The sequence below is a fragment of the Amphiura filiformis genome, chromosome 5 (assembly GCF_039555335.1).
Source record: "Amphiura filiformis chromosome 5, Afil_fr2py, whole genome shotgun sequence".
Classification (NCBI taxonomy): Eukaryota; Metazoa; Echinodermata; class Ophiuroidea; order Amphilepidida; family Amphiuridae; genus Amphiura; species Amphiura filiformis.
This window is the reverse complement of record NC_092632.1, coordinates 27,487,769-27,776,126: the sequence shown is the minus strand read 5'-3', so window position 1 is coordinate 27,776,126 and position 288,358 is coordinate 27,487,769. Positions and strand designations below refer to the sequence as shown.

Here is a 288,358-nt window from a genome sequence, read left to right as displayed (position 1 = left end):
GGAGGGCAAAATTGGGAGACACGAGAATGTTTTATGCTTTTAAGATGATTGGCTGTTTATGATTTCTGGCTTTGAGATTCGTTGATTTAAGTCTACCGCAAAATTCTTAGACGTCCAAGATTGAATGGATGACTTCCAAAACATTTGTTGTTAACCCCTTTCCTAGACTCAGTGGACGTCCACGATTGCATCTTGGACGTCCAAGGTTTAGGCGTATTATCTTAGGCGTCTTTTGAAGCTATCCCTCTGATGTTAGATTAATGTTACTGTCTTAAATGACCATATTTGTTTAAAGTTGTGTGTTTCTGCCCAGACGTTTATTACCATGGGAACTGATTTTCTTTTAATAGAGGTTGGTGCTCAGTGTTCAGAATCTGACCATTTCCTTCAAAGAGTCTCAAACCATTGAATGACTTCCAAATCATTTTTGTTAATCCCCTTCCTAGACTAAGTGGTAAGAACATATCCTGAGGCATGCTGTAAAAACACCATGTACTGCTTTTTCTCACCTAACAAATTCTCTTGAAAACAGTCGTGCTTGTTTGAATTTGTTTATGGCCTGAGACAAAGCAACATAAGTTAAGTCGATGAACCGTTTGACCCATATTTTGTGTTTTAGCGCAATAACTCGATCGAGCGAGTGAAAGGAAATGGAGTGGGGAACTGGTGATCTGACGCATTTACTAAAGCCACTATCCCGGGGTTGTCCCGTAAAGATTGACACAGTTTATGCATAATATGTATGCAAGTCAAGATATGGTCGGAAGACGATGATATGGTATCATTGCATCAAAATATCTCCTTACAATAGGTCTTCTCAAATAGACAAAAGAAACAACAAATGATCCAGCCTGGTTTGACTCATAGTCAGGGGCATACAGGGCAAAAATTCCCAGGAACAAAATTGCAAAATCGTCCCGCGGATAAACATTAAGACGCCTTCATATTTTAAAAACAGAGCAAGAAGTTTCTCGTGTTTATGGCAAATTATCTGACACTGTGCACAGTCATGTGTTCATTGTGCTCCTAGCCAAGTCATTTCTTATTAGGTTGGACATTGGATTAACTTGGGAGTTACGAGATGTGTGGATTGCCAACTAATGTGTTCCCGTGATGCTTGGAAATAATAGTCTCTGTACACAGTCATGTGAAGACCTGAGCGCAAGAAGACTGCAAGTCCACTTGGCCCTAAATTTTCGTATAGTTTCGTATAGTTTGGTAATGTTTTATACATGTTCAGGGTGCAAAACAAATCTTTCACAACCTTTCATGATGTTTTCACCCTGGAACATGTATTAAACATTATAGAAACTAAGAAACTATACGTAACTTGTGTGTATACATGTTGAGGGGCCAAGTGGACTTACGGTCTTCTTGCGCTCAGGTCTTCATGTGTTCATTGCGCTCCTAGCGACGTCATTTCTCATTGGGATGGACATTGGATTGACTTCTGTGTTACAAGATGTGTGGATTGCCAACTACCCAGCAAACACAAAAAAATTTTAAAATGTTTTAAACAAGTTATATAATTGGGGTTTGGTTTAGATAAAAACGTTTTAATAACATTAAATATCGGGTTAAATAAAGGTCATGGAAACGTTTTAAAACGTTGTGTATGAAAACACACTACAACAATATTTTTTTAATGATTTCAAAATGATATTGCTAATTTTTTTTGAAATCATATGTTGCTAAATATTTTGTTAACGCTTAAATAACATTATGTTTTTAAATTTTTTTTAAATGTTATGAAAACGTTTTATACTTTTTATATGTCCTTTATATAACCCGACATTTAAACGTTTTCTGACAACCTTTAGTAACCTTTTGCGAATGATGTTGAAAACGTTTTGTGTTTTCTGGGTAATGCTTTCCCGTGATGCTTTGAAAGAATAGTCTTACACTGTGCACAGAAATGTGTTCATTGTGCTTCTAGCAAAGTCATTTCTTATTGGGTTGGACATTGGATTAACTTGGGAGTTACAAGATGGGATTGACAACTAATGTCTTCCCGTGATGCTTGGAAATAGTAGTCTTACACTGTGCACAGACATGTGTTCATTGTGCTTCTAGCAAAGTCATTTCTTATTGGGTTGGACATTGGATTGACTTGGGAGTAACGAGATGTAGGAGTTGACAACTAATGTCTTCCCATGATGCTTGGAAATAGTAGTCTTACACTGTGCACAGGCATGTGTTCATTGTGCTTCTAGCAAAGTCATTTCTTATTGGGTTGGACATTGGATTGACTTGGGAGTAACAAGATGTGTGGGTTGACAACTAATGTCTTCCCATGATGCTTGGAAATAGTAGTCTTACACTGTACACAGTCATGTGTTCATTGTGCTTCTAGCAAAGTCGTTTCTTATTGGGTTGGACATTGGATTGACTTGGGAGTAACAAGATGTGTGGGTTGACAACTAATGTCTTCCCATGATGCTTGGAAATAGTAGTCTTACACTGTGCACAGGCATGTGTTCATTGTGCTTCTAGCAAAGTCATTTCTTATTGGGTTGGACATTGGATTGACTTGGGAGTAACAAGATGTGTGGGTTGACAACTAATGTCTTCCTGTGATGCTTGGAAATAGTAGTCTTACACTGTGCACAGTCATGTGTTCATTGTGCTCCTATTTCTTATTGGGTTGGACATTGGATTGACTTGGGAGTAACAAGATGTGTGGGTTGACAACTAATGTCTTCCCGTGATGCTTGGAAATAGTAGTCTTACACTGTGCACAGGCATGTGTTCATTGTGCTTCTAGCAAAGTCATTTCTTATTGGGTTGGACATTGGATTGACTTGGGAGTAACAAGATGTGTGGGTTGACAACTAATGTCTTCCCATGATGCTTGGAAATAGTAGTCTTACACTGTGCACAGGCATGTGTTCATTGTGCTTCTAGCAAAGTTATTTCTTATTGGGTTGGACATTGGATTGACTTGGGAGTAACAAGATGTGTGGGTTGACAACTAATGTCTTCCCGTGATGCTTGGAAATAGTAGTCTTACACTGTGCACAGTCATGTGTTCATTGTGCTCCTATTTCTTTTGGTTGGACATTGGATTGACTTGGGAGTAACAAGATGTGTGGGTTGACAACTAATGTCTTCCCGTGATGCTTGGAAATAGTAGTCTTACACTGTGCACAGGCATGTGTTCACTGTGCTTCTAGCAAAGTCATTTCTTATTGGGTTGGACATTGGATTGACTTGGGAGTAACGAGATGTGTGGGTTGACAACTAATGTCTTCCCATGATGCTTGGAAATATTAGTCTTACACTGTGCACAGGCATGCGTTCATTGTGCTTCTAGCAAAGTCATTTCTTATTGGGTTGGACATTGGATTGACTTGGGAGTAACAAGATGTGTGGGTTGACAACTAATGTCTTCCCATGATGCTTGGAAATATATAGTAGTCTTACACTGTGCACAGACATGTGTTCATTGTGCTTCTAGCAAAGTCATTTCTTATTGGGTTGGACATTGGATTGACTTGGGAGTAACGAGATGTGTGCGTTGACAACTAATGTCTTCCCATGATGCTTGGAAATAGTAGTCTTACACTGTGCACAGACATGTGTTCATTGTGCTCCTTGCCAAGTCATTTCTTATTGGGTTGGACATTGGATTGACTTGGTCGTAACGAGATGTGTGGGTTGACAACTAATGTCTTCCCATGATGCTTGGAAATAGTAGTCTTACACTGTGCACAGGCATGTGTTCATTGTGCTTCTAGCAAAGTCATTTCTTATTGGGTTGGACATTGGATTAACTTGGGAGTTACAAGATGGGATTGAAAACTAATGTCTTCCCGTGATGCTTGGAAATAGTAGTCTTACACTGTGCACAGACATGTGTTCATTGTGCTTCTAGCAAAGTCATTTCTTATTGGGTTGGACATTGGATTGACTTGGGAGTTACAAGATGTGTGGGTTGACAACTAATGTATTCCTGTGATGCTTTGACAGAATAGTCTGACACTGTACAGAGGCATGTGTTCATTGTGCTCCTAGCCAAGTCATTTCTTATCGGGTTGGACATTGGATTAACTTGGGAGTTACAAGATGGGATTGACAACTAATGTTTGCTCGTGATGCGTTGACAGAATAGTCTGACACTGTGTACAGTCATGTGTTCATTGTGCTCCTAGCCACGTCATTTCTTTTATTAGGTTGGACATTGGAATAGCTTGGGCGTTTCGAGAAGTGTGGGCTGGAAAATAATGCCTTCCATGTTGCTTTGACAGTTCTCTGCAACTTTTGAAAACAAAGCCATCTTGAATCCCGGAGGGTACTCACATGTAAAGGTGGTATGAGTATGTGCGCGGTCAAGGGTCCCTTTTTAGGCTCTACAGCAGACCCACATTAGGATCATGCTTCATTTCTTTGAGCCTCACACTCTGACAATTGTGGCTCTTTAGGTCAAATTAAGACAACTTTGGCATTTTTTTTAGCTCCAAGCCTATAATTTGGCCTGGGTTTAGTTCCCAAGACCCATCAAAAATGTTAAAATTTCAATTCATCAAGCCCATTTGCCCAAAATTAGTTCTTAGCGTCGCACAACCTTACCAAAATAATTCAGTTGAGTGCCCTCGGGGCATAAATATGAACTGTATGAGCTATGTTAAATTAAAAGGAACATTTTACATATATGCAAGATTGATATATACTGCTGTAATAAGAATGACTAATAATGCTATCTTCAGTAGATAATAATCACTGATTAAAAACCGCGGTTGCGGTTTCGACAAAGTTGTAAAATAATTTTCAAAAGAAATGAAGAAGGAGAAGAACGTGAAGTTAAAGCAACGCGACAAGGTTTATTAGCGTGGGTATATTCCGAAGTGAAAAATGGCGAAATCAAAACGGAAATTCTGACAAAACTATGATATATAGCCCCAGATGGTGTGCGTTAGAGACTTAATTAGCGATTGTTTCTTTGAAAAGCTATAACGTTGATAAAAAAAAAAGCTCGCGGGCCAAGTTGAAGCCTGTTAAAATCGGAAATATGTGCTAGAAAACTCAATTTTACGCATAAAATTAACTCCTTGTATAACAATAGCAAGGGGGAGACTAGGTAATTTCTTTTTGGAGGATAATGTATATTCATGCTAAGTTTGAAGAAGATACCATGTACAGAACCAAAGTTATAAGAGTGGAGGTAAAACTTTTTGAATGACCATAGGCGTAGTACTTAAAGGAGAGTGCAATAACGTAAAGCCAAAAGGAAAGTTCTAGATAAGGCACGTTATTTTCAAATGGCTGCCAACCTACTTGGTATTAGACCCTATCTCATATGAGATATAATTACGAGGTTTATTCAATTGAGATGTTTGTCAAACGGGCAATGAAAACTTAGTAAAACGTGGTCGTCGTAGTCCGAAAGTCATGTCTGATTCCTTGTGACGCTTTTGATGGCAGAGTTCCACCTTTACCCACCCAGAGTGCATCTTGAGGCAGCGTTTAGAAGCTTTTAGATATATGCCTGATATATTTAATTCCCTCAGTACAGCAAAATGTTTGTCTACCACATTATACGGCTGCCTTCATTACGTCCTTGAACAATTATCTTCTTAAGATGATCTCCTTTTGTGAATTGCGCGCAACACGTGACGCACCTCGGCTCACAATTTTCAACAAATCCATTCTTGATCAAGAGAGTTGTATTACACCACGAATTTTGACAGCAGAATGTTTTTGCAATGTGAAAATCAGCATTTATGTTGTTTTTCAAATAACAGAATCCTTGGAATGGCTAATAATATTTACTTGGCACACAAAATGTTGATGGCATAAACTTTTTGGATGACTCTAATGTTTTTATCGTTTGACCTGAGTGATTGATTCACAGCAAACGCAGAAGTTTTATTTTTGATCCAAAGACGAACTTGCATTGTTGTGAATCAGAATACAGTTTTGTAATCAGTCAACTTCTCTTTTAGTCACCTGCTATGCAGGTAAACAGTTTTTTTCTTGTATAAATGTAATACGAACTTGTTGATTTTTACATCACCCGGTACTGGGATACTTACCAAGATATTTGGTAATGTATCCACAAGTTTCAGGCTTTTCAAAGACTCAGTAATTATTCATTATTTTAATCTTTTGTGATGTAGGTAGAAATCAAGTCGCTAGCTTGATTATTCAATGTTGAAAATTTCATTTGGGTTATTAGAGAACTTGTGCATAACAGGGAAAAAAAGTATCGTATTAAAGCCGATCACTTCGAAAGAGGATAAATATTCATGCCTACTTGAGATTTAATGAGAAAACCGCAACAATGAATTTCATCTTGAATTTTGAATGATAATGTCTACTTCATTTACATCAAATATGTGTGTCAGTTTATCACATGCTGTAGTTTATTAATCATTTTCACTATAAATGTGCTGTATCTAAGGCAGTCACTTTACAAGCAGATAAAGGTTTACTCCTCTAAGGGTGTTAATAATTATTATTATCTCTTTCTTGTAAATTTCTACTTCATCTACATCAAATGTATGTAAGTTTATAATACTTATCTTAATACTATCTTTGGATAGTAATGTCCTGTCAAATTTTAGGCCAGTGTCAAACATAAACTTCATTTCAAAACTAATCGAAAAGGCTGCCACAAATCAACTTAAGCAATATTTTGATGATTATAATCTCATTGATTCACATCAATCTGCATTTTGTAAAAACAAAAGCACTGAGACCGCATTGCTTAAAGTTCGTAGTGATATATTGGATGCTGTGGATAGACAAAATATTGTTTTTGTTGTATTACTTGACCTATCCGCAGCATTCGATACTATCGACCATGACATTTTGATTCATCGTATGAAACTTGGCTTTGGTATATGTGGTAAAGCATTGCAGTGGATAAGTTCTTATCTTAAATGTAGAACTAGCCAGGTTCACATTGATGGTATTTACTCAGATTCCCACGTTTTGGATTATGGAGTGCCGCAAGGCTCTGTTAAGGGCCCATTAGATTTTGTTGTTTACACTACTCCTGTTGGCTCAATCATCCGCAGGCATGAATTAAACTATCACGTGTATGCAGATGACACGCAAATTTATGTGTCATTTGACCCAAATGTTTCGGGTTCATATAAAACTGCTCTTTCAAAACTTGAAAAATGCATCTGTGAGCTGAAAGATTGGATGGGAAACAACAAACTTAAACTAAACCCAGGTAAAACTGAATTTTTCATCGCTGGAACTTATCAGAGTCTGAACAAAATACCACCAGTGACACTCAAAGTCGATAATAACATCATTTTCCTTCTGATACAGTCCGCAATCTTGGAATTGTTTTTGATAAGCATATGTCCATGACTCCACACATCAACAGTTTAATATCTTCACTAAATTTTCATTTGCGTAACGTAAGACGTATCAGTAGATATCTGGACAAAGAAACCAAACATAGTGTAGTTCGAGCTCTGATTCTATCACGGCTAGACTATGGAAATGCCTTGCTCTATGGTGTTTCAGTTTCAGTTTCAGCCTCCCCAAAAGGAGAGTTTTATTACATTGTAAATATAGGCCACCGGCCCTTTTCACATCTATAAAATCAATGATTACAATATTTACCAATTATAGAAACACATACAAACAAAGTCAGTCATTTTTTCAATACTGTATCTGGTAAGCAGTGCATAATGGCAGTATGAAGCAAGTTCTTTTAAAGTGTGTTCATTTGATGAAGTCATAAAACGAATGAAATTTGCCATTGTTGGCCTCGAGTCCAAACAGGAGGGGAAATATTTTGCTCTAAGATCATCGAAGAAGCTGCATTTTAGGAGAAAGTGCAATTCATCTTCAACTTCTTCTTCGTCGCATAAAAAACAAATACGTTCATCATAAGGCACATTTTCTCTCCGTCCTGTCTCGACTCGAAGGCAATGACTAGAACATCGTAATCTTGCCACGGCAGTTATGAATCGATTATCATTAAATACATCAAGATAGTGTTCAGAAATGCGCATGTTCTTAAATTCCCGATATAGAATAAGACGACCGTTTGATGATACCTCTGCCACCCAGTCTTGATGAGAGATGTCAGAAACTCTTTGGCTAAACGAGTTTAAGAATTCGATTTCATTACCTATATCTTGTGCAAGCCATGCATAGCCAAAGCCATACGAGAACAGAATATCTTTAACAGCGCTTGCCCAAGTTGTTTTACCATTTTCATCAAGTCTAAGTAGCATCTTATATGCAATTCTTGGATATCTATGATCGGGAAGTCGCAAAATCCTCAGCCAATATTTTATAAACCTGATTATTTGACGAGTGTATAAAGATGATCTACCACACTCACCCAGAGCTGCACAATTTGGAGTTGATGAATTTACACCAAGGAAAAACTTACACGCTTTTGTTTGGACTCTATGGATGGCGGATACCTTCAAAATACGCCTAAGAATACGCCTAAGAATACGCCTAACCTTAGACGTCTAAGATGCAATCTTAGACGTCTAAGATGCATTCTTAGGCGTCTAAGATGCAATCTTAGGCGTCTAAAAATTTCGCGGTATACTTAAATCAACGAATCACAGGACCAGAAATCCCAAACAACCAATCATCTTAGGCGTATTCAATTATTGACTAATGAAATCTTAGACGCCTAAGATTTTACACGCCTAAGATTTCTTACACGTCTAAGATTGATATTTTAGTGGTGGACGGTATCACCAATGTGACAGCTCGCCTAGCTCACAAATCACCTTAGAAGACTTAAGTTCTAGCAGCTCATATTACAGATACCATGCGCAGTGATCGATCATAAATATTCTTACTAGTCCCGTGACTTGAAATAAGTCTACGTCTCTAAGGAACAACCCAGAAGTTCGATGAAGCCCTATAAACGAAAGTCCTTTCGTTAGAAGGCTAATCCCCTCCCCCTCCCCTCTATTAAACGTAAGTGTCAAATATCGAAAATTCCAACCCATATTCATTGGGCATATGGCCGTCGCTTTGGTCGATGGGGTTGTGGACGGTGCGACATTGCTAGGATATTGATCACGTGTAAGAAACAATAATTCCATTTATTTCGAAATATCTTTCTTCATAAAAATTAGGACTTGCTGGATTTTCAAATAAAAAAGAATCAAAGTGCGGTAGGCCTACAGCTGCTTTAAAAAAATGGACTTACAAGTTGCAGGTTGCGAGTACTGCACTCTATATTTAGTTGAAATCATTTTGAAGCAACCACTTTAAAATGTCAATATCGTAATTCAGAAAATACTAAAATTTTACAATGTATAATTATATGAAATCCTTTAAAAAAGGATCAACTTTGACCGATGTTTTAACTACTTCTTTACAAACGTATTCGGACTTTTGACCCCCCTCCCTCCCTAACGAAAGGACTGTCGTTTATAGGGCTTCATCGAACTTTTGGGTTGTTCCCTAACACTCGAGGCTATCATGGTCATTGGTGTTTAATAAACACACACGTGGTCTGACCACTGACTTCTACACAGTGGGTCTGACCATGGACTGTAGAAGTCTGACCATGCGGTCTGTCAGTAACACAAAGGAACACGTGAAGACCAGCAAACGTAGAGAACAGGTTATTGGCGAGTTAAAAAATAGGCGAGTGAGATAAAGGCGAGTTAAAATGGCGAGTTACCCCCTGCAGTGTTTTCCGGAAAGTCCATGTGGCGAGTTGTGAATTTCCGGAAAGTCCATGCGGCGAGTTGTGAATTTCCGGAAAGTCCATGCGGCGAGTTGTGAATTTCCGGAAAGTCCATGCGGCGAGTTGTGAATTTCCGGAAAGTCTACGCGGCGAGTTGTGAATTTCCAGAAGGTCCACATGGCGAGTTGTGAATTTCCGGAAAGTCCACGCGGCGAGTTGTGAATTTCCGGAAAGTCCATGTGGCGAGTTGTGAATTTCCGGAAAGTCCAAGATTTTGAACCAAAAATGCAGTTTTGGTCAAAATTCAAAAACTGATTATTTAAAAAAATTGATACTTGTATTCTTTGACTCATGTCAGTTCCATAATTATACTTCAGAGGTTGTTTAAATGTAACCCCAGAATACATTGCAGCCACTGATGGCATGTGGTTTGAGAAACACATGGTTATTTTCAGAAAATATCACACTGGGCTCCTGCTGTGCATGGTCAAGGTTGTTATACAACAAGATAAGCTATGCGTCTGCATGCATGCATGTGCAAGAAAACTTTGCTGATTTCATCTTCTTTTCCCAAGCATTTAAAATATCTAAAATTGTTTTAAAAACACACGACTTTTTAACTTTCTTGGTGGCAATGTATCCACAAACATTAGCTGTACCAAATTATCAATTCAAAACATAAAAGTCTCGATGAATATTCCATCAACTCACTAATGGGACTTCATCATAGTGTTACTGTAACTCGCCACCAGGACTTCATAGTGTTACTGTAACTCGCCACCAGGACTTCATAGTGTTACTGTAACTCGCCACCGGGACTTCATAGTGTTACTGTAACTCGCCACCGGGACTTCATAGTGTTACTGTAACTCGCCACCGGGACTTCATAGTGTTACTGTAACTCGCCACCGGGACTTCATAGTGTTACTGTAACTCGCCACTGGGACTTCATAGTGTTACCCATGGAATATCTAAAAATAGCCTGACTCTGTGGGGGTAACTCGCCTTTTAACTCGCCTTTACCTAACTCGCCCATATTGTAACTCGCCTAAAACATGCTCTCGCAAACGTAGCGGGAAGCGAGCAGATTCTTGGACAACTACCAGTATTTTGTAACTCAGTCGAGATTCTGCTTGTGCGATAAAAATGGGAATTAAAAAAAGGGGAAATATAATATTTTAAAAAGGATAAACTATTTTGAAGAAAAAAAAAGTTAATATTAAAAAAGGGGAATTGAAAAAAGGGGAAATTATTTCAAAATAGAAAAAATATTTGAAATGTTAACTATGTTAATATTTAAAAAAAAAGGGGGGGAATGAAAAAGGGGAAATTATTCCAAAAGAATAAACTACTTTGGAAAAAAATATGAATGAATGGGAAAAAAAGAAGATATTAATATTTTAAAAGGGGAAAATAAAAAAAAATGGGGGAATTAAATAAAAAAGGGGAAATTAAAAAAAATCGGGGAATTGAATAAAAAAATATAGGCCTAAGTTTTGAATATTTTATTCATTATTATCAGGGAAGTGCCATTATAATCCGGCAGAATTATGGCTAATCGCCGCCCCATTTTTGTATCAGGTAGTAGATCAGTTTGATCAAATAGCACGACCGCCAACCATGCCAACACAGCCTGCAGCATCATCTACAGGGTCTGACCAACAACAACAGGCGCCAGTGAGAGCATCTCTACAGCGAGCGTCCGTCGTACGTTTTGATCAGATTTGCGATACCGTCCATCACTAGTCACGGTCAAATGGTCAATCTTGGACGTCTAAGAAAAATCTTAGGCGTGTAAAATCTTAGGCGTCTAAAATGTCATTGGTCAATAATTGAATACGCCTAAGATGATTGGTTGTTTGGGATTTCTGGTCCTGTGATTCGTTGATTTAAGTCTACCGCGAAATTCTTAGACGCCTAAGATTGCATCTTAGACGCCTAAGAATGCATCTTAGACGTCTAAGATTGCATCTTAGACGTCTAAGGTTAGGCGTATTCTTAGGCGTATTCTTAGGCGTATTTTGAAGGTTTCCGCCATCCATAGGACTCTTTCAATAAGATGATATTCACCAAAGCCCCAAATTTCAGAACCATACATAAGAATGGGAGCGACAGTTGAATCGAAAACTTTAAAGAAGTGCCGCATGTGCAAAGCACCCACCTTTTTTGAAATTAAACGCAACTGCGCCATAGCTTTACTGGCTTGGTCCGACAAAGTGCGTGTTGCTTTTCCCCATGTATTTCCTGGTGTTAAATCTAAACCAAGATATTTATAAGTATTTGTTATTTCAATGCGATTTCCCTTATAAAACCATCTTTCACGCTGCGCAATTCTGCCACCCCGTCTAAAAATAAGCACTTTGGTTTTTGCGATATTTACATCCAAACCCCATTCATCACAAAATCGGGCGAGAATATTTATATGCCGTTGTAGGTCATAAACCGTATCAGCAATAAGTACAATATCATCGGCAAAAAATAAGGATTTGATTTCGTTCACACCTTTTCCAATATTGATACCTTTTCCACCTCTATTTTCAAGCATTTCATGAAAAATTGATATAAAAATCGAAAAGAACGATGGACTTAGCATACAACCTTGCCTAAGACCAATATTACAAGGGAAAAAAATCAGTGATGTGGTTTTTATCCACTTTAACTGCAGATGTTAGCTTCTTGTATATACCAGAAATACATTTATAAAAGTTACCAGAAATACCAACTTCGGATAGGCGCGACAAAAGCTTATCAATTTGCACTGTATCAAAAGCACGTGCGAAATCAACAAAAATACAATAATGGTGCAAATGCTAGAGATCTTGACCGCTTGCAATCACTTCAGCATAAAGCTGTCAAGCTGATTCACTCAGTTGGTAGACGTGAAAGCCCGTCGCCTCTAATGCATAACCTCCATTGGTTGCCTATCCGTGATAGAATCAAGTTCAAGATTTGCATGTATGTCTATAAATGTTTACAAGGTAATGCCCCCCAATATTTATGTGTTTTACTATCTCATAGAGAAATACCTTCAACTGGTTGTAGGACAAGATCTTCCAAAGACACCACATTACTAAGAGCTCGTGTTGGTAAAAAATGCATCGGTGACAAATCGTTTTGTGTTGCGGCACCTTCATTGTGGAACAGCCTCCCACGTAACATCAGGGAGGCTTCATCACTTCACTCTTTCAAAAAAATGCTTAAGTGTCATTTGTATCCAGAATGTTGATATTTTTTGTTTTATTTTTGTTTTCTCTTTTTTTGTGTGCGCTCTGATCGCTCTGTAAGAAGCGCGTTATAAAAATCTTTTGTATGTATGTATATGTATATGAACAGTATATTCTGAACAACAATACAAATGAAACAAAAAATGTACTAAAATTTTAAAAAGTTCGATCACTGAACAAAGAAATGTAAATTGCTTTTAGGACTTAAGGTGGTACTACACCCCTTAATAAATGAGTGACTATTATTGCATTTTTGTCAAAAAATAATAACACTAAAGAAAAGTTATGTATATTATAGGGGCAAGAAATCCATTTACTACACTGGAATTTCAGTGACTCAAGACAAGCGGTACGTTATTTATGATAAGAAAGTGGTACCGCTAGAATGTGCCTCATTTCTTAACATATATAATGAACCACTTGTCTTGAATCACTTTAATTTCAGTGAAGTAATTGGATTCATTGAATATACATAACTTTTGTCACCAGTGTGTAGTTATTTTTTGAGAAAAATTCAAAATGAGTCACAAAATTTATCAGGGGATGTAGTACCACCTTAACTGAATTCTTCAGTTATTATTTCTCCTATTGAATTTTGGATGTAATATAATACTTCATCAACAGCAAATAACGTGTGTTGGTTGGTTATACCTATGTCATGGTATATGTATTTAACAAATAATTAGCAATACTACTTAATCTTTGGTAAATGTTTTTAAAAGCTTTTAGAAGTCTCCACATACATAAAATACATGAATGGCATCCAGTGACTTAGTTTAAAGGTGATGCTGTGGGAGAGAGTCAGCAATACGTGTGGTTTACTAGTGACTTTAGTAAATAATATTTAAAGAATATTACATAATACTATATCTTTAATCTGATGACTTTCATGCCATAGTATGCTGAGGCTGGGCAGTCAGAACCTGTTGAGTAGCTTTGAGTCTCGGGTATTGAGCAGAAGAACATCGCACATAGTAACATGTGATATGACCTTGAAAGTAAGCCATCAAGTGCAGCGAGTAAAAGAAGGCGATATCGTCCCACTAGACCTGAATAATCAAGAAATCTAATAGCTTCTTGAAATGTCAGCAAAACAACTTGCGTATAATGTTCGACTCACAAGCCATATTATGGTTTTAAAATAGACATAATGGTTAGGAATACAAACAGTTGGTGAATGCGTGTTTGATTTATTCTTTTATTAGAAATTCTTGTTTGTTTCTTTTGCTTTGATGGGGTTATCAAACTTAAGATGTGGTGAGCCACAAATAATCATGCCTAAAGACAAGCAAACAAGCAGATAAAGCAGATTAAACATCTATTTCCTGTACGACTCCACATACCTCAATCCACTGCTTTATAGAAAAAAGAAAACGTACAGTCTCTTTTGAAGTTCAGAGGCTGGCAAACAACCGTTGCTGTTGCTCCTTTATTACCGGGATAATGTCAACGCGTATAATCTGTGCGTCCCTGCGCCTGAAACTACTGCATCAGAGAAAGTGACGATAATACGCTGCCCTGAGGACCCAGTTAATATTTAATATATCAGCCAAGCCACATCAGACTTACGATTTCTCGAATGTAATAATAAACAATTTTTTATCTTCTGAGTATGGAATGCCATTACCATGACAATGGGACATTGCGCGCCGCGATTTTGCTGTAAATCGATAATTAAATCGGAACTGAGTTTGATTACAGCTTCTTTGTATTAGCAGTGGTCTGTTCGATATGGTGTGTTAACGGTTATTTACGATCGTATTGGCTAACCTATATTTTATTACCAACACATGCCAACTGGTCGCAAATTTGGCAAAACTGTTGTTGGAATCGACTCTACGTCATACCTGATTCCTGTTAAAATAAATTATGACTAGCGCACGTCTTGTTGTTTAAGGGGTACTACACCCCTCGATAAATTTGTGTCTATTTTTGCATTTTTCTCAAAAACTAATAACACAGTGGTAACAAAAGTTATGTATATTATAGGGGCAAGGAATCCAATTACTACACTGGAATTTCAGTGACCCAAGACAAGTGGTTTGTTATTTATGACCAGAAATGAGGAACCACTAGGATGTACCTCGTTTCCTATCATATATGGTCAATTCCAGCCAAACCGGGACAAAATTCTCTCTGGGGGCCATTTTGAAAATGTTTTCCTTTTCAATTCTAGACTTATCAAATGACACGATCATATCTAGTGAATCATCAGGTGGAAGTGCCATTGGATTGAAAAATAACCTTTCTTGCTAGACCAAATAAAGTGTTAAATGCGCATATGCATGTTACCCACGAATTCAAGCCTTTTTCACCTGTTGTACGCCATAAAATTTCACTTTCTTTAATATCTTTCAATATTTTATGTGTGACTCATATACACTAGAAATCGGTGAAGACTTTGAACGTAAAATAGAATTTTATTACATATATCTACAAAGAAATATTTTGGTTATTACAAATTTTAAGAAAGAACCATGTGTACAGTTAAGATTGTGTCAATTCTTCGAACTCTTTCCAAAGTGGCTGTCATTTAACATTACTGTATTATTTCGAAAGATTAGAATACATGCTTCATATAAATATAAAGTTAGATTTTGTATCTCGTCGCAGGATGAGGATCTTGGATGGATTCGTGGGTAACAGCGTCTGGAAAATAGCAATTCCTATTATTTTTTTAAATAAAAAAAAAAAAATACTTTTCCGTATGTCAATAATTCAGGCTGCAATGGCACTAAAATGAATTTTAATCAAAATACAAACTACATGGAATATTTAGAATTGATCATTATGGCATTTTGGGTATAAAAATTTTGAGAATAATGAAGTTGCCAAATTCAAATAGACAGAGCAAACAGTTTTATGTTATTATTTTAGTAAAATAATTCCATATTTTCATGCAGCAATATTATATTAACTCGTGTTTGACAGTTCCTATGAACTAAAACACTATCAATACATTGTTAACTATAATTTAAGTAGGGATTCGTGGGTAACCAAAATGTTCGTGGGTAACACATATTTGAAGGTATGTAATGGTAAGCGGCAAAATAGAAAATATTACAGAAGGTTGGAAACCATCATGCGGTTATTCCTCCATTGTGTTTCAATGATCCCCGTTTCTCTAACCAATTGCATTTACCCCAAAAATGGTAATTTAGGATAATCAATCAAAACTTCATGATACAGCTTCAGTATACCTTCAAGAGGACGCTATTAAACAGGACTATTTTGGAACCTATTTCGCATGTTTTCAAAATGTTAAGATGCATAAGAAACATATTATTTACGAGTAAATCCTTGGATTCGTGGGTAACGCCGAATTCGTGGGTAAAGCTATAAGTACTATAGTACCGTTTGGGGTTTGCGTTTCTTAGGTGCATAAACTGTAAGTACTGTAAAAATTATATCATACCCATGGCTTGAATATGTGCTGATTTAAACTTTAAATAAACAATCTCCTTGTTTTTCAAGGTTAGCATATATTCGGGATTCGTGGGTAACAAAAGTTTAAACCGTCGTAGATTCTTTTTTAAAACGGTGAACTTATTTTTACGATTTGCAATTTTAAGCGCTTGTTAAACTAAATTCAGTGTCCAAAGTCATTAAATGTTAATTTAAGTTATGGCAATTATATTTGCTGGACTCGTGGGTAACAGTTGATACGTGGGTAACGTCAAATTTGATTTTATTGAATTTTATGGGTAAAACGTATTTGCAAAAAATAATCACTTGGACCTCAGAATTATAGAATGAAACTAGTCATTTATGGCATATTCACTTAACATTTTTCAGAACGATCATTTTATTTTTGATACGCGGGTAACACAATTATTAGCCAAATTGACTTAATGGCCTCTAGCGTCCACAAACTTTGGTGGAATTCAATCGTTTTACATATGATGAGAGATCATGCAAACGTCTTTCTAACGGTAATAATTTCATTTTGATTGAAGGACATTCAATGACATATATGGTGGTTTATCTTTGAATTCGTGGGTAACGCCAATTCATTTAAGCCATCATAACTTGTCCCCTGGTATGACTTGCTAGTAAAGGCCGATATGCACAAAGAGAGCACATTGGATGTGACATGATATGCTCCATCAATAACGTGATTTCCTTTATTAATGACATTTTAAAGTGGAAAGTTAACATACAGAGAATTTTGTCCCGCTTTCGCTGGAATTGACCATATACTGAACCGCTTGTCTTGAGTCACTGAAATTTCAGTGTAGTAATTGGATTCCTTGCCCCAATAATATACATAACTTTTGTTACCAGTGTGTAATTATTTTTTGAGAAAAATGCAAAAATAGTTACAAATTTACCACATGGGTGTAGTACCCCCTTAATCTGACCACCTCTATACTGTTTTACATTTATTGCTAAACTGAGTAAGATTAGTATCGGTAAGCTGAATTTATGATATAAAAGGCAAAAGAAAAGCCTTTAACACATGAATAAGACATTTGCACATCAATTTAAAAAAAGAAATACATTCTAAATAACATGGATAAGAAAATTTCATCTCATTACACCAGACAAAACAGTGATGTTCAAATATATTGATAAACATCTTTAAGTTTCTTTCCATCATATAAACCGAATCCTTCACTTTTCTGAAGATGATGAAATTGAGCTGGATTTTAGCTGCGTGTTAGGCATAATACTGATTGTATCAGCCCAAAACCTACAAACAAACTTTTTGAGCTGGAGTGAATCATGAGCTGCTTCGTGTATCATTCTAAAATCTCATCATTGAGTTCTCTTTTTCTTCATGGTCTAAAGAAAATGTGACCGAAACATGGAAACTTGGACATCTTGGCTCTTTGCATTGATTTAAACTTATCTGAAGCAAATATTTTGATCCCAATATTAAAGTTCCTTTCCCCCATATAAATACATGTATGATCAACATTGTGCAACTTCCTGTTCATAAATAAAACCTAATTTTTTCCGTGATAAAAAGCTTTAAGCTGCAAAATATAGTTCAATTTATTTGTATTTTATAATATATACCGGTATATGCCTCCAGCTTCTTTCACAGCAAAAGCGTAAGTTGGCCACGTTTTGTGGCAAATTGCCTGACACTCTGCACAGGCATGTATTGTATGTATCCATTGTACTCCCAGCCAAAATCATCTTATTGGGATGGACGTTAGATTGACTGGAGAGTTGCGAGATGTGTTGGTTGACAATTAACGCATTCCCATAATAATGTAAAACAATAGTCTGTAACCTTTAAATACAAAACCAATTTCAACATCAATTCGACAGACATCTATACAACAATATAATGTAACAAGTATATCCTCATAAATTGTTGCAAAGTACCATGGGATAAAACTTTATTTTACCTAAAAAACTGGATGTGTTGCCGTGCTGTCTGCTTACCTGTCCAACTCAGCCCTGTACTTAAAAATAAAGTAATTTGATTCCGGGCCTTCTGATTTGTCTGATTTGTTTCCATACACCCATTACATTGCCTAAGTAGCCTATGAATAACCACTTAATATAATGTGACAGCTTCATCGAGAACTTACGCAGCTAAATATGTAGCTGGCATGCAGCGAGGCAAGGTACTATGTAATATCTGTCATCGCAACAAGACCCCTTGTCTAAATACAAACCAACATAACCAGATAAAATGAATTCTGAGTGAGTCAAATGCATGCTTCATAGATATTGATCCATCAATAGGCCTACTAATATCAATTGAACAAAATAGGCATTTGCGATCTACTTCATGGCAATGTTTTTTGCTCTGCATCAAGAAAACAAATCTAACAAAGTTTAATGTTGAAATCTTTTGGGAAAAACCTGACGTATCTGGGCTCAAAAATTTCTACAAATCTTTTTTAGATCACAATAGAGGTATTACATCACAATATGCGACAGCAGAATGCTTTTTGCGACATGTGAAAATCAACATTAATGTTGTGTTTCAATCGATGCACATTGCAGCACACCTTGAATTGATGTAAAAAATGTTATTGACATTATTGGATGAATCCTATGTTTATACTTTATCCAATCTTTTGACTTGGAAACCTGCGTGGTTGATTTACAACAAACGAAGAAGTTACATTACCATGATTACTGAACAAATGTAATTTCATATTTGCATTCTTGTGAATCAGGACACAATGTTGCAATCAATCAATTCCCTTTAATCACCTGCCAGGAAAACAATACTTTATCTCTTTGATATGATGAGATGTTGTTATCACCAAGATATTTTTAATGTATCCATAAGTTACATAATATTATTGTCAAAGACTCATTTTTTCATTATTTTGTGATTTAGGTAGGTACTAGGCACTTGCTTGATTATGCAATGTTTAAATTTGCATTGTCTGAGGAGTTGTGCATTACAGGGAAAGAATTCAACGTATCCATGGTATCTGATAAAAGCTGAACACGTTGAGTGAGGATAAATATTCATCCCTATTTGAGATTTAATGAGAATATCTCAACAACAGATTTCATCCTAAATTTAAAATTAAAATACCTACTTCAGTTATATCAAATATAACCCGGGAATGAATCCATTATATAAACATGACTAAAGCTAATCACTTTGATCGAACATACATATTCATGTTTACAGTCAGCCACCTGGACAACCGATTCTTTAGAAATGCTTAGTCGCGCTAAAAGTCGATCGATACATGTTAAAATCAGCACAATTCAGAGATACACCTTTTTTTTATGAAATTAATTTTCTCAGTCAAATATAAAGCAATAATTTTTTTTTCTTCAGTAATGTCAGTTTAAAACTTGGTGCTTGGATATACATTTTTTTTAAAAATCCTGGTATTAAAATTAAGCATCAAATTGTGTCTTTTAGTGTGATATTTTTGATTTTTATAGGCCTTGAATTCGCCCGCGAGCTTTTTACGGAATTCATGTTCTAGCGTCTCAAACTAATATAGTTTGCTAAAGAAAGATATTTCCCACCCCTGTAAAGCACATCGTGTGGGTCTATATGTTATAGTTTTGTCAGAATTTCCGTTTTTGTTTTACCCTTTTTCCCTTCATGCTCCGAAAATTTTCAAATTCAGTACTTTTATCTCGAGAACAACCAGCAAAAATAGTCGATATTTCCTTTTGTTGTTTATCCAGGTCAATTTTCCATTGAAAGCAAATTGCCCGACCAGCGATTTGGTAGCCCAAATCCCCAATTGAGTGTTCTGGTTAAACATGATCAGTAGGAGCGCTATAGGCCTGGGAATTTCTTTGCTATATTGAAGTTCTAGCAACACTGTAGCCATGCCGGTATTTCTATTAAACCCAGGGATATCGATCCACAATGCTAGTATTAGCCTTAGATTTCACGCGTTGATTTTGAAAAATGGTCAGCCGGCAGTAAAAATGGTGAAATGAAAACACAAATTCTGACAAAACTATGATATATCGCTCACGGTGATGTGCGTTAGAAAGTTGGGAAAAATCCTTCATTAGCGAACTATCTTACTTTGAAAAGCTAAAAGGTTGATCAAAAAAAAGGCTCGCGGGCAGAGTTTGAGCCTATCAAAATCGAAAATCTTACACTAAATGACTAAATTTCACGCCTAAGTTTAACACTAGAATTTGAAAAAAAAATACAGTATCAAGCACTACAATTTTTCCTGACATTTACTGAAAAAATGAAAATGATTGCTTTTCATTTGGCCGAGAAAATTATTTTTACATCGAAAAGGTGTAACTAAAAATTTAGCTCATTTCAACACCAAATTCGATCGTTTGTATTGCCTCATTAAATGACTGAGTGAGCCTTGCATAACAAAAGAATCGGTTGTCCAGGATGCTAACTGTTTAATTGATAATATCTCAACACTGAATTTCATCTTGAATTTTGAATGAAAATATCTACTTCGTTTACATAAAATAATGCGTATCTTTATCACATGCTGCAGTACATTTCACCTTTTCACTAAAATGGGATGTATCTTGTAACGATCGCTTTGAAAGTTCTCCCCTCTAAGGGTATTAACCCTAGTACTAAGGGGTAGGACCGACCATCCAAAATGACTATACGGGGTGGTGAGGCCCGCCATACAATGCCATAGGTTTCTTCCGTAAAATCCGTGACTTTCACTTCACTCTTGTAAGATTATTCTCAGAGGATTCGATTTTTTTTACTTTGTAAGATTAAAATAGTCATTTCCTTTCACATTTAGGAGAAGAAAATCCGATGAAATTCGCAGGGACCATTTGATTTGGTATATTTGTAGCTATTTCAAATCCATTGTCTCGCGTTTCTCCCATTTTGCTTGAGGAACAAATAATGATACTGGTATTAAGCTTCAACGAGTTATCCTTTTATCTTTGCAACATCTTTGTTCATCATAAATACTAGGTATTGTTGAACTATTTTTAAATAGTTCAACAATACCTAGTATTTAAAAATATTCGTAATGAAAAACGTTTAGTTTGAAAACACTTGTTTTTACAACTTACAATGTAAAAAGCCTTCCAGGGGTACAGATTTGTACAGATTATGTCTTTTTCTGATATTCTTATTGGGCTATATATCAAATTTTCATGATTTTATTTCTTTCTATCCCCGGTTTCTATCCTTTGGAAAGTTAAAATACAATATATCACTTTTTTAGTGCATTTCATTCATAATCCACGATAAAATAATGGTGGATCAACTTAGTAAGAAGGAAAAATATTCTTTAACTGACAAGGTTTTTAGCACAAAAGACGAGGCACATGTATTGTCTTGTTTAAAAATGTTTCCTCCAGGTGTGGATTAGATTTTCGAAGATAATGCCCAAGAGTTTCTGAGTTACACAGCTTTACACATCTTTCGTGAAACGTAATATATCATGCATGAGATATAGCTCACACAGCTCTAATTTAATTTAATTACTCTAAACTATTCCCTGCGAAACAAATGTTTCTTGAGCACCGAAAGAAAGCTTCTTGTGATCATTTCTCTCTCGCTCTCAGTCTAGACCAGAATACCACATAAGCCCAATATGAAATCTTACTCCTGTTGATTCACCCTAGAATATATAGAAGTTGGAATTGTATGTATTTTAACAGTGCTCCTATAGAGCATAAATAAATTGACTTGTTCTACATTGCCATGTCGATTGAAGGTGCAATAATGTAAAATTAATGGATGGCGGATAGCTTCAAAAGACGCTTAAGATAAAACGCCTAATCTTGGACGTCCAAGATGCAATCTTGGACGTTTAAGAATTTCGCGGTAGACTTAAATCAACGAATGACAGGGCCAGAAATCCCACACAGCCAATCATCTTAAGCGTATTCAATTATTGACCAATGAAATCCTAGACGCCTATAATTTTAGACGCCTAAGATTTGTTTATATGTCCAAGCTTGGCCAAAATTAGTGGTAGACGGTATCGCAAATTAGAAAGATCACAAAAAGACCTGGCAGCTCGTAGCCTATACTATGCTTATTTGAATGTAATAGGGTCTGTGATGTGATCGATAGAGAAGGAAGGGCAAATAATACCAGTCAGAACACTTTCCGGGGACCATCTTTCTGTTATTATCTTTCCCGAATTTGTGACAGTGTTTAGAAACATAATCCGACAGAAAAGTTGCGTCAAATCGCGGACCTAATTTGTATCGGGGGCACACCACTAAATAAACCGCCAATGAAATTGAAAATAAGTTGAAAAGCAAGAAAATCAGCCATTATGATTAAATAATATGTTGAAACGTATTAAATTGATCAATGTTCAGGGAATCATAGTATATTAATAGTGTATCTTAATATGGTCAAAAAGATGGCCCCGCGAGTGACAATAGCAAAAGGCATTGTGCAGGCTACGAGACACTCTTCATGCGCCTCTCTCTTAGGGGTGGGCATTAATGATGAGCTCTGGGGAGGGAAAAATTGGGAGACACGAGAATGTTTTACGCTTTTAAGATGATTGGCTGTTTATGATTTCTGGCTTTGAGATTCGTCGATTTAAGTCTACCGCGAAATTCTTAGACGTCCATGATTGAATGAATGACTTCCAAAACATTTGTTGTTAACCCCTTTCCTAGACTCAGTGGACGTCCACGGTTGCATCTTGGACGTCCAAGGTTTAGGCGTATTATCTTAGATGTCTTTTGAAGCTATCCTTCTGATGTCAGATTAATGTTACTGTCTTAAATGACCATATTTTTTCAAAGTTGTGTGTTTCTGCCCAGACGTTTGTTACCATGGGAACTGATTTTCTTTTAATAGAGGTTGGTGGTCAGTGTTCAGAATCTGACCATTTCCTTCAAAGAGTCTCAAACCATTGAATGACTTCCAGATCATTTTTGTTAACCCCCTTCCTAGACTCAGTGGTAAGAACATAACATAAGAAATGATCAATATTCTGAGGCATGCTGTAAAAACACATGTCCTGCTTTTTCTCACCTAACAAAATCTCTTGAAAACAGTCCTGCTTGTTTGAATTTATTTATGGCCTGAAACAAAGCAACATAAGTTAAGTCGATGAACCGTTTGACCCATATTTTGTGTTTTAGCGCAATAACTCGAGCGAGCGAGTGAAAGGAAATGGAGTGGGGAACTGGTGATCTGACGCATTTACTAAAGCCACTATCCCGGGGTTGTCCCGTAAAGATTGACACAGTTTATGCATAATATGTATGTAAGTCAAGATATGGTCTGAAGACGATGATATGGTATCATTGAATCAAAATATCTCTTTACAATAGGTCTTCCCAACGCTTGAAATAGACAAAAGAAACAACAAATGATCCAGCCTGGTTTGACTCATATTCAGTGGCATACGGGCAAAAATTCCCAGGAACAAAATTGCAAAATCATCCCGCGGATAAACTTTAAGACGCCTTCATATTTTAAAAACAGAGCAAGAAGTTTGCCGTGTTTATGGCAAATAGTCTGACACTGTGCACAGATATGTGTTCACTGTGCTTCTAGCCAAGTCATTTCTTATTCGGATGGACATTGGATTGACTTGGGAGTAACGATATGTGTGGGTTGACAACTAATGTCTTCCCATGGTGCTTGGAAATAATAGTCTTCCTCTGTACACAGTCATTGTGCTCCTAGGCACGTAATTTCTTATTGGCATGGACATTGGATTGACTTATGAGTTACAAGATGTGTTGATTGACAACTACCCAGCAAACACAAAACTGTTTTTAAAATGTTTTAAACAAGTTATATAATTGGGTTTTGGTTTGAAAGAATAGTCTTACACTGTGCACAGACATGTGTTCATTGTGCTTCTAGCAAAGTCATTTCTTATTGGGTTGGACATTGGATTGACTTGGGAGTAATGAGATGTGTGGGTTGACAACTAATGTCTTCCTGTGATGCTTGGAAATAATAGTCTTACACTGTACACAGGCATGTGTTCATTGTGCTTCTAGTAGGTATATCACCTCGAAAATAAGCGCAGCAGAAACACGTTATTTAATGTTTCTACATGAATGAGCTTTATTAAAGCATCAAAATCAAAAACCGAATTGAAATCGGTCAATGCATTGTGATGTAGTGTCAATTTAAAGATGCTCATAAATGGAATGCAAATCTGCCACAAATTGCTGTAATGACAAAATTGGCACATTTCGAGATTTTTGAAGGTTTATTTGGACGCTTGCTTGAAAAAGCAACGTTAATTTAAGTATCACAGGTTAATCTTTTCTAACTTCGTCAAAGAAAACAAAATTAAAAATCTATCATTGAATAATTATAATAAATTAACCAAATATACTATTTTAGCAATTGCGGCCAATCTGCAGACAAATTAAAGCTGAAAAAATGACTAAGTTCAGCTAATTAATATGCAAAATTGATGCCAATAGAAAACCGTACATGATATCAGGGTGCGGTTTTTTCGTACACATATGTATACAAAGTTCTTTCAATTGATAACAAAAAATACACAAAAAGTAATTAATTATGCAAATTAACTAATTACAGCTTATTATGTATTCATGATATTATTATGTAAATTAGGCATGAGTAATTTTTTTTTTTTTCAATATTTCATGAAAGTCTTTTCATTCATCATAAATTTGTCAAGTATGAACCTGTTATGATGTTGAGTAAAGAATCTGCAGTTAATTACTTTAATATAATACAAAAAATACAAACTTTGACATTTTGACGGTGTCTGGGATAGAATTTTAATTTTTTCTGTAAATATGGTATGTGTCACCATTGCTCAAAGCCAAATCCGAAAAGTAACAATAAAAATTCATTTGCAATGAGACTTTAAATTAACATTTTGTTATCTGGATTAACATGGGAAGACAAACGGTAAAAGGCACAGCCACTCGACTATACCGCGTATACAAAAATGGTGTGGCCTTGGACACACACAATGGCTTAGAGCTATTGTGGTTTGGAATATTACTCCCTTTAAACTCATTTTAAAAATGGTTTGTTTTAACTCGTGTGTGCCATTCGTTGTCGACGGAAATAATTTACATGCTTAGAAAGATTAGTATTTCAGCTAAATGGTGGTAGGTCTTGATTTTTCAAAAGGCCTATATTTATTGATTTATGAGGGATCTTCAACAATCCATAAAAACCGGTAGTAGCTCTTAAACGAAGCAATTTTTTTTTCTAACCCGATGGTAGTCACAGAAAGGTTTCACACACCATATATCAAAAATTCAAACAATTGTGATAAATAGCACATATGAGGAAATTGATTTTTCGACATGGATGTTTGCCAAAATTGAATAACTTTGATGCGCGCGCTTTTCAATTTACTGTTATGCTTGCATGCACAGTGTGGCAGAATTATTGTGCAGCCACTGTGACATGCCTACTTCTAGCAAAGTCATTTCTTATTGGGTTGGACATTGGATTAACTTGGGAGTTACAAGATGTGTGGGTCGGCAACTAATGTCTTCCAGTGATGCTTTGACAGAATAGTCTTACACTGTACACAGGCATGTGTTCATTGTGCTTCTAGCAAAGTCATTTCTTATTGGGTTGGACATTGGATTAACTTGGGAGTTACAAGATGGAATTGACAACTAATGTCTTCCAGTGATGCTTTGACAGAATAGTCTTACACTTTACACAGGCATGTGTTCATTGTGCTTCCAGCAAAGTAATTTCTTATTGGGTTGGACATTGGATTAACTTGGGAGTTACAAGATGTGTGGGTTGACAACTAATGTCTTCCTGTGATGCTTTGACAGAATAGTCTTACACTGTACACAGGCATGTGTTCATTGTGATCCTAGCCAAGTCATTTCTTATTTGGTTGGACATTGGATTAACTTGGGAAATACAAGATGGAATTGACAACTAATGTCTTCCAGTGATGCTTTGACAGAATAGTCTTACACTTTACACAGGCATGTGTTCATTGTGCTTCTAGCCACGTCATTTCTTATTTGGTTGGACATTGGATTAACTTGGGAAATACAAGATGGAATTGACAACTAATGTTTTCCCGTGATGCTTTGACAGAATAGTCTTACACTTTACACAGACATGTGTTCATTGTGCTCCTTGCCAAGTCATTTCTTATAGGGTTGGACATTGGATTAACTTGTGAGTTACAAGATGGGATTGACAACTAATGTTTGCTCATAATGCTTTGACAGAAAAGTCTTACACTGTGCACAGGCATGTGTTCATTGTGCTCCTAGCCACGTAATTTCTTATTAGGTTGGACAAGTGTGTGCTGGAAAATAATGCCTTCCATGTTGCTTTGACAGTTCTCTGCAACTTTTGAAAACAAAGCCAGCTTGAATCCCGGAGGGGTACTCACATGTAAAGGTGGTATGGGTATGTGCGGCGGTCAAGGGTCCCTTTTTAGGCTCTACAGCAGACCCACATTAGGATCATGCTTCAGTTCTTTGAGCCTCACACTCTGACAATTGTGGCTCTTTAGGTCAAATTTAGACAATTTAGGCATTTTTTTTAGCTCCAAGCCTATAATTTGGCCCAGGTTTAGTTCCCAAGACCCATCAAAAATGTTAAAATTTCAATTCATCAAGCCCATTTGCCCAAAATTAGTTTTAAATATAATATGAAATGTATGAGCTATGTTAAATTAAAAGGAATATTTTACATATATGCAAGATTGATATATACTGCTGTAATAAGATTGTCTAATAATGCTATCTTCAGTAAATAATAATCACTGATTAAAAACAGCGGTTGCGGTTTCGACAAAGTTGTAAAATAATTACATTCAAAAGAAATGAAGAAGAAGAACGTTAAAGTTAAAGCAACGCGACAAGGTTTATTAGCGCGGGTAAATTCCGAAGTGAAAAATGGTGAAATCAAAACGGAAATACTGACAAAACTATGATATAGCCCCAGATGGTGTGCGTTAGAGACTTAATTAGCGAATTTTGTTTCTTTGAAAAGCTAAAACGTTGATAAAAAAAAGCTCGCGGGCCAAGTTGAAGCCTGTTAAAATCGGAAATATGTGCTAGAAAACTCAATTTTACGCATAAAATTAACTCCAGGAATTGAAAAAATATAAAGTATCAAGCATTATGATTATGTGCAACTCAAAATTATTTCAACACCGAATTCGATCGCTTCCAGTGCCTAATTAAGTCACTATAACAATAGCAACGGGGAGATTAGCTAATCTCTTTTTGGAGGAATACGCACATATTTTCATAGATCCTTTACCGTTTCTGGTGAATGAAATCTTATTTGGCTCTGAGGTCACCAACACAACTCTGGAAAAGGTATCAATCTACATCTGCCTTCATTTGTAGATGACATTCCAATGTATATTCATGCTAAGTTTGAAGAAGATACCATGTACAGAACCAAAGTTATAAGAGTGGAGGTAAAACTTATTGAATGACCCTAGGCGTAGTACTTAAAGGAGAGTGCAACAACGTAAAGCCAAAAGGAAAGTTCTAGATAAGGCACATTATTTTCAAATGGCTGCCAACATACTTGGTATTAGACCCTATCTCATATGAGATATAATTACGAGGTAAAATGTGGTCGTCGTAGTCCGAAAGCCAATTTCTGACTCCTTGTGACGCTTTTGATGACAGAGTTCCACCTTTACCCATCCAGAGTGGATCTTCAGGCAGCGTTTAGAAGCTTTTATGCCTGATATATTTTATTCCCTTAGTCCAGCAAAATGTTTGTCTACCACATTATACGGCTGCCTTCATTACGTCCTTGAACAATTATCTTCTTAAGATTGTCTCCTTTTCTCCTTGAAATCCTTAGGATTATTGCTGCTGGTCAGAAAAAAATTACTTAAGAGTTGTTATTATCAATTGTACCAAATAGGCATTTGCAATGTACTTTATCTAATTAAAAGAAGTGAATTGCGCGCAACACGTGACGAACCTCGGCTCACAAATGTCAACAAAATGCGTTCTTGATCAAGAGTGTTGTATTACACCACAGATTTGGACAGCAGAATGTTTTTGCAACATGTGAAAATCAGCATTTATGTTGTTTTTCAAATAACAAAATCCTTGATATGGCTAATAATATTTACTTGGCACACACAATGTTGATGGCATAAACTTTTTGGATGACTCTGATGTTTAAACTGAGTCTAATCGTTTGACCTGAGTGATTGATTCACAGCAAACGCAGAAGTTTCATTTTTGATCCAATACCAGTTCATGCAAAGACGAACTTGCATTGTTGTGAATCAGAATACAATATTTTGTAATCAGTCAACTTCTCTTTTAGTCACCTGCCATGCAGGTAAACAGTATTTTTCTTGTATATATGTAATACGATCTTGTTGTTTTTTACATCACCAGTACTGGTGTACTTACCAAGATATTTGGTAATGTATCCACAAGTTTCAGGCCTTTCAAAGACTCAGTAATTATTCATTATTTTACTCTTTTGTGATGTAGGTAGAAATTAAGTCGATAGCTTGATTATTCAATGTTGAAAATTTCATTTGGGTTATTTGAGAACTTGTGCATAACAGTGAAAAAAATCCAAAGTATCGTATTAAAGCTGATCACTTCGAATGAGGATAAATATATATTCATGCCTACTTGTGGTTTAATGAGAAAACCGCAACAATGAATTTCATCTTGAATTTTGAATGATAATGTCTACTTCATTTACATCAAATATGTGTGTCAGTTTATCACATGCTGTAGTTTATTAATCTTTTTCACTATAAATGTGCTATATCTTAAGGCAATCACTTTAAAGGCAGATAAAAGTTAAAAGGGTGTTCATAATTATTATTATATCTTTCTTGTAAATTTTTACTTCATCTACATCAAATGCATGTAAGTTTATAATACTTATGAACAGTATATTCTGAACAACAATACAAATGAAACAAAAATGTACTAACATTTTAAAAGTTCGATCACTGAACAAAGAAATGTAAATTGCTTTTAGGAGGTGGTACTACATCCCTTAATAAATGTGTGACTATTATTGCATTTTCTCAAAAAATAATAACACACTGGTAAAAAAGTTATGTATATTATAGGGGCCAAGAAATACAGTTACTACACTGGAATTTCAGTGACTCAAGACAAGCGGTACGTTATTTATGATAAGAAAAGAGGTACCGCTAGAATGTACCTCATTTCTTAACATATAAAATGAACCACTTGTCTTGTAACTTTTGTTACCAGTGTGTAGTAATTTTTTGAGAAAAATGCAAAATTAGTCACAAAATTTATCAGAGGGTGTAGTACCACCTTACCTGAATTCTTCAGGTATTATTTCTCCTGTTGAATTTTGAATGTTAATATAATACTTCATCAACAGCAAATAACGTGTGTTGGTTGGTTATATATACCTATCCCTATGTCATGGTATTTTTTTAATAATTAGAATTTGATAAAGGTCTGTGGCAATACTACTTAATAAACAATAGCTATCTTTGGTAAATGTTTTTAAAAGCTTTTAGAAGTCTCCACATACATAAAATACATGAATGGCATCCAGTGACTTAGTTTAAAGGTGATGCTGTGGGAGAGAGTCAGCAATACGTTTGGTTTACTAGTGACTTTAATAATAATATTTAAAGAATATTACATAATACTATATCTTTAATCTGATGACTTTCATGCCATAGTATGCTGAGCAGTCAGAACCTGTTGAGTAGCTTTGAGCAGAAGAACACCGCACATAGTAACATGTGATTTGATATGACCTTGAAAGTAAGCCATCAAGTGCAGCGAGCAAAAGAAGGGGATATCGTCCCACTAGACCTGAATAATCAAGAAATCTAATAGCTTCTTGAAATGTCAGCAAAACAACTTGCGTATAATGTTCGACTCACAAGTCAGATTATGGTTTTAAAATAGACATAATGGTTAGGAATACAAACATTTGGTGAATGCGTGTTTGATTTATTCTTTATTTGTTTGTTTCTTTTGCTTTGATGGGGTTATCAAACTTAAGATGTGATGAGCCACAAATAATCATGCCTAAAGACAAGCAAACAAGCAGATAAAGCAGATTAAACATCTATTTCCTGTACGACTCCACCACACCACTCTTCGCCATACATACATTCTCCCAGCCACATTTCCCTAACATAATATGAAATTTAAAAAAAGAAGGAAATTTAATTAGGCAGAGGCGGGGCTCGAACCCACGCTGCACTGCGCTGCTATCACGTATACCGTATGACCAGCGCCTTAGACCGCTCGGCCACGAAGGACTTTATAGTGTCATCGTGAAAATTTAAACATATAATATTAATAAATCGCAACTTCATTACTACATCATACATGTATTTTGGAATTTTATCTGCTTAAAACATTAATGTGTATTATAATAAAGCTACCATTATTTATATTGTTGAATTTTCAAGCGCATAGAGACCATTAATACGAGGGTCCTATGAATAGGCCTACATACACAATACATAAAATCGATTATGATATCGGCCACGTGCTCTGCTGTCCATGTGGTTTCCCGCAAGTTGGCGGAAGTTGTATTACGAACTGTATCCGAGTCCATTTTGAAGCAAATGCTTTTGACAAGGCATTGGATTGTTCCAGTTTGCATCCTAAATCCACATTAGACCCCTAATTTTATTTACGAAATCAAAAGATTAGATTATCATAACAACAAAACGGTAATCTTTTGTGGGTCTAATGTGAAAATTACATTAAAAAATTACAGTTTTTACAGAATTCATTTTCACTTAATTCCAAAAAAATGGCGTATATAAGATTGAAATAAATTCTCTACCTTCTATACTAAATCAATTGTGACGCAAGTTGTTATCAAAAATTGTTATGATAGATGTACAGTTAATATTCATATATTCTATTACCTATCTGATGGTACAGTTTTTACACAGAAAATATTTATTTGAAAAACCTGCCACTCGGCTTTTTCCGGAAAGGTCACAGGGTTGCAATAATTACAATTTTTCTTATTCTAACAGCAAGCGTTTCTAAAATGCAGTATGGCGAAATGTGGTGTACGACTCCACATGCCTCAATCCACTGCTTTATACAAAAAAAGAAAATGTACCGTCTCTTTTGAAGTTCAGAGGCTGGCAAACAACCGTTGCTGTTGCTCCTTAATTACGAGGAAAATGTCGACGCGTATAATCTGTGCGTCCCTGCGCCTGAAACTACTGCATCAGAGATAGTGAAGATAATACGCTCCCCTGAGGACCCAGTTAATATTTAATGTATCAGCCAAGCCACATCAGACTTACGATAAACTCGAGTCAATTTTTCTGAGTATGGAAAAATACAAATTACCATGACAGTGGTACATGTGGAGTTTTTGAACTGCGCGCCACGATTTACATTACGTTTGGGTTTTGGAAAGAACCTTCTGCTAAATCATGCATGACTCAATTACAAATCTCTAAATCCCTTTCGTCTTATCTATTGATATTTTGAATAGTGTTTATCTTTCCCCAATAGATTATGATACTAAATGAACAATCAGCTTGGACAGTCCGCACTAGGCCCTACATCTCATAGGACAATAAAGCTAGCGCCCTGATCGATTCTTCCTGCATATCAATATGCTTCATTTACATTACATTACAGAGATCGGACACTAATCCCAACCATAACAAACCATGTAAACATTACAATGGGTATAATATAATACAGGATTAGATTAGTAAACTATGATCTATTTGCAAGTATTATTTTGATTGAGCAGGAAAGATGTGATACTATTTTTTTTATAGTAGTCTAGTTGCCGGCGTCAGGTATACATAGAATTTTTTTTTTTATGATGATGACATGGACGTACTGATCAGTATGCACGATGCAAAGGTGTTGTGCGTTTGGCAATTTGGGAGGGGTGGGGGTTCAAAATGACCCTATAGGATTATAAAATCAAAATTTCGAATTGCTCAAATACCTCTTTCAAATATATCAAATTATTTACATAAATAAACAAAAACAAATAAATAAATAAATAAATAAATAAATAAATAAATAAATAAATAAATAAATAAATAAATAGAACAAATTTTAGCGTAGCATTAAAATCATAAATATAACCATAAGGACTCGAACCAACGATATTGATATCAGCAGTCTGATGCTCTACCATTGAGAGCATGACAGCATCTAGTGATAAGGGTCGAGTTTTTAGCTTATACAGGGTTTGTCTGTGATAATACCGCCTCGTGAAAGAAATAAATATAAAATCTCAATTTGTAATTTAAATTTATTTGATAATTTTCTAACCTATATTTTCTTTAGAGCAGGGACAAATATTTCCCCTTTTATCTAATGTGACCGCTATATAAGAATCTACTTCTTTTATTACTGATTTAATTCCGCGATTTGTTCCATTAAGCAATGTCAAAGATTAATGCCACACATCTCACAACAGATATTTAGTTGGCTTAGTGGTCTTGCACAGTGCTGTTTAACCGGGATGTACCGAGATCGATTCCCACCTCTGCCTGCAATTTTTTTTCAAGACTGGGAAATAATAACCTGACATTCGCCGCTGACATTCGTACTGCAGAAGCGGAGTTATAACTTGTTAAACTTTGCTCCTTCCGTAAAAGGGTACATTATTTTGGCACTACATTATTTCTTCTTTTTCACATTGCTGGTATTCAATATCAAATGGTCATAATTGGCGGTCACTTCAAATCATCCCCAACTGATGTCCTCTCATTGTTGGTTAACCCACCACTTGAGAATAAAGGACTATGAATAGGTGCAACAGGATTACCTACGGGATTATCTCAAGGATATAATTATGTTCTCCCTCCTTTCCTTATAGGTCTGTCACACTACGACGGACTGGATCAACGTACATCACCGAATACAAAAATATTTTATTCGGTGGAAAAATCACCAGTCCGGCAGAAGATTCGGTGGGATTTTGGGTCCGATTCCAGTTCGTCTCTCTATGCGTTGTGGCCGCTAATAATCCTGCAGGCGTCTTATATCCGATCGTTCAACGTCCGACAAATGACCGGATTTGGGGTCCGATTCCCGTTCGTTTCTCTATGCGTTGTGGCCGCTAATAATCCTGCAGGCGTCTTATATCCGATCGTTCAACGTCCGACAAATGACCGGCTTTGGGGGTCCGACAAATGTCCAGATTTGGGGTCCGATTCCCGTTCGTCTGTCTATGCGTTGTGGCCGATAATAATCCTGCAGGCGTTTTATATTCAATCGTTCAACGTCCGACATATGACCGGCGAATCCGTGGCATGTGGCACCAACAGGGACGTCCACCCTATCAGAAAAGTGGGGGAGGAGAGGGTGTTTGAGAGGGTTTTTGACCCCTTAGAGGCAAGCACTTTTTCAGAGGGTGAACAAAGTGGGGAAAGACAACTTTTAAGGGGGAAATGGTCAAATATTGGCTAATAAGTACAAAAGGGCTACAAATCTGATATATCAGGGCAACCAGCGTCCGGGGCAATAGAGGTGAGAAACCTTTGGACAATGAAGGCCCAATTGAAGGCATTTGTCATTTTTTGGATCAATTTTAGCACTATTATTGGGTACTATTTTAGTTTGAAACAGCCGCAAATTGATGAAACGAAAGCCTAATTGAAGCCATTGAAAAGTTTTCACAATTAGTGTATAATATAAACAATTGTTTTAAAAATAACACGTGGATGTCCATAGCAGAAGCAAAAAGGAAGACTTGTCCATTTTTCAAAATGAAGGTCCAATTGAAGCTATTTGCATGGGGACTGTAGGGCCTATTTACATTATTAGGCCTAGGCCTATTGTGTAAAAATTTAGTTTTAAAAATGGAAAATTTGGAAAATTGTTTTTGGTGCATCATTTTTACACTATTATTGCCTTAAACAAAAAACAAAGAAGGCCCGAACTGAATTTGCAAAATTTAAAATGTTACACTGATCCACTGACACTTCTTCAGACTCGTAATTTCAGGTAAAGCATGCATGGATTGATATGTTAAAGTCAGTAATAGACCTAAGTCCGTCTTAAATACTGACTTTGGTGACAAAATGTCACGGACCCTACATATCGACGGGCCAGCAGTAATTTTCACAGGCTTTTGGGCCAAGGAACCACATTTAAGCACTGCCTATAATAATCACAGGCCTATACTTAGGCTTACTATATACTATCCTGGGCCTACTCAATACTTTTTTCTTTCTTGTCAATCACTAAAACTGGTAGGAATTTGATATTGCGTCCTCTACCCTTCAGAAAGTGCCCCTCCCTCAATACTACTTACATGCATAGGCCTACTAAATTACGTGCAATTTAACTTTTCTCTTCTCTTCTCTTCAATTTTTCTCACTTTCTTTTCTTTTTTTCTCCTTTCCCCTTTTTCTACTTTTTTCAGTCACTAAAGTACTGGGGAAATATGATATTGCGTCACACACCCTTCAGAAAGCCCCCCCATAATCGATGCACATGTTCGCCATAGGCCTACATCCGGCACAAGCGCCTGCGAAACATTGCAAACACCTGCGGAATATAAACGAAAGAATAACGAACAAACCCAGGGTATATATACAGAACAGTACGAACACACATCGGACAACTTCCGAACATGTGTATTCGGCACACTCCGTTTCAAGTTTTGTGCATGCACAAAACTTTAAACGTATTGTCGACGGACTAAACAAACATCACCTAACACGAAACGCATTTGGCGGATAATAGCAGGACATATGAAGAACATAAAACGAACACTGACGAACACTAACGGATTTGCTCAAATACCATCCGTTTCATATACGGAAGACCGATCCGGTGTAGTGTGACACTAACACGGTCTGGGTCAACGTACATCACCGAATGCCAAAATATGCTATCCGGTGGTGAAGGCCTCACAGGAACGTATTTGCAACGAACACGGGCCGAGTGCAACGAACAAAGAACGAACATGAACGAAAGGAGAGCGAACAAACTCCGGCAATATGCAGCACCATACGAACACACATCGGATAAATACCGAACATGTGTATTCGGTACACTCCGTTTCAAGTTTTGTGCATGCACAAAACTTGCCGACGGACTTAACGAACATCACCTAACATGAAACGCATTTGGCGGATGATAGCAGGACATAAAAAGAACATAAAACGATCATTGACGAACAACAACGGATTTACTAAAATACCATCCGTTTCTTGTACGGAAGACCTATTCGGTGTAGTGTGGCAGACCTTTTACATCTTCTCTGATATGTGCTAGTGTCAATGGTTATTGTCAAAAGGCAATAAGGTGTGTAATTGCAATATTTCCTCTGAATAGGAAAGACTCTCTACATCGAGTTATGTATGCTGGTGGTTCGCAATACTGTTATTTAAGAGAAGGTATCTTCCAAATCCAAATCGAAATGAGCTGTAAATCGATAATTAAATCGGAACTGAGTTTGATTACAGCTTCTTTGTATTAGCAGTGGTCTGTTCGATATGGTGTGTTAACGGTTATTTACGATCGTATTGGCTAACCTACATTTTATTACCAACCCATGCCAACTGGTCGCAAATTGGCAAAACTGTTGTTTGAATCTACTCTACGTCATACCTGGTTCTTGTTAATGGAATCAATTCTGACTAGCGCACGTCTTGTTGTATAATCTGACCACCTCTGTTTTACATTTATTGCTACACTGAGTAAGATTAATATCGGTAAGCTGGATTGATGATAAAAAATAAAAAAGAAAAGCCTTTAACACATGAATAAGACATTTGCACATCAATTTAAAAAAAGAAATACATTCTAAATAACATGGATAAGAAAATTTCATCTCATTACACCAGACAAAACAGTGATGTTCAAATATATTGATAAACATCTTTAAGTTTCTTTCCATCATATAAACCGAATCCTTCACTTTCCTGAAGATGATGAAATTGAGCTGGATTTTAGCTGCGTGTTAGGTATAATACTGATTGTATCAGCCCAAAACCTACAAACAAACTTTTGAGCTGGAGTGAATCATGAGCTTCTTCGTGTATCATTCTAAAATCTCATCATTGAGTTCTCTTTTTCTTCATGGTCTAAAGAAAATGTGACCAAAACATGGAAACTTGGACATCTTGGCTCTTTGCATTGATTTAAACTTATCTGAAGCAAATATTTTGATCCCAATATTAAAGTTCCTTTCCCCCATATAAATACATGTATGATCAACATTGTGCAACTTCCTGCTCATAAATAAAACCTAATTTTTTCCGTGATAAAAAGCTTTAAGCTGCAAAATATAGCTCAATTTATTTGCCACTTTAACCTTTATAATATATACCGGTATATTGTAACGGGACCGAGCTTGCCCCTAATACTTTTGTCAACGACTGATGGAGAAGACTAATCTTATAAACATACAAGTGCTGGCGTAATAATATCAAAGACTAGAATTCTCCCCAAGACATGTTAAACCAGTGATGCAAGAAAGGAGTAGGCTAACAGGTAAAAATGAGACTTGACAATTCTGTTTTATATTTGCTTCTTTTGTTATATCTTGTATTGTTATTTTGCTTTCATATTTTGTCTTATCACATCACAATTCATAAATACAAGTAAACACTGGTAAATACACAATCTCTGTTGTTGATCATGACGATATTTCCTTATTTATCTCTTTTAAATCCAAATAAATTACCAATAAATGCTGCCGAAAAGTATATACTATCTGCTTGAATAACCAAGAAGCATAAAATACAATTTAATCAACAGAATCTCCCCGAGAATCTCTCATCACATGACATAGTCCTAGGCTAGGCCAAGGCCTAGTAGGCCTATACTGCAGAGTATCCATGCATGTACACCAAATACGAACTTGCTATGCAACAATGAATGCACACAAAATACAGTGCATAATTTCAATTGGATTTGTGCATGTGTGTGGCAAGTCACTTGCCCCAAATTAGGCACAGGCGCTAGGCCAAATCACCGGAGTGCATAACCACCCTGGTGTTGCCAGTGCCACTATTGTGGTAGCTAAGCTGCCCCTAGCTCAATCTGAGCTCCAGAGTAGGGCGTATTTGCTTTGGTTGGCAGTGCTTACCTTCAAACTGAGTGAAGGTTTGGGTGGACTATTGTCCACCAAGCAATCTGAAGATTTTTGCGTCGTGCACAGCCTTTTATACTTTCCTGAACGCGTTCATGGAACCTTTTGGCGGCTGCGTTCAAAGCGTAAGCTCCGTTACTATGGATATCGCGCAGTCACTCCGCGTCAGGCGCTCACTTTCGAAAAGATTTTGAACATGACGAAATTTAATAACTAGAACTGCTAGTGTTTTTAAATCAGGAATCAAACCTATGACCCCCTTTTTGACCATGTAAAACATAAAAATACTCAAAATATCTTAAAATTCTACATCCTTAAACAATTACATCTTAAATAATCCAAAGTTTGATTAACAAAAGTCGTTTTTAAGGAAATTTACAATTTTTAGGAAAACTTGTTTACGTGCCAGACGATTGATGGCCGGGAAGTTTCAAAATGGAAAATCTAAAATTCTGTAAACAACCGGGTAAACAACACAAGAAAAGCCTGAATTTTGCCCTGAATATTTACTCATAGACGGTATGTAATACCTTATTCTGTTCCTGACAAAATTATTTACACAATATTATAAGATCTCTGTACAATATAAGCTAAAATAGCGGAAATAGTGAAATTTGAGGCCAATTTCGCACGCACTTTATGACAAATTTTCTCTGCCGTATTTTCAACCCACGGCGACAACAGACGATCGGCAGGTAAACAAATCCAAATATTTACAAAAATATACCTTGTGCAGAGCCATGCAATCATTTTTAAATGCATAATAACAAGCAAAAACTACCACGAACATGTGAGCATCGTGACTTTTCTCTAACTATGAATTTGACAAGAGCTAAAATCGGCCATTGACAACACACGGGAGGTATTAAGCTTAAAAACAGGCCAAAAATCTGAAATCGCATTTTGGCTCTCCGTTTCAATATGCCTCCAGCTTCTTTCACAGCAAAAGCGTAAGTTGGCCACGTTTTATGGCAAATTGCCTGATACTCTGCACAGGCATGTATTGTATGTATTCATTGTACTCCCAGCCAAAATCATCTTATTGGGATGGACGTTAGATTGACTTGAGAGTTGCGAGATGTGTTGGTTGACAACTAACGCATTCCCATAATGATGTAAAACAATAGTCTGTAACCTTTAAATACAAAACCAATTTCAACATCAATTTGACAGACATATATACAACAATATAATGTAACAAGTATATCCTCATAAATTGTTGCAAAGTACCATGGGATAAAACTTTATTTTCGCTAAAAAACTGGATGTAGGCCTATGACCGTGGTGTTTGCTTACCTGTCCAACTCAGCCCTGTACTTAAAAATAAAGTAATTTGGTTCTGGGCCTTCAATATTTTAATTTGATATTTGTTTGTTGTTATTGCAATTGGCATTAATAATAAATGCTGTTGCTCTGATTAATAGATCGGTGGTCAAAGTAGTTAACTGAAGAGGCGAAATAAATGTTTCTCTTCCGCCAAATCTGACAAAAATGCCCTTCTTGCTGCTATCTTCGTCGCTGTCCTTATTTTGTTCTTTTTGTTTTGGACGAGCCCTGAACAATGTCCAGTCTTGATAGCCGCTCTCGTGTAACACTTCCTTTGTGTAACAATCTCCTTTGATCTATCATCAGGATCGGTAAGAACCGTATCCACTCTGTACAAAAGCGTTCTCACGACACTCATTTTTGTGTTCCAGCGGATAGTGCGAGCTAAAGTTCAACTTGAGTACTAATCCGTGTGAGTAGGCTTGCGGTATACTTGGATTTTCACCGATCCGTCTTGTTTCCGAGAGATTAGCGTATCGAGGAAAGGGAGTTGCCCGTCTCCCCCTTCCTCGCGCGTGAATTTGATATTAGGGTCCTAACTGTTTATGTGCCGATAGGTGTCATCCACATAACGATACCACGTAGTGGTGTGTGAGGTGAGGAGCAGACGCTAGAGCAATGCGTTCAAAGTTTTCCATGTAAGCATTCCCTGTTTGACGTCATCTACATCTGTGACGTCATCGGAGGTGTCTCAACAACATCACTAGTAAGTACAAATCTTCAGAGCAATAACATCCGCTGAAGACGCCGGTTGACCCAGTGAAAGCGCTCCGGTGAGTGTACCAAATTTGAGTATCGTAGAAGTATAATTTTGCTTTCTGTTTACCGCTACGTATGAATATACAACTTAAGTTATTTTCAACATATTGAACCTTTCAGAAGTCATCAAAATGTTAGTTGCAAGCTCAAAACAACATGACATTTCACTTTTCCAAGAACTCAAAAGCATAAAATTCCATGTATTGTTTTCTTTCACTATAGCAGGAATCCAAAGAAATCCTATAAATAATATTAAAAATCTCAATTGTATGTATTTAAAAAAATCCTTTTAGCATGTTTACGCATTGCAATATGTCATGACATTTGAGCAAAAACTAAAATATTAAATATTCACACCAGAAAACAGAATGTGCATATTTACAGATAAAATGAAAGCCTAGTGAGTGAGATGCTTGCTACCCATGTCCTAGATCATAATACGTCAATACTATATATAAGTAATCGGACAAAATAGGCACTTGTTGTCTACTTGATGACAGCCTTTTGCGCTTTGCATGGACAAAACCTGTAATGAAATTTGAGGTTGAAATCTTCTGGGAAGTATTTCGTGCGAAACGTGACGCATCTCGACTCATTAAATTTTCAACAAACCTTTTCCAGATCAAATAGAGGTTAATACCTCTATTTTGATCTGGAAAAAGATTTGTTGAAATTGTGTGAGTCGACACCACGTTATTTGAAAAATTATCGTTTCTTACAACATGTGAAAATCGACATTTATGTCGTCTTTATGATGTCATTGAAAGAAATTTGCTAATTTTGTGGCTAATGTTGACTTGATGCACAAAATGTTGCTAGCATTACTTATAATCCTATATGCTTAAACTGCATCCAATCTTTTGACCTAGAATTTTTGCCTACAAGAATGGGCACTTCAGGCATTATCTCGCCTATTAAAGTTTGAATAATACATGTCTTCTTCATGAGCATCCAGAAATGTCAATTTATCATACTTCTGTCCTCATATATTTGATGAACACCGCACAGTATTAAGACGTGGACGTAAATGACCTTGAAAGGAAGCCAACGAATGAGCTTTACAGCATGACTAGTGCAACATAAGGAAGGGGATATCGTCCAACTATAACCGAATAATAAAGAAATATAAAAGCTTCTTGAAATGTCATTTTGAAGATATTCTGAGCTTAAATTTGAGTATACAATGTGCGACTCACAAGTCAGATGATAGTTTCAAATGAGGCCACTAATTAGCATTAAAGACTGAATACAAACAATGAATATCGATCGTATGCATGCGATATACACATAAATATAGAAGTGTATAATAGTGTATATATCACTCAAGTGTCTATTCTCAGGGTGTTCTTTTGTTTTATCGGTAGAAATATTTCAATGGTCTATATATTTAAACAGTGAAATAAACCTAAATCACGCTTTCAAATTGAGATTGACTTGTGCGACTTCTCTGCTCGTGAATATTGCACTTCGAAATTTAAAAACTTCTTTTGTATAAATTGATCAAGGTAACTTCAAACCTGATTTCCGATTATATAACAAACTGAATTGAAAACTGAAACGGCTTGCTGCAAATTTTGAGTTTTTAACAAAGGGTACAGACAAAGATGTCGATGGTGACGTCACTCAAGAGGTTAGGCAAGATGATAGGAAACCACGTGACCAAAACCAAAACTAAAACTCAATATTTGAAATGACCGATTGTCAAAGCGTATAATTAATGTGTCCTTGTGCCTGAAACGGCACCAACAGAGAGAGAGAGAGTGGCGCGAATACACTCTCCTGACCGGGTCTCCTGATGGTGTATCGAACAAGCCACGTCAGATTTACGATTCTCGATTGCAATCAAAAATTGAGCTAATTCTGTATTTTCTGAATTTGGAAAAACACAAATTACCATAGCAACTGCGAGCCTCGGCTTGGCCGTAAATCTGTAAAAAATATCTGATACTAGCGTACATCTTGTTGCTTTGCTGGCCGTATCTCTAAATAATATATAAACTAATAACCTTTAAGACAGTACTAGACTTGGTTAGGAAATATAACTTTTTATTGATGAATATAAATAGATCATCATTCACCTGTCACTGCTCTAAAGATGGTTATCAAGAAATCATGTGGAATTTCCAAATCTAGAATCGGAACTCGTGCCTTGTATTTCCTTAAAGTATATACAATTTGTGTAAAAATCACTTGGCTAGGAGCACAATGAACACATGCCTGTGCAGTATATCAGGCAATTTGCTAAAAAAACATGACAAAATTTAAATGCAGCAATTCACTTGGAAAATGCAACTGAGTTTGTTAATTCTAGTGGTTTTATTAAATAGCAGAAAGCTATTACAAAATGTTGAACATAATAAGGAAAAAAACACAAAATGCGACAAATGAGTAATTGTTAATAATCAACGTGCAAACAACTGAAATGAAAGGTTAAAAAATAACTCCTTAAAATGTAATTCCAAAAGTCCAAAAGATACCTGGGAAATTAGCCTGTGTCCATATACAAGCATTGGTTGTTTTTTATGACATTATTCCAAATTTGCTGACATATTAAGCTAGGGTAAAAGCATTTTGTGGTCGAAGCTTGAATTGTTTCAATCGGTTTGACCTGTGCACTCTACTGTGTCAAATTATTTTTAGTCTTTAATTTTTCTTTACAAATGTTAATGCCGCTTGAGTTGTGAACACTAAAATAGACAAATTCTGCAATTACCGGATATTTCTCAAACACATGTATGGGCTGCCTTTTAGTGCCAAAGTAGAGTCTTGGAAAAAATTTGGAATACTTTTTGAACAGGCTGCTTTTTTCGTGGGAAGATATGTGTTATTTTGACAGTAACCGTAAGTGTCACGAGTACCGGTAAATCAGGGATATTTCTCTTGAAAAATAAAGGGTTCTTAAGGTGATACGTTCTAAAAGGGGTCCTGTATTTATATGTGCTAAGAGGGGTGGGTCCCTTTTGGTTGGTGACATGGTGTGGTAAAAAGTCGTCTCTATCAGGCAAAATAGTTACTAGGATGACAGATATTAACAAAAAGTACGTCTTATAAGGGCATTTTTTTAAATATCGTTTTTTAAGAAAAGGTACAAAAATAGGATGTTTTGTATCAATTTGGTCAAAATACCCGGGTACTTTCTGCAGAACTCAGCATCACGAACCATGTGAATACCCCACCCTTCTCCATATTGATATTACATGTTTTGGGGAGACATTATTGAGTAAGACACGGTTTAACCAAGAAGGTAACAAATTGTTCAAACTATGTCCATTGTAGAACAATGCATTCATTTTTGTGAGAATGCAATGTCTTGGGAAAAATGCAGGACTCTGACGATGATTTAAGTAGTGAATTAAAAGATGACATGTAATAAAAATAGTTTGCTATTGCTCGTGGATATTTATGGCTAAAAAGATGTACATGTAAGTGTGAGAGCAGGTTTTGATATATCGAAAAAAGCTAAATATTTTGTCAACTTATGTTTAAATTTGACCCATTCTTGAAGATCTATATCATCAGCCACAAGAATGGCCTACATGCAGCCGAAAGTTTCTATCTGCCTCCATTTATACCTACCGTATCTACGTTCTGTGAGAACAAATCAAACCAAGCTGGATCGGACTATTACAAGCCCGGGGAAGATCTATTGTAGGAGACATTTGATTTAACGATATCGTATCATCATCTTCAGACCATAACTTGACATACATACATTTATGTATAAGCTGTGTAAATCTTGGCTGGATGACATCTCTGGGATAGATAGGGGCTTTCGTAAATACGTCAGAAAAGATCACCACTCCAGTTCCAATTCGCTCGAGTTATTGAGCTAAAAACACAAACAAATGGGTCAAACGGTTTCTAGACTTAACATATGTTGTTTTGCGGCAGGGCATAACAAATTCAAACAAGTAAGAGATAATATTTTGGGCAAAATAGCAGGACATTCGGATTTTACAGCATACCACCGGACATTTATTATTTTCTATGATATGTGAGGTTCTTACCACCGTGTCTGGGAAGGAGGTTAACCAGAATGTTATTCAATTGGTCAAGCCACTGTCAAGGAATTAAATGTTGTCGCCCGGAATTGTCGATTCTGGACTTCGAGCTCCAAATTGTATTTAACGAAAATCGGCTGAATTACAAAGATGACATGATACTATTATTTTGCTAATCTCCATTAAAATAGTTTGCTAACTGAAATGGTCCAAAACATTAACATACGGCTCTCTTTGGCAGCTCTTTGGAACTCTGCAACTATGTTGTTCAAGATGTATTTTGTATTATGTGTAAATGACTAATAACACGAACTTAAATGCGGCCACCTAAACTCTTAATAATTAGCTACAAAGAAAGTGTAGCAGAGTAGCAAACGTCTGCGCACAATTCCCAATCAGATTCTAGGCTGAATCAATAAAGGTTAAGATTTCATGTTAGTATTATGTGATATTCTAGTCTAGACTGAGATTGAGAGAGCAATGATCATTTACAATCATCGTGCATATGACAGAGACGTTTTCCATGCTTTCTATGCTCCAAGTTAACAACATTTGTAGCAGACAATTCACCGGAAATAGTTAACAGTAATAATGTTCTGAGGATAGAGCTGTGTGAGCTATATCTCATGCATGAAATATTACGTTTCACAAAAGATGTGTAATTCAGGAACTTGTCAGCATTATTTTTGAAAAGCCGTCTCTGATTGGAAAAATGCTTAGCGTTGTGTGTGTCAATGCCTCTTAGACAAAAGAGATATTAGCCATTCTGATCCACAGTTTTGATCTGCACTTTAATAATTCAAACCACAGTGTCCAGTAATGACATTACTGAGTGATATTACATTATCATATCGTCATTATGATGTTTGTTACACATTACTACTGACTTTGATTCAGTATATACAGCCAAAGTATATGAAACCACTCTTGTCAATTGTCATCCGTGTAGACACATCATGGAAATTGCATGATCTGAAACCGGATTAGTCTTGATTTAAAACGTTATGTAGATCAATTATCAATAGATCGTATCTACCATGTAACAGGTGCAATGTGTCATTTCATAAGATCCCTATCAATATAGAGCATCAGTTATTCTCCAATCTATTATTTATCTTTGTATCCACCCACCCACCTTTAACACCTAACATATGCAAGTTACAATACATGTAGTATACATCGTGTTGTATATAGTGAGGAGATTTTTGAAGGATACTCGTAGTGGTCAGCTGTATTATCTTATCACTAATCTAATTTCTAAACTGCTAACTTATTTGGCGCGCGATCTGAGCTAGTCCTTTTCTGATAGCTGTGTCTCTTGCAGGCACCCTCCCTCTCAAATCGAAACTTCCTTCCCACACTCTTAACACCCCTTGACAGCCCTACAAATACTATTATAGCAAACAAACTAGAGTGAATAATCAGCTTCCTTAGATCATTTCACATACGATTCCAATGATGTAATAATCGCACAAGCTGTCAATTTTCACTTTAAAAACAATAAATATCCTTCACACTTTTTTCGAAGATGACAAAATTTAGCTCAAAACCTTCAAAACCAAACGTTTTTATACTTAACTTACCATAACTGAAATCTACTTGTAAACCGGGTTAAAATGATGAGCACAAACTTCCTCTTGGCCCAGTGGTTCCTGCAACAAGAATTGGGTTAGAATTTGTTTCCGTATGCAATGGTGAAATCTAACTTGCATACATATCCTGACTTAAAGCCCTAGATGTCAAGAACCAATGCACCAATCCTAGGCATATTTGCACTCATTTGATAAATTTTATATAGGTTTTAAATACAGTTATAATAACATTTAAAATTGCAATGTATTCAAATATTTTGTAATTTAAATAGTACATGCCTACTTTGTAAAAGGCACTATGTAAGTCTCATTCTTTATGTTTATGTTCATATCATAATGTTAGCTATAAGCTTTAGCTCAAAACATGATATTTCACATTTCTAAAAATCCAAGAAGCATTTATCTATGTTTGCATTTACTGAAGTAGGAATCAAAAGAATTAGATGGAAGAATGTTGTTCTCAACTGACCTCAATTGTATGCATAAAATGAATAAATCCCTTTTTTTATATATGTTTACTCCATGAAATAAAGTCAGGAAAGTAAGATTTATCAAAACATGAAACATAAAATATTCACGCCAATTCCCATTGCACACCCAGATTTAGGCGTGTAATGAAAAGGAACAAAAGGTTCAATGTAAATGCTGGAACAATTGCTAATACTGAATTGACAATACCGATCACTGTGAAAAACACATTTGAAACAAATGCATAGATATCCATAATATGAAATGTGCATATTTGCTTAGTGTGGTTTTCCCAGGCACCCGGCCCATCAAGAAAACGTCACTGAAAAGAGTGCAAAAGTCTTTATTCAACTAACTCAAGCCTATCATCCCATCTATCTAGGGTTTATATTCCTGATTTGTTTCCGTACACCCATTAAATTTGCCTAAGTAGCCTATGAATAACCATCAATATACATTAATGTGACAGCTTCATCGAGAACTTACTCAGCTAAATATGCAGCTGGGAGACATCGAGACAAGCTAGCTAGTATGTAATTACTATCATCACCACAAGACGCCGTGTACTTCAGGCCATCATTAAATAATCGAATGAATTCTGAATGAGTGATATGTTGCCCGAATCGGCCCTAGACATTGATACTTCAATACTATTATCAAAATGATAAATTGAACAAAATAGGCACCTACAGCCTGTCTCAAAAAAAATTGTGCAAGTGAAAAGCGCCCTCTATGGCAATTAGAGAATACCGTTGTGACATAATGCTTATATCAACGTCACGGGCGCAGTCTTAGCTCTCAAATGCCGTTTGTTCTGTTCAATTTGCTTTTTCCAATTTCGAGATATGTTTAATTAACAACGAAAGGGTAAAATCACAATTGTGCCACTTTTACTAGGGAAGAGAGCTGTACATGTAAATCAATGATAGCTGATGTTGATACGTCTATTGCACTCCTCCTTTCGGGGCGCATGCATTAGACGCATCAACATCAGCACGCGTGCATTATTTTGTCTAATATCTCTCCCAACAAGTAATACGCGTTCATTAACCTATAACATGTATAAGTACGCAATATTTGTTTGTCTTTTAACATGTCTTAAGTAACTAAGAGAACAGCATTTACCATGATAAAATCATGATAAAATCATTGACATGCTCATGTATTTAATTTTTACAGCAGAATGTGAAATATTTATTTATCTTTTAATCTCTTTTAAGTGGAAAAAGAGACTCATCATTCCTGCATCATGATAAAACAGTAAAAACAGTCAAAAAATTTTGTATTGTGTTATTGATGCATTCTTTTGATTCCACGAAGGAACTCTTGATAAACTTGATGCTATCACTGTTACATGTAAAGCCCTCTTCCCTAGTAAAAGTGGCACAATTGTTATTTTACCCTTTCGTCTTTAACTAAACATATCTCGAGATTAAAACAAGCAAACTGAACAGAACAAACGGCATTTCAGAGCTAAGACTACGCCCTTGACGTTGATGTAAGCATTATGTCACAACGGTATTTTCTAATTGCCAGAGAGGGCGCTTTTCACTTGCACAAATTTTTTTGAGACAGGCTGTATTTTGCGCTTTGCATCAAGGGAAACTCTAATGAAGTTAGAGATTGAAATCTTCTGGGAAGTAAATTACAACGTGACGCATCGTGGCTCACAAAATTTCAGAAGAATGTTTCCTGCAAACTGTGAAAAGCGGCATCAATGTTGCCTTTGATGTGAATTGAAAGAAAGTTGGCTTGACGCACAAAATGTTGATGGCATCACTTATTAGAGGAGTCCTATGCTTAATCTATATAATCTTTTGACTTAGAAATCTGGGTGGTTTGATTTACAATAACAAAAGTCAGAAGTTGCAATATTGATCACAATCTAATTTTATGTAAACCGATTCTTTTAATGAATCTGAGAAACACAATGTTTTAACCTATCAACATTTCTTTAAATCACCTGCCATGCAGGTTAACAATATACCGTCTCTTGTAGATGTGATGAGATGTGTTTTCACACCACCTGATATTATCTAATGTATCCTCATGTTATACGATTTTCAAAGACTTATTAAATTTTTCATTATTTTTGTGAATTAGGTAAGACGCAAATCGGTCGTTTGGTTACGCAATGTTAAAATTTTCATTTGGGTCATTCGAGAACGGCAAGTATCCAACGTATCGTACAAAAGCTGATCACTTTGATATGCATGGATAAAATATTCATGCCTCTTTGAGATTTAATAAGAATACCTCAACAGGTCAATTTTATCTTGAATTTGAAAAACATCTACAGTTACAAATATGCATGTCAGATTATTACAAATGATATATAATGTAGTACAATTTCTGCATCTTCACAATGCTGATAGTGTGAGAAATTTCAGTTCACAAGCACTGCAATATGTGGCAGTGTTGATTCGTCTAGGCTATGGACAAATTTAAACAGTACCTCTATTTAATGGCAAAAGGGCATTGAACATTTCAAAGAGGGTCAAGTTCAAAATTATTCAAAATTGTTCATAATACACACCATTGTAGCGTCAGAACTTTTATAAACTTAACAAAACTGATGGCGCTATCACTGCACTAAAATGATATATATAGTCATTTTAAAACCAGTTGTAGAATGATTAATATGATAATGTTAACAGGGTCGAGCAGACTTAGCATGTTTATAGATATTACGCTCACATTATTTTTCTATTAATTGGGTTAACTATATCCCATACACTATTATATTCACCTGATTTTATTCATACCATATATATTGCTGTATGAGAAATGTATGAGAACCTGCTTCTGCGTTTTGAGTAGGGAACTGAGTTGAAGAACACCGTACAGTAAAAAGGCGTGAACGGCAATGACCAAAGGAAGCTTTACAAGTGCAGCGAGCAAAAGAAGGGGATATCGTTCCATTAGACAATATAAATTAAGAAATCTAATTAAACTTCTTGAAATGTCAGCAAAACAACTTGAAGATGCTTTGAGCTCAACTTAAACATGAGTATACTGTTCTATTCAGAAGTCGGATTTTGGTTTGTTTTAAAATGAGATGTGATAAATCCAATATAATCATGCGGAAATAAACAAACACGTGGATGAAGCAGGTTCAAAGTCATTTCCCTGTGTGCCTTCATACACTTAAATCCACTGGTGTATTTAAAAAATGTATTGTTTAGAAGCTGGCGAAAAGGTTGGCTGCCGTTGGCTGCTGCTTCTTATTGGGAAAATGTCAACGCGTCCCTGTGCCTGAAACTGCACCAACAGACAAAGTGACGAGGATATGCTCCCCTGATGATGTATCCGCCAAGCCATGTCAGATTTACGATTCTCCCATGCAATCAAAAATTGAGCCAATTCTGTAGCTTCTGAAAGTAGAAAAATACAGATTACCATAGCAACGCTATATGCTGAGTTTCATGAACTGCGAGCCTCGGCTTGGCCGTAAATCTGTAATCAAGGAACTGCGAAAGAATCAAATAACAGTGTGTTTGTATTAGAGCATTTGATTAGAGGTGATCTTTAAATAATATAGAAAATAGACCATTATTGGCTAACCTGCATTTATTTATAACCAACTGGTCGCAAAGGGGCGAAACTGTTTTTGGACGATACGTCATATCTGATTCCGGGAAATGGAATAAATTATGACTAGCCCAAATACCGTTTGTCTGACCATATATCTTAATTGGTTTATAGTGATTGCTAAACTGGGCTAAGATTCTATCCTGGGAGTATTTGTATATCCAGACATTACAGCAGTCTTGATGGTTTTTTTTTTCAATAATCTCCTGACTATACCACACGATTACTATTCCAACTTTACAGGTTAGGTGTTTGAGGTGAGTTTTCTTTCTTTAGGGGCCAATAATTATTCATCATGAATATTACTGTCATGTTGATGGCATCATAGTTACTCGCATTTTGTTCATTTTAAATGTACATCTTTGGAAATTGCCAGACTTGAACCACAGGCACCGTGGCACAGTAGGCATCGTCGCCTGTCACTCTTTAGCATTCATAGTGCCTTGGCAGTGGTTCGAACCCTGGTGTGAATAGAACTATGAACACTTTGAAGTGCTTGACCTTGCAGGACCGTGGCTATGCGAAAATTCAATATAAGGAAGATTTTGCATATAATGCAAAACTGACATATAGTGCTATCTTTGGTAGATAGCGAAATTGGCATTTAATGATATCATCAGTAGATGATTGACAAATAATGCTACTAGATAGCAAGATTGGCATACAATGCTATCTTCAGTATAGTAAGATTTGAAAATAATGCTATCTTTAGTAAACAGCAAGATTAACATACAATGCTATCACCAGTAGACAGGAAGATTGGTATATATTGCTGACTTCAGCATATATCAAAATTGGTATGTTACCTTTAGCAGATAGTTAGATTGGCAAATAATGCCGATTTCACTCACGGTCAACTGTGCCTCCACTTCTAAGCTGACATAATTTCACCGAATGGTAAAGATCATGTCAGCCTTATGGAACCATAATCAATACGATTCCCATATTCAATGTATTGTTTTGGAACAGCACATGGAAATATCTCATTATTGATGATATGCAACAATAGATTCTTCATACTCAAAAACTTTTAAAACAACTTTGTTTTGAAAATTCACAAATACATACAAAAGGTGCTGCTAATATTCTTGTTAAAGGTCAATTTCCAAAATATTTATTTACAAATTGACACAGAAGAGACAATACTTTGATCAGCACCACATATTCTTTGTTCTGTCCGTTTTGTTTATCACATCAACGAAATCCAACTTTTTGCAGACACACATCACTTAGGCTGAACACAATATGCCCAGCTGTTGCTACCTTATGCTAATGTGCAATGTTTCGAGGCCTGTATTATGTCACATGATTAGGAAAAATAAGCTACTTGTATTTATGGTAACACACGTCTGATTCTGATGAAATATTGATACAATGTAGTTATGTTTCAAACATTTTAAGTTTGTCTCGCATATATAGTACTGATTGTTGACAGATATTGCATATAGACGAATCCAACGAGCCAAGTGAATTCAGTCGGCCATTACTGGGTCCCGTCTGCACCAAGCTGGTGTTGCTACTGCCCAACTGGGTGGATTAAATCCACTTAAAAATCGATGTTGAATTATATTGTGTTGTAAACTTTCATCAGTCTTTTGTCTACGTGTAACACGGGTGATGGAATGCAGTTTAATATCCCCGCCAAGGCCACATCATTTCACATTTTAGGTGGGATATACCTAAGGGGGACCCAGCTATGGCTGCCATTGAGGTGTAGGAATGCGTGAAATTGGATTCGTCTATATACAGTCTATTATTATGGTGTGGTTCTACTGGATATATAAGCTACTGAATATAGTATATGAGGGAATATTGGTGTGTGGAACAGTGTGGAACAAATCTTGCTCATCCTCTTGAACAATATAGAATGCTTTTCTTATCTATATGCATTATTTAAACATACATATTTGGCCAAAATAGTCTTTTTACTTCTTTTTAAACTAACCTCTTTAGTGGTTTAAAGGGTAAATCATAATAAGACTTAAGTATAATGATCAAGGTGGAGGTTTAGTATCCTATTATAGAAGCTACCTTCAAAGCTTTTCTTCAAACTTATGTAATACGAGTACATGCTAAGTTGTTTTTATTATCTACAGCGTATGGTCAAACTGAAGTATTTCAATTAAACATGATATATCTGATTTGTTTACACTATTTTCTCTGTCTAATTTGTTTGCAACATCTGATATATAAATTGTGTATTTTTGAATAGTCACAGGTACTGTTAACAAATATGGTTAACAAGTTAGCATATGAGTGCCTCCTAAAAAGCAATTGTTTTCTTCAACTGACTTGAATGATTGAATTCAACACTGAAAATTCTCATCCAAATCTATATGCGCTACCATTGACCTGTAGATACATAGCTAGATGTGTATTTCAATATTTATCACAAGCACATAACCTACGAAGCACACACACACCCCCACCAACAACCCCCCCCCCACACACCCACACCCACCCACCCACATATATTATACCATTTCACGCCAATCTGAATATTTGATAGCTTACCAAACTGTAAAGCACTTTTTATTTTCTTTCACTGAAAGACAAATTGAGTTGACCTTTAGACATTCAAAAAGGCTGTGTTTGCCTTCTATCCATCTATATGTACTCCTTCTGGCTGTTGTAATGATGACAAATTTGACACAATCAAACAGCAAACGTCTTTATTGACACAATGTATGCCAGTGTGGCTAGGTAAGGAGGTATGGACCCATGATACATGATATTGATCTTAAACATCGAAAACCAAGCAGTGGAAATTGATATGCTCTAATTGACTGGCATAATTGATGAATTTGTTTGTTTTGGAATAGTATGTTTATAGATGGGACAGAATACCTATAATGACACTTACAGAATTCTTTTTGGCATTGATTACATTACTACTCTAATGTTGATGCTATTTTCTGTTGGCACGTAATGATCAAAATTTCTGAACAATTAATAACCGACGTAAGATACCTCTCGGTCTGTAGAACCGCTACTCTTTTTGTTTTGTGATTTTGATATTTTGCTTGCTGCCTAAGTTATATTTTTGCTGTAATTTAATTATTATTTTGATGCTTGCTACCTACATATAGCTAGTTTCAATCACTTGATGTAATATATTTTTATTGTTTGTCCTTGAGAAAGGGCAGTTTATCTGCTCCAAACGTTGGTTGCATTTGTGCTTACTTTTGTCTATCCCTATGGTTTTGGAATTTTACTAGTGCAATATTAATGTACATCCCCATGGTTTACATACTGTATTAGTTTTGATCTTATCCTGATCTTTTTCCCCACATTAAGTCGGTATACCTGGCTCGAATCTTTCTGTTTTTATATATTCTAGGTATCCTCTTGTACCATCCTTTGAACCTTGGTGTGTTTTGTACCTCGTCCGTAGGAGACACTATTACCTACTTTGACTAACCGAAAGAACATTAACCGGTTCCCTTTTCTGTTCCGCCCATACTCTTTTTATATTTTCCATAAAAAAACTAGGAGGCAGTCAAGTTACACCCTTTATTCAGCTAACATGGTAATAGTTTGGAGAGTAATGGACTGTTTTGCTTTCATCAGCACTGGCTTCGTAAGTAGGTCATGCAATATGTTAGACTGGCCCCAGTCTCGGTTCGGTTCCATCTCTGGATAATGTAACAATAAATAATTACATAATGCCCTATGAAAAAAAAAAATGCTAAAGTCCTCTACCCCCCTATTTTGTTCAATGCCAAAAAACCCATTCCTCTTCATCCACAAATCGACGCCACTAATTACACCCACCACAGTCAACCATGCAGCAATATAGAAATATACTCGTATTATAAGTGAACGCGAAAGTCCATTGAGCGCTGATTCCTCGACTGGTCCAATCTGTTAGAGATCTCACTTCCAAATATTCGTTCAACGAAGCACGGTGATTCCGATGTCAATTACGAAAGCCCCGCCCCAGTTTCAATTCAAATATGGTAGCACAAAGCTATGCCGCGGGATGTGACGCAAGATCGGATGGGACACTTATCAACAACTGAGAGGTATTGAGCTCAAGTAGCACGCGTCTGATAGACCCATGGTACGCGCAATAATAAAAGGCAACCACTCGACTCGGACTTAGGCCTATTGTCCATATTGCGTATATTATCGCGTGCGGTTTGCAAATGTTTACACATTATTTAGCTAGGGAAGCCTTTTCAAATATCCCGCGCTGCCAAGCTGCGTTGATTGGTCGGATACAATATCGTTGTTTAGTCGCTTACACAAACGTTAATGTAGTGAAAACATGGACGTGGTATATAGAAAGATTGCGTGACTCCAAATCCGTAAAAGTGAACTCCCAGCATTTTGTGGGAACTGGAAGTCAAATTGCTTACAGACTGGGAGGGTCCATGTATTGGGTTGATTTTTAATGCTATGTAATTTACATTACCAGTCGTTCTCCATGGACCCGAGGGAGGGTCTAGCAATATGTATGCTACTTATATTAAAGATGCATTATTGAAAGGATGAGCACGCTTTGTGGTAACACAAATCAGATTGCATGATACATTGTATTGTACTTCGTCCCATAGTTTGCACATACATAAAATTCTGTATTTAAATACAATATGAACGATAATCTCCTGAGATGAGAGCTTGTTTAAAAACCACGTTGGCTACTTTACCCCGGTATTTTTACCCACAATGGAACTTTCTATGAAACTTTTTATACCCAAACAGAAGGCGCCGCTATGGACTCCCCCCGTATTAAGTCCGATTGTCGTGTATTTGTTCATGGAGGACTTTTAGAACAAAGAGCAACCACGGTTCTGGAGACCCCGGCTACGTTGATGACACCATGATAATCCTTAATAACTGTGACATCCACATCGACAAGTCTGTGCACCCCGCAATTAGTTTACAGTTGAATGAGAGCATAATTGTATAGCAATGTTAGATGTCTTATCCGGAGCTATTGAACGGATCGCTCTCACTCAGCGTATACAGAATAGTTGCACACACTGATCAGTACTTCAACAGCCATCAACCTCTTGAGCACAAACTGGGTGTTACAAGAACACTAAAACACCGTGCCAATGTAATTTCATTTGAACAAGAGAGTCTGGAACAAGAGCTTCAACAAGAATTTTCAGATTTTGGCTCATAGCAGTGGCGTAGCCAGGGGCAGGAGGGCCGGTGCCCCCCCGCTCATGATGGCCGTCGGTTCATGAGAGGCCGTCGGTAGACGGAAGGTGTTGGTGAAAATAATTTGTAATTTGGGTGATCAATGGACTAATATTTTACTTTGCTTATGCACGGTGATGAAAGAAAGAATGGAAAATTGTATTAAAAAATGTTGGAAAATTGAATTATACATAAAATTAGTTGTTTTTCTGTTGCTACCGCCTGATATCCTTTTTTTTTTTTTTTTTTTTTTGCTCTTCACTTTTTCAAACCATTGAAAAAATTTTTGGGGCAACCATTCACAACTTCCGTCGGCAAAAAATATTTCCGTCGGTACATTTAAAAGTTGTGCCCCCTCGGTTCCAAAATCCTGGCTACGCCACTGGCTCATAGTGCAGTTATACTGCACAGCAAACATAATTCAACCTTTGCAGTACTTGAATCTGGTTAACATGAAACTACTAAAGCAAAATCAATCGATAAAGTCTAGTCTATCCTCCACATTGAATGGTGGACTGCGCTTATGCCCAAATATAGCACTTGCCAATCAATAATCACCCACTTGAAATGCCCTGATTCGCTGCACTGACCAAAGTTATGGACAGATATGGGAGCTGTTTTTGCTGTTATCTGTCATTTGCATATCAGGGAGGTACGAACATTTGCAGATGCCCACATACTAAGTTTTTAGCGTACATGTAATATAAAAATTCAAAGAACAAATGTTGTTACATGTAACATATACATTATTCTTGATTGACAGCAAGTACAAAAAATATCCGTCAAGTGGTTTAGCTTTAATGCCCTTCGGAAGAGAGTGGTCTACAAGTGAGTGATAGTCACTAAAAGTTGCATTCGATTTACACAGGGAATATTGCAGGCCATGCCGTGCCCTACTTACTAAAACACCAAAGGGTGCATATTTCCAAATATCTAAATTAACTAAAAATTTAAGACATGTTACAAAACTATATTCCCTAGAATTTCAGAGAGTACAACAAATATTGGCCGGTTATTTTTCACACAGTGACGTTAACTAGGTAATGCCCTATACCTCTAACATACACTGTTTGTAGAGGTCACACCTCAATGGGGAGAACACTGTGTATTGTGTATAGGAAAATGAACAGTAACTGCAGTATGTATTCTAATGGTCCTAGAACTTAAATGGAAGCAATAATATATTACCTAAGCCTGTTGCTTAACGTAATACCATACGATGGGTCATACAAGCCTGCCGTACATCCAATGGGTCACTGAAGCCAGCAGTAGGAAGATCAGGAAAGCAGGATAACTGTTCATGTTCGGCCCAGCAACACTATCCGCAATATGCTTGTCATTCTGAAAGACAAAATTAGCAAGTCTGATCAAACATGCATGGTCTACGACATTCAATGTGAAGATCAAACATGCATGGTCTACGAAATTCAATGTGAAGATTGTGACTTACGACACACCAGGGAGATAGAAACAATAATTGCCATTTCATTAAAAATAATAAAACCACTTGTTTCAATATTTTATCTTCAGTCAAACTCTGCATATTGATTATTGTTAAATCTTTGCTTAAGACAGAAAAGAAGTTTCATAGTTTGCATGTTGTGATTTACAGTTCTTTATTAAAACACATAGCCAGAATTGTATTGTCCAAATTGCATCACTTTGCACTAATCTTCAGGCATATGCAATAATAAAACGACTACAATTCGACAAACTCGCTTGTGTTCTTCCTTGTTAAAAACACATAGCTTTCGGCTGCCAAACGAAGCTTGACTTTTTTAGATGCCACCAGCGGTTTTTTTTACAACAGAAGCTGCAGGTTTAACATGTTTTATTCCAAACTGCCTGACAGACATGTGTTCATTGTGCTCCCAGCCAAGTCACGTCTTATTGGGGGGTTGGTATTTTACCAGAGTGAGGGAATGAGCGCCCTCTGCCTCCCTAGCTCAGTTGCTGAACATGCCAGCTTTAGGGCAGAGGAAACCATCAGGTTCAACGGCCAGTATGTTCAAATGTCTTGGCCATTTGTTTTTGCTACTGTAACGATGTTGACAGTACAGCCAGCGACACAATCATGATGAGATATTGCTCCGTTCTTTCTCCTTCTAGTTACTCATTATGGTGTCCATGGCATTTGTTAGGTTAGGTTTAATACCAGGTCTTTCAAGGGCACTTGTGAGTTATGTTCCGGCCGAACATTGTCCTTAAACTGCTGGAGAACAGTGCGGTAAGATCGGGTGCTGTTTTTCTGGTAGGGCTGGTTTAGTTCCAAGGTCCCTTGCATGAACATCAAAACCCCATCTTCATTTTCCGGAGTATTCTAAGGGGTCAAGGACGGTAGTGATTCTCTTCATATTGGAGAAGCCTATCCCAATGGCTCTAAATCTTCATCATGGGTCAAAGAGCGGAAGAGGAAGATTTACTTCTCAACGGTCATTAGGCTGGTGTTGAACATGTCATCATTGGTCAACCTTCCAATACTGGCCAACATGTTCCAGATCAGGGGCGAACTACTGCATATTGGTAGATCTCGGCTGCTGTGTGTCCAGAAATAACCTGAAACAGGCCTGATCACCCGTAAAGCTGATGGGACTGGACCAAAATAATTCCCAGCTAAATTTATGATTACGAAAACTACAAGCAAATCTTCGAAAATACCGAGGGTAGATGAGCGGCAGTCTACTTTTGACTTCATGACGGACCAGCGGGAACTCGGCACACCATCACGAAATATTGGCCCTTATTATTGTCGCCTGTCTACCTTCAAACATCTTGTAATATCTACTTATAATGTCCGTACTGTAAATCATCAAGAGAAAATGCATCAGCTATTCGTGGGCTGTGCTGATGCAGGTATTGACATTGCCGGAATTCAAGAGCATCGTCTCATTACACCAAGCCCAACCGATGAACTTTGGTCAGATGATAGAAACTGGGTTTTATTATTCAGTTCCGCTACCAAGCAAAGGCACGGAGGAGTTGGTCTGGTCATGTCTAAGCACATTCACAGATGTCTTAAGAGTGTTGAAGCTGTTTCCGAGAGGATACTATTTGTAACATTCCATGGCAACCCTCAGCTTAACATCACTGTTGTATATGCACCCACTGAGTGCGCAACATCTTCTGACAAGGAAGAATTCTATTCATCTCTATCTGACCACCTGGATGGTATGAAGAGGCGCAACATCCATCTCATCCTCGGCGATTTTAATGCCAGAATAGGAACAGATAGCCATCTTTCCCATCCTTGGGTCATTGGTCCACATTGCTACCATGATTCAACAAATGACAATGGTGAGCGTCTGGTCAACACCTGTCAGGAGTACAATCTCAGACCGGCCCAGATGAGATTCCCGCAACCCAGGAACCGTCTCTGGACTTGGACCCATCCAGCTGGATCAACCCATGCACAGTTAGATCACATACTAATAAAAAGCAAGTGGGTAAATTCTCTCCGCAACAGTCGAGCATACAACTCAGTAGAGGTGGACTCCGATCATCGTATTGTGAGCATCCGTCTAGCTATCAGTCTACGTACTAGCAAAGGAAAACCTTGCAAGAGACCAAAATTCAACTGGAAGAAGTTGCAAGATCCTGTTACAAAGGAGGAATTTCAGCTGGAGCTATCAAACAGATTCCAGGTCTTGAGCATGGATGACACCACACCCATCTCTGATAGGTATGAGACCTTCGAAACAGCGGTTCGTGAAGTTGCTGAGAAAGTTATTGGAAAGCAAAAGCCATGCGGACTACCAAGTTGGGTATCAGATGCAACCATCAGACTTAAACTTGAAAGTGATGAGGCCAAAAAGCGGTACTCCATTTCAAAGTCTCGTCAATCTAGAGAAAGATGTAGGAATTTGAACACCAGCCTTAACAACTCTTATAAATCTGATGAGCTTGCTACCCTCAATAAACAGATGGAAGACCTGAAGCTGGCCGACGAGATGGGGAATTATACCACCACCTGGAAAATTATACACTCGCTTTCTGGGAAGAACTCAAGGAAAGGGGTGAAAGTCAAAAAGAGAGATGGATCAGCTCCAACCAGTGACCATGAACTGCTTGAGGAATGGAAGGAATATTTTAGCTCAATCCTTAACAACGACAGTGGCACAGCAGCTTCAGAACTTCCTGCACCAGCTGTTGAAGATCTTCCTATTATCACTGAGTCCCCAACTCGTGAAGAAGTAGTCGAAGCAATAGCAGCCATGAAGACCAACAAGGCAGCAGGATTGGACTGTGCTTTAACTGCAGAAGCACTTCAGGGAGGAGGGGATAGCATGATTGATATGATTCTCGAATTCTGTATGGAAGTATTCTCAACGCTGACACCGCCACTTCAATGGGTTACGAATGTAATCATTCCTCTACCAAAGAAAGGTGACCTCTCTCTCATGACAAACTACCGTGGTATTTCGCTTATGTCCATTGCCGCAAAAGTGTACAACAAGATCCTTCTGAACAGGATCCGACCTCACATTGATCCTTTACTGAGAAGCAACCACGCTGGCTTTAGATCGGGTCGCAGCTGTGCTCAGCAAATACACATTTGGAGGAGGATCATGGAAGGTTTCAAGGAGTACCAACTTCCCTTAACAGTCACTTTTGTGGACTTCAAAAAAGCCTTCGACTCCATTAACAGGTCCGTCATGTTTTCAGTGCTGCGGCATTATGGAATACCAAAGGTTGTGGTCAATGCCATCCAGGTGCTCTACAAAGACTCCAATAGTGCCGTTATGGTAGATGGCAGTATCTCAGAGCCTTTCAAGTAACAACTGGAGTGCTTCAGGGTGATGTGTTGGCACCATTCCTGTTCATTATCCTGGTAGACTACCTTCTGATGAAATCAACTTCTGGAATTGACGCTGGAATTGTTACCTACCCACGTCGGTCAAGCAGGTATCCTGCCAAGATGTTGAATGACCTGGATTTTGCTGATGATATTGCCCTGCTGGAATCTTCCATAGCCCGGGCCCAGTCACAGCTTACTAGGACTGCAACTGCAGCAGCAGATCTAGGCCTTGTCATCAGCGCACCTAAGACAGAATATATGACTGCAAACTGTAACGCCCAACCAGCACTTGAAGTCTATGGTAGTACCATCAACCATGTCACAGACTTCAAGTATTTGGGTTCCAAGATGGGCTCTAGTGTTGGAGACCTAAAAAGAAGAAAAGCACTAGCCTGGGCAGCTTTCTGGAAACTGGCAGCCCTAAAAATGAAGACAAATCATCACTTCACCTAAAATTCCAAAATTCAATTGTCTTTATTAAAATAGCCTATAAATAAATAGGAAATGTATAATTATTTCTAATCTCACATGAAAACCCAAAGTATATATCTTATTCCAAGAAACATACTCGTAGGTACATGTATATAGTAGTGCTTCGGAGTATCATTTTTATCCTCAGTATGCCAACATTTAACGAAAGTTGTCTGAACTTATTTATACTTAACTTACCATATTAAAGTGAAATCTACCGCTTGGCCCAGTGTTTCCTGCGACAAGACTTGGCTTAGAATTTGTTAATGTGTGCCAATAGCGCCAATCCGGCTTGAAACGTGGGGGACAATCGGCCTGAATTGTCAAAAAGTGGTTGAAAAGAACAAAAACTGGGCCGCCCCCCCAATGACGCCCATGATGCGTGCAAATGGTGAAATCTAACATGCATACAAAGAGCTTCGAAATTAGCTACAATTATCGCTCAATAAAATTCATCAAATTATGACATTGCTCCCTAAATGTCAAGAACCAGTGAACTAACTCTAGGCATTTTGTACTCATTGGCTGTATTTCATGTAAGTTTTTAAAACAGTTATAACGTTATAACAACTATCACATTTTAACATTAAATATTACATGTTACTAAACTATTTTGTAATTTAAACAGCATATGCCTACGTTGTAAAATGCACTTTATAAGTCTCATTGTTTTTGTTAATATAATGTTAGCTATAAGATTTAGCTTAAAACATGACATTTCACATTTCTAAAAATCCAAGAAGCATGTATTCTATGTTTGCATTTACTGAAGTAGGAATCAAAAGGATGGAAGAATCTTGTTCAAGAATGATCTCAATTGTATGCATAAAATGAATAAATCCCTTTTCTAATATGTTTACTCCGAGAAACAATGCCAGGAAAGTAACATTTATCAAACATTACACATACAATATTCACGCCAATTCCCATTGCACACGTCAGATTTAGGCGTGCAATGAAAAGGAACAAAAAGTAATATGTCACCGAGTACAGATCTAAATCGAGCTATTCTACCAGGATAATGCGAATGCTTGAACAATTGCTAATACTGAATTGACAATACCAATCACTGTGAAAAACACATTTTGAAACAAATGCATAGATATCCATAAAATGAAATGTGCATATTTGCTACTGTGGTTTTCCCAGGCACCCATCAAGAAAACGTCTTTCTTGAGCTTTCTTGACTGTAGCCATGGTAGCTCTATACTGAAAGGAGTCTGATTCAACTCAAGACTATCATCCCGTCTATCTAGGGTTAATGTTCCTGATGTTACCATACACCCATTAAATTGCCTAAGTAGCCTATGAATAACCACTTAATATACATTAATGTGACAGCTTCATCAAGAACTTACTGAGGTAAATATGCAGCTGGGAGCAGGATCTGTGCTGGGAGACATCGAGACAAGCTACTATGTAATTACTGTCATCACCACAAGACGCCTTGTATTTCAGGCTATCATTAAATAATTCAATGATTTCTGAGTGAGTGATATGCTACCCGAATCAGCCCTAGACATTGATACATCAATACTATTATAAAACTGATCAATTAAACAAAGAACAAAATAGGCACCTATTTTGTGCTCTGAATTAAGGAAAAATTCTAATGACGTTAGAGATTGAAATATTCTGGGAACACGCATCGCAGATCATCGTCAATATTTCAGAAGAATGCTTGTTGCAAAATGTGAAAAGCGGCATTCAATGTTGCCTTTGATGTGAATTAAGTTATTAAATGTTGACTTGACGCGCAAAATGTTGATGTCATCACCTATTAGAAGAGTCATATGCTTAAACTCTATCCAATCGGGTGGTTTGATTTACAATAAAAGAGTCAGGAGTTGCAATATTGATCCCAAACTATTTTTATGTAACCGATTATTTTCATGAATCTGAGAAACACAATGTTTAAATCACCTGCCATGCAAGCTCATGTAGGTGAACAAATACCGTCTCTTGTAAATGTGATGAGATGTGTTTTCACATCACTTGATATTATCTAATGTATCCTCATGTTATAGGCTTTTCAAAGACTTATTAATTTTTTCATTATTTTTGTGAATTAGGTAGGACGCAAATCAGTCGTTTGGTTACGCAATGTTTAAATTTCATTCGGGTCATTCGAGACCGGCAGGTATCCAACGTAACGTACAAAAGCTGATCACTTTGATATGCATGGATAAAATATTCATGGCTCTTTGAGTTGAATTTCATCTTGAATTTGGAAATCATCTACTACACTACAGTTACGTCAAATATGTATGTCAGTTTATTACAGATAATATACAATGTAGTACAATTTTTCTGTATCTTCAAAATATATACTGATAGTGTGAGAGATTTCAGCTCACATGCACTACAATATATAGGGCAAAGTAAAAGAACTATTATAGTGTTGATTCGTCTAGGCTATGGAGTAATTTCAACAGTACCCCTATTTAATGGGGAAAGGGCACTGAACTTTTCAAAGATGGTCAAGTTCAAAATTTCTCAAACTTGTTCAAAACACACCATTGTAGCTTCAAAACGTTTTATATACGGCATAAACTTAATAGCAACAGATGGCGCTATCACTGCACTAAAATGATTCATATGTTCATTTTAAGACCAGTTGTAGAATGATTAGGCCTAATATGATCATTTTAATAGACTGGGTTGGGTAGAGTTAGCATGTTTATAGATATTACGCTCACATTACTCTCCTATTAATTGGGTAAACTATATCACATAGGCATATACTGTTATATTCATCTGATAGCCAATTCTGTAGCTTCTGAAAGTAGAAAAATACAGATTACCATAGCAACGGCACATGCTGAGTTTCTTGAACTGCGAGCCTCGGTTTGGCCGTAAATCTGTAATTGTAGAGGATTATAGCTCACATAACCCTTAATCTTAAATATATGGAGTTGGGTGTTCAGGCGTAGACAGGTGAGTTGGTTAATGGATGCTGTATCCTGAGAGTATTTGTATTCTCCGGACATAACACCAGTCTTGAGTATCTTTCAATAATCTCTTCACTATACAACACGATTACTATTCCAACATTTACAGGTTAGGTGGATGCAATAATGGTAGGTAGGATCCTTTGATCTACATAAAGCTTTAGATCATCATCCAGACTAATCCCATTTCCGATGCCTGATGCAATTTCCATGATATGTCTATATTGATGACACTCAGAGTTCTTTGATATTTGCATAGGCAGAACATACTTGAACTAAGCCGGTGTGATATTTGCTGCATATTACTTTACACTGTGATATATTTGTAGCTATTTCCGCTATTTGAACAAATAATGAAACTGGTATTATGTTTCGACGAGTTAACGTTTTAACAGTACCTACATCCACATTATCTTCTTCTGTATTAGGGGTGTTGGGCAAAGGTGCTTGGCAATGTTGCAGTCATGACACACAAACAATAAACAAACAAAAATACCTAAACTATTTAAGATATGAACCAGGCTAGGGAAAAAATTTAAGCTAAAAATACATAATGAAAAAAGCTTCGTTTGAAGAAAATTACCAATGTAGTGCAGACTTTGTACATATGTGCCTGTTTCTCATAATTATTCTCTATTGGTTCAGATAAATGTCACGGTCTTCTTTCTTTCTACCCTTGCATGAACTGTTCTTTCTTTCTACCCTTTGCAAAGTTACCATTCAATATATCACTTCTCAAGTTCTAAATATTTGAGTGTATTCCATTCATAATCCACAATCAAACAAATGAAAGATGGAAACTCAATTTTAATGAGCGAGCATTTTGAGAGTAAGCACAAAAGACAAAACATGTTGCTTAAAAACTTCCTGCAGGCGTAGATTAGAATGGCTAGTATATATTTTATCTTAGTTGCTTAGGTAATGTTTAAATTTTTCCATTTGGGTCATTTGAGAACGGCTGGAATCCAACGTATCGTACAAAAGCTATTCACTTTGAATGACGATAACATTAATATTCATGCCGATTTGAGATTTAAGGAGAAAACCTCAACAATTGAATTTCAGCTTGAATTTGAAAAATATCTACATTTACGATAAATGTATGTCAGTTTATTACAGATGTAGTACAATTTGTCTATCTTAAGAGAAGTTCACCACTTTAGTAAAAGGGTCTCTTGAATGGTGAACACAGAGGAGTAAGATAGACAGAGCGCGTACCACCAGTCAAAGTCTCCGCCTCTTCCGATAATGAGGGCCGATTGTTCCATGAAATGCGACAGGCGAGACTGCTACGCAATTACCGCGTATTTTCATGGTCTATTGCGTAATCGCGAAAGCACGCAACGCTCTATCGCGTCTATCGCGAAGGCACGCATAGCGCTGGCGTGATTGTTAGACACAGCACGATCGAACAATCGGCCCTCATGAATATGCGAGAACTGGTAGCATACAATACACGGGGACTTTGACTGGTGGTACGCGCTCTGTCTATCTTACTCCTCTGTGATGGTGAATGTAAATCCTTATTTCATTTACATCAAATGTATGTCAGTCAGTCATGTGAGGTTGATGAAATTCTGCGATTTGAAACAGTAGAGTGCACATGTCAAACCAAATGAAAAATGCAAGCTTCGACCACAAATGCGCTATAATTGCTTTCAATTCAATTCAATTCAAAGTAGTTTAGTCACATATGCTTTTCCATCTTACATAGCAACAACAATAATAGAAAATGAACTTTATCCACAACTTAATATGTCAGCAAATTAATAGATGTCATCAAAAACAGCCGATGCTTGTTTATGGACACACGCTAATAACTTTTAATTTCTTTTGGATTTAGTGCAAACATTTGAAGGATTTTGTCTTTCGTTATTTTACTATTTTCAACCTTTCATATTCAGTTGTCTGCACATTGACCATCGCATTTTGTATTTGTTTTTTCAAAATGTCTGACATACTGCACAGGCATGGGTCCAATGTGCTTCTAGCCAAGTCATTTCTTATTGGGTTGGACATTGGATTGACTTGGGCGTAACGAGATGTAGGAGTTGATAACTAATGTCTTCCTGCAATGCTTGGAAAGAATAGTCTTACACTCTACACAGGCATGTGTTAATTATGCTCCTAGTCAAGTCACATTTTATGAGGTTGGACATTGGATTGACCTGAGAGTTACAAAGAAGAGTGGGTTGACAACTAATGTCTCCCCATGATGATTTGAAAGAATAGTCTGTAACCGTTAAAAACAAAGCCAACATCATTTGGTTTTCATATGATGGGCAATGTCTTTGGTAGATAGTAAAACTAGCATATAATGCTACCTTCAGTATAGTATCTTTGGTAAATAGCAAAACTGGCGTATAAAGCTATCTTCAGTATAGTAAGATTGGAAAATAATGCTAACTTCAGTAAACAGCAAGATTGGCATAAAATGCTATCACCAGTAGATGGGAAGATTGGTATATAATGCTGTCTTCAGTAGATAAAAATTGACATATAATGCGGACTTCAGCAGATATCAATATTGGTACATGTCATTTATAGCAGATAGTAAGATTGGCAAATAATGTCGATTTGAGTAGAAAGATGGCGAGATTGGCAAATAATGCTATCTCCAGTAGCAATATTGGCATGTCTTCAGTTGATAGCAATATCCATCTTTAAAAGGATATCTTCATGAAGGTTGGCATAATATTAATGGGTAGTGTTATTTGTACATGCTGATACAGGGTGTCCCTGAAAGAACTGTATTGTCAGAAACGTAATTGTTTGGGTATTTAAACGCCACAAATAAACTAAATACTTGGTGTGGTTGAGGAATAAATCAGCTATCACATACTTTTGGAATTTTGACAATTGACCATAACGTTCTTGAAATATAACAAAACTCCCTTATTTTCAAGCCGTTCCATAGATTTCAATTCAAATATCAATCGATGATCTATATTTAGTAAAAAAAAATTTCCGCTGTTTAATTTTTTCCCGATCCACCACACCAAAATCTCACGTCTGACGTCAACATAGTCCATCAAGCGTAAATCTCAATAAAAACTTCATCTTGACCATAGAGGCCTTGCATGTGACGTATCATCCCGTAAATATGGCGGACTACTCAAATACATTCAACAAAAGCATGATTGCAATCTACCGTGACAGTTCGTCTCACACACATAACCCTGCACTACCATGACTACGATCAAATAGGTTGATGACAACATTTGATTGAATGGACTGCACTCCGCCATAACTACGGTGAAGGACACCGGCTCAAATCCTTTGTTTGGAGCCAATCGATAATTTCATGCAGGGCCTCTATAGTGCAACCTCCATGACAGATGAAAAGGTGGTCTATCCTTGCCACAGATACACAAAATTAAAGTAAAAAAATAAATTAAAGTAAAGTAATTACAGGACTAAATTAGTAACAGGTTAGTAATTATTCATCCTGCTCAACCCCTCCCACCCCAAAAATAGCAAACATTATCGGGAGATGTTGTTGATGGTGAAACAAACATGTTGTAAATGTTCAAATGATTGACAATAGACATAAATGATATTCATCCAACTGAATAGTTTATTGGAATGCAATATACGGGATTGCTACATACCAGTTTTTATCTTGCATCTGATAAATCAAACTTTTATCACATGGTTTTAGACTAATAAACCACATGGCTTTAATATTGCAGCTTTGTCACTGCATAATACAATGGTCACAATAAGATTGTAGTTAATACTAATACACCAAATATACTTGTTATTTATATACTGTGTGATGTTCCTTTTCTTAAGAACCTCTTGCAATAATATATTTATACATATATCTTGATTCATATACACATACCATACATAATAGTTTTATTTCTTCACAAATACAATAAGATTAACTTCACGATGTGTTTTAAATCAAAATCATCTTTGAGTTGAGACATAATTCAAAACCTACACAACATGTTCACGGCAACCTCGTCAACTGTGCCTCCACTTCTAGGCTGACATTATTTCACCGAATGGTAAAGATTATGTCAGCCTTATGGAAACATACTTAATGAGATTCCCATGTTCATTGTATTGTTTAGGAGCAGCACCATTAGTACATTAGGCTAAAAATCACATGGCACTATCTCATTATTAATGATATGCAATAATACATAAATTACTCAAAAACTTCCAAAACAAATTTGTTTTGAAAATTCACAAATACATACAAAGGGTGTTAATATTCTGCTAATATTCTTTTAAGGGGTCAATTTTCAAAATATTTATTTACAAATTTAAACAGAAGAAACATTACTTTGATCAGCACTAAATATTCTTCATTCTTTGTGTCTTATTTTTCGCATCAAAAAACTTTATGCAGACATGCATCACTTAGATTGAACACAATGTGCCCAGCTGTTGCTTCTCAGTTGTGGCTACGTTATGCTAATTTGCAATGTTTCGAGGCCTGTATTATTTCACATGATCAGGAAAAAGGAGCTACTCATGCTTTCAGAACATTTTATACAATTCCTTTTGTGAACAACATGTCCGATTCTGTTGGAATTTTGGTATTATGTAGTTACATTATAAGTTTGTCTCACATATATAGTACTGCTGTACTGATCAAAGTTATAAGTTGACAGATATTGCCTATATAATCTATTATTATGGTGGGGTTCTACTGGATATATAAGCTACTCAGTATAGTAGATGAGGGAATACTGGTATGTGCAACAAACTTTGCTCATCCTGTTGAACAATATAGAATGCTTTTGTTATCTATATACATTCTTTAATCATACATATTTGGCAAAAATAGTCTTTTTGCTTCTTTTAAAACTAACCTCTTGAGTGGTTTAAAGGGTAAATACATAATAAGACTTAAGTATAATGATCAAGGTGGAGGTTTAGTATCCTTTTATAGAAGCTTCTTTCAAAGCTTTTCTTCAAACTTATGTTATACATGCTAAGTTGTTTTTATTATCTACAGCTGCAGACACTAAATGAGATCCAGCTTATGGTCAAACTTAAGTATTTCAATAAACATGATATATCGGATTTGTTTACACTATATTTCTGTCCAATTTATTTGCAACATGCGATATAAAAATTGTGTATTTTTGAATAGTCACAGGTACTGTTAACAAATATGGTTAACAAGTTAGCATATAAGTGTCTCCTAAAAAGCAATTATTTTCTTCAACTGACTTGAATGAATGAATTCAACACTGAAAATTCTCATCCAAATCTATATGAGCTACCACTGAGCCTTAAATACATAGCTAAAGTTTGTTCGGTTTATATAAAGCAGAAATTATTCGGCTTTTGTTACTGTGTGCATCAATAAAGTCCCAACTCACGCTCGCGTAAATTCACATAAGCGTGAGCTAGTCACACATTACGCAACGTACACCTACAATCTTAAAAACAATTGTTCAAACACTTGTAAGGCCTTATTGGAAATGGTCCCCCTTCTACCCCTGTACAATGTTGGCATGCCCAATATGCTCATCCTCACCATATCTTCTCCCAACATTGTTTGGTGGGGAAGGGGAGGGGTATGCTTAAGATGAACATTAAGACAACACTACTATAATCCTTAGTTTCCAGTGACTCATATAACGTGCGCACTATACTAAGAAGAACATGGGAATTACAGTGGGTGTTCAAACACATTTTTTCTGGGATTGTAGCGTAAGCGCTGCTCCCAACGCCATTCTATATCAATACACAGTGTAATGAGTCTTATTTTTTCTGCCGTATCTACAAACTTTAGATGTGTATTTCAATATTTCCCTCAAGCACACAACCTATGAAGCACACACTCAAATATTACACCATTTCACACCAATCTGAACATTTGATAGCTTACCAAAGAGTAAAGCACTTTTCATTTTCTTTCACTGAAAGACAAATTGAGTTGACCTTTAGACATTCAAAAAGGCCGTGTTTGCCTTCTCTCCATCTATATGTACCCTTCTTGCTGTTGTAATGATGACAAATTTGACACAATCAAACAGCAAACGTCTTTATTGACACGATGTATGCCAGTGTGGCTAGGTAAGGAGGTATGGAGCCAACAAAGTCATTATCAAAATGATACATGATATTGATCTTAAACATCGAAAACGGTGCAGTGGAAATTGATATGCTCTAATTGACTGGCTTAATTGATGAATTTGTTTGTTGAAATGGTATGTTTATAGATGGCACAGGATACCTCAGGGATGTAGAAATTGAGTTCTACCTTAAGAGCAAAGTTTCTTTATATTCTCTTTCTCACCATCCTTTTTTCTTCCACTTGGCATCATTTCAATTTTGGTTATTTCTAGAAGCAATACTCCCTGCTGCCCCACTTTCTGCATCCCTGGGATACCTACAATGACACTTTTTTCTATTTGGCATTCATGAATTCTTTTGGCATTCATGACATTACTTCTCTAATGTTGATACTATTTCACTGTTGGCACAAAATGACACAGATTTCTGAACAATAACCAAAAGAAAATTATCTGGTTCTTGTTCTGTTCTACATATGAACGAAACTATCCATACTCAATACATTTTCCATTTAAAAACTAAGAGGCAGTGAAGTCAGACCATTCAGGTTAATAGTTTGGAGAGTAGGGGACTGTTTGCTTTCTTCAGCACTGGCTTCATAAGTAGCTCATGCAATATGTATTCTACCTATATTAAAGATGCATTATTGAAGAGCTGAGCGTGCTTTGTAGGGACACAGATCAGATTGCATGATACATTGGATTGTACTATACTTTAAAACAATATGAGAGAACCTTCAAAAGAAAATGAAAAAGAAAACTGACATTTGAAATTGTGTTTGCACACTATATATGATACATTTTATACAGTTACAATTACTTCACTTGGAACACACACTAACACATTAATTATTGCTCATTTACTTTAAAAACAAATATACCATGTTAATTTGCCCACAAAGAAACAATATTGCCATTATATGACCATTAATCTCCACAATAGAACTATACACTCTCAGTTTTCATATTTGAAGTATAGATAGAGTTATTTATGTTACAATACAAGGATGGTAATGTTATTCTCAACAATGTATTCCCATATATACCATTATGCCTTCAGTGGTTACATAATCACAATACAATTTTATTAATGTAAATCACACCATCAAAGTATGGTGGTGGTGGGATGGGGTGTGTATGTGGGGGTGTAGGAGTGGAATGTTACTTGCATCTTATAGTGAATCCAATATACCGCATCAACACCATGCATTGTGTTTGCTTTGTCTTGAGTCTGAACATTGGTCCTTTCCATGTTGTCAGTTTCTCAGCCTCTATCTATCTATATTCTAGAATATCTCAATAATTGTAATTTATATCAATTATAGTTTCTGGGTGGATTGCACAGCAAACAATGCCACAAAAAGGGTTTAGTATCTTCAGAGGCCCATCAATGAACCCGTCAATCAAATCTTGGACATACTAGTATATATATATATATATAGAAATAAAATTGAACTTGAGAAACCAAAAAACAGAAGTCAACAGCTTTGTTATGCAGAACCAAAGCTTGAAAAGACCAGCCAGGTTTCTTAAACCAAGCTGGTATACCTTGACCAATATATTTTGCAATTCAATTATTACTTACATATATTTCCTCGTCTTGTGTTTTACAAGTGATGTCTTCATTATATACATAATTGTCATTTTTGGAATTTAACAACCATATCCAAAGCATTTATACAAGACACTGCTATTTTTTCTTATCTCTTCTTTGATGTACAAACTTAAATATTTTAAGCAATATAATAACATAATATTATACACATATAGAATTTCCTTGATAAACATCTGAAATGAATAAGTACTCTTGGGCTTTGCATTCATATAGATATAGATTAGATTTCTTTGTATTTACACCTAATCAACAAAATCCAGACATATGTATGCAATATAACATAATATACAGAGGTATTTATACAATAATAAACACTTTTACACAAGAAAAATGAAGAGAAAGTATATTTTAAACATAGTAGCAGATAATAATATACACACATTGTATGGATATTACTAGGGATATCTGTCACATGTTCATCTTAACAAATCAAATCAAGTACTGATTTTATTGAATTCAATTCATGGTATCTTGTTATTTTATACATTGACTTCACATGAGAGGTGTAGCTTACATATTATAACAGTAAGAAGTAGAAAGTTGACTTTTGTATACATTTTGTAGTTATTGGTAATTTTTTTATGTGAATCTTATATAATGCTTGTAACAAAAGGAGCAAAACTCATTTGTCATTTATATGTGTAATACAAACTAAAACAAATGCTCTTCAATTGAACAAAAATGTATACATTTTCTGTAAATAATATATTTTCCCAACAATCTGGGGCTTTTTTTCACAAACAAGCACATGCTGTGGTAAGACATATTGTCTCAGGATGACAATATATATATCGAATACAAGTGCCATTGAAGCTAATATTTTGAAGTATGTAATATAGAAGTTAAGAATAATGCTGGTTAAATTTCCCAAAAATCAATAAACTATTCAACCTAGATCTTTATGAGATAAAACAATATTCCAAGTGGGTGAATATAAAATTTGAAATACCATAATATTAATCACAAAACTTTGTACCTGGCAGGAGCTTATCACACAATAGAGTCATCAAATTCTGAGCCTGCTTTACATTTTAAGAACAACAAAACAATCCTAAACATATCTGTACTCACTTATAAGTATTTTTCTCATAGAGCGTACATGTCAAACCAGGTGACTTGTAAGTATTTTTCTCATAGAGCATACATGTCAAACCAGGTGAAATGATGTAAGCCTAGATCACACATGACCAATAAGCTCTTTTGCCTCGGCTTAATATGTCAACAACTTTTTAGAGATGTCTTTATAAACAGACGATACTTGGTTATGGAAATACAGGTATATTTTGGATTTAGTGCCACTAACAGCTTTAAACAAGATTTTAGATTCATCTAAAAAATATTATAATATTTCTTTTTAACCTTTGATCTTTAGTCAAACTCTGCACATTGATTATTGTAACAGTAGTTGCTGTAGACAGAAAAGGTGCTTCGTAGTTTGTGGCATTTTGTGATTTTGTTTTCTTTAATAAACATATAACCAGGATTTTATTGTCCAAATTACATTGCTTTACACAAATCTTGAGGCTAATGTGAATGCAATGTGATTTTAATAAAACCACTAGAATTTGACAAACTTGCATGTGTTTTTCTTTGTTAAATATACATTGCTTTCTGCTACCAAATGAAGCTCAATTTATTTGCTGCATTCAATGTTTAGATGCCTCCAGCTTTTTTTTTTCACAACAAAAGCAATAAGTTTGCTATGTTTTAAGGCAAGTTGCCTGACACTGTACACATTCATGTGTTCATTGTGCTCCTAGCCAAGTCATTTCTTATTGGGTTGGACATTGGATTGACTTGGGAGTAACGAGATGTGTAGGTTGACAACTAATGTCTTCCTGTGATACTTGGAAATAATAGTCTTTCTCTGTACACAGGCACATGTTCATTGTGCTTCTTGCCAAGTCATTTCTTATTGGGATGGACATTGGATTGAGTTGAAATGTTACAAGAAGTGTAAGTTGACAACTAATGTCTTCCCATGATGATTTGAAAGAATAGTCTGTATACTTTTAAAACAAAACCAATTTTAACATTCAAATGTTTTGGCTACTGTAACAAATCCCTAATAGCGATACAGAAAAAAAGAGAAATTGGGCATGTTTTTAGGCCATGTAATGCATTGGAATGGCACCATCAAAAATCTACTCCTTTCAGCTATTTGTGCATGCATGCAATTTGCAACTATCTTCATACATAACCTCTTAAAACAATAAATGAAATTGACTTGTATTGATGGCTTTTTCATCTGAAAAGTATTGCACCATGGTAGTAGAGAACTTTATTTTCCCTTACAAAACAGGTTGTATGACCTTGGTGTCTGCCTATCCTGCCTGACACATCAGCTTTGTATCAATCACAGTTTGCGAGTCCTAAAGATAAAGTAATTCTGTTTTTCACCTTTAATATTTACTCTGATGTTGTTTGTTGTTATTGCATAGTACATATGCTCTGATAAAAGGATCAGTGGTCAAAGTGGTTAACTGAAGAGGCAGAATAAAAGCGATGTTTCTCCACAAGTCTGGGCGTTTGAATTGGTCAATGTTGACTGCTAGATTTGCGGAGTAATCAAGTTTTAATCAAGTTTTAAATGCCAAACAATATTTCAGGGCAGCCAAAGCTGAAAACATCACACAATTTTCATCAGCAGCTACACAGAATGGTCGACTGTAGATCCGTCAGATAACGCTTTTTCAATGGGAAATGAACTTTGCTGCTTTGATAATGTCATGATGAGGTTAGCATTTATTCCGTATTGAAAAGCGTGTTCCGACGGATCTGCACTTGACCAGCCTCTACATACAATCAAGAACACAAAAGATCAATCATCACTTCACTCAAATTTCCAAAAAGAATGGTCTGTAAATAGCAAATGAAATTGTTTCAAAGTATTCCATTTTTATAAGCCAATTCAGGAAATGAAGAACAATAATCCTCTCTCTCACAGTTCCAAAAACAATAGTGTGTAAACATCAAATGAAATACTTTCTAATCTCACTTGACAATTCAAAGTATTTTATTCCTAGAACATAGGTACACGACTTCTGTTTCTAGTTCTTGTAACTTTTATCCTCAGCATGCGAATATCAAAGGCAGTCAGGTGAACTTTAAGTTTGACTAAAATATGTCCAAACTTTCACCGAAACTGAAAAATACTTGACAAATATGTTAAAATGAGTACAAACTAAGTCTTGGCCCAGTGGTTCTTGCAAAATAAGAATTGACTTAGAAATTGCTGCTTTTCTTTTGTGTGCAATGGTAATATCTAAACCTAGACACAAATTGTTTTAAAATTACGAATAAAAAAATAAACCACTTAGTACCAAGAGATTCAATTCAACTTGGAAGTATCTGAGCACTTCAAATAATCCAGGGTAGTAATTATGACTGTCCTGGCTGGCTAGTAACAGAGCTCTCTATATATCCAATATCGCTAGCTAAGCTGACTGCAGGTTTACCTAACCAGCTATCTGGTAGCACAATTGGGTGACTTTTAATGATTTTAACAGTAATTTTGGACTACTTCCTAAAACTTAAAAACCACTGCTTAAGAGAATGCTTGGGTGACTTTTAATCATTTTCGGCAAATACTTGGTAGTTTCCTGTACCCTAGAATGCAATGCTTTTAGAGAAAAAATTGGGTGTCTTATTCGTGTTTTGACCCGGATTGCAAATTTGTGGCAACACTGGTTGACTACATGGCTAGGTAGCTCAGGATAGTCAGTTTCCCCCTGCTATTTTACACTTCAAAATCTTTTGCAAATCACTTTATCTTGTACCTGGATTGACTCAGGTAACTTAATCTCAGTCACTGGTGATTCTGGGTAAAACTGAAAACGTGTTGTATCTGTGAACGTCAAAATGAAAATTGGAAAAAAAAAAAATTACCTTGAATTTCTTTATCTAAAAAAATGAGAAATACGAGTACCAGCTTGATTTTCCCAAAAGGTTTAATTTCTATCAATATTATTTTGAAATGCCTTTCCAGCAATTTGCAAGAAAACGTGTGGCATATGTCAACATCAAAATAAAATTGGGTCAAATTCTTTAAAAACTAGAATTTATATTTCATATTTGATTGATCACACTATAGGGCCCATTAAGGTTGTCATATTTTGTTTTTAATTTGATTTTAGGATTAATCAGCCTGTTATAGTAGGTAGAGCTTTTTGTGTTGTGTCGTTCTGTTTTTTTTTTTACATGTTTCGTCCTGCCTTGGGAGGGTGCAACATCGGTTTCTCTGCCCTGGCTAAATATTGTTATTTTGCAATATTTAATTTATTACACCATTGTTTAAATCCTTCAACAACTGAACATGTTTTTTGGTATAAGCTGCATGCTGCATAGTGTTTCAGTTGGGTCAGTCCATGTCGAAACAGATTGAGTGTACACCCACCCTCTTGGATTTTGCTCTCCTTTGGCTCAGGGGTACCTTTCATGGATCCCTAGGTGAGGTCACAAGAAAAAAATTGAAATTCCATTTCGTTTGTGAATGGCGGGCAATCAAAGTTTGGCGACCTCGACCAAAATTGTGAATTTAAGGGTCCAAATGACAAAGTGCTCTCTTTGAGGGCACTTTCTTCTTAATTGAATCAGTTGTGATCCTCTTTTTGAATGTGGTCACTCACTGGCTGTGTCTGAAATACCTAATGCCAAAAAGATAGATTTGAATTTCGTTGGGATTTCAGAGGGGGTCAAAATCAGCACTTCGTACTGTTCAATCAAATTATCTTGATTTTGAAGGACCCATGATAATGTCACAGTGCACTTATAGGTCCTAATTATGTTCAGAATGGATTAACCATATGCCAATGTCTATGAGCAATTCAAAAAAAAGAGAAATTTCTAGACTCCTACAGAATTTTAGGCCACCCCTAAAGTGGTTCAGCCACAAATGGCACTTAAAGTCGGCAAATTTTGACCCCTAATAACTTTAGGTGTAGACCAGCTATGAATTTCTAGTCTTTTGCATCTGAAAGAATGTAGTTTAATGTTACTAGGAACATAAGATTTGTTTTGTATTTTTGTGTTTTAGTATTAAGTTGACGCTTTCAAAAATAGTCATTTTTGCCTAACATACCATGCATACAGGATACGGTACAAAATGCCAATTTTAGTATGATATTTTTATATATTTTTGATCACTTTATAGCCATTTGTATTATTTATCCTGATATTTCAAGTTGCTCTTGAGTCAAGTAATAAGAAAAAACTACTTTCTAATCCGCTGTATGGATTTTTAAGGGGTCAAAAATGCACTTCCTGGCAACGATGCACATGCAAAGTACAGGTTATGCGGGTCAAATTTTCAGAATGCTCCCAATTATGTCAAGTAATATATCAAATTACTCGTATGGTCATGTGGATTCCAAAAATGTATAGTTTATTATGTGTCAGACCTTTCAGGAGGGCGCTATGACGAAAAAATGTTCATAGGTCAACGACCTTTTGAAAGTATCAAAACACAAAAATACAAAACAAATCTTATGTTCCTAGTAACATAGGACTACATTCTTTCAGATGCACAAGACTAGAAATTCATATCTGGTGTACACCTAAAGTTATTAGGTGTCAAAATTTGCCGATTTTAAGCGCCATTTGTGGCTGAACCACTTTAGGGGGCCTAAAATTCTGTAGGGGTCTAGAAATTTCTCTTTTTGAATTGCTCATAGACATTGGCACATGGTTAGTCCATTCTGAACATAATTAGGACCTATAAGTGCACTGTGGCATTATCATGGGTCCTTCAAAATCAAAGATAATTTGATTGAACAGTATGAAGTGCTGATTTTGACCCCTCTGAAATCCCAACGAAATTCAAATCAATCTTTTTTGGCATTAGGCATTTCAGACACAGCCAGTGAGTGACCACATTCAAAAAAGAGGGTCACAACTGGTTTAATTAAGAAGAAAATGCCTCTCAAAGAGAGCGCTTTGTCATTTGGACACCTTAAATTCCCAATTTTGGTCAAGGTCGCCAAACTTAGATGGCCCGCCATTCGGAAACGAAATTGAATTTTAATTTTTTTCTTGTGACCTCACCTAGGGGTCCATGAAAGGTACCCCTGAGCCAAAGGAGAGCATAATCCAAGAGGGTGGGTGTACACTCAGTCTGTTTTGACATGGACTGAGTCAGTTGTGTTATCATGGAGCTCTAGTGAGAGAGTGCCCATTGAGGCCATCATAACCTACATTTTTAGCAATAAAAAGGCTAATTTCTTAAAATGCCCTTTGATCTTTCTCTGCAATTTTCAATGTATGCAGTATGAGCAAGTAGAAATATAATCAAGCAGTTGCTGTATCTGCTCTTCTCTGATAAAAAGAAATAATTTAATACCTCAATGATAATAAAGAAAATGTCCTTCATGATAATGAAACATAGGTACACCCACCATATGATACATTCACAAAGGGTTCAAATATGGTCAGGTGGCCCTAGAACACCCATCATATGCATGAACAAAGGATTATACAGTATACAATATTGTAAAACCCTGAACAATTCCATGATTACCGCAACTCTCTACAAAGCGTGAACTTAATATGTACGGAAGTAACAGCTATCGATCATCATCAGTTTATCCAATCTTATAGAAAATTTAGTTATTAATAGAAAAAAAATCAACCTTTATCGTGATCACCCACTCACTAACTGAACTCCTTAGAATTGGTTACTAAGTGCATACTCATGGGCTGCACTAATCTGTAGCTTTTGCTCAATTTTCTGCTCAATTTTTGAAAGCAAGGAATTGAAGGAGAAAAAATATCTATTTGTGCAGATATATATAGGAAGCTCCCACATTTATACGATCATACACAAAAGGTTTAATTTCTATCAATTTTATTTTGAAATGCCTTTCCAACAATTTGCAAGAAAATGTGCGAAATATGAAAAGTTCCACCATCCCATTTGCATCATGTAATTGCACATAGGAGTGGCCCTAATTCAAATGCCAGTTGACCTTATATAAAATCGTCATATTTCAATGTGAATTTTCCCTTATTATTTATGGATGATAATCATATTGTGTTCATATTTTGAATAATTCTAATGTTGAGTGATTTGCACAAAAAAAAATTTAAAAAAGGGTAATGACATGAATGATGATATTGAATCCTGCATTAAAAAAAGCTCGCTATTGTGTTCAGGACCCCCCCCCCCCAACAAAAATGAAAGTGTTACTTCTGTGTTAATAACAGTAATACCCATAAGAGAGTAGACACTGATTTTGAGTGCACCAACTCTGCATGATCATTGTCGTGTTGGCTGACATTTCAAGCATACTTGATGTGATCAAATTAATTTCAAATTTATGCTTGTCAAAATGAAGTGATACTTTTACTCGCATTTTGTCCACCTTTATGAGCAATGATCATTTCATCCATTGTCCCTAGCAAACATATTTCCGAATGTTATAAATAAATAAAAGAAAGTATATTATCCAGACTTGAGAACATCTTTATGGCAGTGGCTTCATAGAAGCAGTTAAAATATTAAAATCTTGAGATGAAATTAAGGAGATATGACTGTGTGAAAGTATATACTTTGAGAAGTGTACAATCATTCCCAGAACTGCTGGTTATCAGTCAACTGGAAAGAAGTTGGATTGACCATCATCACTCTGAGATGGCTCGGTCAGGTCAGTATCAATTATTAATTGGGCCATTCCAGTTGAAATCCATATACCCCCTATGGAAGACATGACCTAAATCTTCCACACAGGAGGTGTAGACTACAAATAGAGTCACCCATATAGGTGACCCCATTTGAAATTCACACTCCTTGTGTAGAAGACTAAGAACATGTCTTCCATAGAGGTGTATGGATTTCAACTGGAATAGTCTTTTGGTTTTAACAAGATAACATTCATCATAAATAATAGATTAATTAAAATGTGCAAATTTACAACTTATCTTAACCTCACCATGTTTTGATGCTGATAACACCAAAATGATTTATCCTATGGCATAATCCTACAGGTTAATGGGGAAAAATTTGACACAATCTGATCCATTCAGACCAGTATCGGAAAATTAATTTGAAAATGAAATTACTACCATCTTGCTCAGTATGTAAGCATACTGATGTTGAAATGCCAACGCCCCTGGCATACTTGGTTGCAAAGTTATAGACATTTATATACATCCATCGTTTTCTTCTTTTTGTTTGATTTTATTTATTATCGCCAACTTTGATGTGAATGGATCGGATCATGTCAACAATTATAAACTAAACAGGCCAAATGCCCAATTAATTTCACAATAACATAAGATTCACATGAAAACTGAACTCATTAGGAACAAACTTCTGCTATTCCCAGGTACAATATATCACTTCTATTTATCGTTTACAATTGACCTACAAGTAAAAAGCTGGTTTTAACGTTGCTAGGATATTTATACAAATTCTGTTTTGTGGTTAATGATGGCGGTGGCAGATGACGTTGATGAAGATTATGTGTGATGTCACACTTTTAGACAAGGTCACTATTGTGACATCATCTTATAGACTTCCTACATCTAGCTTTCAGATGGTGTATAAATAGCCACAGCTGAAGATACATATTATGGCTTTTTAAAATAACTTTTTTGAGAAAACAATATCGATTACACCACTATGCGCACAGTTCTAAAAAGCTACGCAAGGGGAAACAAACTACTATGATGAAATGGTATGTAAGATTGGGTGCCAGTACTAGTAGCAGAAGATCAATAGAAATTGCACAATTATTATATATCATATCTTTGGGAGTAGCACATACGGATATGAACAAGTGGGTGGATCCTTGATGCATGTTGAGATGTCAAAAATAATGATTGTCATTAACTGTGGCAATTTTGAAATATATGCAAAAAGAACGATTCTACAAAATTTTGATATTTTGGAAATAACTTCAAATGTCTACTTTAATAGAAACATGAATTGCTGAATATTAATGGCAAGTTTATAATCTATGCCCAATACAATTCACCTACTCAACGTTTTACCAATGTTCATTTCTTGCTAAATTTGCGAGCGATATCTGTCATTATGTGAATACACCCGATTTTCACACACGTCACTACGAAATACACCCAACGATGCCATAACTCTCAAACAGCCTTAAATTTTAGCTTGCATCTCTTAGCTTCATATATGATTATGTAATAGTTTTGCAGACCTAAAAAAAGAATACTCAGGTTTGAGAGTAGTACAGGCATAAATGATGTAAGTCTGGTCTTGCTTGTTGGCAAAACTATATGTCAAGAGTTTCTAATGCAACATGTACTACCAATTCAGCTTTGCCTCATGAATTTGAAGTAAACCATTACAAAAAATGCTCCCCTGAGCTATGAGATTTCATTGAGTATTGTTTCAACACATTCAATTTTTCTCGCTCTGATTGGTAGATCGGGATCAGGCTGCAACCTGAGGTCACAGACCCAACTTTTATCCTTTTTTAACACAAAAGAGAGCTGGCTCCTAGTTTCAATCTGTTTTGCTTCTTTGGTTATTACCAGCGTTCGAAATTTTGGTTGTCCGGTTGCCCGGGACAAGTAAAAAAGTTGCCGGACAACCAAAAATACTGATTCGGTTGTCCGCCGGACAACCATAAATCTAGCCAACAGTCACATTTGTAGGCCTACGGACAACCAAAAACTTAGACGGACAACCAGAAATTGTAATCTGGTTGTCTGTGGGACAACCATTTATTTATCCTAAATTCGAACACTGGTTATTACCCTAACCCTTTTCGTATCTAACCTATATGATAAGCTTTCTGCTAGTGGTTTGTTGTCAACGTAAACAATTTTTTAAATCAATAGGATATCACTTACAATGCAAATTATTGCATTTTGTAGCCTCCGACACCCACACATCATATTGGCAATTATATATTTGCCGCACCGCACCAACATGCCACAGCAGCTGAACGGCAGATCAGTCTCCGTTTTGGTGCACGTACTTAAAAAATAATAGGATGACCTTTAAAAACCCTTTCAATACAACACAGTCTATTATCTCTTATTTCAAGACTTTAAAAAAAGTAATGCGTAAAAATAAAAAAAGTTAGGGACAACTGATGAGGTTGTTTGTCATATGGTAAATATATCTCACCTTGACCATTTCCATTCAATAAAAACGTGCAAAAAATGCATAATACTTGGTAAACAACAGATTTACAAGGGTAGTTTGCAGATGTGGAGAAATTTATCATTGACAACATTGTCACCATCAGCTTTTTTTTAGATTCCCCTGTTTTTTTTACACTTTGAGGATCGCCTTGTATCCTATTAGGATTTTTCTGCTCTGCTCTAGTCTTCACTTGTTGCTGCCATCTTGCCACTTAGGTTACCTGGTTGCTATTGCGATTCCTTGCCATCCCCTTATAGAATGCTATCCCACTCTGGTAGAAGTCGCCACTTCATAGTTCCGTCGGCACCGCAGGAGTAAAGGTGATTAGAAGGCATGATGGCAAGCTGCAGAACGCCGCTGCCAGATTGACGGAAGAACGTTCCTCTTGAGTGTTGGCCGGGGAAGAAATGAAGTAGATTGTGAACGGACAGGCACCAAACCTGTAAGATAAAAACATAATGAAAAAGAAACGTAATTCAGTGTGATTATTTCCAATGAATATTCAGAATATTTTTATTTAGTATGGATGCTGTTTATTGCTCTATTGTAGCTCCCTCCTAAGTGCAACAAACACAGGCCTCCCCACAAAGGCATCAGCAATCTACTATTTCCACCTTACATTATCACCTGTTTTTGGCTAGACACAACACCATATCCAGGAGCAATTAACCTGTGCTAAAGGTTTTTTAGAGCGTGACCAAAACATCTGCTCTCTAAATATGACATGGTTCGTCTTTCACCTTTAAAGCATTGTGAAAATAACAACATTTATACAGTATGTAACCAAGTATACAACAACAAACATGTTCCCTAACCAAAGCATTACCATAGAACTATGAACAAATATAAATTGCAAGATGATTTCAACAAAAACTTTGAAAGGTAATAGCTAACACATTTAAGGGTCCAATTAGCTAAATAAATAAAGATTAACTTGGGATATTTCATGGCAGTGTCACTTCATTCATGTTTTAAAACAGTTTAGAAGTGTAAAGAAACTGTTTAAAATCTCTTCATAATGGCCGGTCAGTTAAGGACAACCAAAACGACTTTTTTAGGCCTTTAATCCCATCGCTTGAATAATTCCATCACAATTGGTGGCTGTCAATCATTTGGACTATATTGGCATTTCCACTGAATATTATACCTGTCGCATATAGCAAGCATCTCTTTAAAATTTAAAAGAACGTAAACTGACTGGTACTGAAAACGGGTATTTCACTATCTAGCATATAGAAAGCTTTAACTTAGAGCTGTCACTGACTTATTTTTGTCCCTACCATATTTCAAATCACAATTTATATTTTTACATGCGTTTATTGTTACAGAACTTCAAGCATATTATTGCAAATTTCTTGTGGAAAATCAGCATACTTTAAATGTTTGAAGCTTATTTAAAAAAAGTACCCATCCACTTATTTTTAATTTATTTGCCAACAGAAATTTTGATTACTTTATACATACATGTAAACATCTCAATAAAGAAAAAAACAAACATTTAAAATCAATCTGATCATCAAGCTATTATGTTCAAACATCATCTTTGACAAACTATATTCATGCAAGCTCTTCAAAGATCATTGTTTCCATTCCTTGTGGACAAGAATACCACAATAACATACACCGCTTTGACCAAAAAAAAGCACTGTAAGATCCCAGTGGATTTTACAGCAGATCCAATGTTGATGTCACATAGCCTGTGATGGCCATGTTTACATTGTGTTCCTTGTCATCTAAACAGGATATGAAATGTCGCATGTTATTTGCTAAATTTGCCTAGTATCTTATCTATCACATTCATCACAAAATCATGTACAAACACAGAGACATTTGCCAGTTTGTTTTCCACGTTTCAATATTGGCGTTCCTGAAATAGAAGCCATCAATTGAATGTAGGTTAACCTGTTTGCTGATTATCCATAGTTCCACAAAAACTTGCTCATCGACTGAAATGCATACTTGCTATATATATGTTCACAACAAAAGTGCTGTTTCAGCAAGATTTTAAGAACTGCCATCATTATAAGAGATTAGTATAAGGGTTGGGTTTTAGAGCTAGGATTTGGGTTGGGTTAGGATTAAGATATTAGGGTTGGGATTAGGATTTTACAAAAGTTGCTTGTTTGTTTTCTCCATGCCCACCTATGGTTTAATCTTTTGTTTTTATGCATCATTATTATCCAACATAATCATGAATCTTTGATCACAAAGCCTCCACTTATTTCACTGACTAATTCAGCTCTACTAATCCTGAGGGTACTCAAATTTGGTTTGGGTAGGAATGTGCAACTAAGAATTTGAAAGTGAGCCCATCCATATGGTCATGTTTTTTATACTGGGCACCTATAAAGGGTGGCTCTGTTGCATTCTTACTCATCAAGACGTGTTTACATGCATGTAGTTTATTTATTTGACATTTATTATGAGCTTGTCTACTACTATTTTGTTCCTTAGACATTGGCCTTTCAATTTCTTAAACAAAAATTTATGATTTTCATTTGTACTAATTACTGTAACTCGTTAAGTCTAATTAGTCAGGGGTGGCTCATGTGGTGGAGGATCATGTGATGGAGGATCACAATGCAATACAATGGTGATTTATACACTATTGTCTCAATAAACATTATTGATGGATTTCTACTTGTTTCTATACTTGATCTCGGCTAAATGATATCATGTTTAGCATTCATTGCCTCAGTATTTGTTAATTAGACAATTAAAAATTACTAATTACTTGTTGCTACACTAAAAAAGTTCATTGACCTATGCATTTGAATAGGGATTTAATGTAGGGAACATTCAAAATGGTGCTACGGGCAAACAAAACATGATAAAAGGCTCAAATTTCTTCAACAGACCTTGGTTGTGATCCTCTTTACTTAAGTAAAATAAAAACTAGTAAAACATACAAGATTTGCGACAAATCTGAAAGAGCGCCCTCACGCTCAATTTTGATCCAAAAAGTCAATTTTTACGAAAACGCTTTCTCTTTTAACTTTCAAAACTGGATTGTTGAGCTTATTTTACATCTAGTTACATACCTCAATCATAAAAATTTGCTTCTCCAGTGCCAAATAAGGGGTGTTTTGAAGAAATTTATATAAATATAGATAGATTTTTGACAACCCTGCATCTACATAATTGAAGTACTTGACCGTCATAAGTTCCATATGACTGGGTGGGCAATTAAGTTAGCTATATTAAACATTTGTCAAATTTTTACATTATCAATGTACGTCGGGGGGTGACACCCTAACTGAATTTATATTTTCATCCTAATTTTTGCTTGTTACACCCTGTATATTTTATGGGTCCCCTGTATAATGACTCTTATTGTATCGTTTCTGAAATCATCTGAGTATATGCTCTCAGAATATATATACTTTAATTGGGTTCTAATGTCAACTTTTGAAGTTATAGTACCAAACCTGTAAAAGCATGTGATTCGCTTGAAAAATACACATGCAACACAATTGGTGCCCAACATAAAAAACATGACCATATACCAATTTTCCAAGGAATTTGTACCCATCATTTAATGCTGTAAGTTTTTACGACTTTTCACAAAATATTTGGCAAATTTGGAAATTTTGGCTAATTTTGGGGGGAAATTTTGAAAAAAGTTATCCATCCGTGCAGCAAAATTGGTCATTGATACACCAAATGGCCGAAAAATACAGCCCATGTTTGCAACACATACCTATGGTCATTCGTACCGAGTACCTCTGGGCAACTAAATGAACATTAACTGTTGTTGGACTTTGGTCTTTCATTTGTTACAATAAAATCTGTACAAAAGTACCAAAATTTGCCTGTAGTTTAGTCACTCACTGAATGCTTTTAGGCGGTAACCAAGCACCATCTTATTTAGCACAATCTTCCAATGTTGACATTGACTGAAAGCCACCACTTATACACCCATCAATTTCCCATTCAACATTACATCATGCATCTATGAGTGAACTTTCAAATTGCTATCTATCTCTCTTGACTTTTTTTAAATACAATTCAAACATTTCTTTTAATGGATAGTATGCCAAACTTTTATCCAGCAAACATGGGGTGCTAAAAAATTTAAACAAATATTCCTGCATTGGAATTCGGGGAAGTGTCACCACAGGAAGTTTGAATGAAGATAGATGTCATCCGCCTTTCTCAAATTTCCAGAGAAATCACACAATGTGTTTCTCGGTAGTCATTCAAGTTTTATATTGTATTTGGTTACTCAAATTCCACACCCATTCTTTTGCACTTCTTTATTTAGCCTTTTGTTAGCTTTAAACAATGAAAATGTGAGAGAATGTTTATTTTGTATTAACAAATAAGAAACTATTATAATTGAAGATCCTGGTTCTAAACAGGTTTGAAATTTTACCCTATTTTGGTCCTAAACACTTCTTCTGGCTAAAAAGGAAGCTGCACGGGGCAATTATTGCTTTATTTTTTCTTTGATTAGGATTGTTATGGGGGATGTCACCCCATGTGGAAAAATTAGGGGGGGTGCCAAGCCCCCCACACACCGCCTATGTAGTTTACTAATAAGACCTTGTCCTTTTAAATTATAAAATTTGTGCTTTGAATCATAAAATATCTGTTTGAAACAAGTGCAATGGTAATTTTGCAAAATGCACAGATTACTTACTCTTATCAAATAGACATACATCTAGACATGGATCAGCAAATATGTTACGGACAAGCATAATATCGCTCACCTCAAATTCTAAAACCAAGATTAAATTGATTCAAATTGTTGCATTTCTTTGCCAGCAAAATGAAAAGCAACTGAAAACCCAGTCTATTTTGAAGTACTGTACTGACAAAATCTGGATAATGTTGCAGCATTGGATTGAATTCACACAAAACCAACACTCTGAATGCTCTTAACGTGAGAAGTAACTCTCTACAGTACCGATCTGATAAGGATTGTAACGCAGAGATAACAAACTCTAGCACTCTTTGCCGGCCGGCCATATTTCTACTCATATTTGTACCCATCACTCATATTATCCACATTTGTCATATGCTATACTCAGATTGAGTCTACATTAGCAACATTAACTTACTTTAAAATGTTCACAAAATAAGGATGCAGTTAGTATATAATTATGCAAGTAAAATATACAGATTGACACCTGTGTGGTGGAGAAAGGACGAAAGGACTGATATCTTCCAGTCAGGGTAGGGGAGGGGTGGGTACTTGATAGGTATTGTACACATAATATGCACGATCTAAAAAAGTAGGCAAGTAACACTTTTAGGGGTTTTAAAATAATGCTGATATTCAGGGGAAAGGGTAGTTTTTCTGATCATGGGCAACTTGTTTAGGGTAGTTTTTCAAACATTTCGCAAAAAATTTAATCCAAAAGGTTAATTTTGGAGCCTAAAACGGACAGTGAACTGTTCATATTTAGTGGTTATGTTTGCAAGAAGAGTTTTATTTTGTGTCATGCATGTGTAAACTATCACTCTTGTGTAGCTGTGCCCCACCCTTTATAGAGGTTAATAACAACTTTACTCCATGAGTGATACATGTGGACAATATCTCATATTATTATGTAAAATATTTGGGCTTTTCTACACATTTTTAATAATGCATAGTAATACTATGCAAGATTTTCTGATACTGAACAGCCATGCAAAATTTTGCACTGGCCCACACAACTTGTACTTTGTATCCATGCGCATGGAGAGATCAAAGCAAGCATAATTAATTGAGTTACGCAATTTGTTATGTACCTACCGCCCGCAAACATGATGAAAATGAATAATAATTATATTGGATGGCTTATTTTTGTGTGATTCGGCTTGGTTCGTATTTTCATGACGGATGCGGTATATTCTTGTATCACTTAAGGGGGTACTACACCCATTGATTTTTTTTTGCATTTTTTGCATTTTGTGAAGAAATTACAAAAAAAATTGGACAAAATGGTATGCAAAATGAAGGGGCAAATCTTCTCGTTTTATTGGTGGCATCGGTATCAACGTAGCTTACATGCTTTTAAAAGTAGAAGCCAAAAGGTGGTACATCACTGATGATTTAAATTCACTTCATTTTGGAAAGCTTACTATCAACGGATTTCGTTAAAATTTTGGATATGTGTTGCTAACACGTTAGGGAAATAAAGTTGATATGTAAAATGGGAATAAGTGGTTCCTGATTTCTTTTATGACTTCATGAACTTGGTGCTCCACAACTATCAAAAAAGGAACTGGTTAAAATGCTTCTATTTTCAATGTTGAGCTATATTTTGTATTTTTAACTTTCAACATTATTTCACTGAAACATAATTAAGCCCCAGGTAACAGGTTACCACAACCATACTGCAGCAATGTTGAAAAAAAATTTATTTCTTGTCACCTATACCACCATATTGGGTAGTTTTCCGTAAGCTTAACTTTTGTGATTTTGGTAACTATTTTATATTTATTTGTGAAATCCATGTCAACTAGGCATTCTAAATTGTACTCACCATTTACATCCCAAGGTATATTAGTATATCCACCTTGCACTTCTCGATATATATCCAGTTAAAGACAGAATATCAAAATTATTCCTCATTATGATATCACAGACTCTTACATGTGTATTCAAAATTGATGCTTAAATTTGACCTGAAGTCCTGAACCAATTGACCTATAACCTGACATACGGTGACCTAATAGCCTTTTCTTCTCCTAACAACACATTATATAATTAAATTGACTAATGACTATTCATCCATTGTGTAAGTGTTTATTTAATTTATTCAGTGTTATATATTTTGCATGCACCACTATAGATTTTCTATAGAGAGTATAACAAAGGATTTAATGTATTCTATTCATGTACCCTACTTGAACATGTTGAAAAGAATAAATTATAGTTTGTTATGAAACACAGATCTGAGTTACTAGGATACACAGTAAACAAAAAATATATAGGGCTAAAATGACTTACTACAATGTGTAAAAGCATTTTTTTCTTATTTTTTTTATTTTTTTTTTATTTCACATGATCCGTGCATATATCGCCTAGCTATAAATGAAAAATATTTTTTAGACCAATCAAACCAATATATGGGTGTAGTATGCCCTTAAAGCCATCCAACATTATATAATTAAGAAATAAAGGATAATGCTGCACCCTTTATTTCTATTCAATTACCACAAAATAATGCAATTTAAAGAGATGTTGTTTACATCAGGGTGAAGTGCGTATTGTGGAAATATCTTATGTGTAATCAAGTGTAATGCTTTGAATAGAATGTGTTATGGCGCTTATACTGCATCACTCTTTACTGTGCGCTGTTATGTAAGAATATAAAGTGCCCTGGCAACGTTATTGTGATTTCAGGTTTTTCATGTGACACACTTCAACAAATCATAGTGCACAATTTTCAAAACCTGGTCGTAGAGGTAATAGAATTATCTATATATAGACTATGAGGCATGAGCATTTATCTTTCACTTCTGTAGTCTACTCTTGGGAACTACATGAAAACATAACAAATCAAGAGAAAAGATATGTCTGAATTAATATCCAAAAAGTTCCCACGTTTTACTTGGGACATTTAGGAGTTATTTGGGGTTAAAATGTGTTTTTTAGTGATTTTTTCCATTTTGCCCAAAATGTCAAATATTAAAATAGCTGTAACTTTAAAAATAAATTGAGTAGAAATTGTATTTCTATTGTAGATGTTACATGTCACATGGATGTATAATACTGGTGAATAAAAATGTCACCGCACAACTCTAAAATATAAAAATATGGCAAAAATCATATTTTTGTGCTATTTTGGCCATTTTTGACCTAAAAATGTAATTTTTGCATGGAAAAAAAATAAATATATATTTTATTGATTTAAAAAATATGTCATTATATCAACCTAGTTATTCTGAACAAAAAAGTTAATGATGGTGAATGGCTGTGAGCTATAGTTTTTGATCTACGGCCCTTTCAAATTCACATATGGACTAAAATAGCATGTTTTTATCAATTTTTCCAATATTAGGCTGAAAATGGTACTTTTTTGTAATTTTAACAAAATTTTCAGTGTTTGTAAAGTGGGAACTTCACATATATTATGGACATATTATAGTACTTTCATTTTAAGCTATTTGTAGATCCACTGGTAGCTCGGTTTCCATGGCAGTAGCAATTATATTGGTCAATTTTACTAATTTCAATGCAGCAAAATCATTTTAGTCATCATTTTACTGCATTGAAAGTAGATAAAATTGCTGCTACCCCGGTAGTGGGCATACTAGTGGATCTTGAAATAGCTTAACATTAAAGTGCAATTACATGTCCATATTATTAAGTGAAGTTCCCACTTTCCAAAAACTAACACGTTGGTTAAAATGGCCATAAAGGACCATTTTTGGCGTAATATTGGAAATATTGAACAAAAATGTGCTATTTTAGTCCATATGTGAATTTGAAAGGGCCATAGATCAAAAACTATAGGTCACAGACATTCACCATCATTAACTTTTTTGTTCAGAACAACTAGGTTGACATAATGACATATTTTTTAAATCAATAAAATATATATATTTTTTTTTTCCATGCAAAAATTACATTTTTAGCTCAAAATGGCCAAAATAGCACAAAAAATATGGTTTTTGCCATTTTGTATATTTTAGAGTTGTGCTGTGACATTTTTATTCATCAGTGTTGGAAATCCATGTGACATGAAACTACTACAATAGAAATGAAATTTCTACTCAATTTATTTTGAAAGTTACAGCTATTTTAATATTTGATATTTTTGGGTAAAAATGGAAAAAAATCACGAAAAACCCATTTTTAACCCTAAATAACTCCTTAATGTCCCAAGTAAAACGTGGGAACTTTTTGAATATCAATTCAGACATATCTTTACTGTTGATTTGTTGTGTTTTCATGTAGTTCCCAAGAGTAGACTACAAAAGTGGAAAACCAAGGGCCGTAGAGATGCATGCCCCATAGTCTAATATACATGTACTACCTATCAAAAACAAGCAATTGTACTGTAATGTCTTCCAAATTTGTACTAATCGTAGTGTAGGTTATTTACATGTGTGTGTGCTACTGCATTACCTTTGGTATTTACACATTGTGTCCTTTGTGTTCAAATACAAATATAATAAAATGTATCGGGCCATGGTAGAACCTTCCTCTTGGGTATATCTCTGCATCCTCTGCTTTATTTATTACTTTATGATTGTTTAACAAAAAATCTTGACAATTTGATGGTTTGAAATGGATACACATACTTCATAGGACTTACTCAAAGATGTATAAGTAATCATCAAGGGCACGGCATTTCATTTGAAGATCATACAATAGCATGAATAGTGGTTTATGCAATGTGAAAAAAACATTTAGGAAAGATTGCATGTATTGCACTGATTATACTTTAAAAAAAATTAAAAATAATATAATTAAATTATAAAGCAAGCGTGATTTGACATTTCTGTAAACAGTGGCCAGGTCAACAATTCCAGTGGTTGTATACCATTAAAAATCCGAACATTTTAAGTACATTGTAAACACTTAGTTTGTACATTTTATTATATTTTCAAAGTTTAAATAGTGATCTATACAAGATTTCTCAGGCTTTACTTAACTATATTTCTGGATAGTTTATACAACAAGCGAACCAAGCACACAAACATAAATAAGTTCTCTGCATGGACTATGATATCATATCATCCCTGAAAATAATGTATGTGCTTCTTTCTGGACAATGATATACTGTCAGATTATAACAGCACAAGAGATATAAAACCTGTATCACAATATCCCAAATGACTCCATGTCTGGCTCCCCAACTCATGAGAGAAAAACATTAAAACATTGAACTTGTTATTGACATGAAAGGCAATTTTGTATGGTCTGAAAGCATATACTGGATGTAATATAAACCATACACCAGGAAAACCAATTATTGCAATTATATACAATGTGGAATACATAGATTTATTTTAGTTCTGCAGACTTGGTTATGAAAATAGACAATTTATTGACAAAATATGAAAGTGAGATACCAGAAAACATAGCGCTTTATCTCACCATACTCACCATCTTCCTCAATAGCTTGATCCCCTAATTATTGGGCTATTCCAGTTGAAAGCCATACACCCCTATGGAAAACATGACCTTAATCTCCCACACAGGGGAGTGGATTTCAAATGGGGTCACCCAATCAGGTAACCCCATTTGAAACTAACACTCCCTATGTGGAAGATCAATCATGTCTTTCAATGGACTTCAACTGGATTAGCCAATTTACTCTTATCATTCTCCATAAAAATCACTCTCTTTCTCTTGCTTTTTCCTTTCACCTTCTACGTTGCTCTTTCATTCTTCTTTTTCACTTTCACCCTTTCTCTTAATCTTATTCTTGCTCAGATACAGCAGTCAATCAATGTATACTGAACACTTTGCATCAACACATTTCATACCCATATTTTTGATGTTTGACCCTCAAATGGGTCTTCCTAATACTCTGCAAAAGGTAGGTAACTTTTCACTCACTGTGCATTTCGTTAAGAGAACAGAAGTTCAGAACTTTTTTGTGACCTTACATCTTACTTTAGGCGTGCTTTTAAGTTGGATTCTGATCATGCACGTTGCACTGTATTGTATATTACTAGTACAGTTTAAGTGACTCCGGCTGGCAAAATGTGGCCTCGTACTGTTTCTACTGCAAATGTCGCCCTATATCATCCACTATTAATCACCTCCTTAGTGGTTGATGGTGACGTTTCCTGGCATCTCATGTCTAGCCAAGCTGGACCTGATGAAGAGGTTCATCAGACCTGCTGATTAATCAGCTAAATAAAATTCTTTGTCAAGACCAAAAGAAAAACATACATTTTTCTGCTGACAGTTTCCCCAGAAACCTTCTGGCTTTCTCAAAGTGTTGATGATGTTATTAATTGATCAGCTTAGAGCGGGAACCTTGACCATATCTTATTGTTTAACCGGAAGTACTCCTGTCTCCAACGTTCGTCTTAAGGAGAGGATTGAAGATGTGATTTGGAAAGAATGTCCACTCGTCTTTGTGCAGGAGTGCTTCAGGAAGTTCTAGTAAAATAATAACATCTGTTTAAGGTTCCATAACATCAACAATTTGAGAAGGGCAGAAGGTTTCTGGTTAAACTGTCAGCAGAAAAATGTAACTTTTCCTTTGGTCTTGACAAAGACTTTTTAAAATAATGGTTTCTACTGGGACCGTCACCTCACATTATACCTCCCATCACATGATCACACACCAACCCCCTAATCAATAGAAACACACCAATTGTCATCAACATCTATTCCTGCCTTTTATTTCCAACACTATTCCCACTAGACACCTGACCGATGATTACACTATAATCACATCAAGGCTTTGTACCACAATTTTACTACTTACTATTTCAAGCAAACAAATTTGACTAGAGTGAGTTTATCTAATTCTCGTCTTTAATATTAGCCTACCTGCAGGATGGTGATGTCTATAAAAGATGGTATGATTGTTTTTCTTCACTTTGCACTTATTTATCATAATTGTACAATTTACCTTGACATGCATGTAATAAAAGTGATATAACAAAGCAAAAATTCAATAAAACTTATAAATAGCCTTTTTGTGCTCAACTCCAAAAACTCACCCACCCACCCACCCACCCAATGACCCAACTTTATATTTAATAATTCATTTGTAAAATATATTGCTTCTAGCTAGGGAAAGATTACACTACAAAAGAAATCTTTTGAGCACCTGAATTCCAGTAATATATAAAAATATTATCAATTTGGCAAATTCTCTGATGATGAGTGCCACCTCATCACAAAGGAAACTGCATACAAATAACCAGCTACTTGATTTAAGAGATGACATTTAAGGCTTGTATGATTAGGTAATTGTGATGCATTATTTATCACAGGCAGTAGAAGCTTATTCAACAAGACTCAGGAGGACTTTGTGGTGATTTACATACATGAATGATACATGTGAATGATGGGATTTCCTGTCAACTGGCTGACTGATTGATTTTGTTACTACAGATATCGAATTTGCAATGCTATTTCGTATCAATAAACAATTACCACTTTAAAGTGACACTCATAGATTTTGTGCGATAATGACAAAATGTGTTTTTTTAGAATGTCCTTTGACTGTGGTACATCCGTAAATGAATGAACATGAAAAACCAAAGGTACCAACATGTTTTGATAAAATAGCAAAGGTTTGTAATTATACCGATTTTAAAGTATGGGCAGTGGTGGCACAGGTTTTTTCTTGCCCTCCAGCAGGATAAAAATTCACAGCTATTTTTTGGCAAAAAATTACCCTATAATTGTGCAATTTCTGCCCTCCCCCACTGTCCCCCCTAGAAAATAATTCCAGGCACTACCACTGGGTATGGCAATTATTTTAAAAACTTGCTGGTAATATGTATTGTCATGTCATTTTCTGAATATAGAGGGCTCTCTAGTTGTATTTGTAATAGTGGTGTGTGCTGGACATAGAATATAACCTAACAATGGTTATTGCTTTAAAGTTCTGCTATCTACTGAAGATAGCAATGTGCCTGTATTAAGCGCTTTCTAAAAATAAAACCACACATACAATCTTCACACTCTCGAGTACTATAATTTGGTACAAGAGCCTATAAAGCATTACCCTAAAATATTTGGCATTTCTGATGCCAGAATTTTATTTAAAGATTACCAGTGTACTAGCAGTGGACTCTGTTAGCTCAATGTTATAACTTACAATTGGTATTTGTGAGACCTGAAGTTCAATCCCCACTAAGCTCTGATTTTTTGCTCTCTCAATTTATTAAGTTAGCTTGTCTGAGCCTCATGAAGTCATTTCAAAATATTTTTAAAAAATTGAAATTTAAAAGGAAGGAAAAATTCTGCAAAATATTGTTAATTTATCACAAATATTAGGGAAATGCAGGAGCAGTATTGGGAGTTCAAATGTCTTCTTCGTACCAGATGATAATTTTCGTCAAATTATGTGACTTTTGACAGACTTTCCCTTGGGAAATTTGTTTAGGATATATTTCTATGCTTCCTTTACATATCATCAAATGGTATCTCTCTATAATTAAACAAATAAAATAACTAGCCCTCACAATGATATCTTTAAGGTATAAAGATTATTAAACAGGAAACTGAATGTTAGAATGAATGGATGGTTCTGTTTTTGTATTTAAACAAAAACAGAACCATTTGTGATTTGATTTGTGATTTGTGATTTGAAAGTGTTTCCTTTCTGCTAAGGAAGCAATTTATTATCAAAGTTCAAGGAGTTTTTTTTTTATTACACGGCCATGCTAGAGAATATTATACATACAATACTTGTACTCTCTCCCACGCACAAAATCCAAAGTGATAGAATCTCCTCCAATTATTATATTCCTTCATTAATATTCAATATGGAGCTATTGTTATATTGTTCAAATGGAATGACAATACTATTGTTTTCTATCGTCTCCTACCATTTCAAATCACTAATTTGTCAAAAATAGATATTTTAGGTGTAAAAAATGAACAAATTCAAAGATTCAACTGCTTTTGATGTGTTATGATGTCATAAAACTCCTACCACTTGACATTTCAAAAATACCACTGTTTAATTTGGGTAAGTCATCAACAACAAAAACTTCAATTTAACAACCTTTCTTTAAATCCCTTTTGAGCAATTTGATTGAATTCATATAATTTGGCTGATTTTGTTTGATAAGATGTGTGATACGTGACAAAATTCAAAAATTTCAGAAGTATGATGTCATTGTTTCTGTAACCTAGTTTTGATTCATAACACAGGAAGTTTTCTTAACATTTCACCACTAGGTCAAAGTCAGTCTAGTCTCCTAAGCAAACTAGTTGCCCTTTTGAAATTTTATATAAATACTATTTGTTACCAAACAAGTATTCTAACCAACTCAAGTCAAAACAAATTAAGAATGGCAGTCTTTTCCAATGCATTTGACATGATTTAATTGGACGTCGTTATTCCATCTGTGGATTTTCCAGCCTTTATAATCAGCCAATCAACACCTCACTTGTCTGTATGGAAGTAAAGCCTAGTTAATATGATGAGCGCATCAAAAGCTTAATGACGTCATCCATCTCAATGCAACCTGTCGGATTTGGCATCAGAGATGAACGATGAACAACGGGGGCATGTCAAGCTTGATATGAGGCAAATGAAATTTATGAGTAAATATTTTGCTATTATTCATATTATTAATTTTATTTTGATATAATGTTTGATCAGTTTGTTGTGTTTGACAAGATGAAAACATGTTCATAACATAGAGGGTAGGTATTGAACTGAAGGCCTGTAAATAATAACATTACTGCTCTTCTCCATCCGACTCATTAGCTCAATTGGTAGAGTATTGGTAGAGTGATCCGAAGATCCCAGGTTAAAATCCTGTATGTATGTGAAGACTTGTGTTAAAAAACTTTCTCATAATGCTCAGCACTGTTAGATTGCACACTAACTAGAAATATATAAGAAGCCATGATTGTTGTGGTGAGATGTAATACAGAATAAAAAAGGGTAACTGTTTTGCAAGCATTTGGTAGACACAACTAGCCAGAAAAAAGAATTTTTGTTTTTGTTTTATTTCTTCTTTAACCTGAGACACTCAGTCAGTTGAAAACACAATCATTTGTTCTTCCTTGAGGCCCAGGGTATTATACAACCAAAACTTACAACACAAAATAATGAAATTACTTTCTTTATGATTTTCCATCAGATATACCTTTTCCTCAAGTCTACAACATCCAATCAAAATAGATGCCGTAGTGTCATAATCACATCACGATGACACAGATACACAACTAGTAATCTAATTTATTGACAACAACAGACATTATAAGCCCTACATAATGCTCCATAAGATTTCAGAGAACCAATGCCAATTGTGGTACAGAAACTACATAAAGAATTGATGATATTGAGTCAACCACAGCTTGACACGATAATACTATATGGTTATATTCACAGCATGATCTATGACGGCTATGTAACAGCCTCAGGATGTTTTGCTACTCAAGGATACAGATCAAGTGCGACTAGGAGGCAAATCACGTAATCTGGGAGAAAAGTAGCAAGACATTTCAATGATTCTCAAGTACAACTTTTTAGTAAGTATTGTTAGCTTTACTTCAGTGTTTACTCAAAAGTGTTGCAATTTTATAGGCATAAATGTGGAAGACATAAGAGGTAAACGAGGTGGGAGAATCATGTGATTTGGCTTGAGATAATAGAAAAATGTAATAAGAGTGCATAAAGAACATAAGGACTTATGTGAGAATGAAACAAAATTTGAAAGTACATGTACATGGTGTGAAAGAAAAAGAGAGGAAGTAAACGAATGGAAATAGACAGAAAAAGACAAAGAGAGATAGAATGAAAGGTAAAAGGAGAGAGAGTATAAAAAAGAAAGGGTATCAAAAAAGAGAGGAAGCTCATCAAAAAGAAATAGAGAAAAAAAGAAAAAAAAGAAGAGCTCTATTTATTTGACATGTGATGCTATTTTCATACTAAAGATGAGAAAAGCACTGCGGCACCGACCGAGGTTGGGTTGGGGAAGCTATTTTGCTACACTCTCAGTCCGGTTGGGTTGGGGAAGCTATTTTGCAACACTGTCAGCCCGGTCACAGATTGGCGAGTCCAGTAATGGGTCGGGTTCAGTTGCGTCGGGTCTGATTATGTTTTCTACAGTTCCAAGAATTCAGTCCAGGTTCAGGGCAAACATTTAAGAGCTAGATATAAATCAAACTAAGTTGGCAACAACCACTCAAAAGTTCATAAGTATGATTTTGATGACATTTCGGTAGGCCTACATTTTGGCATTGACACTACATAAATGTACAAGGTAAGTCTGACACAAAATATATTGCATCTTCATCCTGCAATAAAACTTGTCATGATGATCTTGCCGATCCAGTCAGGAAGTGTCAGTGATACCAGGTTGAAAATGGATACAGCCAGGTCGGGGTGTTTGGCCGTCAGGTTGTTCCGGTCAAGGAATTGAAAAAGTTAAAGTATGCCCCACTCATTCTGCTTCATACATGACACTTTTCATCATGTTTACGTCATACTTTTTGCTGTTCCATGAAGGTTAAAACTAGACAATATACGCTATTAAGCTCTCATTCCAGTAACTCAAGCCACAAGAGACTTGACAAGCACAGGCCATATTATGTGGCGCATGGATCAAGTATAATGTTCTACATACAAAGAGATATCTGGGGTAGATAACCAAGCTCTCATCCAATGAAATGGCCTCTTGGCACTTGCAGAGGGATTTACATCCATTTTGATATGCACTTACGGATACTTTTCCAATTTCTTTTGACCTCTGGGCTTTAATTTCTTTATGTATGATATTATTTTTGTGTGAATGCGAGAAAGCTGCAGTGCAATAGCTGCCTTCTGTGTTTGCAATACCATTGTCACCTTTCCACTGTAGGCTTGGGGACCACACTTTCCTTGGTGTTCCCTATTTTCTTATCCCTCCTCGCCTTTAACACCCACCCCAATTCTTTTCACTATTTACTCCCACTGTGATTTACTCCCACTGTGATTTTCATTAGATGCACAAGAGGTTTCTACCAAATATTTTTGCAAAGAGTTGACACTAAAGTACAATGTCATACACAGGTACTTCTGAGGTATCCCAGAAGGTACACAGGAATAGTGTGACATGATGTCATGCTCCATTAAGTTATGTATAGGGAATTATTTTATAAACTTTTTTGTAAATATTTCTTAAAGTAATTTGTTCCGGTCCCTGATTGATATTCTTGCACTAACTAAAACCATGACTGAGCGTCGAAATGTGTAATGGGGACTTGGGGTTAGGTTAGGGTTAAGGTAACACAATTTGACAAGCCACCACCCTCAGAAGTAATCAATTACACAGCAGCTTTTGCACACATAATGCAGCCGTCTTGTTTGATTCCTAATAAGATTTCAACCATTGTTAGCATATATAGCGTATCACCTCTTGGGTTTCCTAACACACACAACACTTTGAATTGTCTCATTCTTCCCAGGTCAAATTCAAACACAAATCTGATCAAAGTACAGAGGCTGCAGAAAAGCATACTTTTAATGCTTTCTTACAGTAAATTTGAATAGATTAGTAACAATAATGAAGTCATGTAATACACTGAAGTGTATGCAGAGGAGAGCTGCTAAAGGTGTACCAAAGAATAAGCCCACTAAACTAATAAATAACAAGTAACCCAAGTTTCAAGGCATCCATACAAACAGCACTTTAAAAATCCTCCTAATTAGGTTATTTCAGTATACAGCAGAGAAAGTGCCAAATTCACATTTTTCAGAATATCCCAAAAACTTTTGTCAATTTAACCCTAATTGTGAGAACATTGATGCAAACATCGACACATCAGAGTAACGTAGTTAGGGTATAATTTAAAGGCTTTCAGTATTTTTTGAAATAGGTCTATTAAGCAATTTCCATCCATGGAATACATTACAGTAATACCACTGAAATGCACATAAAACATAAAAATTCCGCTCTTCAGAAGCTAAAAAAAAACACGGACAACCTGAAGGTATTTCATTGTAATTTCACACACAAAAATTAACCCTGGCCAGGCACTTTGCAAAAGCAGCCCAATTTGGTTGGCATCTTAAAGCTGCAGAAATGGGTAAATAAACCATGGCATTGGCATTTTCCCTTTGTGTATGACTGTGTTTTGTGAAAAAGCACCATGACAGCTTTGTGAATAACATACAGTCCTCTGTCACATTGTTGTGATCAAAGTCACACATAAACAGATCATGTAGACGTCATAGATGCAAATCTCAGTGGGCAAAGAAGTCTTCGGCACAATTACAGGGTAAACAAGAATTTTCACTTCAATTTCATGATATGATAATAATAACCCCAATGCTTTTTTCATGACTTCAATTGCCTCGGAAACTGATGTTACGCAGGTCAGAGCCCGGATAAGCACATTGGCAAATAATATTATATATGCGTAGAAGAAGAACAGAATTGTTATAGAGATTTGAATTTTCCCCTTGTATGTGTGCTACTGTATGGTCTATTGTTTTATAATAGCCGGACATGGGTGAACCTGATAACACATGAAACTATTTAAGTAAATCAACATACAATGTAAAATGCTTCTTTAGTATTTGATCAAGAAACCTATGTGTTTCAATTATAAATCAAATAAACAGCTTTTCTTCTAACATGTGACAAAAATATATACATGGTGTCCCAAACGTCTTTTTACCATTTTAAACATTGAAATTCTTAACAACCAACCGTAAACATGAAGGTATATTTGCAAAGAAAAAACTCGTGCAATTATTTTGACACCGAATTTGACAAATAAACATCAGGTATGGGCATATTTCACACAAAACCATCCATGTATCCACTACCTCCTCTCAACATTGAGACCAATTTCTCCACATTCAATTCAATTACAATATCATTATTATTAAACAGTTCTCATATTATAATAATAGATTATCAAGATGATATATAACACCAAGAAATGTTTACTTATGCTTTGATTTTACTAAGAATCAAGCCAGTAAAAGCTCTCTTCTGTAATATTCCATCCTTCTATGCTCTGTATGGATTCTCTGATTTCTCTCAATAATTTGCAATGCACAGGTGGATGAGGAAAGACAGGGAAGTCAACATTGTACATAAGTGTCATTCTTCTTATTGCAACTTCAAGCCAAAGAAAAACAATCAGTTATTTGCCATTAAATGTGCTCCAAAGTTGAGGCATATTCTAAATATTAAATGTCACATTTTGATCTTCAGTTGGTGATTACCATCCATATGACCAGGGCCAGGGGTGAAAGTGCTATTTAACCAAAAATTAATATATATTATGAATCATTCAGTCGTAGAATCAGAAGATGAATTATGAATAAAATACTGGACTGTCATTTCGAATTTTGCAAATTTTCATCCAATCTCATTGGATTTCATCTGGCAACTGTAAAGATGCTCCTGTATTGATCGTAATCACTTGCATGAGATTCATCAATAATCAATATTCCCGGTTGTCTCTGATTACAATCATACAGGAGCATCTTTGCAGTTGCCAGATGAAATCCAATGAGATTGGATAAAAGTTTGCAAAATTCATACGGTCAGTCCAATATTTTATTCATAATTCACCTTCTGCTATTTAGAGAATAAAGCTATTGTTTTTAGCTGCTAGAATGTATCTATCGTCTCATATAACACGGGCGACATTATTATTTTAAGTAAAACAACGAGGCGAAGCCTAGTTATTTTACGGCATAAATAGTGATGTCGATAGTATATGAGACGATAGATGCTTGACAGCAGCTAAAACAATACCTTTATTCTCAATTCTTAAACACTTCAATTCAAATAAATATATTAATCAAGAGTATACCAAATTTTCGAATGTAAGTTCATATGTGCTGGTAATGAACAATTTCCAAAAGTTAAACTGACTTTCATACCAAATTTTAATCCAATTAAATCCTACATTTTACAAAGAATTACCTAGGGCTTCGAATCGATCAGTCCCGTTGTTGCTATGTACCTCTGTACCAGTATCACGTCGACACGCACAAGCTAAAGTGTGTGATATCGTGTCATAACACACGGGTAAGAACCAATAAGATTGCAAGAACATTCTCAAGTGTTTAAGGAATTGACTATATACCCATTGTCAGATTGGAAATTAGGCTATGAAGAAATGATTTCAATCTATCATCATCAAACATGTCATAACAGAAGGATTTTTGTCCAATTTCACAGGTAAATAAGATTTAAAATAAGATTAAAATTCAATTTCATAATTCTCAACAAGAAACACATTTGTCTTATAGTACTGACATCTTACATTTGAGGTGTATTTTTGATTGGTCGGGTATGTTATATATTAAATAAGGAAGGATAATATATCATGTTTGATATCAAAATAATTGTATGAACCAGGTGGTGGTCGCAATGCATCCTCTAAATTCAGTAAATTTTCATCGTCAACCATGTAATTGAATGGGATTATTTTGAAATTTTAAAACGCTTGAAATATCTCAAACAAATAGGCCTATGTTAATAAATAATATAAATACAAGCTAAAACCGTTGGGGTTCAATAATGAACCATAATGAACCCCACAAAACTAACAGAGTATATGGAAAATGCCATACGGCCGGGCGGTTTCACAAGTTGCCGACTCTATCATGCCACTCGCCGCCTGGTATGAACTTGCTCTTTCCAAATGCGTATTTTGATTTTGATTTTCCCTTAGCAATCCTTGTGGAAGATAAGATGGTTTAAAATGTTTAAATGGTAAAGAGACCTTTGGGACATCCTGTATCTAAAGTAGTATCTTAAGGAAACTGCTCCAAGTGGACATGTTGTTTTTAAACAAACTTGTTAATGTTGGAAGGACACTTACAACACCCACTGCTTTAGCTTCTCCGTCTGAAGGGTTTACAACCAAGTCAACTTCTCTATTATCCACTTTTTTTTCTTGTATTCTATCAATTTGCACAGGATATTGGCAGAGGCTTAGATAGAGAAAAAAATACGACTGAAACTAACGTATGGCTCTAAAGCCAGCAGACAAATATTATTGTAGAAATCTATTTCTCGGTGTATTATTCCAAGGCAGATTGATGATGAGTATCTTTTTTCTGAATTGAATGATTTTGTATCATAAAGAAATCTCAATCAAAGAGAACATAATCCAAGTCATTTTCTTCGGGTATTAGGACCCTCTTCTTTATTATTGTTTAAGCTCAATTCCAAGGATAAAATCCATTTAAATTGAATTATTAATAGTATTGCAACATCGAGTCATGAATGTTTAATTTCAAATAAGTTTTTAGTACAAGTTGTGTAAATATCAAGGGTTTCAAATTCTGCTTCCTTATCGGGTAGTATTTCAAGAGGTGTACCAAACTAAATCCGCCTTTTTCAATATATAGAATCCCATCTTGGCTTCTAAGCCGACTAATTTGTTTGTTCAATCAACCTCTACAAGAAATGACAGGGCCAATGAAGTTGTACAAGTTGAGCTACTACGGATCTGCTGTTAAGAATGGTATCGTGGACCTGCTTGTAGCTTGCAAGAAAGTGTAATAAATACATGTGTTTGTGATCATGACTCTAGAGGATGCAGGTTCAAGCCAAGGCAAACGCTGTGTTGTCCTCTCTGGGAGCTACTGTCTTTGTTTGTCCAACACAATATAATGATCAGAGCACAGCCAAAGTCAGTTTCAGAGAAGAACGGCAGTCCTTTGCTCAGATTGACGCGAGCGTCCTGTTAATTAGCGACCTACACTGAGCTTTGTGTTCCCTTCAAGAGCGACAAACTGCGCTGACCAACGTTTTGACGCATAACCGGCCAATCAAATTATCGGTCTGTTGTTATGATTGTCAGACCATTGAATCAGCCAATCAGAACCCCACTTCCGTGTTTATGCTCTGCATGCTTTCACAACTGCCGATCTTCTCTGAAAAAAACTGTAATGCAGTAGCCAAGATGCTAAGCATGAGAAGAAGGACTATAATATGTTGCTTCCTTTGGTGCAAGTGAAGTAAACTGTTTGGATGAATGTTTGTCACAATACATTTGTGCCCATTTTAACCGTAAATCAAGCAAAATACTGTTGGCACACTTTAAATGTGTTTACATCTTATCAATTTCTGCCCCTTCTACACAATACAGTGTTGAGTAAAGCCATGTTGGCAGTAGACCTGCACCGCCCCAATATTGATTGATTGAGGGTGGCAAAAGAGGGTGTCTGCTTCAACAAATACATGGCAGACTTGTGTATCTCAATAGCATGGTTGCGATGGTGCTCGTTTGAAGAACAAAAATGTGCAAGTGAGCCAACTATTTATTTCCTTGATTCAGGCTATGCTGAAGACTGAGTAAAAAATGGGACAAATAGTTTGTTTCTGATACATAAATAGATAAAGTGGTCATCACCCCAATTATAATCTTAACCCTAATTTCTTATACTAAATCTTATCCCTAATCCTAACCATAACCTAACAATAAATCTTATCTCTTGTCTTAAGTACAAGTACCATCTAGTAAATTAGCAATGTGACAAATCTTGCATTCAAACACATCAAACAAAAAAGCGAGGTCTAAGACACAGTCCACACTAGTAATTTGTCATCATGATGTTGTTATTTCCCGATTATGACCGGATTATAATTAATGAAAGATTAGACCAGCGGTTCCCAAACCATTGATCTCGACCCTTTTGGGAGTTTTATAGCCAAAAAATGACTGTATGCCTTTAATTAGCTTAATAAATATCCCAAATAGTTGTGAATTGGGATATTTCTCTACTGTGTACCATTTCAAGTGTATAGAAACTGTAAAAAAACTTTTCAGAATGTCAAAAATGTTGAAAGAAAAAAAACTTTTTCTGGAATTTCCAAAATCGGGATCGCTATTCATTTGTACAGTAAAACAAAAAAAACCAACTTTTTTCCAGATTAGGGTAGGTCAGTTGAGGACAAGCAAACAATCCTTTTTTTTGGCCTGAGAAATGTTTTTATCTTTCGTGAATGATGACATGATTGTAGTATGCTGACGACATTGAGCGGACACATGATACTAATGTTTTTGTAATGCGATTATGACACGATCGTAATCAACAGGGAAAAACACACTTGTGTGGACCGGGTCTAATATTGCAGATTTTTGGTAGGAGTGTATGCGTTTGAGAGATTTGATTGCCGAGCTGTATCAGGTTACCAGTGTCTTGACATTTATCTATGTTATACTTTATATAACTGATACTTTAATTCTAGACAACTCACTGGTTGATTACCATTCAATAGTTTTACCATTAACCAACTGCGTTCGATAGTTTTTACCATGACAATGATGCTTACACCGCTGGATTAGTGTTACAGCGTTAAAGAAGCACCTCATTTGACTTGAGGCAGCTATGACGTGGATCCACATCTGTTGAAGTGCTTGAGGCAGCTATAAGGTGGATCTATATCTGTTGAAGTGCTTACAATCGCATTAGCAAGCCTGCTCACGTTGCTCATATTCTATTAACAAGCAGACCCTAGTGCAGTCCACACAAAGGTGAGTAGTATTATGTTATGATGGGACCTACCAAGATCAGATGCGTATCTTAAGTGCATATCTTAAGAGCTTGTTTTTGACGTCAGAATGATGACCATCTGTCTTCAAATAAAGTGAAAATGTTCACCATGCTTGAGGCTGTACATTAAAGCCAGTATAGCACAGGATTAAGTAACATTATTTCAAATTCCAAGTGATACATTTTTAAAGTCAGCAATGGTCCCCTTTTTCCCCTTCTTTTATCCTCAAAGAAAGAAAATAAAAGGAAAGCCCAAATCCAATTTTAAAATTAACCCTTGTATTAAGGAAGGCAGAAAGTAAATAAGTTGGGGATTTTCAGATGTAACCAGTCTGGTTGCTCCAAGGAAGGCAAAAGCCCAGTCACTGAATAATTCTGTCCCAGATTGAAGAAAAAAGTTCCAAAAAAGGGCAGATTTAACTTAAATTTGGTTCTAGCAAAGAGCAAGGCTAAAGTACCCTATCCACAAGCAATCTTGAGGATGTCAGCTCCACACTCGCTGTAACACATCGCCATCTGAGGGAGCTGAGCAACATCTACCCCTGGTCATGACCCAGAGATACATGCAGAAAAAGCATCAAAGCTAAAAAAAATCTTGTATAATGATTTAGATTACTTTAAAACCTCACTTACACGGGAGATGTTCATGTGTGTACATAGAACAGAGCTTGGATGTGTTTGACACCATTTATTCTGTGTGTTTAACCAATTTACCTTGCTTTGACTGAAGTCTATTTATGTTAGGCATACACTGGTACTACTCTTTGATAACTCGTATTAAGCAAGCATACCTAAGCTAAGTGTGCTTTATGTACTGTATGACCAGAGTGTGCTTTTTAAAATTTCACATGCGTAAGTTGTAACATTATTCATGCGCAGCAACAAAATTAAAACTTATCACGGATTGAAGATTGAACCAAGTATGCACCTGTTACCGGTCTCAATATAGTCTGTACGTATGCCTTCCTCGAGCCATGTAATTTAGATATTGATTTCATAATGACAAGTATATAAAAGTACACATTTTCAGAATGGAAATGATGCAGGGAATCAAAATAGCATAACAGATTCCTGCAAAAAATGAGCAGTTTTGAGAAAATCACAAAATCTGATTTTACTTTACTGCCTTGAGAAAGGCATGGGGACTCTAGTTCTAACAAACAAATATCAGGCAATATTAGAAATGAGTTGACCAAATTCCACCTGCAAACCTCAAGTGGCACAAAAATAACCAGTTTTTCAATTCAAATCTCCCATCATTGTTATACCATCTAGAAGCAAATAAATGGCGGGCAAAATTTTACGTCTTGGGATGTAGAACTTGGCAATAATGCAGTCATATCGTCCACTAAATCCTGCCCATTATTTCGCCTAAGTAGAAATAATCCACACCCTTGTGGGTACTTGCTAGACGACATAACAAGATGCGATTTTTGTTTCTTTCCCTAGTTGGCCAATTTCATTTTTCGACCTACTTTACTCGGGATCTGAAATTGGTCATATGCTTGGTACCAAGCAGTCATTTTGGCTGATTGCAGAAAATGTTTGTACACACCAAACTAGGACACTTAAGCCAGAGTTAGTGTTACATGCAGAGAACTATAAAAAAACCCAAATTATCCTGTAATTGCCCAAGAAGTACTTAAAATAATGCAGCAATCAACCGTTGAATTGAACCATATTGCATTGCAATATGTCTATCGCACCACACTTTAAAAATGGGCTACAATTATTTAGGTGCTGTTCTTATGATTGCTATACAAGCTGAAATGTGTCAGCAGCTTACCCAAAATGGGGAGCATTATGCTTTGTTACACCAGGTAAATCAAACGCTTCGATATGGAGTGTCAATTTAGATACATAATGTTTGCATTTGTCTAGACTATACTTAATTACTTTTACACTACTTTAGTCAGGGTGGCCCATGTACCATTTCACAGACATTTGAGATAATAAATGAGTTCAACCGCTTTCAAACCTGTTTAAAAGTACATGAATTGCACACCAACTTGAAAAGTAAGGTGCAATTTTGTATTTTGTATCACATGAAAAAACATATTGGAAGGCTGGCAGCAAAACCTCATATGCCATAAATTAAATGATACGGTATCTTAAACTATTACGTAACAGATAATCTAATGGAAAAAGCAGTTTAAAAATTTTCAACAGATAACATTCCAGCACAAATCTGCCAAAAATAAATTTCACCTCCCACATTTTACAAAATATAAGGAAACCACTGGCAAGTTGCATTAGCTGAGATAGTAAGATACTGTAACTGGGTCTGACTATGCGTAATACTATAATATCCGAGCAAAAATACGCTTCTAATGCCGTATCTAGGGTTTTTGTCGCAGGATAGCGAGTCCCTAGGATCAGAGACAAATCTAGCGTTGCCCTGGAAACTTAGCAATCAAGCTCTCTACTTGTTGCTAAAGTGAACTACTTTGGCTAGCTTTCTGTGTGTTTGTTTCCTACCCTGCGGGCCTGAATTGATACATTCACTGATCTCCGGATGCCTGCAAGTAATGTGTCACGATAACAATACCATATAAGCTGACCAATTTTCCATTTGCAAGTGAAATGAAATAGAGGCGTAGAAATCTTAGACGTAAATCAACACCAATGGGTATCTGCATGAGTCTTTTAAATGCAGAATGATTCGGATCAATTATATCCGTGAAGTCTATAGTCTGACCCATCTCAAGTTGAGAATGCCATCAATGCATTACACGGTTGCATGACTAGTGTATGGACAAAATCACCCTTCTATGTGTGTGTATACCCTCCATGGGATTCCTCTCAATTTGAGATGATACACAAACAATGTATGTGTATGCAAAAACCGATATATCCATTTTTCTTAATTTGAGATAGGCAAACATTACACAAATTATAGAGAACATAATAAGAAAATGTGTACTGTTGTTGATCATAGTTTGCAATACATACATTGGATTTTTAAGGGGTATCAACTAGCATTACAGAACAGATGTTGGTGGCTTTAACACAAAAAGTTTAGCATTTATCAGCTTTTACATCTGAACTCTTCACATGTTTCTTCCATACTAACTATTTTTAATCCATATTGTAGACAAAAAAACGCACATAGAAATTGTTTGATTGGCGTAACTAACAGAACCTGGGGGAAAAAGAAAAAAGACACGCAAAACCCTCACCTTTTTATTACTTTTCCTAGAAAAAATATTTGTCCTTGACCCAACAGTATTTTTTCTAATAAGATATTTCTATATATAGCTTTGCAGATGCATACATAGTGGTAATAAAATGAAAGTAATTTAAATCAAACTTCAACACTACTAGTACTTCTATATTTTGCTTATCGGGAGCACTTTTGAGGAAGTTCATCGTCAGGTTGGTCTCTAGTCGTTTCCAAGGAAAACATCAGAGCTAACAACATCGGCTAATGATGAGGAAGTTCCTCCAAAGCGCTCCCGGTAAGCGAAAATAAACAAGTAGCATTGAAGTTTAATTTATATTAGTTTCAAGATATTTGATTATTTCTATTTTAGTTTTATGTTGAAAATTAAGTTCTGATATTAAGCATATTTATTGTGTGTATTTCTTTAAATATTGTTTGTAGTTCTTTGAAAGTTAAATTTGTTTGATTCAGTTCCAAATGTACATAGACTTGCTTTTTTTTTACACATTATGAGTTCTCTGAGTTGATTCATAGGTAAACTTGCTTTCCTCATATTGAATCTTTTTGATGTGGATTGATTCACAACCTGCAGACCTGCATTATGAGTCCAGATTGATTCCTGATCCTCTATACCTGTGTTACCCATGGACAACAATGAAAGTAGAGCAGGAGCTGACTGGCCTGCAAACTCACCATAATTACCATGTACTGCACTGATAAAATGCATCAAGATGTATATTATATCAGCCTAAAAATTTCCTAGAGGCACAATAGATGTCACACAGTTTTGTATTTCAGTGATTTCATCGGGGCAAGTACAAATAAATGAGCAATTTTTACACTAATTTAGCCCATAATGAGGTGGTTATATTGGTCTTACTTGAACCTAGAGGAGGATAACATTGCAAGTTTGGGTTGACTTTACCCTAGCATTTGGAATCAAAAGGGTAATTATGGTTATCCCTGCTGCCCATCCTTCCCATGTCAATATAAATGCCCTGCGAAGCAAGGTTTTTTTTCACCTAATCCTGGCATGAGCTAATAATGTCACTTTGTGTGAAGTAACAAAATGGACAAATCAAGTACATATTGGGTGTTTTGTTTAAAACATTTCTTTCATCAGCTCTATCAAAACATCTTATGGCACCCCTTAGTATGAATTTGATGTTGAATACTTGACTACAAATGTACTACTTTTCCTTTGAAATCTAACATATTTAGTACTCCATGCACCGAGTCATTTCAAGAGGGTACTCATTATACTATAAAATAGCATTCAAAGTATTGTATGGAATTTGCCAAGTGACAACTATCTAGCACCCCTTTCTAATGCAACTGCACAATTCTGTCAAATGCAAGGACTAAAGAGATACAGACGAACTCCAAACAGTCAAAGTCTCAGCATCACCCAATAATGCGGGCCGATTGGTCCATGAAGTGCGACCGACGAAACTGATACGCACACCGCATCCCATCCCTTAAGTGACTGATTTAAGTAATCTTTTCTTAACTTCTTTGTGGAGTTTAAAAGGAATAAATGGAGATAGGAAACTACTTTTAATCTGCGTTTCTTGCTAAAGCTTGTCAATATTCATTTTGTTGTGACGTGGATAGGTTATGAAAGCGTCCTTGCTCTCTCTTACGACCACTTATGTAAGACCCACCAATTATATTCCAGCCTAAAAACAATTGCTGCCACTGATTTGATCTGATCAAATGGGCAACTCAAACAATCCAAGATAAATTGACCTGATATCGTGCAAAAACATTTGGATTGTGGTCAAATTGTCATCTGCAGAGAGTGCTTTTGCCATTAGCAAATTAAAATTGTCATTTCGTGGCCACCCACGAGCATCACACTTTCTCACTTGTTTTTATTCTTTCGCACGCAACGGTGCAAATATGTACTTGCCCCCAACTAAGTCAGAGCTGCTTCCATCCTGGGCAGGGCTTACACCATGCTTACACTTAACCAGTTGCCGTGGTTTGCAACTTCCCCAATACGCATTTCAACTGGTTGATTTTGTTTAAGGTGGGTCAGAGGAAAGCATGGCCTACAATCTTGGAAATAAGTACTTGGAACGCTTGGCACACTCTGCCGTAAATTCTGTCCAGAATTTCTAATGATCATGGAAATGACGTATATTGTGCTTGGAAATAAACATGACATCTACAACAATGATTTACCCTTCCCCCCTCCCCATCAATCAATGTTGGACACATTGGGAAACCGCTGACGACATTGGCATTTCTCAACATTGCATGGGGGAAAGGGGGTGACAGTTTTCCGTTATTTACATGCAAGCGTTCCAAGACTTATTTCCAAGATTGTAGCAGTGTTTGCACTCAAATTTTGAGACAAATAAAGCTGACACACTAGATCTAAGAACATCACAAGATCACAAGGCTTGATATCAGGAGCATCAATTCTGTCCCATGTACATTTGTTTTGATATATTATTAGCCTTAATTCAAGAACCACAAGACTTTTGCAATTATTGGCTTCCTTGACTCATTTCCTATTTGAGCAATGTATATTAAGAAGTACACTGGAGTTTTGTAGTAAAATAACTAAAACTGGAAACATATGGCTCCTATCATGATGCCATCCCACTTGCCTTAATATAACATGAGATTTAGTGCACAATGATAAAATTGACAGCTTAACATCCTGGCAAGCATGCACCAAGTTATGACTTACATTTAATGCCAGATCCCAGGGCTTCAATAAATGAGCAGGTATTGTAAGAATGATATAATGTGTTATTCCAGTTGAAATCCATACACCCCCTGTGGAAGACATGACCTTAATCTCCCACACAGGGGTGTAGATTCCAAATGGAGCCAGCCATTCTATTAACCCCATTTAAAATGCACACTCCCTGTGTAGAATATTAAGGTCATGTCTTCCAGGGGGTGTATGGATATCAACAGGAAAAGCCGAATATCAGTTTATCTGTATAATGAGATGTAAAACATCAGCATACAAGACAAACAAGTTAATTTTGTTACACCTACATAGGACGTCCTTCAACCACAATTACAAAGTCAGCACAAAGACAAAACAAGTTGATTTCTTGATTATTGCATCCATTATCACACACTAAGCATCTCTCAACCTTTAAAAAGTTTGTCTTGACGCATTTGCAAAAATTCACAAAACAACATAAAGCCAACCTTTTTAAGAGCGCAAATATAACGAGGTAGTATTACGGTGAGCTAACACCCATTTGTAGCTAATAGGAGTCTGAGGAAACTAATATAGCCTTTGCTACTTGCAGGTGCATCACACTGTGACAATAAGGGGTGACTGTCTGGAGCATTTCAATCTGGATTGATCTACATCTGTGCACACTTGTTTCATTTATTGTGCATCCTCACAGCTTGTCCCAATCTAACTAGGCAACAGAGTGAAGAGTTTGCACACAAACTCACGCCCCCCATCAATTTTCTAGCAAAAATAGATCAATTTCGGCCATACAATGCTGAAATTTCAAGCTATCTTGTGCAAGTAACCTTACCATGGTCCATTCATGATCAGAAATTGCCGCGATATGCCATGACATCGGCATATACAGTAAGTAAATAAAAAATCATTGATCCCAAGTTTAAAGTTCATCATATCGGCATCATTTGTAAGCTTACCTAACAATTTTTTCAGGAAATATCGTTGTCGCCCCAGGGTGTTTAATAGAGTAAATACGGTATATTTCTTTTTTGAATTATATTCACTGTATTTAGTAACCCTTCCTGATTTACCAAGTTATCTCTTTTAATACAAAAATAATAATAACAATATAGATATCTAAAATACAGAAGGCAAGCATTAGATATGTTTTGCATCTGAACATTTCAAATGTTTCATGAAATCAGGACATAGTATGTGCACTGTACTTAGTACTGCAAAATTTGCAGCAAATCAGTCGGAATTAGATTAAAAATGTCTGTGTAGAAAACCCCTATTGTTACTTGAAGGCTGGACGGCCATACATCAATCCATTAATTGGAGTATCCGGTAGACTTGCTCTTACATTTCACACTTGTCCTAGTTAATGGTGTGTACCACCACAGTCTGTGTGCTACGTAACTGATAAATGCACACAAACCTATTGCCTTTCCTTGACGACACTTATAGAGTGTTCACTTAACCTTTTAACAGGTGGCACATGCTCAACTTACAATAAGTCATGGTTACGGCAAAATAAATCGAGCCGTTAAAATGAGCACATTCATGTCATCGTAATAGGATGTACCGAGTTTCAATCAATACCTATAAGCATGCATATTCTCAAGGCACTGTCTGTATCGTATTTGTTTGCTAAATTAGAACTTAACCTATTAGCCGTAAATGATTTTCCAATTCAACTTGCAGCTTCTGCTAATTTTAGCTGTGCACATCCATTGGGGCTAAAGCCCTGTGGTAGGTGAGTATGGATTTTGATGTTAAATGGGTTATATGAAAGCTTTACAAGTGTGCTTTGATACAAAGTGCATCTTTTCATTTCTTGTTGTTGCCGATAAGCTATGACCCAAATGTGCTTTGTTCTCTCGTCGGGACTGATGTGGGCGTCGCTCGCTCACGCAGCACACAGGATGAGTATTAACGTTCCTATTGCAGGCGTGACAGACACAATCAGGGCAAACAGATTGATAGAGGCTTAAATATACTCAATTTTTAAAATGGCTATACTTTGGATAAGACAGACGAGACTCAATATATTGCATATTGATGTGGATTGATGTGCTCACATTAGCACAATTGGTGCAGTGTACTTAGGCACTATGCACATGTTGATCAAGTAACGTAGTATTGATGAAGTACTGACATTTTAAGCAAGTTCAAAATAAGGTGAAGTACACAATTTAACTCAAGAAAGGAATACAGTGTACAAACTGTATGCAAACTAGAGCAAACACAAGAGAGCAAAAAATTTAAAATACTGCAAACTCCAAAATGAATATGCATATAGGATTGTATTCTGTACATTGATTCCAACTGACTCCAAAGAACAGGCATGACAATGGCTTTCTTGAAAACCACCTGAAAAAGTGTGTGACTTTGGCCTTAAGGGGGTACAACACCCCTGGCCAATTGTGTGCCTATTTTTGCATTTTTCTCATAAATTATAGCACATTGGTGACAAGTAAGATATGTATATTATAGGGGCAAGGACTACAACTATTGTACTGAAAATTTAGCAAATCAAAGCAAGTAGTTATTGATTTATTGATCAAATAGTGGTTTTACCTCATTTTTGACTGTAACTCCACAACTGTTGTATGTGTTGAAATAAAATTTCCAGTGCAGTAGTTGTAGTCTTTGCCCCTATAATATACATATCTTACTTGTCCCCAATGCGCTATAATTTTTAGAAAAATGCAAAAATAGGCACAAAATTGGGCAGAGGTGTAGTACCCCCTTAAAAGGCCCAAAATAGGCTGAAAAAATAATAATGTGTAAATTTGGACAACAAAATAGCCTGAATTCAGGCAAAAGCCTGGAAATTTTCACACCTGAAAGAAGTGGTGCTGGATAGCATCAACAAAGCCACAAAACCACCACATAAGCAAGAAAGACTTAAGATACCGTATATTCTCTAATAACCCCCTCTAATAAACCCCCATTCCTTTCAACCAAAAATTTAACAAACATTTAATCCTGTTCACATTTAATTAGTCATTTAAACATGATTTTTAGGCTTACCTAACATTTTTTCCCGGTATTCTTTCATTGAAAATTTGATTCCAATATACATCTCCCTTTTCAAAATTGAAACAACACTGAGGCTTTTATCAGAAAATATACACTCTGTAAAAGGAAACATGTTAAAGATAATTGACTTGAACCAAAAACATAATATTGATAAAGCAACTATCACTTCCTTTAATAAATAGCTATTTAATCATGACTTCAGGCTAGCAGACAGACAGACATCTGAAACACAATAACATCTTTTTTGCCTATTTCAATCTGATCATCATCTCATACGAAAGTCTTAATTATCTGCATCCTGGAGCAATCCAAAATAGTCACAATTTACCATGCTTTCCTTTCTTCAATATCAACCATCTCATGATTGTATAAAATGAGTTACAATGTTCAAGTAGGCCTAATTATTGTAAAAGAACTATATATTTTTGAAAGTATGTAATTTCAGTTTTATAAGAAATATTTTTGAACCTAATTTTCATTTTACAAGAGGTTTTGCATACATTAAATTGCCACAATGTTTCACTTAAGCAAAGGTGTTAGACGAGACAAGACACAAATAATAAGATTATAAATAAAATTTTAAAAAAAAGAAAAAAAAAGCGCAGTGATTTATAGTGCGCTACGCACAGGTACAATGCCTAGACGTTGATCCACAAGCCTCAGCACACTTTACAGTAGGATTACAAATAATAGGATTGCAAATAAAAGATGCAGACATGAGAGAATAATAATAATAATATTCCCTTGTGACGAGTTTTCATTGACAGAAATTTCCTCAAGTTTCAATATTTTCACTGTGGTAGCAACGCAACAAGCAATCCTGTCTGTAATATCACACCTGATCACCTGTTACCCTGAACCTATATACATTCAGTGTGAAGTCTGGATGTCAAAAATTCATTAACTTGTACGCATAAAAGATACAAACAGGATTGCCAATTACACCCAACTGCTTACAGCCTTGCCAGTCAATTGCTAATGATCAGGTTACCTTGAGAAACAATCTATGTCATTTATGAAAAATGAAATTGCCTCCTCATAATTAGCCAGCAAAATTGTGTCAGAAATTGGTTAACAAAAAAAAAAGAAGTGTGAGTCAAACTTAAATGCCAAGTAAAAAAAACTGACATGTTATCGGGGGAAAAATAGCTGCCTGAAGCATTACTAATGGATATAAAGGGAGGAGGATTTAGGGATAATAATAAACACTAAACGTTACATATTATCAATGGAAGAGGCTTACATATCGAACACTGAAATATATAAACTCTCAAACAATACGAACTAGAACTAGCAAGATCAAATTTATGATGCTTCATTGTTATTCTTAATAATAAACAGAGGAAAGAAGAACCATGTATCAAATTCATTTTCAATTGTGCTAATGTGTTCTTTTGTGCTAGTTTGAAATATTGGAGTGTTACTATGTTCCAGTGTATGATGCGTAAGCTTCGTCCCTTGTTTGTATGATATTTAGGCTGGCAAGTAAGCATCAATATTTGATTTTGCTGGTGTGTTTGTATAGTTTACCTTGACTGCAGTGCTCATATTTATAAGTACCAGACGCGAGTGCTTTTTATCAGGGACAGTCTGTGCAGCTCAGTGGTTTAGAGCATTGCCTGCACAAGCCTAAGGTCTGGGGTTCAAGTCCACCCACAGGCAGGTATATCGGGAATTTCCTATAATGCATCAAATGCTTACAAATCGCTTCTTCCTCCCTATCCACCACACTGTTTGTGGCACAATTGTTAAAATCCTGTAAATGCCACTAGTTATAATCATTGTCAATATTACTTTAAATTACCATGGTCAACACTTGACAATTATGTTCTAAATTCTTCGAAATTATCAAACAATATGCTTAAATTGTCACAAAAATATAAGCGCAACTTTAATATTTATGCACCTCTGATTTATGATGTACACTTCAGATATGGGTGCGAGTATGGAAAAATATCTAGGTATATGTAGGAGCCACTTGGTGACAGATAACTTCAGGCATCTGCAGATGTATTAACCTTAACCATCCTGCATACTATAAAATACTACTGCACCAAGCTGCTGCCTATGCATGCAACCCACTTGATAAGATGATGCAATCATCCCAAGTCATGTGTACGCACTGTTTTGTTGGCTGCGCTAGCGAAACACCTGTGGCTACTAGCCGCTGACCTAGTGCTTGGCATGCGAGGGGTCTCAGCTTCATATCACGACCAAAACCAACAATTTCTTTTTTCATCTTCTCTCTTTATTTGTTTCTTCTTTTCAAGCCATTCGCCAAAAAGTACAAGGAGAGTTAGGGTTAATATAAACAACTCTAAGCAGCTGCAAAACTTGATTGTACACATCCTACAAACATGACAATAGTTTGTGTGTCACATACACACCTAAATCAAATTTTGAGTGATAGACTATGTTGTCACTATTCACACAGACAGGTGTTTCTCTTCAAGCTTAAAAGCAGTGCTTATATCCTATATTTCAGACTAATACTGCCGCCCCATGGAAAAAAGGGCGTAACTTACATATTGATCTTTTTGAGATAATGGACAAAATTGTTGATTGCTCCCAGTGACTTATACACATAAGCAAATTTGGGAAGGGTTAAATATATAATTTGGGAATTAAAATTGGGGTATTAGATATTTTGTGTGTAGATATTATGTTCCTGGATGTACCTGTGCTCATAACTCAATTTTGACAAAAGTGTTAGTTATGTCCTTTTGCCATGGGAGGACAGAATGCCACATAGAAAAAATACAAATACACTTTACAAACAAAATATAACCAAGCCAGCAAAGATTCATCTGGGGAAACAAGTATGGGCACAAAAAGGTGCATGAAAAATAGAGCAGAGCACAGAACAGAGCTTTATTGCTTAATCCAACCTGTTTAAAATCAAATGTTTCTTCTAACATATTTCCATGGCTAACAACACTGTGAATGCATTGCAACCTTAACAAAATATGCACTACATACATCCCAAATGGACTCTGTTTCCTCTTAATAATATTGCTGTCACAAAATAGTCAACCTTAACTTTACTTTAAAACAATAGGGAAATAAACAACCCTTTTAATGAATGGAACTCTGCACACTTTTGCAACCCAATATGTATGTGTTTATCGAGTTTAGTGAAAACAAATACTTTCCCAACCACTCCAAGGCACTACTTATTCCGAATAATGTACTTAAAACTCATCCAGACCATTGTCTAACTCATCTAGTTTGTATATTTAGAAGTCGTCTACAAGCCCTACAGTCTAGCTAGTAGAAAGCCACGTTCAGAACATAATTTGTGGCTGTGAGATATATATTAGTTGGCAGATGTGGCCTATTTTCTATTCTTTTATCACCTGTCAGTTACTAGTGACGTCAAACATCCAAGTTGACAGCTGCAGATGGTGAGAACAGCCATTGCTATCTTGTTCTCCTTGCCCTATAATTTATGTTTTTATCATATAACTACCTTTAAATTGAACAATTGAAATGGTAAGAAAAAACAGTGGTTACCTCTATCTTCAGAGAAACATAAGAAACATGGATGCCTCCCTAAATCATAATCCGAACCCTTAACCTAACCAAAACCAAATCTTGATATCTTTGGGTAGCAGAAGTTTCATCTTGTCTATGAAAGAGAAAATCATAGCGAGCTATTCCATGTGAAATCCATACACCCCCCCATGGGAGACATGATCTTAATCGCCCAGAGGGTGTGTATATTTCAAATGGAGACACCCATTCAGAAGGACTGAGCCATTGTATTAGTTAATAGCTAATAACAATACAAATTCATGTCTGTGTGAATGAAATGCATGTTCTACAAACACTACCCAATTGACCTTTTCGGTACATCCCATAAGCCATAAGCCAGAGATGTCGTCATTTGCTGTCATGCTTATCTGCGCCGATGCGCACATCGTTTATTGATTAAATATCGTTACTGCGCGTTGCAAGTCAGTGTGACGTCAAATGATGACATCTCAGGTATACTCACAAAGGCTTATGGTATTTACCGAAGAGGTTAATTCATTACATTTTAAAAAGCTTTATGAAGAATGCATTAGGTAAATGTATGTATTTGCAACCTTACTATAGGAACCCAACTCTTATAGTAAGGTCAATGAAGTGTAAACAACGACTCCCTGTTGCTTCTATATTCTCTGTGTGTTTCCATGAATTGCCTGAAATCTCATACCAGTTATAATACAACACTGACCAAGATAGAATGACTCCCTCCCACTTATTCCCATTGAGACAGCTTCCTACTGCCCTTTCGTTTATTGGCTCCTACACAAACACCTCCAACAGACACCTACTTCATAATTGCCACATGGTCATAATCCAGACAAAAATATTACCCCATGAGTATTGCAGCTCAGAATAGTTCATTTGTAAAGGTTACATTTCATCCAATGGAATTCTTCAATAGGCAGGGAAGGTATAACAAATACTATGGTGGTTCTTATTTTCAAAAGTTACATATTTTTTAACTCTCACCCCTTCGAATGGTTACATTTTAATGGAAAAAAATATTACCTGTTAATTTGAAGAAAAAACATAAATATGTTGAGGTAGTTCATAGAAGTTGTATTTTTTGGTTATTTTTGGTGAAACGCTGAAATGAAAATCAACAATCAGTTTCTGTGATTTTGTCAGAAACTTGCTAACATAATATGTATTCCCAAGTTACAAAACCAGTTGTTAGGAAAAACAATGCAAAATCCTTCTCAATTGAAGAGTGGTTCAAATTGATAGAAATTGATGCAGCTGGGGCACAACAGTACATGGAACAGCAAGTACAGGGTGCATCACACACAGTAGAACTACAACTTTAAAATGCCTGACTGTTGGGCCTTAGGATGGCTGCAATCTACAAGTCTGTTCAGACGATTTTTCTTTATTTTAAGTGAAGTGAAAAGGTTTGAAGTAAAAACTTCAAAGGTTTGTTCAGATTACCCTACTGCACAGTGTGTGACTTATATGCCGACAATGTTATGAGTCTTGTTACTTATAGGATGTACAAAGTATACACACAAAAGCAAACAATGTGTCACAAAGAAAGCACTTGCAAAGATTGTTGCTGATACAATCACTAATGACACTTAGAAGAAACAATCTCAAAACACACCAATCCGATGACAGTCACTTTCCACATTTTAATTAATACATTGGGCTATTCCAGTTGAAACCCAAACATCAACTTTGGAAGACATGACCTTAATCTCCCACACAGGGGTGTAGATTTTAAATCGAGTCCCCAATTTAGGTAACCCTATTCTAAATTCACACTCCTTGTGTGGAAGATTAAGGTTAAGTCTTCTATATGTATAGATTGCAACTGGAGAAGCCCATTTCCGCGAAGAACTCACCAATACAAAACACACTAAAGCACCTACCTTAATGTTTCCTTCAGCAGATCCTGTAGCAAAGAACTCCTCTGACGGATCCACAGCTAAGCATTTGATGCCTGACTCATGAGCTTGGAAGCTGTGCCTTAGTTTGCGTTGCCTCACATCATAGATGCACACTTCGCCTTTCTTATTGCCTGATATCAGGATCTTCTGTCTGGGACAGTATGTGATGGATGGGCAACCACCTTCATGGCATGAGAAAGCTGTCAAGGAGAGAGAGACAAAAATCTTAGTCAGTGAATGAACTTTGTGAAGTTGATAATTTGGCACAATTGAAAGTCCAGGGCCACTGCAAACTGGCAAACTTGGTGATCAAAAACTTATTTGGGATAGAACATAATTGTGTTAAAAAATAGAGGAAAAAAGAAAACAAAAACACAGACACAAACCTGTCTTTTTATCTTCCTGAAGTAATTAAACCTGGAAAAGTATTCCAGGGGATTAAACCTATTTGATGAGCAAAATTACCCTGGATCTACGATCAACAAGATTATCATGATATATTGTATCAAATGCAGAGGAAAGATCCAGAAAGACCAACATTATTGCTTTACCTTTGTCAGTTTCATTCAATATATCATTTTTCACCCTGTTATATTTCACAACCACTTATTATACAATGTATCAAATTAATTGCCAAACATATCAAACCTTTTCTGTACACTTGGCACCAGAGAATATATTTGGGTACTTTAGGAACTGCGCTACCCTCTGATTATTTCCAGAACGATGCATACTTCGAGAAAAAATTGCAGCTAAAGGGTGGCGTACGATACTATAAACCTTTCCCTGTGTATTCAGTCATGCATTGTAAGTTAACACTAGCGCAATCTGTTGTATACTTACAATGTACCATGCAACTCTTGGGGTGCATCAGTGTGTCCCATAGACACACATTTCTGTTTTCTGTAGAGAAACCAGCTGTAGCCAGGAAACTGGAAGACCCAAGGAAGGAGAAGTCATAGACAGCCTTGTTGTGCACTTGTTTACTCTGTAGATGGTTAAAACAAAGTCAAAATATGCTAATTAGCTAACTGGGTGGTTATACAAATCGGTTCTCTAACCGCAAGCCTGACCTACTTTCATGACCGCTTGCTTATGTGATGAACATTAGCAACAGAAGCGTTATTGGTAGACATTTTTTAAAGGGTCACACCATTGTTAGTTTTCAAGATATTTTACACCTTTTTTTACTTTTTGAGATAATTTTGAAAATATCCAACCCGGGGACTCGCAATATTGATTTTTATTACTTATTACTTAGAAATAGAACCCCAGAGTTATTTTCTTGTATTTACTCCACCCTTATACAACCCTATTAATTATTTGAAAACAAACAAACAAAACATTACTCCACCCCAACCCCACCCCTTACTGCAACCCCTACTATTTTTTTTAATGTAAAAAAAAAGTATGATAAAGAGAGAATTGTCATTTGGGAGACATGAGGATACAAGGTAAAACTTTAATCAAAACTTTAATCGAAGTGTCACATGCAGCCAGCCAGGCATACAGACAAAAAAGAGATTACTCTTTCCTCCGGCTAGACAATAAATGGGTTTCATTTTAACAATCAACTCAAGTATCAACTTCAATTCAAATTACAGTTCAATAGACCATAAGTTATTTATATATCTGTTGTCTCATTCTTGGAAGATTCACAGAAGCAAACTTCACAGACAGCCTTTTAACTCTGTAGGAGATAGCACAACTTAACAAGAACACCGATAGTGTATTTATAGCCTCGCCTGAACTGAGCATTCACAGAAATGAAAAAATGCATTGTTTGCTCTGAACAAGTAATTGTAAACCCCATAACATCACATGCCACTGATATACCAGGAAATAAATTTTATAACGGTATCAAATAAATCCTCCAAAGACTGATCTGGAAGAAAAAGATGATTTTTATTATTGTGCTCTCACTAAGTTTCAGTCAAATTAGAGGACTTTTTAAGGGGGAACTTGGACTCCAGATCTTAGATTATACATCCGATACTCTAACCGCTGAGCTACAAAGACAATCCCTGATAAACAGGTCTCAAGTCAACTACAAGAGGATGACACAAAATATGTAATGCACTTTGATGAGCTAGTTTGTTCTCTACTTACCCAGTATGGTTTAGTGACTGCTGGAGTGTTCATGCCTACTTGCCATAGACTAAGGGTACCACTGTCATCACACACACCAAACTAAAATTAAAAGAAAACATATAAACTTGCAAAAAATTTACATTATTCTGTGATGTTTTCAGGCAAAATGAGGACATTGGTACATTGGATTCTGAAATTTGGCCAAAAGTGGTAATCAATTGGGGGTTTCAGCATTTTGCAAAGTTTTTCTTCCCTTTTTTTGTCAATGTTGGTACATTGGATTTTGAAATATGGCCAAAAGTGGCAATCAATTGTTGGTTTCAGCATTTTGCATTTTTTTCTCAATTCTTTCATGTGAACATAATACCTGTAAGAATTTTGTACATTTTATGCCACCAGAGGGCTCACTTATAGTGTCTTCAAAGGTGAAGCTATTCAGGCAAAAAAAAAAAAAAAAATATTGTTGTGTTGCCCTCAAGTGAGAAAATTGGAAAATTGGGGCGGACGGTCGGATTTTTTTTTTTTTCTTTCTTTTTTTTTTTTCAAACCTTCAGTTTTTTTAAATCTCCTCAAATATTAAATAATGCTTCTTCAACTCAGGGACATTTGTCAATTCTGACTTCTGGATACCTGTTAGACATCAATTAAAGATTAGTCTTTCAATAAAATATTAATTTTAAGTGAAAACATTGATTTTTTGAACAAATCTGTAAAAATCATCATTCAAAAAAAAAAAATCCCGACCCAGATTTTTCAGGATTTAGGGTCGGGCGATTGAGGGCAACACAACAATTTTTTTTTTGGCCTCATTAAGATTCAGAAAATTAAGTGTTTTTCAGTTTTGTATACAGAGGTAATAAATCAAACCATGGTTTTGTTTCATACATTCGACAAAATCAAACACTGATTCAGGGAGAAAATGTTCCTATTTTTACCTTCATTTGTTAGAATATATATTGGTTTTTTCTTTAATTAAATAGAAATTTCTTGATATCAATACAACCTTCCCACACATTTGCTTTTGAGTGTGAAGGTCACATGCACTTAACTGGCATTTAACACTATACTGGTTTGACTTGTTTTGCCAACTTACAAATAAGACTATATTTATGCTTACAGATATGGTTTAAACTTAGCATTTTTTTAATTACATTTTATCTTGATTTTTTAAATATCCTATTTTGATTTGCTTTAGGCCCTTCGCACTTGATTATTAGTTTCCTGTTTACCGCCCGCGTCCAAAATTGAAAATCTCAAAATAATTAATTATTTTATTTTTATTTCTAATTTTCTCCTTTAAAGTAACTTTCAACTACTTCCACTTGCCATTTTCTGACTTTAATAATATCAACAATAATGATGAATGAACAAAGAGTACAACTCTACCTTCACTTATTTATCAAATCAAATATTATTGTAAAATAATTAAATGCCCGCTCTAGTCAAAACGAGTCAATAGTTGCTTGTAATAGTTCAAACTAAATAAAGAAAATAAAAGATAATTAATAATTAATAATTAAAAGTCACCTCGTCCCTTTTTCAAAATCTTAAACAGGAAACTAATAATCAAGTGCGAAGGGCCTTATATAGAAGTTGAAATCAATACCTTTCCTCGCATTTGCTTGAAATAAATATTGCAGCATTTGTTGAGGACGCCAAGTTTTTCTAAATTCTCAACTTTCAAGATTTTCACACAATTGTAATGCACTTTAAGAAACTAAGATAATCTGAGATTAAAATGATGTGTCCAGTCGTTTTATTCATACGATGGAAATATCAGTAGAAAGCAAATACAATGTTCATAACACTGCATGTACATGGCATGCAGGATGTTCATCAACCTCAGGCCTGCGACATCTTTCTGAAATAATTTCTGAAGATTTCCGATCAGCTGCTGAAAAAGTATATTGTTCATTTAAGTTTCAGATATATATCACTATGCAAGACTCAACATACATTAAAATGTTGGGAGTTTTCACACTTTTGTTTCAGGGAGGGAGGGGTCAGCCTCCTAACGGATGGACCTTTGTTTATTGGACATCATTTAACTGTATTGAAAACATGTAAATGTACAACACAATCGGATACAAACACACCAAGGGAGGTAATTTGAGAAAACTAAGTCATTCACCGAATTGTGCAATAACCAAATGTACATTGCACATTTTATCGTGCATTTTTATTTTTCTCCCTATTTTGGCATGTATCTCTATTTTTGCCACCTCTGGCGTTTGTTAGATCAGATTGTGCTACATTTAAACCACTAGTACGTACCTTGTTCCCTTGGTCATTGAAATGAATTTGAGTGACCTTTTGAAACTGGCCATGATGTCTGTGGGTGTAGAGCTTCTGTGAGTGGCCCCATTCCCACATGTGAACACTGCCATCATTAGAACCACTCAGATCTGAAATACAATCATCATATTTAGAAATTAATAACTGCACATCGGTTATTTGGAGGGCATTGTGAAAAATATGAACATTTTGCCTTTGGAACCGAGGGATATTCTGAGGACCAAAGCAAAATGATTAGATTTTTCACAATGCCCGACAAAGTTATTAACCTCATTCATAACTATCACTTTCATCTCTACACTTAACAAAATAACACAAAATTTTCCTCAAAAGTTTGTAAAAATAAACAATTTTTGCATTTTGCCTTTCCAAAAATTGAACAGGCTAAAACAGGATGACCAATAACCGAAGTATGAATCACACAAGTGCAAATACGGGGGGCATTCTTGAATTTTGATCACAGTTTCTTTAATTCTTCACAGATTTCACCAAATGAGGTCTTAAATCAGAGCTAAAGGGTACAGGAATTGGATGCTGGTTTTAATTAGAATTTATTTGTCTTTGTTTAGGATACACAGGAGTGAAAATGACTAGCACCTTCATTCTTCTGCTGCCTGTAGTTGCCAATTTAGTTGGCCCCTGGTTATATTTGACTTTGTATGCATTTTGCATTCAATTGATGGTTCAACAGGCTCTCAACTCTTTAGATAACAAACATACATGGCTCTCAAAATCACTAGAACTACAGTAAAACGTACCACTTCTAATTTTGACAGTTTCATTAGGATGTGCCTGCATGTTCAACACTCTACTTATTCACCAGAGTAAACCCTAATCCTAACCCTATGAACCATATATTAACACAAACCATAAACCTATTAAAAGTAATCTTGTCTTTGTTGTTGATTGCAGGTCAAACAAGCAGGATATTGAATAAGCGGAGGAATACAGTTCATTCAATAAGGACTAGAATCAAGCCATGAACTTACAGTATGGGAGACTTGGATGAGAAGCTAGTCTTCGTATGTGGTATAATGGACGTCTAGTGATCTGTAGAAAAAGAGAGAAAGGAAGGAGAGATACATTATAAAATATATGTAGCCATTGATTTTATAATCAGCAAACAAAAGAACTTGAATGTAAATAATATACAAGTGTTCATTTTTCATTCCACTAACCCTAACGGCCCTAGGGTGGTTGTTTCACAGGTGCCCTTTGTGTTGCCCACCCCTGTCCCTGTAACGGGAGGCAGGCACTTGGTGGTAGTCATTGTAGTACCACCCGGTGATGTTAGAGTTAGTGAGCATGTTGATGAGGAAGTCGGTTGTTATGCATCGTGGGTGCGGCAAGGGGCCAAAAAGAGATGGTGACATTAGGGTAAGATTGAAAGTTAATTTTATAGTTTTTTAATAAAAAATTGGACTACAAAGAGTGAAAAAAGTTGCATTAAAAATTTGCACTTTCCTATCATATACTTTCTTCCCATATGCAAGTACTACTATAATATTCTATATACATATATGATGCTTTTCCACATATATACATATATGATGCTTTTCCACAAAACCAAACTATTTTGAGCATCATGCAGGTTTTCGTATTCCTTTACTAGACGTCCTACCATTACTGTAAAAGTGGAAATTTCCATGTTACATTTATTTTTGCACTTTTCACCTTCCGAGCTGCTACCGCGAAAATAACAACCCGCAAATATATTCCTTTTGTGTATAGGCCGATGTAAGGAAACATAGAATCGCGAATATTTAAAAACAAGGCCTTCAGTTCAAAATTGGCAAAACACAAAAAATTAATCAAACAAAAATTTCCACTTTTACAGTACTAGACCAGAGGAGGCTTAAAGGCATTCCTACAATGCACTATGATTGGGAAATTTGATCAATATAACCTAATTTTAAAGGCAAAGTCCCCATTGCCACACACACAAAATGGTCATTTTAAAACTGCAGCCAACGAGCTAATAGTTGAGACTTAGGACTGATATTTGATTTTCTTACAGGAAACATTCATATTGTCCCACTGCATTAATTTTATTCCTAAGTCTCGATGTTATGAATGTTAAATAATAGGATGAAAACACCAGATATTTGCACACAATTCCAATGCAAGGCATGATCAACTGTACCATATGTGTACAAAAGCCAGACATACAAGGTCAGAAACCCCATTGGGTTGTGGGAATGTCTTTAAACATCCTCTGGTACTAGACTTCCTACCATTAGAAAAGTTTGATTTTACCATTGTGTTAAGCACCTGAAACAGACGATGACGTCAATTCTAGTTCAGGAACCGAGGTAACATTAATGCTTCATAGACATGTAATCTAACCCACAAGAGTGAGTGAGGAAATGAATCCTACCATTTTAGATTGAAGTAACATACTAATCACCTTACAGCAAGAGTTGGATTATACTCTTTGAAAAGCATAATCCACACAGAGAGTTGGATACTGCCTTCAAGGATTATTACGCCCATCATGCAATCTACTATCTTTATACTATTATTTGCACCAACCACTGTTTGACCTTTCTGTGAATCGGATCCTTTGCCTTGTGGGACCTGTGACGTCAAATCAAGTCACTCACCATTACAAGACTTGATCAGGACACTCAGTAATTATACAGTATGTTGCTACACAATACCTAATCATGTTTGATTCATGGGTAAAATGTGGTAACATTACGAGAAAATTGGCTATTTTAAGCACCAGGCAGACTCTGCAGCCTGACTTTATTACTGTTATCACAATTCCAATTTATCCTGTAGAGTTTAGAGCCTACAGGACAGATAGATGACGTCAATTCCGCAGTAACTGATGCCTTAAAACCGACACAGTTGAAGTTTTTAAGATTAATGTTACACTTAATGCTTCCATCAGAACACCAACCCCTATGACCACCTGTTACCTTGTGAGTTCTCTTTTATCAGTCCCAGTTCCATGTGGGACTGTGGGCACATGCCACATGACGTCAAATCAGGTAAATCAATATTGCTCAACCTGATAGGGCTAACCTAACTACAACAAGGAGAAGATGATTGCAACACAAAACCACATCATCTTTGCCTCACAATCTGTATATGGTTACATTACCATGTGGATAAAATCTATTTTAGAATGAGTTCCACTTGGAATGTTTCAAAGTTTTCTTTGCTGCAACAATTGCCATTTATCTTTGGCAAACCTAGTACAGAACAGTGTAGATTTTAAAGGAAACAAAGTAAAACTTGTCTGTTTACTCTTCAATAGTAGGTGTTATGCAGATTATCATCTGCATCAGTTATTTTTCCAGATTGTGAACAATTCTAAACATTTGGATTTTTCACAATAAACATTTAGATTTTTCACAATAAATATTTAGATTTTTCACAATACCCTCAAAACAACTGATACGCAGTTATTAACCTCTAAATAATGACACTAAAAGAAAAGACTAAAATTGACAAGGCAAATGAGAGTATTAAATGGTATTTAAGGTAGTATGTACTATTGTTCAAATGAATACAATATATCAGTTGGGTGACTAGAGGCCAATAACATGCATAAATTACGAAAGCAACATGGCCGTTTTTGACTATGGCATAACAGGTCCCAGGTTTGATTCCTGTTCCATCACTATAGCCAGCTACCAAGGAGGTAACACCTGGCTGTTCATACACCCAACCCTGGGCATCAAGGGAGAACAGTGTCTCACATTAAATGAATCACCACGATTTAAACAAGAAAGAAAGATAATTTTCTACTTCCTTGGCTGGGAATGGAACCCATCCCCTTATTTCGCATTGGTAACAAAGCCTGCTTTTGAGCATAACACTGGAGTACTTACAATATTGGTACCTCTGCCAGTCTGATCAGCCATGAATTCACCAGCACCAAATCCAGAAGAGATCATGGATGGTGTAGGGGTTATACCAGGATAAGGATGGCTTAACGATCTCTCCCGTGGATTGACTAATAGGAAGTCATCTTCTATCATTGTGCCACCACGTCTGTTGGAGAAAATACAGTAAGAAGTCACACAGAAAATTAGTCTCTCACCCAAATTACATCTCTGAAAAAAAGGGGGTACCATCTATCAGCTATGTATAACTCTCTTCTAAGAGCCAACTAGATCAAACGCTTCCATTTTTCTGTAAGCAAAACTGAATGTTGTGAGAAATGCAAAATGTAAACCATGATCCTCACCCGATATATATGTTTGTTCTGGTTCATGATGGGTAACTCTGTTTCTACAATACTTTAAAAGTTTGCTATATTGTTAAAATGAATGTAGTGTAGTGCAAATTATGGAAACTAAATTATTATATCTCTCAGGTTCTCATCAAGTAAAATGTTAAATACCATGGTCATACTAAGTGATTGCACTAAATAGAAGGACGTTATCTGAGTGGCTTTCAGAAAAAATACCTGAAATTTGTCAAAACTTTCAGTATCACAATTGTAACTCAATAGCACAAAATTGCCTGAAATCCTGCCTGAAAACTGGCCTGTGTAGCAAGTTAAGGTAATTAATCAATCACTGCTTCTCTTGTAAAATAATAAGCCTTATTATAATATGTTATAATGCAAGACCAAATTAAAATACTGTACTGCACAAGTCAGCAACCAATCACGCCATGCCTTAATTGCCTTTGCCCTGACGTCAAACACAAACTAGTCTTTTTTAATTGGGTCTTGAATTGTCAATTAAATAGTACTTTTTTCCCCAGCGTAATAAATAACTATTTCAAAGCAATGTGTATTAGACGACTGTTAAGAAACCTACACCTTTTGAGTGGGCTTTATATATAAATAATTTTCTACACCAACTTTAATTGGATTTAATCTGTTTTCAGTTTTATTTGATATTAGATTTTGGACATGTGGACATGTGGACAAAAATGTCCAAACTACTTCTGTTTTTAACTTCAGGTGGCCTCATAACAAAGGCTTGTAAATACAAATGATATGCAATTGAATTCATTAATAAATATGCACATAGCATGACACAAACTATACAACACAAGAACTGAGAGGTGATCATACTCTATCACCCAACCAAGTTAGAAGTTCATTAGTAATGCATCATAGTGGAGTAATGGCATTGAAAGTCATATATGCAAGTAAGGTCATTAATATTCATATTCATAAATATGCAAAACCTAACACAAAACTATACAGCACATGACCCTGTCACCATACCAAGTTTGGTTTAAAATTGGAAGCTGCAGAGTGGATTACCATACCAAGTTAGATATCACATTGGACTGTGGATTGAGCATGTCCATAAATGTATCGGTCATACTAGACTTTTCTTCTTGTGTGACATTTGAAAACTCAAGCAAGACTGACAAATTTATGTATCATTAGAAAATCCAACCAATTTTATCATTATTAAGTTTTCATAATAAAATTGCTTTCATAAATATGCAAATGTGGCTACTGTCCAAGCGGTGCATTAATCGGACAGCTGGTTTATATACAAAGATAGGAGGCAAGATTCTGAAAACATAATAATGTTAGTTGATCAGTTATTGCATTTAAGCTGCACAGTGGATTAATGGTTTTGGTTCCCCCCAGACAGCAAAACAACCAGACAAACAACCAGACAAACAACTAGGCAACCATCTGCACCATAACATATGCCCACCAGCTCCAAATATGTGTGGGGCCAAAAAACTAGTGCAAACTTGTGGGCAAAATCAGTTCCAGTTGGGCTATTCCAGTTGAAATGCATACACCCCAATGGAAGACAGGACCTTAATCTCTCTCACAGGGAGTGTAAGATTCACCCATTCAGGTAACTCTATTTGAAATTCACACTCCCTGTGTGGAAGATTAAAGTCATGTCTTCCATAGGGTTGTATGGATTTCAACTGGAAAGACCTGATATAATTATCATACCTCTTTTTTCTCACTACACGTTGCCTGAAGTTATATGATACAAGAAGTTAACACAATATTCATTGTTGTGGTTCAATAGTTCAGTCATAATTTGGAGTAAACATGTAGCAGTAAAATCTAAAGAAAGATGCTTGAAAAAGATGTGAATCACTCCTATTTCTGCATCCTCATGAAAGACAAGTATTTTGTTTGCAAGTAATGCATCTCATTGATTTTTGTGAAAAGGCTTACGTGCAGTTATTCAGCAGTATCTCTTTGTGAGATAACTGTAAAACATCTTAAGTGGGATATACAAAATTGTGTTTACATCTACAATATAATTATTTTTTGCATATAAAAAGCAGCAGCTTTTTGTTTAACTTGCAGCTTCTTCATATGACATTTAAGATGTTTACTGCTTTCAATACATTTGGGATAACACTTATTCACAAATACTATTTTTGGACATTGATTTGAAGCATATGTTGTTGCATCCACCATAATATGTATCAGATGTATGCAGACTCTCTAAGTTTCTTTCATGGCTTAGTAATGGGTTTAAAAAGCAATACAATGGCTATTACTTGTTTCCAAGAAAAATATCAGCGCTAACAACATCTGACGATGAGGAAGTTCCTTGAAAATGCTCCCGGGATGCGAAATAAACAACTAGAGTTTAAGTTTAATTTAAATATCTTTCTTATTATGTTCCTCACCTACCTGCAAGACTTGTATACAGTTACAATTGTGGGCTGATTTTAATTGGTGAATAACAAACAAACAACCAAATGCACATCCAAACGCACATTTTTTGTATGTGTTGAAAGAGACCTCAATTTGATAGGAATCCCGGGCTATAGCAAGGAGCATGTAATATGAATCTACAGAACGAACAAACAAACAAACAAACATGCACTTACGTTTTTGTGTTTGAGGCATCATCAACGTCTTCCTCCACCCACATAGTATGGCTAGGATTGAGCAACATGGAGATATCCAGCTCCAGTAATCCCCGCTGTGATGACACGATAATACCGGTAGGATTAGCCTACAAAACAAAATGATAAAAACAACGATAAAAAACATACACATCATTTTGTATTCACACGATTGGCTTTGTGCCACTTTCAGTCAATTTTCTTATGTAAGTCTATGATGAATCGCAAACGAAAAGCACCATTTCACATGGTTTCTTTTCTTATTGCATTTCCTTCATTTTATGGCAATTTGATAGATGTTCTAATAAAGTCAAGTTTATGAAGAAAAAACCCTGAACTGTAACTTTTTTAACCCAAATTTTACATGTGAAATGCGAGATTATAAAACATCTTCCTTAAGAGTACCGGTTGTTAGAAGATAAATACAAGCAAGTATTAGCTTAGTATCATACAATAATGTCATTTTTTGAGAACAAGAAAGTCATATTAACATCAGACAAATGATAGTTGCACAAAATAACTTTATAAAAAATGTGGTTTCAATGATAATAACCAATAGATCATTACAGGTATACACAGTAAACTACACTGTTTTTCAAAGGTAAGCACATTCTTTAATGTGCCATAATTAAGAGATTACAGGAGGCATCTATTTCTTCCATACAGTTAAATGTCTTTCTTGCTCTCATTTATGATACCCTCAAGTACTGTAATTTGTCGCGATGTTAGTTTGCTGTTGAATCCAATCATAACATTATCATTGCATTGTTTTTATTGAACCCACAATACCTACCAATCTGATACCAGTGTTTTTGAAGCCAAGCCTAGAATATGATGATCAGTTGTGATTAATCATGCAGTGATTAAAGAACAGCATTCCAATATTACATTTCACCCACCATCCATTATCCCATCACCACCACCACCAAAGTATTGCCAATATTAAAATCCAGAAATGAAATTAGCACTGCTTTTATCAAATAATGAATATGAAGCGTATACATCTGCTTCTGGAATACTGAGCATAATACAAGCTGCTGTTAGTGGCAAACATTATTGCTCACTACCTTTGAAATTTTCCCAAATACATTTGTTATTGCACTGCTATCCTCAATATCAAGAACCAAGTCATAACCCAGAGCAGGGGGTAGGGGCAGGAATGGGGATTAATCTCTGTTAGTCAGGGGGCAAGCTACCCGAAACTTGCAGTTCTACATGATACAGTAGTTTCATTGTTATTTTAAGTGTTAAAGTGGTAGTTATGTATTTTATATTATCCACAATGTTTATGTTACCTTAAGTCAGTAGTAATAGTATATACTACAGTTAATTTCCTTTTTACAGTGCTAAGCATTTGCCCTGTTAAGGCCATGTTATTAGGTGCTGTATATCATGAATATGTGTTAACCTACATATTCTTGTTGGCTATAAAACAGTGCTATGCAATAATCACACCATTTAGTCTGCTTCTCCATTGACAGTATCTTCACTCGCATTATTCACTATGTATTTATCTATTTTCTTGTTTGTCTTGGCGATTTGAAAGAAAGCAGGTTAAGCTGTATAATGTGAATGACATCCACAAAGAATAAACTTAATAAAGCTGCACAATAGCCATCTAGAAGTTTTGTAAAACAATAGCAAATGCCAGGAATATCTAGGGTTTGACTTCTAATGGTTCAAAGAAAAATGTGCTTGTTTAACTGACTGAATAGTGGTTAGCCCCAAATGCCATAAATCTTAACAAGAGTTGAAAGCATTAACAATACTTGTTCTAGGAAAGCTTTTTACCTGTACCGCATGTTGTTTTGTAACATAAGGCCAGAGAAGACAATGGCATACCATTCTACCTATTGTGAAGATAATATCAAAGGGAGTTCAGAGAACACAGGATGTGAATTCAAACTGTTTTGTCTTTGTAACCAAGCATGGGGTCTCCTACAGGATGGAGGCTATTTTAATAAGTTTGGATGACATGTAGTTCAATGGGTTTTTTTTAATTTTAATTTTATTATTTTTTTGTGTGGAGTAAACACCGTTTCAGATTTCCCTCATCAACAAGGTGCTGGATCATCGACCACACTCCTCGCAATTTGCTGGTTTTCAAACAAACTCAGCAGGTAAATGTGGCTTAATGTAAATTAGTCTTATACCAAAATGTATGAAATCTTCAGTACTAATTACTGCTAGTTTGATTTAAAAGTTATAACAAAACAATTTCAAAACTGGAATTACGTCACACATACCCTGGAAAGTTCATGTGCAAAAGTTAATAACTCAATAATAATTATTTAAAGAAATAGCTTCTGATTACAATAATGCAGTTAAATACTAATAAAATATAAAGACATGTGTGCAAATGCAATTCCTTTAAATGTGTTTGTTAGTCAAATAAAAACTACTTACTGGGACAATTATCCCGCTACTATGTTTAAAAAATAACCAATTTGATCAATTTCTTTACTCCCCCCCCCCCCACACATCATTCTATAGTTCACAGAGCTATGGAACAATCTCTTTCTTCCCATGGGAGAATCGTGTTCTTTTGACATTGTCAAGATGACAAGAAATTGATAAAGCCTTATCCATTTTTACATGAGTATTAATTTATCCTACTTCGTAAATTGTCTTTTCATACTTAGGGCAGTAGTCTGCATTGTATTTTGATGTATCTTAATGTCTGTATGTAAGCCTAAAAAAATTGCCATAAAATTGAAATGTGTGACTGCACAGCAGTTATGGTCTTTCATGCCCACAAGGGACTTATTACCCTAGCTTTGCTATCATTTGCCATCATTTTTCAAAGACGACTAGAAGCTTTAAGCAATAGCTTTATCTGTTCAAAGGCTAAGAATAATGTTCATTTTTGATTGTCTTAGATTGACAGAAAAATCCATAGCAGGCACGTAGGCAAACACGGTTCTCGACCACAAACTTGGGGAAATCCGCTGTGTGAACTGTAAAGTTGTAAAGTGTGCTGAGGCTTGTGGATCAATGTCTAAGCGTTGTGCCTGTGCGTAGCGCACTATAAATCACTGCGCCTTTTTGTTTAAAACTGTCCTGAGGATTCCAATCCCTTAGTTTGTCCACAAATATATCCCCATGAAATTCAGCGGAATTCGCAATTTCCCTGACTGATCCTTGAGTGCTACTGCTATGTGAACAAGCCATTTTGCAACTCTCATGTACTGAGTTTAAACTATGACCATGGTTTAATTATATTCAATGTGGTTCAATTTGCAGTACCACTGGACAGACCACAGTAACTTAGCTTCCAGTTGTAATTTCAAAGCTGATGTCATCAGGCTTCAAAAAACTTGAGGATTCCTGTCTTCATTGGAATTGTATGGACACTCAGTCGGGGATTGACTTAGGATCGCAATTCTCAAGAACGCCGATCCTCAAAAATTCTACAACCGTCTGAACACACCTAATGTTCCATTTGTCGTTCCCTAATGGCAACAGTTTCCGGACACAAATCATATCATCTATTGGGGTCATACAAACAACTCTTATCTGCTCTTATTGTTCTGGTTCCACATTTGTTTCAATAATAGCTCTCTTATTATCCCTCCCTCCCTCCACTCTACAACACTAACAATATGATTAATATCTAGAACAACTACATTATTTGTGAGATACATTACAAAACTTGTCATATTGTTGCCATTATCAGTCTGTTTCAATATATGTGTAGGCGAGTAGTGCCACGAGGAATAACGCTACAAAAAAGCCTGCAAAGTTATTAAAGTCACTTAATTCTCAGTATCAGTAATAATAATCTCTCATTATTTATTTGTTTCCCTATTATTAGCAGTGATATATTTTGTATGATATGATCATTGTCAAGTAGCTATCTGTTGCTTCCATCTGTCAACTGATTAGTTTTTTATGATTAATATGATTTTGTCATTCAACAACTCATGCCAATGACTGCAAGTGGTATCTACAATAAAGGATGCACTGTTTATGTTATGCTCGATAATATTACTACAATATATTTGCGTACCATTAATTCTTATTAACTTTCTTAACTAAAATTAATTGCAAAACATGTGCTATATCAAAAAATCTTGCACAAACATAATTGAACCTTTCTACACATACAAATCAAGTTGAATAAAACTCTAATTTCTAATAAAACTACATATGTGATACGATCTGGTCCATGGGGGCCAAAGACGGCAAATTTGAAACTGAGATAAAGGTAAAAATGGGGAGTAAAAAACAATTAAATACATAAGAAAATAGACATTAAAAAATCCATAACTTTAGAAACAAGTATGCAAGACCTTTGGTGTTTTCAGTAAATGATAGCATATTGAATGTGTAATGTAATAATTAAAGTAACTCAATTATCAAAAATTCTTCCTTTGGCCCCCATGGACCAGACCGTGTCACATATAACAAGTGAAGATGGTTTTTTTTAATATGAATTTTACTCTTTGGAGACACATACATCTTATATTGAAAAACAAACAAACTGATTGTTCAAAACATAATCAAGTGCATAATAATGCAGTACTGAAATGTGTATTATTAGTATTATTATTTTAAGATCTGCTCCAAGTTAAAAACTGTTTCAATGTTAGCAAAATCATCATCAATAATTCATCAATAACAAGTAAAGAAATAAAGTTGAAATCTTAATTTTTAACATTTGAAGTCAAAGAATGATAAGAAAGGGTTTTTTATTATTGACTGATTAAGTTCCAAGTAAAGTGTCAGAGATGGCACAAGACGGCACAAACACTTTACTTGGAACTTTTACTCATTTGTTTTGCACTGTAAATTTGTCTCTATGCAATCACCGCACAAGGAAAATACATGACAGTACTAGTATAAAGCCTGTGTATATCCCCAGGCAAGATACTTCATTTTTTTCTCAAACATAGTTTTTAATTTTTCCCCAATCAAAGGACTATTTGCAAGCACATTAGGTCTTTTCCTAAATGGGTGACTTTCAGCTAGACTTTTGTTGACAAACCTACAGTTGACAAAAACATGCTTTGTTATATTAGTAATCATGTGCAAATCTAAAAAAAATAGAAAAAACATATCCAAAGTGCTCTCATATTATTATCCATAACCATACCAATTCTTCCTGATTAGTTTTCAGATAGCAAACTATGCTTCCAATTACCAAAAAATTAAATTAACGGTTGGGTATTATTGTTAAGAAAGCTAAGCACTTATAATGCATTGTTGAGAGACAATTTCATATCATGTACATATCACTGCGGTCATTATTTATAGGTTAATTAACGCGTATTACTTGTTGGGATAGAAATTAGTCAAAATAATGCACGTGCCCTGATGTTGATGAGTCTAATGCACGAGCCCTGAAGGGGGGGAGTGCATTAGACTCATCAACATCAGCACAAGTGCATTATTTGGTCTAATTTCTCGAGCAACAAGTAATACACGTTCATTAACATATTTCATACACGGGAAGAAAAACAAACACATGATTTTTCTATTTTTATAACAAATTATCACTAAAAATGTTGGAAAATAGAATCAAATATAAATGCATCAACCCGCCCGAAAAATGAATCAATCCTACGCGATGCGAAACACTGCATGTTTTGGATTTTTATAATGCTTGCTCTGCTTGTTCTTGCTATCAAAGAGTGTATGAATGAATTATAGAACTTGTTTACAAAGTTAGTAATCTAGGGCAATATTATGTGAAGCCTTTATTACTCTATCATTGAAAACAATTGCCTTGTAGACACTGACATGAAACAAATGGTCAAAAAGAAAATAGCTATTGTGTAGTGGGTATGTCTGAACTTGATAGTACACATACTATCTAAAACTATGATAACAGCAATCATCAAAATATTGTAAATAAGTTTCTTTTTCTCTTCAATCAATTTGGCTATTTACAAATACACACAAACTTACTTCATAGCCTAAATCACACAAATGACCATTAAGTGAATAAGAATAATTGTTACATACTTTTTAATCAACACCTTATGACGGCTACTGACTCATTTGCAGCCTAAATTGGACTAGTTATTTGCAGCCTAATTTGGACTCAAAGTTATAGGTAACCAAAATTCTACCAGAATAATCATTATATGCAACTTTCTATGTACAGAGAAGATTACTGAACATTTTTTGGCAAGTTCAGACGATGACATGGCAAACAACTGTTTTGTATAAATGAATAATGTACTTGTATTTTATTAAAATAAAGCTGAAAGGTAAATGACATTAAATTCATGCAAAAATCTACCATGGCATAACTACAGAAAGAAGAAAAACAAAAATAAAATTCCCAAACTGATGTGAAATTGTATCAGGAACATAACATGTATTCTCAACAGGCTGGAATGTTAGGCATGCAGAGCGGTTAATTATACAATTCCATACAATTTAACAAGTCCTGTGGGGGCAAATGTAACAAAATTACGAAACAGAATTTCTTGATGCAAATTATTGAAATAATTAAAAAAAATAATTTCATGTTCCCTTCAAGATAGGACTTATTGACACCTTACATCTGCTTTGGGCTATTCCAGATGAAATCCATACATCCCTATGGAAGACATTACCTTAATCCCCCACACAGGGGGGGGTGTAGATTTTAAATGGCGTCATTCAGGTAACCCATTTGAAATTGACACTCCCTGTGTAGAAGATTAAGGATTTCAACTGGAATAGCCATTTCTTCACAAAGGCAACACAACATGCAGTAATGAAAATATAAGGCAACAGAAATCCTGAAATGGATTGGACGTTTTGACTTTTTTTCCTGTTTTTGCTCCAAGAAACAAAGCTTTTGTTTTTATGGAAATAACGAAATTTAGCGAAAACTTTCTAGAACAAGGACGTTTAATATTAAATCACCCGATTTCTAAAATCTGTGCAATTATCTCATATTTCTACCAACACTTTCAATAATTAACTTGAACAGGACTTGTAAAACTGTATGGTTTATAAAAATGAGTGCACCAGTGACTTGAACCTTTGATGATTAGTTGATCAAAACAAAAAGAAATAAGCAAATTGATCTCTCTCTGGTGGCATACGCAGAGAATACCTACTCGGAACTCGCCATTTAAAGAAACGTTCTTCCAATCCGCCTGTATTGTTAGGGGAGGACCACAAATGGTTTGCAAGACAATATTAAGAGAAGTAATAAAAGAATGGAAGGATATGCACAAGGGAGATTATACGAGAATCAGAAAATGGGTTAACACAGTAAGTTAAAATACATAGAGAGATAAATTATGTAGATTAGAACTAAACTGCTTGACATCAATATGTTTTCCTGTGTATATTTACAGTTGTGCCAAGGCTTTTGGGTTTATGCCGGTGCATAGTGCAATCTCAATCACTCTGCTTTGACATCTATATGTTTTCCTGTGTATATTTAGCGTTGTGCCGAGGCTTTTGGGTTTATGCCGGTGCATAGTGCAATCTCAATCACTCTGCTTTTTTTTTTTTTATTGCAAGCAAAATACAAAGGATTACCAGTTCAGAGAGGGTTTAACAATTATTTTTGTCCATGTTTCAAAGAAATTGAAAATCAGTAACAATTCAAGAAATATGCAAGACCAAGACCGCCTTGGCCATGCTCAGATTTAACTGCTAATACAGGCATTTGACCAACTTCTCTTACTAGCAGTATTCTTTCAAAGTTCAGTGTTCAGTGGTAGAAACGTTTTCAAAACCACATCACTTTTTGCTCTCTTTCCCTCTTCCCCTTTGTATGATTGTCATTCTTGTTAATGCTCACTAACACAGGATAACAGAAGGCCAATCTAGTAACAAATTACATGAATAGTTGACAGTTTATCTATATTAAAATGACTTAGTAGGTACACATAAAAACAAAGAAAAGTTAACAAAATATGCTGACTGATGGAGGGATACCAAACTATTGTACACACTGTAATATTTGAAGCAGAAACTGTTTGATTTGACTTACCATAAGAAAGTTCTGGTAATTCTGAAATTATATGAGTTAAGAGTTTCTTACATATTTTATTCTGAAAGCAAATGCAAATCAAACAGCATGCAACCCTACCTATCACTTCTTGAAAACACTTCACGTTATCAGTCACATTGTCAGATCAGAGTGGACTTGTTTGTAATAAGGCTGGCTGATAAATATGTGATCAGAGGCAGATCTTGTGTTCATGTGATAGCCACAAAGAATAAAACAAGCTACTTTACTTGAAAAAGCTGTGATATATTTCATGTGTATATAGTTTTTGATGGCAAGACTTGAGAATAACCACTACAACCTCAAGCAATTAGGGTTAGGTTTTAGGGTTCAGATTAGGGTTCATATTAAGGTTAGGACTAGGGTAAGGATTGAGAGATTAGGGCTAAGATTAAGGTTGGGTGTCAATCACTATTCTTAAGTTTCTCTGTTTTTGACATGTTTGTTAATTTGAGAAAAACAAACTAATGAAAAAGGGTGTAAAAATGTCAAATTCTTGTAAAAAAATATTGCTGTCAAGCAGGTAACTTTTGAAGTGGGCTTTTCCCCTTTAAATTACCAGGCTATTTTCAAACTACAGTTCAGCCACCCTTATCCATGTCTCTTTTATAAGGATCTCTCTGTTATCCGGCCATGTGATCTTCATATGACAACACAATTTAATGCTATATCTCTGCTGCATTCAAATACCATCTTTATAGAGTTTACTACCCCATATTGAGTGATCATTTGTTGTTTTAACACTTCAGACATTCAATGCAGAATTACATATAATTCAGTTATCTGAATTTTTCACTTATCCAGCCCATGCTTGGTCCCATCACGGCTGGATAAAAGAGGCTGGACTGTATTCCAAAAGATAACACACAGCACTGCTTGTACTTCATACATGAAACTGAATATTAACAACCCACTATACTATATAGTGTAAACCAGTTTATAGCTCTTAATTACACATTTAATATAACACATGGGTTTTGTCTTTAGAATGCACCAATGGTTTCTAACCTTTTATCTTTTACCTACTTATACCAATTATGGTACAGAGATCAAACAGCTTCTGCTTTCAGCTCTGAACAACACAACAGAAACATGCTAATTTGACTAAAATCATTACACTGTTTAAAATGATTTATATTTCTTCAGGGCGTTATTAATTTGTATGGGAAAGGAATTTCTAGGGTATTTTTCACGACCAATATTCAGTGAGACATGTTTAAGAACATTGTGCGAAAAGTTGATTTGAATTGAGATTTATCACATATATTGGTTTGTATCTAAAAGGGAGTTTAAAGTTGTACTAGTTAAATTCCAGGTTTATGCAAGATATATACATAAAAAGTGACATGCAGTATAATATATACTCTTACTTGGCAAGAACTCAGTACTACATAATGCATAATTAGTATCATTATACTTTAACAGCATCATTTTGAATCAACTAGCTAGAAGTGTCAAAAAAGACATGAAGTTCAATGGCTGCCTTGTAGCATTTTCGTTACTCTAAATATGGTAAACAAGACTCATTTGCACAATTGGTTTCCAATTATCATGATCTAAAGTAACCTGGTTATGGCAGCAACCTGAACCCTGATCTACTCCTCTAAATCTTGATCACATGATGAATACAAAATAAATCACAATTTTTAGGGGATTAGATCAGGATAAAGATTACTAGCTGGTCATCTGGTAACCACCTTATACAAGGTCAGCACCAAAAAAAAAATCAAATCTAGAAAGGTTGATTAAAAACAAAGTAGCAGAATTCGAAGGTAGCTATTGCCTGATGCCTTGATTGCACTTTCTTGTACACCTAAGTGCAATCAAGGTAGCTATTGTCTGTTGCCTTGATTGCACTTATGTATACAAGAATATACATTGTGTCAATAAAGGGTATATCTATTACTAATGTAATCACAGCTGATGAAAGTTTCAATTACGTTGACACATAATATCACACCATCACCAATCTCTCTTATGTTAAGCTGATTCTAGAGACTGCCAGTATAATGTCATTTGAGTGCTACAATTTAAATAACCGAACAAAGATGCACTTGCCTGAGTACTATATGCTATGACTGCAATATTGCTCAGATGGGTGGAGAAGTCTTGTGATTGGGCTATTCCAGTTAATTCTATACACCCCTATGGAAAACATGACCTTAATCTCCCACAAAGGGGGTATAGATTTCAAATGGAGTCACCCATTTAGGTAACCCCATTTGAAATTCACACCTTCTGTGTGGGAGATTAAGGTCATGTCTTCCATAGGAGGTGTATGAATTTTAATTGGAATAGCATTAAATTGAGTCTCTATTGTTACCACTTTACATGAAGGATTTACCCTTCATCAACTTTGATTCACCTTATATAAGTATCTACTAAGTAATTACAAGCATTCACCAAGGTAAAACATCTATCATATAATGTCATCAAATAAGCATATTCAAGTTCATATAATTGCATGCTTACCTGATTGAAGCAGAAAGCAGGAATTTTTTCTTGTTCCTTGTGTATAATACGACACTGTGATTTCATTCCATCTGTGAAAGTCTGACCGCCTGCTGTAATGTCCACCTGTCATACACAAATCAAACAAGAATACTTCTTAGCAATCTGATGATACATGTCTACACCCTCTCTCTGACCATGTAAAAATTGATAAAGTTAATAGGATTCAACTTCAGTTTTAAATGTCAACATTTTATTAGTTTATATTTGAAAACCACATGCAAAACGCAATCAAATGAGTAATAACATAAAGGCACTAGAGAAAGAATCACATTTATAGAAGCAAAAACTCACATGAATTTGCAGTATTTAATCAAACCTATTATGAATTGTTCTCAACAAACTTGAGACGAACCCTGGTGATTTCAACAGATAATGAGACTCAAGTGTATGTGTAACTGTGTGCTTAATCGTAAATGATCTTTCTGTGAGGAAACATGCTGAAGTTCTGATGGGATCATGCTAGGGCAAAGTATACCAAAGTAAGATTGCGAGAGTCTGTAACCATGCTGGCAATATTGGAGAGAATCATAAAATGTATGTTTTGACACCTATAATTGCCTTTGCTTTTATGCCAACCTGAAGTCCAATTACAAAAACAGACAACACAGACCAAAAGAATTTGAAAAAAACCCAATATTTTTTACATAGGCCCATAGAATTACAATCCACATACACAGAAAAAAGAAGAAACCATACTATAAATGGGCAAGCTTTTTCCCCCTACATATCCATGTGGAAATCATATTTGTATAATATTTATAACACATGTTTGAGTTTATATGAGAGCTTGCTTGGAAAAAGCATTACTAGTCACTGAATGCAGTTTTACTCTTAATAAAGATAGATTAAATGAATCAGTGAGCCTTCAACACACTAAAACCAGTAAAGTAACCATTGTCACATTTTATACCACAGTGCAGAAAATTGAAGATTGAATAAAAAGTATTAAATGAAGATTATACATGCCCAGAAGTTACTGATCACAAGTACAACATTTGACTCTACCTTTGTCTCAACTTTTGGCTTCTTAGATGATTGCTTGACGGATCAATGTAAAAATAAAATACACATCAACAACACAACACAGGACATCAACAATTCACAAACACCAAAATACTCTGTAAACATAAACAAGTGTTCACCCAATAAGGAAAGGGAAAGCCTCAAAAAATAAATAGATATGAGGAAAAATATATTAACAGCATTTACTTCTGTATAATGGTATTCCTATATGTGGCAACATTGGGATATTCAAGTTGAAAATCCATACACCCCATGGAAAACATGACTTTTTAATCTCCCAACCATGGTGTGTAGATTTCAAATAGGGTCACAGGTAATTTGAAAAACATACTCGTGTAGAAGATTATGGCCATATCTTCTACAGCGGGAGTATGGTATAAGCCCAATGTTGGGAGTGCACACAATGGCCACAATAAAGTGCACACAATAATTTGGCCAGTATATAGCGAGATTTATTCAGACGTTGTGTTTTCTGTTCTCCGCTGTGAGCTTCAATTTTCTGCTGCATATTTCCGCTCATATGGCTAGTTTTGTTTGGGGCTTTGCTCTCCTTCTCAAGATTTTCTGCCTGCAGTGGATGACATTGTGGCAAATTTGTCACTGCACCAGTCACAACTGAAAAAAGCCTATCTCAACCTTAAAGAATGAGTCTGTAAATAGGCATCAATGCACTATGTGTGGTACAAGGGATTATGATCCCTCCAAAGTTTGATTTTACCTTGTATTGACACTTCATATCAAGCTTGAGTGCAATTGGCCAAGGGACACTAAACACATGAAGAGTTAGTTCAAATGCAAAAACTGATATATCCGTTTTTCTTGATATGGTTACAAATAAAGTAAAAATAATTCTTGAAAAGTTATAGAATTATGTATGAGTGATATAACACTAACAGTTGTATAAAAAATATTAATTATTTAAACTTGAATTTGTGTAATGGTAGAGATAGTCACTTGGAAAAAGATGGATTGTTCCATTTCTATCACTTTGTGATAATATTCTAACCATTGCACTCATAGACAGGTAATGTATGTATTCCATTACATATAGCTGTTTGAAACTTTGAACTTCTGCTTGATAGGAATGCAATAATCACTTACATCTTGAAGTCCTGGTTTCCTGTGGAATATGTAGCTGATGAAAATGTCTTGTACATTTTCTTGTCGTACTAGATAATTCCACAGTCGCTTAGCTGGCTTTGCTGACTTGTGACTGGATCTGTAAAATATATATGAACCAGGGACAATAGCATCAAGAAATTAACTACTATAGTCAATGGAAGCAGTTTCTATATGGTTTACACATAGATTATTTTAAATTTTGTGAGGTTCCAAATCTCTGAGAAATGATTCTTAGGGACAAATTAATTACTAAATCAGGGAAAATTCAGAGTAACCTTCAGGAAGGTATTATGTGCATCATGATTAAAACCACACTTGAGATATGTTACAAATGTCACACTAACAAGTTTTATTAAGGGGGTACTACACCCCTGCCCAATTTTGTGCCTATTTTTGCATTTTTCTCAAATATTATAGCGCATTGGTGACAAGTAAGATATGTATATTATAGGGGCAAGGACTACAACTACTGCACTGGAAATTTTATTTCAGCACAGACAACAGTTGTGGACTTACAGTCAAAAATGAGGGAAAACCAATATTTGATCAATAAATCAATAACTACTTGCCTTGAGTTGCTGAATTTTCAGTGCAGTAGTGGCAGTCCTTGCCCCTATAATAAACATATCTTACTTGTCACCAATGCGCTATAATTTTTGAGAAAAATGCAAAAATAGGCACAAAATTGCCCAGGGGTGTAGTACCCCCTTAAGTGTCATATTTGGTTTGACTTGTCCCATTGATGAGCCATAACAGGTGTAGCATAAATCTCATAGAGAGACATGTTTTTGTATGAGGAAGGCAATTCTTAAACAGAAATCAATACAAAAAATTGAGATATTTCAGTGTGATTTACTGAGGCTGACTAACCCAAACTTTGACACAATCTAGTATCTTGATGAATTGATCATGATTTCAAACATATATGGTAAGTACATACAAGTGTAATCAAATGTCCAAATGACACCTGTCACTGCATTTCACATTTGTCTGATTCAGTTTTTAGACCCACCATCACCCGTCTCATCATTCTGAAACTTGTGAGACACAAACATCCTTTAAAACCATTACCAACCTGAACGGTGTGTTGATAGGGTCCAGTAGACCTTTATATCTAAGCAGTGCTGGCCCTGTTATAGTGCTAGGAATCTCTGTAGAGCACCCTGGGATGAAATCCTGTGGTGGACCGGCAAATAAATCCATCTTGCGCATGATTGCCTGTTGCCATTGCTCTATTAGCTTCAGTACAGCGTGGAGATTTGGCGAGACTACTGGCAGTTCTGAAACCAAAGAGTAATATTTTGATATAAGAAACACACAGATTTTAATATCAACAAGAGAAAATAAAATCAGGAAAAAAAACTGTGGAGAAATTGATTTCAGCTTCGGTTGTTATGTCTCTAATCTAATCATACAGTGTAAGATAAACTTTAACTTACATAAATGTGTTTTAGTAGTGTAACCCTGTTCCTAATTAAGTTAGGCGTGCAGCCTAACTTATTTCTTTCTTGCCATTTCTTTCTTCTTTCTTTCTTTCTTTCTTTCTTTCTTCTTCTTCTCACAATTTGCTACTACTTCCACATCCTTGATCGGATTTTGACCAAACTCAGTCACAAGCAGTATTGGGTAGCTGGCTACAAAAGTCATGGGTTGTTTAACGTCAGAGGTCATCCAAGAGGTCACAGGGGTCAAAAAGGTCATTTTAACCGAAAATGCTCCGACCGAGCTGAAATATAAATGCAATGATCCTTATGACATTCTAAACATATTTTAAATATTTTAAAATTTATTTAAGGTCATTAAGGGGCCATAAAGGGGTCAAAGGTCAGGTTTTTCAAAATGCTCCAATTGAGCTGAAATTTAAATGCAATGATCCTTATGACATTCTAAACATTCTAAAAACATTTTAAAATTCATTTAAGGTCATTAAGGGGTCATAAAGGGGTCAAAGGTCAAGTGTTCCAAAATGCTCCAATTGAGCTGAAATGTAAATGCAATGATCCTTATGACATTATAAACATGTTGAAAATATTTTGAAATTCATTTAAGGTCATTAAGTGGCAATAGGGGGTCAAAGGTCAAGTTTTCAAAATGTTTCAATTGAGCTGAAATTTAAATGCAATGATCCTTATGACATTCTTAACATATTTTGAATATTTTAAAATTCATATAAGGTCATTAAGGAGGTCATACAGAGGTCAAAGATCAAGTTTTCAAAATGCCAGCTTTCAACGATGAAGGTATATTAAAACGGCAATTAATGAAACAGTCTTATTAAAATTAATACTATCCAGCACAGTGTTGCTGCTTGATCAGATCGTCACAGTCATCCGCCTAACTTACCTCGTGCCCTTGCAAAGGGCACAGTTGCTCTAGTATTGGTTTCTTTGCATGTATGCTACATGCATGTACCAACCCACTCACACACCCCCACACATATATATACAGTGCAATTTGCAAGTAGTGGACAGTATACTGTGTCACGGACATCCACAATTGGATAGCACAGAGGAGTTGTGCTTAGGGGGCCTACTCATTCACATCCCCGCCTTCAACATACACACTTACCTGCTAACTCTATTCCACTAAGCGGAAGAAATCCTTGCATTTTATTCACCACAAACTTGAGTATGACATAGCGCATCAGACACCAACTATAGGAGTTAGGATCAGAGTGCTCCGCTTCACCTGGCAATGGAACCTTGGGTTTCTTCTTCATAGAAAATGGACCTACATCATCATACATGTCATCGTCGTAGTACTCATCAAGATCATCATCGGAACTGTCACTGTTGTTGGAATCATAGTCTATGCCTTCTATATCAATGTACGGCTGTGCAGAGAGAAAACACACATAATTGTGAAAGGTAATGTAAGCCTAAAGCTAAGTATTGATGTTGAGTTATACTGAGCTAAACAAGATGTGTTTAAGTTATATAATGATATAAAAGTAACCAAATTAAATGTTTGATTTTGTTTTATTGGATTATTTCATTTTCTGTTTGTACAGTTCATTAACAAATAAATTTCAAAACAAGGCAAAATCAGAAATTTGATGAATTTAAGGTTTTTCTAATTTGCACGTTACTGATTGTCCATGTAAGTCATCGCTTAAGAACAGCAATAACAGATCTTTAAAAATAACATCCAAATTACATTTGCACATAATGCTAATCTGGCAATACAAGATTTAGTAGCATAGTCAACAAGCACAAAAACTATTGTCACCGCAGAAATTCAGGCAAAAGAGAACATGCTTTTGCTCATCCTCTTTATGAGCATCTAGTTGACAAAATGTTTTATCCTAAAGTAGCTTAACTTGTGAGTATTTTTATTACAGAAAATATGTGGACAAAATTATCATCTTGTGGAAACAAATTACCTTGACCATGAAAAAGTCCATAATACTGGTTTCTGGTGGCACAAACACCTCTCTATATGTTGGTTTCTCTTCTGCAACTGATGTAGGATTGCGTCCACTGCTAGCCTTGCCTATCAGTTTCAACATGTAGCGATTTCGCTGCTTGGATGCATCTTGCTGGTCTGTACTGGGCTGATTGGCTCCACCAGCTATTGAGTACACAAAGTTAGAATGGAAATCATAATGTGATAACTAATGTGCAATGGTGTAAAGGTGAGTGCTCTGATTTGTTCATACTATGTTAGTTATCTTATATTTAGGCCTACCTGTAAAACAATCTGTTTCCAAATTTTGAATTCTATTGCTCCAGTGGTTCGAAAACCACAAGTAAAAACATGTTGCCATGGAATGAAAGCAGCACGTATCCAAAAAGCATGTATCCAAAAAGCCCCTACTCTGCTCCCTTTTTGAAACTTGGTCACATTTTGAAAAAGTAATTATGGACAAACATATCTTATTCCGTGTCCAGAAGTTTCATGTAGCTTTTTCGTGACCAATATTTGTGGATGATATCAGTGTTGTAGTCAAGACCTCTATGTCCGAGACCGAGACCGAGACCGAGACCTGCCCATCCGAGATCGAGACCGAGACCGAGACCAAACCTTCCGAGACCAAGACCACCCCTTCCGAGACCGAGACCTCTAAGTTCCGAGACCAAGACCGAGACCGAGACCTTGGTTTAATCCCGGTGGATACTCAAGTTTGGTTTGGGTAGGGGTACTGGTGTGCCGCTGAGAATTTGAAAGAGAACCCATCATTGTACGAACAAAAAATTTGGATCCTCAGTTTAACACTATTTGTCTTAATTTTTACAATTTTTCCTCCAAATTTTGAGAAAATTTCATAAATGTTGGCTACAGTGGAGGCAAAATTAGGCTAGTGCGTGAAGCAATTGAGCAATTTTACCATATTTGGGCCCAAAACACAGTGTTTTTCATGCTGAAAAGAAGATGCACCCTGCACAGGGCAACTATTTGTTCATCTATTTAATGGAGAGTATTCCCCTTGCAAAAGTTTAGTGGGATCCTCGCTTCCGCATCTGCCCACATATGTTTAATCATGAACTGAAATTGGAAGCTCACATACGAACATGCTACTTATGATTCATTTATAACTTTTATATACCTTTATAAAATGATTTCTGTATCTTTATTCTTAACAATTTCTTCAACATTCATTGAAATTTAGGGTAAGGAATAAAAATAATGAACAACAATAGAAAATCATATCTTTTTCTTCAGGTCTCGACAGGTCTCGACCAAAAAACGTTCGAGACCGAGACTTTTGAGGTCCCGAGACCGAGACTTTTGAGTTCCGAGACCAAGACCTTGACATCCGAGACCGAGACACTGCAAAACCAGGTCTCGAGATGGTCTCGAGACCGAGACTTGGTCTCGAGACCTACAACACTGGATGATATAGAGACGAAGATTCCCCTACTTAAATTTTTTAATGATATAAAAAAGGAGAAGCTCCGGAAATTGATCCTAGGCTTCTGCATTCCAAAGTGAGAGGTTTCTTTTGCGAAATAAACACTATTACTATGAATTATACAATAGACAACAAATGAATATTCAGTAGACGACAGCTACATTACATGAATTATTCATATTAATCTCATTTGAATTCCTGGGATTATCATATAAACTGTGTCCGAAACAAAATTCTTACCCACTTATCTATTCATATCTTTTGGAAACAATTTTCTGATAAATAGGCAACTATTTTACACTGCTGTATCAAATTTAAGAGATAAAAGGACCTGGTCACTACACATTTTACCCGAATCCAACTTACATTGGGAAATTGTTTTGTCCACCACTTTAGCTCCACCACCAAACACTGAGGACCACATCTTGCTGTCAAGTGGATGTGCTACTAGTCGTAACAGTTCACTACAGTTGGAAGTACTGAGAGCCTGAACTAAGAAGCTGATATAGACTGCAAACAATCCCTCGCATAGCTGAATGTTAGGATTAGGTGTGTCTTCATCTCTCTCACTGGCTAGAAGAGCTTGAAGTGTTGATACACCTAAAAGTTACAATTGTTTGCATATTCATCAATGAATAACATGATAATGCACTCTGTAAAAAATATTTACTTGAATGTAAATTTCATGGCTTTTACATCTCGTCAGCCTGCTCATTTTTTGTCATTTTAAGAACAAAATATTAAAGGGGGGGTAAACCTATTGGTTTTGGATATGGATTGTCTTTAAACTTACATACAATATAAAATATCGTCCCCTTTATGCAGCCTTGTGAAAAAACGAGAGTATTTTCAGCGTAAATGTGAATAAATAGCAAAATTTGCAATCCAACACCTTGGTACGCGTGAATTGCATTCTGGGCAGGCAAACAACAACATCAATGACATGTGCCGTAAATTCCCGTTCGTGCATGCGTGGTTGCACTGACATGCTCATACCCCTGTTGTGACATTACCACTACCAGTTTATGTCATGCTCTCTAGTATATTAGATTTTTGTGTAAAGAGGCCTATATGGCAATAGCCAATATCGAATGCAAAACTGATCCGGGAAACAGATGACCTGTGTGCTGTGAATGTAACTGCAATATAATGTTGCAATGTCCGATGCGTGCGTACGTCGTTGAACAGAAAATTTGTTTTTCAAGCTGCATTTTAACTCTTTTTACGCCCTCATGCAGTGCTGATTAAGAAAAAAAAGGAAACAAAATTTATTTCCCCTTGCAATATGTACATTTCAAATGAAAGTAAAAATTTTTTTTTTTTCAATGTGATTTTGAACTGGGGACCTTGTGCACAAAACACGGTACGCCATGGATTCTTCCATATCAATATACGAAAATTTAAAATTTATATACGTGCGGGAGTCTCTTCAGCAGTTAGTGTGGTTTGCTCTTTCCTCACAAACAATGTTGAGGAGATTTAGCTGTTGAGGAGAATTATTAGTAATTGTGATTTTACGGGGATTTCTACCCAGAAATCCAAAGTGGTATACATTGTACCATAATAAGCCTCTTTTTGCATGATTTCTCAGGAAATACATTGACTTGGAGCGTCAAATTTCAGGATGGTAATGAGAAAAATATTATCTATTGTGTGATACCAAAAACTTATCAACAATGAAAGAAATCAGGGGGATGATGTTGTCGATCGGGTTACGGACCTTCAAGTACAAAATATGGTTCAAGAATGCATTTAAACATATTTATTCACCAATCGTTGTACAAGAACAAATAATAATGAAACAAATTAAAGGTAATATTAATAAATTTAGGGTGACTAGGCTATATGAAACTGATGCATGCTTGAACCATATTTTGTACTTTGTTCTTAAAATTGGGTCTACTTTTTGGCGTAGTGGTAAAAGCCTAACAATTCCCGCCGATTACGAGCTGATCAAAGTATAGCACTAACCTGGCCATTTGGAAGGCAAAGAGGTGACTGTAGCTGCAGTCTCACCACTACTATGCATACGTCTCCTTCTGTTCATCCCAACAAGACTTCCCGCTTTGTACATAACATTCCTTCCATCATATACATCCATGCCAGCAAACTTTGATGTACCTGCTGCCATGCTAAAACTATCACTATCACACAGCGTCTGATATATACAAGCCGACAAGGCTAAGCTTAATCGCTGCAATGTCATCACTTTAGACCCCAGGCGATTGGCACTAGGTGGCGCGGTGAAATCCAGGATAGACTTGAGGATGTCGTGTGTGAAGTGGCGTAAATGCAATATGGGATCGGCCACCACGGTTTTGCAATTGGCAATGCTTGCTGAAAGAAGTGGTAGTGTGGTTGGAAGAGGTAATGGTGAAGACAGCTGCTGTTGTAATCTCTCCTGCTGCAGCTCTTGCACCAGCAGGACAAGTTCCATGGTGACGGAACACAGGCCGCCACCGTTAAGTCCATACAGGACAGCATAACTAAAAAGCGTTCTTAGTAAATGGTGGTGGCTTCTGAGCCAGTTCTTTCTCCTGGTTGCTCTCTGTCGTTTCTCCTCTAAGTCTATCCTCCTAGCTTGTATGATCTCATGAAGTGTTTGTGATCTAAACCCTACACCTTCACCAAGCTCACCTTGCCCATCAATTTTGTCTTTAATGTCCCCTAGGGCCTTTCCAATGCCATAATTGCAAACTGTGCGAAGTGTTTCCACTTCATGCTCTAACCAAACATACAGCTGGAAGCGCAGCTGACCCCCATCTACCTCAAACCCAGTGGCCAGTGTACGTAATTCTTCCATCATGATCTTGAGGCAAGCTGTGAATTTCAGCTGCTGTGCCATAATGTCTATTGGCTGCCCGTCTGTCATGGCAGGGTTTATAGCTTTCGTTTTCTGCTGAGTTTCTTCATCACTGCTTTCCGTTTTATCAGAGAAAGTTGTGGAACCATTGTGGAGGATTGTTTCACCATTAGTCCTTACTTTACTATCTTCATCCTCCGAAGTTTCTTCATCATCACTCCATTTGAGGTCCAGCTCATCCTCATCCTTAGGCCCGACGGGCTTACTCCAATCAAAATCCAATGCAGAATCTTTGGATTCAACTTTGGATTCTGAAATGGGCTGACCCCAGTCAAACCCATCAGATGATTCTTTTGAAGGTCCATTTGCACTATTAGACAAACCACCGTCAATGGTTCCAGACATAATCATGCCGCTATCAACTGATGAACTTCCGTTGGGTGCTCTCTTCAATTCCTTTGGTGAAGAGTCTCCATTGGTGGTCTTGACACGTGGCAACTTGCTAAGAACTTCTAACGTCAACAGAGGACATCCTGCTGCAGCATGGGCGTGTGCCGTTGCAAAGAACAGCCTTCTCTCCACAGGTGTGATCTCATCCTTGAATGCCGCATCTCCCACCTTGCCACCTTGACTGATCAGTACTGCTGTACCAAGATTGTCTTGATCTAACATCTGTCGCCGAACCAACAGAGGATGAGTACGCAAGTAATTGTAGAAATTGAACACATCTGGATTTCCACTCTGGTCTACATCAAGATCCTTTGGCTTGTCGTTATCCGTTTCCAGTTTCTTGACATCTGGTGGTTTCTTAAGCAGAGTCTCTAAGGCTTGTGTGTAATCCTTGAGCATCCAGTACGCTATGCTTCGTAGGAATGGATCTCCACTAGGTAGTAAAGCATCCATTCTGTTCATATCGGTATCACACGCCAAGATGTGACGACACAAAAGCTCCTTATGAGAAAGAGGCATTTCGAGTTCTTCCTCATAGAGCCTGGTTACAACCATAGCTAGTTGCAGATCTTCCAACTTATTCACCAAGATCTCTATAGCATCTTTGAGAGAACCAGCGAGCAAGAAAAATGCAGCAGCATGCTCAAAGCGTTGTCGACCAAGAAGAGAGAATGCATTCTTGAGGGCGGCCTTTCGCCAACGGTCCTTATTGAAATCGTTCCCAAAGAAGGTTGTCATCTTCGTGTCTTGAACAGATCTGTGATGCATGAGTATCAAAATACAAGTTTGTTATTAATAATTTAATATTTTTTACCGATACTGTCATCATGATGCTGATCAATACTGTCATGACAATGTCAATCATTTGGGAAGGCTTTCCATCCCATACTCTCTCAAACATGTGTTTTATAAAACATGACCACAAAAATATTTTCTTGTATTATCAACAGAGTAAAAAAAACTCCATAGAAGCATTTCAATTTACCTTGAATTTCCATTTTGTTGATGACTACATTTGAGACCTACTCCCACAAAACCCAATAGAAAACAGCAATTTTGAGCTAAAGCTGCATTTTTGCAGGACATAAAATGTGACATATCATTCATAATCTGACATTCTGAGCATTTTCAATGTGGACATACCTCCCAATCATAATTTCCTGACTTTATCCGGGTTTTGTGGAAGCAGATCTCATTTGATCTAATGTTGCTTGATAGCCCATAAAACATCACACTTAAGGTTCTCTCACTTTGCAACATGCAGAATAATTTCCTTTGTAATAGGATAGCAACAGGATAGCAATCTCTTACATATTTATTTATTTGGGAAAACAAATATTCTCTCCAAATGCTTAAATTCCACACAAGAGTTTCATAGAATTCTCTTTCAAGCTCTGTGGTAAAATGTCAGGAAAATCAATTTATAACTGACATTTTGTAGAGTAAACCAATTGGCCACTTACCTAAACAATCCCCAGATTAAGGTCTTCTTCTTCATTGCTAAATAAATCAAAGCTGCGTCAAGTGGATCATTGTTTTTCTGGAACTGTGCTTTAGCGACCTGAATAGGATAGGAGAGGTGGAAAAAAAGTTCATCGTAAGCAATTCAACAAGACCCGGGCTGTACTATTCAAATGGCTTAATTTGATACTGATGGCGTAGTATAAAAGCAGCTTAGCCTAAATATGCCAACTCAACCACAAGACAGACAGATAGATAGATAGATAGATGCATTATCACTATTTATTGGCCCACTTCCAAAAGCCTAACAATCAACCATTACTGGTGCAATGGACTATTCCATGGACTAAATCCTGACTCCCTATGTGGACGATTTATTAGCTTGTCTTCCACAAAGGGGAGTGTTTTTTTAAAATGGAATTGGCTAGGGTTAATCATTTTAAAACACATACTCTCCCTGTACTTGGCTTTACCTATATCTTCCACAACTGGAGTAGGTATTTCAAATGGAAGTTAACCCAATTGTCTGTTCTATCTGAACTCATACCCCCTGTGGAAGACTTTAGATAAATATTCCACAGAGGGAGTGTGGATTTCTAATGGAATAGCCTAATATCCTTGTCAGCCTACATAAGATGAATCAATGCAGCCAGGATCAGACTTCTTGCAAGGCTCAGATCATCATATATTATACACATTTGAAAGAAAAGATAATGTGATACTAACCTTCTCCATGCACCGCTTGAGTGTTGCATTATTCCTAACCCACCATCCTATGCCCATAGCTCTAAGTTCCTTCCATGTTGGTTGCCCAGCCTGCATTCCTGGAGTAAGAAGCAGTAACTCCTCTTCTGCTTCTGAATGGAAAGCCCAAGCAAAGTTGGAGGTTGCGAGGCCATCTTTTATTAACTGCACCTATGGAGCAAAGTAAAACATAACACTATCAACACATACATACAGGTGGTTCGTGAAGAGCATGAAATTTATGTTTTTCACTATGATTTTCTGGTCTCCAATACAATTGTGCTCTCAAAGTATTAGCTTTCTTCAAGGCTTTGTTCTTGTTCTTTACATTCTGTCATGTGGCACATTTTTGTGCACACTTTGAAAATTTGTTCATTTTGCCTACAATTATGATTCTGTACCTCCGTGCTAACAAGATCCCTATGTACACCTTGGTGTTGTGTGACTAACAAAATAAAGTATCTTTAATCAGTTACAACATTTATCAAATTACTGTTTAATAAGAGAACAAACCAACAATTCAATGACGTTTATAAACAAAAGTGCTTTTATTAGGAAGCTGATCCCTCCGTCTAACTTGAGTTTGAAATGGTGAAAATTCATTTTGACTAATGTTTCACAAAACTTATCAGACATTTTGACCCATCCCGTTAATGAAAGGACTTTCATTAATAGGAGATCATCAGACTTTTAGTTTGTTCCCTAAATTCAAACATAATACTAATTGTTAATCCTACTGACCTGTTGCCATGGTGGCATAGATCTTAGTAGACACATATGGAAGCGCATTGACAATAGGTACCGTAAGCCACACTCATCTAGTGTCTCACCTGTAATAAACAAATACAAGCAGTATAGCCAAGATTAATAAACATACAAAACTTTATACACCCATGTTTGTTCACCGTCAACCACAGACATTGTGTATTGCTATCCAACCGTGGACGTGCTCATCCACACAACAACACTGCTCCGCACACATGTGTTTGTGGTAAAAATAGTGATACAGCACTCATCAGGTACAGATGGTGTGTATCAGAAATTAAGGGTATTTTCCATCATTTTGTGCATGCAATTTTTATATAAACAACACTGTGCAACAACTGTAAATCTGTCCTGTATGGTACCTGCCAATGGACGATGGAGGCTCAAGTGGACTTCATAGTATATCTAGTCCCTTGTGGATCTATGATTCTTTCAACCTCGTTTGATGGCAATTATGCACCTGTCACCTGTATGATGCACTGTGCAACCCACCCAGGTAAAATGACTGACATTGACACACCTGTTTTGACTGACCTTCCTTGACTGTACCCTGCGTCAATAATTTGACTGTAAATCACCTACTTATGACACTCATTTCCCAGGGGTTGTATAGTGCACTTGCAGGGGTCCACACACACACCCTGATTCACCCCTACAGTTAATGTACACTCACACACATAATTATTCGTAACTATATAGCTTATTCATCAATGAGCTGTTAAGTTGTGGAGCTCACAAAATAAGAGATTAAGAGACATGGCAGGAAGCAGGTTATTGATGCACAAGGCAAACTAGAACACACAGAGAGAAATCTTTTGAAGGCTTACTTCTGGTTCTAAGATGAATTGAACCTGGGTCACAGTGGTAAGAGGTGAGTGGATTCACTATACCATATTAGTCTGTGTATATACACTTCAGTAAACATGCATCATCAGGCAAGCCACCTCATACGCACACAAACACACCCTTATATGTATTCACAGACAACCTGTACTGGACCACATTATTAAAATATTATTTTGTAATATTAATATTAGTATCTCAATTGTACGTTTGTGAAGATTATCATTCATCCAGGTAGTAAATAATAAATTATTTTGAACTACAATCTAGGCAACTGGACTTACGTTTTTGAGTGGAAAATTTTCATGTTAAAGAAGCAATTTACGTGAAACGGGAGGAGCCTTCACTGAACAGGGGAGGCGGCCTACGTCACAACTTGCCCGGGGCCTACAGTTCAGCGATTAGGAAGATCCCTCTCAGGTTGAACTCGAAGGTGACCTGTGATACAACAACATCCGCTTCACAGGTCAATGAACTTTTACCACCAGAAGATCAGTCGGGCTGATGATGCGCTCAGGATAGAACATGAAAATTTCCCACTCAAAAACGTAAGTCCAGTTGCCTAGATTGTAGTTCAAAATAATTTATTATCTCAATTGTAAATTATTTGGCATTGCATTGTTACTAATTTATTACAAAATGTTTTTTTTTTATATCATGTTATTTATGTGTATGTGTGTTGAGATCAAAAATAAAACTGAACTGAACTGAACTGAATGAACATGGACATGTTTTTCTCTGATTTTCTGTCTAATCGTAGACAATGACCCATTTTACAAAAATTTTTGGGGATTTTAACCTATCATCCGGAGACTGATTTTTATATCATCAAATATAGAGGACATACTCCCAAATGAGTTCAGCTGTTTGATGTCTTTTGCACTTGTCAGCTAAACAGGGACAGTCCCCTGTTGCAGTAATGTCCACGGCTAGAATGTTAAGTTTCATATTAACATCCTTGTTTGACCGGAACCACATACGCCTTACTACATGTTATCAACACCAAACAAGGACAGTCAGTCACCATAACATGAATGATACTCTTCACAAACATGAAATCACACTTAACTTACTTACCATGGCATTACATAACCACATGAGGTCAGCTCGTAATAGCATTTTTATGTTATTGATGATCAGGTAATCACAGATATCCTTGGTTACTTTCTGACTTTCACCAGTTATCAGGGGACATACACAAATTATACAATATTTTATGACATACTCACCAACCGGGGACTGATTTTTATCACCGATAAGGAACGTAATCTGAAATGCAACTTTATAATATTGCAGCATGTGGGGATGGTCCCCTGTTACCAGGAGCTCCCCCATTGGAATGTTAAGTCCATACGAATGTCCCCGTTTGAAAGTGATTACAAGTACACACCCACATACTTCACACATGAATTGAGGAATTCTATTTCTATTAACAATATCCAACTTATTTCTAAATCATTAACCAATATTCATGCCAAGACAAAACTTGTAATCTACACTAAGCTGATCAAGATATAGCATGCATACCTGCATGAGCAGCATCAGGAGTCCCAGTACTGGCAGCATAGCCTGCTCCATCCCTACCTACCAATGTACCTGATAGATTGTAAGAAAAAGAGACAAACACACACATACATACCATCATATAGAGTCATGCTATACTTTGAAGAATAAAGAAAGAGAATGAAGCAATATGAAGCAGAAGATATCTTACACTTCCTACAATGCATTCCCTGTACTGATTTGCTATTCAGTTCAACATAAAGTCTGCACAAAAAAGTAACTCAGCTGTTATAAATAAGCATATAGATTCAGAACTAATAATTGTTTTCACAATATTTCAACATAGAGAAAGGATGATTTATTTACGCATTTTGATACCCCATTAAGTCAAATGTCGTTCAATATTAACAACACAGTAGTGCTTTTACAGAAAAATACCCGAATTTAAAAGTTGCAGTTTACAGTGATCAATGGTTATAATGCCAGCACTGTAAACACGTAAAGCCCGCCATTATCTTCGCGCTTACTTCAAATCAATACAAATAACTGCAACTTTTAAATGTGGGTATTTTTCTTTCAAATCACTGCTGTATTGTCAATATTGAACAAAATTGGACAAATGGGGTATCAAAATGCGCGTAAATAAATCATCCTTCTTTTTATGTTGAAATATTGTGAAAACAATTATTAGTTCTGAATCTATAGGCGATTTATAACAGCTGAGTTACTTTTTGTGCAGACTTTAGATCAATAGTGACGACAAATAACTCAATTGCAAGATCTGAATAAGCTCTATTATTAACTGAGGTATTTTGTCACTATCAACCCATGTTGCACTAAATAGCAAATCAGTACAGGAAGAAATAATGCATTGTGGGAAGTGTAAGATACCTTCTCTGATGTTAAAGGATATGTAGAAATCCTTCAGTGTATTTCAATTGATGATGTGCTTAGGAGAACAAACCAACAGTACAGTTTGAATTGACTATTTGTTGATATAATTTATTATGGTAAGTCTAAAAAAAAAGTTTGTTTCCCGTAGTGTGCACGCATTTCATTTTTGATGGCTACTTTTGCGCATTAGAATTTTTTTTTCACTTGCAAAGAAAAAGAAAAAAATATTTTAAAATTTTCAATCAAAATCAATAAATTTTGGTCAAAAAATAGCAAATTTTACATGAATTTAGTAAAAAAATTTAAAAAAATGTCCTAAAACGCAAAATCTGTGCCGGTCGGGACATAAAAACCTAATCCAAGCACAAGATATTTTTTGGCTGTACTGTAACATACCACCATCTCTATGACCCTTGCAGGATATCCTAAATAGTTTTTAAAAGCTGTCAACAATTGCAAAGAATTCAGCAGTTAACTGAAGAATTTCATTTCTAAGTTTACTCATCAGATATAAGAAGTGGCTAGTAATCAGGGCTGCATTATGCACAGTACCCATTCATTTTGATTAAATTTACACACCATATTTATATGGAATTTTAAAAAAAAAAGCCAAATTTTGACTTTCATTGTCAGTTAGTTCCAGCAAAAGGATTAGGAGGGGGCAATGTTTCATTTGGCAAAACAGGAAAATATTTTTCAATCAGGAATAATTCACTATGCATACAAGTCTGTACTTATATAGCAGATACAAGCTGTATCAAATTGATTGGTATCCATCAGCTTTCATTCATAATGGATGAGTCTGACACATCAAAATTCAACATAGGATCCACATAATTTCTAGATTAATTCCAATGTTGTATTTGGAAGAGGCAGGCTTTTCAATAAACATCAAAATTGATGGGTACCAATCATTTTGATACAGCCTGTATACAATTACGACAAACCTGGAGGATATTGTCTACACTTTTTGTACTTGAGAAGCTAAAGTCCTGAAAAGTGGCATGAATATTACAGTGAACCAGAGGTTTCCAAGTGACTCTGCATTTTTACGGTCCATATCATACACTATTGTAACCAATTACAGGCCATAGTGATAATAATTTGAAAATAAACACCCAAAACAAATCATACCCATGTTAGAATCATACCCACACCTCTACATTTAAAATTAAAATAATCCTTATTAGAACCACATTATAAAAGCATGCTTGCTACATTACTCAAGAAGTAAAAGTACAAAATTCCCTAGTAAGGCAATATTGCACACATGCATACTAAATTGGCCACTAACCTGTCACTCCAGCACTATGAGTAGTTATTTCAGTCTTTGTAGATGCCACTGTATCAGCCAGAGCCAGCAGGTGCATCTGGTCAAGACTGGTCAGCCCAGGCAGATGCATATGAGTCAGGTAATTGGTCAAAAGTCTTGCTTGAGCCACTCCAAAGTATGTTGGATCCGATAGCTTGTGCATCACTGACATCATGTTCTCTCGCGGACTGATATCTGCGTTGACGTCAAACGTCGGTGACGTCGATAAATTGAAATCCACGCTAGTTGAGAACAAGCTGGTGTAATCTTGACTGGCTTCCTCCGGAGGTTGGGTAATGGTGCCGGCTCTTGTAATGGTAGGCGTTCTTTTCCTCTTGGTTGTGGTTGTTTCTTGTGCTACTGCTTTTGGGGCTTCTTTATCTGCATTTAGTAGTGCATACAAGGGCAATGGAGGGATGGAAGCCAATTCGATGTAGTCTAGTTTGGTGTCTGCTTCATCGATACCTCCTTCAACAGGGCTTGTGCTGAGTGACAATACACGCCTTAGGCTACTGGAAGTTGTTGTTGTTTCAGGATTCTCTTCCTCTCCATCACCAACGACTGCTCGTTTTACAGCGCCCTCACCTGCGATGCAACGCACCAGGTGAGCAAGTATGGCCTTAACACGCCGGAACTTTCCACAGTTCATCAGTTCCGTCAACTGCTTTGGGTGATACTGAGGAAGGACAGGGCATGCTTTGTAAGACAGGTCAAACAAGCCTGGGTCAAAGGTCACATCTTCTTCACCAAATTCATCCAAATCATCTTCGTTTTTGATTAACGCCGACATGTCTGTGACAGACTGTTCACGATCAGTTTTGGTCATAGGTACGGTCAAGAGATTGACAGATAGGCCACCTTCTTCATTACGACTTGGTTCTTCTTTCCCAAATTGCTTATTGTTAAGCTTCTTATTTGTAATACTCGATTCTTCTTGCTTCCATTGAGAATACACATGCATTTCATTGGCTAATCCTACCACAAGGATTCCAGCTCTAACCCATGACAGCATCTTGCTATGTGGCGGATACCGTCAACAGTAGTGAGGTTGATGGTAAGGAGAGCTGTCCACTTTGGCTTGGTTTCCTCTTTGGCTAGTAATGTCGATCCTACGCTAGGTGGAACAAACAGACAAGTTTCACCTGATACCTCGTTGTCATTGTCCACACCAGCTCTGTTCCCAAGCACCGGAGCAAAGATGGTGACCTTCATTCCCATACCGATGGTTAGAATGTGAGTACCGTCTTCTTTGGACACCCAGGCTATCTGTACTGGCAAGTTCCTTGGGCGTTTTGTTGGTGAGAGCACAACATTGTTGACTGGTTGTTTAACATGTGGATTAGCAAGATCTAGGGCAGAAGGCGACTCTGCCGAGACCTCCTGAATACCCAAGAAATCTTCAACTTTTGAACTTCTTTTCATGATCTTGTAGTTGACACTTTCTGCTTCCAAACTCCCTAATGCTCCTCCACTCCTGAGATAGTCTAAATCCAAGGTGCCAAGATTGAGCTTGTCTTCAATCATCCATTCTGAGCCCCTGTAGATTCACATTCAAAGATGATCACCTGCAAAGGAACTTTGGATCTAGAGGGCACTCATATCACTTCTATACACAGGCGCTAAACGACCATTGTATGCACAGGAGAGTGCTATGGGTCTGCCTGGCACCTCTACTGCACTACTTGTATCCTCGTGAATCAATAGCTTCCATTCATCCCACTTATATGAAGCCAGAGCACACTCCTTGTCAACAAATTGTTCGTCATCGTCTTCAAAGGTTCCCGATTCGGAGCTTGCCATATCCGGTTCCATCTCATCCATCAAGCAGACGTTAACGCCACCTTCAGCAATCTCACACTGCCAGAATCTAAGCTTGCCATCGGAGCATGCGGTGGATATCAGATATGGAGCATTGCACGCCGGATAGATGGTAGATGAGCTGAGATGCCCAGCTGCTGGCGTTGCACTTATTACCTCCACTCCATGTGGCAACTCCAGCTTCTGCATGCAGACTTTGCGTGAGTACGTCTTCAGTTTTGTAGTAACTTGTGGAACATTTACTGGGGGTTCATATTGCATTGGGCCCTCTGCTTCAGATGACTCTGGTGATGAGTCAGCAACTATTTCACTCTCTTCATTTTCTCGTGTTTCTCTGGGGGCTGAACAAAGAGAAAAATTAATTGTTACTTGATTTACAAAACACGCCTTATATGTGACCTTCCACCACGAACCAGGTGCAAAGTCTCCAGGGCCTATTCAGAGAAATAGCTCAATAATTCAACAAAATGCAATATGAAATAAAGGAATCTCGAGGATTATTGAATATTTGAGTGACTATTTACTAAGCAATTATCACCATATAAAAGATCTTTTTAAAGCTTATTTTCAATTTTCCTCAAAATAAACTTTATATTGAATATCACACCTTCCTGTTGCTTGTTTGCAAGGCAGTAATAATCAGTGAGAGTTGGAGAATCTTTGTTTTCTACTGTTTTTTGAGAGGTTTAATGGACCATATCTCAAAACAAGCTCTGCCAACATTACATCCCATTTGTGGCAGATGGACACATATGTGATGTAGCACATCTAAAATAGGGACTTTGCAGGTGAAGTCAATTTTGAGTTCAGTATGTCTGCTCTGAAAGCATTTTGCAAGTATCAAATTGACATCTTATTTGCTAAAATTGATCAAGGCACTAAGCACTTTGCCGCAAAGCCCCCGCCCCCCGCCTTTTGATGTGCTGCATCAGTTATATAAGAGGAAAAGTCTGCCCTTTTGAAGCTCTTTTTGCCAGTAATTAATCAAATCCACATTCTCCCAAACTAAGACCCTCTACAAAACACCCACTCTTTTTCAATACAAAATGTTGCTTAAATGCAGACAATATGATGCAGATACCCAACTTTTTGTCAGATTGATGGCTTGAAATTTACAAATCCATCCATAACCCATCCAGTAAATTGCCAATTATAGCAGAGATAGCTTTCATATAATATGATAGATTTTTGAAATAACAAAACTGTTTACATCAAAAATCTATGTAATCACATCAAAATCTAAGTAATCAATTAGAGAATAAATGATAGGATTTTGTCTTTTGCCTATCCAATATCGTGTCACAATGGATGGGCTGGCCAATATGATTAGACCATAGCCGGTATCCACTACGATAAAAAATATTGGCCAGCCCATCCATTATGACACGATATTGATAGGCAAAAGACAAAATCTATCATTTATTCTCATTCTTATTCAGTTTTAATGTAATTTTTGCGAGAAAAACTGCCCTTTTTTAGAAAAAAAAATAAAGTTACTTTTGTAAGGACGTCCCTGTTGTTTTAAATGAACGAAACCATCACGAACATCTAAGCCGCCGAATCGCGTTCTTAGTTCTCGCGCATGTATTACGCGAACGCATTATCGCGCGATCATTGAGGAGCAACGAGCGTGCCGCAGTTGCGTGGCGGCGTGCGCCCTGACTAATATCACTATCAACTATTATGAGATATTATACACCAAAACCAATCAAATTACGTGAATTCTTTACAAGACGCACCCATTGAATAAGAATATCTGATATTGGGTGTGCTCGCTGATCCTTTTTGTGCATGGAGCACAGTACTCCAAGGAGGTAGTAGCAATATTTTCAATAGAAATCGTTGTTGTACTTATTTCTTTTAAATTACACAAACCCATTTTTATTGGAAAATGTGGTATCTAAAATGTGGAAAATGCAATGTTCCCAGGGAGTTAATTAGAGAGAATATCATACGTATCCATCTTTTCTTCTGTTGAATGGTATTGCATTAAGGTATCAAAATATATAAAGTATTGTAAAGCGTGATATTTTCACCTTTTTTTGCACTTTGAACTATTTGGAAGTTTTGCAGTTTCTAATATTCTGATTACAAACAGTTACACATTAAAGCCTATGGGTACAAAATACTTTTACGGTCACGCTTTTAAATTTGTGGTTCCAAAATTAATTACAAAAAGCGCAAAATTAAATGACGAAAATTTCCCACTGTAAGTAGTTAATGGGGTAACACATGATGCACAAGAAACACTTTGGGTTGGTTAACCGTTCACTCTCTCCCAAATCAAAATATCTTATTCATCTGTATGTAGAAATAGTGACAATGCCCAGCCACCTTACCTGGTACTGTGGTGATCTGAGTCTCCAGTTGAATATACCACATGTGCATTACAGACTGCCTGCTATCTTTGCGTTCCATCACCACTAAGTAGAACTTCTCTCCAAACCCAGTCGGAGGTTTGGAAGATGGGTCTGCCGTGTTCACAGAGAATGGAGATTGAGACTTCTTGCCGGTGATGAAGTGCTGTTGGAACACATGCATCAACTGCACATTTTGCCAGTTCTGAAAAACATGATGTAAAAATAATTATGTAGTGTGTAGTTAAAGGGGTACCCTATTGGTTTTGGATATATCTTCAAACTTACATGCAATGTAAAATATCATGCCCTTTATGCAGCTATGTGAAAAAACAAGAACATTTTTCCGCATGTTGGTACGCGTGAACTACATTCTGGTCTGGCAAACGACATGTGCCATATTCCCGTTCATGTATGTCCTGATAACCCGGCTGACAACCAGTTTGCCCCAGTAGGCCTACACATTCATACTAATTGATTGGGATGATGCTGTTGATCGGGTTATGGACCTTTAATAAAATCTAATAGGATTAACAATCAGTAAAAACTCTTGGTAGGATATTTTATTCAAATGACCATCACCATCTGCCTTTACAGTATGTAGGCTAATATCTAAGATGTCTGCTGTACCTCCTATACAAAACCTACCTGTTTGGCATTTGACATCACATCTAGCTCAATGATACATCCAGGCCTGGCTGTGGATTGCAGGCTGATGATGCTTGGCTTGCCCTCTGGAGGTGTCTCTGCAGATTCTGGGTGGATGTACTGAGTCAATGGGGAACTGCTGCTCAAGTAACCCTAGAAAAAAATAAAAAGTTTGTAGAGTGTTATCACTGTTATAAATAACTTCTGGCTATTTGGTATTCTTGTAAAGAAATTAATGTGATAGCATATTAAAAAAAAATCAGCTGTTAGAATTACAATACAGACAAATCTGTCAACTGATATTTTGGGTGATTACAATCCTAATGCAATCAAGTTAGATCAATTGATAAGGCGTCCATCTATGGTGCAAGAGGTTGCGGTTCGATCCCTGGCGGTGGTTTAGTAATAAGTATGCTCTTGTGGAAAAATTAAGTTAGCTTGAAATTCCTCTGAACAAAAAACTTACTCCTAATTGTCTTGTTGTAACCAATACTAAACTTGAGGAGCTGATCCTGGCTGCGAAGGTAAATTGTGGAATGTCTGAGGTGTGCGCTTTTAAGCAGCAAAGTCCGCCAGTTGTTGTTACATGGTTTATGAAATGAAGTGGGCTGTAGTGTCAGCGACAACCTGTAAAGTATGCCGAGGCTTGTGGATCAAGGTCTAGCCATTGTTCCTGTGCGTAGTGCACTATAAATTATCACACTCTTTTTTTTTTTTTTTTCTTTTTTTATCTACTTTGGGGTGTGAATGAATAGATAAATAAAGTTCCAAATGCTAAATCCTTGAACAGTTTGCTATTCAAGTCTTCATGTGATTGCTGGGTAAATTAGTCATCTGAAGATCCATCTCAAGATCTTGGAAAAGTTTTTGATTGTTTAAAAAAAAAATATAATTCTATTACCCTGGAGGGATAAATATGCATTCTTTGATTAATCTATAACCAAATCACAATCAAGTCTGATGTTCTCTGCTCAAATTCTTTCAAACTTACAATATTATATTCATTGATATTGCACAATCCTTTATTGCTTACATGGCTGCCTTATACGGCAGTATTTCTTATATAAAACACATGGCAGCCTTATACTGTAAGTATATCTCTACTGCAATTACACAACACAAATGCTGTAAGCAAATGTGGGGTCAGCAGCTGCCGACCCTTTAATTGACTGTAACATGTATTCGTACTGTGTTACTGCTTAGCAACGGTTTTGCCACCAAATGTACTTGATACTCAATAGCTAACCTCTTTCATTAGTTCCATATAATGTGCACTTAAAAGTCCTATTTAAAGCAAGCTACATCGTTGAATCCATCCTCATAATGCATTGAGTAATATATCTGGGATACGTTGCATTCAATATTGTTACTAGGTTAAGCCTTGTATTTATTGCAAACGCTGATAAAACAATGTTCTAGATTTCAATCCAAATATTGTCTGGTCCATATGATAAACAGTCGCTCAAAAAATTCAATTGGGCAAGTTTTGTTTTGGATCAGACAATTCTCTTTCATATCACAGACAATTACACGCCCCAATGGCCCAGTTATAGGCAAGTGTAGACTGAGATATCATCTCGAGCAAACACAAAATGGTATTCCACATATTACACATTCAAGGTAAATACTCATATATGCTGAAGACTTGACAATTACATTATGTCATTGTATAGTCACTCATCAACAATCTTTTTAAGTACTTTGAGTGACTATTAAATCATGTCTTCATCAAAATTGCAGTTATGTAATTACCCATTTCTCCATAAAATAAAGAATATTCTGCAGATCATAATCAAATATCAAAACGCATAAAAAGTAGATATTTTCTTTAATCCTTTGCAAGTTTATATTTAATGATTTTTTTCCTTCCTATGCCTTTAATTTATATTTCTCAAAAATTAAACATCCACAATACAGTACAAGATTCTTATTGTGGCATATTGCGGCATATATATACAGGGCCTTAGTGTTTAAATGAAGTGTATAACCATTTCTGAGCATTTTAATGTAAAAAATCACAAAAAAAGCCATCCAAAACGAGTCTTCTGCCAAAATTAATGGTGCAGATATTTAATAATGATGAAAAAATGAATGCATCCGATAAAAGCAATTCAAGTGATTTGGAGAGCGAATTTGATGACATATTTTGGATTATATTTGGTTGCCTGTATGCACAGCATCAATCAGTATAATAAACAGAGCAAAGTTGAAATCTCAAAATATATCATAAATATAAATTGGGGTTAGATCAACATCATATAAAATTTAAATTTAAAAGAGTTAAACGCCAATTATGGTGCACTTTTCTTAATAGTATTAGCTTTAGGCTGTGTTAAATCAGGTTCTACATTGCAACTTATCTTTATTATTACAATTCTATGAAGCATTGACTCACCTCAAGCTGATCTGTGTTTGGTGTTACCTCTGTCAGAAGGGTCCTGGCATCAATCACAGCTTGGAATAACCTCAGGCTGTAACCATCAGATGCTACAAAACATGCACTAGGCGAGTTGGACACGGTCCCCAAACACGAGCTAGGCAGTAATCCTGGCAACCAAGCTACGTGAGCAAAGGCTGAGATGAATGGTGAGTTGATTCTAGATAGCTCTGAGACACCGCCGGACTTACTCAGAGGTCCGACCGGGAAGACTCTCCACAAGATAAGTTCACTACATAGCCCAGTTGGGGCACTCATGTCCGGCCAGTTCATTTCAGTGTTCAATTTCTCCATTATTGCATCGGGAATGACTATTTCTTCTTTTTCTTTGTCATCTGGAACTGTTCCTTCCATTGCCGAGTTGTACAGTGAAGATAGTTTCTGATGGTCGCTCTCAGATAACAAGCTCTTGCCAAAGAGATTGATTGAGCTTGACCGCCTCATACCTGGGGATGAGGGGCTTGCTGTCCCGATTCCGAGAGCTACAGAAGTCCTTCTAGCCGCCACTGACACTCTTCGGTTGCGACCTGCGACTATTTCAGGATCAACTTCTACTTTTGGAATATTGTGATGAGATGTGGTTAGCAAGAGGGGCAGTACAGGGTGACACTGAAGATCATTGAGTTGGAAACGATGCCCACAGCAACGCTGCACATGGGCTAAATTGAGAACGGTTTGAAACTTGGACCTCTCTGAGAAGCTTATCTCCCACTGATTCAGCGTACCGTTGGAATGCTTCGACAACATGGATACCCGTGGGGTAAATGCATAGATATTCACTCCAGCTGGCACTTGACCCAACCTCTGTGAAAAACTGAAGCTTGGTGTCATTCCTCGATTCTCTCTCTTAAATGTGGGAATATCTGGTTTCCTGCGGTTTGCTGCTCTGGGATCTATAGTCAGATTGCTACGGTATAACACAATGTTAGCACAAAGCGAAGTGGCATCGTATATTGGGAAAGCATGCGGTATTCTACAAGAAAAGCTAACTTGAGGTTGGCGATGCACGCCTGGTATATGCTCATCAATCCAGTCCACTAACCACAAGAGGAAAGACCCATCTATTGGATGAATACTGTACATCATGTCAGGACTCTGGTGCCATTCCCGCATCAGATTGTCGAACTTCTTCTGTAGTCTCTGCATTGGTGTATTTGTCATTCTGCTGAAACTGGTGATCTGCTGCTCCGATGGTATGGATCCAAGGGTAGTAGGTCGTTTGAGAGCTTTGTTGTTTGAGGCATCACCTCGAGGTGCTTCCTCATCTACTTTGAGGAGTTCTGGTGGAGTCAAACGTCCAGAGGCTGGTGCAGGAGTTGATTCTAAAAAGCACAGTAATATGGAGAGAAGATAAGCATTAACCTTTGTAACATGTGGTTTTTTTTCAAATTTGATTTGATAACCCTCAGTGGTGGCGGAAGGATTAAAATTTAGGGGGGATCGGAGGACGAGCATATTCTGTTCCAGTGTTACTGGGACTTTTTTTGCAAGCCATAAATGAAGGTGTGCTTTGCTATTTGATGGGCAGCTGCATTCATAATTTTGCACTTTTACCCTATTTGGGCCAAACAAAGTGTTTTTCGTGCTAAAGAGGAAGATGCACAGAGCAATTATTGCTTAATTTTTTCTTCTATTATGATTTAAGGGGAATCCCCTTGCAAAAATTTAGGGGGGTGTCCCCACCCACTTCCGCTGCCTATGATAACCGTTGGGGTCCATTTAAATACTGGGATGGGTTGGGAACAGTCAGGGGTTAACACTTCTCAAAACTGACTGTGAGCTACATTGTACAGGTATGGCTCTTCTGTACACAGGACCGACAGCTTAATATCTCCTCCAAAGGTCGGAATTATTTCATGGTTCATAAACCCAGCTTTTTTGCACTATGTCAGTTTTGAGCCATTTGTTTTTAAATAAACAATCTATACACAAAAGGAATATATTTGTTCATTGTTATTTTCACGGTAGCTGCTTGAAACGCAAAAAGTACAAGAATAAATGTGGCGCAATAATTTCCACTTTTACAGTAATTGAGAGAGTACGAGGGGGTATCCAAAAGTTTTTGACATCACCCAGAAGCGAAGGAGCTATATCGATGAAATTTTGTCAGTGTAATTACTGGTCCTTCTGTACATTATGGTCCAAAAATGGTCTCATAAGTATGTTTACTTTTTTTTACAGGTGGCGCTAGATGGGCAGTAGGCGCATAACCTGTAAAATGGTGCAACTTGAGGCACGCAGCGTCATTAAGTTCCTGCATTTGAAGGGTTAGGCCTACACTGCTCAGAAAATCTATGATGAAATGAAAGCTATCTACGGTGATGATTGCCCATCATATGGCACTGTTGCTTTTTGAAAAAGGAATTTCCAAACTAAAGAAAGTAAACATACTTATGAGACCATTTTTGGACCATAATGTACAGAAGGACCAGTAATTGCAATGACAAAATTTCATCGATATAGCTTCTTCGCTTCTTGGTGATGTCAAAAACCTTTGGATACCCCCTCGTAATATGCTCTTACCAGGTGGTTTTGGCTCTTCCTCTTGCGTTGTTGACAAAGTCTGTGAAGTCTCACTGCTTTCCTGCAAATCTGTGTGTAGATCATGACAAAAAATAAAATACTTTGTTTAAAAAAAATAAGATGAAAGCAAGGTTTTGCAAAACATAACAAGAAAACCTGCAAACTCGCATGTTTTTGGCTCATTTTCCCACAAATTGGTCAAAGATGAAATTGTTACTAATTTTAAGTACTAACAGAAGGATTAGGGTTTTAGCTATATTTCATTTGGCAAAACAGGATTTTTTTGATCAAAAAAAAATAAGTGTATTTTTCTGGAATCAAAAGTAAAGCGTTATATTAAGCCATATTTATTAAAACATATATTCTAACTTCCATATCTCTTCTTCCATGTCCTACACTTGAAAAAATTGCTTCATAAAACCTTTACTCCTTATGATATTAATATTGATGTGATACCAGAACCTTTAATGTTCTATTATTTGTAATCAATTGCTGGTCAATCCAAAACAACTGCCAAGTGATTGAAAGCCAAATACAGCATGTTGGGCTATTCCAGTTGAAATCCATACACCCCCATGACCTTAATCTTCCACACAGGGAGTGTTTACACCCGTTGTGTGAGAAATCAAGGTCATGTCTTCCATAGTGGGTGTATGGATTTCAATTGGAATAGCCCATTGCTTTTTTGATTTCACTCGCTGCTGAATAATCAATTTTTCAAATCAAAAACGATATTACACTGGTATATATATAAATCCTACATTGAACAATCAAGATTGATATTATATTCAAGCAAGGTACATTCTCATAACAAAATCCATCAGATATTATACTAAATCTATCTACCACTAAATATGTGATGTTAGACATGTGGGCAAACTGTATCCAATCAATTGAGAATAAATGAAAATCTAAAGTCTTGTAAAAATCACATCCATACCATTTAGATATATTTTTTGTAATTCTAAATATCCCAAGCAAGTATACACCAACATCTACTTACCATCATCTGCCTCTGAGTTAGAGTCATCTGATACAGACTCTTGATCCTCTAAGTCTGTATCGCTATCAGCCTTTCCGGTCTGGAGCAGTGTCTCTGCCGCTAACGTGTACTGCAGCTCTTTGTTATTCAGCCAGTTCACCACAAAGTTGGGTGCATTGCCCTTTGACATTGTGCCGATTGCCGGTAGCAGTGGAATGTCTGTTAGAATTTGAATCCAATACATTTTAGTTAGACATTGTATTACTGATACAAGCGAAGTTCACTTAATATTGTAACATATACCAGCTTAATGTTTGAGTAGTAGCTACAGTCTAAGTCAAAAACTTCATGGTATATTCATTGGAAGAATACTGAAGGAACTCATTTTTAAGGCGGGTTGGACGTGAGCATGACCTAGCAGAGTTTGTACTCAAATATTGAGACAAATAAAGCTGACACACAAGAAGAATAGTATGGATCCTATAAAGTAGATCCAAGGCTTGATATAATGGGTGTCATTTCCGCCCCATATGCATGATATTTCTCGGAAGGGAAAAACACCCAAAACTTTCGTCTTGATATATTATTGACCTGAACTCAAGAATCGCAAGACATATTGAAATATTAATGGAATTAATGGTTTCCTTGGCTCATTTCTTATGAAATCAATGCATTAATATTAAGAAATACTCTTTGGTTTTTTTTTAGTTAAATGGGTGGTTTTTTAGTTAAATGGCTAAAACTGGAAAAATATGGCCATCCCACTCGCTTTATACAATATGTATTGTAGACATAGATAAACCAAATGAAATCAATTCGATACACTTCATTACATTATAAATTGCCGAGAAGTTTTAATTCAGTATCAGTCTAATGAGTCTATAACGACCAACCATATAGGGAAGAGTGCACCATGCAAGTGAACACCATTTATTTTGTTCACTCATTCCAAAGAAAGTATAAAAAAAATAAGATATCTGCTGCTCAAATTACACATTTTTTTTGTTACTTCTTCATATTTTGTTTTTTAAACAATATATAAATGGAAATGAACACATATAATGAACAGAAATATTGAATACATTTCTTTAATTTCCATAAGTAGCAGTTAATGCTCAAATCACTTCATGTATAATGCAATGAGTTGGCTAAGTCAAACACACACCAGCTGTTCATCGGGTGTTGACAAAATGGGCCATGAATTTATTATGTGTCTTTATGATGTCACAGCTAGAGCTACAAATCAATTGTAGAATAACGTTATGTTATACAGGATCAAAATGAATAATAAATATGAATAAATATAAATACATTTGAATGCCTCAGTGAATAGTTGATACCTCAGTCAAAAATATCATGTCACCAACAAGAAAATGCTGAGATAATGTAATATCATTATTGATTTTCTACAAACTTGGTATATTTCAACCCACAAATTGGGGGAAATGACAAGGAGCAATACAATAGTTGTTGTTACCATACAATAATTACAAATTACTCAATGCTATTGGAAATATACCAACATAACATACAAAAGTAATTTTACTTGAAACATTTCCAACATTTAAAGTTCCATGTGTTCTTCAGATCATTTTAAACTGTTCAAATTAAAGGTTGGAAGCCTATAAATACCTTTGCCCTTTATTGGGTTTTCACATTTTCCCTAATCATCATTTACAAACCTTACATGGCACATATAATGAATAACTGAATTTGATTGGATTAGAAATCTTGAAAGTAGCACCAATAAAGCAGCACTAATGTGAATATTCTAAAGCACACAATGCATTAACATGATAAAACTTAACTCTGTTTCTAACATTTCTTTTTAGCTCGCAAGCATAACTATGCCCCAATTTCACCTTACAAAACATCCGTTTTACCTCCCAGGCGGAAGCATTATACTCGATCGCTACAATGTTGCATGTCTGCGAATTAATTCTTTTCTAGGGAATATCTAGAAACAACAATGCCCCATTATCTCCCACACACATACATTATACATTCAGTAGAAGCCCCATTTTCTTTCTTCCTTTTTTTTTTTTTTTTTTTTTTTGTAAATGGTAGAATTGACAGTTTGACAGAAATTTACACAGAAAATATTTTACTTTGAGTCAATTTTCTTGGGTTAATACTAAACATATTTATGCTCTGTATTTAACTACAATGTATTTTTTCATAAAGATGTTCCTGAAGTGCTTACAGAGAGGACCAAATATTGGTTCCAGGGGTGTGATTGAGAATTTCAAACAAAAATCCTGAAACCGCTTGGTTACTATCAAAACAATAAATGTTTTGTTACAGTTCAAATGCAAACAATGAAGGACTCACAAATTGCTGTATCAAATGGTTTAACAATTAACCTAAGGGGACAAACCAAACCACTGATGAAGCCCTTTGAATGAATTACTTAGTTTTTTCTATTAATTTTTATGTGACAGGAAACTGACAAAACAATGGTAGCCAGTTTTGTAAAGTCACACAATATCTTTCTCTTTACCAATTAATTCTGTAGGCAGGATAGTGTAAAAATTGAAGTAAAAATTTCCATAAATCACCTAATTGCACTAAAATTAATAACAACTAGAGCGGTTCTCGGCTTTCGCGGTTCTCGGCATTCGCGGTTCTCGGTAGTGTGGGTTGGTCCGTATGTGACGTTTCTGTTCAGAACCTTGTGTGACCCTTCCCCCCCCCAGAAAAAAATCATCCGCCACCACTGGTTATAACAAGGGCCTTGTAAATGCAACTGGTGAGACAGAGCCTCCCATGACGTTTGTGTTTTCAGTCTGATTTCAGTTCCCTAACAGGTACAAAGTTTACGCATTATCATTAGGCCTACCAAGTATTGTATGTCCTATAATCTCTTATGTATGACATGGATCTTTACCATGATTGTGCAAGCCAAAAAATATCATTTCAATACCCCAAACATGCGTTAAAAAAAGACCATGTTTTACACATGCAACCTCAAGTTTAGACATATAATTTAATTTGGCCTAAACCCTCATGCACGGGAAAAATCATGCCGCCACCATTGGTTATGACAAGGGCCTTTTAGGGTGCACACCAGTAAATAACCCCCACTGACTTTCTGTACAGACAGGGGCCGGGATAACCCATACAGCTAACGCCACCTCACAAACAGCTTGGTGTTTCTGAAATGTAACACATTTTGAAAGTCGTCATAAAAAGTCGGATCCTGCTAAATTTACACAGACAATCTAATTTACAGGCCTAAATGAGGATTAAATATGAATCAGGGCCTAATAGTTTCCTTTTAAGCCTTTTCTAATGTATTACATTAAGTCATATTGTTGTCATTATTGATTAAGTCATGTTTTTTTTCCTTCCAGGGTGTAGCTAGACTTCTCCGTACTCCACTTGCCAATTGTGCTTCTGGCTATTCAGGGTTCGGTTTTTGCCGGCAAAAACCTGTTTTTGCCGGCAAAGTGGCAAAAACCTGTTTTTGCCGGCAAAGTGGCAAAAACCTGGCAAAAACTGTTTTGCCAGTTTTTGCCCGGTTTAAACCGGCAAAAATGGAAAAAACTCACACATAGTCACTCAAATATTAAAAGTGACACAGAAAGCTCATAAACAGTAACACACATCTTTCAACGAATCATTCAACATATGTTTTGTCTCATCAAGTCCTTAAAATGAAAAAGTTTTGAATTTGATACATGCCACATTTCGATTAAATGCACTTGAGCAATGAAAACGCATGCCTTTAATTTCTAAATATATTGCTTATAATTACAAAATCTGGCCTTGTTACACTCGGCAACTTATTTTTGTAACTTAATAATTTGTTTTGAGATGAAAAAAATGAACTATAAATCACTTTTTTAGTTTTTGCCATTTTCGCCGGCAAAAACTGGCAAAAACTGTTTGTGCCAAGTGGTTAAAACCACGGTTAAAACCGCGTTTTTTTCCACCTGCGGCAAAAACCTGCGAACCCTGTGGCTATTGCATTTAAGCTTAAAACTCTGATTATTATTTGTGCACAATTGATAGATTTTCACATCTAATCTTTTCAGTCACCGTACTCCCTCAGTTTGTTAGCTTCCCAAGTGGACTACTGTCTTTGGATTACTGATAACATTTTAAACACGGGATTCTATGGAGAGTTAGGCCAATTTCTGGCCTAACTAAAATTGGTCATGATGTAATGCATCTTTAAATGAATCTGGCTTATTGGTCCCCCAGATATCGTTATTGATTGAACAAATTCATCAGGATCGGTAGAGTAAACTATAGTAAACCAGAGTTCGTAGTATCTGATCCAAGAAAATGCACTTACTGTGTACGTTTCAACAACCACTGTTGTCTTTGTCAACACTTGATGAGGAGTGACTGCAATCTACTGACAACCAACGCTAGAGGATATGTAAAATCAGGCGGTTTTTGGCGATTTTAGCCATTGTACGATTTTAAATAATTCTTTATCATGTTTATAGGACATGCTCTGTTATATTTTTATATCCTCTTTTCATTCTTGAAAAGATAGATCATGCTTTATATTTCACCCATTGGGTATTTCTTTATTAATTTGTGTTTATATGGCGATTTTTAAGTGGGATAATAACTCCTGGATGACGTAAGCATAATGTTGATAGATTTAAATATCATTATAAATAGGCACTTAATAATAATGATATTGAAATAAATTGATAAATTAATAGATAAATAAATAAAAGATATATAAGCCTAGATAAATAATAAATAAATGATAAATTGCAAACATTAAATATCTTAGAGCAAATGAGCATTTAATAAGTTTTTTAAGACAAATATTTTGCCCCTTCTTGTACGTTTTATCATTATTTTATCTTTTACTAATTCTTTTTTGGGACATGCTCGCTTATTTATTTTTTATGTGTTCCTCTTATCATTTGTGAAGTATTTCTTTATTTTTGTTTTAGTACAAGTGATCACTGAGTATGTTTAACTGTGGAAATATCGGTAGATAAGGTGTTTTTTTTATAAGTGTATCAACATAGGCTACATTTCACATGTCATGATTTTTCATTGTTTTATTTTAAAGCAATTCTTTATTGGGGTGCATGCTCTCATATATTAGGTGTTTTTTTCATGTTCCTCTTGTCATTCTTGATAGATGGCTGTTTATTTATGTCGCGTGTTAAGTATTTTTTAATTTTTGGTCAAGTGTATAATTATCATCAGACACATGTCACATTTTTATGTATGATTTTGCATTATTTAATTTCAAATTATATAATTTTTTAAACTTTCTAACGTAGTTCTTTATTTTTGTTTCTGTGAATATCATCCGAAAAGTAGGCCTCCTGCACATTATGATTTTGCCTTGCTTTATTTAACTCTTTACTGGGGTGCATGCTCTCTGCTGGTTTTTTTCATGTTCCTCTTATCATTATTGACAAGATAGCACCTGCTGTACGCTGTTTATTTATTTCCCCCTAAATTATTTCTTTACTCGTGTTTTTAGATTTTGAAGTTTATATCATGATATCACACGCTATGTTTTTATACCAACCGCGTTTTCTTTTTGAAAACAGTTCTTGTTTCAAATCCTGGTCCGCAATGTCAACATTCAGTTCGTTCATAAAATATGGCTATTTATTTATGTCGCGTGTTAAGTAGTTCTTTATTTTTTGTTCGTAGTGTATAAATATCATCAGACACATGTCACATTTTTATGTATGATTGTTCATTATCTAATCTTAAAATATATAATTCTTTAAACTTATTTCTTTTTTCTGTTTCAGTGAATATCATCCGAAAAGTAGGCCTCTGCACATTATGGTTTTCCTTGTTTTATTTAAACTCTTTATTGAGGTACATGCTCCTCTTATCGTTATTGACAAGTCAGCACATGCTGTACGCTGTTTATTTATTTCGCCCTCATTTTCTTTTTACTTTTGTTTTTAGATCTTTAGTTCTTTATTTTTGTTTCTGTGAATATCATCCGAAAAGTAGGCCTTCTGCACATTATGATTTTCCTTGCTTTATTTAACTCTTTACTGGGGTGCATGCTCTCTGCTGGGTTTTTTTTCATGTTCCTCTTATCGTTATTGACAAGATAGCACCTGCTGTACGCTGTTTATCTATTTTGCCCTAAATTATTTCCTTACTTTTGTTTTTAGATTTTGAAGTTGATATCATGATATCACACGCTATGTTTTACACCAACCGCATTGTCTGCTTAAAGACAGTTCTTGTTTTAAATCCTGAATACAATGTCAACATTCAGTTCGTTCACCTCACAATGCGGTGCGATGTTATATAACTGTATATATTGCAGGGTTGCCAAACCCGCGATGTAATAGGCCTAGGTCAATAGGATGAGTTTTGAAGATTTTCCTCGCGACAATTTCCTGTCCTATAGACACCAATTGATGGTTAAGAAAAATATTGCATAACTTCTCAACATTGGCTTACGCGACTTCTGGTAGTTTTTTATCTCATAGAAACCAACGGTTGATAAAAAAAAATATTGGGCGACTTTTTCAATGATTTGACCCGCGGTTTGCCCTCATTTGTTTGGCAACCGTGATCTGTGTTAAGTGAATATATTTCGGTAAGAAAACAATTATCATAGACCATGTAGACAGAACGGACAATAGTCATAGGCGCTCTCCTCCATTTTGAGAAATATACTTTTACACACACACTACATTTATAATTAAAATGATCAGCCTTAAAGTTTTACCTTTTAGTGGGTTAAGCCAAACCTAAGTGGATGAAATATAAATCAACACTTCTGGCACTGATTGGTTTCCGTAGTTGTTATATGGAATACGAGCTGTCTGTAGCTACAAAATTGTCTGCAAATCGGCTTTTGCCGGGCCTCTCTTTTTCGGCGTTTTTCTCATTAAATTAGGGTCCCGTTCAAATAAAAAATAAACTGGTGTCTAGATGTAATCACAGTTAACACACCAGGAAAATTATAGAATATACAACAACCTAGTTACACCTGTAGACTGCGAACAAACATGCACCTGGCCAGACCTGGCCGTAAAACAAAGTGTTCTCCCTACGGATACCCTTAAGGGTCACACAAATATTTTGGGACTGATAACCCTGGAACTGAGACTTGAGCTAATGCTAACCTGTGTTTGGATTGATAGTTGCTGCAATGTGAAAGTGTAATGGTAATGCTTTATGACCATTGGTTTGATGTCCTTCTAACATACTGGCCATGTTGGAATGCTGGTGGGAGGATGCAGACTTCTCTTGTAAGGGTGCTATGTGACCTTCAGATGGCTTTCTTCTCCTGTAAGAGGACAGATGAAGGGAAAATGGTGAACAAATATGTAGGTATAGAAATGTTATTGTCTAAATTGTTTAAGCTTCAACAAATACAATACCACATACTATTAGAACATGCACACCCTTACAACAATGGTGTACACAGAAAAGTTACGCTCTCAAATAAAAACCCACGCACCCACCCCAACCCTATCTTTCTCACACAGATTAACCCATACCCCACACTTTATACATGTAAACCAACACAGATAAACACCGGTACAGAGCTACACACAGATGCACCCCGGCATGGATTTACACACACGCCCACCCCCCAGCATGGATTTACACACATGCACATACCCCCCTGCAAGAATGCCCACATGTGTGCATCCCCACACCCATACAATGTATGTCCTCATTTGCCAGCAAACACATTTGCACACCCACACACACTGTTCTTTGTTTTACTGACCTGCCTTTCACACCAACAGTGAAGTGTGGTTTTGATTTCTGTCTGATCATTTCTTTCTTCTTGTCTGCAGTACTGGCATGTTGTGTGTTGGTATCTATCATACCACTATCAGGCAGTACAGTTTCAGCCCACAGGCGGCAGATGTTATCCCGGCAAGAAGTCACCATCACATTGGCCACAGAACCCCTGTTAACATCACACAAAAAAACAAGAATCATTTAGCTTTAAAATGGAACTTGCCTAAACATTGAAGAGGGCAGTAATGTGTGACCCAATCAAGCAAAATGACCACAATGGCATGAAAAGTTGATTTTCAGATTTTTCCATCATGATAAACAACATCCGGTTTAAATTAACGTAAATGCCATTAAAATGTGACATAAGAAAGCCAAACAATTGTTGAAAACATATGGCATTTGAACAATTAAGAACATAGGTATTTGAATGTCAAATCAGCTCAACAACTCAAAAACAACATTAACCTCAGTCCAGTTGAAATCCATACACCCTCTATGGAAGGCATGACCTTAATCTCCTACACAGGGAGTGTAGATGGAGTCAGCCATTCAGGTAACCCCATTTGATATTCACACTCCTTGTGTCGAAGATTAAGGCCATGTCTTTCATAGGGGTGTATGGATTTCAGCTGGAATAGCCAAATCAGTAAGGTGTGTGAGTGCTTGACAGTTCAAAAGCCACCGCAGGGTCATTTCAATTCTTGTGGAAACCTGAGCTGACTTAAAAGAATACTGATGATACTGATAACAGTATTGATGATACAAAAATGAATACTGATTTTGATTATAATAAAAAATATTTCTGAATTTTGCATTACTTAATTTTATGTCAAATTGTACCTTATTAGATCTACAGTGACTAAAGTGGCATGTTAAATTAGTACTTAAAATATGCAATCAACTCAAAATAAAGGTCAGATCTCATTTTTGTTTTAAAGATGTGTGTTTTGTCCCCTGGGGGGATACTTGACATTTTCAGCATTAATTTACCTGATGACACAGGAAAAAATAACTTTGTCCTGTTTCCCTTTGATGACAAGGAATCCATTCACATCATTAGATTTGATGTTCAAACAATATAGAGGCAAGATTCACTATGTATTGATTAGTGGCATACACTAGAAGCAACTGCTTTTTAGAAGCAACCCCATTATGCTACAAATGTTGTTGGCTGCTATTTTCTGATAATGGGCAATTCCAGTTGAAATCCATCACCCCCGTATGGAAGACATGACATTTATCTTCCACACAGGGGGTATAGATTTCAAATGGGATCATCCATTCAGGTAATCTCATTTGAAATTTACACTCCCTGTGTGGAAAATTACAACCATGTCTTTAATATGGGGTGTATGTATTTAAACTGGGATAGCCCAATTCAATTTCAACCTAAACCAGCAAGGTCAATAAGCATCTCTTGTACTTGACATTATCCACTGATAGCAGTTCATTTGATTTTCAATTGATTTCGTCACTGTGCCTGAAGACATCTGAAATGCAGGATCTAGTGATATTTTAAACAAACATCACCTATTTGAAATTGCATAGAAGTAGTATGTTTCTTTGCATCTATGTGGTGGGTCAGGCAAATGTAAAGTGCCTTGTGCAAGTGCTCAACATTGTGGCACCACCGGGGTTCAAACCCGCAACCCTCTGATTGTGAGTCAGAACCAACATGACCTCATTAACCTCCTTCTTCCGCTACTCATTCCTCCTCATCATCTTTGCTGTCATCTTTGTCTTCTCATTAATCTTCTTCTGATGATATCCATCCATACCTTTGCTCTGTTACTATGTAAAAACTTTGAAAAATCTTTGACTATGTTGGACATTTGCAAATCACATTGCACTGACAGTCTGCTTCGAAAAGCAGTGCTTACCATTTTGGAGTACACCACCAAATAAGATTTTGTTTTCCTTACATATATATGCCACACCACACATATGCATCGGTATTGAATCTCTTGAATGGGCAACACCAAAGATTCTGCCGACATATAAAGCAAAGCTTACTTTGGTGCCCAAAACCATAACCCTTAATTACACCTAACATTTATCACAAAGGTGTAAAGGCTATCTTACACAAGGTATAAGCAGAGGGAATATATCATTTTGCCTATCCTTTTGAAAGGAACTACAGCTATCTATTCATTGAACGGCATTGACATTCAACATTGTCTTTGATAATTCATATTGTGTGAGCAATTTATATCAGTTACAGGAGACAATATTTCAAAATGCATAGAAATGTTCAACAGAACAGTAAAATGTCAAACGTGACATATCATATATTCCTGCATTACATTAACAAAGAACTGGTGGCAATTTGTATTGATGAACCTATGAAATATTAACTTATATGAATGTATTTATTGATTTATATAGGCATCATCTGTGTGCCCAGCTCATCAAATCTTGCTTGCTTCTGATTATGCATTTTCCACTTGTGCTCTTTAGCATGTAGGCTTGTAATAAAAAGGAATGCATTATTAGATTTTCTCCCCAGAAAATTGCGGTGCAATTTCTTGTGGTGAGTGGCCATTAAGGTTGAAATATTATTAAGATGTAAAGTTGGACCCTCTTGATAGCACGACTTTTGAATATAACTGCTGCCACCCCAATTAGGATTAGGATTTGATTTTCTGGGTTTAGGATTAGGTTTATAGGATTAGGATTTGCTTTAAAATTAGTATTACGCTTAGGTTTAGGATTCATGTTAGGTTAGTATTAGGGTTAGGATTAGTATTAGGAACATGATTAAAAGGTTAGGATTAGGATTATGGTTGACGACCACTTTATATTCTAAATTTGTAGGGAAAAATACATAATAAATAGTATACATTGTACCAAAAATATCAGTTTAAATGTGCTTCAGTGAAAGATATCAGTACTCTTTGACACTTGATTCTGCCATGTCCAGAGGTGTTTGGTGTTTTTGGTTTGTTTGTTTTCATTGTATTTTTGAGTCATAGTGGCATCTTTTCAAGGTGGATACAGGTGCTTTATAAGTTATTGTGTTACTTGAGTTACTTGAAAAAGGTCTGTACTTGTTATAAAACTGCACAGGTTCGTTCAGCTTGTAAGATTGTGATCATTCTTTAACAGCTCCCCAATGCACCAGGGTGGAGTGAGGTATGGAGTAGCACCTTCATCAAGTGCACAGTATGTCTTCACTGAGAATTAAGTTGCATTTTATAACTCTCAGCTACCTCTGGTTTATGCCTCAAAACTGTTACTGCTACAATGCTACCTTCCCCCTCCTATTTGATGGGGAAAATCATACTTTCAAGCAAAATAATGTACCATTTGAAATAGCTGGACAAACCAGTGTTATTTCTAAGTCATTACATTTGTGTTTCTGAATACTGTAGAATGAAGGTCAATTTGTAAGGAATATAGTTTGCAAAATTTGCTTCAAACATCTATTTATAAAAGCATTTAATGGTGATCAAACAAGCTTGAAATTATTTTAACAGTGCATATCTGATGAAAAGTACAATATTCTAAATTTTGCTTCGGTACCATTGCAATATGTGAAAATATTCTTCCTACAAAAACAACTCGACATCATTTTTTTAAAGTAATATTTTTACCAAATAACAACACAAACCAAGCAGACATCACATGACTATAACACAGTACTTAAAATTGACTCTAAGGATACTTTATTTGCTCATTGCTACAGCTCATAGCTACTTCTCCTATAATGTACACATGCCTTCACATCCAATTTTTCTCCTTCGCATTTAAACCCAAGTGTAAAGGGCATGCTGTGATTACCTGTTTTATGGGCGGGCTTTTGTTGACTGTACATCTGGTGTTATCATCGCCATACTAATCGAGACACTCACAGGCACTTCACCAAACAATGATTCTTATTACTGTAATGTTTCTCTAAGACAAATAATTGTCTGTCGGAAGAGTTGCAATCAGTTGATACTACAAACAGTATCAAAATGATTGCAACTGACGACTTCTTAGTTTTGCAGAATTTTTTCACTATGTCATGTACCAGCTTAAGCTCAATTTTTTCATTAATCATGTGAAATTGCACTTATTGCAGTAGTTTTATCTTCTCTAATTTTAGGTCATGAAGATAACACATTCTGTTCAGAAGTTACATGCTTTTAAAGGAAGTGAGATATTGATTGAGAGCACCTACGCAATAAATATTTTGAGCAATAAAGCTATTCAACTTGTGTTGTGTTACCATTTGCTAAATTGCTACAATTTGTTCATTGTGTTGTGTTAGTAAAGCTATGAATGTGTTGATCTTCATTTGAATTGTAATAGCTCCCAAATGCAACAACCACTTGGCTTCAGATTATCAGATCATTCAGTTCATATATATGCCCCTTTCTATAAGTAGCACAAAAATGACAATTATTAGCGATTTTATATTTTTAACATTATTTGAGAATGTCACATGTCCGGTTCCAATCAGTTTGATAGTCTGTATGATAAATGTGCATTTATCTTTCACATACTACACTCATCATGAAAAAAATATTGTTAGCATATTTCTGTTTCCTTTGGTGTACCTAGCAAAGGGATATTTCTAAATTTCAAGAATAAAAGGTTCAGAATAAAGTAATTGCAGAATTTAAATAAAACATTTTATGTACATAACAGTTACATTATGTTTTAAGTATAATCATATCCTCTATAATCTGATACCACACTTATCCCAAAACTAAGATATGCCAATTTGAATAACATAAAGGAAAAGTGTACAAAATGACAAATTACACTATCTACTTCTTAAAGCATGACACACAAACATTAAGAGGAATGGTATGGGTTCTATAAAAGTGATCCCAAGGCTTGATAAGGGGTGTCATTTCTGCCCTATGTGCATGATTTCAGGAGGGAAAAAACACCTCAAACTTGTTGATATATTAATGGCTATAAGTCAAGAACCGCAAGACCTATTGAAATAAAAATGTGATTATTAGGCTTCATTGACTCATTTCCTACAAGATAAATGTATTAATATTAAGAAGTACACTACTGTTTTTTAGTCAAAAAAGGGCTAAAGCTGGTCAAATACAATGGCTCCTGTCATCCCACTCTCCTTAAAGGCTCAAAAGCAACCCCATGTAAGTGTGATCATTTCAGAGACTGTGTTCATTATTGGCCTGATAAGCTGTGGAAGCATTTTTATTCTTTAGATGTGTATAACTCTTACGTCATATCATGCTAGCTATAACATAACATTTTAAAACAACATTTTTTCCCATCCTTGTCAAACTTGTCAAAACTCAGTACATGTTAATTTTTTAATAGCAAAAAGGAACAAGGATATGAAACTTACATGTAAGTCATGCATTATAGAGGACAACTGTTACGTAAATAGGAAGGGTGTTGTGAAAGTGAATTCCGTATATAACAAACGGTGGTAAGCTTGTGATTATTTATTTACCTTGGCATGTATTTGCTTGTACGCCTCCATGAGAACCCTGTCACAGCCCTGGGATGAGCAATGTACACAAAACTGTAATGCTCTCCTTTGGTCTCGATGATTTCTTCATGTTTTTCCCCTGGTGACATAACAGTGAATACTGGTCTGCGTGTAGCGTACCATATCTTTACTAAGCGGTCGGCCTAAATGGACAAGCAAAAATATCATTGATATATTTAATAGTTACCTCTTCCAACAGCAAACATGTAATGTTTAACACATTCAAATTAAAAGGTATTTTTTAATGCAAACAAAATCCAGAGCATGTGATCTTCAAGAAGCATACATGGAAAAAGTGTCAGTGCAAAATGTTTGTAGAGATACAATGAATTAGAAATACAGGGTGAGTAAAAAAAAAGTGCAATAGGGAAAAGAATCAATATTTACATTAGAACCCAATTGAATGTTCATTGTTGAAAATGTCTATAAAATCTTGTATAAAAACTTGTACCTGTAATTATTGGGATATGAACAGTTGTAGTACATAATCATAAGCAACAGAATACATAAGAATATGTATACATGTTTGGCCAGTGGCCACACCTTAAAATTGCTTGCTTTTGCACAACATCGGTGCTCATTATGCTGCATTGCAGCACATATGATAGAGAACTGTACTATTCAATCCCACAACTTTAAATTCATTCATCTTTATTCTGGTAAGATCTTTTAATACATAAGTACTGATCTTTCAAGAGGTCCAGATCAGACAATAGTCATGTTCACATTTTGAGTCTAGTCATGTTCACATTTTGAGTTACACCCGGCATAAACTTAGGCTAACAGCGATAAAAATTCTACAAATATTTTCCCAACTCCTACCGTGTGTCCACACCTAGCCTACTCCTAACACTACACCGACCAGTTCCACTATACTATTCACTTCTGGTCAGCATAAACATCGGCTACCACTTTTGTGACCTTTTTCAACAGCACAAAATGTAATTTCTTAGCCTCCAAGCGAAAAATGTAACTTGCACCGGGTGCCAGGTGTAGCAGCTTTCACATCGCAAAATACTCCAGGCAGAGAATACAGGTAGACTTTTGATAGGAGTAAATCGTCGGATTTGCACCTGGTGGAACTTACGCTGATCATTGTTCACACTGCCACTACTCTGGCTGCGCCTACCGCTACACCTAACAACTTGTGCCAACCAAGTTCCACCGGGCATACTTCAACAATGTGAATGCAACTAATATATATTTAAAATCCACAGAATTAAAGACAGAGAATCGGGACTCGACCGCCATCCTGATACAGGCATGGAGCAAAAATTTGGGGTATTCGGTTTCCCTCGGAATGCACTCAAGGCATTCGTTGTCATGCAAGCACAACATGGATGAAGGGCACATTTGAGAGACGCACTTGATGCGACCTGCATGCGAGTACCAAGACGCTTCAGATGAGACACAGAATTGTTTTCGTTTGTCTCCGCGCACCGTTGCAAGGACCCGAATACCCCCAATTTTCTCCCCATAGCTGATGGCGCGATTGTATATGGCGGTATAGGGAGCCCTGGTTCTCCTTATCTAATTCTGTGTTAAAATCAGACAATAATTACAAAATGCAAATAATAATATAATTAAATGAGGATATGAAAAAATACAGCAATGCAATAGCCAATACTGCAATTTAGCTACAAGGTAGCAAGGAACAAGAGTATCTGCCCAAATTCAAATTTCAACAGGGCAAAAAACAAAAGGACAAAGTATGGCTATTGCATCCCTGTATGGCTATCACAGATGCCAAGAATATGTACAAGAAGTTTTAAACAAAGGGATGCAAAACATTTTCTTACATTAAACTTCATGTATATATAGGCATGAAAATAACATTATAACAAAAAATTGCATCATTAATATCATATTAAACATAATTACAAAATGTATGCATAGTATTATTAAACAGTAATAGAATTTTTGAACTCACACAAACTCATGGCCTTAAAGTTTGAACAAATGTCTTGTGAAGTTTATTGCACATTGCAACAACTCTATAATGGAAGGCTCTTCTACCAGCTAAAATATTCTACCCCAGGAACAATCAGGGTATGAGTTTGAATTTGAGTATATTTGATATAAAATTGGATCGGTTGAGCCCATATTTATTGGTCGAGCTATGAGTTTAAAAATATTGGACGAGACGTAGTCGAGTCCAATATTTTTGATATGTTTTGGATCCAATATTATCACAACTTGGATCCATCAAAACATAATAATGTCATGAATCGGATGGGTAAATGTGAAAATAGATGAGATGGAACCATTTGTTTCAGACACTTGATAGTAAAAACAAGTAATTGATTATCCCATCCACAGTAAAGTTTTACCAAATTCAGATCTTCCATCATTTCCCCAATTGTCACCCTGCTATGATAATTGCCTAAGTCATTTTTTGGAATTTTGAGAACAAAGTACAAAATATAATTCAAGAACGCATCGGTTACGTAATCACCCTAAATATTTCTGATCATTCCCTTTTGTCTCATTATCATTTGTTCTTGTGCAAAGGTAGGTGAATAAATATGTTTAAATGCATGCTTGAACCGTATTTTGAACTTAATTCTCAAAATGACAAATACTGACTTAGGTAATTATCGTAGCAGGCTGACAAATTGGAGTTCTGATGTCATCATGGAGAAGCATGAGCAAGCTTGTTCTGGAGCTCATGATGATAATTAGCTTTGAATTTATTCCATAGAGAACTACAATTTATATGCTCTCATTTCCAGAAATGAAAAGAGATATATGTCATTATATTTTGTCTACAGCCAAATAACATCATCTTAGTCTTCATGTTTCAAGTGAAAATTTGCACATTTCAGCCTTTTCGTACGATTTTCCTAAGCCTTTTAGAGCGTTTTATTTAAAAGGCGCCCCAAGAATGTGTGCCAAAAATTGCTTTCCTCCCTCTTGGCTTGCCAATAATTGCTTCCCCCCCCCCTTTCGGCTCGCCAAAAATTTCTTGCCCCCCCCTCCACCCAGGGCTCATTGCACAGCCCCTTAGCTATTCTCTCTATATTGCTGTTCCTTGCTGTTATTTTATTAATTTGATGGAAATTGACTAAAACAAAATTGCAAAACATTTTATGATGTATATGTACCATGTAGTTTGTATTTGAAACTGATAATTACAAAGTAATACCCTTGGAATAGCCCTTGGTGTAATAGCATGGTGATATATTATCCTGCATCAATTTATCATATATAGCATTTTTTTCTAATTTCATTTTAGTCCAAATCGTTAGTTTTATTGGATATTTTTATGCATGACATTTCTATTTATTATCACAGGTGGCTGATTAATGTGATTCTGGAATAAAAATATTGTAGAAACTAAAACTAATGATAAATGACAATTTGTTTAAACTATTCAACTAACTTTAAAATGGGCAATTTCATTTGATATCCATATACCACCGATGGCAGCCATGACCTCAATCTCCCACACAGGAGGGTGTAGATTGCAAACGGAGTCACCCATTCAGATAACCCCATTTGAAATTCCCACTCCCTGTGTGGAAGAATAAGGTCACATCTTCCATGGGTGTATGTAATTAAAGATCCTGAAAACAGAGATCCCCACTGTACTTGGATGCTCAAAAGTCCCTAGGTATACTCTCATAGGATTTGGATAAGCATAATGGCTTTTGGCACTAATGATGAATTGGAAATCTTTGTGACATTGCACCCACAACCTTGGCGAAAAAGGTTGCCACACCTGAGCGTTAATTGGCCAACATCCTTCCCCGCTCCCCTATTGCAATGTTGATTTGGACAAAATCGTCATCATTTCTACATTACAGTCTCCCAACATTGGAAAATGGGGGTGGGGAAGGGCAAGTGTAATCTGAATGTGCATTTGCAACTATTATACAAAATAATACGGAACTATCACATATTTAGCTTCGATTATGTGCTTTTAACACCAGAACGTGCTGGTGTGGCAACTAATTTCCGCCAGAGTTGTCTCTAATAACATCTAAAAAAATCAGCTGGAATTACGTTTTCGTTCATATCTTTAGAACGGAATGCCGGATTCACGTGCAATTTTCACAAAGTCTTAACCTGTTTATGTACTCTGTACTAAATATAATTATTTTCATGTAATTTATACATGGCTTGGTATATGTGTCCTATTATTTATAAAGATGCCAAAATAATGCAAAATATGTGAAAAACATCAATCGCCATTACATGCTGTCTACTGAAGATAGTACACGCAAAATTTTAAAACTATTTTAATGATGACGAAATAGCGTGAAGTTTAAGTATTAGACCTAATAATAATAATAGCAAGGATCAGAAGAGGAAAATTATAATCATAGAAAAGTCATCAGAGGGATTCGAACCCCTGATCTCACTGATCCATAGATTTCAAAGCGGCGACTTAACCGCTGAGCCAAGAAGAAGTCGTTGAATTCGTGAGCATTTCTAAAGTATTAATGTTAATTTAAAATTATGCAATGCGTATATGTACAGTAAAACAGGTGATTTAATTCTCATTCACCTACAATTTCAATTGTTATGCCGTTCTGGTTGGTTTAACCTAATACAGAGATGTTATAACCTCATAGTAGAATTAACATGTCATACAAATGCATTTAAGATCAGTAACCCATTGCACATATGGAGATGAGGTTGATGATTTAACGGTCGACGGTCGACACAAACAAATTAAAAGAAATTTAGATTATTTTCTTTTATTTAAGATTTGTCCATCGTGGAGAAAGGTGGTGAATCGAAATTCCAACTATATTTTTATAACCCTAAATACATTGCCAACATATACAATCGTTGTAAATCGATGAAATTATGTGTATTGGAGACGTTTCAGGTCAATTTGATACCATATGCATTGCATAATTTTAAACTAACATTAATATATTAGATATGGCTTGGAATTCATTCACTTCTCCGTGGCTCGGCGGTAAAGGCCCGACTTCTAAACTACAGAGCCACGGGTTCGAACCCCACTGTTAGTTTTGTTAAAATTAATATTTTTCTTCTCTTAATCCTTCAGTATTATTGTTGGTCTAATAGTTAAACTTGGCGCTATTTCATCATCATTCAAAAATGATGAAATTTTCGATGTACTATATTCAGTAGACAGCATGTAATGGCAAATGAGAAGGTTTTTTGACACATTTTGCATTATTTTGGCATCTTAATAATTAATAATATACATAGGCCGGTCCGCGTGAAAATGATATGAAAAAAAGTTATTTACGCTTAATTGTAACATGGATAAAACGGAGAGTATCCACTAAAAACCTGTGTGTAGCAGCAACTTGATACGATTTTCCGTTACTGATATTTAACAGAAAATCATGCAGTTTAGAGCCCTAATTACGAAATGTGTGTAATTTAGCATAAATGGTGATTTGAGGGACCACTCCCTAAATAAACCAAGTACTTTGTCAAAAATTTTATAATGATTCAAAAGAATATTATCTACTCCCAAATCGTGTGCAATATGAAGATCATACGACATTCCGTTTTTGAGTTATGAGACAAAAACGAAATTTAGATGAAATATTTTGCATTCGGCAGAGACATGTCTCTAATAACATATAAAAAATCATCTGAAATTACGTTTTTCGTTCATATCTTTAGAACGGAATGCCGGATTCACGTGCAATTTTCACAAAGTCTTAACCTGTTTATGTACTCTGTACTAAATATAATTATTTTCATGTAATTTATACATGGCTTGGTATATGTGTCCTATTATTTATAAAGATGCCAAAATAATGCAAAATATGTGAAAAACATCAATCGCCATTACATGCTGTCTACTGAAGATAGTACACGCAAAATTTTAAAACTATTTTAATGATGACGAAATAGCGTGAAGTTTAAGTATTAGACCTAATAATAATAATGTCATACAAATGCATTTAAGATCAGTAACCCATTGCACATATGGAGATGAGGTTGATGATTTAACGGTCGACGGTCGACACAAACAAATTAAAAGAAATTTAGATTATTTTCTTTTATTTAAGATTTGTCCATCGTGGAGAAAGGTGGTGAATCGAAATTCCAACTATATTTTTATAACCCTAAATACATTGCCAACATATACAATCGTTGTAAATCGATGAAATTATGTGTATTGGAGACGTTTCAGGTCAATTTGATACCATATGCATTGCATAATTTTAAACTAACATTAATATATTAGATATGGCTTGGAATTCATTCACTTCTCCGTGGCTCGGCGGTAAAGGCGCCGACTTCTAAACTACAGGCCACGGGTTCGAACCCCACTGTTAGTTTTGTTAAAATTAATATTTTTCTTCTCTTAATCCTTCAGATTATTGTTGGTCTAATAGTTAAACTTAGGCTATTTCATCATCATTCAAAATGATGAAATTTTCGTGTACTATATTCAGTAGACAGCATGTAATGGCAAATGAGAAGGTTTTTTGACACATTTTGCATTATTTTGGCATCTTAATAATTAATAATATACATAGGCCGGTCCGCGTGAAAATGATATGAAAAAAGTTATTTACGCTTAATTGTAACATGGATAAAACGGAGAGTATCCACTAAAAACCTGTGTGTAGCAGCAACTTGATACGATTTTCCGTTACTGATATTTAACAGAAAATCATGCAGTTTAGAGCCCTAATTACGAAATGTGTGTAATTTAGCATAAATGGTGATTTGAGGGACCACTCCCTAAATAAACCAAGTACTTTGTCAAAAAATTTATAATGATTCAAAAGAATATTATCTACTCCCAAATCGTGTGCAATATGAAGATCATACGACATTCCGTTTTTGAGTTATGAGACAAAAACAAAATTTAGATGAAATATTTTGCATTCGGCAGAGACATGTCTCTAATAACATATAAAAAAATCATCTGAAATTACGTTTTCGTTCATATCTTTAGAACGGAATGCCGGATTCACGTGCAATTTTCACAAAGTCTTAACCTGTTTATGTACTCTGTACTAAATATAATTATTTTCATGTAATTTATACATGGCTTGGTATATGTGTCCTATTATTTATAAAGATGCCAAAATAATGCAAAATATGTGAAAAACATCAATCGCCATTACATGCTGTCTACTGAAGATAGTACACGCAAAATTTTAAAACTATTTTAATGATGACGAAATAGCGTGAAGTTTAAGTATTAGACCTAATAATAATAATAGCAAGGATCAGAAGAGGAAAATTATAATCATAGAAAAGTCATCAGAGGGATTCGAACCCCTGATCTCACTGATCTATAGATTTCAAGGCGGCGACTTAACCGCTGAGCCAAGAAGAAGTCGTTGAATTCGTGAGCATTTCTAAAGTATTAATGTTAATTTAAAATTATGCAATGCGTATATGTACAGTAAAACAGGTGATTTAATTCTCATTCACCTACAATTTCAATTGTTATGCCGTTCTGGTTGGTTTAACCTAATACAGAGATGTTATAACCTCATAGTAGAATTAACATGTCATACAAATGCATTTAAGATCAGTAACCCATTGCACATATGGAGATGAGGTTGATGATTTAACGGTCGACGATTCGACACAAACAAATTAAAAGAAATTTAGATTATTTTCTTTTATTTAAGATTTGTCCATCGTGGAGAAAGGTGGTGAATCGAAATTCCAACTTTATTTTATAACCCTAAATACATTGCCAACATATACAATCGTTGTAAATCGATGAAATTATGTGTATTGGAGACGTTTCAGGTCAATTTGATACCATATGCATTGCATAATTTTAAACTAACATTAATATATTAGATATGGCTTGGAATTCATTCACTTCTCCGTGGCTCGGCGGTAAAGGCGCCGACTTCTAAACTACAGGCCACGGGTTCGAACCCCACTGTTAGTTTTGTTAAAATTAATATTTTTCTTCTCTTAATCCTTCGTATTATTGTTGGTCTAATAGTTAAACTTAGCGCTATTTCATCATCATTCAAAAATGATGAAATATTCGGTGTACTATATTCAGTAGACAGCATGTAATGGCAAATGAGAAGGTTTTTTGACACATTTTGCATTATTTTGGCATCTTAATAATTAATAATATACATAGGCCGGTCCGCGTGAAAATGATATGAAAAAAGTTATTTACGCTTAATTGTAACATGGATAAAACGGAGAGTATCCACTAAAAACCTGTGTGTAGCAGCAACTTGATACGATTTTCCGTTACTGATATTTAACAGAAAATCATGCAGTTTAGAGCCCTAATTACTTAAATGTGTGTAATTTAGCATAAATGGTGATTTGAGGGACCACTCCCTAAATAAACCAAGTACTTTGTCAAAAAATTTATAATGATTCAAAAGAATATTATCTACTCCCAAATCGTGTGCAATATGAAGATCATACGACATTCCGTTTTTGAGTTATGAGACAAAAACAAAATTTAGATGAAATATTTTGAATTCGGCAGAGACATGTCTCTAATAACATATAAAAAATCATCTGAAATTACGTTTTCGTTCATATCTTTAGAACGGAATGCCGGATTCACGTGCAATTTTCACAAAGTCTTAACCTGTTTATGTACTCTGTACTAAATATAATTATTTTCATGTAATTTATACATGGCTTGGTATATGTGTCCTATTATTTATAAAGATGCCAAAATAATGCAAAATATGTGAAAAACATCAATCGCCATTACATGCTGTCTACTGAAGATAGTACACGCAAAATTTTAAAACTATTTTAATGATGACGAAATAGCGTGAAGTTTAAGTATTAGACCTAATAATAATAATAGCAAGGATCAGAAGAGGAAAATTATAATCATAGAAAAGTCATCAGAGGGATTCGAACCCCTGATCTCACTGATCTATAGATTTCAAGGCGGCGACTTAACCGCTGAGCCAAGAAGAAGTCGTTGAATTCGTGAGCATTTCTAATGTATTAATGTTAATTTAAAATTATGCAATGCGATATATGTACAGTAAAACAGGTGATTTAATTCTCATTCACCTACAATTTCAATTGTTATGCCGTTCTGGTTGGTTGAACCTAATACAGAGATGTTATAACCTCATAGTAGAATTAACATGTCATACAAATGCATTTAAGATCAGTAACCCATTGCACATATGGAGATGAGGTTGATGATTTAACGGTCGACGATCGACACAAACAAATTAAAAGAAATTTAGATTATTTTCTTTTATTTAAGATTTGTCCATCGTGGAGAAAGGTGGTGAATCGAAATTCCAACTTTATTTTTATAACCCTAAATACATTGCCAACATATACAATCGTTGTAAATCGATGAAATTATGTGTATTGGAGACGTTTCAGGTCAATTTGATACCATATGCATTGCATAATTTTAAACTAACATTAATATATTAGATATGGCTTGGAATTCATTCACTTCTCCGTGGCTCGGCGGTAAAGGCACCGACTTCTAAACTACAGGCCACGGGTTCGAACCCCGCTGTTAGTTTTGTTAAAATTAATATTTTTCTTCTCTTAATCCTTCAGATTATTGTTGGTCTAATAGTTAAACTTGGCGCTATTTCATCATCATTCAAAAATGATGAAATTTTCGGTGTACTATATTCAGTAGACAGCATGTAATGGCAAATGAGAAGGTTTTTTGACACATTTTGCATTATTTTGGCATCTTAATAATTAATAATATACATAGGCCGGTCCGCGTGAAAATGATATGAAAAAAGTTATTTACGCTTAATTGTAACATGGATAAAACGGAGAGTATCCACTAAAAACCTGTGTGTAGCAGCAACTTGATACGATTTTCCGTTACTGATATTTAACAGAAAATCATGCAGTTTAGAGCCCTAATTACGAAATGTGTGTAATTTAGCATAAATGGTGATTTGAGGGACCACTCCCTAAATAAACCAAGTACTTTGTCAAAAAATTTATAATGATTCAAAAGAATATTATCTACTCCCAAATCGTGTGCAATATGAAGATCATACGACATTCCGTTTTTGAGTTATGAGACAAAAACGAAATTTAGATGAAATATTTTGCATTCGGCAGAGACATGTCTCTAATAACATATAAAAAAATCATCTGAAATTACGTTTTCGTTCATATCTTTAGAACGGAATGCCGGATTCACATGCAATTTTCACAAAGTCTTAGCCTGTTTATGTACTCTGTACTAAATATAATTATTTTCATGTAATTTATACATGGCTTGGTCTATGTGTCCTATTATTTATAAAGATGCCAAAATAATGCAAAATATGTGAAAGACATCAATCGCCATTACATGCTGTCTACTGAAGATAGTACACGCAAAATTTTAAAACTATTTTAATGATGACGAAATAGCGTGAAGTTTAAGTATTAGACCTAATAATAATAATAGCAAGGATCAGAAGAGGAAAATTATAATCATAGAAAAGTCATCAGAGGATTCAACCCTGATCTCACTGATCTATAGATTTCAAGGCGGCGACTTAACCGCTGAGCCAAGAAGAAGTCGTTAAATTCGTGAGCATTTCTAATGTATTAATGTTAATTTAAAATTATGCAATGCGTATATGTACAGTAAAACAGGTGATTTAATTCTCATTCACCTACAATTTCAATTGTTATGCCGTTCTGGTTGGTTTAACCTAATACAGAGATGTTATAACCTCATAGTAGAATTAACATGTCATACAAATGCATTTAAGATCAGTAACCCATTGCACATATGGAGATGAGGTTGATGATTTAACGGTCGACAGTCGACACAAACAAATTAAAAGAAATTTAGATTATTTTCTTTTATTTAAGATTTGTCCATCGTGGAGAAAGGTGGTGAATCGAAATTCCAACTTTATTTTTATAACCCTAAATACATTGCCAACATATACAATCGTTGTAAATCGATGAAATTATGTGTATTGGAGACGTTTCAGGTCAATTTGATACCATATGCATTGCATAATCTTAAACTAACATTAATATATTAGATATGGCTTGGAATTCATTCACTTCTCCGTGGCTCGGCGGTAAAGGCGCCGACTTCTAAACTACAGGCCACGGGTTCGAACCCCGCTGTTAGTTTTGTTAAAATTAATATTTTTCTTCTCTTAATCCTTCGTATTATTGTTGGTCTAATAGTTAAACTTAGCTATTTCATCATCATTCAAAAATGATGAAATTTTCGTGTACTATATTCAGTAGACAGCATGTAATGGCAAATGAGAAGGTTTTTTGACACATTTTGCATTATTTTGGCATCTTAATAATTAATAATATACATAGGCCGGTCCGCGTGAAAAAAAAAAAAAAAAAGTTATTTACGCTTAATTGTAACATGGATAAAACGGAGAGTATCCACTAAAAACCTGTGTGTAGCAGCAACTTGATACGATTTTCCGTTACTGATATTTAACAGAAAATCATGCAGTTTAGAGCCCTAATTACTTAAATGTGTGTAATTTAGCATAAATGGTGATTTGAGGACCACTCCTAAATAAACCAAGTACTTTGTCAAAAATTTATAATGATTCAAAAGAATATTATCTACTCCCAAATCGTGTGCAATATGAAGATCATACGACATTCCGTTTTTGAGTTATGAGACAAAAACAAAATTTAGATGAAATATTTTGCATTCGGCAGAGACATGTCTCTAATAACATATAAAAAAATCATCTGAAATTACGTTTTCGTTCATATCTTTAGAACGGAATGCCGGATTCACGTGCAATTTTCACAAAGTCTTAACCTGTTTATGTACTCTGTACTAAATATAATTATTTTCATGTAATTTATACATGGCTTGGTATATGTGTCCTATTATTTATAAAGATGCCAAAATAATGCAAAATATGTGAAAAACATCAATCGCCATTACATGCTGTCTACTGAAGATAGTACACGCAAAATTTTAAAACTATTTTAATGATGACGAAATAGCGTGAAGTTTAAGTATTAGACCTAATAATAATAATAGCAAGGATCAGAAGAGGAAAATTATAATCATAGAAAAGTCATCAGAGGGATTCGAACCCCTGATCTCACTGATCTATAGATTTCAAGGCGGCGACTTAACCGCTGAGCCAAGAAGAAGTCGTTGAATTCGTGAGCATTTCTAAAGTATTAATGTTAATTTAAAATTATGCAATGCGATATGTACAGTAAAACAGGTGATTTAATTCTCATTCACCTACAATTTCAATTGTTATGCCGTTCTGGTTGGTTTAACCTAATACAGAGATGTTATAACCTCATAGTAGAATTAACATGTCATACAAATGCATTTAAGATCAGTAACCCATTGCACATATGGAGATGAGGTTGATGATTTAACGGTCGACGGTCGACACAAACAAATTAAAAGAAATTTAGATTATTTTCTTTTATTTAAGATTTGTCCATCGTGGAGAAAGGTGGTGAATCGAAATTCCAACTTTATTTTTATAACCCTAAATACATTGCCAACATATACAATCGTTGTAAATCGATGAAATTATGTGTATTGGAGACGTTTCAGGTCAATTTGATACCATATGCATTGCATAATTTTAAACTAACATTAATATATTAGATATGGCTTGGAATTCATTCACTTCTCCGTGGCTCGGCGGTAAAGGCGCCGACTTCTAAACTACAGGCCACGGGTTCGAACCCCACTGTTAGTTTTGTTAAAATTAATATTTTTCTTCTCTTAATCCTTTGTTTTATTATTCGTCTAATAGTTAGACCTCGAGCTATTTTTTCATCATTCAAAAATGATGAAATTTTCGATGTACTATATTCAGTAGACAGCATGTAATGGCAAATGAGAAGGTTTTTGACACATTTTGCATTATTTTGGCATCTTAATAATTAATAATATACATAGGCCGGTCCGGCGTGAAAATGATATGAAAAAAGTTATTTACGCTTAATTGTAACATGGATAAAACGGAGAGTATCCACTAAAAACCTGTGTGTAGCAGCAACTTGATACGATTTTCCGTTACTGATATTTAACAGAAAATCATGCAGTTTAGAGCCCTAATTACGAAATGTGTGTAATTTAGCATAAATGGTGATTTGAGGGACCACTCCCTAAATAAACCAAGTACTTTGTCAAAAATTTATATAATGATTCAAAAGAATATTATCTACTCCCAAATCGTAGTGCAATATGAAGATCATACGACATTCCGTTTTTGAGTTATGAGACAAAACAAAATTTAGATGAAATATTTTGCATTCGGCAGAGACATGTCTCTAATAACATATAAAAAATCATCTGAAATTACGTTTTCGTTCATATCTTTAGAACGGAATGCCGGATTCACGTGCAATTTTCACAAAGTCTTAACCTGTTTATGTACTCTGTACTAAATATAATTATTTTCATGTAATTTATACATGGCTTGGTATATGTGTCCTATTATTTATAAAGATGCCAAAATAATGCAAAATATGTGAAAAACATCAATCGCCATTACATGCTGTCTACTGAAGATAGTACACGCAAAATTTTAAAACTATTTTAATGATGACGAAATAGCGTGAAGTTTAAGTATTAGACCTAATAATAATAATAGCAAGGATCAGAAGAGGAAAATTATAATCATAGAAAAGTCATCAGAGGATTCGAACCCCTGATCTCACTGATCTATAGATTTCAAGGCGGCGACTTAACCGCTGAGCCAAGAAGAAGTCGTTGAATTAAGTGAGCATTTCTAATGTATTAATGTTAATTTAAAATTATGCAATGCGTATATGTACAGTAAAACAGGTGATTTAATTCTCATTCACCTACAATTTCAATTGTTATGCCGTTCTGGTTGGTTGAACCTAATACAGAGATGTTATAACCTCATAGTAGAATTAACATGTCATACAAATGCATTTAAGATCAGTAACCCATTGCACATATGGAGATGAGGTTGATGATTTAACGGTCGACAGTCGACACAAACAAATTAAAAGAAATTTAGATTATTTTCTTTTATTTAAGATTTGTCCATCGTGGAGAAAGGTGGTGAATCGAAATTCCAACTTTATTTTTATAACCCTAAATACATTGCCAACATATACAATCGTTGTAAATCGATGAAATTATGTGTATTGGAGACGTTTCAGGTCAATTTGATACCATATGCATTGCATAATTTTAAACTAACATTAATATATTAGATATGGCTTGGAATTCATTCACTTCTCCGTGGCTCGGCGGTAAAGGCACCGACTTCTAAACTACAGGCCACGGGTTCGAACCCCGCTGTTAGTTTTGTTAAAATTAATATTTTTCTTCTCTTAATCCTTCATTATTATTGTTGGTCTAATAGTTAAACTTAGCTATTTCATCATCATTCAAAAATGATGAAATTTTCGATGTACTATATTCAGTAGACAGCATGTAATGGCAAATGAGAAGGTTTTTGACACATTTTGCATTATTTTGGCATCTTAATAATTAATAATATACATAGGCGGTCCGCGTGAAAATGATATGAAAAAAAGTTATTTACGCTTAATTGTAACATGGATAAAGCGGAGAGTATCCACTAAAACCTGTGTGTAGCAGCAACTTGATACGATTTTCCGTTACTGATATTTAACAGAAAATCATGCAGTTTAGAGCCCTAATTACTTAAATGTGTGTAATTTAGCATAAATGGTGATTTGAGGACCACTCCTAAATAAACCAAGTACTTTGTCAAAAAATTTATAATGATTCAAAAGAATATTATCTACTCCCAAATCGTGTGCAATATGAAGATCATACGACATTCCGTTTTTTGAGTTATGAGACAAAAAAAACGAAATTTAGATGAAATATTTTGCATTCGGCAGAGACATGTCTCTAATAACATATAAAAAATCATCTGAAATTACGTTTTTCTTCATATCTTTAGAACGGAATGCCGGATTCACATGCAATTTTCACAAAGTCTTAGCCTGTTTATGTACTCTGTACTAAATATAATTATTTTCATGTAATTTATACATGGCTTGGTCTATGTGTCCTATTATTTATAAAGATGCCAAAATAATGCAAAATATGTGAAAAACATCAATCGCCATTACATGCTGTCTACTGAAGATAGTACACGCAAAATTTTAAAACTATTTTAATGATGACGAAATAGCGTGAAGTTTAAGTATTAGACCTAATAATAATAATAGCAAGGATCAGAAGAGGAAAATTATAATCATAGAAAAGTCATCAGAGGGATTCGAACCCCTGATCTCACTGATCTATAGATTTCAAGGCGGCGACTTAACCGCTGAGCCAAGAAGAAGTCGTTAAATTCGTGAGCATTTCTAATGTATTAATGTTAATTTAAAATTATGCAATGCGTATATGTACAGTAAAACAGGTGATTTAATTCTCATTCACCTACAATTTCAATTGTTATGCCGTTCTGGTTGGTTTAACCTAATACAGAGATGTTATAACCTCATAGTAGAATTAACATGTCATACAAATGCATTTAAGATCAGTAACCCATTGCACATATGGAGATGAGGTTGATGATTTAACGGTCGACAGTCGACACAAACAAATTAAAAGAAATTTAGATTATTTTCTTTTATTTAAGATTTGTCCATCGTGGAGAAAGGTGGTGAATCGAAATTCCAACTTTATTTTTATAACCCTAAATACATTGCCAACATATACAATCGTTGTAAATCGATGAAATTATGTGTATTGGAGACGTTTCAGGTCAATTTGATACCATATGCATTGCATAATCTTAAACTAACATTAATATATTAGATATGGCTTGGAATTCATTCACTTCTCCGTGGCTCGGCGGTAAAGGCGCCGACTTCTAAACTACAGGCCACGGGTTCGAACCCCGCTGTTAGTTTTGTTAAAATTAATATTTTTCTTCTCTTAATCCTTCGTATTATTGTTGGTCTAATAGTTAAACTTATGCTATTTCATCATCATTCAAAAATGATGAAATTTTTCGTGTACTATATTCAGTAGACAGCATGTAATGGCAAATGAGAAGGTTTTTTGACACATTTTGCATTATTTTGGCATCTTAATAATTAATAATATACATAGGCGGTCCGCGTGAAAATGATATGAAAAAAGTTATTTACGCTTAATTGTAACATGGATAAAACGGACAGTATACACTAAAAACCTGTGTGTAGCAGCAACTTGATACGATTTTCCGTTACTGATATTTAACAGAAAATCATGCAGTTTAGAGCCCTAATTACGAAATGTGTGTAATTTAGCATAAATGGTGATTTGAGGGACCACTCCTAAATAAACCAAGTACTTTGTCAAAAAATTTATAATGATTCAAAAGAATATTATCTACTCCCAAATCGTGTGCAATATGAAGATCATACGACATTCCGCTTTTTGAGTTATGAGACAAAAAGCGAAATTTAGATGAAATATTTTGCATTCGGCAGAGACAACCTTAGCGAAAAAGGTTGCCACACCTGAGCGCAATTGGCCAACATCCTTCCCGCTCCCCTATTGCAATGTTGATTTGGACAAAATCGTCATCATTTCTACATTACAGTCTCCCAACATTGGAAAATGGGGGTGGGGAAGGGCAAGTGTAATCTGAATGTGCATTTGCAACTATTATACAAAATAATACGGAACTATCACATATTTAGCTTCGATTGCGTGCTTTTAACACCAGAACGTGCTGGTGTGGCAACGAATTTCGGCCAGAGTTGCAGGTGCTTCACTACTTGCTTCAATTAGTCATAGGCTGTATAAGGGTGTAGTTGCAAACAGCTTAGGGTACCAGCTTATTTGATGCAGCTTGTTGGTCTGAGTAATTTGACACCAATTTTATTGAAATCGGCCAAAAATTGAGACAGTGCCGGCCAAATAACGACACACAAGGGGGGGGGGCGGATTTGACCTTTATTTTCTAGTTTTAAGGGAATTTTATCACATTAAGGATTATGTAATGCATTTTTGGTATTTACTTACATAGTTTTAGGTCCAGGAAGGTCATTTATGCACTTTGTGTCAAATGAAACTTTTACGTGTCCTTAAAATTAACGGTTTTGGGCAAAATTAGGCTGTGAGGGCGCTTACCCTTTAGTGACCCCTTTCGCAGCCATTTTTTATTTTTAAGTTAATCATACTAGAGATAATCATTAATCATCCATATTCTGAAATTTTCAGTCATTTGTCACATTTGGTGTGACCGTGGCGCTAATTTTTAATACAGTGGTAACCTGCCCATAGCAATATACAGGGGTCAACGAACTTTGTATCACATGTAAGTCAATGGAAGCGTCTCTACACATTTTCAAATGGTTACCACGCACAAGTGAAATAAGGTTGAGAGTTCAAATTTGGACAGATGCTGTTATTTATCAGTAACTTTGACTTGATAATAAAAAATTATAAAATTTTAGTAGGGGGGATACGTAACGGCTATTATGTTGAACAGCGCCCTCACATCCTAAATTAGCTCTTAAACTTGGGGACCCAAAATCATGTAAATAGTCATTAGAATCCAACAAACAGCAAAGAAAATGCCCATAATTGTCAAAATAGTGAAAAACAGGGGGTCCCCCCTTGTCGTAGTTTTTGGCCCGCACTGTCTCATTTTTCAACCGATTTTTTTAAAAGGTGTCAAAATGCTCAGGAGGATTAGCTGCTTCAATTCAGCTAGTACCCTAAGCTTTTTCCAACATCACCCCTTTTTTTGGGCTGTACAGCCTATCACTACTTCAATATATATAATGAAGAGATCCGATGCAAAAGCATAAACGCCACCAACATCTGCCCTATGACGCTAGATTTAAATTTGTATATCTCAAATTGAGAAAGAAATTGATATATCATGATGCTTACCTTTCCAGCTGAAGCAAAAAACTGGCCATCTGGGGAAAATTTGAGATGATACACTGGTGTGGCGGTCCTGAAATACACATAAACATACACAAGTATTATTAGGCTGTATACTTAAAAGATTCTTGAACAAGAAGATATTGCATCCAATGTTAGCAATAAGGCGGCCCTCAAGCTAAAAGCACACTGGTGTATATTGGAGAGGGGCTAGTAAATTTTCAGATTAAGGGCCCGAAAGATGAACATTTTTACACATGTAATTTGTCACTCTTTGCCAATTTTTAACTCATTCAATTGTTTTTAAATTTGCGATTCTAAGCTCCAATACATTGATCTACTGTAAAAATTTGTTTATAAGCATACGTGCCTTTTAATTGACCAATATTTGTACACAGACATTTGTTAAAAAAATAGTATCAGGCCATGTCGTCTAACACAGTTACAGGCTAAATCATTTGTAAAATGATGTGCTCTTTACATATCAGATGAGTACTATGTGATAGCTGCTTGGAATACAAAAAGCACAAAAATAAATGTAGTGCAAAATGTCCACTTCATTACAGTATTCCTCTTCCCCAAATGAATAATATGAAATGATTTGTTATGTTCAACACAAATAGTTAAACAATGTTATGAACATCCTCTACCAGCATTGAGTAATCTATATCTAACAAAATTAATACACACTTTTTTAGAGTCTATGGCTTTCCAAACATTTTTTATACCATTCTGAAAGATGTTGACAAAATTTCTTTAAAACATATCTAATTATTTCATGCCCACAAGTGCTTGAGAAATTCTACATGTAATACAAACATTGTGTACCAGTACCAAGAGCTTTACATTATATACATATGTAATTAGCAATTGTGTTATTCAATTGTCAGAATTCCCAGTGAATCTGTGAAATCATTGTTTGCAAGGTTCTATTTGCCAGAATGTATAATTCCTCTAATAGTACTATAGTTTGATCAGCTCGTAATCGGCGGGCCTTATAACATCGCGGATTAATATCAATATATTTTATTTGGAGAATTGTCTTGTGACATCTCGCCAGAAGTATTACAAATTATTATTTGAAGTCCTATACTTTGTCTACTTTCTTTAACACACAAAATATAGACCAGGCAGATCGATTATATCTTTCTTAACATGGGTCTACTTTTTGGCGTAGTGGTAAAAGCCTAATAATTCCCGCCGATTATGAGCTGATCAAAGTATAAGTATGTTGTAATTGAAACAAAAGATTTTAAATAGATCCGATTCTTCTCAAGCGTGACAAAATTTTTGGCGTAGTGGTAAAAGCCTAATAATTCCCGCCGATTATGAGCTGATCAAAGTATAAGTATGTTGTAATTGAAACAAAAGATTTTAAATAGATCCGATTCTTCTCAAGCATGACAAAATTGAAAACATGTGATCACAAAGACTGTTAATAAATCTTCTTGTTAAATTTAGATAGAAGACTGTTCTTTACCAGCGAAGGTGGTACTCAGAACCAATGACCATATACATACAGGGATGTGCCACAAACATCGGTTTCATTTTCGCCATTTGGTATATCAATAACCCTTTTTTCAAGGCCAATTTTGGTATATATGGATGTTTCTTTTTTTTCTTTTTTTTTCCACTTCCCCAGCCCAATTTTGCCTAACTTGAACCAAAATTTGCTGAAATGTGGGCAATTTGCATTCAATTAGACTATGCCATAGTCGATTTTTGATAAATAAAAATATGTTATTTGATCATTATGAACGCATTCAGTTGAACTCGAAATTATACTGATATTATTTTATTACATCAAAATACTAGTAATTACTGGTTATGAAAAAGTTTTATAATTATATTAGTGACAGTAAAGTATACATTGAATGCAAAGTTTTATATTGAATGCAACATATTATAATGGCACTTCAATACTGAACAGTTCTGATTTTAGAATCTACCAGTTTAATTAAGCCTGAGTTAAAAATCGACTAATGTACATTGAATTTTTAACAGGACTTTGACCGGGGACTTAGTCCCTAACTGTCAATCATACTTGTTTATCTATCCAATTTAACCGCAAGAACAAAGCCTGTACATACAAGATGCGCTCATGCACCTAGTACACAAAGCGCCGCATAGTTGTGTACAATGTATATAGTTATCAATGGTAATGGCACGTGCACAGAGGATTTAAACCATAGCAAAATCTGGGCGACCAATCACAAGCCAGATCCATTTAAAGATGCATTACATCATGGCCAATTTTAGTAGGCCAGAAATCCGACAATCTCATCCATAGACAACCGTGTTAAACTTGTTAACCGCAATCGAAAGTAAGTAGTCCACTTGGGAAGCCAACAGAGGGAGTACGGTGACTAAAAAGATCAGATGCGAAAATCTATCAATTGTGCACAAATTAATCAAATTAGAGTTTTAAGAGTATGCACAATGGGCAAGTGGACTACAGAGAAGTCTAGCATTCAATTTGACTGACAATTTTGAATTTTGGTATAGCTATGGGTCAAAATTTCCCCACCCAAACCAAACTCCCCCCTGGTTCTTTATTTCCTTCTAAATTCTTGGTGTTTGACCATTGTGCGCAACATACATAATAGGCGTACTGAGTCGGTTGTATGGCCATTTTTCTTCAATTCAAAGCAAAGCACTATATTTTATTGCCAATTAAAGTGAAAGTATTTACACTTTTAATGCATAATCTAATGGTTGATTGAAGAAAGTGCAAATATGGACTCTATTTGTTATAAGACTTGCATAAGACCCGGACCAATCTGATACTGCCAATAGTCGGATATTATATGACAGTCAAATCGATCCATTAACAACATAGCGAAGTTGTGCATTGCCTTAACATTGTACAGTGCACATAATTGCTTTAGCAGAGAGTGCACAACATGTAAATGATCAGGTCTTGAAAACTTGTTCCCAGTAAATATTAGCCTACATGGTAAAAGAAATAATCCAGATGGGACACATCTTTAAACCCTAACTCCTCTAGGTGAATCTTCACCAAAGAATCAAATCATCCTTAAACCCTCCCTAGCTCCTGGGTGAATCTTTACCCAAGAATCAAATCACCCTTTATCCCAATGAAGGGAAGACACCCAGGCCGATGAGTTTTGTTGCACTGGGAATCTGGGATATTTAGAGTTAGTGAGCATGATGAAGATGCGGTTGCACATGCACGGTGGGTGTTGCAATGGGCAAAAAACAGATGGCGCTTACACAGTGAGGGACTTGACAGGGGCTAGGACGCGATATGGGCCGGGCCACCCCCTCTCCAACCTTTTGGCATCTTTACAAGTCTATGCACATATCTGGTATGAAATGTCCCCAAACAAATATTTTTTTCACTGGGCTGGGATATGTTGTGTTTCATCTTTGAATTTGACAAAACATTTTTCCCTTTCATACTCCCAGAATGGTTTGACACAAATGTCCCTTTTAAAACTGAATGCATTGATTTGATCATTATCATATCATTTTTTAAACACTGGCTGAGGATGACCACAAAATGAATAATACCAGACTGTAAATAGCAACAAGTTGCAGCAAGTTTACTTCAATATGGAAACACTAATCATTCCTGACAGTGGTCAGTGCACAATATCTTGTGACAAAATATATTTCACTTCACACCTGACAAACTTGCATGTAGCTGTCCTTATTTCTCACACATGGCTGATGCTGCAGTCGTTGCACTGACCTAACATTTGGTTCACCGATGCGATATTAAAAGGTAGATCTATACGTACGATAGAAGCCAGTTATCCATGGATGACGAATATCAATGAGATGGATATATAAGTACATCTACACAGATGTAAAATATATTATTATATTTATATCAAACCAATTTTATAAATATAAAAACAGGGAACCTTTGTTCCAACTGATCAGCAGGGAACCAAAGGATGGATCCAAAATGATACTAGCAATGGATAAAATTAAAAACAGGGAAAATATGACACAACATCCAATAGGGGAATAACACAAAATGTATGCTGTAAACATGATTATTTTTGCAAGGGTTTTATTTTCGCGAATTTAACAAGACAAGAATAGTTGATTTAGTGAACGAAAGCTCAAATCGCGAAACCTAAACACACAAGAAAGTGCTAAAAATGAGCAAAACATGAATTTAACTCAATGCGAAAATAACCACTTCCACAGTAAAAAAAAAGTTATGAATGAAAATTAATGCAAATGTCCAAAACAAGCTCTCAAATTGCGGATTTCCAATTTTGAACTATATTCTACTGATCTTTTAGCCTTTGGGTACTTTAAAAGTCAGGATTTCTAACAATCACAACTGGACAAAAAAAAGCCCAGAAATCCGAACTCCTCTATTTTCTAGAATAGCCCATTCAGTGTCTTTTCGCCCGTCGCAGTTTTTTTTTCGCATTTGGCTTCCACAGAAGGTGTATGGAACTGGAATACCCATTGCTGGGCAAGAAAGAAGAGACACTGCTTCAATGATAGATTGCAATATGACATTAACACAGAGACCTCAGGGATACATGTAGAATGTGCACACCAATTTATTCTACCTATACACAGAATAATATGTAAGTGTATAGCCTATCTCTTGATGTCATTGATTCATATATATTCAATATAGCATAGTCAAGATGTAATGTGCCATTCACCTGATTTTGATGTGGGTTTGGCGAGATATATAGAAAAAATATAATTGCGACCTGAAACTTACTCGGCATGAAGCACCCATATTTAATACGCAAGTCTATAAAACGGAAGCGTAACAATAAAAGGAAGCCAATTTGCACAGGTGATTTTTCACCTTCCATGATTAAACAAAATGCAGAATTTGTATTTTTACTTGCACTACCACATTTTAATAGGCAGAATGTGTGCACTTTTCTAATTTAGTCATCTCTAATATGATAGCGTTTTACCAATTCAAAAGCAAGATTAATGCTCTTCATCTAGAAAGCAAAGAACTACATATCAAAATTACGCAAACGTTAACATAAATCATTTACCAAAGTCGACTTAATATAACAGATTATACATCCATTCTCTATTTTTCAAGTAGCAGGTCCTAGCTGCATTTCAGACATGCAGAATTGCCACTTGATAACAACATGAGCTAGCTTCTCATCAATCGACACCCACATCCATGTAAACTAACATCAATCTGTACAAGTATATGTACTTACACCTATTCTAGATGTCAAAAAAGTACAGCGCTAAATTTCGAGGATGTAGTGTTATCTGCAATAGCTGCCAGGTGTCATATGCATACAATATAGAGGGCACAAACGGTCTACTTGTCTATAGGGCAGCTACTGCAGATATGGCCTTTTTGCACCAAACCGTTGATTTGTTGAATCAAACATTAATACTTTTCTGTTGTGCCAGAAAAAACATGACTCAATCGTAATTGCTAATTTGACTAAGACCTGTGAATAAAACTGTGATATGGGGAGGGGAGGGAATGTAAATGAAAAGAGAATAGAAAACATGTTTGCGAATAAAGTAGAATGCATAGTCTTTGGAATTGGTTGTCCTCGCATACAAAATTAAATAAAATGTCTTAAAATGAATGCTGTTGTAGGTCATTTTTTCATAAAAAAACATACCCAATGTTTAAATTTGACATTTGGTGACACCAGCCAATAACAAAGAGTACAAAATTAAAAGGTATTATGGGGTAAATTTGTCAATTTCTTTGTATAAAATTGGGGTTTGTAGGTGACGACTTTGTCAAACATTGGCAAAATGTGGGTCTTTGGGTGAGTGAAAGGCATGTACTTTATCCACCCACAAACACACACACCCACAAAGAAAACATATGAAATTTAAGGTGAAATGTTTTAAAATTCAGCACTTGTCAAAAGTGTACAGATGTAAGCATGTTACTATGTTTTACATTTCCTACTAATCCATCTTTCCTTGCTGACATATAAATGGAAATAGGCTACAATGACAATGAACATTTTAGCAGACAATATTATGTAGTCCACTGTATAAAGGAAAGAATCAAAACTTAATTATGTGACCCAATTTCAAAAATTCCCTTTTGAAATTTATAATACTAGCGATCACCCGTCTTGCGCGGTCAGAGTCTTTCGCGGTTTGTAATTTTTTTTTATTTTGTGAACATGTAAATGTTTTATTTAATGTGATTAATGGTATGAGAGGAGATTATATAATTATATATCATTTAGAAATATAATTTGTAGTATCCTTTCCATATAAATCAATGGCTTGAAATTGCAATTACATCGTGATCGAAGCAAGTCTTCTTGCCACCATATCATATCCACCGTGAGAAGTCTTGCCCCTGTTTGATGCTGGCCGTCCTGATATTTAAGATTTTTATGCATTTACAGTACTTTTTAGCCCATTTTGGACAGCTTTGTTGTACCTTTTGGCCATTTTATTTTCGTTCAAGTTTGTCCCCCACCTTGAAATGTACCTTGCTGCCCCCTGCAAAAGTCCTGGCTACATCACTGAGCGGATTAACACAATTTTATTCAATTCCCTCTTGGCCCCCTGTGGTATGCTGGCTGACAGATATTTAAGATTTGTATGCACATACTTGTTGTACTTTTTGTTTGTTAGCCCATTTTGGATAAATTTGTTGTACTTTTTACTTTTTAGCCCATTTGTGACAATGTGCCCCCCCTCTCTCTCTCTCTGAAAAAGTCCTGGCTACACCACTGTGCAGATGGCACAATTTTATTCACATTTCCTTACACTCTGTTTCATATTATTAAGTTATGCTGATAACATAGCATTACCACAAAGAGCAGAGTAGGCCTATTCATGGTAAATAAAATTCAGTGGTTTGAGAGGCAAATAGGTAATTGCACCATATTATAATTAGCACAATTAAACTATAATACCCTCCTCACTTTGCTACACCTAGGGACGCATCATTAGATTCTTAGGGTAGGGGTCTGAAGTTTTTGAAAAAAAAACTTCACCCACTACATGAGCAAAAACAAAACTTTCCCCACCAACACTAAAAAAACACCTTTCCCCACCTAACTGTCTGTGCCGACAAAAATTTCTTTCCCCAACCCTAACTTCCTACCCCCACCGAGTATCAAATGGTGCGTCCCTTATATGTATGAGATGTTCATGATGGCAATCTTGACCTACAAAAAGGACATTATGAGATGTTCATGATGTTGACAATCTTCCAAAAAGGACATTTCATCCTTTTGAGTAAATGTTGACTTTATTGATGTGTGACTAATTAAGTGTTCATACACAGTCCCGGGTATTATATAATACTGTGTGATTGTATAATAGGTAATTCAATGACCATCCAGACTACAGGCATAGTATCTTCACACCAATGCCAAAACAGAAGGCCAATTTCAGGCTATTTCAGGCTATGTCAACATTAGTGTATTGTGTTGGCGTTAAAATGTTTAGCATGCAGTTCGCTGCCACTGCCTTTGCCCTGCCTTTGCAATTAATTAACATAATTTGACACCCTTAACGTAAACAAAAACAAAATTGGACGTTTTATTGGGGTGCGGACAACTTTACTCTAAGCAACAAAAAAATCCGTTTTCCGAAATAATGTAAAACGTAGAAGTTTTTAGCCTTACCAATTCGAAAAACTCAGTAATTTATTATAGATGCCGGTTAGGGTCAATAAAATTCCTAATGCAGTATTGAGTGCATGGGTTAGGTTTGAATGTCTTCATACATTACTAATGTACGGCATACATGCTATTCACAAATATGGGCTGTTCCAGTTAAAATCCATACACCCCAATGATAAATGAGACCTTAATCTCCCACACAGAGGATAGACCGATGTAGATTTCAAATGGAGTCACCCATTCAGGAACTCCATTTGAAATTCACAATCCCCTGTATATGGGAGAATATAAAGTCATGTCTTCCATAGGGGGTGTATGGATTTCAACTAGAATAGCCCAATAGAGCCCAAGGCACAAAACCCAGCTGAGCACACCATCTTTTTAAAGGTTGATTATTTTGGGTTTTTAAGAAAACGGAAACACGATTCAGCACTGATACCCCTGCGCTCATTCGTATCCATCTCCTAAACCACGTTGTAGACATATTACACTCTTGTCTTAACACATGACAAAGTTGCCTTTAACATGATGATGACACATCCTACGATGTCTACACAGAATGAGTATAGAAAACCACAGATGCTGCGCATATATACCTTGCCTGGCATACATACAGAAAAATAACTATGTGCAAATACTTGTGAGCAAGCTATATGCCCTTTGATTCTGCCACCATCATGTAGCCCACTAGTGTACCTAAAGGGATGCTCACTCATCTGACAAACAGAACTACACTTGCTACGTACCCATGTCTATTATGTGTACACTATTCCTTCTATAATCTGTGGTACAGTCATGAAGGGATGGTTAATTCTGTTTTCTCAGCTCATCTGGGAAACATCGGGGGAAACATAAATGACCTTTTAACGATGCTGTCCAAATTAATTTGTGTCTGAACGGGATGTCAAGTGTTTTCATGCAATCATAGTTCACCAGCTAAAGAATAATACCAAAATGCTTTTCGGAAATGCCGCAATTGGTACTTATTGCCATACACAAGGGAAACAATGTTTTATTCTCAAGTAGTGGGTATACTTGATCCATATGGTCAGCTAGAAATGTAATCCTATACTATTTTAATCAACACTCCAGCCATTATTTTATAATTGACCAATTTCTTGCACCTAATAACTCTCAGAGCACAATCAGACACAATTTCATTTCATTCAACTTTTGAATCAAATTCAGCCCACGCATGTGACATAAATAGAGCTAAAATAATGAATTGGCCAAACACGCAGCCTTAATCCCAGTCTTATCTTCAGAACTCAATCCTATACTAGCGGTAATTAATCAGAACAGTTTTCTTCATCTCTCTCTATGTGAACTAAAAAATAAATAAATGCTCCTTATAATACAAATAATCATCCCCTGCAGAACGAGTCATGCCTAGTGATCCCAAGGGTAGGAAGGTTTGATACGATAATCCTCCAACAGAAGCATCCCGGATGGGTTAAAATGAACAAATTATGCCATAATGGATGTCTGCACGCTCATCAATGGCATTATTAAAGAAAACATCGGGGTAAGATTTCTACCTATACAATATGAACCAAAAGCTCCATAAGGTATACGCATACATACCAAAAATGATATTACCTACAACGTGAACAATTTTCTTTTCCATTTTGTTGTTGTCGTCATATACAGTTGTGTTGAGTTCTTTCAAACATACAAGACTAGTAATCAAAAACTGCCTGAAAACTAAAATGCCCTAGGGAGTTTATTTATCAAAACCTGTCACCTTTACCACCGAGAATAAGCTTCTGTTGAGAGTATGTACCCATCAGCAAGAGGAATATTAGAGCACGTGTAAATCACACACACAGACAGCAATGATAATGCTAGTGTCATCTGATGAAGCAAAAGCGGGACAATGCAGCATACCTGGTTTTGATTTACCAAAACAAGTTCTAATTCAAATGTTTTATTGTACAAAAAGATCAAACAAAATTTTATCCTGAAGTTTATCCTGAAACTCGTAACAGGTAAATTTCTTTTGGCTTCTCATCCTACTTTTTTCCTTCCTTGGGTAATGAAAAAAATACCGGAAATTAATTTTGAAATTGCAAATGAATGAAATAAAAGGAAGAAAATCAAGAACTAGACTCCCTGGAAATCAGAATGATATTTTGCTAACCTAATGCTACTAATCCATACAATACAATACAGCACAATCGCGATCCGATCTTGCTTCAGACACCTGATGGTTCAAAACTGGGGCGGAGACACCACCTTTCTCTTCATCTCCTTTCTTTCTTCCTCTTCAGGGAAAAAACAAAAAGGGAGTTGGGGTTAACTGAGCTACCTCAATCCAATGATATAATGCACAGTGGTGGTGGTGCAAGAAAAAAAGGAAAAGGGGTGCTCCCTGCTAAAATCCTTGCTCCTCAAGTTGCTACAAAAAGTTGCAGAGTGTTATTATTATTCTGTTTCATACTTCACCGAGGCTTGATTTTCAATCCTCCAAACTTGTATGCATCTGGGGGCTTTCCTCCAGGATCCTATCAGGGGCCCTACGGTGAGCCCCTTAATCCCAATCCTGTCACAAGCACCCTCCCTTCCAAAACATTTGTTAGCTGCCCCACACTACCCCCCTCCTCCACTTTAATAATCCTAGTGACATCACTGGATATACATTAACTGCAACAATATCATTCAAGGTTTGGGATGTACGTACTACCACAGCCAAACAGAATCATTTCTTTTTTGTTGTTGTTGGAAAAATATACCCTTTACAGAGTGCCATACTGCTAACACCTTTAAAAGTGAAGCAATTGTGTTGCAACATCACAAGCAGCAACACACGACCCAGGGTAAAAAAGAGAACGCCTCATCAAATCCTCTTCAGCATCTTGTTTCAAATTATTGATTTTTGTCGCTTTTTAGCAATCTCTGCTAACCTTTCTACAGAAGGTGCACGGTTAGGCGGCTGAGTGGGTGGGTGGCAGTTTCTTGAACTACACGCCACGACCTAGTTTCATTTCCTCCAGTTACACTTAACAACTCATTAAAATGAATTCCCGGCAAAAAAGTAACAAAATTTCCTCATAAATTCCATGATTCTATATGAGCTCGCATTAATTGAAGCTGATAGGGTTTGAAATGTAATATCAAATATCACTGAATATAGCAGGAGTAAATATTTAACAAGTATCTTCAGAAATGAACAAAAATACTATGTTACCAAATGAAATAAATTTGAATTTGGAAAAAGTTAGCAGATATTACACAATTTAAATCACAAGTTTGTCCGAGTGTAGATGTGTATGTTTTTGCCTGTGCACAGAAGATTCAATTTATTTTTTTGAATAAATTGGTTTAGAGAATATAAAAAAATTGTTTTGGAGAATAATGAAGCTTTTCCATGGATACCATTGTAATGTGATTCAGTTTTTGATTGCAATATACACATTATAGCTTAGGTAACATTGCACTTGTTCAATTTTAAAGCTCCCCAAACAATGAAGGAAATTATTTTTTAGTGATGCATTATTTTTCTCCATTTTTGTGTGTGCTTTGTTTTCAGTCCCTCTAAGCTAATGCAAAATTAGAAATACATCAAACGCAGAATGTAGGTAGTTTTGGAAATGTAGCAAATCCTAAAGCAAACATATTTACTACAGCATGGAAAATATTGATACAAAATATCTGCCACTTCAACAGTATTATTGTTAATTTCAAGTGTCACCATTAAAGTGATGCTGATGAGGCATCATGTGTTGTAAAGAGTGCCGAGAATTGCGGGTTTATACACACTATAAAGTGCTGCATTTTTCTTCTCATTCCTCAAATCTGTCAGCTCATGAAGAATCAAACATTTGAATCTTGTGAAAAGAAAAAATTAGCAAATAATTACTATTAAGGTTACACGAAGAAACGATAAAAAACGATAAAAGACGATAAAGTTGTTCTCTAAAACCGCTTTTCTCAGCAATCAAATATCGCAGTGAGTCAAATGTTGGTGCATGGATGTATCTTAACATTATTTTTGTGTGTTTATACAAATTTTTAGAATCCGTTTGAAAATTTTTTGTTTTTATAATTTTTACGCACCATGTTCACAAGATCAAAAACACGCTCCATGCAGTTTTTTTCAAATATTCGCTCCGTATAAAACCACGCCGAGTGATTGTTTTCTCCTTTTTGTATTGTACTACAAATCGACCAAAGAAATAATGTTGCCATGGGGAAGAACCAAATACAGTACCGATTAAATTTTATTAGCCCGCTTTTGGGAACAATTTTTCGAGAATCTTGTACCACAAAACACTGTTATGTAACATTATCGATATCTGGATTGTGGAACGTTAATTTTGATTTCTAACTGCCTACATTATTTCTCAAAAGTATGTCGATTCCTTTACCAATTTCACTCCAAATTTAAGCTACTTTTGCAAAAATCGAGGTTTTTCGCCATCGATACCTCCGACATTTACAGCGGTGATGAGATTATTTATCATAAGAGCCTGTCATGCACTATTCCATAATAGTCAGTTTGAGATCAATCGATTTCACAGGTCACTCAGTAGCTCAATCGGTTAGCGCGCCGGCTCACGTTAGTCTATATAATACTATAGTTTTGAGCTGGAAAACTTTGGCACGTGTTCGAATCCCTATGTGGTCCATTCCATCTATTTTATTTTATTTTTCTCACTTTTTCTTTTTTCTTGTTCGCTTCTTTCATTCTGACTGCAGCGATTGATTGTTTTGGCCCGTTTTTTTTCATTATATAATTCAGGAATTTCTAGGCTATACTAGTCTAATAGGCGCGGCCTATGAATATATTTTTTACAAATTAGATTAACAAAATATTGGTTGTTGGTTTTGTTACTGTTGTTGTAGTTATTGTTGTAGGCCTATATATTGCATAATCAGGGTATAAATAGGCATACTAGGCCTACTATATATAGCCTATAGAAGCATTGATTTATTTCACGACAGATATCATCCAGGATAATTTTAAAAATTTAGAAAATCCAAAGGAAAATTGCCGAAAACGCTGCCCACAATCACCCCCCCCCCATCAGCCCCCCTTCCCCATCCCTGTTACATATAACTAGGATGACTCACGAGCCGCGGTTTGTCCGTGGCCCTAGTTCAGATTGAGTTCATTCTTTTCTGCATGGCTGTTTCCATTATTAACTTACGCCCCTCTGGAATCAAGCCTTGAAAATCAATTGTATTTAACCTTAAGGAGGGATTAAAGAACCATACATCTACTACTACCCCACCCCACACATATTATGTAAAATATAAGTGCAAAATCTATAATATATAGTTAATCAAAACAGCTGAAAATAGTGCTCGATACTATTAGATAGTAGAGCGTGTAATAAAATACATAAAACAGAGTAATTATGTTATAACAGCATGATTTATTACTCTGGAGTTTCACACCTAAAACGGTGATCATCAGATAAATAGCTGAACACTGAAAAACAAAACAAAACAAAACAAAGGCCTACTGCATCTTTCTTACTGCTTTTTTCGCTAAACATGCGTGCGTATATATGTCATTCCGAAGGCAAACCGAAGATGCATTAGTACAAAATGTTACATTTGACAAGGCCATCTTATCTCTCCCATACTTATTTTCTATTTGTCATAATTTCCTAACACTTAATACTGACTTTATTGCAATAACATACCCGACAGCTGGGAAGGAAACATTTCTTAACACCATGGACTAAAATAGTTTGATGTTCATTTCTTATTTCACACTGTGTCATAAAATTTTACCTTTCTATAGATATAGCTTAACTCTCCCTATTCGTTCCTTAAAAAAACTTTATGACAGCTAGCATGTTTAGCCCTAGACTATCAAGACACTTTCTTTCAATTAAATAATACTGGTATCAAGCAAATATTGTCAGAACTAAATCGCCATCAACGATTGGTTGCTACCCTTATACAACCCCCTCAATCAACCAAAAGTCACCAATTGTCAGCAACATGGCAAATACATCAAAACAATTTAGGACTACTATTGATGAAAATGTGTGTCACTCATCGACAATTCGTGGTTAGTGAATTTGTGTGCTGAAAGTCAGTTTAAACATTTGGAACGGTAAATTTTACATTAGACAAACCATAACCAACAGAGGTGATCAGCGTACATCGTGCCTTAACAAGTGTGCTTAGAGGCCATGCGCTGCACTGCCTATAGTAGTGCCTACTATTGCACTGGGAGAGGATACACAAAAAACAATCAAATCTACTCCTTGCAACCTAGAAATCCCTTAACATTCTCAATCTACTTGGCACAAAAAGGAGCACATTTGCTACTCAAAACAAATTATGCCACTACAAGCGTATCCTTTTCAAGGATGTTTTCATCATTGCTTACAACTGAAACTGTTATGAGACATAAGTCCTAAAAACTAAAGAGTGACTTTTGGGACACACTGTACAATCATTTTTTCTCTTGATTTATCTGTATAGATCAAAAATCCATTGATGCAAACCAGAGAAACAAGTAGACTATGTACAGAGGCCATGCCATTTGAAACCATTCCGATGGGAACCAGTCAATTACAGAGTCAAAGTGTGTAGTGATGGTTGAGCAACTCCTTGCCATTATTTCCAATGCTCTGGGCATTCCCATTGATAGTCTATGTCACATTCACAACGGAATACATGAAAATGACACGTCTGGTACAAAGTCAGCTATTTCACTAGTTTGCATGACAGAATCTTGGTAGGGTTGGTTATCAATCACACATAAAACATGTCAGAGAATTTTGATTAATAACTGCAAAACAGAACACTGTATTTCCTTTGTTAAACACTTCTCTTCTATTAAATGCCCCTCCAGGCAGGCAAACAACCATTTGGATGATAACATAAGCATCACATATGCCAAAAATGACCTTTAATAAATGCCCTCCTTTTTCGGAAACTCACACTCGGGGCATTTAATAGAGGAAATACGGTACCTTAACTTAAAGGGGCTTTCAGAGATCCCGAGTTGGCCACAAAAACTTTCACTTAAGTCACTTAAAAATGGTTGATAAATCAAGGAAATACCCTTAAACCATTTTTATTTCAGAAATATTGACAAAATATGAAGAAAACAGAAAGGTTACATCTTCCAAAACCACTAGCTGCAGCTAGACAAAATGGTATTAGACCAAATAGCAATAGACCGGAGGGTTTGTTACATTATTTCTCAGTGTAAGGCCTAAAACAATTGTTTGATTGGCATAACCCGACCAACCCTGTAAGTAGGCCAAGTAAAAAAAAAGAAAAGAAAAAAACAATCTAATTTAATAAAAAAGAAGAAAAAAAAGTTCTAAGGCCTTCATCAAATGCAATTTACAATTTTAAAAGTAAAAAAAATCAAACAATTTTTTATGCCTAATATTGCTCTAGCAACTTTGTTGAGTAAGATGATAGAAATAGAACTGATACCGTAGAATTCCGTCTAGAAGCATATATGCCTCTAAACAAGGGGGTTTTTTAACGAAAGATATGAAAGGCCAATACCCTTCTCAAAAACATTGCAATAGATAGGTCTTACAAATATACATGTTTGTACAGCCGCCTTTATCAGTAATATAGTTGTTCAACTCCAAATAACGTTTTTGTTGAGAGTGTCTGCCTCTTGTCTCTTGTGTCAAAAAAACCTCGTTTAGAGGCATATATATGCTTGTAGACGGAATTTTACGGTATTACAAATGGTTGCCAATAGCTGAAGGAAAACAAAATATTTCATTGCCTATGCTTTTTAAAAATTTTATGTCGTTTGTGGGAAAATGTGTATCTTCAATACGAAAGGTCAAAATTTGCAAATGATGGTCAGCTTTTCCTCCCAGCTACCTACACTTAAAAGTACATATCATTAGATTTATCAAGTTTACTTTAAGGACTATTAAATGTCAATATAATTTTGTATCATATTGCGAATTTAGATAATCAAAATTATTTGATATCAGAAGGAAATTCCTTGTATATTCAGAATGTAATTTGGTGTGTCTGATGTGCTCTCAGGACCGACAAAAATAATGTGCAAATGTCGCTATCCATCCCCTGAAGTACTTTTTATTCGTTCCTTTCTCCGTTTTTTTCTTCAATTTCACACTACTTCCTCATATATTTTCTTCAACTTCTAAAAAGAAAAAATCCCTGTGTTGCAACATGATTTCCCAAGGAGAACCTAGCTACCTACATGTATCTACACCACTGAAAATCTAGTATGTATTTGTCGTTATGTCTCTTGACTCTTCTGTATTAAGATTTGTATTTCTCTCGCAATCAGACGTTCATTCCTTTAACACACATTCAAATACTATGTAGGTTAAATATTTTGCTTGGTTGAACACTGTACTGTCTGTATTAGTTAGGCATGCAATATGTATTACACCATGCACATGTCACTTACTTGCACTGCCATACACATTCCCAGCAGTGAGTAGGTGATGAGAGTTGTGTGGTCGAAGTGGTTGCTGCTGCTGATGCTGCTGCTGCTGCTGCTGTTGCTGCTGCTGCTTCACCACCAACGCTGGTTTGCCGGTCAGTTTGAGGACTATCCGGTTTTTCACAAGCCCACAGCTGAATGGAGTCGCTCCCTGTTAATAGTCGGGATCCTGAAAGACAACAATGATATAAAATACAATTACAATGATGTAACATGATGATCAATTGTAATTTTCTGATATGGTTCAAACAACTATTCAAATGCTTGGATTGAAATACCAGTCTTCTCTTCATTGCAAGTTATTATGTAGAACTGACTTAGTTTCCAACATAGGAGGTGAGACTGGTTGGTAATACAATATTTTGAGTAAACACACAAAATTTATCACAATATATCATAACCTAAAGGATCTTCCATTCCAATTTGTTGGTATCACAAAACATGTTTATGGCACAATCCACAAGAGCATACACAAAATTAAATAAAGCATAAGATAAACTACAGAAAAACAAGTTTTATGCCAATGTCTCTTTAAGTGGGTAGGTGTGTATGGGTGTATGCATGGTTTTTTATTCATTTTTTTGGTCTCAACATCTCTTACATATTTAACCAATCCCAAAAAGTAAATAACCCTCATCTTGAAAGGGTTAGACAGTGCCATGGAATCATAAACCTGTTTAAATGTGCTGTTGGGTATATCTTACAAGTTACTCACTTATGGATTACTAGGTAAATGAAAGTTGTCATATGGCGCTATCTACTGAAGATAGCTTAGTACCCAAGTCAGAGCTATGATGAGATAAAACACGTCACTATTTTACTTGTTCATCTACAATTTGTTTGCATATCACACTTGCATTAGATAACTAGCAGTTTTGTAATCGAGATGCATTTTGGGTAAATCTAAAATAGAGTAGCGTGATTATACAAAGCAATGTCTGATTGTTAACACACACACCTACCGCCGATAAACAACACAAAACATAAAACACACCCTCATATACCCCAACAAACAAAAAACATGCTCAGCTCCCTGATGTTAACAATATTAGTAATATGCATCATTAGCAATGACCATCCAAAACTCATTTTAGCTTATATACGCATAATGTATAGAAAGTGATTTGCAGTGGAATTCTAACTGAATAAGAGGATAGCCCCAAGCCTCATACATCCTCTCTCCCAGTTCAATATCAAAGTGAGCAACGAATTGGACTGATTATCCATTCACAAACCGAGATATTTATTCAACATCACCTAGGATTGTGCATCTGTTTGTCATGAGATATGGAATCAGCCATGCACTGTGAGTATACAATTACTGGCAATACAACAGCGCTCATCATATGGTGCACTGACACCAAGATTACCCGGGTATCCCCTTAACAATAGCCTGTGTTTACACATAATTATAGTGTAGATTTATACTTTCACAATTTTAAAGAAAACATGTTTTTTTTTCAATATTTTTCGATGTTCTCCCGGCTGATCTCAGAAATCTAAAAAAAATTCCTGCAATTTAAATCAAACCATCTTCGTAACTATCTTGAAGCATATTTGCTTTCATGTTCCTTCCACTTGGTGTAATGATATTGTATCTTTGCAATGAATTCTATATTCTTTAAAATAAAGGCTCTATCACAAATTTTCTATAGTCTTTCATCAACTTTTTATCTTTGTTTATCACTGTAATTTTGATAAGTAGATAATGATAGCTTTTGTATTTTGTATGTATTTAGTTTCTTTAAGTTGATGTGATGAGGGGCCCCGTCTGTGGGCTTTGTGCCTGTTCAGATTCAGGGTGCACCACACATTATATATATTTGATGTTCTTGTGCAATAAAGGTAGTAAATTAAACTAAACAGCCATATAAACTAGAAATGTTCACACTATAATGGGTAATGATGACGAAAAAGATGATGATGAAATGTCATCACAATCCTCCAATTCACCATTTTACTGTAAGGTTGATCAAGTTGACTTATGAATAAATGAATGAACAAAATCTGGTGCAAGGTTGTACTTAACCTTAGCACTCTAGTACCATACATAAGTCACAAGCAGTATGTCTATAACTGCTTCATATCTAATAATAGAACATCTCCAACGGGGATCCATTTTCTCATCTATTTGTTTCCCAATGCAATAGCTTTATCACAGATTACAGGTCTGAATATTAGGCATTAATACAGGCCTCTGTGCGTCATTAAATTTGGAAAGCTATCTTACAAGTATACAATAAAACTGCTATCTACTGAAGATAATGAATGCTGGCTAATTCCAGCATGACTGACAGACATTTGATAGCAACTTTATTTTTCAAAAGCCTGTAGAAAAAAATCTGCATACCATAACCAAAAAAGCCACTTGTCATAACCAAAAAGCTTTGTTAGTCTACTTTGCAGGAAATAATAACTTGGAAGCATTGAATGAACTTTTAAAATTCATGCAAATGTACCATTTCTGTGGAGTTATCCTGCTATCATTGACAGACTGAAGGTGGATAACAAAGTTTCAAAGGTTTTCACCCAGCTAACATAAAAATACTCTTAAAATTTGTTATAAACACATTTTGGTGGGTTTTTTTCAAAACGTTTAAATAACATTTAAATGTCCGATTACATAGGTTACGAAAATGTTTTTAAAACATTTTATATATGAAAAAATACTACAACAAGATTTTAACAATACTGTCAGTATCTTATTATAAAATATTTTTGTACAAACATTTGTGCAAAATATTGTGTCAACACGTAACTACCATTATGTTAGAATGCTTTGCATTATTTTTGAATGTTATTAAAACATTTTAAGCCCTTTACATAACTAGACATTTAAATATATCTATAAAACGTTAAGTATTTGCCAGGTAGCGATCATAATTCATATAAATACCATTGCTTGTCTTCTCAAGATAGGTAAACATAATGGCCTATGGATCCTATTTTTTTAAACTAAAAGCATTTTTGAAGTTTTAAAACAACCAAATGATGATAAAATAGTCAGTGCTATTTAGATGGCTGAATAGCGGTGTGTAATTCCTTAGTCCATTACCACTTAAGCTTGTCCATGATCAATGTTATTTTTTCATATTTCCCTCAGGCTTGTGTACTATCTGAAGTCAAAATCACATGTTTTGAAGTCCTCTACAAAACATAGCTAACCTGTTTTCATCTTTATCATCAACACAAAAACAGAAATCATTTACATTTGACTATGACTCTAAATAAACCTAAAAATTGTTTGATTGGCGTAACCCGACCGACCCTAAAAGTAGCCCCCCGACTTAACAAATTTGTTTTAGGCCTAATTAACAACTACTGTCTTGTTTTGCACAGAGCAAATTAAAATCAACACCTTGTTTTTAATAGTGGTTACATGTCATTATGAATTCATTGTTTCCCACATGACGGACTGAATCAGCTACAATATATTACAACATGGAAATTCATGTTGCTGTTGTATTGTCATTTTTCATGACGCATGTTGTCGTGCATTATTAATTTTGAAAACAATTATTATTAGATGTTAAAACAATAAATTAAAGGTAAAACCAATTCCAGTTTCACTTTTTCTTTAAATAGCAAGAGATGATTTCATTAGCGACACAGAGACACACAAACAAAAAGACATATGTGACCCCACGCCACAACTGAGCCCGGATGTCGCCCCTAGACCATTTTGAGGTTTTGGCATACTTGCAAAGGCCATACCATAAGCTTTAAAAAACACTTCAACCAGCTTCATACTAGCATATCTAGAAGTAAAGTTATGGTCGTTCAAAGGTGTCACGGTTTCAAAACGCGAAACCGAGAAAACACAGTTTAAAGTCAGGGGTTTCAAAATTTGCCAATTTTTAAATGATTTACATCTTTTGACCATAGCAACCATTACCTTCCATACATGCTATTACCACCAAACTTTCCGGCAATACCAAACATGGCGGCACTCGAACGAGAGAATTTTTCGTAGCAGTGGACATATTTCACGATTATTTCGACGCTCTAAAACACTTTTTACTCAATTTTAGTAATATTTTTAGAACGACAAGCTTCAGAAAATGAGGTTTTTTTACTTGTTTCTACTCTATATTTTGCAATGAAACTTGGACTAGTGTAAGAAAACATATTAATCATTTAAAATCTTTAAAAATCTCATTTTTCATCGGAATGACCTTTCAAGCCAATTTTCACTGTAGCGCAAAATCAAGTTTAGCGACATCCGGGCTCAGTTGTGGCGAAGGGTCACATATAGAGACAGAAAGACAGGATAGAGACAAACTGAAAAAAATTGGGGAAGCATGTAAAGACAGACATGTGGGTAGATTAAAGACAATGAGAAAGGAATTAGCAGAAATGAGCGAGGCATGTTTTGTAAATTACATTTTCTTGTTTCATTTAAAGAAGAGATACTTGTTCAATTTTATTTTGATGTATTCAAACAACTTGCATGATGCTGATTGACCAAACATGACCCAACTCTTATTTATAGAACATTTTATAACCCATTACCAGAGTACAAACATCTCCTGCTTTGTAAGATCATAACAAGAATTACAAGCAACTTGACAGTAAATCAATGCTATGCATCTCAACTTCTGCGCTTTTTAACATTCCTATCGACCAATTCAAAAGGGCACTTTCAAATAACATGAACGAAAATTGAACATTGACAAATTGCGGTGTACTGGAAGCCGGATCCAAGAGCCCTCCGAGCATTTTTTTTAGAAACACTTATTCCGAGATCCTGCTTAAGACAACAGGAAACTTAATACTTTTGGGGAAGATTTCGGAGAAGTAAGAGCTGAAATGGGAACAGATGCAAAATTAGTGGTGCCGTTCACGGCATAAGCCATCTACTGATTTTACATGGGCATTATTGCACTGTGTGGTAAGAGAATTTAATCTACAGCAGGCAGCTGCATTCTCCTATACAGCTGTCTCCTCCTCTTCCTGATATTTTAAGATATTGGCATATTGTCGCATCTCGCGAATTTGTAGGGATCAATTTCTATGTGATAATTTAACTTTGTCTTACATTGGGAGTATCTTCGTTGAAAAAAGATAAGTCTTTAGGTTGTAATAGGGTATGGATTTATGACGATGATGCAATAATGATTGGTTTGTTTTGTTAAGCAACTATATACTTTATATCATAGCCTATAATACCACAAATTATTCTCAATATTCTGCTACTGTTTGAGTGTTGCTAACACGTTTTTAAATTTAGCATGCTATAGATTTAATAAAGTTGAATTTTGAGCTCAGTCTGCCTATACCATCATGATAGCCAGTTCTGTACTTTCACATCTTTATAATGGTTAAAAACATTGTGTATTAACAATACATCTTTTGAAATGCTGCTGTATAATTATTGAATTTGACTTGCACATGTACACTGTAGTCTCTATCATAAGCTAAAGAGATAATTGCAAGTTATTACATGAAGATCAAAAAGCAATAATTAATATTACATGTACATGCTCAATATCATGAATTTGATGGACCATTATTCATTCATCTTGTATATGGACCAATGAAGCCAAAGTCTGATATTAACCCTAAATTTGCTGATCTTCCTGCAATGTAGATGTTTATTGAAAACATCAGTTTGCACACCATCATGAGCTGTATAATTTGTTTCACATGGATTTGGACTCCCTACATTTTTGTACAGGTGTTATTTTCAATTGAGGGGCTCATTATACTTAGTACTATCATGCCATTATAAAGAAATCAATGATACAATGGTTGAGGTCTAACCTCACATCTCAGGAAAAATTGACTCATTTAGCTTGGTCCTGTCACACATCACTTTCTACACAACTCTTATGACACCCAATGACTCCCACAATCACACCTGATGATCCTACTCTATAAACACCAAAATAATATCATCTTGTCAGTTTGTCACACAATTTTCATAGATCTATAATACTGGGCACATTAAATTGCATGGTCTCACTTAATTGAATGCGTGGACTAGTCTGACCGTTAGTTTTACTTGACACAATCGCTTTCATGTGTATCAGGGATAAGGCTTGAATTGCCTATAATCTTTATCAATCACACTTGAAAAAGGCCAAAGAATATACTTGTTCATTTACTGACAATTTGATACAAACCAGTTGAAAATTCAACAAATCTCCTTTTCAAGCCCAGGAAAAAAGAGAAAATGGTTTGCGTCTCAAAATCCATACAGCACTTAGCTTTGTCCCCAACTTCAGAAATAAGATTTTTTATAAATTGTGTAGTAAATAGCCTTTTCACCAAATATTTCTCAGTTAAACTGATTTTTTTTTCATTTTAAGTTGTATGTGTGAGTTTGGAAAGTTCGAAATAGGACAAATCTGACTAAATTTTCTGAGACATTCATAATTTGGATAAAGAGTTGGTTCCATTTGCATAAGAAAAATATTGTATTCATGATTCTAACAAATAACCAGGCTACAATTTTAGTTACAATCAATATGAGCGTTGAATTTGGACTCCCAACCTAGTACGGCTGAACATAAAGGGATATGATATGGCAGTCTACACACACGCTTGTCACTGTACATGTACATCATGTACACAGTAAGCGCATGTATGGCTTGCATTGAACCCACGGTATTGATCCATGTAGAGGCCCACCAGAAGATCATTCATATGTAGTCCAAGCGTAGTATAAATCATTCTATGATATTTTCAAATGTTACTAAGCATGCCAATTTGATAGCGCTTGCATATAAAACAATCTGGAAACACTGCCGGTATTGATCATGACAGCCTTGTTGTTTAACTCTGACACATTGACTCTGATGTCGTTATGGCTTAAAGCTGCAACACTTATATCAGAAATTGTCATGTGACATCTATTTCATTTTCTGAATGAATAAGTTAGACAGAAGAGGAAGAAAACAGTTACGCCTTGAAACAGATGTGGGATCATGTGTGTGTGCGTGCATATGGGTAATTTCCCCCAAATATAAGTATCTAAATGCAAACACATATGAAGTGTGAACAATGTACTTTTTAAGAATATGTGCAATGTGTAGCAAATTGCATTTAAATTCAGATAAAAATTTGGTCCTGCCAGAAGTATACAAAATAGTTGGCAGTTGATAAAGAAAGAATGTGTATTTAGATAATCCTAATAGTCCAAGTGCGAGGATGAGTATATGTACATGTATTGTAGGGGGGCGTGCGTATGTGTGTGGGCATAAATCTTATTTCCCTGCCTATTTTCTCTCCCTCCTTCCCTTCCTTTCTCCCCAACCATCCCAGACCATTAACCTTTACTTGACATTAAAGAGGTCTGATAACTGGAAGCTAAACTTGTTAGATCTGTCACTCGTTACAAGGAATGTGGTACAGACGGACAGGCAGACATGCATTTTCTGGCTGCTATCGTGACACCATGCAGAACGTATCGGTGACGAGAATAATGCGACCTGTTGTTCAGTGATGAAAGCGAGCCCAATGCTTCAATGCTTGCATGCCTCTGACAGAACTGAAATGCAGTTTGCATAACAAGTTCTACCTACTGACACCATATGCACCACATGCTTGAATGGCATATTCAGAGATTAAAAAGTTACTAAGTCAGAATGTTATAATTCTTGAAAAAGCTCAGGGAATTTTGATTGCATGTATGCAATAAAGTTATTTTTCTAGTTCCAAATGCGAACCAAGATGAATAATTTCTTGAACTAGTATCTGACACAAATTCTTGTGTATGCCTATTCAGAGAATATATACCTTACACTTCTCACAATACATTGCTTATATTTCAATGTTCTGTACTAATTTGCTATCTAGTACAACATGGGGTGATACTGACAAAAAGTACCTCAATGAACAGAGCACTTCCGGATCTTGTAAAATATGTTTATTTCTTGACTATCCACCTATACTTAGCTAGTCTATTCTCAACATGAAAACAGAGGAAACCTGAACAAAGTAATAGGAGTGTAATTTGCTATAATGAGGTGATGCATCATGTTGCAAAGGATTCTGGGAAGGGTAAGATATCGTATCGGACGTCTATTATTATATTCTTATTGGAAAGAATAGGAGGATATTGAGATGAGCTGCTGCTTCTTCCATAAGAGTTTGATCTGATCACTGACCAATAGGCAGTTACTTTTCCATAAGCAACTGAAGTATCTAGTCAAATCAAGTTTCAAGTCAAGTTGCTGCTGATAACCATCAATTGTATCTATGATTTCCAAAAAAATATTCTACAGCATTTCTTGTGGATGACATATCTAATATTGGGATAAAGAGTATCACTACTTTAAAAAAACAAACACACACACAGAAACCCTAGGCAAATTTATGATCTATCTTCTCCTGATGAGGCTGCTGTCTTTTCATTTCAGCCATAAAACTAATGATGTGTCAAATAAATTACTCTAATCTAACATCACTCATTCTATATCTTATGAAAGCATAGAGTTTACGAGGGGCAGTCAGTATGTTTTAAGAGTTGACTCGTGACGTCATTTGTGGATTGTTTTCATGGCATTTCTCAATGATTACATAAACACTGTACCTTTGTCTTTGAAACAACACATGTAAAAATTAGATCATACACATGATTACGTAACAGCATTAGCATAAAATCAATAGTCTAAGGACACTGCCAAATCACGCAAAAAGGCGGGCCTTTTATATTACAGAAAAAACATGTGTTTACAATGTCCGAGAACAGCAAGAGTACAAGGTGCATATGGCTAGTTTTGGGCAGGAATAAACACTAGGTCCTCAGTTTGCATTTGGTAAAATATGAGACTTGCCATTAAACTTTGATAGAAATGGGATGTCTGGAAACTTCAACAACTTTAGGGCTTGAATGGAAGCGAAATTATTCTGCAAAAATGGCGAATATGAAAATGCAGTTATTACAAATTACATCAATTATCTCCAAAATGAAACAGACTAAAATATAATGACTGGTCACGTGTGAGAGCTGGTACTCAGTGCGATGATAACTGGTGCAAATCAAACAACAATCTGCGCATGCGTAGGTGGGATGACCGATATAACATAGTGGAAATGCACGAAAATTGCAAAATTCCATGTAAATAGGGCCTACAATATTACAAAATGCTATGAAAATTGTAATTTAAATATTCATATGACTTTTTATGGATGATCTCAACCTGAAATGAACAGAAAAGTTTTAAAAAGAAATTTCGCATTCAAACGATGGCCTCTCTCTTTGTACCACTACTTTTTGTATAAATGTAACAATGGTAGAATAACAGTTATATTTTAATCACGGATTCAAATATTTTCTAGGGAGACGCCCGTTTAAATGTTTGGAGATTAATCAACAGAACTGGCAAAAAAAAAAAAAAATTCCACGCTTGCTATTTTTGGCAATATCAAGATTTTTAAAGAAAGAAAAGCCTTGTTTTTGACAAAAGTAAGACATATTTGACCTCGCATTTTAAATAAACTAAAACCTTTACAGCCCAACAAACATGGTTTAATAAACTGGTAGTTTGTGTTCTATTACTGTTCCAAAAGGCAGCATTCTCCATTCTTTAATTCCCGAGAAAATATAGAAAATACAACAATACCTCATTTCAGCCTCTTATTTCCCTTAACAAAAAAAGCGACTCAATTTCACCAGGTGACTCTAGACCATTGATTTTATGCTAATGCTGTTACGTAATCATATGTGTGATATAATTTTTACATGTGTTGTTTGAAAGACAAAGGTACAGTGTTTATGTAATCATTGAGAAATGCCATGAAAACGATCCACAAATGACGTCATGAGTCAACTCTTAAAACATACTGACTGCCCCTCGTAGATAAAAACTGTCAAAACAAGACATTATTATAAACTAGTTCAACTTCAAATTGCCAACATGTTTAGATTAATGATGGTTAACCACTGCACAACGCAATTGTTTTTCAACAGTAAATAATAAATGAATATGAAATGTATGTTTAATATGAAAACATTAATCAAGTACAAATATGATAATTTGTGGTTTTAGCGAGCTGCTTAATTATTCAGACGAAGAGCAACAAGGAGCTATAACAAAATCAACACAACGCATGTGAATAGAAGATTATAAAACCTTGTTTACAAAGATTAAGACACTGACGTCAAGTCTGACTTTAAACATAGCCTAACCAGGCACTCTTACAATAAAATGTTGTCTAATGAACCATTGTTTCACTCGGTAACAATTGAAACACTGATAACTTGATAACAAGCTTTTTGTTGTCTTTTTGTGCTTTATGTGCATGCTTGTCTGTGCATGCCATTCGAATGCATGCTTGCATGGGTGTTTATTTGTTTACGTTTGATTTCTTTTAAGCCGTAGAAAGGGCAGGAGGCCCTATCTGGAGAGAAACATGGAGAGTCATCTAAAAGGTCATTCAAAAATGAATTTGCATTCAACAAGTTTGTTTACTTGCTTGTTTGTCATAATGTTGGTCTAAGTATCATAAAAACAACTTAGTATTCTTTATAACATTTTCAATAACAATGGACATTATTACTTGATTTTATGTAAACTACAGAGGCATTTGAAAGAGTTAGAAAGACACACATTTCTTTTGGACAATCCATTTGACAATCTGTGCCATCCTTCTAACCTTATCTAGAAAAGTAGAACAAGCTGAGCAAACTTATCAATGTATATCCAGTGAAGGTATCACCATCAAAGCAAATGTTGTGCTGGTTCCAAACAAATTTAATCTCAATCTTTAGAAATTTAAAATTAGATCCCCACTGAGCTATCTACAATAGATAGCAAGTTGTATGCAGGTGTTACAAAATTTAAATAATATAATAATGACATCTGCAACTTGATGATAGCAAATTTATTATTCCCCCATGTAATGCAAATACCAAATAATACTGGTTACACGTATATCATTTCATTAATCTTCTTAAGATAGCAAATTATAATTCATCACCACTGAAATTATCAATTGCAAATATCAAATTTCATGCAGGTTCCAAATGTCTAATACTGAAGCTATCTACTGAAGATTGCAAAGTTCATACCAATTCCAAAGATTGCAAATTCTTGGCAGGTTACACACAAATTGTATTCAATAAATAAATATCTAATGAAGATAGCAAATTTACCATTTAATGCTGACCAAGCTATCTACTGAAGATAGCAAAGTTCGTGCCGATTCCAAAATAGCAAATTCTAGACAGGTTACACACAAATTGTATTCAATAATAATAATCTAATGAAGATAGCAAATTTACAATCTATTGCTGACCAAACTATCTACTGAAGATAGATAGCAAAGTTCATGCTGATTCCAAAATAGCAAATTCTGTGCAGGTTACACGCAAATTGTATTCAATGTTTTGTGATATAGCCAAATAAAGGAAGGAAGTATTTACTTTTGTTTCCTGTTGTTTGCAAATACTGTTTACAATACTATAGAAACCGAAAAGATCGCAAATTTACAATTTATTGCTGTCCAAGCTATCTACTGAAGATAGCAAAGTTCATCTTAACATAATCAGGTTAACCACAAATTGTATTCAATAAATATCTAATGAAGAAAGCAAATTTACAATTTATTGCTGACCGAGCTATCTACTGAAGATAGCAAATTTGAATGACAATTCTAAGCTATTAAGTTTAATTTATTTTCTGTAGATTAATATAATACCTTCAAGTTAAATCTCTAAATCCCACTGATGATAACATTACCATTTATCTACACTGCCCCATTGTACTGAAAAAAATTTCTGGTTCCAAGCAATTATTTATTTTAGGTAGGTCAAGAGCATAGTCTAATTCAATCTAAGTATACATGAAAGCAAAGTAATAACTGACCAATGCTGAGCTATCTATTGATGATAGCAATTTCTATACAGATCCATGAAAAATGGAAAAACCTATCAACATATAAAATATGACAGCTAAGTTACTCTTACCACCTCCTGAAAATGAACAAAATGTTAATATTGTTATCTACCACAGGTGGGCAAATTTCAATTTTAATACCTATAAGATAAAAATCTTATAAACTATGATTATTTTCAAGATGTTTTCAAAGTTTTCCATGAAGACATGGTCATTTAGAAATACAGAATGCTCCTTCTCTCTCACACAGACACACTCACACAATTAATACCTGTGCATCTATAAATAGCAAATATTATGTATTTCTTAGCAAATTATGTATCAGGCAGTGGGTACGCCGTCTCTCTCTTTGAGAAGACACAGTAATAATTCTATCAGCACAGCCAGCATTACCAGCCATCCCCTAACTCTAATATAGCCAACCTACTGGTTGAAATCAAACCTACAGTGCCTAAGGGTTAGGAGTCCATATGACACATATTGCCATGTTATGACTGTGCCCCGGTGATCTACCTTGCTACTGGCAGGCTTGCTTTGCATGGTCATTCAATTATATCTCATTCTCTAACCATTATCGTAAAAATGTGCAGGCGTACCATGAAATATAGAAATGTCAAACCGTTAATGTGTTTCCAGAAACCCACTTCTTTGCTAACATGAAAAAGGTCTGATGAGGTCATGTAATATCACAAATACAAACTATGATATAACCATTATTTATTTGAGGCTTAAAATATGATATCCGACTTAGAAAATTTGTCCCCGAATCTCATTTTCTTCGTTTATTTTTTCCTCCTGCATTACTAGTTCAAGGAAAATATTATGACCACGTAGAGTTGAGTTCAAATCATGCTGTTATAAAAGAACAAGTCTATTAATAATAAATCTCCCTCCAGCTTATTTTTTATTTGCACATACAACCACACCAAAAGGTTAGCGCAACAGATTAGACATGAGGAAAAGCAATAACGATATTTCCCCTGGACAATAATGGGACTATAATATTATTCATGTTATTAGCCAGATAAAACATCAAGAAACAGTCGTTTGATTGAGATTGTCGCTGTGCATAAGCTGCACTGTTGTAAATGGGGCTTGTATTTTGTGATCATACATTCAATCACGACGCAAACTGATGATAAAGCTCTATATATTTGATTTTCAGTTACATCATAGTTAACTTTAAACTGCTTTGAATCCCACATGCATAAGATGCTTGATACATATCCTCGTAAAAGAGAACAAGCAGCAAATCCTCGCAACTTTCCACTGTTTTAACCTAACCAGGAGGTGATGCATATATATAGGTTTCGAATTATGCATGTTCTGGTATCATTTGGGGTATGTCTTAAATTGCATATTTGAATGTCCCAAATTAGTTATCATTCCTCAGAGCAGTGATTAGAATTCTCTGATTAATTTACTTTGCTTTACAACAAGAATCAAGCCCTTGTAAAACTGTGTGTAAAAGATGTATGTTTGCATAGTTTATCAGGACTTTACTTCCTTTTCAGTTGTTTCTGCAGATTCATAATTCACATCGTGGGTACACACTGTAGTGAAAGTTCTACAATTATGTTCATGGCAAAACATGTTTGCTAAGAAAGATAAGAGGTAGTTACAACATTGTACAGAAATTTGTACAGAAAATTACACTGAAACAGAAAGTGGCAATACAAAAGCACGGCTGAATTTATTTTAGAAGGTATGCAAGTAAAGAAAATCAAAGTTACCTGGATAAAGCAATGAATATGATTCACTTGAACTCAATTAATTTACTTTGCTCTATAATGTCTCGTCTAGATCAAAGCCAAACCTAGTGGCGCATGGCTCAGCATATATGTATTCCAATGCACTGATGGGTAACATTTCTTTTATCCTTAAGCAGGAATCATATTGAGCTGATCTCAAAATTATTTTGATAGTTCCTGCAGGCATATGCCATCAGTAATGTTATTTGAATTTTTATGTGGTGCACGGGAAAACCATATGTCTGACGCTGAAATGTAGCAACAGGCTGCCTGGCTTATCTCTGATGCTGCAGACTTTAGAGAAAGGCAATTTCATCACTCATCACAACTGTAACCATCTACATGTAGTTATCGGTTTTACTGAGAAATAATCATAGATTCAATTTGTTGTACTGATGGTTGCTGTAAGTACTATAATAAGCTGAATACTTCATGGTTTGTTACATTTTAATTATATATGTTTAAGGGGTACTACACCCATGTGGTAAATTGTGAATATTTTGCATTTTTCTCAAAAATAATTACACACTGGTAACAAAAGTTATGTATATTATTGGGGCAAGAAATACAATTATTACACTGAAATTTCAGTGACTCAAGACAAGCGGTTCAGTATATATGATAGGAAACGAGCTACATCCTAGCGGTACCTTATTTCTGATCATAAATAACAAACCACTTGTCTTGGGTCACTGAAATTCCAGTGTAGTAATTGGATTCCTTGCCCCTATAATATACATAACTTTTGTTACCACTGTGTTATTAGTTTTTTGAGAAAAATGCAAAAAATAGACACAAATTTATCGAGGGGTGTAGTACCCCCTTAAAAGCTAATAACAATGCCAGGTGTGCAAATTGTTTCACACTGCCACTAATTTGTGTTGAACTAATCAAATTACTACAATTTGCTCTTATATTTAAGAGTCTTCAGTTAAGTGCCCCTACAATTCTGCTCTTTTTCAAATATATGTTTTGATAATTTTAAGTATTTACAGGTGTTCAACTTGAATAGGGAGACTTTATAATGAGAATTATTGATAACTAACATCTCAAATTATAATTTGATTATTTTCCCCCGCAAAACAAAAATTAATTCGCCAATTACAAGTATTCCAAGTTCATTATTTTGCTAAAGACTAGGCACAACCACACAGGGGGCTTTTTGCTTTGACAACACAATTCTCGAGCAACAACTTGGAGAAATCCCTCGTGTGACCGTCTGGAAGATTCCAATTCCTAAGTTTGTCCCCAAATTTATCCCCAAGAAATTTAGGGGATTAGTGATATCCCTGTGTGATCCTCAACCGATCCTCAAGTTCTACTGGCATGTGTTTCTGTTTGCATTTCCAATGCTGTCATCATCAGGCATTGTAAAAGTTGAGGATTCCAGTCTTCAGGTGACACACAGTCGGGGCTTGACTTAGGAATTGCAAGTCTTGTGTACGCCAATCCTCAAGACAGTGTGAAAACGCCTACTGCAGACGCGTATACAGAAATTTAGCGACCGGGTGGGCACAAATTTCTTGATGAGCTAAGAAAGGATCATGAAAAACAACATAGGCTATTGAAGCTTAAATGGAACAAATACGCGTGAAGTGCACCTACATGGTCAAATATGAGGTTAATTTCGTCAAAATCATATGCACACAGGCATGTATCCCTCAACTTTTTCTCCAATTTCTCTTCTCTTTTTTTGATACCCAGGGGCCAGCGCCCAATAAAAAAGGGCTGTATACACTACTGTACTGTGTATACAAGTTGAGGTCATCCTCCAGCACATGTGTAATGTTGGTAAAATGCAAAGAAATGCATCAAGAAAATCTTAACAGAAATTCACCAAGCCTAATTTTGCATGTGTACTGAACACTAAACTAAAACTCTTGCAATGATTAAAATGAAATCACTTGACATTCAAAGGACGCTTACATTAATTTGTCTAGACCAATTTGATTCCCGTTTCTAAGCAACAGAGTTTTCATTAAGACAATTCTTTTAACAGTTATCCAATAAAATTGAACACACACCTTATGGCTACCCAATTCCACATCCAAGCCTTTTATATTCTGTATCTGTATGAACTCTACACTGTATATGTGACTGTCGTTATAAGCTGAACATACTCGTATTTCCTCTGTTTAAGGTGGGTGCTACGATTTTTTTGTATTGCATTTTCTATCTTACATTGAGGCCTACATATACAATTCATTAAAAATTATCTGTTTCCAAATTTAGAGTACTGCTCTAGTAATTTGGATATTAGCCTACTCACATGATATGGCATAGAAATTTCTACATACAGTCACATTTTAATTGAAAAAATGGGGCGTTTATTTGAGGGGGGCGTTTAATAGAGAAAATACGGTAGTTGTAATTTATGAGCTACCTTTCCCTCCTAGATCTTGTGTTTGGCCCTTTCTATCATTTACACAACAATTATCAATTGATTCTCCTCAAGCTTGCAGCTCTTGCCGCATCACATCACATGAAGCATGTGTGAACCAAGGGCATTTGCTTTGACACTCATAGTACGCTACTTGTGTCACCTATGCACACATATATGCAGACTTGCTACGGGATATGGGACGTGGTGCTTGTGGTTCACAGACATAATGATCAAAAAAAGGCTGCTGTAATTGATGAGTTCTTGTTAAGCCCAGGTCATAATGTTAAATTGCGGTAATGGTTTGTAAGAGAATGAATGGAAAGACAAGTTCAATTGTGTATGAATAGAGCAGGTGTGTGAACATTGACACTGTAATTGCTATGCGGAATTTCAATTGCCAATTTGTATTTTTTAATTTGGTTTTCTTAATTTCTTATCAACCACCTATTCTTAGTTAATGTTCTATCAAGTAGTTTGTTTGATGTTAAAGAGATCTGAAGCTATTTTTATTGCTAATATTATTTTTAGTATTGAAATTATCTTCTACATTATTTCTCATTGATGGATGCCAATTTAGAAGTCAAATGTTAAGTACACATCTAAACTAGCTGTGTTAGAATGGCACAACCAAGGAAGCCATGCACGTTTGAATTATAGGCATGAGAATTATATAAAGGACTACTTGACATTCATGTCTATAGTATAATCAGCGCTGTTTATTTAAGGCATCCATCCACCAAGGAATTGGGAAATGTAGGTTACTGATATAAGCCATGTTCACATGGGCACAGCATCCTGAAATGTCACAGATTTGGTATAATGGTGATAATATGCTCAATGTAAAGATGTGTCCACACCAGAATGCATTTAACATCAAGTTTACACCACAGCTCTGATTTGGCATAAAATGAATGTAACCTTACGGCCATCTCATAGCTTGATAATATTCTTGCTGATACTCTCACTTATGGTAGACTTAATGTTGGTCTGAGCTGGAGCTAAAAGTAACTTGGTATAATATTCAATATTTTAATAATCCAAAGTTGCTTTCATCTTCACGTTCCCCATATATATCAAATCAGTGTTGGAGGCTTAAAATCATCACTTCTATTTGAGTCTGGATATAAAAGTCTCCTCTTCTTGGAGCACTTAAGACTTGGCTTAAACTTGGGAATCAGCTCAGCTTCTGAGCCAAGATGAGTCCTCAATAAAGTTGTTATCTTAAAAAAAATGTTAAAACCATGACCTACCATCTCTGTGGTGTATTAGACATGCAAGTGAATTGCCTGGCAGGGGTCACTGTAAATAAAATATTTTGAAATCAGAGGGTAGGGACAGTCTCAGGTCTTCGGTGATCCGAAGGTTTGTGCGTGGTTTGTGTGTAGTCACTATACTGGACTTAAGTCATATCATGCAGGCTCTGATTAAGAGCTATTGGGTATCAGCCAAAGTAATCGGACTCCAATGTGTGAAGAGTGCAGAAAACATCTCAAGATTTTAAAAATCTTAAAATATTGGCCAACATGAGGACACATGACTATACATACGGTAATGAAAAGAGACAGGATAATTTAAGTATATTTTAATTGGCACTATAGGGTGACATATGCACAAAGTACTCCCTATATTTTTTCTCTTCAGCACTAGCAATTTTAGTGTCTTGATGAACACACTGAATGTGATACACTAGTAAAAAATCTGATTTTTACAAGAAATTTTTTCAGTAACTCCTGAATTTCAACCATTGCATTTAAACAACCACACAGGATGTATTCCTCACTCAGTGTATTTCAGCATTTTTAAATATGTCCCCTAAAAGATGTCACTCACAGTATATCTGTGCAATTTTAATTTTAAACTCAGTTTGTTTGACAGGGTTGTTCATATCATCAACCTGCTACGCTAATTGCTGAAGTAATTTTTTGTAATTTTGAGAACAAAGTACAGAATATGGTTCAAGCATGCATTTAAATATATTTATTCATAAATCTTTGCACAAAAACAAATGATACAAATGAAAGGGAATAACCCAAAATAATTAGGGTGGTTACGTAACTGGTGCATGCTTGAACCACATTTTGTTCTCAAAATCACAAAAAAATGACGTATGCAATTAGCTAGCAGGCTGACGATTTTCAACTTAATTAGAACCCTGGGCACATTCACACTATTATATGAGAGACATTTTCATATAAACACTATTGTAGAAGAAATAAGTAAAAACTGTAACAAAAATATCATACACACCACAACTCAGTGCCTACAATCAACAAAATTAATGTTGGCACACATGCAACATTGGAACATTAACTGCTCCCCCCCTTCCCCCAATACAATGATGATCAAATGCCATGTCGGACCCCTCAAAATTGGTTGATGGGGGGGGGGAAGTGTGGCATAAAGGGGGTGTCTGCTTCAAATACATGGCAGACCTGTGTAAATCTGATACGATGGTCATTTGAAACAGAACACGCAAGTGTGCCAACTATTAATTTTGTTGATTGTAGATTGTTTTACTGAGATTTACTTGTAATGAACGGTTCTTTTTTTTTACTCAACTGCATATTAAAAGTGCATCAAAAATTTAAAATTTTACAATTGCATCTCTTAAATCACTAAATAGATTCATCCGGTTTGTTGGTAAACATTATTATAAAAGATTTCTTTTGAACAAAACTATCTCACTATTGATGGATTTGCCTACCGACCATGATAAACGAAACCATCAATAGTGAGTTAAAGTTTGGTTTTGTTTTTAAAAAGAAATATTTTATAAATTGCATGTCTTGTTTGATTTAGGAATTAAAATGCTGAAAAAAATACAATTTCTGAAGGCACAGTTCTTTCTGAGATACTCTGTATAATAATAAATGGTGAGAATATCAGAATGCCAAAAAAACACTTAAAATTGCTCCACGTCCATACATACCACATCTAACTAACAGACAAAATACAGGAATATGTGATGCAATCAAACACAGTGAGATGTATGTCTGGCAAAATTGATTAGCGATATATGGCAAAACAAGGATGCCCTTTTCTATTTGTTTTCTTCTGTTCGTTCAACAAATAAACGTTCACATCTTAGGATCAAATGATTCAACTTTAATGACAACTTTAGTGAAATGTACTATTTTGCAGCATAAACAACTGTATAACTGCAGGTCACAATTGAATATTAGTACAAGTCCAAATTATGATCCAATCAATTTTAGTTGATCGCATCACATTATATGAATAATAAACACTTTATTTACCATCATGATTCCAAGAAAGGTTGCTTATCAAGGATTCAATCTTGAAACTGCCTGTCTGATGCCACTGATAATCCAGTTTCTGTAAGGAATAAAATAAAAACACACACACTGCCGTGAGCAAATTCAATGAGAACAAACATTCTATTTATAGCCGTTATGTCTGCAAATGAGATCAACATGACACTTCTTATTTTCATCTTGATATATATCTTTGGGAATAGCACACACGTAGCAAATAAATAGTTTCAGCACAATGCAAAGGAGAAATTTTAACGTATTACTGGAAGAAAAGTTTTCGTTGTGAGAGATACGTTGTTTTCCTTGTACTTGAATATTCAAGTACAAGGAAAACAGTGGATTAAAGGCAAAATACAAAATAATGTATACATTGATAGAAAGCAAAATTAATTTTCTAATCTACTCAAATTTGGTTCACTCACCGGAGCATTTTCACGGGTCAACCGGCATCTTCAGTGGATGTTATCATGTTACTGCTCTGAAGATTTGTCGTTGCTAGTGATGTTGAGACACCTCCGATGATGTCACAACAGGGGCCCAACAAAATTTTGGATGACCTCAAACAAGATGTTGTTGTGCCCTTGTTGTGACATCATCGGAGGTGTCTAAACATCACTAGCAACAACAAATCTTCAGAACAATAACATCCGCTGAAGATGCCAATTGACCCGGTGAAAGCACTCCAACAAGTGTACCAAATTTGAGTAGCGCAGAAGTTTAATTTTGCTTTCTATTTACGTTACCGCTATGTATGAATATACATCATGACTGAACATCATTATATGATGTATACACTGTACACCAATAAGACCAGAATAAGTTATCTTTTCTAGTCTGAGAATGAATTTGATTAGGTAGTGCAATGCCATCATTTTATGAAGCTTTTCAGCAAAAACTGCAGATGATTTCTTCAATAAACCATTCAGGTGGTTCCAAACTGTGTACATCCAAGATCATCTGGAAAACATTGAAAATAATAAAACAGTGTATACTATACTAAAATGCAGTAAACCTTTGACGAGCGCGTATTGTAAGGATACATCGCGTATTTACTGTGTTGCACGCACTTGTCTCTGATTGGCTGCTGAGGCGATCTGTTGTTGCCGAGTGGAAATTTATGAATGAACTGTGCGCCGTACGCGTTGTTAGCGCCGAATTCGCAACATCACGGTAGTCGCGCTCGTCAAAGGTTTGCTGCATTTTAGTATAAACCATCAGATATCCCTTCCTTAATTACGTATTGAGACTGAACCTTCAGTGTGGTTGTGATGATTATTTATATTGACTTATCCCTACCATTGACCAATGGTTTCAGTTGCATTTCTAATTTAAATTAGACACATACTTGATATGGTTCTGAATCCAAAAAAAATTGGTACATTCTGGTAGATGGCAAAAACTACAATCTTGTTAGTCCACACCCAAAAGTCTTCACATTACATGTCAAGTTGCAATTTTTGAAGAGTTGGTTGCTTCTTAACCCCCATTTAATGCTTTATTTAAGTGGTTAAAAAATAAAAATAAATGAAAGCATAGGAGGTGGTGAAAATGCAACAAGAAAAGCATTAAGAGAGAGGAAGACAACAAAGACAAGGATGATAAAAAAAGAAGGGAAGTAGGGATGATGTAGGAAGCAGGAGTGGAGAAGAAGGAAAAGAGGACTTCTGGGTTTTCTTAAGACTTGAGACTGAACATCATGACTTTATGTTTTTGAACACACTTTTGTTACAAACACACATTTCAGAGCTTTTGATGCATGATATGATTCTACAATTTCGTAAACCAATGTAGTGATTAATGTGATCCATCAAATTCTGATGCACGCTGTACTGATGGGATTGGATAATCTGCAAATAGCTTGCGAGGTTCAATAACATATGCCTATGTCTATAATGATAATAATATGCCTCTATTATTCCCCTTTAAAACAATTTCCGCTTCGGGATTGTAAGATATAATTTTTCATCAAAGGGAAAAGAGAAAAAAGGGGAAAATATGAAGACACAAAAATGAGAAAACTAAATGTTTTGTACAACTTCAAGATAAATTTGTTTGAAAAGTACAATAAAAAAGAATTCAATGATTTTAGCAAAAAATTGAAGATTGCATCATAAGTAAAATAACATGACATTTAAAAAGAAAACATAATACCAACAGAAAAACGCCTCTGCTACTTAATTCCGCTAATCACCACCAAAATGATCACCTTTTGACATTCTGTGTTACTAGACAACCATTTCACGGCAAATTGCGCACAAAATAATTGTAATTTAGGCGATGAAATGATGCGGATAATTACCAAATGAACAATCATTTGGTTAACTTGCTTCCTGCTCATAGCTTGCTTTGCAAACTGTGCATGATTGAAGAAAGTGATTCCATATTACCCAGCATGCTTTGCAAGTGCAACATGCTAAAGAGTTTGGTTTTTTTTAGGGGGGAAGGTGGTCACTGGTATTGACAAGGCAGTATCATGAAGAATTGTGTTTCTTTTCCTATACATGCAACATGTGGATAGGTATTAAATCACCAAACAATTACAGATGTGGTATATTTTCAGGGCATTGCATACCTATATCATAAATAAAATGATGAAAACAATGTTTACCGTACTTCAGAATCAGGGCTCCGTGATTTGTTCATTTAAGTGTTCATTTACAATTTACGTGATCCAATCAAAATACCACCTTCAAATTCTGATCAGAATTATTTCATTTAAAAATGGATTACTGGGGCTATACTTGGGTCATATACTCCTTTTTGCATTGTAAAAGTAACTTGTACAGGATGTGAATTAGTAGATATATCATGGACAATTCATCCTTGTCAATGGTCAGTGTTGTCAATACTACACCAACACCTGATACAATCAGATGTCTGGGGAAACTTTTTTTTTGAGTATGTCCTTTCATTTGTTTTCTATTGTTTAACATTGTAAATGTTCAATATGTCAGAAAGATGTGATTTGATTTTCATGCACATTTCAATCAAACAGATGCACTAACATCTGGCTATTTTGCTTGATAAGGCAGGCATATAATTTGTTTAATTTTTTGTTCTCCTGGAATTGGTCATAATTTTTTTTTGGCATTTATCAAGTAACATCTTTTTGATGAAAAACTTCAAGAAATTCTTGATGCTTAAAAATTAAGCAACATGCAGTATTCTACCCCTCTAAAATAACAGGTACCTCGTCATTTTCCAAGAATGTGCCAAAAAAGGATTATAACTGCAATGCCCATATTGCATTGAAAAAAATCCAGCCCTCGTCACTTCATGAAGTTCCTCCAGACGAGAACCAAAAATAAATTATATACAGCCTAATATTAGACAAGTAATATAGACTACAGTCTCTGAAACGAAATCATTTTATCTCAAGTTGAATTTTACATACAGAAAGTCAGGATGTAGCCCCAGAATTGTCTTCATACTCATGTATTCGCCTATTGCACGGTTCCACCATATGCGAGGAGAGCCTCGAACTGGCAATAGACATGAAAGGAAGTATTACGTGACTTTACGCAATGTTATAATTATGACTGGTTCAATTCCCATTCATGCATGCTGCCAGATCGAGGCTCTCCTCGCATATGGCGGAACCGTGCAATGGGTGAATAGACGAATCCGAACAGCCAAGTGATGGCCATAGCTGGGGGCCATCCATGCCAAACTCGCTTAGTTCATTTGGATTGCAATCCAAGATGCCCACTATCGCAAGCGCATCAGAGCGCACTGCATGCCTATGATACTGGCATCGCGTAAAATGGATGGATGACTCCCAGTTATGGCCGGCACGGCAGTGAGGTGTAGGAATGTGGCTTGTCGGATTCGTCTATATGAAACAAACATATTGTATAGTAACTGTTATCATTTACTTACAGTGCTTACATGTACTTGCAGAAAAAAAGTAAAGGTGAGACTGAAATCGCCAAATTGGATTATTTACAGCCAAACTGGATGACTGTGGCACAATGTATCCTGGGATCACATGAATCCCTCTTATGATGCACAATACGTAAACAATATATTGCAGACCTGATAGATTCAGTTGTTAGATAGGCAACACTTGCCAAGTAACCTATTAAACGCATCATTTAAAGTACTTTGTGATGCAATTTATACCAAGTCTTCAAAGATTATTTTTTATAATAATGTTTGTGTTAAAAAGGAATACTAATAGCAAATGTAACACCTCCTACTTCCATCATGAGAAATATAGCCTTCACTTTTCGAGTGTTAGTGTCTAAATTGCACTATTTGACAGATTACACTTTACAGTCAAGTAACTTTAAAAGTCACTAGTATTAGATGATTTTAAATATTCTTTCAAACAATTTACCATCAAAACCATATATATAGAGCATTTTAGCAAAAGGATTGGTTACCAGGAGAAAAAAAAAATCCCAAAGATGACATATAATGTGTTGCCATGTTCTTGATACTTGAATTTATCATTACCACCACAAATCCATAACTTATTGACGTGCACACAGGTGATACGGAGGCTTTATCTTGCTTGCAGATAGGTACACACTCATGTTGTAACACCACAGGGACCGCAATCTCCTGGCAGACACTTTTGATTGCAAGAATCTATATGACCATGATACAAAATTTTGTCATAGGAAATTAAAGTAACATGATATTACCAAGTGTGTCACAGAATGAATCTAAAGATTATTCATGACAGAATTCAAGCATCTTCTTGAAACTCATTATTTGTCATCTTTGCAACAATTTCCTATGATTAAGTGTACTTCGCTATCTTCAGTAGACAGCATTTTAATGATGACTTAAAAATCAATTCTATCTCATAACAGGCAAGACTAGTGACATATAGAGTAAATGTTGATGCATCTCAGATCATGGCTTTGCATGCAACAACTTAATCAGAGACATACATTCAATTGTCAGTTGAGGTTAAAATAACATAGAAAAAGCTATATAAAATGTCTTTATTTTTTGTTTTAAAACACTTCTGTGCATCCTTAGAGTGATTTTTTAAAGTGTGTAAATAGACCAAGAAGTGTGCACATGAATTTCTGTTAGCACAGATCATACACAATGTATATGACAAAATTGTCTGCATCAACAAACAAACAAATACTGTACATTTGGTTGACTCTAATCGTATTTTACAATGGAATGTTTTGTTTGTTTCACAGCTGATGTTGCCATTCAAACAGCTATAAAGTAAGGTTCTAAAACACATTAATATTAATATGCATTCAAAACATGGTATTGTACTTTATAAGAATCCAGAAAAATTGATGTAAATCCCCAAAGAAAAGAAAGTGAAACTTTATCGTCAAAATGCAAATTGTGCATAACAAAATCCCATTAATCCCTACCTTGAATGTATTTGAGCTTCTGAGTTTACACATCTCACATGTTGAGCAGGTCTAATTTGTAAAAGGTATTTGAATAACAAATTGTTTAGCACATTTTTCAAATATGCACATGAAAGTGCATTATCTTGAAAAACATATTACCTCATAATCAACTTGAGATGAGATAGACTTTAGTTCAGAAAGTTGGGCTCCAAACTCAATAGCAACTTCATAGTGAGCAGAGAACACTGCTTAAACAAACATGGCTATGGCAAAAAAACACATGTCCTTTCTTGGTTGGCACCAAATACAACTTCATAGTCAACCATTGCTGCTTTAAGGTTATAAAGCTGATAGCTGAGGCTCTGTGTGCAATAAACCCAGAATGTAATGATATGCTCCAATTGATACACAATCCCACTCCCATTCAGGAGAGTGGAAACAATTAATCCACCTCTTGGCTCAATCAACAAAATAAAATACCCAGTAATGTTTTTCCCCTACACATTGGCTAGCTCAGAAACATATCCATTCTACCCTATTCTATGTGGAATGGTATTGTATTCCCTCCGAGAAATCTGCACTGTTCAATGGAGATAACCAGTAGCTTAAACCGATCATCGTGCCCGGGAAATTAAGCTACTAAGGGATTTATTTTCTAACTCCACAGAATACAGATGAAATCTATAAAACCATTTAGTCCTTTGAATAAATACCATGATAATAGAAACTGGAAGTATACTGTACTTGTCATTAGTACTAGTTAGTAAGACAATGTTTTGCTTTGTTTTTCCTAAGAGAGGCAAACTGAGCTTAATTTTGATAAAAGATCCTGGTCCTATTCTAACATGATCTACTTAATTTGAAGGTAATTAAGACATAAATTGGATACATATGTACAGTAGTATCAAATATGCACTTTGTCAAAATCCTACCTTATCAAGTTATACTTGTGCGTTTACAGACATGAAAATATTTTGAAGAACATACATCCAGGTCATCACTATACAATGACATTTAGATATGATGACATAAATCCAATGTTATTGAAAAAGGATTTATGTGTTACAGCTTTGCAGGATGTAGCAATCCTCCCTCCCTCCCTCTCTATGGAGGAGAAAGGACAAAATGTGTCAACTGCAGTCATTTTATTGACTTTTATTGAATAAATTTTAAAATAATCGCTGTTCCAAGGGACCAATTTCAAAGCAAATTGCATGATGGAATAAAAAAAAAAGTACAATTTTCAATTCCAAATGCAGTAATTATGACACTAAGATGCGCCATGCTCTGGTCAACCTGTTTTCTATTGGGATTAGATTGCCGCCCAGGATGTAATTAATTGATATCTCATCAAGTGCTGGACACTGACCACAATTAATAGGTCATCTATGTTACAAATCACTAATGGCTTGTCTTCCTTTGCCTTGTTACATATAATGGTTGCTTCAATCACTGTAAATATGACAAACAAATTAAGGCAGCAAAGCAACAAAATGGACAGACAGTCACTAACTTATTATAAATTAATTTTCTGATATTCTATTAAAAATCAATTTCCTCATAGAGCCTCTTCTGCATACTTGCATGTTGTATATAGATGTTTCAGTTTAGGTTGTGGATAAGAAATTGGCAGAAAAATGATTAAAATAAATATATACTATGTGTAAATCCTCCCAAATGCAATCTGGTAAAAATGATTTCATTCTGATTTTCTTAACATTTCTCACCCCAGTATTTTTTGTATAATTACATTATAAATAATGGTCTAGTTTTGATTTGTGTGTGCCTGACAACAATACTTCAAAGATTCAAATGTGTGACAGCTGTACTAGGCAAAGGCAATGATGGGATTATGTCATTCTGGCTCTGGTGTACATGTATGCTATACTTTTTGTTGGATTTTATTATATAATACAAATCCTTTATGTTTCTGGGAGCCATGGAATTGAATCATATACAATTATTATTGCTTTCACATTCTATACTGGTCACAATGAAATCGGCAGCTCTTTCTGAACACGAACAATTTGACCCTAAACTTCACAACAAAGTGGAATGAAATTCATTTCATAATTCCCAGGAATTAATAATAATATTTAATAATAGTGCTAGTGATGTAACATTGGTAAATAGTATACATTTATAATATAAAATGTATTACTTTCACATGAAAGGATTATTAAATGACAGCTACAGACACAATTGCATATCCATCGTAACATGTACAATGTACGTTAAACTTCATGCGCTGTACATGTATAGATTTGGGAACTCAATTTTTAAAAGAAGCCTACTATCATGAGCCAAGTTTCATATTGACCTGCAATGCACCATACATGACTTAATCCATGTTCTCCAAAACATTCTCCCTTGCTGGTGATATAACTATTCCATTTGAAATCCACACCCCCCTGTGAAAGATTTGGAAATATCCACATGAGAGTGGCTTTGCTTGAAAAAAGCTGAAGTAGAACCAAACAAAAGCTGAAAAACAGCGTGAAATTGGCAAAAAAGACCCAAAATCGGGCTGAAAATAAATACAAATGCATAAATTTGAATAGTAAAAAAAAAAGCTGATCAGCTGAAAAAATCTCATCCCTGCATTAACCAACTCTATTTGATACTCACCCTCCCTCTGTAGAAGAATTAGCTTGAATCTTTCTCAGAGGATGTATGAAATTCAACTGGAGGTGCCTAATGTGTTCATCCCATTTGAATTTCATATTCCCCCTCGGAATATATTTCCAAAATCTCCCACACAGGGAGTGTGGATTTTAAATGGATTAGTCCAATGCAATTACTTGGCACCTGCATACACTTCCATTGCAGGGTTTGCCAATCTGAAGACAGTGACTAGAAAGCATTAATGACCAAACTTCACCTGTGCTCATGTACTTTACCATTCACTAGTTGATAGCGAGCCCTTGACACTGCAATCAAAAATGTCTAAGGACTAACACATAATGTCACTAAAAATGGTGATAAACAAATTTTAAAATACACATCACTTCAAATTAAATGTATTATAAAACATGTACACTTTACTTAATTTAATTAATCTAAAAACAAGTAAATTCATTCATCACTTCTAAGGGCAGTGATTGTTTTAATACACTGGTGAATGCTGATGTGGTGATCATGGATTCTATGGTACAGTCGATGTCAATTGACTACTATCTTTATTGATGGGCTAGCAATTGAGCTATTAATCAGTCACTACAAAGTTTATCAGAAGAGAAGTTTGGCACTTTTAACCGATGTTGCACGTATTCTGAGTAAACACAGTGAATGGAATACTAACTGGCGGATTGAATCATGTCAACAAACATCAACACCTCATATGCTCAACAACGTTTTACACAAGTTGGTAAGCGCTGAACTTTCCTGATAGACACTGTAGCCAGCCCTAGCATTTTTTTTTAATTGCAAGTACATAGGAGTCAAACTTATGTTTGTAACAAGTGATTCGGAAATTAATATCAAAAGGCCGACTGGTTGTGGCATACATCAAAGTGTTGTATGCCTTAGTAAAATTGGTGCCAAATATAAATATTCAGAATGCAACGACAGGGGAAGGCACTCACATGTACATGTAAAGGTGGTACAGGTATGTGTGGCAGTTAAGGGTCTCTTTTTCAGGGGTCTCCCGCAGTTCCGAAGACACACATTTAAGGATCGTGCACCAGTTGTTTAGCTTCACTTTTTAAAGTAAACTCCCAAAATTTGACAAAATAGGAATTTCTTAGCTCTACAGCCTATAATTTGGCCCAAGATTACTTCATTAGACAAAAAAAAATGTTGAAATTTCAGTTCAGAAGCCTGTATTTTTCCCAAGAATCAGTTCTCAGTTCCCAAAGTTCACAGTTCCATGCCACACACCACTACCAAAAGTAGAGCCCACTCCAGCAACGCCTGTTTGTAATAGCGTGGAAAAAAACTTACAAAACTAACCCACTGCATGTATATACTTACTAGACATAGTCATTTACTTACATGGGAACTCTTTTTCTGTACAGGACTTGGTGTTGGCTCAAAGATGTAGACTTGATTGGCATAGGATGCTGCAATCTATCAAGAAGAAGAAAAAACACATACTAAGTTTCATCATGGTTGCAAGGTTTATAATTGTAAATAACATGGTAGTCACATTTCTTTTGCAACATGCTGCCAATATGGCGCAAGTGTGTCAATACTAAGCGGTTATATTAAAAGTCAACTTTTATTAAATGGCGAAATAATGATGGAGGTATACTCCGGGGATAATACCCTCCATGAGCGACACACAAACAAGGTGCAGTCGGGATTCTCTAATATGACCTGTTTGGTAAATACAGATGTAGGGTCCTGGTTGGGTAATTGAACAAATGTGTGCTTCGCTCCTTATCACATTTAGTCTTAGTGAGTGGTGTGGCCGTGTGTATGTATTTGTCATGCATTTAGTGTGGTTTTCGTATTTGGCACATGAGCATAAAAGTCCATTCAATCGACAAAACAACATCAATAAGTACATCCATATCCTCATGAGGTAGAATCAAAAAGTACCAACTCCGCCTACCACGTGTGAGTGTCACTCATGGAGGCAACTGAATTTACCTCCAGATTATTTTGCTATGCACCCTGCAAACTTTAATTCAAAGTGTGCAGTTGTTTGCATTCTGTATGCAACACGTCATGCCAAAATGAATGCTAAGCAATGTGTACGCAAACGTTTGTAATGCTTTAAGGGCTGGGGTATGAACGTTTGGACAGTATTTATTGTGGGACATTGGAGCACATCAGACATATCGAATTGCATTCTGAATACGAAGAATGTCATTCTGATATCAAATAATTTTGATTTTTTGAAATTAGCAATTTAATACACATTTTATAGCAAATCATTAAAAATTGATATTTTTGATATTTAAAAGTACTTGAAGTAAACTTTATAAATCTGATGATTTATACTTAAAGTGTATGTAGGTGGTATGAATAGCTGTCGATCAATTGAAAATTTTGACCTTTCGTATTGAAGCTATGGATTTTTTTTCCCAAAACACCAACAAAAATTAGGTCTTTTGGGAAAAAATCCATATCTTCAATATGAAAGGTCAAAATTTTCAATTGACCGTCGGCTTTTCCTCCCTGCTACATACACTTTAAGAATATGTCATTAGATTTATATAATTTACTTCCAGGACTGTTATATATCAACAATTTGAAAAATATCAAATTTTTATAATTTGTCATAAAATTTGTATTATATTGTGATTTTCAAAAATGAAAATTATTTGATATCAGAAAGACATGCTTAGATTCAGAATGCAATTCGATAGGTCTGAGGTGCTCTCATGTCCCACAAAAATACTGTCGAAACGCAATAAACGCTCATTTTAGATCCCTTAACTTCAAGATGGAAATTATTATTCTATTTTAGGCTTTTGCCGATGAATGCCAGAGGTATATTATCTGCCCTCCTTGAGTGACAAACCACAACAGCAGATTTACCATAGCGTTGCATGTTGCATATGGTGAATATTTGAGTCATTAATCTTTGAGTACCGTACGATATATTTGATATTCCCCCACTCAAAAGTAATAAATGTAACCACAACATGCTCATTGCCATGTACAAAAATCAGTCAATTAGTCAATATGAGAAACAGGGTATTTCTGATTTGATGATGATGATGATGATGATGATGATGATGATGATGATGATGATGATGATGATGATGATGATAACAATAATAATAATAATAATAATAATAATAATAATAATAATAATAATAATAATAATAATAATAATAATATTAATAATTATACAATAACAAAAACAATAATAATAATAATATTAATATTTAAAATAATAACAATAACAATAACAATAACAATAACAATAATAATAATAATTAACAATAATTAACAACAATAATAATAAAAATATGATGTACTTGTTATTACAATATATAGCAGCCAATCTTTCTACTATACTACATTTGTAAAACTGATGGTCAAAATATATTGAATACAACTAAACAGGAAAGAAGATATATTATGTGCGGAAGCGAGCATTATATTAAGCTCCGCTACATCTCACTAGTAATGGCCAATTTTGTATACATCTTGTAGTTCAAAAAAGGTTTATTACCCGCTGCCAATTGGAATTGCAAATCTATCTTCCATTCTAACTTAACAATTGAATTTGAAATCAAATCTCACAGTGTTGAACTATAATGGTTAATGCAAAAACCTCAAGAAATTGAGTAGCATGCTGAGACTGAATGCAATGGAGCGATAATTATCTATCGGTGCCCATACTGTTACTTTAATATGGAACGTAAGTTAGGGGTGCTTATGAACAATGCAATGGAAACACTTGAAAATGTTTTTTCATTCAATAAACTGGTGCTCAATATTACGCGGTACTAGGTTCAATCTGCCTTAATCTACATCCTGTGCAAAATGTTACTAAAAATACTCATTTGGATATATATGTTTTTAATGTGTAATTATAATGTGGAACTAGCGGGATACCCATGCTCTGCGCATGCCGCCGCTAGCTGAGTGAATGGGAGCGATCACTAAAATGGGAAGAATCACTGAACAGGTGACATAATACTCTTTTTGATATTTTTCATCGCTTAATCGGAAAAGAATTGCCAATAAATCAATCATAATTTGCTAGCATACCCTACTTTTTACGACTTTGCTAATGACTCATGAACCAAACGTAACAGGTAGGTCAAACTATACGTTTTCTGAATCCTTATGAATTTGACCCACATAACTTTTGACTCCCTGGGTACGGAGCAAAAAAAGGTTTCGCATTCTCAAATGTTTAAGCATTTCAATTTAAGATTAAACATAATAAGACACACATTTGCCTCAAAATGCAAATTCTTTAGTTTCTCTCACTCTCTCTCTCTGTTTGAGTGTCATGCAAGTTTTACATCTGCAGCATGCAGCATCCCACCTCTTGAATTTCAAGTACCACAATGTCAAATACCTTGGTGATCTTAAAGCCACCATTCATTCAAAAATAATGCTATGAAAATATTAACAAGTTGCGGAGGTAGATTCAGAGATTTCACCAAACTTGTGAAAATTACAAAATGCACTTGTTCAACGGGGGAAAAAGTAGTGAAAATGAGCACTTTTTCAAGCAGTCTCCCTTAGGAGACATGACAGTAATGGTGTTGGTATTTCTCTTAATTTCAGACGCCTTTTCTGTCAGTCACCCGTGGGACGCTGTTAGCGTTTTGTTGCGTTATCCTTGTTGCCATGATTGCCTTACCTTGCCATTTTCTGAGGAGCAGTCGATACAGCCAACCTGAATATTGCCATGGTTGTCACCAGGGATGATTTGCACTCGATGGAAATTACTGGCTAGGATCACCAAGTCGCAACCAGAAGCATAGGCCTGGAGAAATGAAAGGGATAACAGAAAATAAATCACTTGTTTAGTCACAGAATATCTAGTTTCAGTTCAGACACTCTTACGAAATACCCCTCACGTCTGGCATTACTTCACAGATTTATGCAAAATATCCATTGGAAGTTTCAAAGTTGTTCGTGTATATAACATGTGCGAGGGAGTATGTTTGTTTACGATGCCAAACAAAGACACACACCTGTTTCTTTAACTATCAAATGAGGATGCACCTGCAATTGGGGACAATCCACGCTTTTTTATAGCTTCAATAGATGGCTAATAGCGTAAAAATGCATTTGACCCTATTGATGTACTCCATAGACAGGTATAGGGAAGGTCCACCGTTCGCTGCAGTTTGACCACATGTGTATATCCACGGTCACATCACCTCAAACCATCTTACCTTTTTTCAAGATGAAAGCAGTGAGACAAAAGAGAAATATAATTGTTGATGTGTTTAATCAAATTCTATGAAACTTTGCCTTGTAAGTGCGGTATAGCAGGATGTTTTAGCACTATTAATTTTCACAAATTGAACTGTTCTGAACAGCTTTGTCATTTCTTTTATTCCCTGTTTCAAACAGCTACTCTTTGAACCTATGGCTTAAAAATACTTTAGGAGGGTCTATTTTTCAGTTCTGATAACTGTGAAAAACATGAAAATAAAAACCTTTTGAAATTTTCCTGTTACACATTATAGCCCTAATCGATAGATAACATGGGTTGATGGCACAAATAGGGCACACTCATTGAGTGACCCTCTTTCTCTGAGATGTCAATTTATGAACCTAGAGCTGTACATGTACACCCACACAATATGCATCAAGTTCCATCATTTATATACATCTTTTCGTCTATACCCTTAACACCCAATACCTCAGAACCTTTTCTTTCTCTAATTTTTTTTTTCCCTTTCTTTTTTAGAATGTTTAATATGGGTTGACAAAAGACACAAAACAAAATACTGAACCATGAAATCAATTGAGAAAAATAATTTACAGTGCAGGACAGGTAGTAAATTAATCTTCAAATATCATCACTTTCACCATACTTGGTGATGATGAGTTAGTAATTTGTTCAGAGCTAAGTACACATTTATGTTACAGCCCATTGGTGTGCATTACATAACATACAAGAGAAGTTGTCTGTTATTTTTCCATTTCCAATCCGCTGCCGTCAATTAAGCAGTGACCTACTCTACCTCAATCACTTCTGGCAATTTTTTCTAGCTTTCTCCTGCTCTCTACCATACTTAAAAGATCAAAGAGCGCTGCCTATACATACTAACATCATCATTTCATTAAGTACGCTAAAAACCTTTCCATCGCACACAAATAGTTCATTATCAGATGTATCTGTTTGGGGGTGGTTATAAATAGCTCATAATCTATATCTCTGGGTTGTATAATAGGCAAAATGTTTTTGTAACACGAGATATGAAGCTTTCGTAGTAAGTAAATCTGACTAATTTTATTATACAAAATGTATATGATGTACAATTGAGTTGTGATAATGAATTGTGTTTGCTTAATTAAGAGATTATTGTGAGCAAAATGACAAAATATTTCTGAAGCAAACTCCTTACACAAGGATGCATACAATGTGCTGTTTTATAACAATGCATGAAATAGCTGGTGACATAAATGGGTTAAAAGATTTTTGAAAGTTTATTTACTTTAATGGTGACTCAATTGAGAGAGTTAGGCTGTCAGAATTGGGCTAATTCAGATGTTTTACAAGTACTTTCTATCTACATGTAAAGTAAAGAACCTTGTATCAACAGCTATGTGATGCTATGGTATTGGTTGTTTCTTAGGTTGTGAATAATTTAAATTTTGCAATATTCCAATTAAAACAAAATACACATCCTTTCACAAATTATTATGACAATCATCCACATTAATAAGATATTCATGTTCATTTAAAAGTAAAATGTTTTTCAAAATTACTTTTTCTCTGTAGTTTACATTGCCAGAACATGGGAAGGGTAATGTTGACACTCCAATGCATCAACAACATGATTACATAGCAACAAATCACAGACAAGTGCTTTGCAATGCGTCATACGCGCAACACACTAATAAAGCTAGTGAAACAGAGAAAAAGAATATTAGTACCGGGTAGTACAATGTAAGTTGAATATGCTTGAGTATACAAATTAATGAAACTGATACTTGAGATCCTGATGATTCTCAATTCTGTTTCCAGTCTATGCCACCTGCTCACAAGTATTATACCTCCCACACTACACCTGTATGTACTTGAAACACCCACAAAACCAGTTCCTAACAATGTTTGAAATAACATTTTAACATCAACTAAAATGCTGGATTATTCTTTTATCCAGGCAAAAAAAATCATTATATAGTGATCAATTCGAGCATATAGAAAAAAATTTTGTATTCTTTCTTTTTTAATTATTATTTCTGTAGATCATATTCACTTTAATATTTCATTTTATTTATTCTCATACTGTAGCTCAGATCATCAGATGACTATGTGTGGATGTGGGTGGTGGGTGCGTGGGGGTGTGTGTTGGAGGAGAGGGTAATCACCTCTTGTGTGGGAGTGTGTAATAAAATTATTAAAACTGGGAGTAGATAACATAGTTCAGTTTACTTCTTACTACAATGGTTTTAAATTGGTGAACACTCATTGCTTCTTGTCCAATGTAATAAACTACACGTAGGTTGCCTGTACTGGGTAAAGGACCTTATTACATATTGATTTTTAATCTAGCAAGCTTGTCGAATTCCACAGCTATGTAAATCTCCAATAACCTACATGTAAACCCTGCCAATATAGAAAGCATCAAATTTCAACAGGGATCAAATTTTCACAAATTCTGAGCAATTTAGTGGATGCAATTTTTAACAACTGAAGAAGATTTTGATATTCTTCAAGAAAATAAATTGTCTTGGCGCCAAAAAATTATACTGCAAAATATTTGTTAAAACATAAGGTGATGAAAAAATTAAAATAAATCTGTTCTACGGATAGACAGCCCTTTTAAGTTGGCTGGTTTGGTTTTTTTTGTAAATGAAAATAAAAATCACCCAAATCTGTAAATATTTTGCAATTTTTTAAATACAAAAATTGTTCATAAAAATCTGACATTTTCTGAATTTGGGTCGACATTCATTTGTAGAGGGATTTTTATCCCAATTTGTTAAAATCTGGGTTGGTCAGGCCCGTAAAACAGAGCTTTTTTTCATCGCCAAACAGCCACCACTGTGACCAATATTGATGACATCATTGATGCCTTTGTTTTTTGACGCAATGACGTGGTTAGATCATGCATCATAATACAGGAGACTAAACTGAGATGACCAAGACTAGATATTGATTTGGGTTCCAATTTTAATTGGAAATCCGTTAACTCTACTGACAAGGCCAACCACTCTCTCTATAACAAATGGCCTAGCTGCAATCAAATGATACTAGCAAGAGATACACGATGCTGGTTAACAGCAAACCTACATACAAAACATGTTGTCCACAATTTCATTGATCACAGTTGAGGAGAGTGCAATATCACACAGACCTGCCAGCTATTTATTTTTATTTTACATTTTATTTATTAAATATTTAGACTTGGTAAATTTGTGCATTATCAAACAGAACATATATGAAATGAATTCATCATGATTTTAAGTGTATTGCCCTGTGAGAGTGTGATTTGTTCCAAATACAAATTAAAACATTTATTTTTTTACTATTGCATGCATTTAATGGTGTTCAGGGCCAAATTTTACATTGGCATATATTTCAATAAAGTAAAAAAACATTTTTTTTACTTTAGCCTGTTCTTGAAGTCAACTAACCAAACCTAATCAAATATTTTTGCTACGGTATACACATACGTGATACTGTTACAGTTTACTAGAAAAGCCTCATCTATTTCACATTATTTTTACATAATTGACTGCAAAATGCTTTTTAGGCCCTTCGCACTTGATTATTAGTTTCCTGTTAAAGATTTTGAAAAAGGGACGAGGTGACTTTTAATTATTAATTATTAATTATCTTTTATTTTCTTTATTTCGTTTGAACTATTACACGGAACTATTGACTCGTTTTGACTAGAGCGGACATTTAATTATTTCACAACAATATTTGATTTTATAAATAAGTGAAGGTGGAGATGTACTCTTTGTTTGTTCATAATTATTGTTGATATTATTAAAGTTAGAAAATGGCAAGTAGAAGGAGTTGAAAGTTATTTTAAAGGGGAAAATTAGAAATAAAAATAAAATAATTAATTATTTTGAGATTTTCAATTTTGGACGCGGGTGGTAAACAGGAAACTAATAATCAAGTGCGAAGGGCCAATATCAGAGGTAACTGGATGACAAGTTATGCAATATTATACTGGTCAGTCTTTCCACACATTGCAGAAAGTTCTTCACTACATGATGAATGCAAATTAAACTCTGTTGCATGATGCTATCTGCAAGTGATGCACTGCAGCTTTGAATTGGACTAAAAAAATGATCTCGTCTTATATGCGGAGGCACATGTGGTAGCCAGACAAAGTACTAGCCTTCAGCCAAATTGAATAACCTATACAGCTATACCGCATGCAACATACATCTATCTGCACATACATGCACTTGAAGTTGAAATATTCATAAGAGTGAGCACCGGTTCTCTTGAAGTTGTAGGTGGATTTAATACAAAATTCAACAGGTGGATTATGAACCTGCACACTAAATGGGAAAACAACATTTACTTTTACCACATTTGCATACTGATAGTGATGTATTTTTTATTATAATTGTTCACACATCAAAATGACTTGATAAATGTTTGTTTGATTTGATTGTTATTGTTTTTAGAGTATTATGTGATGTGATCAAGCTAAATGAGTTGTTAGTTACTCATATTGATTTTGAGAAATATTCAATTATAGCAATAGATTCAATTTCTTTTGCCATGTTTTCATTTTGATTGTTCTCAGCACTGAAATGACCATATCTCTGGAACCATAAGTTTAATTCCAATTGTGATGGATTTTCAGCAAAAATAAAGCTCAGCAAATGACACATGAAATGAACTGAAGGTTCCAAATCACTCCCATACAAAGCACACTTTTGTCATTACACATATACAATGTACCTTTAAGGTCTCATGGAAGAAACCTTTCCTGTCCTGTGTTTCAACCTAACATTATTGCATTACAATTTGTGACATGCCATGTCAAAAGGAGACACTTTTGGGCAGGTTATCAATTTGAGGTTTTTACATAAATATAGAGATATTTTGCTCCACAGCCCATTTTCCCCAATGAAATAGGACATTCCTAAGCGAAGATATTGAGTTTGTGAGTTATGGTATTAACTTATATTATTGACAATGTTGAGAGTAGGAATTACCTTGAAAAATGTCTCAAAAAATACATGATGCCAGTTATATTCCGGTCTGAAACTATCAGACAATATTTTAAACATTAAAAACATCACAAATTTGTAACAAACCCAAATTGTGAAAAATCACCCTGGCTATTTCTTCATAAATTTATTATCCTGCCCAAAAGTGTCTCCTTTTGACATGGCATGTCACATTTACAAATTAATTATCGCAGTACATGTACCACTTCTAAACACACCTTTACCAGGGGATGCCAAGCAGTCTTGTCCTAAACCAATCCTAACCCTATAGCAGAGCCTATCTTAAACACAACCTAACCAAAAGGCATTCTGCAACACATTTGTTTCAGACGGACATTTTATTTTTTTATTTATTGAAGAATACCATACCAAGGACATACATACATTTAAAAAAATGGAACTTTGTATTTTATAGCTAAATTCAATGGAGATGAAGAATGAGCTGAAAAGTGCAATAGATATAACCTCATTTTAGGCTATTTTAGACCATTTCAAGCACTTTTAATGGTTCATAAAAAAAGTATACAATTGTATCATGATTTGAGCTATTGTTGTTGAAACACTCTGACCAAGCTGACAGGGGTCAAAATAAGTACTTTTGCCCAAACCTTGATTTGGACTCAATCATGTGGCTAACTGTCACTCTTTTCAAGATCTACTTCTATGATCCATTAAATTTAAATTTACTCTGAACTAACTATATGTGCATGCATGATAATTGATAATGAGTTAGAAGGTATAACATCCCCCTCAGTTTGCATACAAACAGGGTAATTACATTTTTATATCACCTTCTTTTTGCATAAAAAACAGGGTTATTTTATTTTTATATAAATTGGATCATGTGATATAATATTTTTAGACAAGTCCTTAATATTTGATTGAGGGTGGAAATCCATGTCATTTTATATTTTGTAAGCAATTATTTCAGACCATTTCAAACTATGTTTCCAATCGAACCACCCTGACCTCCTCCTATCTAGTCTTTATTCTAGATTACACAGTTTATTTTAGCCTTTTTTTCTCTATCTGGATCACGAGATGCCCTTGCACCACGTTCATGTTCACACATCGAGCCTGCCACCATTCACTGTGTATACATGCAACTAGGACCTTTGAGCTGATCAGGAGACGGGTCCCAATAGAGTATGTTTTATTACGTACAGGAAAAGCCCAGGGGAAAATAAAATTGTGATCAATAATCAGGTATGAGCAGAACTACCAAGAGACAAGTTTACACTGCCTGGCATTAATCTATGAATGGTGTTTTATTCTTTTCAACGCTACCTATAATAAACACGAGCTAGAAGACTTGCATATTCCCCAACACCTGCATAATAAAGGTGGTTGTGTGTCACATCATAGATCCTGGATTTTTTATTCATTTTTTTATATTTCTTTCCAAAATCTATGGTGTCATCAAGTCATCATGCTGTGGCTTCCATTCATCAACACACAGATTTCATGCACCATTGATTCTACAAAAAATGCTGTTGACAAAATATGCAATTATATCACTGATGGCACAATACATCTCAGCTATGCCAATGGGCAAGTTTTGTTTTTAACCAGACCCTATCTCAACTTGATTTTCTGGGGACTGTACTGGACCTGGGTGAGCAGAAATCAAGATGAAAACATCAGGGCAAATCAGTGTCAAAATGGTTCATTTTTGTGGCCTAAATTGCAAACTCATGAAGCACATACTTTGTTGCAGCTAACCAACAATGTAAGGTTTTGTGCATATTTTATCTTTTCATCTGTAAAATGCTATGCCACAGTGAACACTCAAGGAAAGTGGACGTCCACAGTTACTAGACAGTGTTTCTAGATCTAAACCAGCAGGCCTACAAGAATGCATTATAGCTGTTTACCTCAGTTGCTGGTGTAGGATGAGTCCACACTTGCGACATTGGACAGTAAATTTAACCACATCCACAAGGCAAATAAAATCAATTATGAATGTCCACTGTTGAATAATAAAAACTCAATCAGGGGATGATTTCACGTATTGGGGTGCTTAAACGTAATTGGATGGGCACTACATTATATGTGTGGGTGCAGGGTCCAAAGTTTGTTTTGTGAGAGGCTGAGGGCATCCAATTTTGCAGGAACACCAAGGCAATGGACTGCAGGGAGCACCCGAGGCAAATTACCTTAGGTAACTTATTTTGGTCCCACTCAATGCGGGTGCTGGGGAAAATGCCGGCAAACAAGGACACACACACACAATTTTCACATTTGAACCATGGACCTCTCTGCAAATTACAATGGGGAACAGTCCTCGGTTCAAGGAGGTCTGTAACTGTCTGCAAATGCATGTATAACATATCTGCAGTTGCTGCAAATGCATATAACATCTGCAGTTGCCAGGTAAAATTTTATATTTATACACAAAAAAAAAATGGTACACAATATCCCCAGTATGTCGATTAACTTAACATTCAGACGTCCACATTTGCATAGTCCTAAACAGCATCTATGTTTGGATGCGATTATATGTGGGGGTGTAACTGTGTACATGTGTACCCCATATATATGAAAAAAGTATGTAGGACTGGACATTTGACTCATACTTATTCACAAAATGCTTCATAACTAATCTCTCACTCACTCACCGCATAGCAGTGCGTAGTAATAAATTGCATTAATACCCAATGCAAATTTATACAAAGTGATGTATCAATTAATTAATCATCATGCTTTTCAATTAAGCACCATGGTAAATTGAATGCATGCATCCATTGACTCATACCTGCTGCTCACACTAAACGCTGACCAGATAACGTTTGTCCTGCTGACCTTCAAGCGTCTAATGTACCAGTACATGTACAATATGTCAGAACTGAAGCCAATACGTAAACTCATTCTTTATTTTTTTAAACCAGGTCACAAAATAAAATTCCAGCTCTGATCGATCATCTAATACACATGAATGTATTGCAAATGTACCGGTATTAAGAAGACTGAAACTTACCAATTTTTTAAAATCAAAATAGTCTCAAATATTTTTGAACAAATACTTAGCATATAATTTTAACACACAAATTAAAATATACCTTCCTAAAAATCTTTTGAATCTGATTAATAACTCTTCCCCCTACATCTATAATACTTAATAGCGTAAGGTTTATTGCAATTATAGCACACAGAAATTGTCATGTTGAACAAACAAATTTAACATTCAAATCTCAACAATAATGACCTTTTCAAAGGAGGGTAGAGGAGGAACCATGGACCTCTCTGCAAATTACAATGGGGAACAGTCCTCGGTTCAAGGAGGTCTGTAACTGTCTGCAAATGCATGTATAACATATCTGCAGTTGCTGCAAATGCATATAACATCTGCAGTTGCCAGGTAAAATTTTATATTTATACACATACAAAAAATGGTACACAATATCCCCAGTATGTCGATTAACTTAACATTCAGACGTCCACATTTGCATAGTCCTAAACAGCATCTATGTTTGGATGCGATTATATGTGGGGGTGTAACTGTGTACATGTGTACCCCATATATATGAAAAAAGTATGTAGGACTGGACATTTGACTCATACTTATTCACAAAATGCTTCATAACTAATCTCTCACTCACTCACCGCATAGCAGTGCGTAGTAATAAATTGCATTAATACCCAATGCAAATTTATACAAAGTGATGTATCAATTAATTAATCATCATGCTTTTCAATTAAGCACCATGGTAAATTGAATGCATGCATCCATTGACTCATACCTGCTGCTCACACTAAACGCTGACCAGATAACGTTTGTCCTGCTGACCTTCAAGCGTCTAATGTACCAGTACATGTACAATATGTCAGAACTGAAGCCAATACGTAAACTCATTCTTTATTTTTTTAAACCAGGTCACAAAATAAAATTCCAGCTCTGATCGATCATCTAATACACATGAATGTATTGCAAATGTACCGGTATTAAGAAGACTGAAACTGACCAATTTTTTAAAATCAAAATAGTCTCAAATATTTTTGAACAAATACTTAGCATATAATTTTAACACACAAATTAAAATATACCTTCCTAAAAATCTTTTGAATCTGATTAATAACTCTTCCCCCTACATCTATAATACTTAATAGCGTAAGGTTTATTGCAATTATAGCACACAGAAATTGTCATGTTGAACAAACAAATTTAACATTCAAATCTCAACAATAATGACCTTTTCAAAGGAGGGTAGAGGAGGAACTGCAGGGCAATTCTACCAAATAGAATTTCTTGACCCACATAAATGAAAGGACGATGCAATTCTGTATTCTAATTAATGCATTCACAGCTCTTATATTTTATATTTTACATTTTTGTTTCTTGGTGCTTGATTTCATTTTAAAAGTTTTCTTGTCAGCTACATCAGTGAGAACACTTGACAGTTAATTTTGTTTATTTGGGTGAATTTGGAAATTGGGCCTCAAAAAGTAATTCTTCCTTTGACACTTGGCTATTACTGATCAGTTCTTTTGAGCAGGCGAACAATGAAGAGGGCTTCTAAGCTGTGGAAAACAAAACTGTGTCAGTGAGAATAATACAGGAAAAGTGACTAACTACATTTTAATCATCATCACATTAATTAGGGAATAAACAATAGGAAATTTTGTTTTTTTACCGTGTAATAGATGATAGGCAGGTCCAATATTTTGAGTAGTGGATAACGACGCATACAAAAATTCATGTCGTTTATTCTCTTTCTTAGTCAGATAAATATTATTTGTAAACTATCTTATTGAGATCAAATAAAGTTACCATCATGAAAACTCCCCTTATTCTTCACCTTTTGTACATCTTCTGTTTCAAGCATGTGCGAGTATTACTGTAAGAGTGGAAATTTTCGCACAAATTAATTTTTCACACTTGGCCAATTTTGAACTATTTCCCTTGTTTTTAAATTTGTGATTCTAAGTTTCCTTACATTGACCTATACACAAAAGGAATATATTAGTGCGTTGTTATTTTCACGGTAGCAGCTCGGAACCGTGAAAAGCGTAAAAATAAATGCAGCGCGAAAATTTCCACTTTTACAGTACGCGTAGAATGCGCTACATACTCTCACCTCTACAAGCATATTACGCATTACCAATACTTGTGATGATGTAGGGTCATCTAGGGCCTAATAGATGACACCCGAAATCATGTGATTGTCTTTAATCAGATATAAGAACTAGACCGCTCCCACTGAATAAGAGCGTAATATGCACATCTGGTTTGAAGATATGCTTTAATATTGCTTCATTAGATTTCCTAATGTCTTTAATATCCTTCAGCGATTTACTCAATGATCTGTAGTACTTAGTGTATGTGTTCAATGACCTGCATGTTTATATAAATAATAAAAGTATACACGTATGTAGACAGCATTTCATTGCAGTTGCCCTAAATTGTTCCTTACATGTACATTCCAGTTACATTACATGTAAATTAAAGGAAGTCTCCAGCAATCACAACATTATTTTTAATGCCTTATATTAATGTTAGAACGTTAGTTATCAAGCACGAATCACATGGTTTTTGTTTTACCATTATTTACCATAAACAATAGCGGTTCGCGAACCACACGATCCCCCTGGCTGGATGGTCAGTAAAATGTAACCAATTAGTACCCATACCTAATCCACCCACCCACCAAGTTGAACTACAACCCCCCTCCCACCCACCCTGGACTAACTTTGAACATCTCCCACACAAACTAAATAAAATTGGCTCTAAATCTAGACTGTACCCTGACTGTACCTACCAAGTTTCATGTCCATCTGACAGTTTTACTAATTTGACCTCATATGACCCCTGATGACCTTCCAAGAATTTGGCTCTAAATGTTGACTGTACCCACCAAGTGTCATGCCCATCCGACAGTTTTTACTAATTAGACCTTAGATGACCCCTGGTGACCCTGAAATTAGCCTTTTAAAAATTTACTAGTTTGACCTCATATGACCCCTGATGACCTTCCAAGAATTTGGCTCTAAATGTTGACTGTACCCACCAAGTTTCATGCCCATACGATAGTAAATTTGACCTCAGCTGCCCCTGGATGACCTCAGGTGACCTTCCTTGACCCACTAACCAATACAAACTTGTTCTGTCTCGAGTCAAGATGCACCCACTCACCAAGTTTGAGGAACGTGCGACCCCTAGTCTTCGAGAAAATAGGCCCAAAGCAAAACCTAACCAAAATGGAACATACATATTATACACATTTAAATACATACAGAAGGAATACAATACGGTACACTCTAAAAAGAGCTGCTTCTTTGTTCTTTTGGGCTTCTTTCTTTCCCATACTTCTTCATGTATTAATTTTAAAAGTAGGCCTACTGTACCTAATTACTTACAATTACTCACTACTAAATTTACCATATTTACTCAATTTTTTGTGGGGTCACATATAGGTTAAAATCAGTGGTCCAAATTCAGACCCACAAAAATTTGTAAGGGCCCTCAAACATTTAAGATGAAGGGTCCAAATGGCCCTCAGAAATTCTGGCTTATTTTGAGGCCTGATGATGATGATATAGCAAAACGTCATTAGGTCATGTGACGTTTGTGATCGCCAATTTTTAGCGCACAGGAATTGTAGTATTGGTGGAAAGGAACCTAATTAAATGGGGCACCATTTTACATTCACGTTTCGTGGGAATAAAAACTTGCAGAATTTTGAACTTTTACGGAAGCTTGACCATATCTGAATAAGTTTGTGAAACCCGGAAGAAATCACGAACATGGAAATGAATAGGGATGCTGAATAACAGAAGGAGCCTACTTCATGCAACTTATTTTTACTCCAGTCCATATATCATGTATATTATGTAACAAAAAATTGGCAATCAAAGTGACAAAAATTCCTGAAAAATGTTGCGCGTGTGAAAACCCCTTTGCTTCATCAAAAGGCAAATTTCATGCGAGAAATTTCGCGAATATGCACCAAATCGCGCAGAATGCAAGTTAGTACAAACCTAAACAGTATCACGCATGTAGACTGCAACAAATATCATCAAAATGTATATTTTTAACATTATATTAATTGCAGTGCACCATAAAACCGGAGAATATTTCCTACCTCATTCCATCCAGTACCATTAGCTAAATTTGATATGGTCAGCAGTTTTTGAAACATGTCAGTAAACAACAACAACAACAACAACAACAACAACAACAACAACAACAACAACAACAACAACAACAACAACAACAACAACAACAACAGCAACAACATACATGTGGAATTTCAGTTTTCCTATGATTATACTACACTTCGCTAAATTTGAGTGAGGAGGAATGAAAAATTTGGAAGAGTAGGTTTAGTACAAGCTACAACCATATACTCTCCACTGTCTATGCTACAACATATACAAAAATAGGCGGTTCTCGAACCACGCGATCCCCCTGGCTGGGCGGTCAATAAACATGTACCTCAGATGACCCCTGGTGACCTCGCAATGACCTTCCAAAAATTTGGCTCTAAATGTAGACTGTACCCACCAAGTTTCATGCCCATCCGACAGTTTTTACTAATTTGACCTCAGATGACCCCTGGTGACCTCGAAATAACCTTCCAAAAATTTGGCTTTAAAATTTGGCTTTAAATGTTGACTGTACCCACCAAGTTTCATGCCCATACAACAGTTTTTACTAGTTGACCTCAGATGACCCCTGGATGACCTCAGTGACGATGAGTGACCTTGACCCACTAACCAATACAAACCGGTTCTGTCTCGGGTCAAGATGCACCCACCCACCAAGTTTGAGGAACGTGCGACCCCTAGTCTCCGAGAAAATAGGCGGAAGGCAAAACCTAACCAAAATGGAACATGGTCATTTTCACAGTAAAGGGTGTAACTTTTGATTTTTTGGGTCAAAATTTCAAACCACTTAAATATGTTTCTGTTTACTGAAATCATGCATAGAAGCAACTTAAATTCCAGTAAAATAATGTTTCAATGCTTAAACCTTTTGATTTCTAATAAAAAATTTGACATTTCCATAACATTTTGGTTAAAATCTAAGAAAAAATTTATTTTACATAACCTCAGAAAATTATGACATGAAAGCTGGAATTCATGTGAAATCCCATTCCAAAGTAAGTCAACAGATATAAGTTAAATTTTACACCATGTTTTGCTATGTTTGTAATTGCAGTTTTGAAATTTGTTAACATCAAGTGTCATTTACAATGGAAATTTCCAAACCTTAAACATATTTTTTAAGTTTTAATTGGGTTCCTAAAATAATTTGAATGTCTAACTTCCTGTACAAATACTACTTGATGAAAGGAACCTCCCAGCCAAGTTTCACAGAAATTGGAGTTATTTTTAGAATTGGCAATTCAAGCGATTTGTGTTTGGAGGCTTCAGTTAACAACACAGGTGATCATAAAAGTAAAATATTTGGCTAACCACTACAAGTTGACATAAAAAAATAGGTAAAAAATATCACAATTACCAATTTTCATGCTTTGCTTCTAAGTATTGAATTTCAGTTGTGACAAAAAGTAAATTATCACAGCAAGTCATTTTTTTTTTTCGGAGGCTTCATGTTAACAATTGTTAAACATAGCAGAAGTAGTTTTTTTGAAAACAACAGTGTTGGGATCATCTAAGCTGTTATTTTCTTGTGTATATTGAATCAATGATTCTATGGGGCAGATATTTTTTTTTTTTTTTTTTTTTTTTTTTTTTAATTTTTTTTTTTTCTTTTTTTTTTTCCAGTGTACATTTTACAATCATAGTTTACTCAGATAAATACAGAAATTTTGATTTCTATACACCAGGTATTTTTTAAATATTAAACAATACATAAACAGTACCAGTACATAAACAGTACCAGCACACACACACTCTCACATACATATTTATATAGCATTTGATTTGTCTAGCTTTTACAATAAGAAAATGTTTAGTTGAAAAGTCCCTTCCAAACCTGCCATTTATTTTGATAAACTCGGTATTTTGAATCTTTTAAAAGAATGAATCTTTCCAATTTATGATAATATTCTATTTCCTTCTGAAGAGGGATAAAAGAAAGGGTCGAATTTTGGCATCTTTTTCTGTATATATAAAACTTAGTTAGAATGAGAATTAAATTGATAGCACTATTTAGTTTTCCTAAATCTGTCCCGAAAAGAATATGATTTCGGTTGAATGTGATAGGTATACCGAGTTTTTGTAAACACCAGGTTTCGAGCTGAGACCAAATGGGTTTAACCTTTTTACAATCTGATAAAAGATGAATTATCGTTTCGGGTTCCTTGTTGCAAAAAGTACATATATTATCATTTCTTTTGCCAATTATAAACATAAATGTATTTGTGGTAAGAATTCCATTTAAAATTCTGTACTGAAACCACCGTAATTTTGTATCCATTGTACATTTAAATGGCAACAAAGAATATACCTTCCATTCATCATCTGAAAAGCTACTATTTAATTTTACTTCCCATTTTCGTTTTGCTCTTGGTATCTTTGAGGACATAAGTTGTTTACAGATTGATCTGCAACCTTTTTATCTTTTAAAATAAAACTGAAATGAAATGGGATAAACGGCTTAGGAATTGCAATAAATGTAGCGTTTTCCTGAAATAGATGCTTGAAATTACTCTTAATTGATGGACCATGATGCACCTATGGGGCAGATATTGTAGATTTATCACATGTTAATTTTTTCACCCATTTGTTAAGTATGGTGTTTTTTGCATGTGAAGCCTCCGAAACAGGCTTTTTTGGGTAGCAGTATATTTTTCAAACATTAACCATAATGTCAAAATTTTTTTTAATTTATGACATTCTGCACATATCAAGTAATAATTACAATGCAGATATCAGTATGAAACACAACAATTTAGATATGCATAGATGATAATTAATCTTATTGTTGTTTCGGAGACTTCATTTGTTTCGGAGGCTTCAATTGTTAACGGAAAGTTTGTATTGGGTCCCATTTTCAAACGGTGATATATATCTCCACGATTTAAAAACATGTGACTTGAGGATCTACTTTGCTACATTTTGATAAATAGATTGGATGAGCTCTTTTATTTATATTTGCACAAGCTTGCTGAACAGTTTGTTTCGGAGGCTTCAAAAAGTTAACGGAAAAACGGCTCTTTGAAGTCAAGATTTTATAAAAATTTTAAAAGCTTGCAAATCGACTAATTTTTGTTACCCATTTCAAGTTAAGATAACAACTGTTATGAATCAAGAAGAAGTGAAGAAATAACCAAGAATTATGAACCAAAGCTACACCCACAAAGTTTGTTAACAATTGTTAACGGAAAATGAAGCCTCGAAGCGACAAATATCGAAGTCCGATTCTCAAAAATACAGGGCTGTTCACAATCAAATCTAATGTGGCAGTGTTTACTGAACATATGACTGTACTTTCAGGATAAGAAAAATTATCCATGAACTAACTGAAGAAAACACAGGGTTTTACAAAAATGTTACTGTTTTTATAGTTTTTCAAAATGGCAATATTAAGTACATTTAAGCCTGCTAAAACTGAACATAGTAACTCCCAAAGCTGATTATGCTACCCAAGGTAGCTGCTAACTAGATGACTTATGTGGCCAAAAATCATGGAATTCTGTGGCTTTATTAGAACACTACGGATTAAAATGTTAAAAATCCAAAGTTACACCCTTTACCGTGAAAATGACCACAGACGTATAACATGTACATACACACAAACCCCTACATTTTGTACACACCCCTACATACATACAGAAGGAATACACTATCGCAATATCCCCCTCATGGCTAAAGCCAGGGGGACTAACAATGTTTGTAAGAGCTCAGACAGATGTACTTCACTATTAAACGTGAAAGCCTTAGAACCAGGCCAATGTGGCTCCTGGTTCACAAAGATTTTATGCAAACTTGGGGCCACTTCAAATCCCCAAGGAGCCAGTCCAATTCAAACTTATCATTTGTTAGTTTAACTTTAATATTGTACCAAAAGTGGCACATGCCATACTTTTTTGCATAACACGTATGTAGCATCAAACTGTTAAAATAAATTAACACTTATCCAAGGGGAAGTTTAGTTCCAAATCCATGGGCAATGTTGGAATCTTGTATGGAAGTCAACAGTCAGCCAGACCACTTTGTTATGGAAGTCAACAGTCAGCCAGACCACTTTTCTGCCAAAAATTGTCTCCTGGTTCAGACTAGATGGTTGACAGAAACCAGGGGACTGGCTTACAGAATGGCACTCTCTTGGTCTGATTGACACATGTGTCCCTGCTAACGAGCAACATATATGCAGTAGAGCTTTGTGTTCCCTTTGAGTGCTGCTCTGCGCCGACCAACATTTTGACTGTGAGACGATTGATTAACCGATCAGAACCCCACTCCCATGTTTACATTGTGTTATGTATGTTCTATTTATGTAAACAAGTGTCCTTCTCTTCCAGCAAGTAATACTACATGAATAGTAAATTCCTGTAAATTTTTGACAAGAGCGTACTTCCGCGATGTTGACAAGGCGGAACTAATAACAACACGTTCAGTGACTCTACAACAGCAGATCGCGTCAGCAGCCAATCAGAGACATTAAAGCGAGTTTACCACAGTGAATACAAGGCATACGTACGTATACGTAGTAAAGGATGTTCTTGTCAAAAGTTTACAGCAACTTACTACAGAACAGTGCTCTCTTGCACTGATTGACACATGTCATGTGTGCCGTTTATCGAGTAAAAACTGGGTCACATCAGAATCATTATGTATGTCAGAGATAAGCTAAGCATAGGGAAAATGCGCTATTTTTGAGAGTAAAATGCATGTGCGCATTTTTTACCAAAATGCATGAATTTTCTCCCAAAAAAGTTCAAATATATATACAATATTAAAAAAATGTTAAAGTTTTTCCTCTATATTTTCTTGCAAATTTTTGCTACAGCCTATTTTCTATACCGTACTTTTTCTAACATGGATTGTGTTGCATATCATTATGGATTCTTTGATTTTAGTGAAAACTTCAGGTTTTTGGAAAATGAGTACTTGAAAAATGTTTATTTTGGGCAAATCTTAAAATTCACAGTCAGACCTACATGTAAAATGCATGATTGTACCCAAAATGCGCAATTTTCATCATTTTTTGCGCATCACGCATTTTCCATGTCCTTAGGATATAAGCGATCCATTTGGCGATCGCTGAATAGAACAACATGATCCACCATTGGCAAATTTGGCAACGTTCAATGTAATATTTTGATGCATAATTTTGTACAAAGCAAACGTCAGATTATGTTACATACTTAGAAGAATTTAGAAATTTAGAATCACTTTTTATTCATCCGGTAAGATTTTTCAAAAATCCAAGTTAAAGTGTGTAAACTGATTTGAAAAGTTGCTGAATTTACTTTCTTATGTGTACACCATTGTACAACACCATAATTATTTGCTGACATTACACATGTTCATGCGTAAAGAGTTTCAGGGCCCTACATGTACATGTAGCGCATGTGCAGAAGGTGACCGCTTCACATTCTAAATTCATCTGCATCACAAATTCACGATCACAACTTTCAGACAAAGTGACAGTCAAGTTAACATAAGGATTACCAGGGCAGTTCAGTTGGGGATATTAAATGCACCTGTCACTTGTATGATGCTCTATATGACCCCCGGGAATGGTGCATCATTTATCCAATGCAAAAAGATGCACATTCCCAATATTTACAAACTAAGGTGCCATTTATTTTTATCCCACAATGATTGGTGGATCGCTAGATATTGCAGTTTGAAAATATTTAAACCCCAGTTCTGCCGCATGCCGATAGTACTCAAACATATTTTTTGAGGGGATGATGGGATTTTTTTAAGGAGAAGATGAAACTTAATTTCAACTAGTGATTAATGAGCATTTATTTTATTTATAATATTATGGACGGCCGAGTTTTGAAATGTTGCTTTTGTAAAGCTAGTGAAATCCCTGATGACGGACATTTGACGCACACCCAGGTAGAGTAATTGACATTGACACACCTAAACAGTGTTCGAAATAAGCACTTATCCTCTTGTCCTCTTGTCCAAAAATCACTGGGGACAACCATATTGCTTATTGAGCTATGTACTTATCCCCTGGACAACCACTATATTTTACCTCCAAAAGTATGACACATTTTGGGGACAACCAAAATGTATTGAGGACAAGCAGAATTTATGCTTTAGTTATCCTCGGGATAACCTCCATATTTTCCTTATTTCGGACACTGCACCTAAATATCTCTATGTTGTGACTGATACCTTGCGTCAACAATGATAAATGACCCACCCATGATGCACCTTTCCCGGGGTCTTATAGTGCATCATACAAGTGACAGGTGAATTTAATATCCCCGAATGAACTCCCCTGGTAATCCTTGCAACAATGTTAGCTTACATTACAAAATACATGTAACATTGACTGTCACTTTGTCTGAAGTATCCCGGGAAAGTATTACTGAGCACTACGCTACACAGACGGAGGATGTAGTCATGTAGATTGCAGTGCATGATGTATGATATCAACTCTCTCTCACGTCTTCATATTCAAATGGCCAACAGATAAATGATGGACTATCAATCAATATACATTTTGTAGCATCATTGACATTGGCATTGCCATTGTATTGCAGACTGAGTTGGACCTCAGAAATGTGAATTATGCATACAATGTAGCCTGCGATTATATATAGTTTTAAAGTAAGTATCCAAATGCTAAGGCATGGGGAATTCTTAGTCAGTTGGAGTGGTCTAGTTTGTAGGGTCACCGTTGCTCCACATAATCTGATTGGACAATCGCATGATTTCGGGTGCCTATCAGGCTGTAGACGACCCCACGTCATAATAAGTGTTGATAACGTGTAACACGCTTGTAGAGGTGCGCGTATGTATCGTGTTGTTTGCGTAGACTAGTACAGTCTGTCCACTCTGAAGTACAAAGTAACAACGCGCGTGTATACAGCGCGTAAATAGTGCGCAGTGCTGCGTTTCTGCTGCAGGTATGTGTGCCTTCAAAGTCGGCACAATGTGTGCGTCTGCGTCGGTACTTTGTACTTCAGAGAAGACTGACTGTATTAGTCTAGATTATTGGTTTTCCCTATAGCCGTGTACTCGCTGCGTAGTCCCTAGCGTCCTAGTGAGTAGATTTTCTTGCAATATTTGGCCTATTTACCTTCAAATTTGATCCTTACATGTACTTTGATTCCAGAACAATATCCAGCGTAGTAAAAAAAAATTTTTGGCGTTTCTGATCGTCACGATGAAGCATTTTTCAGGACAAAAATGGTTGCTCAGTTCTTCGTCTCGTTTGTTTTTGTCGTAGGCAGGTGGTAGGTTAGTATCGACGCAATTGGCTGTGCAGAGATTGATGCTGATCAATGATGTGTTTTCACGTAACTTAATCAACCAGTCCTACAACTGCTTACGCACGGTCATCGGGTTGTGCTTGTTCCGCCATGTTTATTGTTTCGAGATCGGGGCCTTGGGATTTAGGCTATTTTATTGGAACCAAAACAACAGCGGGAATCGTGTGTTAAATCGACATAGAAAAGAAGGAGGGATCAGCAAAATTTACTGTCAGCCCTCTGGTCAAAACTTTAGTCACGCCAGCAGTGAAATTTGTCATTTTCATTCGTGATCATTTTTGTTGGATCTTGCGGGAGAGAAGCGGCTTCTTAAATCATCTTTATTCGCCAAATTCCAAATGATATTATGTTTCAAGAATTTGGTAAGAATCCTAGTTAAGTTTCTGATTCTTATATGAGTACAGTTTTATATGCATCGTCCAAATTTCAAAGAAATTTGTTAAAATGAAAGAGCGGCGCAAAGTCTTAAGCGTGTAAATCATTTTCACACACAAAATGGGAAAAACGAGTCTCAGTGGACGAACGGCGTCCATGAGACTCAGCGAGTCTAGACTGTATGGAATATGCGCACACGCTAGCAGTACATGCAACAGAATGTATTTAACATGCTAGCAGTACATGCAACAGAATGTATTTGTGAAGTTGTAAGTTTTGTTCATTTTGGGGAGTTTTTATGAGGGTAACTTAGTTTTTGCTTTAAAATATAGTTTACAGTTATTAAAATAATAAACTGACTAAGAATTGCGCCGGCATCCACTACTCAAAATATTGGACCTGCCTGTCGTCTATCACACGGTAGAGAGGATCTAGTACGGTAATTAAACAAAAATACCTATCATTTATCTAGAGAACAAAAGATTGGATTTTGTCTTTTGCCTGTCCAATATGCATTGATGATTGGCTGGTCGACATTTTGAGTAGTGGATGCCGGTGCAGCCGGTATCCACTATCTATGATAAAAATGTTGGCCAGCCCACTGCCCATCCATTATGACAAAATATTGGATAGACAACATTTTTTAAGACAAAATCCTATTTATTCTCATTCTTATTCAGTAATTCAGTAATGGTGCTTTTTTCCAGAAAAAGCCAAGCTACTTTTGTATTACTATTAAATGTAAACTACATCCGGACCCTGTCACTGTTGTTTCCAAGCCGCCGAATTGCGTTCTTAAATTCGCGCACATGTCATTTGCATGTATTACACAAACACATTATCGTGCCATCATTGAGGATCTACAAGCATACCGTTGTTGCATGTCGGCGCGCTCACTGTCTTATATCACTATCCACTATATCGTGTTAAATGTATACGTGAAAACCAATGTGTACTATTCTTGACAAGACAAACCAACATCAACTGAATAGAATCTCGATATAGCTTAGACTCGCTGAGTCTCATGGACGCCGTTCATGCTAATAATCTTACTTGGTGGTGACGTGCAGTTAAACCCAGGCCCGACCAAGTTCCCTTGTGGCATTTGTGATCGTCCGTAGCCAAGAGTCACAGAGGTTTGGAGTGCGATGAATGTGGCTTTTGGGTACACATCAGGTGTGGTGATGTTACAGCAAAGCAGTATGAGAAATTTCTGAAACAAGATCATTTTACATGGATATGCCCCCATTGTGCTCTCCCAAACTTCAGTGACAGCTTCTTCGATGAAAGTAATCTTGCTGATAAAAACCCTTATGACTCTATATCAGAACTTGATTCAAGCTCAGAATGTTTTCCAAACTCGAGTAATAGTATACCATTAAGTACCAGCAGCCCAAAATCCAAAGATCATCAAAATAAGGATGGAAGTGAATCATGCAGTTATGCAGGACCAACTGGTACAAAGCAGAAATCAAAATCTAAGTCAAAATCCAAAGTCAAGAAAAAGGAACTGAAAATTATGACAATTAATTGCCAGGGCCTGAAAGGGAAGAAACGCCAAAGTTTCTTAGCTACCATCATTGACACTGAAAAACCAGATATCATCTTGGGTCAAGAGTCAAAATTAGACAGCTCTTACACAGACTCAGAGGTGTTTCCGGAAGGGTATCTAGTGAAAAGAAAAGATCGCAATGCAAATGGCGGTGGCGTGTTTATTGCATACCGGGACAATATGGTGGTTAATGAAGTGAAAGGCATAGGGAAAGACTCTGAGTTGGTGGTGCTCAAGATCGAGGTGTGGAAATGCAACCCGATTTATACAGCCTCCTTCTACAGAACACCAATTCGTGATCATGCTCCCCTTGTGGCACTTCAGGGTGATCTGGAAAAACTGTTTCACCATGGAAAGATTCCAAAACTAATATTATGTGGTGACTTCAATCTACCATCTATACATTGGCAAAACCACAGTATCAGTGAAAACCCACAGTATGGTCGGCTTGTAAATGAATCTATGCTGGATTTGGTGGATAGCTTGCACCTTGAACAGAAAGTCCACAAACCAACCAGGAAAGGAAACATCCTTGACCTAATTTTCACCAATGTGCCTGACAGTGTCCAGGGTGTAAATGTTGTGCCTGGCATGAGCGACCACGAGGCAGTGACTGCTAACTGTGAAACAAATGTCCAAACAAATAAGAAAAAGCCTAGAACTGTTCACATCTACAAAAAAAGCAAACTTGAAGGGAATTGAGGAAGATCTGCAGGATTTTTCAGACAATTTTCACTCTTCCACTGAGAAAAAGACCTGCTCTGATAATTGGGAGTGCTTCAAGGAGGCTTTGCAAGATGCTATGAACAAACATATACCTACAAAACGCCTCTCGGAAGATGGAACTTGCCTTGGATGAATAATAACATCAAGCATCTCATGAAGAAAAGACGCGCGGAGATATGACGATGGAAAAAGTTTGGCGACAGAAATGACCTTGCTGATTATAAGAACTTAAAACAGGAAGTTGAGACTGCCTTGAAACATGCCCATGATGAATATATTGAAGGTGTCTTTGAAGAAGATACAGGTAATCCAGCCAAGAAATTATGGAGTTACGTGAAGTCCTTGAAAATTGACAAAATTGGAATTCCACCTCTGCTGTACAAAAACAGATTAGTGAGCCAACCTAAACAAAAGGCTGAGGCCCTATCTGAACAGTACCGTTCAGTTTTTACTTCTGAAAGCACATCCCATCTGCCAAGTAAGGGACCTAGTAAGCATGCTACTATGCCAGACATTGAAATTACAACTAATGGGATTGAAAAACTGCTTACTGCGCTAAATCCAAAGAAGGCGGTAGGACCAGATCAGGTGTCTACGTGGATGCTAAAGACATTTGCTTCTACGTTGGCCCCCATACTTAAGGAAATATTCACCCAGTCCTTAAGAACAGGTGATGTCCCAGCAGACTGGAAGTTAGCAAATATCTCTGCCATCTTCAAGAAAGGGGAGCGAAATGATCCTGCCAACTACCATCCGGTGTCGCTCACCAGTGTGACCTGTAAGTTGATGGAGCATGTTCTTGCTAGCAGCATCAGAGGGTATTTAGATGACAACAACATTCTGAGTACCTCGCAACACGGGTTCAGGAAGAAACACAGCTGTGAGGCTCAACTGCTTGGAACAGTAGAAGACCTTACACGAAGCCTGGACAACCGTGAGCAAATGGATTGCCTTATATTAGACTTTTCTAAGGCATTCGATGCTGTACCACACCAAAGATTGCTCTATAAACTTAACTGGTATGGCATTCGTGGTCAAACCCATACATGGATTAGGAACTGGTTAACATCAAGAAAACAAACTGTAGTGATTGAGGGAGAGAAATCAGAGGAAGTCGATGTCATCTCAGGTGTGCCACAGGGCACAGTTCTTGGCCCCTTGCTGTTTATTTTATTTGTAAATGACATCGGAGAAGAAACATCTTCTACCATCAGATTATTCGCTGATGACGCCTCATATATAGGCACATTTCATCCAAAGCCGATACAGATGCTCTTCAGAATGATTTAAATAAACTTGTTGACTGGTCCACCAAATGGCAAATGCGATTCAACCCTGCCAAATGCTCCCTTCTTCGTGTTGCTAAAATAAGAAAGATCATCAACTCAAGCTACACGATGTTGGGTACTGAGCTGAAATCAACAGACCACCATCCTTATCTTGGAGTGGAGTTGGCATCAAGTATGGACTGGAAGCATCACATTCAAAATGTATCCGGCAAAGCGCAGAGAACTCTAAACTTCCTGCAGAGAAATCTGTACAAGTGCCCTCAGAAGGTCCGGACACAAGCATACACTTCTTTAATTCGCCCGACCCTCGAGTACGCTGCTACAATCTGGGACCCATACCATCAACGGATATCAACAGCTTAGAAAGAGTCCAGAGAAAGGCCGTCCGGTTCATCACAGGGAATTACCGCAGAAGATCAAGTGTCACTGCTTTGAGAGCCGACTTGGGTTTTCCAACACTACAGCAACGAAGGTTGGCATCAAGACTGACTCTGTTTTACAAGATCCATAACCAGGAAGTCTCTGTCCAAATACCATCTCACTACATACCACAAGACACACCCTCCATCAAAACCAGAAGGACGCATGAGGAGCAGTATAAGATCATCAGAGCAAGAACAGAAGTATACAAGAACAGCTACTTACCAGCAACCATACCAGTATGGAACAAACTTCCTGCTTCTATAGTGACTTCAACATCAAGCCAAACGTTCAAAACCAAGATCCAGCAGCTGGTTTCCAGTGATCAATCTGAGCTGTACATGGGCTCAGTTGTTCCAGCAGCTGCGTCACTCAACTAGTCCTGCACCAAGTCTTCACTGTATATATTTTTGCACCCTTCGTCGTGAGTTTTGTGATTTATATCATCGTCATCGGTGGTGGGAGTGATTTTGTGATTTTGTCTGTTCTGCACCGGATGTGAAGTTGCACCGCTGGGCGTGATACCATGTATGGTCTACCCAGAATTTACGTAGAAGTAGAAGTATGTCCATCAGACTCGTATTTCCCATTTTGGATGTCAATGGGAAATACACACTTAACGATTTGCGCCAAGTTAGAAACTTGAAAAAATCTTTATCAATGTATATAAAAGTGGTACCAACCTTATTGTGCTTGCTAATTTAAGACTCGGTTGAAACAAAATTAAGGATCGAATGCATTTTAGTGTCAAAAAGGCAAAATTATCGTCAAAGTTCTGCGAAATCGGCACCCTTATGAAGGGTTCAGAATTGAATCGAACGAAAATATCCGATCTTTGCGATCAAAACCACAAAATTACAACTTTAAACATACTATTGGCAAAAGACATTATTACCAAACAATATAGAATAGAAAATTTGACATCATTTTCTCAAAATATTGAAGAAATTTGCTCACTAGACTAGTAGACATCGAAAAAGTACGCAATCCAATTCCCGTTCAAACGCGTGAGAAACTGAAAGTGCATAATCCCGACTAATATAGCTCTAAATTAATGATAATGAATCACAACCCTACTTCCGTGTTTAACCTGTGTATACGCTAAAATGGTAAAACAAAGCGTCATTCTCTCTGCTCTACAAGCAAGTGTAATTTAAATCAAAATAGCTGCATGACCATGATTACAGTCGGAGTCGTACACGCCTACTTTACCGTGTTTTCAATAGTGTTTTTGCTGCTGTCAAATGTACGAGTACACTTACCGTAAAAGGGATTCCCTCGACATACCCGACAGCAAAACAGCTATCTCCTGGGTTCAATGCACCCGTAAGAACTTGGTGACGATTCATATTTACTGTGTAGGTCTATTACTAAGCATTTCTGCTAAAAACATGGATTTCTACACTGGCACCACTTGCCGATATTCCATCACGTAGCGGCCATGTTTTTCTGCTATCGTAAATTGACCGATCCCATGATGCAAAGTGAGCGATCTTTCAACAGCCTCATAGCAAGAGACTACGTTCAGTACCTTGACTTGTCTGTATTGAATAGACAGTTGGATGAGATATCAATTCATCACCAATCGTCATCACTCATCACCCACCACAAACAAGGAAACCACCTGTAATTTGTTCGATAGGTCTGGTGTCATCTAGAGCGGTTACCGCACCATAGCTGAACCATGGGGCTTCGGCAGTATTGTGGTATGCCACACACCGACACCGCCTGGCTAATAATTATTTAGTGGAGCAGGGACACTAAAATGAATACACGGGATCGATACACGTGAATTGCTATGCACGATTTTGATATCAGACGAAAATCTTCGAATACTGGGTTAGAAATTGATGAATTTCTCCCGCAAATGAATTTTTCTCAAGAAACCAGATGTGGTCTTATACACTCGAAAATACGTGTTGAACAGATATGATAGTCGCTAGAATGCGCTTTGAAAATTGGCCGTGCGCTTTGAACTCAAAATCTGCCCATTTTATATTGCGTTGGTCCTGTAAATAGTGTAATACCCTGTATGGACTACAGCGTGTAGTACAGCTGCACTCACTGTAGGCAGTATAAAAGTCGATGACCATTGACTTCAATGGGGTATATTTAATACAAGCTTATTCACGCACAACCAAGATCAATTACCCAGCTATTGTGAGTAGCCTTAGTTATGTCCCTCGGCTAATTATTAATTCTAAAGAGCTTTAAAGGTTTGAACCAAATGGCTAATCGTGGCTGTGGATTTAACCTACCATGGCGATTCCTGCCATGAAGATATAGGGTCGATGACACTGTGTGCCACTGTCACCAGGGGGTCATACTTTCTTGGGACTTCGCATGGACCCAAAATAAGGAATTTTGGCCAGCAGAGCCTAAAGCCTCCAGCATACTTTCCTGCCGCTTGCCGCTGCGGCAAGCGGCAGGGCGTTTCAACCAATGACAAGCTTTGATAATACGCGTGCGCCACGCCGCTCAGCGGCAGGGTAGTATGAAACCCGGGTATGAAACCAGCATTAGGCCGGGGCCTTAGGGGCTGTGCAATAATTATGAGCCCCCACCCGGGGGTACGGCTCGCCAAAATCGCTTGCCCCCCCTCTCGGCCCGCCAAAATCGCTTGCCCCCTCTCTCTCGGCTCGCCAAAAATTCTTCCCCCCCCCCTTGAACATACCAAATTTTTTGGATCCCAAATTGCAAACCTTAAATGTCTAGATGTATGTTGCGAGTGCAGCGAGCAGGAAAATTTGCATATTTAAGCGTTTCCGTACTGTTTTCCTAAGCCTTTTTAGAGCGTTTTATTAATAAAAATTCCCTTTAAAAGGGAAGGCCAGCGTCAATGCAGAAGAGGTCTTGTAAATAGTTTGGGTCACCGTGAAAGGCATTTTTAGGATCACGCTTACATCCATGTTACATGACAGTTCACCAAACCATCAATGGTGAGAACATGCACACTGAAACAGCAAAACACATTAACTCCTATAACTCCTGTCAACTCTTTAATTCATTACTCCAAATTGTTCTGTATTTTTGTCTTTACTGCTTTTTACCCATGCTTATTATAAAAATCAAGAAATACACTGCAGTTGTTAGTTAATTCGCTATGTTAACTCAACTTACATGCACATTTTATTTTAAAATAATTTTATATTATTTCGCAATGTATAGTTTACTATAAAGTAGATAGTGGCAAGCACATGATAAAGGACTGATCATTCACTACAATCTTCACTTTTAAACTGTATTTTTGAATGTGTTGATTGTTAGTCCGAAACTCCTGCAAAGCTATGGACATGGCATCTTACCTACTCCATTCTGTAGTCTGCATTGTGTGTTTTCTCAGTCTTCAATCATTTTGTTGATGTAATTTTATGAATCAAATAAAAAAAAGATAGAAATTGGCCTCACTTTAGTTATGTGTCATTTTACAGTATTTATCATTTATAAAGTAAGACAATAATTTATTTATTTTCTATAAGTGCATGTCAAAATATGGGATATATTGTTCAATATTATAGCTAGCCCCTAAAAACTTTATTTTCAATCGGATTTTTCCCGTTGAAAAGACAAAACTGATGTTAAAGATAGCAATAATATCATCAATAACATTTTGAGTCAATTTTATCCATAAAACGATACAGGATAGGATAGATAATTACTTTGACTTCAATGTGGTCCATATAATGAAGATTTTGATTCCACAACATTATTAGATCTGTTATCAACATATCAATTATGCACTCACAGGCAACCAAACATCATGCTATCAGTAGTCCACTGATATGACCTCGTGATCATTCCCCCGCTTTGACCATGTCATTTTTTTTTGATATGCTGATTGCTGAACAAGTTTATGTTTATATGTGTAGGCCTAACCTATGATAACTTTTTAAGTCATAATTAATTCAAACATAACTTTGGCAATACTCAATCGTTTTCGTTCGTTGAAACGGCAAAACATACATTCTTTTCCTTGCAAATCGAATTAGCAGACATCAAAAACATTTCCACCACGAGAAGTAAAAAAAAAATTTCATACCAATAGAAGAAGGCTATAATCTTAGCTAATCTTTAGTGTACACAAACCCCATCTCAGAATTATGTACCAGCGCCCTATGCGCTGGCGAAAAGGCGCCCCATGAATTCGTGCCAAAAATTGCTTGCCCCCCTCTCAGCTTGCCAAAATTGCTTGCCCCCCCTTTCGGCTCGCCAAAAATTTCTTGCCCCCCAAATTTTACCTCCCCAGGGCTCATAATTATTGCACAGCCCCTTATAAACCCCTGGTGGAGATTTTTGATTTTTGATTTATTTAATATATACCGTCATCCTCCCGGGCAAAATTGCATGAGTCACGGGACTAAGTCATACATGTTACTCATTCGCAATTTTGATTTTCTGAGTAATAAACCCAAATTAATGTTGCAGCCGCATTGAACTTGTGGAATAGGCCTAGGCCTAGGCCTACATCTCTTTTTTTTTTATCATCTCAAGGCTGTCAGGTTGCCATCTTTATTACAACAATACAAGTACATACTATACTTCATTGTATTAAGACCAAGCTGTGACCAAGGTGATCAATGTATTGGTTTATTACTCAACAGTGTCAAAATCGCTGAGTAACATGTAAAAATGAGTCTAAAATCATGGACTGTAGAAATAAATGACTTAGGCAATTTTGTTATGAGGCTGACGGTACTCGGCCGGGCTTTTCGAGATATGAACTTATTGACCGGTGAGTGTCACCCCGGGTGGAGAATTTATTATATTCTTTACATTTTCTCTCATTGCAAGTTCACATCACTTGGGGGTCATACCTTTGTGGCATTTCGAGATAGGCCTATGTCCATTTCAGGCCAAAAGGTTAGTCAGTAATGGTCCAGCACTAAATATCTGAAAATAAATTTCTTCCTGCACTGATAATGAAAGAACTAAGAAAAGAACAAACAAAAATGAAAGTCAAGAAAGTCAAATTCGGATGTCTTCTGAGCCCGCTTCTGAGTCTCTGAGTAGCTCTGTCGGGCTGATGAGTAGGCCTACTAAAATGGGCATATTTTATTATCATCAGTGACGCTTTTATCAGCAAAAATGAGCCACCTTTTGTTGTTCTTTTCAACTTACTTTTTGGCAATTCATGCCAACTGCCCCACCCCCTGTTTTTTTTTCAAGGCAGATTGACGCTGTTGAATTAGGGGTGGTGCAATAATTATGTGTACCCCCGGGTGGTGAATTCTCAAAATGGTCTGCCAAAAATCGCTCCCCCCCCCCCCTTTGGCCGTGCCAAAAAATCTTTGCCCCCCCCTTTCGACGTGCAAAAACCTTTGCCCCCCCTTTCGACATGCAAAAAATCTTTGCCCCCCCTTTACACATGCAAGATTTTGGGGAACCCGAATTTAAAACCTTATATTGTACTATCATATAATGCGAGCAGGAAATTTTGCATATTTGAACGTGTTCCTAACATTTTCCTACGCCTTTTTAGGGCGTAATATAGAAACGGTACCCAAAATATCTGTGCCAAAAATTGCTTGCCCCCCTTTCGACCTGCCAAAAATCGCTTGACCCCCTTTTGACCTGCCAACAAATGCTTGCCCCCCCTTTTGGCCTGCCAAAAAACCTTTGCCCCCTTCTATAATTCACCACCCCGGGGTACACATAATTATTGCACCACCCCTTATACTATACTATCAGATATGAGTCAGTCAGCTACCCGGTGCATGATGGCGTGCTATCTACTGAAGATAGCATTATTGACTGCAGGCATGCTGCATGGGCTGTATCAAGCCAACCCAAAATGATGAGCCAAAGGATGGATAGTTGGATACTCAAGAAACTAACACCCTCAGAAAAAATATTCTAATATCTGTCCTATGGCGCCCTCTACGGTTCTGTAACTTGAGGGTAAAAAGGTTCTTTTCGGTCCTTCATTTCTGAGAGTGCATGCTGTATCTGTTGTTCCAGTGGCCACAAAAAACACATGTAGGATAAAGATTAAAGAACCCCAGATGGGTTTGGAAAACATTATTTTCAAGTTGTCACACAGGCCTAAATAAGGGCCTTAAATATTAAAAGGGCATTTCGTGATCCACAGCTCATCCCCCCACTTTTCCCAAAAAAAGTTGAGATTTTTATACCACTGGATACCTCTGGCTACATAATGTTTATGTACCAAATATTTCTTGCAGATTAATTCGTTTAACAAAAATATCGCCAAATTTGAATTTCGTTCTGGTATAAATTACAACAGCGGCCTATGGAGCAGTGTAATACACATAATCTTGCATAACTCGCAAACGCAAAATCGGAATCGACTGAAATTTTGGGAATAAGCTTTTTTCGTAGATATATACTGAAAAATGTCATAAAAAGAGGATGCTAGGATCACGAAATACTCCTTTAAAGTAAAATAATCTGTGATACAAATGAAAATTGCCCGGAAAATTGTTAAACATGCATGCATGTTAAATTTGATAGTTACATACCATTATTTTTTTTAATCTTGTCATGTGCTTTATTTGGTTTACTAAGGGCGCGTTCTCACTATGCCTGTTTGATACCAGGACGTGGACTCGATCCTACATCGAGTCCACTTCCAAGCATAGTGAGAACGCGAAATAAGTGGTCTCGATCCTACATCCAGGATCCCGGTCCAGGATCACACCACTCCACGCCATACATAAATTCTGCCAGTCACATTTCCCCAATATGAAATTTTTTAAAAGTAAAATTTCAATTTTAATTTTACTTCTTTAAAGTTTGGCGGAGGCGGGGTTCGAACTCACGGCGGCGGACTGCTTTGGACACACTATAAACCCATCAGCGCCTTAGACCACTCGGCTACTTGTCTTGTTGGAATTCATTTGGAACTTATTCGAAGATATAATCGCAACTTCAACATAGGCCTACCACGTGACAAGCAAAGGCAGAAAACGTACCATATTTTGGAATTATATTTCAAATAAAAACATTTATGTGTATTATTAGCGCTCAATTGTGGTTAACTGCGTGTTTTATACAAAAAAAATCAACGATAAGCATGATAACTGGGCGTCTATAATCTCTCTCTATATGGACAATACATTATATCGATTTTGACACGTGCTTGTGTCTCAGTACATTTCCATGGTCAGTAAAATACTATAGAGAAAAACCTACCATTTTCTTGTATACACGTTCGATGTTTTTATCAATTACATAAAAATCCATTTTAGACCCCAAATGTTTCTTCGGGAAATAAAAGATTAGAATACCATAAAAACGAAACAGTAATCTTTTGCCGGGTCTAATGTTATTTATACATAGATTTATTAACGTTTTTTCTATCCTTATTCTTGCTCAATTAAAAAAATATTTTGGCGTATATAAAATTTAAATAAAATTCTCTGCTTCATAAACGACCTCAAATATGCCACAATTGGGTATCATGAATAGTTATATATGATGTGCAGTTAATATTCATATTTTCTTTTATACAGAGGATGCTTCAGTTTTGACAGGAAAAATATTTTCTTGAAAACCCTCTCACTCGGTTATTTCAAAACAGTAACCACGCTTCCCTAGAATGTGCAATAATTTAGCATTAAAATTTTTCTTATTCTAACAGCAAGCGTTTCTAGAATGAATTATGGCGAAATGTGGTGTAGTCCAGGATGTAGCATCTCGTACCTAGGACGTGGTATCAAACAGCATAGTGAGAACACGTTTACAAGTGGACTCGATCCACTTATACCGGAAATGCTCTATGCACGACCTTGATGGCCGTCGTTGTACTATAGGCCTATACAATATACAGTCTACATTATATAATTTTCCATTATAAAATTTAAACATGCATTTTCAACTTTAAAAATTCATAGCTGTAGCTGGTATTATAGAACAAATTTCTACAGGCTTTATTTCATGTAGTAATTTAAAACATTTATTTTTTATGTGGAAAAAGCTCGGGGAAAGTGGTTATACACGGAAGTTCGTTTGAGATGCTTTATAGTTTTATGAGCAGCATGCTTCTCATGCAGTGTGAAAACAACGGCATCGCGGCAAGATACAGATTTTATCCAGTTTCAGAATTAAACAAAACGACATTGAACTTTACAGGATAGTACAAAAGGATATTATTCAGGTGTAATATATTCGTTTTTGAGGTGTACATTTTGCTAGACTGAGTCAAAATTACCAATCAAAATCCCGGGATCAAAATAGTATTTTTGATGGTGATTTAGAGGTTGTGTTGCGTCACTTGCGTGTAAATCGGAGTGCTTGACTAAAATCAGAAATAACAACCCGGTGTATTTCTCTCATTTTACACGTATAGGGCCAAATATAAAATAATAGTTTTTAGAGCGTTTTTCAGATCTTTTCAAATTGTACATATATCACAAAATAACATATCCATAGATTGCAGAAATATATCAGGGGGCCTGGAAATAAAAAATGATCTTTCAAAATTGATAGTAGTCAAATTGATTTGTGCTGTGAGTTCGGCTCAAAACATGCATTGCAACAGAATTCGTGACGTCATGCTGCATGACTCATGCATTGATATTATAACATCCGGGTAAGTGGATTCGATCCTACATCAGCATTTTGGTGTTAGTGAGAACGCGAAATCAATGTGGACTGAGTCCACTTGTATGTGGACTTGGACCTAGGTACGAGACCCCATGTTTGAAGTGAGAACACGACCTAAGTTCTTTCTAGTGCCAATCCAAATTCCCTAATTGTGTTCAAAACGATTTAAGGGGGTACTAGTACACCCCTGGCCAATTTTGTGCCTATTTTTTGCATTTTCCTCAAAAATTATAGCGCATTGGTAACAAGTACGATAATGTATATTATAGGGGCAAGGACTACAACTAACTGCACTGGAAATTTTTATTTCAGCACAGACAACAGTTGTGGAGTTACAGTCAAAAATGAGGGAAAACCAATACTTGATCAATAAATCAATAATTCTTGCCTTGAGTTGCTGAATTTTCAGTGCAGTAGTTGTAATCCTTGCCCCTATAATATACAAATCTTACTTGTCTCCAAATGACCAATGCACTATAATTTTTGAGAAAAATGCAAAAATAGGCACAAAATTGGCCAGGGGTGTAGTATCCCCTTAAGGGATCGGAACGTCAGTGGCGTAACTAGGGCTGGTAGCGCGGCGCCCGGGGCAAGAAATAAAATTGGCGCCCCATACCCCCCCCCTTCTTGAAACATTATGCAAAATTTTGGACAGGTAAGGCCTACCACCTCAGATGCCTTAACAACAGCCCTTCATGACTGGTATAATGCTCTGGAGAACCGGCACGATGTTGCTGTGGCCCTCTTCGATCTTACAAAGGCTTTCGACAGAGTACCCCATGGTCCTTTGCTGCTAAAACTCAAATCTGTTGGCATCACTGGTCCACTCATGTCCTGGTTACGTTCGTATCTTTCCAACAGAACGCAGGTAATAGCGGTTCATGGCGTTACTTCTGATCCGGTCCCTGTCTTCTCTGGAGTACCTCAAGGCTCTGTCCTGGGCCCTCTTCTTTTTCTTATCTATGTTAACGATCTTTGCCTTTCTAATTTCTCCCAGGACAGTGCCTTGGTGCTCTATGCAGATGACACCACACTTTATAAGCCTCTTACTTGCAATTCTGATTTGACGGGCTTCCAAGAGGACATTAATGCTATCCATAACTGGTTCCGTTCCAACCATCTCTCAGCCAATGCCAGCAAAACCAAGACCATGATAATATCAACAAAAAAGGAACCTTACCCACAGATGCAGCTCTATATGAATCAACAGCCCATTGAAAGAGTTAGCTCTGTTAAATTCCTAGGCATATGGATCAGTAACAATCTCTCCTGGAAAGTCCATGTTGATAGCATTTGTAAGAAAGCTCGTAGAACAATAGGCTTCCTTCACAGATCTTTCCACAATGCCCCACTCCATATCCGCCGGTCTCTATATCTGGCTCTTGTTCGTCCAACCCTTGAATATGGCTCAATCACATACCACCCTTTAAACCAGACGCTCACAAACCGGTTAGAATCCACCCAGCGCTTTGCCTTCCGTGTGATCTTGCAGGAATGGAAGCTTTCCCATGAGGATCTACTTTCAAAAGTAGACCTCCCCTCCTCTCAAACGTCGCGATCTGGCCACACTCTGCCACTTGTACAAAATCCTTCACAAGCTATGCTCTTCGCCAAACCCATTTAAACTACACCAGCGCCCTGGCCTTCGCAATCTCAACAGCTGCGCCCTTGTTATTCCGTTTTCCCGTCTCTCCCTGTCTCAAATTTTTTTTTTCCGATATGCACCTATACCCTATGGAATTACCTTCCTGACACTGTAGTCAAATCTCCATCCCTGGCTGCCTTCAAATCTGCCATTAATGACCAGGTGTGCCAGCCATCTTCTTCTCCACCTCATTTGTTTTGTCTTGATTTATTTTTCTCATCCATTTTTGTCTGTCCCTTTTATTTTGTGTTTGGTGTAATTAGGCCACCCTTTAATTTAGTGCATATAGGCACTATTGGGTTCTCGCTGGTCTCTGACCGAATTGTTATAAATAATTAGTTTTGGTTACTAGAAGTTGAATTTCGGTCTTAAAATGTTCTTTCAATTTACTTTGTGCTGAAATGCGTGAACATTTTGACTTTCATCGCTTGGAGTGGCGCAGAATCGATGCTGAATTGGTCAATTTGGCGTCCCTACGGGTGGCGCCCCTGCCCCGCCCCCCTACCCCCCTAGTTACGCCACTGCGGACCGTTTGCACAGTATGTTTTATGGGACACGAGAGCACATCAGACACATTAAATTGCATTCCCAATAATTATGAGGAATGAGTGAATGTTCTTAGTCATCCAGTAGTTTCAAACAGAGTTTTGGAATTAAATCTAATACTGGAACTTACTTTTTGCAATTTTGTAAATTTGCCATAAAATTGTATTATATCGCGAATTTCAAAATAATTAAAATTGTTTGATATCAGAAGGACATTCCTCATAATTGAGTTTTGGAATTAAATCTAATACGGTACTGGAACTTACTTTTTGCAACTTTTGCGTGACCAGTCCAACGGGTCAGTTGCCTGATGAAGTCTGGTGGTTCCAGACGCAACGTCGCAATAGTTGCAAAAAGTTCCAAAACTCAATTATGAGGAATGTCCTTCTGATATCAAACAATTTTGATTATTTTGAAATTCGCGATATAATACAATTTTATGGCAAATTATTAAAAATTTATATTTTTCACATTTAAAGGAGTATTTCGTGATCATATCATACTCTTTTTATGACATTTTCCAGCAGATATCCACGAAAAAAGCTTATTCCCAAAATTTCAGTTGATTCCGATTTTGCGTTTGCGATTTATGCATGATTATGTGTATTACACTGCTCCATAGACAATGTGTTGTAATTTCGTTCTGATATACCAGAACGAAATTCAAATTTGGCGATATCTTTGCTAAACGAATTAATCTGCAAGAAATTTTTTTTTTGCACATAAACATTTTGTAGCCAGAGGCTTCCAGTGACATAAAAATGATGCTGTGGATCACGAAATGCCCTTTTAACAATCCTTGAAGTAAACTTTATATAAAAAAATACTTAAAGTGTATGTTGCTGGGAGGAAAAGTCGTCCATCATTTGAAAATGTTGACCTTTCGTATTGAAGATATACATGTTCCTAACATTTTTAGGTCTTTTGGGGGAAAATGTATATCTTCAATACGAAAGGTCAAAATGTTCAAAGGATGGATTACTTTTTCCCCCAGCTACATACACTTTAAGTATCATTAGATTGATAAAGTTTACTTCGAGGACTGTCATGCATCTATTCAAAATATAAAAAGATCGATTTTTAATAATTTTCCATAAAATTTGTATAATATCGCGAATTTCATCAAATCAAAAACTATAATTTGATAACAGAAGATCATTCCGATTCCTTAATACAGGCACATTGCTGTCTTCAGTAGATAGCAGAACTTTAAAGCAATAACCATCATTCAAACTATGAGTCCGAAGGCCCAGAGACGTAGCCAGCTTTCTTGGTCGGGGTGGGTGGTGGGGGTATATTTCTTCCCGGTTTTGGTGCGGGAAGGGGTGAAGCAGTGGCGGCGCTCCGGGGGGCATTTGCCCCCCCCATATTTTTCTTGCCCCCCCCCCCAGTTTTGAGGCAAAACCCCAAAAATTACGTACATTTCCGCTTTTTGCGGTAATTTTGCGCAAAATTTGTCGATTCCCCCACCCCCACCCCAGAAATTCACTTTGCCCCCCCGAAAAAAAAATTCCTGGTGCCGCCACTGGGGGAAAGACGAAGAGAATTTCCCGGTTGTATCATTTTGACCCGGTATTATCGATGGGATATATACCGTTTTAGAGCAGAGGATGATTTAAGCACTTCCCAGCAAGTCTTGCGGTTAGCACAGCTGTGTGAGTGAACATGACACCACTGCCCGCCCACTGCATACACACGTGCATGGTGAAATTTGAATTTTGACAGATATATTTACAATAAAAACACCTTCAAAAGGTCGGTCGATTTCACATTTTATGTTATCTACAGAAGGTGTGAATTATCCTTCATGCATACATCACTTTAGATCTGAAATCGACCAACTAATAATGACACACGGGCAATTCTAAAACAACATCTTTTGCACAGAGTTCAATGGGGTTTGAAAAGTAAAGTGGCAGTTGAAACTCTAGTGATAACACTTTTACAGTGCATGATGGGGCTTCCTTAAATCATCCTCTGGTTTTAGAGCTTCCAAAAAGAGTTTTATTGGGACAATGTGCGGGCAGCAGGACAGAAGATGCAGTGGGAAACATTTTGGGAACTTTCCTTCCCTTAGGTTTTTTTCATTTTTCTCTGTCCCTTTTTCTCCTTTCCGCTTTTCTTTTGTTTTGTCTTTTCGATTTTCTCAGGGGCACTTTTCTCTTTCAGGCTGCCCCCCCCCCCGCACATGTACATTCTTTCTGTCTTTTCATGAATTTACCTTACTATCTTGGGGAGGGGCACACCTGGGAGCAGACCTGGGGGATGGGCGGCTGAGCGCGGGCAATCCCCTCAGTTCAGGAGGCATTGCATAATAATCATATTACAGGTTGTTCGGTATAGACCTGATATCGAAGGGTATACGACTAATTCGAAGTGACCGCATTTCGGTATGGCGGCGCGAAGCGGGAAAATCTTTCCATGGGGACATCACGTCAAGTTAAAATCCTAATAGAAGAAAAGTAAGTAATTGACACGTGCATGCAGCTGCATCTTTGTTTTTAGCACTATAAAACACACACAAAATTGTACAATTTTGAGCGATTCGCGCGCATTGGCCCATCAAATAACAAATTCACCTTCATAGTCTTAAAAACATTTCTGCGCATATGTACCGGAACAAATATGCCCGCCCCCTAAATGTCCATGCTTCCGCCGCCACTGCATTTCTTGAGAGATTTGACGCCCAAAAGAGGGGCATTACATGCATGAGAAGCCTTAAAATTGCAGCGTAAACAGAAATACAAAAAGACTTTTTTTAGGAAAGTCAGTTAATTCTGTGATTGGTACACGTTGATGTTTCATCAGTGTTTTTCGCTATCTACTGAAGACAGCATATATATTATGTAGAGTTATTTAAAAATACAGAAAATAATTTATACATTGAATTTTTGTTTGTTTGTTTGATTGTTTTCGCTATCTACTCAAGATAGCACTGACGGCGAGGCGAGCCTATAAAATACATACAATTTGAAAACAGTTGAAAAAGTCCAATTTTGTTGAAATTTTTTTTATTCTAGCCCAAATGCCCCGAAAAATGTGAAAAATACGACTTTAAAATGTAGATCTAATTACAGATCTAATTTTGGTGTTGCAAAAGACCCACAAGCAGAACGTGTATTAGAAAAGTCTTTTAGGACCTCATTTTGATATTGAATGTTTGTTTGTTTTTCCGGTATCTAAGTCTACTCAAGATAGCATTTACGACACGGCAGGCCTTGAATGCTGACAGTCAGAATGATTCATACATTGAGCATAACTCGTGTTAGGAAAGTCTTTTAGGGTATATATTGACATTGAATCTTTGTTTGTTTTTTCGCTATCTACTCCAGATAGCATTAACGGCACGACGAGCCTGTAGGTATAATACAGGAAATTTGAAAACAGTTGAAAAAGCCCAATTTTGGTGTTTCTTGAGGTCCAAAAGGCCCGAAAATTCAAAAAATTGAAAAGAAAATCCTACTTTAAATAGTTGAAAAATCTACGAAATTTGAAAAAAGTAACAACGATCTAATTTTGGTGTTGCAAAATATAGACGAGGCCCAAAAAGTTGGAAAACCCAGACTTCGATGAATTTATTTGAAAGTTGAAAAAGCTACTAAATAATACAGAAAATTATTCATACCTTTAGCAGGACGTGAGTTAGGAAAGTCTTTTGGGGCCTTATTAAATATTGAATGTTTGTTTGTTTTTCGGTATATACTCAAGATAGCATTAAGGGATCTAGAATGAGCGTTTATGGCGTTTCGACAGTATTTTTTGTGGGACATGAGAGCACCTCAGACGTATCGAATTGCATTCTGAATACGAAGCATGTCTTTCTGATATCAAATAATTTTCATTTTTGAAATTCACGATATAATACAAATTTTATGACAAATTCTTAAAATTTGATATTTTTCAAATTTTTGATATATAACAGTCCTCGAAATAAATTTTATAAATCTAATGATATATTCTTAAAGTGTATGTAGCTGGGAGGAAAAGCCGACGATCAATTGAAAATTTTGACCTTTTATATTGAAGATATGGATTTTTTCCCCAAAGACCTATTTTTTTGTGTGTGTTTTGGGGAAAAATCCATATCTTCAATACGAAAGGTCAAAATTTTAAATTGATCGTCGGCTTTTCATCCCACCTACATACACTTTAAGTATAAATCATCAGATTTATAAAGTTTACTTCAAGTACTGTTAAATATCAAAAATATCAATTGTTAATGATTTGCCATAAAATGTGTATTATTGCGGATTTCAAAATCAAAATTATTTGATATCAGAAGGACATTCTTCGTATTCAGAATGCAATTCGATATGTCTGATGTGCTCTAATGTCCCACAATAAATACTGTCCAAAGGTTCATACCCCACCCCTTAACGCCGCCGCGGGTCTATATAAAACTGAACGCGTCCAGCCTGTTTGCCTATACGCGTGCCCAACTAAAACGTGAGTTAGGAAAGTCTGTTTTTCGCTATATACTGAAAATTACATTTAGAGCTTACAATAAAAATAGAGAAAATAATTCATACATTGAGCAGAACGCGTGTTAGGCCCGGTGTTAGGTCTTTTGTTTAGGATATATTTTGATTTGGATCTTTGGGTTTTTTCCCGCTATCTACTCAAACGCGAGTTATGAAACTCTGTTGGTATACTATGTTTCAAGCTTTCGCTATCTACCGAAGATAGCATTTAGTTGATCCACAGCATCATTCCCCACTTTTCTCAAAGTTGAGATTTTTATATCACTGGAAACCGCTGGCTACAAAATATTTATGTACTAATATTTCTTGCAGATTAATTCGTTTAGCAAAAAATATCATGAAATTTGAATTACGTTCTGGTACACCACTAGAACGAAATTACAACACGGTCTATTGAGCAGTGTACTAGTATGTAACACACACAATCATACATAATTCGCTAACGCAAAATCGGAATCAGCTGAAATTTTGGGAACGAGCTTTTATCGTGGATATCTACTGAATAATAATTTAATATCATAAAAAGAGGATGCTATATCATCACGAAATAACAATAAAAAAAGGAAAATCACAATTCATACACTGAGCAGAATTCATATTAGGGGTGTATTTGGAATCTTTGTTTTTTCGCTATCTACTCAAGATAGCATTAACGTCGCGCGAGTCTATATAGAATACAGGAATTTGAAAACGCCCAATTTTGGTGTTGGAAAAAATTCGTTGAGGCCCAATTTGAAAATGTGAAAAATCTAACTTTTAATAAAAAGGACCAAAACGTTTGAAAAACCGACTTTTTGTTTCATGAAAATACAAAAAAAATACATACATTTAACAAAACGCGTGTTAAGGAAGTCTCTTGCTGGTATAAATTATTACAGAATTCTGTGGGGTATATTCTAATATTGAATACTGCACCGTCATCTCTGACAACTTTTCTGAACGCGCGTCCAGAAAATGCGATTTAGGAAAGCCATTTGACAGGATCGTACATTGTTGGTTCATCTACTGAAGATAGCAATTACAGAAAATAATTCATACTGTGAGCAGGACACGTGTTAGGAAAGTCTTTGATCTTTGGTTTTTTTTTCGGTATTTACTCAACTGTAGGTCAAAAAGGATCAACATTCGACTTTTTTAAATTTAAATTGTGACCAAAATTTTGAATATTTTAGGGTGTGAGAAACGTGTTCTAGTTATGTGTCTTTAGAACATAAATATGCAATTTTTGTCGATTTGAAAATCTAGGGCAAGTTGTTTATGGTGGACGTAAAAGTATTGGCAAATTTGGCACTAAAAACAGAAATCTGCCGTGCATCATATCTTTTCTGAAAATGTATACTTATATGCCATCATTACTTTAAAAGATACAATGTAAACCAAAGTCTAAAATTTCCCACTTTGAGTGATCCTGCGTGCCACCTTAACCCCACACCACTCCACGCCATACATAAATTCTCCCAGTCACATTTCCCCAATATGAAATTTAAAAAAAAGTTAAATTTTAATATTACTTCAATTAAAGTTTGGCAGAGGCGGGGTTCGAACTCACGGCGCCACCACGCCGCTTCGGATATGCTCTATGAGCCTAGCGCCTTAGACCACTCGTCCACTTGTCTTGATGGAATCCATTTGAAACTTATTTGAAGATATAATCGCAACTTCAATATAGGCCTACCACGTGACAAGCAAAAGCAGAAAACGTACCATATTTTGGAATTTTATTTGCCTAAAAATATTAATGTGTATTAATAGCGCTCAATTGTTGTTAATCCGACAATAATAAATGATAAATGCGCGTCTATATGGACAATACATTATATCGATTTTGACATGTGCTCGCACGGTGTCAGTACATTAGCATGGTCAGTAAAATACTATAGAGGAACCTACCATTTTTTTTGTATACACGTTCGATGTTTTTATCAATTACATAAACAATCCATTTTAGACCCCAAACGTTTCTTCGGGAAATAAAAGATTAGAATACCATAAAAACGAAACAGTAATCTTTTGCCGGGTCTAATGTTATTTATACATAGAATTTTTAACGTTTTTTCTATCCTTATTCTTGCTCAATTAAAAAATATTTTGGCGTATATAAAATTGAAATAAAATTCTCTGCCTCATAAACGACCTCAAATATGCCACAATTGGGTATCACGAATAGTTATATATGATGTGCAGTTAATATTCATATTTTCTTTTATACAGAGGATGCTTCAGTTTTGACAGGAAAAATATTTTCTTGAAAACCCTC

General features: G+C 35.8%; 1 protein-coding gene across 1 annotated transcript; it reads right to left on the bottom strand.

The window, feature by feature from the left end:
- Window positions 1–79,753: 79,753 nt before the first annotated feature.
- On the bottom strand, window positions 79,754–272,309 carry LOC140152902 (dmX-like protein 2). Its single transcript, XM_072175438.1, is given in 40 exon segments — window positions 79,754–80,591; window positions 117,538–117,755; window positions 118,399–118,543; window positions 119,665–119,745; window positions 121,921–122,051; window positions 122,931–122,991; window positions 125,784–125,946; window positions 127,841–127,864; window positions 128,740–128,867; window positions 135,816–135,854; window positions 136,703–136,723; window positions 139,193–139,297; window positions 141,359–141,476; window positions 142,455–142,659; window positions 143,948–144,212; window positions 144,762–144,949; window positions 146,598–146,831; window positions 148,203–150,241; window positions 150,948–151,045; window positions 151,672–151,860; window positions 152,431–152,519; window positions 154,825–154,893; window positions 156,989–158,035; window positions 158,038–158,544; window positions 158,547–158,596; window positions 158,598–159,165; window positions 161,164–161,386; window positions 161,830–161,982; window positions 164,225–165,588; window positions 166,790–166,858; window positions 167,793–167,990; window positions 174,863–175,026; window positions 175,477–175,662; window positions 180,916–181,097; window positions 198,737–198,803; window positions 214,709–214,913; window positions 233,979–234,057; window positions 243,323–243,397; window positions 246,606–246,731; window positions 272,127–272,309. Coding segments are annotated over 40 exon segments (10,149 nt in total). The 5' UTR covers window positions 272,214–272,309; the 3' UTR covers window positions 79,754–80,402.
- Window positions 272,310–288,358: the final 16,049 nt, after the last annotated feature.